General features: G+C 42.8%; 3 protein-coding genes across 19 annotated transcripts; 1 reads left to right on the top strand and 2 right to left on the bottom strand.

Moving 5' to 3' along the window:
- Positions 1-1799: 1799 nt before the first annotated feature.
- Positions 1800-52361, top strand: TGFBRAP1 (transforming growth factor beta receptor associated protein 1). Of its 3 annotated transcripts, none has more exons than XM_075917523.1 (12): positions 1800-1986; positions 6491-7189; positions 14242-14436; positions 21529-21683; positions 29638-29720; positions 34237-34578; positions 36602-36659; positions 38723-38866; positions 40080-40226; positions 41327-41486; positions 42322-42755; positions 43891-52361. In XM_075917523.1, the coding sequence occupies exons 2-12, from the start codon at positions 6508-6510 to the stop codon at positions 44077-44079; spliced, it is 2589 nt and encodes an 862-aa protein (XP_075773638.1). In that variant the 5' UTR covers positions 1800-1986; positions 6491-6507; the 3' UTR covers positions 44080-52361. The 3 variants fall into 3 exon arrangements, with proteins under 3 accessions (XP_075773638.1, XP_006114638.2, XP_006114637.2); XM_006114576.4 differs by lacking the exon at positions 1800-1986 and adding an exon at positions 2213-2608; XM_006114575.4 differs by lacking the exon at positions 1800-1986 and adding an exon at positions 2594-2731.
- A 53-nt stretch (positions 52362-52414) lies between these two features.
- On the bottom strand, positions 52415-85945 carry GPR45 (G protein-coupled receptor 45). Of its 13 annotated transcripts, XM_075917589.1 has the most exons (5): positions 85748-85945; positions 80823-80901; positions 68609-68701; positions 65118-67711; positions 52415-61635 (listed from the first exon to the last, which is right to left on the bottom strand). In XM_075917589.1, exon 5 carries the CDS (start codon positions 61352-61354, stop codon positions 60251-60253), a length of 1104 nt encoding a protein of 367 aa, XP_075773704.1. In that variant the 5' UTR covers positions 61355-61635; positions 65118-67711; positions 68609-68701; positions 80823-80901; positions 85748-85945; the 3' UTR covers positions 52415-60250. The 13 variants fall into 13 exon arrangements, with proteins under 13 accessions (XP_075773704.1, XP_075773694.1, XP_075773729.1 ...); XM_075917579.1 differs by having other exon boundaries at positions 65118-68701; XM_075917614.1 differs by lacking the exon at positions 68609-68701 and having other exon boundaries at positions 65118-65233.
- Positions 85946-108863: 22918 nt separating this feature from the next.
- On the bottom strand, positions 108864-166480 carry MRPS9 (mitochondrial ribosomal protein S9). Of its 3 annotated transcripts, none has more exons than XM_075917503.1 (12): positions 166302-166452; positions 162678-162728; positions 158292-158471; positions 143775-143837; positions 143661-143691; positions 135143-135222; positions 127582-127661; positions 122062-122137; positions 119564-119732; positions 114313-114421; positions 113065-113234; positions 108864-109066 (listed from the first exon to the last, which is right to left on the bottom strand). In XM_075917503.1, exons 2-12 carry the CDS (start codon positions 162681-162683, stop codon positions 108975-108977), a joined length of 1056 nt encoding a protein of 351 aa, XP_075773618.1. In that variant the 5' UTR covers positions 162684-162728; positions 166302-166452; the 3' UTR covers positions 108864-108974. The 3 variants fall into 3 exon arrangements, with proteins under 3 accessions (XP_075773618.1, XP_075773621.1, XP_075773609.1); XM_075917506.1 differs by having other exon boundaries at positions 162678-162835; positions 166302-166444; XM_075917494.1 differs by lacking the exon at positions 162678-162728 and having other exon boundaries at positions 166302-166480.
- Between the last annotated feature and the right edge of the window lie 77313 nt (positions 166481-243793).

The following is a 243793-nucleotide window of genomic DNA, read 5'->3' as shown; positions in this document are numbered from 1 at the left end:
CCCCTGCACAGTGCAGGCCACAGAATCTCGCCCACCCCTCTTAGAATAATCCTCTCACCTATGTCTCAGATATTGAAGCCTTCAAATACTTTGAAGGCCCCAACATGCAGAGAGTCCTTCAGCTGTGATCTGTGCCCAATGCTACAGAGGAAGGCGAAAAACCTCCAGGGCCTCTGCCAATCTACCCTGGAGGAAAATTCCTTCCTGACCCCAAATATGGCGATCAGCTAAACCCTGAACATGTGGGCAAGACTCACCAGCCAGACACCCAGAAAGTTCTCTATAGTAACTCCTATCATCCCTCCATTGACCTATTTCCAACTGATAATGGTCAATTAGTTACCATGATCATGTTATTTCATTCAACCATCCCCTTATCATAGAATCATAGAACTGGAAGAGACCTCAGAAGATCAAGTCCAGCCCCCCGCTCTAGGCAGGACCAACCCCATCTAAATCAAATAATTGTTCACTGCTTTGAGTTAGTACTATTTGAACAAAAATGTCTACAGCAAGAATCTTCCTCTTCACATAAATCCTTTATCAACCAGTTTTCATAAACATTTGAAATGGAGTCTTTTTTTATTATTATTTTTTACAGGCCCCTAATAAGGCTGTAAACTATAACTTAGTTAACTTATGCTAGATCAAAGTTTGGGGCCAAGGCAGAGCTTCAGGCAGCTCCCAGAAGTGGATGGCATGTCCTGTAGTGGCACGAGAATAATTTTTGGAGTAATGATGCTGAGCTGCATCCCCCTTACCTCCGTCCACATCCCAACTGATCCTTAGAGCTGTGGCCAGCAGCTGGGATCCTACAAATAGGGTCGGTGTCCAAAATCCTCATTCTGGCAGCTAGGTGGGATCCTGCAAGCTGGGCTCAGCAGCAGGGCCAGTGCCCAGCAGTCAAGTGAGACCCAAGGCCATGGCTGGCCACCAAGAACATTCGCATGAGGACAGTAGCTGAGCGGGGCTCAGAAGTGGTGGCCAAGTCCCCGAGAACAGGACAAGCAGCCAAGTGGGAACCAGGGTTGGACACCGAGACCATTTGTGTGGTCACAGCAGCGAAGTGGGACCAAGGGCCTGTGGCCAGGTCCCTGAGAGCAGGGCCAGCAGCTGAGTGGGACAAGGGGTTGGCTGAGAATCTTGAGCGTGGGAATGGAAGCTGAGCAGGGTCCTGGGCAGGAAGTGAAGCCTGCACATGGGATGCAGAGCCCCCGGATATTTGGCTCCTTGGGACAGAGATGGCGAAGGGGCATGACTGTCCATACGGGGCACAGGGCTGGGGCAACCCCTTTTCTCCCAGTGGCCCAGGTGTGGCACTTAGCCTAGGGCAACCTCCCCGCTACAGGCCCCACACTAGGGGCAGGGGCAGTGTGCACAGACCCCCTGTTACTACCCCTGGACCTAGGAGCTGGACACGGGGGCACGTAAGCTCTGGGCGCGGCAGGGAGGCAGGGGCCGGTCTTCGCCCTGCTGCGCCACCCACTGCACTTGTCGAAGTTCTGACCCGCGCCCGCACAGCGCCCGGCTGCTGAGGACGGGGGGGGGGGGGGGGCGGGGCGAGGTCTGGCCGGAGCGAACGTGCAGGGCACCCGCATGAGGAGCGTCCCGTGCGTGCGGGGCGCTGGGCAGAGGGGCGGGGCGCGCGCGCGCGCGCTGCGTGAATGGAACGCCGAGGGAGGACGTGCTTGCGGGGGGGAGGGGGGGGGAATAGTGAGTGTTGGGGGATGGGCTGAGTACGGGGCGGGTCTGCGGGATACGCGCCCACGAAAGTCAATGGGGGCGGCGCCTTTTCCTCCCCTTGCCCTCCTCAGGCCCCGCCCTTCCCGTGTCCGGCGCCGCTCACGTGACCGGAAGGAGCGTGAGGAGGGGGGCGGGGAGCCGCCCCCGGAGGAGGCAGGGCGCCCGGGCGGGCCGCAGGCGGAGACCCGCCGGCAGTAGCGCGGCGGGGGCCAGGCCGCCCCGGACCCGGCCGTGGCCGCCCCGGTAAGCGCCGCGGGGGCGGACCTGAGCCCCCCTGGGCCGGCCCCGGCCTGTGTCCGGGCTGCGGGCGGGGGCTGCAGGAGCCATTTTGTCCGGCCGGAGCGGCCGCTGTCCGGGCGCGGGGGCCGCGCTGGTGCCCGAGGCGGGCGGGCGGGCGGGCGGGCGGGGGGTGACTCCGGGTCGCTGCTCTGCCCAGCGCCAGGCCGGGCGGGGCGGGCGCTCCCTGCTGAGCGGTGGCGGGCGCAGGGGTGAGGGGACCGCGTCTGTCTGTCTGTCCGGCAGCCGCTGGCGAGAGGGGCAAGCCCAGGCAGAGCCTGTCCCCGGGGCACGGCTCTGGAGGGTGAGCAGCGGCCCGCAGCGTCGGGGCCCGGCAGCGTGAGCCCCGAGCGCCTCTGCGGTCAGAGGGCCGAGCGGGAAGGTAGCGGCTTACGGATCGTTGTAATAAAGCCCCCAATCCAGTGTGTCAGGGGAGCCCATGATGTTTGGTGTCTGGCCGAGTTGTGAACTGAAGCCCTCAGGCTCGTCTTCTGAAAGGGATGTGCCGGCTTCCTGTGCTCGTAAGGGCCGATAGGAGAGTTACGATGATGCTCGCTTTTTGTGAAAAGTGTTCCCCCACAGGTGACAGGTGTGTCTGTTTTGTTCAGTCACCTGCCTTGTATGCCTGAGATTTGAGGACCGACAGGGCTACACCCAAACTGCACTACATTGTACTGTACTGACTAATCAATGAGGCAAAGCCTTAAGCAGGGTGAGGCTTTTCAGTGATGTCTCCAAAATGTTTTTAATTTATAGGGTCAAATATTGTATTTTTGTATGTATATTGAATATCTAAGTAATGGGTAACAATAGTAATTGCAATGGATGGTAGCATGTGCCACTTTTAGGGATTATGCTATTGATGTTCAATATTGAACAATTTCCCTTGCTATTTCTGAGAGAGATGGAATCTGGTACTTACAAGGAATAGCATATTCCAAGATACCTATACCAGTGCTATCTGCTTAAAACACAACATGTTGCAAGATGTTTAATCAAAGATACATTTAAAAGATATAGCATACTGGTTGTGTTTAAGTTGAAAGAAACTTTCTCAACAACCTTATTCTTGGATATATAGCCAGATCACTTATTTTCTGTAGACACTAAATCTGTATAGTATTACATTATGGTTTTTGCCCAGGATTTGCATGATTTAATTTTAGCAGCACAGGCTACTGGAGGATTCTAACTAGTTTGATTATTTGCATATTTCTTTGTATATCCCCTTTATTCTGAAGATGTTTTTAAAATTGTCTTGGTTAGAACCAGACTTGTACTTGGTTAGAACCAGCTCTCCCACTGGCAATCAGCATTTTTTACCCTTGGCTACAGGAACTTTGACTGAATGTTGACAGCCAGAGGTAAGAAGGGCAGTGTAAAGTTTAGGGGCTGGCTTTTCACTGTAGGCTACAAGCTATTTTTCAGACTAGGTAGCTAAGCCCATGGCGGGAGGAAGGGGAGTGCAGATATAACCAAAGTTTAGATTTAAAAACCTAAATACATTAAATTATGCCCTAAAGCTATTTTTCAGCGTCCAACTAGAAATGACCTGTTTTTCAAAGGTCCTTAGCACTTTCAGTCTGCTGTTATAAATTGAAGTTGTAGCTGTATCTTGTCTTAAAATCAGGCCACTTCTATGCAGATGATTAAAAATGGATTTTAGCCTAACTTTAATGATCCAAGTTTGAAAACATTGGCCCAAAATAGTTTACCGTGGTGTCTGACAGAGCTTATGCTTTTCTGTGATCTTATGGTTTGAAAGTATACTGCATTGGGAATACTGATGGAAATTTTCCTATTTAAAGCATTAACATTTATGTTCTGGATGGTGGATAGTAATGTTTAGATGGTGCTGGTTTTCTCAAATTTGTGCAAACAAATGTTTGGGACCTAAGCATTTTATTTGAAATGTTGTTGTTGTTGTTGTTGTTTACCTCTAAGCACTTGTGGATGAATAATCCTTACTAGTGACTTCCCCCACAGGCCTGTAACTCTCTAAAATGTTCAGTGTAGCACTGTACACTGCCTAAAGAGCAGTCAGAATTCTCAAGTTTTAATAACACTCTTGAGGGAGATTGTGCTAGACTCACGTGGTTTAGTTTGTCACTCACTTCCGCTCCCTCCCAAACTTTCAAGGATGTGGGAGAACTGCTTTCTGGTGGTTCGTGCTTTAGGACAAGGACCTCTTCAAGTACGAAAAGCTAGTCAATACTCATATTTCATCAGTGATACAAATGCTTGTTTGCCTAACATGCTAAATGGGGAATTAACTTTGGAATACTAAATTTAATTTGGATGTGCAGAAAATATAATTGATAGCAATGTGGTCAGGTGTCAAAAAACAACACTGAGTTGGAGCCACTCTTAGGCTTCATCTACATTGTAGGGTTTTTGTGCAAGAAGCCTTTTGCGGAAGAGTTCTTCCGCAAAAACTACTTGTACAAAAGCGCATCCAGTCCTCATGGACACTTTATGGATACTCTTGTACAAGAAAGCTCTGATGGCCATTCACAGAATGGCCGTCAGAACACCTGTGCTTTTTCGGATAGGGGTTTCTTGCTCAAGAAACCCCTACAGAGCATCCACACTTGACTTTTCTGCACAAGAGCTCTTGCTCAAAAAGGAGTTATTCCTCGTGGGGAGAGAAATAACTACCGCCAAAAGCTTTCTCTTCTGCTGATTTACTTGTGCAGAAGTGCGCTTGAGGTGTGAACCCTCCACCTTGTAGTGTAGACATAGTCTTAAAGTAATTGTCCATATGTAGGATCCCACATAAATCATGATTTCTTGGAAATCACGAAAATACCCCACAAAAATGATTTTTCCTTTTTTATAAAAAATGGAAACTGTTAACAATAAAACCTGCAGTACAAAAAAATTATTTACAGTGCTATGCTCCTATATCATTCCACCCTTGAAACTGAATAAACTTAGTAGTAAAATTAATTCCATGCAAATTTTTGTGATTTTAGTACTTTGTTATTTACACTATAGTGAATTTTCTAAAAAAGTAAAATAAACTGATTACACAGGGCCTGATCATGAGATTCACATTCTGAAGATCTGTCAGAGAAAATGCTCGTAGATAATGGTTCTGAAGAGTGAGGTGAATGAGCGTATTAATGACAAACAGCTCTGAGAACAGGGAACAATACCTGTTAAATTTTTGTGCTGTTGACTTCTAAACCTCATGAGAACACTTTGTGGGCTACATTTTCCAATAAATTGGGCATGCAGTTCTGTGGGTAAATCTACTAATTGCAAATGCAGATAGTCAAATGGAGTGCAGAAATAATGGTGTCCTTAATTTTTTCTCTTCTAGTGAAATTGACTATTTCCACTTAAAACTTAGTTACTGTGTGAGAGTACCATATGGCTCTTTATTTTTGTGCAAAGCTCCCATTATCTGAGAGATGCTATGGATTGCATGTAGTAATATTAATCTAGCTTTAATTCAAGCCCCCAGGCTACAATTCAAAATATCATTTGCCCTTCTTAAAATGAGTTTTGAGAGATTGGTATAGAATAAAAGTACCAAACTCTTTCAATATATTGGAACTTGTAAATTGCTTTGTTGGTTATTATGAATTGCTGTTCAACTTCACCAACATTTAAGTTATTTATTCTTTTATTTCTTCTGCTTGCAAATGATTTCTCTATGACCAAATGAACTAGATTTGTAGTTTTTTTATCTTGCACGTCACCTTTTTTAAATTCAGAAAAAGTAATAATTGACTGCAATATTTTGTGAACACAGCTGCTTGTCTGGAGTTTTTTTTATTTTTAGTATGCTATGGAAAGTTACTTTTACAGTGCCCAAAATATGCTAGTATCTTTACATGTAGACAGAGTAAGATGTTTAGTGTTGTGTTACTACTTGGGAGCTCCATATGGTGATGTGTAGAAGTAGAAAGTAACAATCTAGCACTTGGAAGAGGTCTCTTGGTTTATGCACCCAAAGCAACCAGCTTTGTATTCTCAAGTAAGCTATGCTTTGAATTCAGTAAATTACTTCCATTTTCTATGCATACTTTACTCATAGTTTTTCAATTTATTTAGTTCCCTAAAGGTTTTCTTTTTTTTCCTGAGGTGATTTCTTTTGAATCAGACATATGTTTTGAATATACACAGCATAATCCAGGTTGCTTGCGAGTTTTATGTTCTAGATGCTCTTTGATGTGCACTCCCTTGTAACGGTAAAAATATATTATGTGCATATCAAGGGTAGAATATATTTATTATTAAAAGCAGAAGATTTCTGAATGGCATATTTTATAATTCTAGATTGCCATTAGCATAAATTTGATCAGATGGAGTATAAAGTGCTAAGTGAAAGATTAATTTACCAGCCTAAAGGTCTCCTTTAGACAGAGGGTAATTATTTCAGAATTGGCTAAGGCCTTTTAAAGTTAGCGGGACTTAGAGATGTGAATAAAATGTTGTGGTTTTTTTTTCTCTTCCAAAACAGGACATCCAGAAGACACAATGAGTGTGAAGGCCTTCAAGCTTGTTCCTGCTGTTGAGCGGGAGACGCTAATGGGAGACAAAGCTCGAATCAATGTTGAATGTATTGAGTGCTGTGGGAAAAACCTCTATATTGGAACCAACGACTGCTTTGTCTATCACTTCCTACTAGAAGAGAAGATATCAGCTGGAAAAATAACTTTTGCCACCACCAAACAACTGCATAAATACTTGGGCTTTAAGAAAGCTGTCAATGAGCTGAAAGCAGCTTCAGCACTCAACAGGTTACTGGTGCTTTGTGACAACACAATAACATTAGTTAACATGATGAACCTGGAACCTATTCCTACTGGAGCTAGAATCAAGGGAGCTGTGACATTCACACTAAATGAAAACCCTGTGAGTGGGGACCCTTTTTGTGTAGAAGTTTGCATTATCTCTGTGAAACGGCGGACCATCCAGATGTTTATGGTGTACGAGGATAAAGTCCAGATAGTGAAGGAAGTGTTCACTCCGGAGCAACCATGTGCTGTAGCTGTAGATGGTCATTACTTATGCCTTGCACTCACTACGCAGTATATTATATTGAATTATAATACTGGCACCTCCCAGGATCTATTCCCTTATTGCAGTGATGAGAAACGACCAATTGTGAAAAGGATAGGCAGACAAGAGTTTTTGCTGGCTGGACCTGGCGGGTTAGGTGAGATTGAAATTTTTTTTGACTTCCAATTTAAAGTTTCACTCCATTTCATGTTGATTGAGGTTACTTTAGTAATTGATGTTAAAATGTAGAATACATGCTGCATTTCTTTATAGGCTATACTTGAAATATTTGAAAATTGAAAGATAAGTAATTCACTAAAGCTGTTCCTGGGTATTCTCATTATATCGTTTTACAAGTTTGCAAAATTTGCATATCACTTTAAAATGGTAAACTTCAATTGATCTAGATAAACTTGGTTTTGGGCTGTCTACAGGGAAATAGAAAAATGCAGGTGGAATAAATTCTACTCTTTCCCCAGGGCATATCAAAGTAAAAACCAAATGGAATTATTAAGACTGTTAGCGTGCAATTCTGGCTATAGTAAATGATTTGGGACTCAAGCAAACCAAATTTTCTTGTGCCAGACTTACTGTGATCAGGGAGAAGCTACTTAAAATCAGTGTGTCTGCAGCTTCATCACTGAAAGGTAGTTATACTCCCCCATCTTCATAAAGCAATGCAAGAGCTACAGATACATGCATTTCACTATAATACGATCATTAAATGTTTTGAGGATAATTAGTACTGATACTCAATCTTAGTTCCTTGTAAAGTTGCAGCACAACAGCAGAAGTTACTTTTTTGGTTGTCTTGCATACTTGCCTAAATTTCCCTGGTCATGCTGTTGGTTAGTAGTGCCCTACAGTAGACTTCAGGAATAACAGCAGTAATTACATTAGACAGATTTAGGAGACACCTTCAGGGAGACCTGCCAAACTGTGTAAACAAAGCTAGATCTCATGCAGAACATCCAAGCCCCCTTTTTCTGGAGCATCTAACTGTGCACTGCATAAACAGCTATTGTGGGGGGCTGGGAGGTGTGCTCTGATGGCCAGTATAGTTGAAATTCTTAGATCACAAGCAAGTCCATTTCAGAGATGAAGACCCCTCTTGGGAAATGCTCTACAACCAGCACTTTACTTAGATTGATGGGGAGCCAACTTGAATGCCTCTGTTAATCATAAGCGTACCATAAGCATAGTATGACATAAAGGGATAGTCTGTCTCAAGTATCCAGGTCCCAACTCAGGGCTATGTGCAGCTTCTACAAAATGAATTAAGAGATCCAGTAGCTATAGGCAAGACCACCGTTACCTGTCAGGTTTGTTTCAGTTACATTGAATTTACTGGATTTGTTGGTCATGTATCTGAAGTGTCGAATACAGTCCATTACAAATCTTGCCAACCTGGGCTCCAGATACAAGGCACATTTATTTGACTTGGCTTGTGCTTATGTGACAGAAAGCAAACAAGTTCACTTGAATTAAAACACACCTTCTCAAAATAAAACACTTCAATGCATCTACTTCCTCTGGAGAGAGGATGAGTGAACAGACATTTGACATGCATTGTTATGTTGCTTAATGAGCTACTGGAAGGCACTCAGATACTGTGAGCATGGTAGAGGTTGGACCTCCCTGGTCTGGCAGCTTAGGGACGTGACCTGTCCCAGAGGAGGGATTTTGCCAGACCAGGGGTGGTCATTTCTGGCCCCCACTTGCCACCACCTCCCTCCAGCCCTGGCCTGACTGCTGCCCTCCAAGCTGGCTCCCCCCTCTCACTGGCCCAGCTGTCCTGTCTGCCTCCACTGCTTTACTGAGCAGCCCTGCCGTCTCTGTGCACCAGGATCTTGCTGTCATGTTCAGCTTCTGCTGCTGTTCTGGGAAGCCACAATGACTCTGCTCACTGGGCTCCTACTGCTGCACCAGGCAGCCCTGCCACGTGTGTGCACAGGGCTCCTGCTGCAGTGCCCAGCAGCCCTGCTACCTTCATGCACCGGGCTCTGTGCTGCTCTGTGCAGCCTTGCTGCCTCTGCACACCAGGTTCCTGCTGCAGAGCCTGGATCCTGCTGCTACTCCAGGCAGCTCTGCAGCCTCTGTGCCAGGCTCCTGCTGCCATGCATGGGGCTCCCATAGCCCTGCTGAGAAGCCCTGCTGCCCTGGCGCTAGCTCTCCACTGGGACTGGGACTCCACTGGGTCCTGGAACATCTGTGGTCTTGCCAGTCCCAGTTAAGAGAGTTTCAGCCTGTATTAAAACCTATATAGACTAGAACAGGGCAGGCTGCCAGTTTGCCCTACCAGGAGTCAAGCGATGCATCAGTGTATCAATTGAGAGGTTGACAATCAACTGCCATATCCTGCTGTTGACACCTGCAGGATGAACCTTTATGCCAATCTTGACACAACTGCTTAATGTCTAGATTATCTTTGCATGAGTAACCTCAAAATAAGGTTACTGTGATTTTGATTATAGACTGGTACTTACAGATTTCATGTGCTACAATGAAAATGAAGATGAATTCCTATATTTTGTTTTATCTAATCAACCTGTTCTTTAACACCCACTTCTGCATAAGTTTCTCTATTTCATTCTTCTCTTCATCTTTTTATTTTTCATTTTATTTACTTGTAGTGTAAAAGAAACTCTATCCCCAGACTTCCTGTTACCCACTTCTTCATTGGATCATTCTTTTAATTTTCTTGTCTTCTTCCTTGCCTTCCCTAACTATATAAATACTGTTTTTTTTAATTTCTGTTCCTACATGAAAGTTCTAGAGACAATGACAAATTAGGCCATCTGCCTGTCTTAATTAGCATAATATCTAGTACCAGGTTTAGATTAGGAAAATGTTATGTTTAAAGGCATATTAGTCAATGCATCTTTCAGTGCATTCGAAACAGTGTAAAAGTATAATAAGGCAGCCAAAAAGAATTCGAAGAACAAAAGGCACAAATTAACAGCAATTTTTTAAAAAATACATTAGAATCAGGAAACCTGTCAAACATTCTGAATTATAGAGATGCTGAAGGAACATGCCAAGAAGATACGCCCATTGTGGAGAAAAGCTAAATAAGTTTTTTGCATAGGCCTTTAGTGCAGTAAACATAGAGGAGATTCCCACACCTAGTCCATTCTTTCTTAGGTGCTAAATCTAAGGAATTGTCCCAGATTGAGTTGTTGTCATAGGAGGATTTGGAACAAACTGAGAACTTTAACAGTAATAAATCACCAGGACCAGTATGGTATCCACCCTAGAGTTCCAAAGGAACTCAAATATGAAACTTAGGAATACTTACTGTGGTATATAACTTATTACTTAAATGGGCCATTGTATGACGTGATTGGCAGATAGCAGCTAATGTGAAGTCTAATTTTAAAAAATGGCTTTGGAGGTGTTCTTGCAAGTTACAGGCTAGTAAACCTGTTTTTAGTACCTGGCAAATTGGTTGAAACTATAGGAAAGAATAGAATTATCAGACACATGGGGAAGCATCAACAGGATTTTTTTAAAGGGAATTAGAATTCTTAGTGTCAACAAATGTTGACCATGAATATAATGTACAGTAAAACTCCAATTGTCCGGCATCCAGTGGTCAGGCACTTCCAATAGTCTGGTGCCAACTGGAGCCCGGAAGTGTTCTGGCCAGCTGGACAATTGGAGCTGCTCGTGTAGCTTCCCCAAGTCCGCTGCTGCTGAAACTGACCAGCTGCGGACCTGGGGAAGTGGTGTGGAGCAGAGCAGCTGGGGTGCTTCTGGGTTGGTCCCTCAGCGCCGCCCCTCACTCCTCTGCTCGGCGCCTGGCAGCACCCCAGCTGCTCTACCTCACGGCTTCCCCAAGCCTGCTGCTGATCAGTTTCAACAACGGCGGACTTGGGAAAGCTGTGGGGCAGAGCAGCTGGGGTGCTGCCAGATTGGTCCTGCAGCACCGCCCCTTACTAGCACTTGGTTGGCCCCACGCCGTGCCGTTTCCCACCTGTCCCTCCTCCCCCCACCAGTCACAGCCCCCCTGCTGGAGTACCTCTTGATACTCCAGCATATCCGATAATCCGGCACCCCTTGGGTCCCAAAGGTGCCAGATTATCGGAAGTCTGCTGTACTTGGACTTTTAGAAAGCCTTTGGCATGGTCCTTCACCATAAGCTCTCAAGTCATGGGATGAGAAGGATGGCCCTCTCATAGTTCAGTAACTAGTTATGATAGGAAACAAAGAATAGGAACAAATGGTCAGTTTTCAGAAAGGAGAGGGGTAAATAATGGGCTCTGGAAAGGATCTGTACTGGGACCAGTGCAGTTCAACATATTCCAAACAAGAAAAGATTTAAAAGGACGGGGTTATTCATCTAGGAAAGATGAATAAGAGGGATAGGATAGAAGTCTAGAAAATTACAAATGGTGTGGAGAAAGCAAGGAAGGAGTTGTGAATGAGTAAATAACATTATACACGGACCAGGAGAAATTAATAGCACATTTAAAACAAGCATTAAGAAGTACTTCACACAGTCAGCCTGTGGCACTCACTGACATGATGTTGTGAAGGCCAAAAGTATAACTGTTGGAAAAAAAGAATTAGATAAGTTGATGTAGGATAGGTCTATCAGTGACGATTAGCAAAGATAGTTGGGCATGCAGCCCTATGCGCTGGGTGTGCCTAAACCTCTAGCTGCCGGGAGCTGTGACTGAAGGTTAAGGAATGGATCATTTAATTGCCTTGTTCTGTTCATTCCCTCTGAAGCATCTGGCACTGTCCACTGCTAGAAGACAGGGTATTGGACTAGATGGACCACTGGTCTGACCCTGTATGTTCATTCTTAAATTCTTAACACAAGTGTGTCCTGGATTTAATTTTTCATGTTTTTTCCCTAATCTAAACATGGTAGCTAACTGCTTGTTTCATTACTTAGATCACCTGTTATTGAATGTATAGCTCTTTCCTTTCATATCGTTTTACTGTAACTTTCTACATATTTTTACCATCTTTGTCACTTTAAGATTAATTTGTTGCCTCCAGTACATTTCTTGGTAGATTATATGATTTTTACAACTGCTTTCTAACATAGGTTCTAAACATCTTGACATTTAAATGTTACTGTTTTGTTAACAAATACCATTTCAAACATTCTTCCAACTAATACTTGAGCAGATGTTAATGGGGGTGGTTTTTCTTCATATTGGCTATTATTACCATGCATGCTTACTGGACAGAGTAATAGGAAACTATTTTCTCACAGTTTCTCATAATGTGTAGCTATCAGTTACCAATGCAGTTTTCTTCCCTCTTCTCACACCCTTGGAAAGCTCCTAATGCTCTCAGCTTTTGTGACAGGCAAAAGTTCCATCACTTTACTTAATTGGACTTATCCCGTTCTGACAAAAGCGGAAGAAAAGTGAGGTTTATTTTGCTGGGCTTGTTTATGTGCATGCTCAGCAGCATGCTTCAAGAGAAAAATGCTGATGGCTGGATGGCTGAAGATTAATAATTGGATATAGAGTTTTAAATTGCAGCATTTTAAATTTTGAAACTAGTGTAGTTCAGTAGTAGTGTAATTTTAAAACTAGTGTAGTTCAAGTGTTAACTTGTTACCATCACATACTTACTCAGTTCCTTATGTGAAATCAGTTGATTTCATTCTAGTTCCCAGAAGCTGCATGTCCACATCACAAAAACCATTGATGGCAATATTTGGCAGTGTTGTTGGCAATTTCAGATGGGGGTAGAGACAGAAGTATCTTCTTGCTATTTAGGCTTTTCAGGTCCAGGCATGAGAGAAACAGGCAGTAATTGGCAAATCACAAAAAAGAAAATGTACTAGTACAATATTCCATTCTAAACTTTGCATCTTGAATTATATTATGAAGTCTAATTTAAGTAATTTTTGTTATCTAGATATTTCCTCTTCTGTATAAAGAACTGTGGTTTGATTCACATAAGGAATTTATTGTACATCTTTGGAAGTGCTAACTGAATTTTCTCTCAGAACAGAGGTGCTGCACAAACCTCTCAGATGAATTGGAGAGGGAGATCTAGATTGTTAAAGTTTATGGTATGATTAGAGGTAAATGGCTAAAAAGAGAAATGAGTCAGTAATTGAGTGGTTACTTGAAGAAGAAAAATTCAAAATACACAGTTTAGCAGAGAAAATAACTACAAATGAAGTGGAAAGAGTCTAATAAAATTCAGTGGGACTTTGGAGACTATCTTCATTTTGTAACACGTTTGTAAAATCTTCAGTATTTGTTTTCTTGCATTGTGAGACAATTTGCTTTGTAAGTACTTAATTTTTGGAAACACATGCCTCTTGTGAAAGAATTGGGGCCCTCTCTGCTACAGCAATTAACTCAAGAAATATGGGTGAATTAAATTACTTGAGGGACTAAAATGTTCTGCTGGCATTTGAGATGTTAAGAGAACAGTCAGGCCAAATTGCAGGAGGAAGAGTGCTCGGGCAACCTGTTGGTATATTTCTTTTTTCCCCTTAAAAACTCAACTAGTAATGTTAGAAGGCAGAACTTTCCCATCCATGGGATAGACCAGGGCAACTACCTTGACTCTGTGCTTAAGGGGGAGGCAGGGTCCAAGGCGGATTGGGCTTAGCAGAGGGCCTGGCACTGGCAGGAGCAAACAATTTTGCCCAAGTCTATCATGTTCTGCTCTACTGACTCCTGGTATCGCTCAGGGTAGGGGATGGAAACCAGAAGGAGGTGGAGTGGGGGCTGGCTGGATTGGGAGCAGGGAGAGGGCAGAGCGGGGCTGGAGACAGGACCTGGAGCAGAGGGAGAGGTTTTCCTGAGTGCCACACCTTCCTAGGGACAGCCCTGTTAGAAGGGACTATCTCATGGAATGTTGGCTTGGATTTGGTTGGTTAAAGGGCATCCAAAAGATACACACTCAGGTTTTATCAAAAATAGGCCACTGTAAGCTTTTGGGACTTGAATTATTTAAATCTGGGAGGAATGAGCATTGAAAAGAAGCTTGTGTCACTTTCCTATAAGCAAGGAAAGCAGGCTTTTTTGTATACTGCTTTCAACATAATTAATCAACAAATATATAGTTGCACTAGGATCCTTGAAGATTGTGTTTTGTAAAAAGTTTAACATGTCCTTTATTGTTTACACTTGTAAATTACTCCTCCTTTGTTCATGGCAAGAGAGTCCTGGAAAACTGTAGGTTTGGCGCTCACTTCAGACTTTCTTCCTTTTTCTTTTGCAGGTATGTTTGCAACTGTGGATGGCATTTCCCAGCGTGCTCCTGTGCATTGGTCAGAGAATGTGATTGGAGCAGCCCTGTGTTTTCCCTATGTAGTTGCTCTAGATGATGAGTTTCTTACAGTACATAGCATGTTGGATCAACAACTAAAACAGACCCTTCCTTTTAAAGAAGGCCACATTCTACAAGACTTTGAAGGTATTAAATAGTACACCTATCTCTTTGCTTCAGAGGGGTAGCTGAGTTAGTCTGTAACAGGAAAAACTTTAAAAACAACAAATAGCCTAGTAGCACCTTAAAGACTAACAAACCATGTAGATGGTATCATGAGCTTTAGTGGGCGCAACCCACTTCTTCAGATGACAGGAGTGTTCAAAATCCAGATTCAAGAATGAATAAGGTGGGGAGAGGGAAGAACTTTATGCTAACCTAATATACAGTAAAACTACAACATTGGGCTCCTTTCAGGCAAGCCAGCTTGGTAGCTTGGTCTTCAAACACATGATAGAACAGCCTTAAGTGTAGTCCTTTATCCTGGTGTTAATCGTATTTTTACTAAAGAATATGTCCAATATATTCCTATAGAACACTGCAAGTGAAACTTGTTTTTCTTCTTTGGATGATGATCCTTATTGTATTCCACTGTGGATTACACATGAACATCATGTGCCTAGAGCTGGAGAATTTGAAAGTGGTTTCTGTTGGTCTGTGCATGCATCCTAACTCACCTTGTGTCTCCCACTAAGGGGTTAAAGTATTGTGTGAACTAACTGCCTCTCTAATGCCGTCTCTCTACCAAATGATCTGGGTTAGAAACTATCTGTAGCTTCAGCTTTGTCCCTTATGATAAACTATTTACAAAGCTAAATCTTTCAATATCTTGTACAGTTAATAGTTTGTGTTTCTCATAGTTTTTAGTGACAGATTATTCTTTGGAGGAATACTCCTCCCTCCTGACCCCACCTCTGGTTACCTATGCCTAGGACTCCATGCTTTGATCCTGATTTGATCTTCCTGACATCTGTCCTTTTTCACCATTGCTCTTTGTACCATCTTGGGTAAGCTCACATTGCAGTGAGATGTGATATCTGCCTCTTATTCCCCAGCTGTACTGGAAAAGAGTGGAAAATCTACTTTCAAAAACACATCATGAGCCCTCAGATAGCAGGCCAGAGAATTCCACCTATACAGTGACTTGACTTAGCAAGGATTGAGCCTTCTGCTGCTAAGCCCAATACTGGTGCCAGAAGCCCAATACTGGTGCCAGAGAATCTACCCTCATAAACCTTCTGGTGGGATCTTGCAACTGAGGAAGCACTCTCAAATGTATGAGATTGCCTTTCTCAAAATCCTCCTTGAAGAAGTCTGATTCGACTCTGAGCAAGCCTAACATCTCAGTGCGAGAAGACTTAAAATGTACTAAGTCCCAGAAGCTTGAGAAGAGAGCTCATAAACATCAGGCTCCGTTGGTAACAGAACGTGATCTGTTGGTACCATCATCCTTGGAATCTCCAAATCCTCTGGCTCTGTCAGCACTGATAAAGAGGTTCACTGCTTGCCCACAGCACAGTCTTTGACGTCCTCTTCCCCAACGTAATTGGTCAGGCAAAGACAATCCTGCTTGCATTGTGAAGAACTGGGTCCCATGTTGCTCCGCTGGCAGTCTCCTCACTGCTGAATCTGGAATCCCCTCCATTAGGTGTGTTCCTTTCCAGAGAGGTCATAACACTACCTGGATGGTCCATCTAGCCCAGTATTCTGTCTTCTGACAGTGGCCAATGCCAGGTGCCCAAGAGGGAATGAACAGAACAGGTACTCGTCAAGTGATCCTCCTGTCGCCTATTGCCAGCTTCTGACAAACAGGCTAGGGACACCATTCCTATCTATCCTAGCTAATAGCTATTGATGGACCTATCCTCCATGAATGTATCCATTTATATTTTTTGAACCCTGTTAAAATCCTGGATTTAACATCCTCTGGCAAGGAGCGAGATAGGTTGACTGATACTTTATTTTGTTTTAAACCTGCTCTCTATTAATTTCATTTGGTGACCCCTAGTTCTTGTGTAATAGGAGCAAGTAAATAATTGGTACTTATTAACTTTCTCCACACCAATCCTGATTTTATAATCCTCTATTATATACCTCTTTAGTCATCTCTTTTCCAAGCTGAAAAGTCCCAGTCATTTTAATTGCCTCCATATGGTAGCCATTCCATACACCTAATCACTTTTCCCTTTTCTGAACTTTTTCCAGTGCTAAGAATCTTTTTTGAGATAAGGGCTACATCTACACTGCAAGGTTTTTGCGCAAAAACAGCTGGTTTTGTGCAAAAACCTGTGGAGCATCCACACCTCAAATGCGCTTTTTGCTCAAGGAAATCGAGAGTAAAACAGCAGAACAGAGCGCTTTTTCTGCCATAGGCAAACCTCCTTTTATGAGGCATAACTCCCTTTTGTGCAAGAGTTCTTGCGCAAAAAGGCAAGTGTGGACATTCCAGAGGGGTTTCCCTATGGGAAAAAGCGCAAGTGCTCTGATTGCCATTCTTGCGCAAGAGCGTCCATGCAGTGTGGACACTCTAGAACAAAAGCACATGGCTTTTGCGATGTGCTTTGAGATGTGAATGTGCGCTTGTGCTAGAAGTTTTTGCGCAAAAACTCTTATGCGAGACGCCTTTTGCACAAGAAGCATGTAGTATAGACGTAGCAAAGGTGACCACATCTGCAAACCGTATTCAAAATGTGGGTGTACCACAGATTTATATAGAGATAATAAGATAATCTTATTCTCTATTCCTTTTTTTAATGATTCCTAACATTCTGTTTGCTTTAACTGATGCTGCACATTGAGTAGCTGTTTTCAGAGAACTATTCACAATGACTCCAAGATATCTCTTGAGTGGTAATAGCTAATTTAGTCCCCATGATTTTATATGTGTAGTTGGGATTATTTTTTCTAATATGCATTACTTTGCATTTGTCAGCATAAAAATTCCTTTGCAGTTTTGTTGCCAGTCATCTAGTTTTGTGAGATCCTTTTGAAGTTCTTCATAGTCTGCTTTGGACTTAACTATCTTAGGCAGTTTTGTATCATTTGCAAATTTTGCCACCTCCCTGTTTATCCCTTTCTCCAGATCACTTATGATCCTTGAGATACTGTGGGTGCCACTGGATAGAAGTTGTGACCTCTGGAATAGGAATCAACTTTTTCCTCATCAGGAAACTCCGAACTGAGGACTTTTTTTTCCTTATCATACATATCCTCTCCTGCCTGAAAGACTTAAGCCAACTTGCGATTAATCTCCACACTTAGCTCTGTGCTGTTGATACCTTTTTTCCAGGAAGCCTCTATACAGGCAGTCCCCGGGTTACGTACAAGATAGGGACTGTAGGTTTGTTCTTAAGTTGAATCTGTATGTAAGTTGGAACTGGCATCCAGATTCAGCCGCTGAATCTGAACACCAGTTCTGACTTACATACAGATTCAACTTAAGAACCCCAGGCGTCCCCAAGTCAGCTGCTGCTGAAACTGATCAGCAGCTGATTCCAGGAAGCCCGGGGCAGAGCAACTCTGCCTCGGGCTTCCTGTAGTCAGCCGCTGGTCAGTTTCAGCAGGGGCTAACTTGGGGATGCCTGGGGCAGAGAAGCTCGGGTGCTGCTGGGTTGGTCCAGTAGCGCGGCCACTCCTCGGCGCTACTGGACCAACCCAGCAGCACCCCAGCTGCTCTGCCCCAGGCGTCCTGATTCAGCCACTGCTGAAACTGATCAGCAGCAGCTGAATCAGGACTCCTGGGGCAGAGTAGCTGGGGTGCTGCCGGGTTGGTCCAGTAGCGCCAAGGAGCGGTGCTGCGGGACCAACCGGCAGCGCCCCACCTGCTCTACCACGGGCCCCGGGCTTTGCTCCACATCTCCCTGGTCTGCTGGGGGGGGGCACTAGCTGCGTCCCCCCCAGCAGACCAGGGAGATGCGGAGCAAAGCGACGGAGGACCCGGGCCGGACCCGCGGGCTTCCAGATCAGCTGGAAGCGCCGCGGTCCGGCCCGGGTCCTGCGCGGCTCTGCTCAGCGTCTCCCTGGTCTGCAGCCCAGGGAGACGCTGAGCAAAGCGGTGTAGGACCCGGGGCTGGACCCGCGGCCGCTTCCAGATCAGCTGGAAGTGCCGGAACCACCAAGTCTTTCTTCTTCATCTCCAGACAAACTGATCCCTCTTTCATATCTCATGTCTCCAGCCTTCCTCCTCCAAGTGAATTCAGGCAATTTCCAGAAGTATCTTTGTAGAGTTGCTGATGAACTACAGGTTCCTCATGAAGAGATTCAGGAATCCTAAAACAAACTTCTTGACATCTTCTGCTCTAGGTTTGGAAGGAGGCTCAATCTTTGTTTTTGCTCTCCTTCCCCCCCCCCCCTTACACTTCTCCCAACTCTTTGGTCCAACCAACTTCCAAAAGGGTTACACAGCAACACCCCTGGTCTATTCTTGTGGTCAAAGAGGGGTAAGCACCTACTCCTGCTGGAGGGAAAGGTGTTCTTATCTAGTCTCAAGTTCTGGATAGCCAGCTACAAAGCACTAATGGCAAAGTACAGCTTCCTGAACTACTCTCAAGTTTGCGGGATTCACTATAATCATAGTTACTGCCATTGTTAGACATTGTGTTATGGCTCTGTTCAGAATAGCATGGAGGGACCTCACCTTCAATGAGTCCATTTATTCAGTCAGAAGATGGACAGAAATCTCTGGTTCTGACTAGAAAGACTATTGAGCTACTCTCTGCTGTCTGGGGATATATACACTTATTCCCAAGAGAAAGTTCTATTGACAGTCATCTAGTCCTAGACATGAGCCATAACAGTATTCCTGACTTTCCCAATCTGTCCCTGACTTGTTTACTAAAAATAAGTGACAAAATGGGGCAGCGCCCCAGCCCTGCTGAGGAAGGAGAGAGGATGTGAATCCAACATCCATTGTGGCTGGGATCTCCAAAGTTCCCTTTGATGTTAGCAGTAGTTGGTAGTTCTGGGATCCCCTACCTGTGGGGTTGTTCATTTGGAGTTGGGGCTGAAGTGGAAAATGTCATAGGGGTGACTTCCATGACATAATCTTAGTCTTACTTATGAACTACTGTGCAAAAGGCAGAGGGTCCAAAGGACCTACTTCTCTGCACCTTCTACAATAGGCATGGCATCCCAATCTCAACCCCTAACAAAGCACTGTTTTTTGAGGGGACCTCAAAAGTTTTAAGCCACTAAAGTCAACACTGTCTGACCTTCACATGCCATTTTGAGGTTGTCTCAACCCATGGAGTGCAATAACAATAGCCATACCAAATGTTTGCATCCCTTCCTCCTCCACAGTTACCACCATTAACCTTTGGGAGCCGCTCTTAAGACTATTTCTCAAGCAAAAGGTGGACTCCCTATTAGAGTATGGAGCAATAGAACATGTCCCCTGAATACTTAGAGAGTGTCTTTTATTTGACTTATTTCCTTGTATGCAAAAAGGTCACATGGAGACATTCTCTGCAACCTCAACTGCTTCATTTGCAGACTCAAGATTCATGTAGTCATTAGGTATATATAGTTGTTTAAACAATTTATCGATAAGCCCGCGTTATCAGTTAATCCAAATGTCTACACATGCCCTCACACCCTTGCTGCCAGAGGCAGCAAGGTGGTGGGAAGCTGGTTTTTAAACCAGCTACCTGCCTTCTACAGAGGCAGCAGCTGGAGGCAACAGAGGGGAGGCGGGAGCCAGTACTTAGGAGGAGCTGGCTTAAAAGCCAGCTTCCAACAAGCACCAGATTCCGTGGAGCTGCGTGTTCCTCCCTCCCCCACACATGCTCCTGCCTTTGACAGGGAGGCAGCAGCATAGAGGGTGAGGGGGGGCAGGAGGGAGAAGGGGTGTGTGTGTGTGTGTGTGTGTGTGTGTGTGTGTGTGTGTGTGTGTGTGTGTGTGTGTGTGTGTGTGTGTGTGTGTGTGTGTGTGTGTGTGTGTGTGTGTGTGTGTGTGTGTGTGTGTGTGTGTGTGTGTGTGTGTGTGTGTGTGTGTGTGTGTGTGTGTGTGTGTGTGTGTGTGTGTGTGTGTGTGTGTGTGTGTGTGTGTGTGTGTGTGTGTGTGTGTGTGTGTGTGTGTGTGTGTGTGTGTGTGTGTGTGTGTGTGCGCGCGCGCGCGCGCGTTAGGGATGGAAAATCTAATGTAAAATGTTAACCAGTTAAACCAGAGGTGGGCAATAATTTTCACAGGGGAGCCACTTAATGAATTTTGGTATGTGGTCACAGGCCAGTACCACCCTGGAAGGGTGGGGCCTGGGGTGTAAGAGATGGGGCTGGGAACTAGCCTCCCCCCAGAGTTGTCTGAGGCTGGAAGCTTTGAAATAAAAATACAATAAAGGGCTTGTACCTCCTGGCCTCATTGCTACTGCATTGTCTGGCAGCTCTCAAGATTGCTATGGCTATTTAAAGGGCTCCCGGTCACAGCACTGCCCTGGCGTGCTGGAGTCACAAGCCTTTTAAATAGCCGCAGACAATTTAAAAGTGGCTGCCAGACAATGTGGTAGCAGTGGGGCCGAGAGCCACGAGCCCTTAAAATAACTGCAATCTCAGGGCTTGCAGTTCCAGCCCCTGCCAGGGTAGCACTGCAGCCAAGAGCCCTGAGCCATTTAAGTAGGAATCCTGTTGCCTGAGCCACCACCTGTAAATTCAGCGGCACAGACAGCAGGATATAAATAGTAAGCAGCCAGATGCAGTCCATGGGTTGGATCAAAGTGTAGGCGGGCTAGATCCAGCCCCAGGGCTGTATCTTGCCCAGCTCTGGGTTAAATTGTATGTTTAACTGGCCTGCTGTGTTGCGCTGTGGGTGCGATGGTCCCCACCAGGCTGGAGCAGCCCCATCCTTTCGTGATGACTCTGAAAAGAACCATGAATAATACTCTTTCCTGACAGATACGCAAATACAGGTTTGCAGGCTGGGGTGCAACGTTTTTCCTCTTCTGTGATATACTAAAATGTTCAGAAAATTCCTTGGGATAGAACACTTATATTTTGCCTGTGAAAATGAAGAAAATTTACTAGTTTGAGTGAACTTAAATATATTTTTGTAATTTAAAGACAAGTTTATTGGTGCAATATAAATTCTATTAAATACATTAATTCAAAGATGAGCTTCAGAATTTGAAAACAAAACTATTTTTTTATGTTTTTATTATATAGCCATGTTAATATTTAATGAAGACTCTGAAAATCAGTTTGTACTGTTCAAAATGCGTATTGACAAAAATGTTTGTTTTCTTTACTCAGGAAAAGTAATTGTAGCTACCACTAAAGATGTGTACATATTGGTGCCATTACCTCTGGAAAAACAGATTCAGGATCTTCTAACCAGCCACAGAGTGGAAGAAGCCCTAACGTTAGCAAAGGGAGCCCGAAGGAACATTCCAAAAGAGAAATTTCAGGTTTGCCATACCTTGCACATATGTAAGAATGTGTGGAAGCTGGTTTAGTGACTGAAGAGTGAGAGCTCTCACCAGAGAGAAATCTATTATCTCTTGTCCCTGGAGTCTGAGGAGATAGGTATGCGGCTAGGTGGACTCAGGGTTGAAAGCAATAATGAAGTGGTAGTGCTGAGTATTGCTGTCTGGGTGTCTCTGCTTCTCTTATCAGAGGTGTTAAAAGATGGTATATGTTCTGTCATGCTGATAAAGATGAGGTGAGATGGTCAGAGAAGGTATAGAAAGGCAAATGATGGACTGTGCTTTACTTAGGTTCTCCTGCAGGAGTGGCTGCCTCATCAAGGTGAAATCATCCCACCTTTTCAAAGAAATCAGTCGGTAGAGTAGGGATGTGAAAATGTAACAGTTTACATGGTTAACCAATGAGCCTGGGCTCATTGGTTGCAATGCACATTTACACGCGGGCCCCTCTCCCATGCTGTTGCCTGTGTCAGAGGAAGCAGCAGCATGTGGGGGCAGGCAGCTTTTAAGCTGGCTCCCTATGCGCACTGGCTCTCGGGAGCCGCCTAGCCCCCTATTTGTAACTTCTGAAAATTTCAATGGTTACACGTTTACTTGACATCCCTACTGTAGAGCATATCCTTTAAAAAACAGATCTCAAACTAGGGATATAAGTGACTAGCTGAGTCAATACTCGACTAGTCGCTTCCCCCCACCTTGCTGCTTCTGTTAGAGGCAGCAAGGGGGGAGAGCAGGAGATGGTGTGGGGGGAGCTGGCTTAAAAGCCATTTCCCCTCAGCATCATCTCTGGGGTGGGAGGGGAGGCAGAGCAGGGGACAGCAGAGGACCTGGCGCAAGCAGGAAATCATCTGTCCTGGTTTGCGCCCAGTCCCCCGTTGCATCTTTGCCTTTTAAATGTATTAAGAGCCTGGTGGTTCTTACTTCTGTGGCTCTGCCTTTTAAATGTAGGGGTAGTTCCAGGGTGGCTTGAGTGAAGACTGCTTAATCCCGGCTGGTGCTGCCCCGGGGAGCTAACCCGGGCTGTGGTTCTGGGCTCCTACTGCATTTAAACTGCAGAGCCACAGCGGGGGTAGCGAGTGCCCCCCCCCCCCATTGACTAATCAAGTAGTCAGTGGAAATTCCATCAACTACACAGTTAGCTGATTATCTGCATTTTAACATCCTTATCCCAAATGCGGGAATAAATGAAGACCCAGACGGGCAAAATTTTGTCAAGTATCTGTGCAACTATTTAATTCATTTTTAAGAATTACACAAGACATTTTGGTTTTTTGTGAGAACAGTTGAGTGGCTGTGGTTTAATTTCTTTTGCAGTTTTTAGTTTTTGAAATATTGTCACTTGTGTAACTAGATTTTAAGGCACCCAGAAGGGGTAGTGTGTTTATCTAGCCTGACATGTACATAACACAGGCGATAGAATTTGCCTGAATTATTTTCTGCTTTAAGTTTAGTAGTTGTGGTAGGACAAGAATATCCCTTTTTACTTAAAAATCCAGTGATGGAGAATCCACCACAACCCTTCATAGGTTGTTCCATTGTTAATTACCCTAACTATTAAAAAAAATACACCTTATTCTGTAGTCTGAATTTGTCTAGCATCCATTGTTATGGTTCTAATTTCTTATAAATATTGTCTCATTAACATGTAAAGTAAGATTTGTATGTATTTCGTAGATCTTGGATCAGGCAAAAGTGGCTTGCCAGGGTTAGCCCCTGGCGGGCTACCAGACAATTGGCTACTCTGAGTGTTCCCAGGCATGGCCACTTGAAGCTACCAATGGCCAGTTTGCCTTTGTCCACTGAGAGCTGGCGGAAGCAGTGGTCTAGTCTGCGCCTTTAGATGCAGGTTGGATGGAAAGCTAAGGTGACCTCATGGCAGCTCCTCACAGTGGCGGGCGGGGGGGGGGGGACTGTTTAGTGGCTCCTTGCAGGGGGACTTCGAGGGTGCAGGGCAGGGCGGCTTGTCTAGACATCTGGATAATGTATTGGGATTGATCCACTGCTTTGTCTAGTACAGTTCAGTTCAAATTAAACAAATTACAACAAAATTGCTATGGAATTAAATTTAATATGGATAAAAGCAAATATCTACAATAAACCACTTCCATTTCCCCTAAAGCAGTTAGCATGTGGACAATCAGTTACTATAGAATAGAGGTTTAAGCAACAGCTTCAAGGTAAATTACTCTGCATAGCATACATAAGTATCAATGTGGTGTGCATATATGAAAAATGATGTCCTTGTATTCCCTTTAGCTTCTCAGGGTGAGGAGGAATTTTTATAATTAACTCTTATTTCATACTTTGGAGCTTAAATTTTGTTCTTTCTGACATGGGGTGTTGAGAGTATAAAGAAGGCTACATCTGTCCTCTCACTAAGAAATACTTTCTTAATCTGTTGCATTTTATTCAGTTCTGGGTAAGGGCATTGAGTCAAGAAAAAGATTTTACTGTTTATACAGAGTATTTTTGTAACCGCTTTAAAGGTCTTGTTTTATTTAGAATAGGCAGATGTTTCCACAATGACAGAACAATATCATAATACACAAGCTTAAGTGCATTTATGTTAAATTCATCATTGCAGACCAATTTCTATGAAAAGGGAAAGGAAACAAGCAACTGTATGCAATTGCAATTGTATTTCTTCTAAATAGTTTAAAAGTCTTTAACATGTAGTCTAACAGAAATTTGTCATGAAAATAGGGAATATCATCCACTGGAATAACTTTACTGAAGCCAAAAGAGATTATTCCAGCCCATCAGACTTAGTAAGATAAGTGGTCATCATCAATAGACTTTTTCTTGTGAATTTAAGACACATTTTTCCACACAACCCTTCCCCTCCAAACAACCAACCTTACCTACCTTCTGGCTCCATCATCCTCAGGTAATACAGCTGTCAAATCACCCAAAGCTGTGGTAAATACTGTGTGATAGCTGCTGTTTCAGAACTTAAAATAGAGGTATAACAGCAGCTTGTGCATGCTTAAAAAAGAGAGCCAAGATGGTGATATTGAACCAGGGCTCATATTTGCTTTCTATGTTGGTAGGTTTCTCCTTGGATGTTCTAAAGCAGCGGTTCTCAAACTTTCTGGGCTCTGGAGCCCTTTACATGCGTAAAAATTTATGTGGAGCCCCAGCGGTTCACTGATTATATGTGTTGTACCTATTGATGTTTCCAGTTTGTCAACCTCGCGGAGCCCCTGGAGTTGTCTTGCGGAGCTCTGGGGCTCCGTGGAACACAGTTTAAGAAACACTGTTCTAAAGAATGTGTTTCTCATTAGAAATTATTTTTTGAAACATTTAATTTGAGAGATGATGTGGATCCAATCTGCATAGCAATGACCAGAACCAATATGCACTTCCATTCTTTTTTGGCATATACAATTTTGCTTCAAGAACAACTTCAGGAAGAATCTTTATCTACTTGCTAATCAGATTTTATTGGTCAACCACTCTTTTTAATCCACATACTCAGATTTCTAACTCTGGTGTTACTCTGCTACTCCTAAATTCTAATTATAAATGTTTTTCGTTGTTTGAATATTTTTTCCAAACTCTCAATTTCATTTTAAGCTAATTATCTTCATAATTCTTAGTTTTCTGAAAGAGCTCAAAGAACTTCTGTGTTTATAAGTCTGAAGACCAGCTTGATACATTAACTTAATGCTTTTAATGTCAATAAGATCAGCTGTCCGGAAGGAGTAACTTCTCCCCAGAACTGATTCCTCAGGAAAACATACATGATTAGATGAGGCTGGGATAACAGAAGTGGGGGTTTCTACCTATTTGTGAGGTATTTTAGTCTTAATTAAAAAAAAAAAAAACAAACATGTGCAATGAGGGAAGTTTTAGAAGCAGGAGACTCTCCAATGGCCTTGATCCAAATAGATACAGGAAGAACACATACCAGCAAAGTCTAATGATGAAAATAAAAATTAGTTGAAAGCACAGGTAAATGGGAATCAGTCTGTAAAGATGCCACACTCCTCATTCAGTAACTATGAAAATGTAGAAAGTCACCTTGGAGCAGCTGGCTTCAACAGTCTAGCCTTCTGAAAACATTATCAAAGAGCTGATGTTTAGAAGCAGCAGAAACCTTTCCCTCTTTGCTTCTCTCTCATTACCACAAAGTACCTGTTTAAGTTTCCTTTCACAGCAGGGCCTCTTCTGTAAGTGTGTAGGAAAGTTCAGTGTAAAAGGAGTGTTTTCCTCTTCCTTTTATTAGGGATGTTAAATTTAGATTAATTAACTAATTGAATAGTCTGTAAGGGCTTCTCCGCCTAGGAACTGGCTCTAGCACTCAGAAGGCAGGATAAGGGATGCCCGGAAGGTAGGTAGCTGTGGGGGTTTCCGGAGTGGCCTAGAAGATAGGGCATTCACCTGGGAACCCCAGGGTGGTGGGCTTGAGCCCCAACCCTTCTCTCCTCCCCCCCAGGAGCAGCCAACACAGGCTGTCCCTGAGCAGGAACTGGCTCTAGCACTCAGAAGACAGGATAAGGGCAGCCCCAGTTCAAAAGCACAAGCCACACAGGATTCCCTCTCTGGCCTCCTGCTCTCGGCAGGACTTCCTTTTGAAATGTACAAGAGCCCCACCAGAGCTCTTATACATTTCAAAAGGGACTCTCAGCAGATGTGGCGGGAGCAGAGACTGTTTCAGTTCCTACTCATACCATTTCCCACTGTGCCTCTACCTCCCCTAACCCCCCTTGGAGATGGCGCTGAGGGGAACCAGCTTTTAAGCTAGCTCCCCCCATCACCAGCTCCTGCTCCCCCACCCCCCTTGCTGCATCACTAGTCAATTATCCTATAAGCCAGGGTGGCCAACCACTTAGAGATGAAGAACCAAAATAGTAGTGGATAGAGTGCAAAGAGCCACGTATTATCTATTTATATATCTATATATAGAAAGATAGATAGATATAGTATACAAAATGTAGTGATAAAAATAACATTACTGGACATTTCAGGCAAAAGCCAATAAAGTCTCTAGTCACTTACAAAATCAGTCAGTCCACAGATTATCAGAGAGCTTGACAAGGAACAAACATCAAATTAAAAAAAACCTTTAAAAATACAGTAATATTCTCTCTCACACACAAAAAAGCATCCCCACCATGTATTTTAAATTTAACACTACTGCCCTATTATGTCCTATGAGGTTTTTTTTTTAATTTAAAACTGAACTGAGAAGTAAATTAGCACAGTTTGAAGTGCCTGTTTCACTCCAGCTGGTTGAAATCTGGTATGGTTTCCTCAATTTTTTTTCTTATGAAGATTGTGGCTTTTTTATAGTTCTAAAAATTCAGGTGTGTCCCAGACTGCAAATATGAGAGGTTCAAAAACAAGGGAGAGACTCTTATCTCCGAATAATTGCTTCAGCCTGGCAAGCAATAGCCTTTGAATTTTCTTTAAACAAACGCAGTGTAAACCAGGTACATGCTGATTCTTTTTTTTTTTTTTTTTTTTTTTTTGCTCTGGAATTTAAATGACATCTGTGTGGGCTACCTTATTCTGCATCCACGAAGACTTTGAGTTTAAGATGCTTCAGCCCCTCCCTCTCCCTCACGCTCTAACCCAATCCCCTTCCCCAGAGCCAGGCAATACCCCTTCTTTCCCCCCCAGAGCCAGGCACCTCCAGTCCCCTTGCTGTAACCCAAACCCACTTCTCTTCCCCCCCACACACGCCCCCAGCTCTAACCTAATGCCTGGTCCTGGAGCCGTCGCCACACACTTCTCCCTCCAGGCGCTTGGGCACGTGCACAGAGCAAGCCGGCCATGAGCAGCTGCTGGGGCACCTTGCACAGAGAAGCCCACCTAAGCAGGACAGGTACGCGGCTCAGAACCAGCAGGAGCCACCTTTTTTTTTTTTTTATCAGAGCTGCATGTTGGCCACCCCTGCAATAAGCTTATGCTTATCAGTAGCCGACTAGTTGCTTACATCCCTATCTTTTATAAAACTTTTACTAGAAATATTAACAAATTTTGTGTTAGGTGTGTATTCTTACCCTGTAGAATACCCAGTGTTCATTTTCTTAGCTTGCTAAATATTATTTCGGCATTTTGATCTTTCTCTCAGTGCTTTGAATTTTAAGCACACAAGACAAATATTTTTGCTTTCAAACGTGGTTTGTCCAACATTTTGTCTTAGCCTTACTGTCCAATTCCACCTTGCACTTTTAAGAAAGAGGCTAAATTAATTTTGGCCATTTTATGTTGGCAAGAGATCAAGGAAATCTGTTTGTAGGACCCCCTGCCCGCCACTGTAGGTGGACAGAGAAGAGGCAGATAGCCACTTGTTTCAAGGACCACACTTTAGGAGCTGGCACCCTCTATTTAAAATACATTTTCCCTCTTTGCTTGTGGGTGTTCTTCCTGTGTTTTAGTGATAATAGGCATATTGCCCAAAGACAGCATTTAAGCAAGTCTTGGGAAAGCAAGTGATACTTTCTACCATTATGGAAATCAGGGGATGTTCTTCAATATAAACGTTCACCCAGTTTAAAAAAGTCTAGCAAATTGCACTTGATACATGACTATAAAACATGTTTTACTAAAACACTCAAATACAACATTCATTTGGGGAATTTTTCTGGTGCACTTCCATTTGCCTGAATAAGTTTTCATATATCTAGCACACTTAATTTTAAAATTATGTTTTTCTATATTCCAGTTTCCCTCCAAATGTAATGACACGCACATTGAGAGGTATTTTTTATTACTAAATAAGAAATGCATCATCCACCGTTGTCTATCATAAATGCTAAAACTTAAGAATTTGAATACACATGTTTTAAGCATATAGCTACTTAAATAATTCATAGGGGTATTATACCTGGTTGATGAGCAAAAACCACCACATCTGGTTGTAAATTGACTGTGATAATGGTTATATCAACCAATGAGAGTAAATCTTACTTTAGGAAATAACTTAAAAGTTGCACATACAAAATACAGCTAGTGTCAGTGTAAATCAGGTGTCCAGTCCACCCTGTGTTAGGTCTCCAATTCTTGTGCAGTATCTTTCTGCGTTCAGTGCATTACTTGAGAAATACTACAGTTTTTCTGGGTACTTCAGTTGAAAATTGGCGCTGTTAGCAATGTGTGACAGCTTTCATAACACTGTTTAGAGCTGTGAGTAGTGCATAGATCAATGAAGCTGACAGATTATCGCAACTGTAGATGATTCTGGAAGCAAGAGGAACCAGTGTCATGTGACTACCAGCAGGTGTTGCACACTGCAGTTTCAAAAATATACTTCTCTGTGTTATCAGTAATACAGATACTTCTTTTAATATAGGGAGTATCTAATGATCACTAAATCAACATTTAGCTTAAAATATACTGGTTGTTTCATCTCTGCTTTTATAGATGGGGGATAGGTTCATTAAATTAATATGGCTTCTATGTTGGTAAGTGTGCATGCAAAGTATGTAAAAAATCTTGAACATAAAACTTCAAGAGGGAAATTACAATACAAATAGTAGAAAAGCCTTAGCATTGTAGCACTTTATAGCCATCATGAAGTCTGGCTCTTCCTAGCTGCCTGCTTGTACTCTTCTTCTCCCGATTTTGAAATATCATATTCTCTGACTTGTCCTGAAACTTTAGAGTCTGATGTCAAATGATGCAGTGAGCTGTTAAATTTGTCAATCTGGATTTGTGTTCAGGAGTCTTGACAGTAAAATTGTTTTAAGTGTTTCGAATCTTCTTTAAGTAAGATGTTTCATGTATGGAGCATTTTCAAAATTCTTTGTTACTGAGTAAACCTGATTTAAAATGCAAAAGCTGTGGGTTTTATATAATATGCAGTTATTTAGAAGCATACTTCGAGATCATACACTGAATGCTATGTCAAGTATATAACTGTGGAAGCAATGACAGTGTAAACATTTCCATTTAAAAAACCCTAACAACCTTTTCCCTCATTTTTCAGGTAATGTACAAACGAATCTTGCAGCAAGCAGGTTTTATACACTTTGCACAGCTTCAGTTCCTAGAAGCAAAAGAACTCTTCAGGTAATTTTGTGTGTTGACAGAATGAAAAACACTCATGTTAATAGTCTTTTAAAACAAGGTTACATGCTTGAATTTAAAGGCTTTTCATAGAAATATTTTACGATGCAAGTGTAAAACTGCTGTGATTATAAATGGCAATAGCTGAAGAAGCCAAAATAACTTGGAAACAGCTTTATGACCAGATGACAGATAATCCATAATGTGGTGTGTTTATATTTTTATATCATACATATAATTGGCATAAAGTACTAGGGCCCTGTTTCTGTTCTCTAATCACACTGTGCCCATATGGAGACCCACTGATTTCATACCTCTGCAGATCAGTTTCCAAGATCAGGTTTGATTTTTTGTTCGCTTTCTACTGGGCTGTGAACCACTGGCTGAGGTGAGGGCAAAAGGGTGTTGGGTGTGAGTGTGGTGGGGTCATTGGGCAAGAGGGTGTTGGCATGGGCTGTAGGGGTTAGAGGTTAAAGGGTCACAGGGCGTAGAGGTGGGGATCAAAGGGTGTTAGGCACTGGGGAGCAAGGGGCTGGGTTGAAGCTAGGGGTGAAGCGGGGAGAGCTGGAGCTGAGGGAGGGCAGGAGTTAGAGATCAAAGGGCAGGAGGAGGTGGGTTGCAGTGGGTCAGTGGTTATGGAGCCAAGTGCGGCGCAGCTTGTGCTGCTGTCTCGGGGGCAGCAGATATGAGGGTTTCTGAGCGGGGTCGGGGGCCTCAGAGCTTATGGAACAGGCACTTGCGGGGTCAATGGAGTAGGATCAGGGTTTGGCACAACAGGCAGTCATGGAGTTTGTGGATCAAGGGGCACTGGGAGTAGTGGGGCAAGATCAGTTTGTTGAGCCAAGAAAAAAGACACAGAGTTGTTAAGCAAAAAAGAAAAAACAAACAAACCACCATCCCCCCCTTTAAAAACTGCATGGTGAGGCTTTTTGGCCCTAACAGACTGCCAGTGGCCACCCGCCATCTTGCCTCCCTGCACCAGGCCGGACAGCTCCCCGGTAAGCACTAGGGTTGCCAGGCTGCCTCCGTATTGAGCTGGTCAGCCTGGGATTTTCGCCTTCTGGCTGGGAAAAAATCAGAAAGTACCGGACATTTTAGGTATCTGGTATTTTCTGAAATTTTTTACCAGACGGGAGGCGAAAATAACTGACTGTCTGGTACAGTACCCGACACCTGGCAACCCTACTCAGCAGGGCAAGGGATGGAAAATGGCATCCCCTAATAAAATTTGATACTGCAGGAAAATGGCATCTCCCATACTGAGCTAACCTAAATGTAGCAGCAGATGAGAAGACTAAGGCCAAACACTTGCCAAACCCCATCCTGAGATAGGAATTCACTCCCCTTTCCGTTGTAGACGGAAAGAAGCATCCAAACCAAAAGCAGACCTTCCCAACTCCAGATAGTACCTCAAAGGCAATATAGACCCAATAGGGAGAAAATCTCCTTTTGTTCATCCACATCACAGAAATACCAAAAAAGGTGTCAGTTAAGTAATTGGAAAAACACGTACCTGGCATCAGAAGCAGAGATGATTGCAATATATGAACTTTGCTATGGCAGCAAAAAACTCTGAACCTGGCCTGATTTTTAATGTAGGAGATGGACTGTTCCTCACAAGAAGGGTTCTTTTGCTTTTATATCCAAAAAACATTCCAGCTCCTTGTCGTGTTTAATAGGACTGCTAAATGTGTGCATGGGTGATGTAGGGATGGAGTGGGGCTTTCTGGTTTCTTATGCCATAGTCATAATTCCACATCAGGTTTCCAGAAACTTCTACTGAAGTTTGGAACTGCACACAATTATGCTTGCAAGATTAGGTGCTGGTAGTTTAAGGTAGTTTAGACCTACACTAAGAGTAATAGGAAGTGAGAATTTAACCAGGAGGTACACTGATTCAGCAGATGCATCATCAACTCATTATGTCTGAATCGGGACATCTTCAAAGTCATCTCATGGAAGTATGGTTTCCCAGCAGTTGATCTGTTTGCCAGTCACAAGAATGGAAAGCTGTACTTCATTATGGAAGCAGATTTCAGGCATCCGGAGGTGGACACTCTTGGTTGAAGGGCTTGCTTTATGCACTCACACTGTGATGGTTGTAGAACTGCTATAGCGCAATCTATGAATAAACTGTTACATTGTGACTTAGTGAAGTTGAAACTCTATCTGATAGAAGCAGCGGGAGGGTGGGGGTGCGGAAGCTACTAGTCGACTATCTGATGAGCATTTGCTTATCGGATAGCTGACTAGTCATTAACATCTCTAGTCTGACAGAGAGGATAGGGTCAGCCAGTATCAGCATGGTGGAAGCTCCCTAACAATCCCTCTCCACCAGTCTTCCCTCTAAGATTTCCCATCTGTGAGCGGAGTGAGTTTTGTGCATCACATTGACATGTGCTCTTATTTGGATGTGTAGAACCCAACAGTTAATCACATGCACACATTTAAATTGTTATATAAGAAAAAATAATAAACCAAGGTATAATTAACAAAGTGTGTGACCCTGTGGTACAGGAATCGGGGCAGGAGGTGGGAGGTAAAGGGGGCAGGATTCAGGGCAAGGGGGAGCTCAGAAGGGGGAGCTGAGTGGTTGGGCAGGTGGCAGCTCCTCCCTGGTGGGAGGCTGGAGCTGGGCTGCCCATTCCTCCAGTGGTTTCTTGCAGAGGATGGGCTCAGGTCTGGGTTGCCCAGCCCCCCAGGAAGTTGCTTGCTGTGGGGGAAGGCAGAAATGAACGCTGCCAGACCCCTGGTCAGCTATTTATGGGAGGAAGGGCTGGGGCTGGGTTGCCCAGCTCCCTCGATGCATAGACCAAATAGCTCCCTGGCCACGCGTCTCTGGCCCTGGCTCCGGTCCTGGCCGCCCAAGCAGCTGCCCCCAGCTACATGGCACTGCCAGCTGGGCCATGGCATCCTGCCTATCATAACTGGAACCAGAGCCAGTGAGGCTGCCCCAGCAGGGACAGCATCACCATGCCTTGGCTCCAGCCAGAGCAAACGGGCAGGGCAGCCTGCTTGCTGTCATGTGGCACCACCAGACTTCAGCTGCCACCACTACCACCACTCACCTTCTAGTCCAGCAGGAAGGTGGGTGCCTCTGCGCAGCTCTGCAGGAGAGCTGCACGGACCTAACATTTGTTGTGCATGGCCACACAGGTGCACAGCTTAGAGGGAACCCTGCTCTCCACCCCAACCTCCCTGTTCCATGCTTCTCCTGTCTGCACCCAACAACCCTCCCAATTCAAACATCCAGGCACTTTCCCAGCAATTGCTTCCTTTTTCCCTTAGTTCCTCCATTACCCTGACTTCCTCAATCCTTTGCACTGCTTGAAGGGTGCAGAAAATACATTTCTATATTTTAGTTACATTTAGGATGAGACTTAGCAGACACTGTTCTTTCTGAATATTATTTCCATCTCGAAGGCTAATATTAACTCTGTTCTGTCCTGTAGAGTGCTTGCAAATGTAGAAAACTAAACAAAAGAGGTCCAGTCATTCTTCCACTGTGGTTGCAGCTCTAATTCACTTCAGTTGAATCCTCAACATTTAGTGTAGCCTTCTTGGACTTTCTGGATTTGCTTTGTGAATATTAGGTCTTTTAAAAACTTGGGGCCAAATCTGACTAGTAGCTCAGGCATTGAACAGTACAAGACAGACAGATGTTTTAGACATCCTTGGTTACAGGATATGTGCTTAAAAGTCTTCTAGCCAGGCTTTTTAACTAAAAATATTTTCAGCCTTGGCGAAAGGAGCATCTCCAAGAAAAGAAAAGCTGCTGTTAGCATAGGCAATGCTCTTTAAACATTGATCATTCATTCATTGTAACTCAGGTGGATTTTAACACTCTAGGGATCTGAGCTTTACAATCTGCCATACACAACTTATTGTTGCATATGTATAAATAGTTGTTCATTTAATCAACCTTTTGTTTTCTTGGCATTTATTGTATGTTAGCAACACCCTCTCTAGCCCACATACAACATTTCTTCTAAGGCAGAATTCTCCCTGAGATTCTTTTTGAAGAATTTAGTTCTGGGAGAACCATCTCGGGGGGACAAGTCATCTTTATCTACAGAGCACATACAGAGCCTCAGCCCAGTGTGAGAGGATAGTTCAGTGCATTCAGTCCTTAGTCTGAGACCAGCACAAATAATATAAATCAATAGTCCCCTAAAAGCTGCACTGGGACCACAACTAATTTCACATGGGCTATAGCTGTTAGATGTTAATTTGTCAGCACTGAGCTCCTCTGTCACCCTTAATGAAATTCTCATGCCTTGGGGCACATATAAGGAATAACCCAAGAGTTCTTCTGTAGAACTAGAAACATCCCCAGACTTGTTCCTGGCAAAGTGTCTTTGTACTAAAATTAATCAAAACTTTAAAAATGGACACTTTAATAGTGTACTTCCACTCAAAAGCATGTGTGCACACAACCTCCGTATGTTTGGGTTTATTTGTGCCTATGTATACTTTTTCTTTCTTTTTTGCTTCATTTAGTTTGACACTGTAATTGCAGAAGCGGCCAGCTTGATGTCCGGGAGCTGATTTCTCTCTACCCCTTCCTGTTGCCTACTTCCTCTTCATTCATACGGTCTCATCCGCCTCTTCATGAATATGCTGATTTAAACCAGCTGACCCACGGGGACCAGGAAAAGATGACTAAGTGCAAACGATTCCTCATGAGTTATTTGAATGAAGTCCGCAGCACTGAAGTTGCAAATGGCTACAAGGAAGACATCGATACAGCTTTGCTCAAGCTATATGCAGAGGCTAATCATGAAAGCCTTCTGGATCTACTGGTCTCGGAGAACTTCTGTCTTCTAACTGATAGTGCTGCTTGGCTGGAGAAACACAAAAAGTGAGATTTTTTTTTTCATTAATTAATTAATCACCAGCTCGAAGGTGGGAGTGGGGAAAAATGTTTTGTTTAGGTCTGTACACTTGCAATCACTTACAGATTTGAACCCATTTCTCTAAATGCCCTAGTCAGGCTAGATTCAGTTTAGTTTGTGGTATTGGTGTGTGCACAAATGGCAAAAGAGCCTGTTTTAAGAGATGCAATTCAATCCCATCCAGACATTCCAGTCCAAATGTGAGGTATATTGGCAAAGCTGGACATACAGAGCTTCCCTGAACCAGCATAAAATTGCAGGCTTGGAAGTACAATTTGAACTTTCTTTTCATGATTAATGAGTTTGAAAATGAAAACTTTAGGCTAGGAAGGGGAAATTCCCTTATGGGTAGGAAAGTGTTTGCTTGCCTGATCCCTAGGTATTTTCAGGCTTAAAGTAACTCAACTGTCATTTTATAATTTTGTAGTAGTACTTAAAACTAGGTGACTGGCATAGCATTGTACAAATGATAGGTTACTGGTATTGTCTCCCTTTTAATTTGTCAGTCTCAAATCAAAAAAGTGGAACAATAAGAACAAAATTCTTCCTTGTTTTTGAGATGTCTTGTGCTGGGACAAGCAAAACCATACACATGAGCAGAACTACATTTAAGTTGAATTCTAATTAAATCTAGAGGTAATCTATTTAGTAGTTAACTTTAAAACTACTAATTTATTCATAGGCCAGAAACTGCACATTTGAATTAGGGAAAAATATCAGATTTCACATCACTGCACTGAGAAAAGGAGAATAGTTATGAATAGGGCCTTACCAAATTCATGGGCCATGAAAAAATGTCTCAGACTGGGAAATCTAGTCTCTCTTGTCTACTTTTACCCTGTACTATACAGATTTCAGAGGAGACCGGTGTTTCTCAAATTGGGGGTCTGGACCCAAAAAGAAGCTTTGAGGGTGGAGTGGGGGTTGCAAATATGTTTTATGGGGCTCACAGTACTGCCACCCTTAGATCTGCACTGGGTTGGAGTTGGGTGAGCAGAGAGTGATAGCTGTTGGCTGGCTTCCCAGCTCTCAAGGTAGCTCAGAAGTAAGGATAGCACAACCTACCTTATAATAATCTTGTAATCCTCCAGTTCCCCAACTCCTTTTTTGGATAAGAACCCCTACAATTACAACACCATGGCATTTCAGATTTTTTGTGTGTGTGTGTGTGTGTGTGTGTGTGTGTGTGTGTGTGTGTGTGTGTGTGTGTGTGTGTGTGTGTGTGTGTGTGTGTGTGTGTGTGTGTGTGTGTGTGTGTGTGTGTGTGTGTGTGTGTCTCTCAATTTTTTCCTACTGTACAACAGTGACGTTGTCACACTCTCTAGTCATGAAAGCCCCATCTCCTGTGCCAGGGGTCAGCAACTTATAGCTCCTGAGCCAAATAAGGCTTTTTTTGCAGCTCCAGCTCAGCCTCCTGCCCCTCCCACCCGCTCCCCGCACTGGTGCTCCAGCCTTGCATTCCCTCTCCCCTGTGAGGTTGAAGCAGCAGCTTCTGGAGGCAGGTGGGGGGGAGAAACTGAGAGAAAACCCCGAGGCTCTACATTGGATCTTGCTTGTGGGGAAGAAGTGGAACTAGAAGTAGCTGCGCGTGCTGCTGCTGCTTCTTTTCCCCCTTCCCCAGCTGTGGGATAGCAGTGCAGGGGGACGCTTACTGGAGGCTTTTCCCACTGTTCCTACTGGCTGGAATCTGGCCAGAGCTATGGTGCTAGAAGTTGTGCAAAAGCAAGTAAGTAGCCCCCAGACTGAGACCCCACACCTCCGCCCCTCTCTCTCTTGCTGCCCTTCCAAGACATCACACCCCTATCCCCCTCAAACACCCTCTCTGCTAAGACCCTGCACCCTCACTGACTGCCCTGCTGAGATCCTGCATCCCCAGCCCCCTCACTGCTCTTTGTCCTTTGCTATTTGTACCATATATAAACTGATGAAGATGATCTAGGAACTGAAATGTTTATAGTTTTTTTTTTTGTTTTTTTTTTTTTAATACAGGTATTTTGCACTTGGACTCCTGTATCACTACAATGGTCAAGATGGTGCAGCACTTCAGGTTAGAATGACAACTTGATATTTAATCGAGATGGTATAATAAAACTTTTGTTAGTTCCTTCATACCTACCCTGAAAGTGCGTTTAGGTAATTTCTGATTTCAAGATTGACATATCCACAGCAAGATGAACTTTCTCTTAAAGCCTAAGAAGTTAGAGAATTACAAAGCCATGTAAATTGTTTTTTTAAATCCCATCTTTTCAGGCAACTTTTATACCATAATAATTCTTAGCTAGGGTCAAAATAGCTTAAGGGACATAACTCCCAAGTGTGTTTGTACACACCCTGGTTACTTTTGTGATCGCATCTGTGCATCTTCAGATAGAGGCATCAAAATGTTCTTAGTCTGACAGGAACAACTCGTACCGAATAACTATCTTGATTATTTCTTTAGAAGATGGTCCCCTCAGTAGATTGTAAAGATGTCTTAAGTAGCTTGCTTTCTTTTTTGTTAGGCTATGGTTGTTTCCTAGATTTATTTAAATCTTGACTTGCAATATATTTGACTAAGTAAATGAGGAAGGTAGTCACCTGAGTGATCCTAGGCAGAAAAGCTGCCTTCAGATATGCTGTGGTGCTTAATTGTGCATCAACAAAGACTGTTCCATTATTTCACAGACATATATATTCATTACAATTTTTTTCCTTTGTTCTGGTATTTGTTGTAAAAGTTTAATCCCTTCTTCAGGGTCTTAAACAAAACCTGTTAAAGCTAATGGTAAGGCTGGGTCAGGTCCTTGGTGCAGAAAAAGGTGCTGTAAGGTGAGCAAAATCATTCAGCATAATGAATGATTAACCCTTCTCAACCCAGGAATGTCCTTCATAAGTGCTAGAACTAACGGTGCCGGGGGTGCTGCTGCATCTGCTGGCTTGCAGAGGTTTCTATTTTATACATGGGAGAGTTTGGTTCATTGGCTGTCAGCACGACTGCTGTAAAAATTTTTCCACCACCCTTGATGCCCTTGAAATAGTGTCTGCTGGTGCTGACGGACGTGTATAAATGTGATTGCAACTGCTAGGCAAATTAATACAATTTTGTGAGTTTTGCGTATAGGGACAAAACCAGCATTAAAGAAAACAAGATTGCTTGTTGCTAAATTGCCAACTCATTCAGTTATTTAAAACCTATACTAGAATATAAAGAGCAGGATTCAAGTAGCAACTAGAGGCTGAATGTAACTTTAGAGCAAAGAGAGCAAATTCCAAAATGATAGTGTGGAAAAAATGTTCCTTGATTATAATTACTGTGCAAGTCATTGAGGCCAAGAACTTTAGTGAGATTGAAAAGGGGATTATATGTATACGTGGATATAAAGAATATCCAGAGTTAGTGCTAACATTTTAAAGGACTATTAAACCACCATGTTTCAGGATTTAAGCTACTCTCTAACCTAGAGGTGGGCAATAATTTTTAAAAGGGGGTCTCACAAATTTCTGAGGTGGCCCTGGGCTGTTGTGGAAGGGGTGGGGCTTCCCCACCTCACAGACCCTGATTGGCCTGGGGTTGGGGAAGTGTGTGAAGTCTCCCTCCCGTGCCCCCGGCACCTGGAGACAGTCACCAGCTTTTTATAAACAGTTGGTGGTTCCCTAGGTGCTGCAATGGGAGAAGACCTTGCACGCTCCCCTCACCCCCAGGCCAGTCACGGTCTGGGGGCAAGGGGAATGCATGAAGTCTCCCCCCTCCACCACCACCTCCCCCAGCCCTGCCACGGGTTTGCGACAGCTAGAGAAAAACGCTGGTGTGCCCTTGGCGGGGGGACTAGAGGTCTTGATTGGCCTGGGGGTAGGGGAACGGCAGGGCGGCACAGGCCGGATCCACCATCTTGGTGGTCTGGCTCTGGCCCACAGAGTCCCCTTTGCCCACTCCTGCTCTAACCACTAGGAACTAGAATCAGGCATGAGAGAGGGTCTGTGCACTGAGATCTCTGGGAACTGACGACCAAGGAGAGATATACAATCATAATGTTGTTCCTGTAATTTTTTAATTGAGCAGTAGACTTGGTAAGTTGAAGTATATTGAAAAAGCCCATAAGTTTAATTCTTGTACACTTTTTTCTGTTTCAGTTATGGGTGAAAATAGTTAATGGAGACATTCAAGATTCTACACGTTCAGACCTCTATGAGTATATAGTAGACTTCCTTACCTTCTGCTCAGACCAAGAACTAGTATGGAAATATGCTGAATGGGTTTTACAGAAAAGTGAGGAGGTTTGTGATTATATCCCTTCTTAAAACAAATAGTTCCAGGAAAAAAAAATGCGGTAAAATCTAATGGCTTAATCACTTCTCCCTTTCATGTTTCTTACCTCTCTAAATCTTTTAGACTTAACTATCTCCTATCTAATTTGTTTGATGCCAGCACCAATTTCAGTATCTGCAGATGTTTATTGTAAACAATAGATTTCAAAATGCTATTAAGCTGTCATCTTGCACAATGGAAGAAATGGCATTGTGTATGCTAACCGAGATTTATATTGAAGTTTTGCTTCATATTAAGGCTTTTTTGCGCATGAAGATTAAAACACAAGTTGATTTAACATGTTAATAGTTCAGTGTTGATAATATTCCATTGCTCTAAAGAGTTGCTGTAGTGGTGACTTGTGTGGGAAAATGGGTTAAGTAATCTTTCTCCCCCTCCCCCCTCTTGGCAACACCTGTGCTGCTTCAGGAGTCAGATGTCATGAGCGGCTTATGCTCTTTCCCAACCAGAATGCAAGTGCATTATTTCTGTAACATATACAAGTATTTAGTACTACAGTTTGTATCAAGGGACTGTGCGCTATAAAGTGCACAAGTAGCAGCCTTTATCCCATGGAATTTACCATCTAAATAAGTTCTAGTTATTGCTGAATTAAAGCATGTTTTTTTCCATCTATATAGCATGTAGACTTAACAGACACTGAAACCAACCTCTTGGATCTGAACTAAAACAATGCTACTGATATAGCATTGTATCTGATGCCACAGCTAGTAAACCTTGTTTATTTTAGCCATTTATAAAAGCTTATACGTTCGATTTACTTAAAGGAATCCAGAGATGAGGTAGAAAATCTTAGCTGACATTTGAGCTTTGACTCTTCCTCTTTTTCCTTGTCCTTTGGGGTATTTAATGTTTTGTTCTGCTTCTCTCACATTCACATTTATGTCCTAGAATGAATAGTATTTGTTTGAAAAAGCCATTGCCACAAAAGGCTTACCAGTTGGACAATGTATAGATTATGAATTGGGGCTGTAGGTATGTGATGCATCATGAAGCAGTAACAGAGCAGCCCAGTTCTAGTATGTTTTGTTAATCCATTACTTTGGCGTTGTGTGCGTTCTAAATATTTTGTATTTGATTAACTTAATTAACAAAAAGTAAGTGCTGAAAACAAAGAATAAAGATGTAGTCTGACTTTCTAAACCAGCTAACTTGTTATAGGTTGGAGTACAGATTTTTACAAAAAGATCTGAGGAAGAACAAGGGAAAAACAGCTTTAATCCAGATGATGTCATGAATTGCCTTAACAAATACCCCAAGTCACTTGTTAAATATCTGGAGCATCTAGTCTTGGATAGAAAAATAGAGGTAAGCTCTTCAGAAATACCCTACACTGGTTCAGTATACAAATGGGATACTTCAAATGCAGAGCCTGAAGCAGACAATTATTTTCTTCATAAGTTTGAACATTGGGTTTCAAGTTTAGGAGAGAAAGAGGGTAGTCTTATATCTAGAGCAGCATTTCTTAAGGTGTGTTCTGTGGCACACTGATGTGCCATGGAGAACAGCGTTCAAAATGGCCCCCTTAGAAGGGCAGTGCCTGCTTGCCTGATAAAAGGGCAAACTGTTTGGGTTTTTTTTTCTTTGCTTAACTTCTTTTCCCCCATCCTTTTTTGTTTGTTTGTTTGTTTTTTGCTCAACAACTTTCCCTGGGGGCCCTTTTTTTTCCCTTAAAGGGCAAACCTTTTTTTTTTCCCCTCAACAAAAACAAATCCATGGTGTTCCCCAGAAAAAAAAAATGTTTGGTGATTCTCCATCTTAAAAAGTTTAAGAAACACTGATCTAGAGTGTAACCATGGGAATAAGGATATCTGGCTTCCAGTTTTTCAACACTGGGCTGGTGTAAGACTGTGCAAGTTACTTAACCTCGCTGACACTTTGATCTCTGGGCAAGGTATGCTTTTATGCCTCATTTTTGAGGCTTAAATCCAGTATATGGGAAGAACTTTGACAGGAAAGGGAATTTTTTTTATATACAAAACAACTTCCCTCTGGAGCTCATTGTTGCAAGGTTATCTTTGAGGCCAGGATCTCAGTACAAGTAAAATAAGGATTTGACATGTTATATAACAGGAATATTTGTTGTACTCTTGGGATACATATAAGGGATATAGACTCTGGTCCATTAAAGCAGAAACTAATTATTATCAGACAGGGTACAGGACTAGAAGAATCATTGAGTGAAGAGTCAAAAGGCTTCAGAACATACTAACGTTTTCTGGGGAGCAGAGTCTAAGATGAAAAATGTGTTCAATTTATTGGGCAATTTTTACTGCATGCTTCAGTGTATTTACACTAATATATCGAGTAAAGATTAAACACTGTTTAATTTTGCGGGGATGGATTATCTTTGTCTTGTAATTGCATTTTTGTATATGTTGAGTTAATCTTGTACTTTTTGCCTGCAGAAAGAAATGTACCATACCTACTTAGCTGTGCTGTATTTGGAGGCAGTGCTTCAACTAAAAACTGTGACAACAGACAATTGTGTGGAATTGACTGAAACACAGATTAAGCTACGCAGTCTTCTTCAGAAATCTGACTTGTATAGAATTCATTTTATTTTAGGTAAGATAAGCACATTTACCTTGTAAATGAAAGACCATACTATCCTTTGACAGCTTTTGCAGCAATCAGAGTAGGTTTGAAAACAGAACAGGTTTAAGGCCCACTGAGGTGCTTCTGTTTTTATATTGCTCTGTACATGCACCTGGCGTTTAGCAGACAAATATGGTCGTGCCAGTCATTGAAGATGTTACTATGTAAGCTAAAGCTTAACCAAGTGAAAAGATAGTAATGTATATAAACATTCCCCTTCAAAATGTTACATTTCCACGCAAAAGCTGTTAACTTTTGCAATATCTAAAATTGGAAACACTGAATTGGTATTTCATAATTTTACATGAGCATGAAATAAATTGCTAGTGCACTTTAAAGGTAAGCGTACCCACCTTTTGGCTTATTTGGGGGTGGAAGTGTTAGAAATGCATACTAATTTTCCCAAGTGACAATAAAGTAGCATATTTTGTAAGTAAATTATTTGAGTTTCTATTATATTTCTGCAGTAGTGTTGAACCTACTTACTCTAAATACATTAGCTGAAAATTATTTCTTTCTTTTTCATAGTTCATAATATGGGCTGATATCCACTGAGCACACAAGGTGGATTTATATAAATATATTTTTTCAGATAAAGTACGTAGAATGACACTGCCCTTGGTTGCATAGATAGCAGTATTTTGCAGTTTGTTTTTTCCCAAAAAATATTTTTGATTGATTTTTATTGGAAACAAGTATTGGAGAATACTGGCTTTGGGTGTCAAAGTTTTGATTCTGTCTGGGGAGGCAAATAATGCTCCTTTATTGAACAAAGCACTGCACTAAACTGATTCTCATTTGACAGATAAAATCAAGGGGACAGTTCTTCATATGGAAAGGGCAATACTATATGGGAAACTGGAAGAACATGACAAAGCGTTGCATATCCTAGTCCATGAAATAAAGGACTTCTCTGCCGCTGAAGATTACTGCATATGGAGCTCTGAGAATAAAGGTCTACCATACAGGCAAAGGCTTTTCCATATGTTGCTCTCAGTTTATCTAAATCCAGGCTCTTCAGACTGTGAATTGGTTATGGCTGCTGTAGATCTCTTGAATAATCATGCTACCGAATTTGATGCAGCCCATGTCTTACAGCTTGTGCCTGACAGCTGGTCAGTACAGCTTCTCTCCCCATTCCTGACTAGAACAATGAGGGAAAGCCTTCATACAAAAAGAATGACTCAAATTACACTTGGGTTAGCAAAAGCTGAAAACTTAATCTATAAACATGACAAGGTGGGTGCGTTGCTTTCTCTCTTATAATTCAAATATATGGATTTATTTTTAAATATGTCTATAATTTTAAGGTATTTGTTTCCTGAGGAAGAAATCTTTCCCTTAGTTCTTGTCAGTTATTCAAAGTTGCTTTTTCCCCTCTGGCTATATCTCCCAGTTATCAGGACAGTACTGATAACTGCCCAACTCTAACCAGTCCTAAATTTCAAATACTGTGACGCAAACCGCTTCATTTTCCCTTTAAAAGATTAGTATGCTCTACTGCTAACTTCAGGACTCCAGTAATCGACTTTTTTCTAATCAGGATTGAGATGTATTGGATGGAGTTGCGGCGTGACATTTGCTCAGCAGTCACCCCAACTCAGACCTACTGGATCACCTCTGTAAGCACAATGTTCACTTGAGAAACCACCTTACATCCTTGCTTACACTAATGTTACTGAACATTTCCAATGTGCTGTTATGCTCATTTAATTAAGAGAGTTAACATATTGACCTACAGAATCTGACTGAGACAAGAATCCATGAGCTAATTAATCTCGAGAAGCTGGGGAATGTACACTCGCAATACTTATTTCCACATACATACTTGGGGAGCTTCGGATTTAAATAAAGTGCTATTTTTTTAAAGAGTAGTAATTAGGAATAAACATGGAATATTTACAAAAATAGCTGTTAAATATGCAAAATTAGTCCAAGCTATTGTAAACAGTCCATGTAATTGGGCTTTTTATAAATCCCAATCAAGTGACTAAGTCTATCCAGTTAGTACAAACGAGAGTCCTGGAGCATCTTAAAGACTAATAAATGTATTTGGGCATAAGGTTTTGTGGGCTAGAACCCACTTCGACAGATGTGTGGACTAGAGCATCTGACAAAGTGGATTCCAGCCCTCAAAAGCTTATGCCAGAGTAAAATTGTTAGTCTTTAAGATGCCGCATTGATTTTGCTGAAACAGAGTAACATGGCTGTTCCTCTGAAACTTGCCCTTAGTGCTAGATAGCTAATGTAGCTGTAATGTAAAAAGCTTTAATGGACACTTTTGTCTTATAAACAACCTGGATTATGTTGTTTTGTCTAGTTCCCTTCCTGATTTACAATGATAATGGATTCCTGTTTTCTCTCCTATTTATAGGTTAAATTAAAAGGAAGTCCAATTATTCTTTCGGACAAAAAGCTCTGCCAGGTGTGCCAAAGTCCCTTCTGTGAGCCTGCCTTCGTGAGATACCCGAATGGTGGTATGGTTCACACCCATTGCGCTGCAAACAGACTCCTGAACCCTAACATAACCCATCATTTATCAAACTCTAGCAGTCAGACTTGAAATATTTTCCAAGTTGCACTGGTTTCCACGACTTATTCCTTGGAAAACATGCTGGATAAAGAACAAAGTGCAGCTACTTTAACAATAAATCAAGATGAAGAGATTATCCTGGGGCTAATGGGAAGATTTCAGTAAATGTGAAATATGGCCACTTATCTGCTGATCTTTATGAATGTAGACAGCAATGAAAATATTAACTGTCAGAAATGGAGACATGCAAGAGTAAGCCGTTCTGTGTATAGTAATAAAAATCTACCTGCTGAAAGAAAATAAGCCTTTTCTTCACAAAAAGGATGGATACAGGGGCAGATGAATGTTTTTTTTTAAGGAAACTTAAATTTGCACTGAATGTGTTTATAAATATGGTGTGGCGGTCAGACTTTTATTCAGGAGTTGGATTTTATCTATCTCTAGAATGCTTTATGAAGAGACTATACCATGTTGTAGCAGTGTAGAGAAGAGACTGGTATGTTTCAGCTCATTTTCAAGAAAAATGCATATTGATTGTTAGCTGCAGCATGTCCTCATTTCTGCTGAACCCTGTTCCACGGGATCACATTCTGAACTTGTTCTATGCCCTACAAATTATTGGCTTTTGATGCACTTTTTGCCCCCCCCCCTTGCTGTATTGTTGTCATAATACAAATTTAAATACTGGCCTGTTGCAAGTTTCTACTGTTCTGCTGTATATAAAGTAATAAACTCAGTGGAAACTGATGGCCTCATACAGTCACACATCTGTATTTGAAAAAGCCAGTCATAATGAAGCTGTCTGGTCAGACCCTAGTCACTTTTTTGTTGTAAAAGAGGCTTTAATAATTTTAAATATGGACTTATTTATTAATACTATACTGTAAATAGAGTTCAATAAATTGGTCTTATCATACTGAATGTCCTTGGAGGATAAACATGTAGCCAGTGATATCAGGGTTGGGGTTATATTATAAATGTCTGCTGTAATATAACTTTGACAACAAGCTGAGACTCCACTGGGACTCACTGCAATAGTAAGTATCAGTGCTTTCAGATCCCTTTGAGATCTAAGACTTAATGAGGGGGGAGAGATTGTGAGGAAGTCAGTACTCACACCTGATGTGCTAGTGAATTTGGTAGGATTTAATAAATGCTATATAAATTCTGATGTGTTCAGCTGGAGAGAAATGGTAAGTGAGGCAACTTTACTGGACCAACTTCTGTCAGTGCAAGTTTCGAGCTTTCACACAGCTCTTCTTCAGGTAACTTTTTTCTATAGTATGAGGAAAAAAATATTTATTGAGTCTGTAAACTATTCAAGATACTCCTTAATCAAATTTTATAAGCGACCTGAGTTTGGAAGAAATCACTTTACATAAGATTAAATATCCATATATTAAAAACTTTGTAATATTTTAAGCCAAAGAAATAATCACACTGTAATAAGTATAATAGGCTCTTGAGTGATACATTGATGAAATAATTGACTCTAAATTTTCAGCTTATGTCAGTTGAGATTTTTCAGCACAAAGTGTATCTGCTCAATGTCCTCTAGATGCAATCTAAAAAGTCTGTGGGCTTTCACACAGTATGGGGCCTGATGATAGTCTGGCTACCTAAGAGAAATTTCCATACCCAGCTACAGTTGCTGGAATCTGATCCTGAAAGGATGTAACATTTTGCTCTACCTTTAGGCAAAACTGTTTTGGATCTAGCTTCTTTAATAGCTATCTTTCTGACCCCAAGATAAGAAATTAGCAATTTAGGGTTCTTTGGCTTGGGTTCTTACCTTGCATACCTCAGAAAATGATTCTGTAACATTTCTGTTTGAATGGTTTGCTCTGAAGCATACAGGCTAAATTTTGTTAAAAGTTCTTCACATAAATAAAGGTGTCCATAACTTACTTTTTTCCTGCATTAGGCCTCCAGGATTCCCCAATTCAATTGTAAATTGATTCTGCTCAGTTCCTTTGGTTTGTGGTGTTCCCTTAGGTTAAGCATGGCTTTTTTTACACTGACTATAACTACTTTTAGAACACAGTATCATAAATCAGTATGACAAAATACAGGTAAATAACATAAGTTGAGATTGGTAATGTCAACAAATTATTGGAGGGGGGAGACCCACATCATAACTCAAGGAGTACTGATGCATCTGGAAATCAGTGTTATCTAAAGATTTGAATATAGATTTTTTTTTTGAAGTAGGCAATAGCATGGAGTTTGTAAGACATTATATATCGGGAAAGAGGCATTACACAAATATCAGGTGCAATACACCTGTTTTCATAAAGATATCTCACTGGAAATGTATAGTTTCTTTTTTAAAAAAACAAGTATGGTTATTCTTCAGCCAGGAAGTCGAATCCAGATGCTTTACACTTGATCTTTAAAAAAAAAAATGGAACCCTGGGGACTTGGCTAAGGAGAAATTTGTGTTAGAACACCTTAAATGAGTTTATATGTGAATAAGACCAAATATTCTTTGGACAGTTGAACATGTCCATTCCACATTAAGTGTTATGTGCTCATCATATGCATTGGTATCAGAAGTTTTTCCCTCAGCAGTATGCATAGGTAATGGCACTCATGCTGCCAACTCCCTCCCACTCTTGAGTTCCTTTTTGCTGCCAGTGATAGGCTACGTCTAGACTGGCATGATTTTCTGCAAATGCTTTTAACGGAAAAGTTTTCTGTTAAAAGCACTTTTTGCGGAAAAGCGTCCGTGCCCATCTAGACGTGCTTTTGCGCAAAACAAATCCGAGCTGTCTACACTGGCCTTTTTGCGCAAAAGGACTTTTGCCGGAACGGGAACAACGTAGTATTTCCACAAGAAGCACTGATTTCAGACAGTAGGAAGTCAGTGTTCTTGCAGAAATTCAAGCAGCCAGTCTAGACACCGCCTATAGTGTATAGAACTTCTGTGGTTTCAGATGGGTTTTTTTTATCACTAAGTCCCTAGGTTTAAACCTTGTGAATTGTGCAAGCAGCCCATGCCCTTTAGCAATCCACATGGTTGTTGCCTGAGGTGTCTGGGCAAGGGCTACATTAGCAACTGTTGCATTTAAGCTCTGGTCAACAAAAGAACCATTTGCCTCAGGACAATTATAATGAAGTCAGCACTAATTCCAGCAGAGGAGTACAGGTCAGACTCTGCCCCAGCATCATAGCATTGGTGTAGGGCACTGCAGTGGCACTGGCGTCAAGCCCACGTACAATCCCTCTCTAGCCTTGCTCAAGAAAGCCAAAGGGGGCCATGAGGGGCACATCTCTGGTATCCTGTAAAAGAAAGGAGAGAACAAAGAGAGATAAGACTTGTGATGGGTGGATCATCAAATTGGGCCACAGCTCAAGCCAAGTGGTCCAGCCCTTTCCACCCCATGCTAGACAGTGATAAAGGCTGCTGGCATGTAGAGGTGCTATCTAAGCCTTGCCAGCAGCACAGACCATTTTGCCTTTGCTGGTGCCAGTGGCACCAACATAAGCAGTGTCACAGTCCCAGGGCAAGCCCATGTTGGGCTCCTTTCAAGCATCTCCGTTCCAGTAGTGTTGGTCCCTGGCTAAGGGGCCTTCCCACCAGTGCTCCCTTGCAAAGCCACCATTCCTCAGACTTTGGGCTCTGAGAGTGCCCCTTCATCACAGGGAACGAGGGCACCAGGAACGGGACTTTGAGCACAGCTCACCAAGACCACAGCACAGACTAGTTGAGGCTTGTGCCCTTCGGCAAGAGCATTGAGACAAGCGCCCTGTGTCTCCCAGGCTTTGAAATTGCTCACAAGTTGAACAGAGTCACTAGTCACCATCTTGTCAGTGCCAGTCTCCATCATGCAGGTCCTTATGGCCTTGGAGGTCTGCCAGACCAACTCCCAGCACTGGGTGAGCAATGGGAATCTATGAATGCTAGTTTACCATTCTCAATCTGGCCATGTCCTAACTGGTCCCAAGACAGAGACTCTGACCACTCCAAGGGATCTGTGTAGGAAAAGACCTCACACCTTTCCGATCCTGATTGCTGGTCAGCGTGCGCTCCACCTTGGAGGCCGGTACTGAGGTGTCCCTGCCACAAGGGCAGGCACAGACATTGTTGGTACCGCTCTCATCTTCAGCACCGCCACTAATCCATGTGTCTGCAGGAGCAATGGCTGGTGCCCTTGTACCTGTGGAACCTTTAAGGGTTAACCCAACCATTTCAGGTCGCCTGACTGATTTCAGGGGCTTCAGAAAGACTATTGGCCTTATCTCACCTTCCCCAGACCCAAAAAGCTCTAGAGGAGCAGCCTGCCACCTTGTAGGAGGAAGGGACAGAGCTCACAGCACCAGCATCCTCCATGACAACAGACAAGGCCGCTAAGCACCCCCCTCACAGGGTCACACTCAGGTGAATTGGAAACTGCTGAAGAGTCTCATATTTCACCTGGGCCTATGTGCAGAGGTGCTCAAAGAGACATTTAGACACATTTTGATTGGCGCTGAGGAACTCTAGCTAGGTTGACTTTGCTCCTTCATCACTAATATTCTACCTCCTCCCTGCACATTTCCAAAAAAGCTGAATATAAATCTTTAGGACCATGAGTAACTGGTTTATACTCCCCAGATCCTAACTCTGAAGTGGTCAACCAGAGGGAGAGTGGGTCAATCAGGGCAATGCCAAATAAAAACTTCAGGAGACTGGATAGGTTTGAGGTGGAAAAATTTATTCATCCTCCAGCCTACAATTGAGGGTGGCTAATCATCAAGCCCTCCTTGGCCATTATAGTTTCAATAATGGTAGGACATGGACAGAGTCAAAGAATTGCTTCCTGAAGGTTCCAGGTTGCTTCCAATGCAATGGACTCCATGATCTCAGCTATATCCCTGCATTGGGCATCCTGACTGTACTTCTCCAGCTTGTCCGTGGAGGCTCTTTATTGATTCAAAACCTTCCTTTCGATGGCCATACTCCATTTGCAGAGCAAATGGCCACCATTTTGCACGGACTTAAGAACCTTTACATTACGCTAAGATATTGGGACCGTACATTCCCAGTCCTGCCTATAAATTATTCTGGTTGCAACCTTCGAGGTCAAGGGAGCCAGCGACATCAGGAGCCACCTGTAAGATCCTGTAGTGGGATCTTAACCTGGTTCTCTCCAGGCTCACTGGAGAGCCCTTCAATCTGCTGGGCTCCTGCTTCCTTTCCCACATATCCTGCAAGGTCACTTTCCTGGTAGCAGTCACGTTGACTAGGCAAGAAGAGTCTTGGAGATTAAGGCCTTGACCTCGGAACCACCTTACACGGTCTTTTTAAAAAGTCCAGCTCCTGTCCCACTTGTTCCTTCCTTCCTGCCAAAGGTAGTATCTTCCTTCCACAAGAACCAGGACATTCTTCCCAGTGTTCTTTCCCAAACTCCACAGGACTGCCGTAGAAAGGTGTCTTCACGCAGTAGATATCCAGAGGGCCTTGGCCTTTTACTTGGAAAAGACAAATAATTTCCCTAAGTCAACCTAGCTCTTCATCCTATCCAATGTAGCAATGAAGGGTCTTCCAGCCTCCTTGCAGAGGATTACCTACTGGATTACCTCTTGCATAAGAACCTGTTAGGAGCTGGCAGAAGTTCTACCACTGCCAGTTGTCAGATCCCATTCTACTAGAGTGCAGGTGTCTTTAGCAGCCTTCCTGGTGAACATTTCAATCCAGAACATCTGGAGAGCCCATGATATGGCCCTATTATAACACATTCACATCTTATTATGTCATCACTCAGCAGGCCGGAAACAATGTGGGTTTGGCAGAGCTGTTACAACCTATGCAGCTGTGAACTCCTACCTGCTTTCCAAGGATATCGTTTGGAGTCACTCCATGCGGAATGAGTGTGAACAAGCACTTGAAGACAAGACACCTGTTCCATAGCTGGTGTTCAAGAAGTGTTGCTCACGGGGGAAGAACTTCTGGCAAGCACACACATCTAATGTGTAATGGACATAAGCAACATATATCGAACACCAGTTACGAAACAGGTATCTGTCTTTGGGTGTGTCTAGACTACAGAGTTTTGTCGACAAAAGTCCACTTTTGTCAACAAAACTATACCTGCGTCTACACTACCGCTGAGTTCTGTCGACATAACGTCGACAGAACTCAGCAGTTTTGTCGATGCTGGTAAACCTCATTTTATGAGGCATAACGCCTTCTGTCGACAGAGTTCTGTCAACAGAAGGTGTTATTGCATCTAGGGTTGTGTCTAGACTACAGGGTTTTGTCGACAAAGCAGCTTGCTTTGTCGACAGAACTGAATGTAGTCTAGACACTCTCTATCGACAGAAGCTTGTAGTCTAGACGTACACTTTGAGTGCTTGCTCATATCCATTCTGCATTAATTTATTTTGTTAATAGAAAAACAGATACTTATCTAAACAACCTTGTAATTCATTTAACTTGTAATTCATCTAACTATAGCACACATTCAAGGCACACGGATAGTGGAGAATAATATAATCTAACCTTTAGTAGGCAAAAAATATGCATACAGTTTTTTTAACTCAAGGGACTTTTCTGAGTGTAATCTTGGCAGGGGGAATATATATTGCTGCTTTAATATTAACTTCTATATCACTGTGTTCAATGTATACCTACAGCTGTGCACATTTTGAATATAATTCTAAAATTTAAAGCAACACCTTTATTTGCTGGCAGAATAAGCACTATAAATTATCTCAAAACAACTCAGTTATGTGCAACGATAAATTAGCAGGTTTGTGAGACTACTGCCACTGGCACAAAGACCATCATTAAACTTCTATTCTAGAGCCATTTGCAAGGCACTTGTTTCAAAATCTTTTCAGTTACAGCGTCATATTCTGCAACCACCTTGAGAATTTGCCTCAAATTAAATTCAAATTGTGTAGGAATCAGTACATTAATGTAGCATCTCTAAACTGTGTGGAAACTTGCTAGAATTTCCAAATGCAAATAAACCAAAGGTAAATCCAGGTTCCACAGAAGACAGTGAAAGAACATGGGTGACAACAATCTTTAGTTGCTATCCCGTAAATAGTTTTGGAGTAATCTCGAACGATGGACTGTCCCCCTTCCTGGCCACCCTTCTAAGATCTTTTGATGCAAAATGTGAGAGAAACTAGCAAAATTGGATTCAGAACTGCAGAAAGATGTTTGTGCCCCTTTGCCTAACCTTTCTCTCATTGTCTCTGCCTTTACCTTTGTTTTTCACCCTATCTGATTATCAATAGCAGCAGTACTGCAGTGTGGAATGTCTCCTGCTAACCCTCTAGATTCTTGGAGGTTGAAAATTATTGGTTCTTGTTAGTAACACTTTCTGTCAGAAAGAATATGTTGGGTTGTTGTTTACTGGTTCTGGGAGGGATTCATTGGAGGTGGTTGGTGTCAGCAACCCTGCTGACAACTTAGATAAGAAATGACATCAGCTATGACTTGGAAGTGCCATTTTTCTGATTTACTTTGCCTTTGAGACACTATTATATCAGTCTGTGCACTTTCACAGCAGTTATCTTGCAGAATCTCTGCAACTTATTGTTCTACCAATTTATTCAATCATTGCTGGTTCTGGAGTCAGTTCAAAGCACTTCGGTCTCCAAGATCAAGCCTCTCTACTATGTTATATCTTTGGTAAGCAAACCAATCAAAATGTCAGCACTGGGTATAAAACACAGCATTGCAACAATGATACTATTCAGCACAACTACTGGAGTTGAAGCTTGTTTTCATCCTGTGTTGTCCATATAAATTGAGAGCCATATGATGCTGTTATCAACATGAAACAAACTTCTCTGTTTCCTTTTTACTTCAGCACCCAGCTCATAACTTTCTGTACTGCCTGCTACTTGCACATACTGAAATATCATTGAATGTTGGCCTAAAATTTCAGGTAATTCACAGGGATTTTAGTCACCTATGTTGACTAATGTGTCCACAATTATCCTGGTTAAAGAAGATAATATCTTTGCTTCTCTCCATCCCCCCCCGCCCCCCAAATCTTAATTTGTCCTGATTTACAGTCTGTTTTTCTCCCTATGTAAAGCAAAAAGTAGGGAAGAAATAATTGATTAAAACGTGCACTTCAGAACACTGTTCTGCTTAAATTAGATGCTGGAAACAGCAGTGAACTGTCCTAATTATGCCTGTAAAGCAGGAGTAGGGAAACTTTTTCCTATCGGGACCACTGACATGCAGAAAAAATGAGTGGCAGGCCATATACAACCCAGCTGTGGAGAGCATGGAGGCTTGGGCCAAAAATTAGGGGTCAGATGCAGGCTCCAAGCTGAGTTAGAAGGTTGGGGTGTGGATGTGGGCTCTGAGTGAGGGCACAGACAATGAAGTGTTTGGGGTGCAGGCAAGGGCTGAAGTGTTTGGGGTGCAGGCAAGGGCTCCAGACACAGGATGGAGGTCTGGGTAGGAGTTAGAGCACCACATGGGGGTTAGGGATGTAAGTGACTAGTCAACCAACTGATGAGCCTAGGCTTATTGGTTAGTGGACTACTCACATCCCCCCTATATCAGAAGCAGTAGGGGGGGGAAGCAGGAGCTGGCTCCCCCAACACCTATCTCATAGAGCTGGAAGGGACCTTGAGATGTCATCAAATCAAGTAGTCTCCTGCACTCATGGCAGGACCAAGTACCATCCCTGACCTATTTGCCCCAGATCCCTAAATGGTCCTTCTCAAGGGCTGAACTCACAACCCTGGGTTTAGCAGGCCAATGCTCAAACCACTGAGCTATCCTTCCCCCCACTGTTTCTGCAATGCTGCCTGCCCTCCCACTCTGCTGCTCTATCAGAGGCAGCAACGCAAGGGAGAGGGGAGGCTGCTACAAAGCAGCCTCTGCCCATGGCAGGCCAGGCTGGCTGTGGACAGGGGGTTGCTCCACCTGGGCAGACAGTCCAGTCCAGTCCAGCTCAGTCTTGGCTTGTGCCGGATCTGGGACCTACCCCTGCTGCAGCTCTGCAGCTTAAATGTAGTAGGAGCTAGGCTGCCTGCCTGCCTGGCTCTTACTACATTTAAACCACAAAGCCACAGTGGGGTTAGTGCCTGGATCCAGTGTGAGCCAGGACTGAGCGCTTCTTCCCTTAGCGACTAATTGTGTAGTTGATTAGTGAATTATCTGGCTCTTAATATCCTGAGTGGGGGTGCCGGCTCCAGTAGGCAGTTTAGGTGCAGGAGGGGGGCTCAATGCTAGGGCAGGGATTTGGGGAGCAGAAGAGGGTTTGGGACACTTAGGCAGCTCCCATACAGTGGCAAGAGGCTCCCTGCACCACCCCTAACCCAGTGCTGCTGCCACTTCCAGAAGCAGCCACAGCCAGCACATCTTAGGGGGAGGTGTCTCCATGTGCTGCCCTTGCCTATGGGCACTGCACCCTCAGTTTCCATTGATCACTGTCCCTGGCCAATTGGAGCTGTGAAGGCGGCATTTGCAGGCGGCATTTGCAGGCACTGTCCCTGGCCAATTGGAGCTGTGAAGGCGGCATTTGCTGGAGCTTGGCACTCGCAGCTCCAGCCCAGAGCAGGAGGGGAGAACTGAGGCTCAGGGCTTCACACCTGTGGCACAGAGACTTGGCAATGGGCTGGATTAAATTAAGCAGGGGGGCATTTCACTCTGTTCTCCTTCATCTGTAAATTGTCATGCAACTTGACTGTACTACAAGAATATTCTTGATAAATTGCATACCATGTGTGTTAGAGACAGTTATTTTTATGTAATGTCCATCAAACTTGTGATATGAGACTTTTATGCTCATTGATCTCTCTCTCTCTCTCTCTCTCTCTCCAAACTTATTTTGTGTGGGTTTAATACCACATTTCACTCATAATGGTTTGTTTTGCAGAGCAGTAAGTTGCTGTGTAGTCAGCCCTGGTTTACATGACAAACTTATATCAGTATAACTGTGTTGCTCAGGGGTGTGGCTTTTCCACGATCTTGAGTGACAGTTATACCAACTGAACATCTGGTGCAGACAGTGCTGTGTCAACCACAGTGCTTTTCCTGTCAGGATAACTACCACCTCTTGCAGAGGTGGAGTACCTACATTCATATATGGGTGCGTCTAGACTGGCAAAATTTTGTACAAAAGCAATTGCCACTTGAATTTGCGCAAGAGCACTGACGTTCTAATGTAAGAATTCAGTGCTTCTTGCGCAAATACTTTGACACTCCCGTTCAGGGATAACCCTCTTGCGCAAGAATACTTGTGCAAGAGGGCCAGTGTAGACAGGCACCTTAATTTTTTAAGCAAGAAAGCCCGATGGCTAAAATGGCCATCAGAGCTTTCTTGCGCAAAAGCGTGTCTATGCTGGGCATGGATGCTTTTGCGCAAAAGCACTTTTTGCTCAAAAGCATCTGTGCCAATCTAGATGCTCTTTTGCAGAAATACTTTTAATGGACAAACTTTTCCGTTAAAAGTATTTCCGCAAAATCATGCCAGTCTAGACACAGCCATAGGAGAAACTTTCCCATCAGCATAGGTAGCATCTTTACTAAAAACTGTAAGTTTAAATGAGGCATCAAAATATGAAGCTACAGCCTGCTGTTGTACCACCATTCACATCCCATGTGGTCATTGCTTGATTATAGCCTTGAAATCATTAGCTGCATCTTCAACCATATCACTCGTGGGTTGATTAAAATATTAGTTTCCATTATGCATTAGTATTATGAAACTGCTATCTTTGGGGTGGAAATATAAGCATATGAGCCATTTAATACCTTCATGATTTTCATATGAAAGACTAACTGTGAATCAATGCTCCAACTTTAACAAAATGATTTTTCTTACCTTGAGTAATTTTAAAAATCAGTCATTCTGCTGATAGTTTTCATTGTTCTCTATGGTAATCACTTCTTCTTTTCCAGTTAGCTTTAGTCTGATCATTCTATACAGATCATCATGATCTAAATTTTCAGTTACGTCCTAATTTTTATATTAAATTTACATTTGCAATGAATAATTCATCATGTCTCCAGTTCTTCTAATGCCTATGAATTACTAATGTAGAGTGTTTCCTTGCTGTAGAACACGGGCTGAGCTGTAAGCTAACAAGTTTATGCCCTGTGAACACTTATGAAATGTGCTGCTGCTTCCAATGCAAAGTTAATGGCTAATTGCACAATGAAATACACCCCAGGATTAAGCTTGCTTTTATGGCCATCTTCATATTTATCCTTCTGCTATTTTGACTTCTTGCTCAGTATGGCAGTGAACATATCCAGCAGCATATGGAATATACTAATGTTAACATGTTGATTTTAATAAATTATTTTAAATACTTTTTGTAACTTGCTTTCTAGAGGTACACGCTCTGATATATCACTGTTAAATGAAGCAAACCTGCATGAAGGAAATGTTGCCTTGTTAGAGGCAACTGAAATATCTACTAAGAAGTGATCAATGATATGCTCAATGTTTGTACTAAATCCTAGGTGAACTGGTTGTCCTCCTTCTAGAACACTAGGCAATTTGGATGGTTTTTTTTGGAGGGGAGAGGGTGATTTTCTCATGTAGTATGCTTCCTCTCTTCCTGTCCACTAAGTCTGCATTTATTGGGATTCCGCAGTTGTTGTTGAGCAGTATGGACTTTCTCGGGTGCTATATGACTCACAGGCCATATGATTCCTGATTGGGTTAGTTAAAACTACAGCAGGGATGAACTTGGTAGAGCAATAAATCAGCCAAACAGTACAGGCAAAAAATGGGGAAAGGTCTGTTTAAGGGGATCACTATAGGCAATTAGAGACAATATTATAATGTTACCATTTTCCAGAGGGTGGGTGGGGGAGTCATGAAAGTAAGTATCTCACTCCTGAGAGTATGCAGAATCTCTTGCATGCATGCAGCTTCAGACCAAGTCCTTATGCGTGCTCACCTGGATGCCACTTTGGTTCCTGCACAAGTGCTTTGCCAATTGGTGTGGGAAAATTTCTTACAATGGGGCTCTTAACAGTGGTGGTGGGGTTACCATGAGGATGGTTTCCAGCTCCTTATAGAAGAGGTAAGTCTTTGGCAAAGCACCAGAGTAATGGATTGATTCCCTTGCCTTGTGGTATGCCTACCTCAGCTCCTTTATCTTCGTACAACACTGATGCATGTCCCATTTGTAGCCCTTATTCAAGATGTCATGAGAAATCTGACCACAGGTATTGATGATCTTCTTTGAATGCTTGTTTGTGTGCATTCCAATCAGCTGTGTATGCACATGCATGTGCACAGCAGCTGGAAGATTCCACCCCCCCCCCCCAGCAGCTAGCTGTGGGGGCAGTCTGGGCACTCCCTGGAGCGGGAATATATTTACTGCAACTTCATGCAGGGTAATCATAGAACACTAGAACTGGAAGGGACCTCGAGAGGTCATCGAGTCCAGTCTCCTGCCCTCATGGCTGAACCAAGCACTGTCTAGACCAGGGATGGCCAACTCACGGCTCGTGAGCCGCATGCAGCTCTTCAAAGAAAAAATTGTGGCTCCCGCGCTCACGGCTCTTAAAGGGGCAGCATATTTCGGTCTGAAAGAGACAGTGCCAGAGTCGCAGCATCCCGTGCAGACTTCAAAATGGCCACCTTAAAAGGGCAATGCCTGCTCTGCTCTTTAGAGGGTGGCAGCCGAGGCTTTTTTTTGCTCAACAACTTTTTTCCCCTCGGCTCTTTGCGCTGTATCCACCATTATTTTAGCTCTTCCTCTGTAATGGGTTGGCCACACCAGTCTAGACCATCTCTGATAGATGTCTATCTAACCTGCTCTTAAATATCTCCAGAGATGGAGATTCTACAACCTCCCTGACAATGTATTCCAGTGTTTAACCACCCTGACAGTTAGGAACTTTTTCCTAATGTCCAACCTAAACCTTCCTTGCGGCAATTTAAACCCATTGCTTCTTATCTTTCTTTGGAGGCCAAGGAGAACAAATTTTCTCCCTCTTCCTTGTGACACCTTTTAGATATCTGAAAACCACTATCATGTCTCCTCTCAGTCTTCTCCTTTCCAAACGAAATAAGCCCAATTCTTTCAGTCTTCCTTCATAGGTCATGTTCTCTAGACCTTTAATCATTCTTGTTGTTCTTCTCTGGACCTTTTCCAGTTTCTCCATATCTTTCTTGAAATGTGTTGCCCAGAACTAGATACAATACTCCAATTGAGGCCTAATGATCATCTTCCAATCTAAGGTACCTACCTGGGGCTTCCTAAATCCAAAGCTGTCAGTAACTTTGCTCTCTGAGGTGATTTCAAGAAATAAATGAGACACAGCACCTGCTATTGGGCAGCACCTAATGAAGCGCTTTTACATGAAGCTTTCATTTTAGTAGCCTTTAACACTCTCAGGCTATGTGTACATTGCAGGTATTTGTCAGCAGAGAATATGCTAACGAAGCACTCATTAGCATTTGTTATGCAGTTATTTGCATATTCTCTGACGATGCTTTTTATGCAAGAGGCTTTTGCGCAAAAACAAGCAGTGCAGATGGGTCCGTTTTGCGCAAAAAAACCTTTTGCACAAGATCCTTATGCCTCAAAGGAGGCAAAAACCTCTTGTGCACAAAGCATGGGCAGAGAATATGAAAATGACAGTGCGACAAATGCTAATGAGTGCTTCATTTAGCATACTCTCTGCTAGCAAAAGCCTGCAGTGTAGACATAGCCTCACTGGAAAGATTTTGCTCTAAGTCTGTGATTTCTTTAGACCATGTCTTCTGGACTGCTGACAGACAGAGGGAAAGAGGGAGTATTTGGTGGGCCTGGGGTTCTATGGCAATGACAGTGCATGGATTCCCACGTCCTTTAAATTACCATTGAGGGGCTTTCTGGGCAGTGCTGAGAGCTGGCTGCCCAGGCCCTGTCCTTTCTTGCTGAGGCCCTGCCTCTTCTGAGAGTACAGATCTGGGTTCCCCTCCACCTTGCCCAGGGGCCCGGTGTGGCTGCCAGCTCTCCTGAATATCTACATTGCACTTTCATCCTTACAACTTTTGTTGCTCAGAAGTGAGAAATAATACCCCCTAATGACCAGTTTTGACAACAAAAAACATCGGTGTGGACAGCACTGTTGGTGGGAGTCGCTGTCCCATCAACAAAGCTAATGCTTCTTGTTCGGAGTGGTTTTATTTGATTGTCAGGAGAACTCTCTCCTGCTGACAAAGAGCAGCTACCCTGCTAACCTTAAATGGTGCAGCTATAATGGCACAATGGTGCCATTGTAAAGTGTGAAGTATAGACATAGCCTTAGACTTAAGCACATACAAACACAATAGGGTACAGAGCACTCCCAAACATTAGTTACCTGTCTGAAGGGGTTTTAAGTGGCCAAACAGGGTTCTAGTGGCCAGCTATAAACCTGTCACTAGGAATTCCAAGTCCTATCTAGGTCCTATCCAGGTCGAATCCAAATTCCTCAGACCTGTCTACCCCGTTTGTTAGTAATGGCTACAATTACATCAAAGAAAAAACTAAGCAAGAACTTAAGCTGTTACACAATTGTGTTTTTGCATAGTCTACAGTCCCATGGGCACTGACACAGCCGCCCAGCAGAAGTCAAATACAGAGAGACTTCCTGTCTTTCACAGATACTTACCCAAAGGGCTGGCTCGAGCCATTCCTGTGCCCCGGGCAGTGGGTGCACGACACATGTGCAGCCCCACCCCCTGGCACGCTGCACACCTTACAGCTGCCATCAGGCACCCCAGGCAGCTGCCCAGCTAGCCCCCACACTTAATCCAGCCCTGCCCCAGAATATCAAAGAGAACACTGAATCAGGCTCACTCCATGTAATCACTGCCTTCTTCCTCCAAGCTTTGCCTTAATTATGCTGAATTCCTGCAGAGGCCTACTAACTGGTTAAATACTATAAGCAGAATAATTGATAGTCCAGCCCAGTGACCTGGACACCTGGCTAGTTGGTAAAAATGCCCCTCATCACAATGCTGCCTTTAAAAAGATTCTTCAGATTTTCACTGGGTGCCATTAGTTGTAATGTTCCTATCTGACTGCTCATAAGGACTGCCTCCTGCTAGCAGCTATAGTTGCTGCTTTAGCTCAAATGATGGCCGTCTTTGATGTTCAGTTCTATGTATCACCATGGACACAGAGCAGAGAGAGTCTGTTACAGCCATGTGAAAGAGGTTTTGTCATCCTAACCTTACAGCTTTGTAGGACACTGCAACTGCAGTTGCATTATATACATGCAAGCCTTGGCATTTTCAAATCCCTCAGCCAAATGTCCTCAGAGTTGTGAACAGGATGTCCTGTGGGACAGGTTCATACATACTATCAATCTACAGTATGCTTAATGACGACATTATGCTGCAGGATTGCCTGGGCTGATATGTTCATTGTGATTGACATTTCACATTGTTTGCTGTTTATATGATGTGCATTTGGAAAGTCCACTGGCATCAAAAGACCTTAAGTAACCTGGTGTTTAACTTGTTTTTGACAGTCTGGCCATGCAATAGTTTGGTATTGTATTTGCATCCAACTGTAAAGTAGCTTCAGCTGCCCTATCTTGAGGAAAAGTCTGAGATTCATAATATTTTTTGTCGTGTGCTTTTCAGGCCATAAGTTATTATACCTTAACATTAACCACCTATGTTAGAATGATGTTCAGATAATTTGGAGTACTATGCTTTTCTCTAAACCTGTAATTTTAATTTGGTACAGATTTTAAACATATCTTCTACTCTAAGGGGACTGTAATTGAAATATTTGTTTTCTGTACAGCCTCCCTAAAATCTGACATTGCAGCCATTTTAACTATACTTATGCAACCTTCCCTGCAGTTACCTGGCAATGAGTAGAATTAAAAACTATTTTTGTTCTAGAGCTTGATACTGTGGACTTAGGCCTTATTTCTGTTCTTGGTGTGTTTTCTACAACTGAACTGTGTGATGAAACCACATTTTTTTAAAGGATGACATAGGCTCTCATCTGTTAATAAAGTGCTATTAGACTATATTTTTGGTCACAAGTGACATTTTTGCATGACATCAAGTATTGCAACATTAATGCACCAAGTGGTTTTAATTGAAGCAGTACTACGTTATTTGTAATCTTGGGAGAAGTTAGAAATGCATTCATAACACACAAACAATCTAGCATAGAATCATTTTGAAGATAGTTGACAACTGCAGAAAGTAAATAATAGAAATAAACCATTGCCTACTTTAACCAATCCTTTCATAACTTTTCCCATTGGCCCTGTAACTTCTTCCTAAACAGCTGACTGTGTCTCACTACATACATATATTGTACTTGGCTGTATTCTCCTCTTTGTTCGCCCAGGCACTTTAGGGAGGATCTTGAATGTTTTAGGCATGAACTCCATACAGGCTTCACGAAATTTCTTGATTCTCCAACAGTAGACGACAGGATTGAATACTGACTTAAGGTAACTCAGCCACAGGATGTAGGTGCTGGTGCTGTAGAAAGAAGGGCTGTAGTAGAACTGTCTGCTAAATACAGAGAGCAAGCTGAACACGGTGTGTGGAAGCCAGCAGAGTGAAAACCCAATGAACAGAATGAGAATTGTAGTGAAGGCTCTGGTTTTGAAGCTCATGTCCACATTCACCTGCTGAGGCTTCTGTAGACCTATGAGGCCTAGTTTGCTCACCTGGCTCAAACAAAGGCTCTCAGCATGGTTGTGGATCCTGAGGGCATTGCGCCGCACAGTATTTAGAATGCAAAAGTAAGAATACAGCATGACACTGAAAGGAATGAAGAAAACTGCTACAACTAGTGTCACAGCATATGCTCTGTCAGCAGGAAATTCAGTGTACCCCAGAACGCATTGAGGGGCCCGGGCTGGCACTTCCACAAATGTCCATCCAATCACTGAAGGAAAGGAAATGCAAAAGGACAGTACCCATGAAATGACTATAATAACTTTGGCACGGTGAGGATTCAGCTTGTCTTGCCGCTGAACAATGATTAAGAAACGGTCCACGCTAATGACCAAAAGTATAGAGACTCCCTCCAAGACAAATAACCAATAGAGCATAGCTGATATTCGGCAGAAGTGCGCTCCAAAGTTCCAGTTCACTGTAATAACTGTAATGGCAGTAAAAGGCATGCAGAACAAAGACAGCATGATGTCCGAAAAGGCCAAAGTAGCTAGCAGCAGATTGATGGCTGAACGCATGGCTGTCTTCTGGTAGACAATGAGGCAGACAATGGCATTACCAAAAAATCCAATAGCGATCATGAATACCATTATTATTACCAACACTATCCTGAGTGGGACAGGCACAGCTGTGTAATGGGAGCCTATGGGTGGGGTACTCTCATTGAGAGCAACGTGAGTGTCATTGCATGCCATCACTGACTGACCTGAACTGGGAGGAGGAAGAGCCAAAAAGTCTTCCTTTTAACTCTTCAGTTGTTGCCATTTTTCATTTTGGCTGCCAGAAAAAGGCTATGGATAGATCTGCAGCTAGCTTTGGTAGTTTAATGGTTAAAACAGAAGTCTGTCTTTCAGGAAATATTTTTCAGATATCAGGAGGGCTGAACAAAAGCAAATACTTAGCAAAGAGCAAGTAACTTCAGGATTTGTTGGAGCTGAGGCCATCTTCGAGTACATTTGCTTGGTGAATCTTTAACCTAGAGAAAGAATAGTAAGGTGAATCATAAATTACTTTCTATCCGTAAAAAAACATGGGTTCCATGAAATGACTGATTAAATTCTGTGATTAATGTGTATGATGAAATACACATAAGGATAGTCAGCTGGCCTAAAAACAACTGCTTCCAGCAGTTAATAGGAGGATTCGATTTTCTAGTAAGGCCACCAATCAATGTAAGATCAGTTTTATTTATTACATGTGTTTTAGACCCCCATGTTACCTTGACAGAGAAAACAAAAACAGACAAAGTCTATCAGAGCACGTCTACACAGCAGGGCTAAAGCCAAAATAAGATACGCAACTTGAGCTATGTCAATTGTGTAGCTTAAGTCGAAATACCTTATTTCGGCTTTTGGCGCTGTCTACACAGCAGGCAGTCCAAGAGTGTGTTCTTCCTCCAACTTCCTTTACTCCTCATCAATGAGGGTTACAGGAGTTGGAGTAAGAAGTCCTCCAGCTCGCCATTATTTTGACATTATGTTGAAACAACTGCTTGTAGACACAGACTATGTTATTTCAGAATAACGTCACTTATAACGAAATAACACTACTGTGTAGTAGACGTACCCTAACTGTTTGAATGCTTTTCAGGCTTTCACATATCAGCTCTTCAAAGTTTCTGGCTCTATTGCACTATCTCTATTTATCACACAGAAGCTTTAGTGTGCTTTGTCAAATTCTTCCTGAAAAGCATCGTGTGAGTTCATATTCAGTCACTGAACTCTGCCTGCCTACTCCAGTGCTTGATCATAGATAGGATTAGAAATGCTGAAGATGCCACATTCTCATTTTGTGGTAATGATCACTACAGCAGTGCCTATGGAGAAAATAAATGACAAATGGAAACAAGAAAAATAACCTCCTGAAATGTACAGAAGACACTTGGTTACAAAGGAGGGGAAAGTGTTTGTCTTGGATTTTCTTATTCCCTATCTTTTCCTACAATTTTGCCTTCTTTACCTTTTTTTGCTGAGTTCTTTTACCTGTTTATATACTCATATGTAAAACAGCACCTGCCTCAATTTGTCTTGTAGCAGTATTAAACTGGGCTAGATTCACTAAGGGTGCAGCTACACAGCACCCTAAACTCAAAATAAGAAACACAATTTGCACTATGCAAATTGCGTATCTTATTTCAAATCTATTTTGAAATTTGGCACATATACATGACACCAAATTTCGAAATAATGTGCTATTTCAAGCCATCCCTTATCCTTTGAGCAATAAAGTTGACCAGGTTGGCGAAATAGCACACCCGTTATTTCCAAAAATATTACAAAATAACGGGTGGCTTGTGTAGATGCGGGGTAGCCGTGCAGTGTAGATGTACCCAAAAGGACGTAGGCCCCTAAATGGTTCCTATTTTCCAACATATTATATACACACACGCACAACTAATGCTGTGTACATGATATTATATAGGAATGTTGTGTAGTTAGGTTACCTGACATGCATCATATTTTTCCTATAATTCTGTTCACCTATGCCAAGTATCCCACAACACTTTGCAAAAGTCAGATTTAGAACTGTAAAACAGGAAACCTGTAAATGGCAATAAATAGTTATGGTTTGTCCCGCCTGATACAGTTATGGAGGTACCTGCATGGACAATTGGTTTGGAATACAGTATCCAAAAGAGCAAAGGAAAAATACACCATAACACCAGAAGAACAAGATAAAAACAGCTCATTGGTTAAATTTAGTTTTGGGTGACAAAGAGTGCTCTTTAACTTGTAAAGAGATAACTGTGTCTATGCTGGCTCACATCCATGGGAGGAGCACATCTGTGAAAAGCGAATTGCATGGGAAGAAACAAAAGCTTCCTGGAAGTGGTAGATATGCCTCCTTTTCACACTTGTACTTTGTTTCTATACAATAAATGAATGGAGCTTGGTTATTTAGTCTCTTGAACTTTAATACTGAACCAAAAGTGTAGTCAAGATCAATTGAGAAATACAATTTGAGCCTAAATCCCCAAATCAAGCCTGACTAGGATTCAAAATCCCCTTGCTCAGCAGCCTCCAAACCTTGCTGATGCCTAAACTCTCTTGGCACCTACACTGTTGCAGTAAAAGTTCCCTAGGTATCTATGTTTCTGAATCTGCACTTGCTCACTGCAACTCCATGCTGGATATCCAGATGCCTAAGCCCCAGCCTGACACAGGAACCTGAGAAGAATAGGCATTCCTCTATCAAACTTGCCTGGGAGGAGGAGGGAAGGCTAGGTGATAAGTGTGCTCAAACTCACTTTAGTGCATAAGGTTCTATAGGCAAGTTCTCACAAAATGGTGGGGCTGGGCAGGAGGAGAAACACCTTGTTCCCAGCACTTTAAGTCCAGGTATTCATGTTAGAAGAGACTCCTGCCTCAAGTCCTGCCACGAAGGGGGGAGAGGATTTAAATGGATTTGCCATCTCTCAACTGTGGGACGTTGTTCCATTGTGGATAAATAAATGTCGTTGGCTGAGTGTGTACACGTGAGTTATTGTAGCTTAAGAGCTACTGCACTCACCCAGGATGTTCAAGAGCCATGACCGAGTCACCCTCCTGTGATACCACTTCATTTAGCCAAAACAGAACAGCTTCAACAGGAGAAACCAAGTTCCCATAACTAAGGATGTTAGATAGCAATTAATTAGTCATGTAACTGCATGAAATCTTAGCAGTTACACGACTATTCAATAGTCCCTGGGGGCAGTGCTGGCAGCCAGAGCCCCCTGCTACCCTGGGGCTGCTGCCTCTGTATCAGCTGGTTTAGGAACCAGTTCCCCACGCAGACCAGCTCCCACCTTCCATCCCGCACTGCTGCCTCAGGGTGGCAGCAGCCCCTGTCCACAGGGGGTCCGAGCTCCCTACGGACAGAGGCTGCGCTGACATCCCGTGGAGCAGCTTTTGTCTGTGGTGAGCCTGGGCCTGCTGAGGACATGGCAGCCTCTCCTGCCCTGCCCCCACACTGCTGCCTCTGATAGGCAGCAGCACTTGGGAGGGGCATGCAGATGGCTCCCCTCTTGCACCAGCTCCTGCCTACCCCCTCTCACTGCCTCTGTGGCACATAGCAACGGGGGGGGGGGGGAGCTCTGCAGAGCTGGCATGCAAGAAGAGCCGGCATAACACCCAGCTCCCCATGAATATCAGCTCCCGCCTTCTCCTCCTTCATTCCCCCCTCCCCTGTGCGTGCTGCTGCCTCTGATAGAGAGGCAGCAGCGTGGGGCTGGGAGGGCGGGAAGCAGCTTGCATGTGCAGGTATGCGCGGGGAGCTGACTTGCGGGCTTCCTGTTTGTACCAGCTCTCCCCCTGGCTGTTTCTGATACAGAGGCAACAATGGGGGAAGATGTGTATAGTTAAGATTAACTGGTTAATCTAGCTAATGTAGTTGATAAGATTATAGGTTAATCGGGTATTTGACTACACTATGACATCTCTACCCATAACAGAATAGCTCACAGCCCAGGGCTCTCACCTGTGCTGTAACAGATCCCCGTTCAGATCACAAGAGAAGGGACTTGAACCACGTGTATATTGACCAGTAGAACTTCAGTCAGAGAGTCCCATGTCTCCTGGAAGAGCTACTATTGACTGGACAATAGAAATGCATAGTGTTAGCCTAGAAGCAATTCAGTCACATGGACAGAGCTGTCCAGAATATTTAATAAAGTTCCAGTTTTTCAGATTAACCCGAATTCTGCAACTCTCTGTGAAGGAAAAGCAGCTGAGTACCCTGACTACGGGGCTAAAGTCCTAAGAGCAATGTTCCCTCTTCCCTTACTTTTTTGAAAAATCCACCTTGGACACCTTTCTCAATTGTAAACTTCAGAGTTTCTCCCTGAGAGTGGTGGGGCTTACCACACACCCCTCGCAGTGACATGCTGCCTAGTGTGCTGGCTTTTGTGAGTTGCCCCTTCATCATCTAGAGTGCCCAGATGCCTAACTCATGCTTGGTGATTGTAGTGTCTTTCTGTGTACCTTTGTGAATCTAGGCATAAGTCAGGGGTTGGGAACCTTTTTTTGGGTCAAGGGCCACTGATGCACAGAAAAATCAAAAACCAAAAAAGCCCTGAGCCTCTGGGGCCAGATCCAAGCAAGCCCTGAGGTTCCCCACCCCCAGCGTGATTCCTTGGGATTTGCAAAAACTTTAAGTGGCAGCTTTCTTCAAACTGCAGTACTCTTCTAATTATTCCGTTAATATTTATTCAGGGTCATTCCTTCTGCTTTGGTGGTTAGCTCACAAATAGGTTTTAAATATTAGATAAGCCCATATCTACCTTTCAAATGATGGGCATACCATTTGTTGGAGTGTCATAATTTAAAAAATAAATGAGTTTCCAAACCCTTAACTACACTCTGGGAAAAGCTTTTGCCTTTTATAAGTAAATGATGTAATGGTCTTCCCAGTTCAGGTCCATTATATTAAATGCATCCATTGACAGTGTTTCAAAGTATGTGAACACTCTACAAAGACATGCACATCACCACAGATTTATTAATTCACCTTCTGTAGAAGTCTAATAAGCGTAACTTCAATGCCACAGACACAATTTCCTGTATATCTCTTGTTTCTAAGAACTCCACATTTCATTCTTGAGTTACTAGTGCTTTATAAAGCCAGAAAGCAAAATATGTCAGTCCACTACCATTGCCTTTTATAAACTAACTAGAAGATTTACCTGGTGTTGCTTGGATCCTTAACTCGATTAATTTTTGTTTTTTGGAAAATAAAATTAAAACGTACATGCTTCATTTGGAGCATTTAAATCATTGCTCTGAGGTGGGGCTTGGGACGAGGGGTTCAGTATGCAGGCTGCTATGAGGAGAGAGGACTCCCCCTGCTCCCTCTCACCACAGAAACACCTCTCCACAGCAGCTGCAGGTACAGCATGCATAGCTGGGGGAGGGGTGCATGTCCCACTGCTCCCCAGACAGCGTGAAGAATGCAGCAAACTGTGCCCTTTCCCTTTGCTCTCTGACAAAGGGGAACAGCCAGCAAATTGGGGAAAGGGGGGGAGCTTCAGCCCCCATGTACTCTCTAAAAGGCACCTGGTGGGTGGAAGGCTTGGAAATGGGGCAGTCCTGGATGGGGAGGGGGTATGACCTAGTCTTTCCCTTTCACCTGCTTGATGATTCTGTCTCTTCTGTATGGCTGGGTGGGGAACCTTTTTGGGGGTGAGGACTGTTGACTCACAGAAAAATCAGTCAGGGAGGGGGGCACACACAAGTGAGAAACTGGAGGTGGGCTGGAGCACCAGCATGTTGGGGGGAGCCCTGAGTCTCAGGGGCTGGATCTAGGCAAGCCAGGGACTGCCTCTGGCCCCTGGGTCTTAGGTCCCCTCCCCCTCCCGCTTTATGAGAAGCAATTACATTTTCCTGGCACAACGAAACCCTGACTTTGCTTTAAGTTATGATAAAAGGAATCTGCATACCAAATTTGGTGGTCCTAGCTCTTACTGTTTAGGAGCTCTTGAACAAACAGACACACACACAGACAGGCAAAAAGTAAAACATGAATCAACATTCAGAGGACTAACACAATGGTCAACATTTCTGTCACTGAACAAATGTCACTGCAGGAGGGAGCCAGCAGGCTGAGCAGCAGAAATGCAGGCAAAACCAGGGCTTATGTTGAAGTCTGATGTAAATTAAGATTTTTGCTAGGAACTGTGAAGGCAGAGCCTCTTCTTTACACATATCGTAAAACCAGTTCTCAACAGCCATACAATTCACACATTGTGTCCATGATATGCAGTTCAAGGGACTTTTTCCTCAGGTCACTTCAGACATTGGTACAGTGGCTACCGGAAGCAGGGATAAGTTACATCAGTTAATGTCCCCTCTGAACTTACGTAGAATTAACTTACCTCTAAATGTGGCTTATTGCCATTAATTCTCATACTTACTTGGCTTCAAACAAGAATCAGAGTAATACAAGTTAGAAACAGAAAACACCTATATCATCTGCTGGTGCAGGAGACTTACCCACAGTTGATTTTCTAGTTCCTTATTCAGTCTAATTTTCTGTCTCTCAACTGACAGAACTTTTTCCTTCCCTGATAGATCTCACTGTCAAGAAATATTTTGGGTTAGCCAACCTCAGTTTTTCTTAATTTCAAGCTATTACTTGGAATTATGTACATCCCTTCAATCTTCAAGGTCATTTGCTGTTTAAATATTTGCAGATGCTTTTGTGCCCCTGTCCTGTACTTGATGGATTTATGTTGCAGTAGCCAGTGAACAGTCCTCTTGCAAACAATGGACCAGAACACGTTTTCTGGACACTGGCAAAGCACAGGAAGTTGTAAAGAAAACATACTTTGACATTTTTATATATAAAATGTATTTTTATATATAAAATGTATTAGTCACTGTTACAAGGTTTGACTACTAAACCAAATGTTATTTCTGGCAGGATTGAATATCTGCCCACTGAAACTTGGGTGCTCAGGTAAAATTACTTTGTTACACTTCAGTCCTCATGCACTAAATCAAGTATATATGGTTTTTGTTCCGAAAGTCAAGAGAAAACAAATATGAATGGACTCTACTCACAGTGCTTCATTAATTTCTATACTGTGAGTTCCATACATGATCAGGACTGAAATATTATCTAAGTCTGGTTTCACTCCAGTAAGTACTCTATAGTAATTTTTACTTATTCCCACTGAATCCATTCCAAATTCCTAAACAGAAACAAAACATATAGGGAACAAAAGTAAGATCCCCCAAGAGAGAGCATGATGCACATTTCCTCTGCAATATGCTGCATCAGAAAATGGCAGCAGCTTTGCAGCTAGCCAGATCTGTAGAAATTTAAAGATGCACTAAAAGCAGTTGCAAGTGTCACGCATCGCATGTGCCACAGCATAGAGTGAAGCAGCTGAACAGTTAATGTAGTCGCAGACTGCACTAACTCCTCTGGAGATCCTCAGCTCATTGCCGCAGGGAGTGAACATAGCCTACCTGCTTCCCCGCCCTGGTCCATGCTCTCCCCACATGGGGATCTAGATTTCTTCAGAAAGCTCTCTTCAGGTCCAAAGATGGAGGGAGCTGGTGCTGCAGTGGCACAGAAGAGGTCTACACATGGAATAGACTTTTCCTGTAAATCCTAAGGGACTGATTACATATACTCTCTTTCTCCCTGATACACATACACTCCAAATAGGGCTCCCATTTGCTAAATCTAGGAATTAACAGATTTCTAGTTCTTCCTCACTGTCATAGACAGAACTGGCTCTCTCTTAATGCAATTGCTGTTCACAACCTTCATCTCAGTTGTTGCCAAGGAAACCAGATCAGTACATTCGCAAACAACTTCTTATAACCAGTTTTGCCCTGGGAATCTTGGAACTGTTCCCTTCTCCCCCACCACCCTTTGCTGAGGTTCATTCATCTTAACTGACTATTAAACCACTTCCGCTAGCTCCCGTTATATGGGAACAGTTAGAAGATGCAAGTATATGCATCAAAATATATACTAAAACACAGAGAATGAGAGAACGAGTATGCATGTGGACATGCAAATCTACCTTAAAAAAAACCAGCCACAAACACCTCTAGTCAGAGCTGGCTTTTTTAATGTTAGGGGTAGATTGGATTGAACTGACTGATAATTCATGATATTGGGGAAACCTAAAACAAGAAATTTCTCAGTACTACCAATGCAGAAGAACACCAAACTTGAATCCAATCCATTAAAAAATGAGTGACTTATTTAAAGCACCTAAAATATAAAAGATGGCAATAACAAATCTATTTAATGAACTTGAGACAGACTGAATGCCATCTAATTGCTGCACCTGTACCAACGGCAGACGGAAAAACATAATTAAACTTCAGAATGAGGAGTAAACAGTCTAATAATAACTAGATCTCCGAACAACAGTAAGGTTATAGTGGATTCACCAGAAATCGAACAACCTAAATAAGTTTTTGTGAAAATGAAAACAAGGTTATAGAGGAAGAAAAAAGTAATCAGGCACTGCAATGAAAAAAATGAATTAATAATCAAAATATGCTAAGTTATTATAAAGGATGGTGGGAAGCTAAGCAACCAAAGAATACATTTGATTTCAAGGGAGAAATGGCAATAAATTTGACACTACCTTAAGCAACCTCCTCAGAGATCAGCAAAAACTGTTGCCTAATACAGATGGTTTAACTAAATGCTGAAGAACATGGTACTGGAAATCTTGGAGGTCTTTAAAGTGGTTGTTTAAAATACCTACTGAGGAGGTTTGTTGGAGAAAATGTCACTACGTTTACAGAGAGAATAAAAGCATCACCTCATTCAGAACTTATACTAGATTTCTTTTAGACAGACCACCCCTGAAGACTGCTATGCATGCAAGACGTTGAAAATTGTGTGGACAATGGGCTGCTTGCTAACCAAACTGCATATGGTGGTTCTACTTCTAAACACGGAGTCTTCTTAAATTGCCTACTTGCAAAGAACATGCTAGTACAGTGTTTCTTAAACTGTGTTCCGTGGCACACCAGTGTGCCGCGAGGCAGTTGGAGGTGTGCCACAGAGAACAACAGAATTCAAAATGGCCACCCTTAAAGAGGCAGGCAACCTTTTTTATTGCTTAATAACTTTCCCCCGACCCTTTTTTTTCCTTAATAACTTCTCCTTCTGACCCTTTTCCCCCCTGATCTATTTTTTTTCCTCAACAAAAAATCCTTGGTGTTCCTCAGAGAAAAAAAATATTGTTTGGTGTTCCTCGGTCTTAAAAAGTTTAAGAAACACTGTCCTAGTAATTTCATAAAGTCAAGAGTTTTCCTGCCCTTTAGGGGAGAAGAACATTCTTTACATTTTGGAGTAGGAGGTTTAAGAAACAAGCTTAACTACATCCTATGGCTTGCTGAATTTATTTGGATGAATTTGTCATTCCAGACTATGCAGTTAACTAATGATTCCAGTGAACATAATTTTGCAAGGTCTGATTGGTTCTTGAGATGCCATTGCTGTGTACCTGTAGAGCTATTTGCTTTCCAAGCTTAACCAGAACATAATCTTGACTAGTGGAGAGAAATGACAATGCATTACATGCAAACTTCTTGGCTGCGGTGGATATTTCCAAGAAATGATCTGCTGTATTTGCCATAGAACGTGTAAGAAAAAACTGTATGTACAGACAGGCGATAACATGGCAACTCAATTTAAAGTGAAAACAGATTGTATACTATGTATCTTCCATCTCTCCCATTTTGATTTGAATTAAATAGAATGCCATAAACAACTTCACACTGACTGGCCATAGAACTGTGCCTTTCAACCTATAAGAAACTCTAGACCACTTAAATTATACAACAGCACCACTGACGCATGGGCATTACTAAAATGAAGGACAGGTTTTAAACAGTACAGAGCAAACCGCACAACAACAGAGGGGACATTTTAGTCAAGGTTACCAGACCAACCTCCTACTCTCTAGCAAAGTTTTTGATGTTGGTTTTTTTTTAAAGGAATTGATAGCTCGTGAAGAGTGAAAGAACACTGCTAGCGGGAACTGAGGTCCTCTCTTTGGCTACAAAATAGCAAAAACATTACCTTGAAAACATCCCCTTCAAGGTATCTCAGCTATGTTGTGAAAGAACCAGGCTGAGGGGCCAAAAGGTAATTTATGTTTTTGCTCCACTGATTCTGCCAGTGAAAAGCAAAAGTGGTGGTGGTGATTGTTTTGTGAAACACATACTCATCCAAAATTAGGATGAAATACCAACAAACTTTTAACCAGGCCACCTAGCCACTCTCAATGGCATGGATGTTTGATCACAGCCCAAGTGTGGTGAATTTGAACCAGGAGTGTAGGGGAAAGACTCTATGGCTTCGATCCACAAAAGGACTTGAGCAGCTAGAAAAATCACTGCAACCCACAAACTCTGAGTTAACACCACAACTCCCAAAGCAGTGAATGGGGGAGGAAGAGTCACCTAAAAATGGAATGTACAAAAGCCAGCATGCTAGGTGGGGGCCACCTAAGTTACACATGGGTAGTAGGCAATGAGAGGAATGTGTGCTTATGTCCTGCCCTTCTGGAGATAGACATCTAATACTGGGCTGCAGGGCAGTGCTTCTTATGATCCACAGTCAGGAACCTCTCCCGTGGACTCAGGTACTTTCTGTATCTCAGCTGGTTCTTGTGAAGCGAATGCTTAGCATAATAACCAAAGGAGGCAGTGATGATAGTTCCAGCACATTGACTAGGGGACACTGCTAGTAATGCCTGATCAAATAAAGAAGAGGTTGAAACAATACTCCAAGAGTCACTTACATTATGCAGATCCCTTTGAAGTAAAAGTTACTAATGTGATCCTAATGTGGTATTTAAGCCTGACCTAACCGAAGAGGAGATGAATAATGAAGCCCAGGAAATAAAGAACCATCAGGCAATAGAATCTGGTGAAGTGATGGCCGACCAAGTGAAAGTCTTCAGAAAAAGAGGCATAAAATGGATGAGCTGAGAGGTTTGAGGTATATTGTGAGACGAGATAATTCCGGATGAGGGGTGCGTGTTGTAGCCAGCTGGACATGACCCCCTCCCCCAACCACTGGAGTCTAGCTGGCTGGACACATACCCCTGCATCTCCCTTCCCTTGATTCTGGCTCTCTCAGCTACAATTTATGTTAATTTTCTTGTTATGTCAAGCAAAACAATTTATATTAGGCTTTTGTTAGACTAGCAGAGCTTATGTAAGCAAGCTTATGTAATCATTGGAATGAACTGGAAAGTGTGAATGAGAAATACCCAATCATAAGGCAGTCTAGGATCTATAACCTTTAAAGGTGAGAAAGGACCCTGCAAAGTATATAAATTAACTGACAAGTGTCCAAGAAAAAAATCACCTCTTGGAAGGGATGTAACAGCCTGTGAAACCTGGGACTGAACCAGAGGCATTAGCCCTCTCATAGACCCAAGGGACTTCAGGAATTGTCATGGCGTCATGGTCGGTCTCCAGGAAGTTGATGCCTAGCCAGCTCCACCCCCCTGTGAAATCGGAAGTAAACTATGCTACACCTGCAGCCTACCTTAGAACTGCCAGAATGAATGTGATGTGTCTGAGGACTTTTGTACGTTTCAAAGACTGAAACGTGGCGTGGAGCCCAGGGCCAGCAGGGGGTCCCCCGCACACCCCGGGTTCCATGTGGCGTTTCAATCTTTGAAATCTACATTTCAAAGCAGAAGCACCCTCATGCACCCTGTGGTCAGTGGGGGATTCAGAGTCCCCTGCTGGCCCCAGGCTCCATGCAGGCAATTCTGCTTTAAAATGTACAAGAACCCCAGTGGGGACTCTTGTTCAAAGTTCGAACGCAGCTACTGCGCCCCTGCCCCTCCTACGGAGCTGGAGTGAACTGGCTTTTAATCTGGCTCCCCCCAGCACCCTCTCCTCTTCCCCAACTTGCTGCCTCTTTGTGATAGAGGCAGCAAGGGGGAGGGGAAGAGACTGGTTGACTAGCGTGTCGACTGTCCGATAAGCTTTTGCTTACTGGATAGTCGACTAGTCGCTTATATTCCTAGGTAGACCCCCATGAGACGGACTGGGAGACAGGTCAGAACCTGGTCATGGGGGAGCCTGGAGCTCTGAGATAGCAGGAAGCATCAGCACCCCAGGTGTGGCAACAGCAGAGCCCCAGGCTACAGGCCAGCAGCAAGGGCATGGAGCTAGTAGACATGGACCTTAGCAGAGTTTAACTATTAAAAGAAACCAATAAGCATCAGCTAATTGGTTAATCAGTTAACTGGTTAAACGCTTACATCCCTAGTTTCAACAGGAGAGATGAAGGAGGCCACTTATCAAAATATCCCTAGCTGAGTGGTTATTGTACCCAAGGTCACAGGGAGTGCTCTAAGATCACAATCAGCCCCAAGAGGCTGATGCAAAATACAATTTTCTCAGAGCACCAAAGAGGCACCGATTGTTATTAATACATTATAAGCATGATGTGTAGACAATCACATCAAAAAGTAAAGTTAAAAATGGAGATTGAATGAATGAACTGATATGTATCCCATAAATGATTCAGCTTAATACAGGAAGCAAGCTGGAGTCACACAATTTAGAGATGGATAAAACACTTTATTATATCACAGAAGCCCCCATCATCCAAAAATAGGATTTTAACCTACAATGTATTTTCCTATGCTTGGTTCAGACCAGTTTAGCTTTAGGTATCCTGAACTATGATATATTTCCAGCCTTTCCCTTTGAATGATTATCCCACAGTCTATTAGGTCTCACAATTAATGTATTTTGCCTCCTACGCACTGCAGCCTACATTAATCTTTGCTTAATCACATTTCTACAGTTGTTACCCTTACTAAATTCCACTCCCTCCTGGGTGTTTACACCCTTCAAATCCTAATAGAGAGTTATCATGGTCCCCTACCAATACAATCATTATTTAGCCAAGTTATTGTACCTAAATTATTTTAACCTACTGTCACAGTAATCTCCTTAATGCATCATGATTTTTATGCTCGTCTCTAAATTAGAGGCTTGCAGTTTCCTTCTCTTTTCCTGCACCTAACTTGAAATGGAAACACACATATTTTAAAATGGGCTGAATGTCAGGGGAAGGACCATGCTGTAGTTTAAGAAGAGTGGTCTCAACTCTCAGTCAAGGAAAACTTTGGGGACTTTTGATTAAGCAATTTTTAAAAGCCCAGCTTTTTTAAAGAGTTGGGTCCCTGTTTACTTGCATTCCCTGTCCTTTATGGTCCTCACTGCAGCTTTCAAAAAATCTTTTCTTTGAATTGATAAAAGTGGATAATTATATTAAGAAATTTAGTACAGGCAATGAGACAGAATACAAACACTGTGTCTTACTGTACACAATAATTGTAAGAGATGTGTGTAAGGACAAGGACGGAAAACTAGGAATTACAATTAGCTGTGGGAGGCAAAGGGGTGTGGGACGGGATCAGTTTATGAGAAAACTAATTTTGCACTTAGCATTTTCCACAAAAAAACTAACTTCAGACACCTAAACTCCAATAAATCCAAACCCTGCTTTATGCTTTGGTTTTCAATTATCTGGATCCACATGTCATCTGGCGGAGTAATGATCACAAGAGAGGGGACTCTCACACATCATTGTCTGAATTCCAGGATAGCTGCTGCTCATGGCATGTGCACTGCTGTGCATCTGAGCGATAGCCTTCTGAAGAGATAGTGCACACTGCCAATGATCCTTCATTACAAATTGCCTGGGCCTCTCCCCAAGAAACTCCTCTGCAGTGCACTGAAATGCATCACAGAATACCACTCTTGTTCCCATATCCAATAACTACCTATCTAGGCATAGTTCATTTGTTTCTAATGCCTTTGGTTTCAGCAGACAGCAGTCTAAAACCAGTAGATTTTCTTTAACTATCACATACTGCAGTTATAAAGCAGTCAGTGTGTAAGTTCTCTATGTTATACCATCCAGCAGAGAAGATGAATCAGCAACTGTGCACTCTTCCATCACTCTTTCCTGAAGTTGGAGCCTGCAAAATCTCCATTAGATGCAGCTCTTTTCCTCTTGAGGATGTTGTGTTTGCTTGCAGCAAATGCACACTCCATATAAATACCACTTGTAAATTATTCCTAGTTGATTTAATACCTGTTTCTTTCTATGCCATTTTATCTCAGTTTGAACTCTCCTCATATTTTTCAAGCCTAATCATTGACTGCATTTTTGGTCTCAAAAGCTTTATCTAGTTCCCCGATCCTTAGCAGCATCCTGAAAAGGCTTGCAGAAAGACATACTTTGCAGGTCCACTAAACACAGAAGCTATGCCTACACTGCTAGCTTTTGCCAGCAGAGAGTATGCTAAGGAAGTGCTCATTAGCACCTTCTCATGATTCATTTGCATAATCCCTGCCCGAGGCTTTTTGCGCAAAAACTAGCAGTGTAGATGGATCTGTTTTGCACAAAAAACTCTTTTGCGCAAGATCTGTATGCCTCTTTTTTTGAGGCATAAGCCAGACTGAGCCAGAAAACAAAGGTGAATTCTGTTGACTGACCAGGCAGAAGTGACACATGAAACAGAGAGGACAAAATCCAACAAAAAGCAAGATCAGGCATTGTGAGGCTGAAGCTGCTTTTTGCTAGATCTTACGTACTAAAACCTGAATACAGGCAGTCCCCGGGTTACGTACAAGATAGGGACTGTAGGTTTGTTCTTAAGTTGAATTTGTATGTAAGTCGGAACTGGTACATATTGTAGGGGAAACTCTAGCCAAACATTTCTCCAGAGCTCAGTTTTATTCTCCCACACCTCACTTCCCTCAGTCCTTTATTCTCAAGCTGAGGTGTCTGCTGAGAAAAGCTGCTCCGCGTCTCCCTGGTCTGCTGGGGGGGGTGGGGCGCTAGCTTCGCGTCTCCCTGGTCTGCTGGGGGGAAGCAGCTAGTGCGGGGTTGCCTCACCCCATTTGTAAGTAGGGATCCGATGTAAGTCAGATCCATGTAACCCGGGGACTGCCTGTATTCTATTCAGTAAGAGAGAGAGAGAGAGAGAGAGAGAGAGTGTGTGTGTGTGTGTGTGTGTGTGTGTGTGTGTCTGTGTGTATCCTTCTCCTCCACTATTTCATAATATGGAATTCCTGATCCTGCAAGTTGCTTAGTTAGGTTGCCAGATAGTTTCATGAAAAATACCAAACACTGCGGGGAAAAAATTGGTTGAGCCAAAAACAAACAAAACAAAACAAAAAAAGTTGTTGAGTTGTTTTTACCGCACACATGCCGCAAATACCGGACACCTGGCTTCCCTATGCTTAGTGCTTTGACCCTGACCCAGCAAAACAAACATGAAATCGAAGGGACTTAAGCACATGCTTAAGTGGTTGGCTGGATATTGGCAGGTGTACTCAGAACATAGCTGGATGCAGCCCCAATGAGTATCATTAATCAGGACATGAAGATTGTATTTCAAATTATGTGAGGATATGACTTTCTAAAGAGGGCAGGAAGAAAGGTCTTTCAAAACAGAAGCAGTTGGTGTTTATTCCTGCAGCACAGAGTCCAGCTCAATTCAGTCCAACAATAAAAGACAGAGTGTTCTCCTCACAATGCTCTCTGGAGGGTATTCTTCCAAGAAATTCTTTAAAAATTCTCAGTTCTGAGGGTGTGTGTGTGTGTGTGTGTGTGTGTGTGTGTGTGTGTGTGCGTGTGTGTGCGCGCGCCTTATCTACAGTGGAGTCACTCTTAATTTACAGTGATGTAAGTTAAAAAAAAAGCCTGTTTCTAAGGAAAAAGTGGATTTTATACCCCTTCCTTACTTCTGAAATTATAGTGCTGTAGTGATAGAAAAAATAAATAGGGATGTGTATTATTAATTAAACATATTTAGTGCAATAACACCTCCCCCAGACACAATGAGCTTGGACCCAACTGCACAAATGTAACCACCACAGGGCTTAATACAGGAGCCTCTACAGCTTGAGCTATAAAGCCTGCTGTTTCTCATCCTAGGCTGCTGTTTCTCATCCTAGGCTGTGGAGGTCTCTTGTTCTTATCTGTTGCTGTAAGTGGTCTACGTGCCACTGCACTGGTCAGTGACCCACACGAGGTGTGCGGGTTACACAAACGGACAGGGGCTGCTCACCACAGACAGGATTGCTCCAGTAGTATGCTGAAGTAACCCTTGCCCGTGGCAAGGGCTGCTCCAACCTAGCCCGTGCAGCCCCTGCCTGTGGCAGGGGGTACTGCTACAGTCGTGTACCCAGCTCCCACTTTAATCGGTTAAACAATATGTTTAACCGATTAACCATTTAAACCGGATTTTACAACCCTAGTCTAAACTGGTGTAAATAAGAAACAGAAAGACCTTAAAGAAGCCCCCACTCGACCTTATATATTAAAAAACACAGTATACGTATACAGGAAAAATACTTTAACATTTTAGGCTTAATTATAAGGCAAGGAAACCATATCACACTTTACCAACAGACAAATGCAGCCTTTTAAGTAGAAACCCAACATCATCCAAAGAATATGATTTGATCTCCTTCCCCTTCAATTCCTTTCTTCCCTCTCACTCCTACCTCTAAATCAAAGCCATATTTCTCTTGGTATTGCATTGCTCTGGTAAGCAACATCTGTCTTCCAGAGATGTGAAGTTGCAAGGGAGATCATAATTAGTCACTGGCATAAAGGATTTCACATGGAAAACACAAGGGAGAAGTATCAGAATCCCATTTAAATGATGAAGGGAGGTAAGTAGTCCTCATACTCTATTAAAGATCAATACAGGTTCCACCTCTATGGTCCAGACTTCCAAAGCCTGGCAACATTTGTGATCTGGCATTGTCATGGGTCCTCCTGGGCTGGAATACTCATGGGGAAAAGCTGGACCCCACGCACAGCAACTCCTCCCCTGTTCTCTCAAGGTATGTTTACACTGCTACCCTAGTTCGAACTAGGGTGGCTAATGTAGGCATTCAAACTTGCAAATGAAGCCTGGGATTTAAATATCCGGGCTTCATTTGCATGTTCCCGGGTGATGCCATTTTTAAATGCCCTGTATTCGAACTACTTGCCCGCGGCTTCACACGGCACGGACTAGGTAGTTCGAATTAAAGCTCCTAATTCGAACTACCGTTATTCCTCCTGCAAGGAGGTTTAAATCCCGGGATATTTAAATCCTGGGCTTCATTTGCAAGTTCGAATGCCTACATACCCTCAGAGGTTCAGGGGTGCCACAGATGAGCACTGCACTCCTGGGGCTCTACATCTACCCTCCCCCAGTCCCTGCTTGTTGAACAATGCTGGCCCCTCTGTTGCTGGCAGCATGGAGCCCTGCAGCTGGTAGCAGCAGAGGGGTCAGAATTGATTTCACCTGGTCCAGTATATTCCCTGCTTTGAGACCGGTCAGCGAGGATGCCATTTATGGGGGGTGGGACAGTAGCCCTCCTCCCAAAATTGGAGCCCCTGGATTTCATACTTGAGGGCTGCTTGGCTCTAGAGGCAGTTCTTAAATGCAACAGAGTTTGAGCTACTTGCAGCTTTGCCTTTGGGGTAGGGAGTTTGTTATAAAAAATGGAAAGGAGGTGAATAAGAATAACAAAAGGCTGGGCAGTCAAGTAATTGAAGGATCTTTAGATTATCATGAAAATCTTGCTGGGCACTCTACTTACAAGATACAGGAAAGGGGGGAATAGGAATGAGTGTTGTGCTGCATTTGGATTAGTGTGTTAAACTTATAAATGTTCTTGAAAAAGAGGTGAACAGGAACTAATCTAAACCTGACTGCAAAAAGTTGCAAAGGGATCTCACAAAACACAAAGGCAGATGTTATTTATTCCTTCACTAACATAACACAAGAAGCTGAACCAATTAAATTTATAGGCAGCAGATTTAAAAACAAACAAAATAAATTATTTTTTCACAATCAACTTGTGGAACTCTTTGCCAAGAGATGGTGGAGAGGCCCAAACTATAATAGGGTTCCAATAGGAACAAAATAAGTTCAAGGAGGACAAGTTGATCAATGGCTACTAGCCACAATGGGCAGCGATGGTACCATGTCCCTAGTCTCCGTTTGCCAGAAGCTAGGAATGGGCGACAGGGGATGGATCATGATGATTGCCTCTTCTGCTTATTCCTTCTGAAACACCTGGCATTGGCCACTGTTGGAAGACAGGATACTAGGTGAGAAGGACCTTTGCTCTGATCCAGTATGGCCATTCTGGTGTTCTTATCTAGAGCTGAAATGTATCTGCCCCCTTGCTGTAACCCACTAGACCCCACTCCCCTTCCAGAGCTGAGATAGAGCCCAGGAGTCCTGATGGGGTCACTCTCTCCACAGAGTTAGTAACAAAGTAAGAATATACATTAAAATTGTAAGGCTATCCAGTGTCCCTTAAGTCAGCGGTTCCCAACTAGCACTGGGGGGCTCAGGGAGCCAGGGTGTACCCAGACCCTGTCCCCAGAGCCCCACGAACTGCCGGCTTCAGCTGTGGCAGCCGCCCACCATGTGGCATCAGCCAAAGGTTTGTGAATGGGTTTGCCAGTCCGTGGTATAAAACAGTTTGGGGACCACTGACTTAAGTGACTTGCCACAAGATGTCAGCATATGTTAGTGTTAGAGCTGAGTGGGTCTAATATTTATTCATTTATTTTTTCTTTCTTTTATATAGGAATTAGATTCGGTGCTCCTGTCAGCTAACTGCGAAGCTGTCTGCCAAAAAAAAAAAAAAAAAGTAGAGTTATCCAGTGCCTTGGTAGCCTCTGGACAGAGATGGTGTGTGTAAGGTGGATATGGTTGGTTCCCTCCCCCCCACCCTTCCCATTTGGTGCTTAGTTTGCACTGTACACTGCTGAAGCCTCTGTCCTCAGTCCCCTCCTATACGCTCACTCCCCCCTTCACCCCCCTCCGCCCACATCACGGCATGCACAGGACAGCCTCCCCTACCAAAATCCCTGCCAATCAGGTCCCAAGGGTGCCAGACCAGGGAGGCAAGAGCGCCATTTCAGGAGAGTGGGGGGGAAGGGCAGCAGCCATGTGTACTGGGACACAGCTTGCTTTTCTTCCCGTTCCCCTGACTATCGGGGAGTGAGGAGAAACTACACATATTTTGTGAATTACTTCTCTGCTCTTCCCTTCACTCACTAGGAGTGAAAGGCATGGACACAAGCCGTGTAGTTTCCCCCTGCTCCCCAATATTCAGAGGAACAGGAAGAAAAGCAAGCAGCATTCCAGTATGCATGGCTGCTGCCCCCCCTGTTGTCCCAAAATGGTGCCCTTGCAGGGAAGTACAACCGGTACAGGTATTGCTAAAGTACTAACAGACTGAACAAATAGTTTACACTGCATGTCATTGGGCAACACTGGAGTGGCAACAGCACAGGGGTTATTATAGAGACTGTTACTGTTTTATATGAAAACAAACAGGCTATAACTGCAGGGTTCAGAAGGCAAGTTCATGAAATAGCTGCTCATTTGACAAAAGACCAAAACAGAACAGTACATCGTCAATAGATCTGGTGCATTTCCCCTTCCCACCCATCACCAGCAAGCAGAACATACTAATAAATAATAAGTTGTTATGAATCTTGATATTTAGAGTAGAGTAAACCAAGAAACACTGTTTTTAGAAGTTAATTTGACAATGTTGTGACCAAGGCTGAGAGGCACTGGATAAAAACAATGGCAGGTTATGGGAAACTGCTCACATCACATTATTTTACCTGCATTCAGACAACTGATTTTTTTCCATCCCCGCTCCACCCTGTCTCCTCCTCACCTGTGGCTTCTGAGCTATGGTCTCTGTTGGAAAAAATGAATGCTAAGAATTAGGCCCTCTTTATAGCTGCTGTTTTTGATGCTATCTGAATATCATGAATGCTTCCCACCCTCCAAAAAAATCCCTTCATACTTCTTAGAACAAATGCTTCAGACCTAACCAATCAATAATTCCCATTGCAGGATGACCTATTACCAGGTTATGATTAGGCTGAATGAGGACCCATGCTGATAAAATAGTCTATAGAGGAAATGTTTAAAAAAAATCTATCTGCTGAATGCCAGTAAAATGATGTCATGGCAGCAAACTGCTGTAACCCACTATTATTTTTATCCATTGCCTGTCAGACTTGGCCACAAGAGGGGCAAATTAATTTTTTTTAAAAAATTAAATGGCAGAGATACATGGGCAATATTTGAACGAACCACTTAACCTTTTGGTACTAAAAGCTTCTTGTTATAAAATGAAACATCAGTTATTCACTAAATGTGCTTGGTTAAATATTAGCCAAGAGTATATTCAACAAGGTACTTACATATAGCCAGCGATAAGGGCCACCTGTGTTAAATATAGCCTCTGGGCCATGAAGTATTTTGAGTGGCACCAAATTATAGCAAGCCTTTGATGTGAGCTAATATCCAGGAGCTAGATTTGGTTTTACCACAAGATGTATGCACTGCCTGTTGCTTAGTTACACTGCCCCAGGAGCAGCCCAGACCCACAAGGTAACTCAGATTATTCCTCCAATCTTCCCTCTCTCCCCACTTCTCCTGACCAAAGAAAGAAACAAGGACCAAATTATATCTCAGGGCAGGTCTACACTACAAATTTTTCTGTAGCATATCTGGTAATTCTGTAGTTCCCTTTTCTGAAATAAAATGCTACCGTGTTGGGCAGCTCTGGTATTTTTCCCACCATAGAGATATTAAATGTAATTATATTATGGTCACTATTTCCAAGTGGTTCAGTTATATTCACCTCTTGGACCAAATTCTGCACTCCACTTAGGTCAGACTAAATCACAAATTGCCTCTCCTCTTGTGGGTTCCAGAACCAGCCACTCCAAGAAGCAGTCATTTAAGGTGTCCAGAAACTTTATCTCTGCATCCTGTCCTGAGGTAACGTGTACAGGGCATCCCTGCTATAAGTCGCCCCAGAATACATCTGTTCTGCAGTAGTCATTGATGCTTGTAGGAACCGATGCTTTGTAAGTCCTCCCATTTCCAACTTTTTTTTTTTTTTTGCGACTTAAAAGTGCAAAATGGAAGTCAGTCCCAGGAAAATAAATTCCGTGTTTTAAGATGGTTTTTTTTAAGGTATCTTGAACTTATGGTGAGGATGGTCTGTATCCAGTCAATACAGTGATAGCTGAAATCCACCATTATTAATGAGGTTTTTTATGTTTATAGCCTCTCTAATCTCCCTTAGCATTTCGCAGTTACTATCACCATTCCGGTCATGCTGCTTCCCGCAGCTCCCCTTGGCTGCAAATGGTGAATCGCAGCCCATGGGAGCCACAAGTCTCCGGGGCTGCAGAGCCGGTAAGTAAGCGAACCAGAGCAGCCCAGTAGCAGCTTTCTCAGAGGGGTCTACAGGCTTGCCCCCTGCTTAAGGCTTGATGGGCATTAAAGGGATTAGGTATCATAACTTTGTTAAGAAGCTTTCAGCCTTCAAACAGGCTGCTAGCCTTAGCACATGGTCCTCCAAACAAACAAGCTCCACACATAGTAACTTTCAGGCAAGCAGCAAACACAGACACGCACACTACAGACAATCACTCACCCCATGGGTTACATAATTGCTCCTCCTTCACCTGAAGAACTCCTTCACAAAACTGCCCTGTTAGCAACTCATGTTCATTAACTTTAATCAGACCTAAAGCTATGCTGCCACTGCTGGGCAGGAGGCCTATGCACTGTTTCAACTGTCTACTACAGTACAGATGTTCCATCAACATCTCTTCAGCTGTAGATTTTGCTCAGAGTTTTAAAAGGGTCACATTTTTTCCTTTCATGTTTATTCGGGACCATCCTGGTCCTTTCAATATCTTTTTGGCTCTTGAATATCTTTTTGGTGCTTTCATCCTCCTCTAAAGTAATTCTAAAATGACCATTATATCAGCAGCTGTGTCTATTCTGAAGTCCATGTTTATATTTTTCTAAGGGGATTGTGGTGATACACAGTGGTTCTCTTTAGTTATCTCTTATGGCTTCAAAGTATGCAACCCCAGAATTCTTTGGGTCTTTTTGAAAGACAGCTGGTATCATGCATTTAGCTCAGCAGACCATTGCAGGAAATGTCTAAGAAGAATGCATATGGTGTTCCTTGCTGGAGAAAGCCATCTGCTGTGAAATAGTCTGCCACGCCAATGGCATTATTTCATGCTCCTGTATTTCATTTCTTTATTCCAGATTAGCATAGCCCTCTCTTGACCCGCTTGTACTGGTCTGGGTGGGTACTGTTTCTGGGCATCCCAAGGTATTTTCCTCCCTTTATTTGTGGCTTCTAATCCCCCTCAAAGTTATTTCTGAGCAGAGTCTGTTGCTTCTTTATGTACTGACTTTGGAGGACTATATTTTTGGCTGTCTCTAGCACAGTGGTGGGCAACCTACAGCCTACACACAGCCCATCAAACTACTTTGATTGTGGGACACGAGACATTTTGTATCCACAGGCACCGCTCCCCACAGCTTTCAATGGCTGTAGTTCGTTAGTTCCAGCCATTGAGAGCTGTGGGAAGCAGCGACCTGTGGCCCCTTTGCCTGCAGATGCCACTTCCCAGCGTGGCATAGTTCCATAAAGCAAATCTGACTGTTGTGAGGAGCAGGTTTGGATCTTTTTCCTTTCTATGAATTTTCTATAATCTAAACTGATTTCAATTTTTTTCTTGCCATTTGCAATGAAACATCCTTCATGCTGCTGGTATTGAGAATTCCTTGGTCCATCTCTCACTGATCACCTAAGCCAGTGAATGACTTAACCTTTAAAAATGGGAGCACAGCCTGAGGAAATCATTGGCACATTGACTCTCTCAGGAGCAGACTGGAAAAGCAGAAGATGAGCATTTAAATTTCTCCACAAGTAAAATCATGCACAATGAAGCTGTGTACAAGGAATCCACATATTAAAACAGAGGTTAAGGGAAAAAAGAAAGATATAAACTAGATTTATTGTCAGTCTAGCAAAAATTACATTCATTTTTCTCTGAGCACAGTCAGACTGGGTAATTGCTGGGGGTCCCTTTCCTCACTGTCTGGTATATCTATTCACTGGCTCCTCGGTCCACCTTGACTATAGTGGTGCTGGTATCCTGTCCCCCACTCAGGTCCTCTTGTGCACTACCAATGGGAGTGACGGGGGGAAAAAAGACTATAATTGATTTTCTCCCCTCTTTGGAATACCAAACCGGCTAGAACAAATTCCAGGCTGCCCTCTCCCAGCCAATGTTCCTTTATTTTTTGCAAAATAAATTTTGTTATGTGCATCCAGGCATGTACAGATGTGCACCACCATAGAAACACATGCTGCTTGCTGGGCGCTGCTATGGGCATTCTGCTAATCAGCTGGACCGCATTTGAATCTTCCGTGGGAGGCTGCCCAAGAACTCAACTTACTGGGAACATTGCGCCCAGCCCATTGCACCCTGCTTCTCTACAGCAGCAGGAAACAGAGTGCCCTAGGGCCAGGGAACTCTGCTTCCTGCTGCTGTGGTGAAGCAGAGCACAGTGGACTGCGAGAGCGCGGGTCAGGCAGCAGCAAGGGGTTGCCCCCCTCCTCACTTTGGCAACGGGATCCAGAGTGGCCCAGAACCTTCCTCCCCTACTCCATATTCATTCTGGGCCAACCTGGGATTTGTCTATAGGACGGTTCAGTCAGCCACTGCAAGGCCTTCCAAAGCACAGGGCCTGAGGCGGCCATCCTGAGTCCTATGGCCAGGTCCCAAGGCAGATCTGATTCAGCATAAGTGAGAGTGACAGAATTGGGGTATAAATTATTACCAAATGGGTATTTTTAGTGATGAGTATTAAAATTACTCATCTGAGGTGTACTCTTGGCACAAAGGCTGATCTCTGGCATCATCCAAATGGCTCATTTAGGTCAGGGAGATGGATCAGGCCCCTAAAAGCTAGGGAAAAATGTGATGAGCACTGCAACACATGGAAAGGTTACCCACAGCCAACAACCAACTTTGTCACCGGGCTTCATTTTACTAACTTTTCCCATCAGCATTAACATCAGTGACTGAAGGAAAACAAAGGTACAGGACAGAAAACTCCCAGAGCTCCTCTCCTTGTATTCATCACCTCTATAGTGACCACAGTTTATTATTGAGTTAAATGGGATTTTTAAAGCGAGACAGCTGGCACTAGAAGCAGAAGGAAAACAACTGTAGGAAGACCGGATACTGGGTGAGATGGACGTTGGGTGTGAGCCAGTATGGCCGTTCTCCTAGTTTTAACTGTGTAATGGTCAAACTGGGGGTTGCGCAGCCCCACCGCCCCCAGCCCCCTTTGCACGGCCCCCCTGGCAGCGAGCGAGCGAGCGAGCGGCACGGAGCAGGGGAATGTCTTGGCTCCGCGGGAGGCTTTGCGCGGGTCGCTAGCAGCAGCGAGCTCCCCCCGGGTTCTGCACAGGGGCAGAGGCGGCTGCTGCGCCCAGGTCCGCCCCAGGGAAGAGGGGCGCTTCGGGGCACTCCCCCAGCACAGCCCCCCCGGCGCTGCAGGGGAAAGGCCTCCTCGTGCGGAGACGGGAGAGGAACTCGCCCCCCCGGGCAGCGACACCGCCCGCCCCACACCGGCCCCAGCCCTTTCCGCAGCCGCCCTTCCCACCCCCCCGCTACAAAAGCCGGCTCGGGCGAAGGCCACTTACAGCGGTGCAGCAGGGACGCGGCGGCCCGGGAAGCGGCCGGAGGCGGCGCAGGGGCTGAGCTCGGGAGGGAGAAACCCGCCCAGCGCGGGAAGCTGCAAGGTGATTTGTACCCTGGGAACAGCCCCGCGAGCGCCCGGGGGTCGCGCCCCCTCCAGGCGCTGCCCAGCCGCACAGCGCGCCGCCAGGGCGCTGTAGGGGGCCATGCGGGGCGCTGGGGGAACAGCCAGAGGCAAGTCGTGACCCATCGCAGCTCCCTGCTCTGGGGAGGTGTCTCCTCACGACTCCCTGGCCTGCCGCGGGGGCGCTGGGGGCACTATTCAAGTGCCCTGCGGGACCCCCGCAGAGCCTCCTTGCTCCCCCCCCACTCCCCCAAGCAGCAAAACAAAGAGCGCAATTTCACGGGCACACGGCCTGGCTGCGATTCAGGCACGTAGGAAGGAGCTGGCTCTCTGAGCTTCCAGTCCAGAGCCTGATGAATAACTAAAAGCCACATTCTGTGCTTCTGATACATCCTGAAACGCCTCATAGTCAACAAACATATTTATGCATCATGAATCAGCCCAGCTCCAGCTCCAACTTTCATAGACTTAGTTTGGAAAAAAAGAAGATTAAGGGGGGACATGATAGCGGTTTTCAAATATCTAAAAGGGTGTCACAAGGAGGAAGGAGAAAATTTGTTCCTCTTGGTTTCTGAGGACAGGACAAGGAGTAATGGGCTTAAAGTGCAGCAGGGGAGGTTTAGATTGGACATTAGGAAAAAATTCCTATCTGTCAGGGTGGTCAAATATTGGAATAAATTGCCAAGGGAGGTGGAGGAATCTCCCTCTCTGGAGATATTTAAGAACAGGTTAGATAGACATCTGTCAGGGATGGTGTAGATGGAGCTTGGTCCTGCCTTGAGGGCGGGGGGCTGGACTGGATGACCTCTCGAGGTCCCTTCCAGTCCTATGATTCTATGAAATGTTTAGGATACAGATTTTAAGATCATGAAGGGCCATTATGATCATCTAGTCCAGTGCCTCTCAGCCTTTCCTGACTACCTACCCCCTTGCAGACTCTAAGATGCTTAGAAAATTAGACATAAAAATACAAAAGTGTTACAGCATACTATTACTGAAAAACTGTTTACTTTCTCATTTTATAAATCAATTGGAATTTAAATATTGTATTTACATTTCAGTGTCTCATATATCATCATCAACATCCATGGGCTCAGTGCCCGTTGGTGTCCAGTGCCTCCCTCACTATTTCCTTATACATCAGTATAAATACATCATCTGCATGAAATTTCAGTTTGTACAAACTGTGCTACTGCTTTTTTATGTAGCCTGTTTTAAACTAGGCAAACCTCTAGATGAATAGATGTACCTCCCAGAAGATCTCCAAGTACCCCCAAGGGTACACTTACCTCAATTAACTCTACAGATCTAGTCTGACCTTTTCTATAACACAGATTTTGAAGATGGTCAACTTGTGTTTAAATTAGAATATAGTCATTTGGTCTTAATTTAAAAACATAATTTTATATATCATAATAGGTATAATGCAAGTCTTGTCAGAATGATTTAGTATGGAAATATTGTGAAAGACATTAAATAAGTTTGTCAGTTATTACTGGAGCAGCTGGCTTCAGAATTATCCAGGTTAACTGGTGAACCTGACCAGCACTTCTCCCCACCAAACAAACAAACAAATTGTTCTGATTTCAGAGGCCTCTGATTCATTAGTGCTGGTACTGACACAGAAAAGGTACATGACAACCTGCAGACAATGATGATATTCTGCTACTTCCACTAGCTGGCACTCTTAAAAGCATTTTTAAAAATACCTAATGAACTGAGGTGTGTCAAGTAGCTTTTGCACCATCTGATGTGTGATAAACATGACATCACTCACAATCAGAAATCTAAAGCTTACAGGATGTAAAGATTAAAAGAACAGCATTTTTCTTCAAATGGATGTAGTCAATGTGCTTATTAGTTTGCTGCAGCAGCAGGGAGTGGGTGGGTATTTCAATGTTGGCACATTTCTATTTGGCAGCAGTGAATAGCATGAGTGCTTGCAGATAGAGCCCTGTGGAATCCCCAGATTCTGCAGATTTCCTTACCAATTTTGTCTCAGATAATTAAGATTTTTAAATAATAAAAGAAAATGTTAAAGAGGACGTGCAAGCTCCAGCTGGATCAAATGAATTTTATAAACACTTCACTTTTTTTTACAAAGTACTGCCTTCAAATTAAAAATGATCATTAAAGTGCAATTCTGCTCTGAAAAGTAGCTATGTAAAAATGACACCTGCTTCCTCTGCTTCCAGTGTGTATCCACTATCTAGAGTTGTATCTATTTACTTTAGTGATTTAAAAAATAGCTTTTATTAGTCTTTACAGCTGTTGGCAATGCAGAGCCAATGCAGTTATGGGAAAGTGAGCTGGATTCTTTCTGGTTTCACACACCAATGGAACTTGTCCTCATTGGGGATTTGCCTAGTTGTAGCCCTGGGTGGCCAGCCTACAGTATAACTGCACTGATGCAACACCGTAGTGTAGATGGGATAAACTGTCTTCAGATTCAGCCTTCTTTTTCAAGCAAAGGTAAGCACCACCAATGTGAACAACAGTGATTTTCACCAGTGCAGCTACACCACTGTACAGTGGCCAGGTGCTAGATTTTCAACAAGAAAGTCAAATTGAAAAGGGGACCTAACAGCATCTGGTCAGATTTACTGACATGGCATCCAAAGTCTGATTTCTGTGGGTGAGGGAGGTGGGAAGATATTGGGTCATTGCCTACACCAGCCCTGACTCAGCCAGGGTCTCCTACCTGTGACAAGCAGCTTCAGCTCTCATCCTCAGCTCTTCAAATTCCTTCTGACCTGGTAAGAGGGAAAGGGAGGGAGAAGAGAGAAAAAGCAGTGAACAGTGGCCTTGAGGAAGGGGTGGGATGGAAGAGGTTCTGGAACTGTTGGTGGTGTGTCTGATTTTTAAATATTACAAAGTTGGCAACCCTATACCTTTGCTTGGCTACTAATGGCTGTAATCATGGCAAACATCCAGGCTGTGTCTAGCCTGGCCAGTTTTTCCGGAAAATCAGCTGCTTTCCCGGAAAAACTTGCCAGCTGTCTACACTGGCCGCTTGAATTTCCGCAAAAGCACTGACTTCCTACTGTAAGAAATCAGTGCTTTTTGCGGAAATACTATGCTGCTCCCATTCGGGCAAAAGTCCCTTTTGCGCAAAACTTTTGCGCAAAAGGGTCAGTGTAGACAGCCCAGATTTGTTTTCCGCAAAAAAGCCCCGATCACGAAAATGGCAATCGGGGCTTTTTTGTGGAAAAGCACGTCTAGATTGGCACGTACTCTTTTTCGCAAAAGCGCATCATTATAACGCGAACTCCACGCCAATCTAGACGCTCTTCTCCGAAAATGCTTTTAATGGAAAACTTTTCCGTTAAAACCATTTCCGGAAAATCATGCCAGTCTAGACGTAGCCCCAGTGTAAACAAGGCATCAGACCCTAGTCTTACATATTGGTCCCCAAAAGTGAACCTTTGCACCCAGATAGAGTTATTCACGTAAAAAAGTACAAGTGTAGAGGTTGTCTGCAAGACTAAGGCTTCCACTTAAGATAACAAAGACTTAAGCTGAAAGCAACGGGGCTGTAACTGAGGGCAAAATTTGAAGACAGGAGTAGCACAAGTGTAAAGGAAAGCAGAATGTCACTTGAAGACTCCTTATTACTAGTGATGTTGCACAAACAGCATAGAACCCAGACTGTCAGATCCCAGGTTTTTTTCATATTTTCCATTACAGACAACATCTTTTAACTTACTACTATTAAGAGAATAAGGCCCTGCAAAGGGAAGAAGGAAAGTTCTAACCCCTGCATGGATAGAAATGTGTACTTGCGGATGCAGATATCTGCAGATAGACATCAGGATCTTCAGATGTGCAAGGCTCTACTCCCAAGAGTCACTGTGACCAATGGAAAGGAGCATGGTCCTGTCACACCTGGGAGCCAGCATCCATGGGTAGACATTTCTAGCTATGCAGGGCTCTATTTGCAACAACTGAGCTCTGTACATGCTTGGCAACAGGATGTGACCAATACATTCTGAGAAATCTTTCCTGTCCACCTGGAAAACCACCCTAAGGAAGAGGAGGAAATTCCCTTTCCCCACCTCAAGCCTGCTCATGTGATTGTGCTGCACACCAGATAGAATTCAAAGGAATTCAAACAGGTCAACTTGATCTTGGGGGCAATGAGAAAAATGCAGGTACTTCAATAAATCCAGGTGAAGAGGCTTAAAATAGAAGGACAGACAGGTGCTGGCAGGGGGAGCAGAAACCTGGGATTGTAACCATGAAGGCTGAATACAAAACTATGCTTAACAACAATCAGTAGAGTTAGGACAGGTGCACAGCAAGCATAAAAGCACATAAATCATAGTACTCATCTTTCTTACCGGTCCATTTCTACATACTTTTATGTTTCACTATCATCAGCATCTCTCACCTCATTTGGCTCAATCTTGGACTAGCACTATGTCCTTTGGGTATCATTATTTCACATAATTATCTGAACATAATTTAGAACAGGACCTAAGATTTTACCACTCAGTGGGCAAGTCTGTTAATAGCATGCCAGTCGTCATTTCTTTACATGGTTATATTTCACTCACTTTATGATCACAATATTAACAGCTGAGGTAGTCCTAGTAAATCATCTAGGCTGTGTCTACATTGGTGCGATCTTGCGCCAAAGCGGACGCATTTGCGCAAAAACATGCTGCCTGTCTACACTGGTGGGGAGTTCTTGCGCAAGAACACTGACATTCTAATGTGTGAAATCAGTGCTTCTTGCACAAGAACTATGATGCTCCCGCTCAGGAATAAGACCTCTTGTGCAACTGTTCTTGCGCAAGAGGTCAGTGTAGACAGGCAACATGAATTTCTTGCGCAAGAAAGCCCGATGGTTAAAATGGCCATCAGAGCTCTCTTGCGCAAGACAGCGTCTACACTGGCATGGATGCTCTTGCGCAAAAGCACATCTCTTGCGCAAAGGCATATGCCAATGTAGACGCTCTCTTGCGCAAATACTCTTAACGCAAAAACTCTTGCATTAAAGAGTATTTGCACAAAATCTTGCCAATGTTGACGTTGCTCTAGTGTATCTTATTTCTAATGCAACATTGCATACTACCTTCTAAAAAAATGTCTCATTCAATGATGTCTCCATCACTTCCCTTGGAGATTATTCCACAGCCAAGGGATCTAATATTTAGTGAATCTGGCATACTATTCAGACAATTTTCCTACTTTTATTTTCATCCAGGTATGCCCAGGTGGATGATTTTATATATTAGAGATGTGTGCATCTGTTTGTCTGTTTTGTGAGTCTGTTTCTTCAAGAACTCCTCCTAAACAGTAAGACTTAGGACCACTAAGTTTGGTATGCAACTTCCTTTTATCCTAACTTAAAGCAAGGCCAAGGTTTGGTTGTGCCAGGAAAATGGGATGTGCCTGGAATTCAATTGTTTTCCATAACACGAAAGGGGCGAGGGTGAGCAGAGGATCAGATACAACCATGAAGGGGGTGGTCAGCTGGGGCCAGGGCTGGATTACCCAGTAGGCAGACTAAGCACGTGCTTACGGCACCAGCAAAGCAGGGGCACAAAACAAAAACAAAAATGAGATTTTACGGTATGGTATTATTTTTATTTTGAATTACATATGGGGGGGGGCACCATAATCTTTTCAGTGCTTAGGGCTTCTAAAGGTCTTAATCCGGCCCTGGCTGGGGCTTGCCATCTTGCCTGCCAATGGCCCCAGGTAAGTGCCCCCTCTACCCCAAAATCCCTATTCCTTGGCCCCAGCACTGGACCATGAGTGGGGAAAAGCTCCCCCAAACCCTTATTCCTTGGCCCCAGCGCCAGACCAGGAGCAGGGAAAAGCCACAGTGGCCCCACTACCATGACTCCCTTTGGGAGCACCACTAGGGCCAGGAAATGCTGCCCTGGCCCCTGCCACAGGAACCATAGCCCACCCACTCTTCAGCACTGCTGGGCCACCCAGTGCAGCTACAGCCAGCCGGCCTGCACAATCGTCTCTTCCCACTTCTGGGTTGGCCCCAGAGAAGCCTGCATGGCTTCTCCCTGCTCCTGAGCTGGACCTGGGCAATGCTGGGTAAGTCCTCCAGTTCTAAAAAATTCTCTCCTTGCTCAAAGCTTAGCCACTCTTGTATTCATCCCCTTCAGATATTTGCAGACTGTATCACTTCTCACTAAGCTACGCATGTAGGCTACGTCTACACTGGCATGAAAAGAAAAGTTTTCCGTTAAAAGCATTTTCGGAAAAGCGCATCTAGATTGGCACGGACACTTTTCCGCAAAAGCACTTTTTGCAGAAAAGCGTCCGTGCCAATCTAGATGCAGTTTTACGCAAAAAAGCCCCGATCGCCATTTTAGCCATCGGGGCTTTTTTGTGCAAAACAGTACTGTGCTTTCTACACTGGCCCTCTTGCGCAAATGATTTGTGCAAGAGGGCTTTTGCCCGAACAGGAGCAGCATAGTATTTCCACAAGAACACTGACGATCTTACATGAGATTGTCAGTGTTCTTACGGAAATTCAAGCGGCCAGTGTAGACAGCTGGCAAGTTTTTCCGCAAAAGCAGATGATTTTGCAGAAAAACTTGCCAGTCTAGACACAGCCGTAAAGTATTTTACTTAGTCCTTCCACACCTTTGGATATTTTTCTTGCTCTGGCATCTCCCTTTTGAAGATAATGCAGTTCAGAGCTTATTTTTGAGGAGAGGCTTTGCAAGGACTTCCATTATCAGAGACAATGGGGACTCCCATGAACACCCACCCCTAAGGGGAAATTCCATCTTCTAAGGGTGAGTAATTCAGACAGACATACACACTTTTATCTTCAAAATTCACCTACCACTAGTCTCACTCCACAGAAAACAAAATGGAATGACATGCAAATATAACAGTGCTTTACCCTGGGAGATGCCTGCTCTAGTCCCGAGTTGAGGCACAGTAACAGAGTGATATGAGGTAGCCTGCAGTGCCAGTTCTGCTATACCTGTTCTGTGCATGAATAAAAGACTTTACTCTCCAAAGCTGGGAATTTATTACCTTTCACAAACATGAAGAGCACAAGTATTTCTTAGAAAAAGCAGGTTTGATAGGAGTATGGTAGTGAATCTTGTTATTTTAATCAAGTTACTCTCCTAATTTTCTGCTTCTTTATAGAAATCACGTGCAGGTGTTCTAGATGCCTTTATTTCTCTAAAAGAAGGTGTCATCGTTCCCTTTTATGCAAAAAGCCAAAATACAAAACATACACCTAACAGTAGAAGGAAGCCCATTCTATCTCACTGATACCTTCTTTTACCATCTATCTAATCTATCTATCTAGCCCATTACTGCAGTATCTGACCACCTTGTAGTGTTCATATTTATCCTCTCAACAGTCCTATGGGGTTGGAAAGTTGATCTCCATTGTATAGAAGGGCGGAACTGAGACATGAAATGGCTAAGGGGCGGTTCCTCAACTGGTGCAATTCTACTACTGTCAATGGAGGTCTATTGATTAACTCCAACTGAGGGTCCAACTATGAGTGATTTGCAGTCTGCAAGTGGAAAAAGGAACTGGACTTTGGTTTCTTAAGTTGCAGGCTAGAAATCTCTCATTGGACCATCCTTTTCTCACATAATTTTAAGATTCCAAGTAAGTCCAAGAAATTCAACTCCCTCCCTCAAAACTAAAGCATAATTTCAGTTCCCAAACAAAAGGCTTTGGTTACATGCCACAACTAATGCAAACTAGTTAATACAAATATAGTAAGCTAGTGAGAAAAGAAACAGTCATCCTTAATTCTTATGTTTATAATATGCTGAGTGAACATTGTAGAATTAAGTGAATTGTACTATTTGGTTTTCTAAAATCTGCTTCCTCCTCTTTCCACCACTGAAAGAAAACTGAGGGCTGGTCTACACTACTGCTGCAAGTCAATCTAAGTTACCCTTCTTTTTATGTAATTTAGGTAAACTTAAAACGGTATCTACACTACACTGTGTCAACAGGAGATGCTTGCCCGCCAACTTCCCTTATGCTTCTCAGGGAGCTGGAACAAAGAAACCAATAGGGGAACACTCTGCCATTGACTTAGCGGACCTTTCAGTCCTGCTAAATCAACACAGCTGCATTAATTGCAGCAGTGCTGATTTAGCCATAAGTATACAAGTTCTTTAGCCATAAGTATACTATTCTCAGAAATAATGCATTGTTCTGGTCAGATGCATGAAATTACATTTTAAAGGGAAAAAAACCCAAAAACTTTTGGCAAAATACTGTATGCTATCTAGCTTCAGGGGGTAGCCGAGTTAGTCTGTACAGGATAAACATAAAAATCAACAAATGGTCTGGTAGCACTTTATAGACTAACAAAACATGTAGATGGTATCAGGAGCTTTCATGGGCATAGCCCACTTCTTCAGATGACTGTGATGCATCCATGAATGTCTCTTTGACATTCAGATATAATGTCTGAAAAAATTTACTCTTTCTTCATTTTAAACCATGAATAGGAAGATTCCACTCATTGCATTTTCAATATTTAGAATACAGGAATCAAATTTACACTGACCTGCTAAAATCCAACACCAAAAATCATGTGCAATCATACTATATGTACATAATTCAATTAACAAACACCCTACCTCCTCTCGAGATATCCCCTCTCCAAATGCCTTAAAGAAGAGAAAAAAGTAATTGTGGAAGAAATGTTGCTCTTTTAAGGTTTCTTAAAAGCTATTTCCATGCAGTTGTCTGAGTTACAGTGACCAACATCATTTTAAAGTAGCATGTGCATTATACAGCTAGGGCACTAGGTGCTTGCAATGAACATCCATAAAATGGACCAACGTTATACAAACACATGTGAGACCAGAACTTGTTCTTTTGTGTGCAGCATACCACTTAGGCAGTCAAGGCATAATATATAGTAAGCAGTGCAAGTATGGCTATACTGTATAGTACAGTAAGGCAGGGTATGCTACACAACACTGTACCCAGAAAGATAATTGTAGTTGGTGCTCCATACTGGAAAGGCACAAGAAGGGCAGAATGTGGGGCCACCAGCAGCTCCTTTGGAGTGGCACCACGCCAACCCTGCCCCATAGTCATTCCATGGAGGTGTCTGTGGAGATCTGAACAGCAGCCCCATGAGAGGACAGGATTGGGGGCAAAAAAGCCACACTGTAGGACAGTGTTTCTTAATCTTTGTAAGACCAAGGAACACCAAACATTTTTTTTTTATGAAGGACACCAATGATTTTTTGTTGAGGAAAAAAAAAGTTGGGGGGGGGGGAGGAGAGGGTCAGGGGGAAAGTTATTCAGGGGGGGGAAAAAAGGTCACCTGCCTCGTTAAGGTCGGCCGTTTTGAACTCTGTTCTCCATGGCACACCTCCGACTGCCTCATGCCACGGAACACAGTTTAAGAAGTTGCCTGTATGAGTTGCTGTAGGAGTTGCCTGTATGAGGCTCCTCAATGTTCTGCTCCTTTTGCCACTGTGTTTCTGAAGTCTCTGGCACAATGGGAGGAGGATAGAAGCCCCCTGCTCCTAATAACATCTGTGGCTTATGGGGAGGTAACAGGGAGTGCTTGAGGGCATTCAGATGGGTGTTGGGGGTGCGTAGGAGTCATGGGGAGGTCATATGTCCCCTGTAACCATGAGAAATGGATTCTATTTGCACCATTGTATACATGTACGGGTATTAACAATGTTACCATTTGTGCATAATTCTTTATACTATCAGATCTAAGTACATCAAACCATCTAGGTCAGTGGTCCCCAACCTTTTGGGGCTGCCAGGCACCTGGACGCGGGGCCACGCATGCACTGCATGCCCGGGGCACAAGCATGGCTTGGGCTGGCCCTGATCACTCGGCGGGCTCACATAAATGCCCCGGCGGGCGCCATGGAGCCCGCAGGCATCACATTGGGGACCACTGATCTAGGTAACCAAAGCACTGTTGACATTATGAGGCCATAAATATGCTCAGTTAGAGGAAGCAGGCTCAGGAAACAGGCTTGTTTTTAATTCTTAGTACCCGTCCCCCACAAAACAGCTGCACTGTGGTTCTGTCTCCTTTATTCTGCATATATTTTATTTGTGCAGAATATTTAAAATCATATCTTACAAATGCTTGTCTAACAGTTATAATTTTGGAGAGAGAGTTCTTGTGTGGTATATTTCTTACTTGTGTCTTTTACGGCCATCAATTATATATAATAACCATGAAAATGATTGTGTAGGTGCAGCACATTAATATATACACATTCCCAGCCAAAAAGCTACAATCCACACATATTAAGCTCCTTGTATAGAAAGTTCCCCCCCTTTAGATTTTCTGCTGCTCTACTTGATGACTAGCAATAAAATGGGTAAACAGAGCTCCAAGGGAAATGAAAACTGCATCTGCCGAACATTCAGAGCCACTGCCAAAATACACAAGGTGGATAATTTGCATGCAGTATGTAAAAAGTAGTTATGCCGCTTTCTTCCTACACTTTACATCTCCATAAAACATAATAATGGATTTCTAATTATACATCTGAATAATAAGGAAGCAGCAAGAACAGTTTTAAGAGGAAAATGGTGCAGGGGGAAAAATGAAGCAAAGAAACAAATGAAATGAGGGCAATGATATGATTCAGAAGATGCTTTAAATGGTTGTGTAATAAACATTTCGAAGCACACATTTTCTTAGGCTTCTTCATAGCAGTTTTAATTTTTGACATCTGTCTTCACAATGAAGGGATGAGTATTATCTGCAGAAATGGATAAAGGGAGCTGCCTTCATGTTTATTAGAGTAAATATTAGATTCTTAAACAGACTTCATACAGTGTTTGCAGGGGAGGGGGAAACAGATTTATGTAGTGTGCAAGCAACATTAAAACCAAAGTGTGAACACTGAAAATACTAATTATTTTTCTTCTAGGAATATATTGGTGATCTCTAACATATTGCGAAACACTACATACTTCCAGGAGAACATGCTACCTTCACAGAAAGGTTTATAGAGATTATTTCCCCATCTACAAAGGAGCCTATTACCATATTTGCTGGAATCCACACAACACACGGCTCTTAATCATGTTCTCTCCTAATGGGTCACGGAATTCCAGAAGAGATCCCGAAGGACTTAGCTCATCTGTCACAGTCAAAAGGTCTCTGGGTAAATGAGGCAGCACCAACAATTAGCCTGGACCCACACTCAGAGCTGAGGCTGGAGAAAGTCTGTCTTTCCACTTTGGTACAGCAGTCACTCTTGTTACCAGTGGATCCTTCTTTTTGTGCCTCTTGCACATCAGTCTGGGGGCACCAGTTCCATGGGTTCCGACATCTCACTTAACCTAGAGCAGCTCTTCATACAGTCCTCTGCAGGGATCTGCCCCAATGCCCACAAGAGTGTCCCCTACTCTCATAGGGAGCCCTAGAGGGAGAGTCCTTGGGCTTCAATGTTAAAAGCTCCACTCCCAGGCATACGTGTGGAGCGGCACTGCTGGTTGGCTGAGGCCAATGTTCAGGGAGATCTACTGAGCTTAGGTCAGAGTGGGGCCTTGGTGCTTCCTTAATCCAAAACGTTTTCAATTGCAGTTCTTGACCCTCACGAGTTCTGGATGGGATTTGGGAAGGATCAGCAGACTGCACTTTGCAGAGATATGCCTCACCCAGATAGTATAGGCACTGCCGATACTTGTCTCTGATGGAGAAGGCATGAGGGCAGGATATGCAGTTCTTGAATCCTGGGACTCTGGGCATAGTGCTGGGACAAAGGAGGATTTTATTTGATTGGACAGTGAGGTGGTGGAGGGGAATATTCTATACTATATCCACTAACTATAACTACCAAGCTAAGATATAAAAGCTACTTACAAATATTTTATTTTACAGGGGATGCAGCACAAAGTGAAGGATGACACAATTCTGACTCAGATCATAAGAAATAAGAAAGAATTGGAAAGGCCTCAACACTCACTGCCTCTTATAATATAGGCTGGGAACATGAAGGACGCTACTGCATAATTGTAGGTCAACAGACATTGAAGAATTTCCAGACTTCGGCACATGGCGAACATGCCTCCCCACGTGTGGAATACACAAAGGGACTATCATTTGAAGGAGGACTGTTGCTCCAAAAAGGATAATTTCTCCTTTCTATGATTAAATGGACACTATTCTCATTATTAGCTGTAATATAATAGTTTCTGAGGGCCCCACTGAGAGGGTCAAATCAGGGTGACTTGCTTAGAAACGGCTACTTACTGCCCAAGACTTAGGGTCCTTCACTATAGGGCATCAAACCAGTCACACAGAGCTCTTCAGCTGCCACGCTGGCCAGCAAGAAGTCGCACATGCACCCCCCTTAGACATTCCAGCTTTATCTGTGCCACAACCAGCACCACACTTTACACAGATGAGAGGTTATGAAAACCAGTCTTACCAAATCCAAACAGGTTCTCCCAATGCCAAAGGACCAGCCACATTCCCAGGTCAGTTTATACCTTAGATCTTACCCAAAAGAGTACACCATGCCAATCCATTAGAATCTAAAATCTAAAGGTTTATTATTAAAAAGAAATAAAAGGTTGAGAGTAGAATTGTTAAAGGAATGACATTACATACTCCAATCACAGAGTTCCAGGTGCAAGCTTGTAACAGAGATGGAACAAACTGCTCTTAACAGTCTCTGGAGTACATCCTTTGTTAGGATGGGCCAACAGTCCTTCTGGGCCCTTTGTTCATAGCAAAGCGGCTTCTGAAGTGAAGTGATGAAATGAAGACAAATAGAGAAACCTTAGGGACCTTTTTATTCCCTTGCCCATGTGGAGAGAATCCCACTGTTCTTGCTGTATGAAGGTACCTCCCAAAATACAGTTTGTCACATGTTTGCACGTCCTTTTTAGGCAAACAGCCATGGTGTACCTGCTAGTCTGCAGGTTTGCAGCAGAATTCCTCAAATGTTTATTGGCAACAGTTAAGGGCCATTTTCCATGAAGTGCTGCTATTTATTCAGTAGCCACCCCTCATAATAGGGGGGCAACGCCTGCTGCTGTCTCAGAAGCAAACATTTAAAATGTCACTACAGAGCCAATACTTATAACGTCATACTCAAAAATCATAGACATGAATAGTGTAAACAGACTCAGCAACGCATCAGCTTTCAATAGACATCCCACTTGGCCCGGAATTTAGGGCAAACATACAACAGTGGTGCAACAATGATCTGCATGTTTATATTAAAATCCAATACTGTCACACTAGCCCGTGTGTTACACATCTTCCAAATATATGGGTGAGACCTAGGACTTGAAATCAGGGCCGGATTAAGGGTGGGGGGGGAAGCTAGCCGGGCAGCTGCCTGGGAGCCAACCTATGGGGGCACCTGATGGCAGCTGTAAGGGGCGCCACGCGCACAGCCATGCGGCGCCCCTTAGAGCTGCCATCAGGCACCGCGTGCTTGGGGCTGGGAGCTGCAAGGCGCCCGATGACAGCTCTAAGGGGTGCAGTGCGCTAGGGGATGGGGCCGCGCATGCGCCACGTGCCCGGGGGCGGAGCTGCACATGTGTCGCGTGCCTGCGGCCCGGGGCGCAGGAATGGCTCGAGCTGGCCCTGCTTGAAATAGAGTGAGGCCTAACATGACATTTGGAAGAATGAATGGGCTCCTGTCACACTGGGATAAGGAGGAAACTCCAGTAATAGTGGTGAGTATGAAGGAAAGTATAAAGATGAAAGGAACAGGAATGGAAGGGAAGAGAAGTGATTCACCGGTGGAGAAGAGGGCACGCTGGGAATGTGGAAATAAATATGAGCAGATAGGAGAAAGTTGTGCAGAGCCTTCAAGATGACAAGCAGCTTGACCTGTTGTCAGTGCAGCTCCCCACCTGGCACTTCAAGTGCAGAAGAGGTAGGCCCAGGACCTTAAATACCTTGCCTCTACTTACAAAAACTCCTCAGTCTCACAGATTCACTGACTTTGCGGGACGGAGTAGTAGCTGACACCACCAAGTGAAACAAAAGAGACCCCTTTCTTCTTGAATCCAGAATGAAAGCACTTGGACTTCTTCCAGAGGGGTACTCCCAAGCTCCTTTACCACAAGAGAGCTTAAAAAAAACAAACTGCAGTCTCTCGTAGCTGACCTCTTAGTCATAGGTGCGTGCACGCACACACACACGCACCATCCACCACTGTTTCTTTCCAGGAGCAAGAATCAAATCATCGCCTTAAAGAAAGTGATTTTATTAACAGAATCAAAAAGGTATACTTGATAAAGCATATTTGGGTGCTAGATGTTACAGAGCAACTGAGTAAAACAAATTAACACACAGAGAACATCTCTGGGTACGCTCTTAGATAGTAAATGGAGGAGGGAAGGCACAAATTCACACAGAGAAGTTTAACCAAACAACCAAAACAAAGAAAAATCCCTGGATCTCTCTAAATACACCTTTTCCCTCTACTCATGATCCATGCTAATCTGTACTTCAAGGCCCAGTTCACTCCCATGCCCAATATTCCTTGTAGGCATGATAATTCTGATTATTGCATGTTCCCTCCAGCCCTTAACTTAGAACTCATGCAAAGGAAGAGCAGACCAGGTATCTATACCCAATTCAAATTTCAGCACTATATCCCATTGGTTCTTCTGGCCCCCTGCCAACACACTTGCTAGCTACCTGATTTTAACCCTTTAGTCACTAAGTGCTGGCTAGCACTCCTCTTATTCATCACACCTATGAAGAAGCCAATGGAGGGGTGCAAAGACAGGGAGCCAAGGATTCAGAAGTGGACCAGGAAGATAATTTTAGCTGTGGCATTCTGGGTGGAGTGGGTGGGAGCTGAAATGGGAACCAAAGGTCTTGTTAGTTGCAGGCTGCAGTAGACCAGAAAAAAATCAATAAGCATTTCTAGTGCCACTGCAACAGAGACCAAGGGTCAGATTTTCAAGATGACATGGAGAAAGAATCAGAAGGACTTCGCAATGCTTGGATTTGCAGGTGAACAGAGAGGAGAGAGTTAAAAAAAAAATCACACTGGGTGAGTGAGCCTGTGTGACAGGGTTGAATGAGGACCAGGAAAGGAGTCCTTTTGCCATGCTGTACCTGAGCTGGTGACAGGACATCTATTATGTCAAAAAGTCAGACAATAAGGGACAGTTAGATTAGTAAGTTACTGGCATAGATCTGATGGTTGTGTGTGAACATGAGGTCAACTAGGAATAATAATAGAGAGAAGAGAAGCATAACAAGGAGAAAAACTTACTAAGTGAGGTATATTAAATTTGATTAACCAACAGTTAATAAACAATGAATGTTGGCAGGGGAAGACAGAAAATATCATAGGGAAGCAAGAGGCCAGCAAACCAAAACGATTGTCAGTTAGACCCAAATAAACTCCACTGGTGTTCTTAATGTGTGTTCTTGAAATCATTAGCCCAGACCACAATAAATTCTCTTTGAATTCTTAGTTAAATCCTCTGTCTTTGAAAACAGGGTTCCTTTTGATAAACTAATTAGTGTTTACATAGTAAGCCCATGAAACTTATCCACTTAAATGCATAAACTAGTCAATGTTAATTCAAGAATCAGCAAGAAGAAAAACCCTACAAGGCACAATAAGCTACTACAAATTTAAGAGAGTTTGTGCTTCCGTCCGGAGAGCAGCCAATGGCCAAGCAGCATGGCCTCCGCAGCCCCAGACCAGCCCTAGGGAACAGCCACCTCCACCCTTTGCCCTGATTCCTGTACACTAACCCCCTTCTCTGATCTCCCGCCATCCCAACCCTGCCCTGACACCTGCACCTTTGCCCTCTCCCTTAAACCCCCCCACATTTCTCAATCCTGTCCTGACTGCTGCACTTTCCACCCTATTCCCGAAGTGCCCCACACCTCCCTGTCCCAACCCTCTGCCCTGACTCCTGTACCCCCCCACCCTCACCCCTGCCCTAAGCCCCCATCTGATCTCCTGAGCCCCCCTACATCTTCCAACCCGCCCCCCCCCCCCCGACTCCTGTCCTTCTATCTGTCTGGTTTGTTCAAGAACGCCTCTTAAATGGTAAGAGCTAGGACCACCAAATTTGGTATACAGCTTCTTCTCATCATAACTTAAAGGAAGGCCAGGGTTTGGTTGTGCCAAAACAGTGGGATGTGCCTGGAATGGGATTGCTTCTCATCAAACCATTCAGAAAAAACAATCACCAGGCAGGTGAAAGGGGCTGACTAGGGGCATGTAACTCCCTTCTGTTTAGGACAGCCCTAGCTCTGAGCCTCCTACCCACAAGTACCCTTTAGAGAGGGGCTGAAGCTTCCTCTCCCCCCACCCCCACTATAAACTAGACAATGATATTGATCTTTTTATAAAGTGCTTTGAAATCTGTGAATGAAAAGTTCTATCTGTATAAGAGCCAAGTATTTATTGCAATATTACCTATGGGCCAGCCAGAGGACCCAGTTGTGCTGGACAGTGTATTAACATACAGGAAATGACAATCCTTTCCTCTTTACGTTCATAACCTAATATAAACAGGGTCTGAATCAATGCTTCCATTATAACCAACTGGAATGGAAAAGAAATCCTGGGTGTGTTTGAGGACTTCAGAAACCTTTAATGAAAATTATTTATAAATAGAAATGAGTCTGCTGAAAAGTAACATTTTTGCACAATATTATTTCAACATTTAGAGAAAGTTACCTGCAAAAAGGCAAGGAGTAGAAACAAAAACTGAATCAATCCATTAATATCTTCAAGAGATATTTACGTTTATCTTTGATTGTATTTTCAGTAAGTGGAAGATTAATCTTTTCCTCCCTAATCGTTCCTATTGGAAATACCCTTAGTTTCATTAGATTGTAAAGTGCTCCATCTTGTGGCAAGAGAGTGGTACTAATGGTGAGCAGAAATTGTCTCATGCTCTTGATGCAGTTTTCCTCATTACCATGGTGTATAAGGGTTTCTGAGATCTCTGTGCAACAACCCATCTGTTGTGCTCAGCCAGCCAACTTCCAGGCAGTCAGGGGTAAAGATGTGGGATCTGAATGGAAAACAGAAATGGATCATTTCTGGTAGACAGGGGAGAGACTCAGCAGCTGTGTGGACAGATTAGGTCTGAGTCAATGTCTGACCCAATAAGGGGCTATCTGGCTGTCAGGGGCAAGGAGAAGAAACATACAAAAACCTTTAGACTCTTGAAAGAACCTTGTGCATTGAATCTTTAGGTGTCTTATGTGGGGTCCCCAGCCTGCCATGAAGGCAACTATAAAATATCAGAATAGGGCTAGGGGTACAGAATGGGAGGCCTTGGCAGACCCTCTGGGAATTTGTCCACCAGTCGAGGGTGGATAAAATAAGATTTGGTTTCAAGAGAAAAGTGGCCAGTTGGTATTTGGGGGCTGATCCATCAGTCTTGGAGTAGCCAGAAGTCTTAAAAGAGGTGTCACAGTACCACATGACCTAAACACCCAGTCACAGCCAAATTCAATTTGGAAGCATGAGGACACCTGCCTAAAGAAGTTGGTGACAGGCCCTTCTTACCGGAGCACTGAAGGAATGGTATCACTGGGAAGAGAGTCCCTTTTTTTGGAGTAAAAAATAATTTGACATTTCCCTTACAGACTGCTCCACTGGGTAGAATTTTGGCAAAATATCTCTGGGGTGGCATGTTGTGAGGGTGAAGGGCTGGTGCATAAAGCAACAGTACATAGCTGGCTCTCATCCAGAAAAAATGATTTGTCAGTTGAAATAAATCCATCATCTGATGATAATAGCTTGAGGCTGGAAGGTTTAGGTTTGCAATTAGGCGGGAAGGCATGTCAGTGCCAAATAATGCTCAAAAGAATTTTTTTTAAACTAAACTTATTTCTAGTATTTACAAATATTTACAAAACCGATTCAGTGGAAGGATGTGGCAGGGTAGTAGATGGACACTGCTGACTGCAGTCTCAGTACCGTGGAAGTAAGAGGTCATGGTTAATGGAGCAGACGTCTGGCATTGCTTGGTCCTCCTTGTCCTCAGGTGAAGGGTGATGAATACATATACAGGTATGGTCCAAACAGACATTGCTTTCCCAGAAATTTATTCAAAAACCTTAAGTCCAGGTGTGTGATCTGGCAGTAGAACCTACTTTCACTGAAGACAAGAAATGCTTAGCCATTGATGGCAGTGGAGGCAGGATTCAAGTCTTTGGTTTGCAATAAGATCGGGGGAGGGGGGGTTGCCTACTTTTTTTGTGTGTCTTGATTTTTTAGGAGAGTTGACTAGCATACAGAGGTCAAGTGGCTTGCTCAGGGTCAGCTGGGACTTCTCCTCCAGCCTTACAACGGACCTACATGTGCAACTTTCACACAAGCCAGTAGCTACTGAACACCGCATTTCTTTAGTTCAGGTCCATAGAAAATTGTCTGACATTGTTCATTTCTTTTGATCCAAGTATTAGACTGAAAAACCTCATTTCATATCTAGGAACAAGACTCGACTTACTAATGTAACATTCCTTCTTAATTTAAGTAATTTGATCATAAAACTACAAAGGGTTGGCACAAATGGGAGGTATAGGTGGTCTGTTTAAAGTGGACTACCACACATGAAAATACAAATTATTATTCTCTTTATTGTAGAGTACATTTATACTGTCTGATATTTTCTAACTTTTTCAACTCTAAGAGCAGAAATAGTTTAGAACTCTATCAAGTAGCTGAATTTGATGGATACATCAACTGTTAGTGATATTCCCAGATCTATAAAGGATGATAATTAATCAGACTGATCAATTCCTGGGTGGGTTTTTTCCTGGTTTTGGAACCTTGAGGCTTTCTTTCCTGCTTGTTAGAGGGCAAAATCTACTGTGTGGAATTTAAGGATAGATATTTTGTCTATTCACTCATCTCTGATTTTGACTAAGTATGTTCCATTTATTATTGAGCCCAACCGGCTAATCTTAGATCTATGCATTCAGATAGGCTAATGAGTTAATATTGTTAAATTAATCAATTTTTTTCTACAGCTATTTGAACTGGATTATCTTTGTTTTTCCTCCCCTCCTATAGCATATTCAATTGGCAACATCATTTAAAGTCAATGAGACTTAAGCACATATTAAATGTTAAACACATGCTCACATGCTTTGTTGAATAGAGATGATTTGCTTGAATGCCTACTTGACTCAAAGGCACCGTTAACTAATACCTAGTTATACAGACAGCTTCATACATACAAGTGATCCTGAACTCACAAATGAAATAAAGGAGTAACCAGGTGTTGAGATAAAGGTACATGCAGCTTTTTTGCCTACTATTTTATTCACTGTTACATCCTGTTGGTATTGGGAGGAATACATGATTTAAGTGATTTATCACAGCTTTGTGAACTGATTAAAATAGTTTACAAATCACCACAAAATACAGGCGGGGACTTTAAATAGAGACTCTCAGGGCATGTCTACATGTGCAAGGCTGCACTCTTGTGGACATTTTAAATGCCAATGGGTGAGAGCTCTCCTGTCTGCAAAATAAAACCACTTGTGCAAGTGACAGAAACACTGCCAATGGGTGCTATCAATAGGACACACAGCAGCTAGAACACGTATCTTGTTGATAAAGTGAGTTACCATATGGAAACAAGAACTATGTACCAGTCATGTGGCTCTAGGGTTGAAATGATCAAGGCTGAAGTCACCATCATAAACATGACCTTGCAAATAAAGGTGTTCAACTCTTTAAGGTCCTGAATAGGCCAGCCTCCTTATTTTGGGGGGGGGGGGAATTAAGTAAAATTCCTTTCCCTGTGCTCGAGGTACTTCTTCCACTGCACTGAGATTTAAAAGTGGCTGCCCTTCCTGATGTAGCATATATTTATGAAAGGAATCTCTGAAAAGAGACAGAAATTTGGTGATGGTTGGGGAAGGCTTGGAATTGGGGGCAATATTCCACCTCTATGATTTTGAGGGCCCAGAAGTCTGTAGTGTTGGTGCTCCAAATACCATAGAAATGGGGTGGGGGGAGTGGTGGTTAAAAATGTTTTTTATTCGTACATTCTTCTTCGGTATAAGTTGTGCACGTATATGTTCCATTGCCGGTGTGTGGGCACCTACTGCACTGGAGACTTGTGCTGGCACCACCACTTAGGTAACATGTGGTCAGGGCTGTTCCCCACTCTGGCATTCTGAGTGCAGAAGGTGGGGTCCCGCAAGAGACCTTAAAAATACCTTGCCTCTGTAGGCTCTGCTTACAAAAAACCTCCCAGTCACAGATTCATTGGAACTGGGAGATGGACACTTGATTGTGGCAGCCTAACTCCTTCTTTTCAACACAAGAAGAATCACTTGAACTTTTTCCAGGAGTACCCCAAGCTCTTTTACCACAAGAGAGCTTGAGAAAGAAAATAGAAAAACTGCAGTCTCTAGTAGCTGACCACTCAGCCTAGGCAGGCACACACACAGACCTGCTACCTTTCAAGATACAAGAATCAAATCACTACCTTAAAAAAGGTGATTTTATTAACAAAACAAAAATGAATACTAGAGGAATACTTGGTTGCTAGATGTTACAGAGCAACTGAGAAAAAAGCAGATTAAAATAGAGGAAAAAATGGTATTGCTGACATATCTTGGCTGTGTCTAGACTGGCAAGTTTTTCCGCAAAAAAAACCTTGCCAGCTGTGTACACTGGCCGTTTGAATTTCCGCAAGAACACTGACGATCTCATGTAAGATCGTCAGTGTTCTTGTGGAAATACTGTGCTGCTCCCATTCGGGCAAAAGCTCTCTTGCGCAAATGATTTGCGCAAGAGGGCCAGTGTAAACAGCATAGTACTGTTTTCCGCAAAAAAGCCCCAATTGCGAAAATGGCGATCGGGGCTTTTTTGCGTAAAACTGCATCTAAATTGGCCATGGACGCTTTTCCACAAAAAGTGCTTTTGCGGAAAAGCGTCCTGCCAATCTAGACGCGATTTTCGGAAAATCATGCCAGTGTAGACGTAGCCCTTAGGTATAGAGTGAACAGGAGGAAAAGAGGCATGTGGATTTCACAGAGAGAAGTTTACCCCAACAACAAAAAGAAAAATACTCTGATTGCAACTAAACATACATTTCTCTATCTACTCACGATCAGTACTTCAAGGCCCAGTCCTTTCCCGTGTCCAATATTTCTTGTAGGCATGGTATTCCATTTGATTACTTCACCTTGCTTCCTCCAGCTCCTAACTTAAAAAACTCATGCAAAGAGAGCAGGCAGGCATATCACCTCAATTCAGATTTCAGCAATGTATCCCATTGGTTCTCCTTACACCCTGCCAACCCCCTTACCTGAATTTAACCCTTAAGTTACTGAGTGCTGGTTAGCACCCTCCTATCCATCACACATGCATGTCTGCTCTTTTTGTGCATTGAGCTAAGGATGTACAATTAAGCACAGGGAGGTATTTTATCACTATATATCTCATGTTAAGTGTTTGAGATGATGATCAGATTGAAGAACTTTTTCACTTTGCTACATGTTTGGCTCTACTGTGGGGGTAGGCAATACAACAGTGGCAGTTGACCAGGGTTAACCTCCGGTGGGCTGCTGCCACTATATTTACCTGCACCTCTGCAGGTACGGGTGATTGCAGATCCCATTTACTGGGAACAGCGATCTGCAGCCAACAGGCACTTGATCCCCTGTATCTGCATAGGGCTGGTAAATATGGCAGTGTGGTGACCCATCAGGGGCTAACTCTGGCAGACTGGATCCAGCCCGAGGGTTTGATATTTGCCCATCACTGCTCTAGTGGATTGTTTTCGGTTGCTCACCAAGCTGGCTTAGACATTTTTGAAGCATGACCTTCCATGAGTATTCAAATAGAGAGCAGTGATGTGGGAAAACTGGAGGTTGTGAGACAGACTTACCCTGGGTTTGAAGCAGGAGAACCTTGTCCAGGGGGCAAAGATACTCATGACCAGAGGAACAGCTGATGTAGGTCCGTGAATGAGTTGCCAACCTGGTGTCATTGTGATTAATTCTCCCTTCTTAGTACTCTTGGGATGAGCTGAGATGGTAGGAACACATATTGGAGGTAGAGTGGACTAGGGAGAAAGAAGGCATCTGTAACAGAACCCAGGCTTGCAGACCAACCTGAAACAAAACCTTTGTTGTTCAGATTGTTTGCAAATAAATCTATTGCTGTGTATCCCCACTGGAGGAAGATTTGGAAGAGACTATCCTTCCTGATTGACGATGCACATTTGTATATGAAATCCCTACTGAAGAAATTTGCAGTTGTGTTTCCCACCCCCTGGAAAGCAGAAAGTTTCAGAGATACCTTGTTTCTTATATTTCTTAAGTTTCTTGTCTGTGTTGATTGTTGTTGACTTTGCTAAGACCTCCCAATTGTTGCAGCAACAACTAGTGACCCTGTGTGGGATGTCTATAAAGTTGCCAAAGGTGCTAACGAGGCACTTGATAATGATTACCTGCCCCTTCTGATGTTGGTGCCAAAGAGGCAGGCATCTGCCAAAGCAATTCAGCTGGCTCAAAATGTCCCTTGGTGATGAGAATTGCAAGAGATCCAGGAACAGGATGTCTAGAAGCTTATGTATATTTCTTGGGTCAACTCCACTGAAGTCTCTGGTGTCGCAACCCAATCAGGAGATGATATGGGAGCCAAGTCGAGATGCTGGCCAAGGGGGAAGATAGTAGGGATTGCTTTCCCTCTTTGAGCTTCTATGCCCAGAGTAGTAGAATTCAGCATTCAAACACTCTCTCAAGGGTCTACTGACCTGAATACTCGACTGAGGGAACACACTCATGAAACTTCACTACTACCCTCTGAACTTGAAGACTAGAAAGAACACTGCTGCCTCAGACTAGTGTGTGCCATCTGATCAGTGCTCATTATTGGCATAGGGCCAATGATTAGTACCTAAGGATTACCCTTTACTGCAAATAGTGAGGAATCTGGCAAATAGCAGCAGATTTTTGGTACAGTATCAGTTGGTGCTGAAGTGAGACTGGAGGATAGCACTTTTAAAATTTAACTGATCAAGTTAAATAATTTTTTAAAGAGGAAAAACATAATTAGAAATAAAAATTTATTACCAGATATATTTACAAAAATGGTGATCGTAAAGAAATTATACAGTTAATTATATATTGAACTTGCTATAATATCTGCTCCTGACAGAGTTAGCGTTTTTTCCAGGTGAACTTCCTGCGGGCTCCCTCTTGACCTGGCTTCTTTCGTTCTTTGTTACGTGGATCATAGGTCAGTAATCCAGCTACAGGACAATATGAAGACAGTCATTTTATGAAATACATCATTCATTAATTTATTGTATGAATGTGTGTGAGAGTATATGAGGGAGAGAAGGTGGTTTCTGAACAACCGATGACTCTTACCACCATCTGAATTACAAAAATCTAGTCCCAAAAGGTGGACAAAAGTATAGCTTGAAACAAACAAAAAGGAATTTATCTTAGTCAAACACTACAGATTCTTAACATTGTTACAATATTTGAATTTTTTATATTATACATTAAAAATCTTATAAAAATCACTCCTGTGGTATAAAGTACACGCTATTTGTTCAAATATTTCATTTCACTTTTAAACAGCTATAAAATAATATAACAAACGGAAGAAAGAGGAAGTTGATAGTATTAAATATAAATCAGAAGCTATGAATTATAAAAATTGATAAGGGAAGCAAAGGGACATAAGGAGAAATCTATGGTTAGCAGAGTTAAGGACAATACATAGTTTATATATGAATAATAATGGTATCAGTCCACTACTAAATATATAGGGAGAATATATAAATAAATACAAATACTGAAAAAGCAGAAGTATTCAATACATATTTCTGTTCTGTATTGGAGAAAAATAAATCATATAGTCTTATCATATAGTGATGATAATACTCCTTCCATTCCAATAGCATCTTTGGAGGATATTACACAGAAGCTACTAAAGTTAGACATTTTTAAATCAGCAAGTTCAAACAACATGCAACTAAAAGTTTTAAAAAGAGTTGGCTGTAGAGCTTGCCGGATCATTAATATTGATCTTCAATATGTCTTGGAGAAATGAGGAAGTTCCAGAACACTGGAAGAAAGCTAATGTGCCAATTTTTAAAAAGGGTAAATGGGATGACCTGGCTAACTGTAGGCCTGTAAGCCTGACATATATCCTGGGCAAGACGATGTAGTGGATAACACAGGACTGGATTAATAAAGAATTAAAGGAGGGTAAAATAATTAATGTGAATCTACACAGATTTATGAAAAACAGATTCTGTCAAACTAACTTGGTATCTTTTTTCAATATATTACAAGTTTGGCTGATAAAGGCAATAGTGTTGATATAAAATACCAACTTAAGACTTCTGTAAGGTGCTGATATCACATGACATTTGGATTAAAAACTAGACAGATATAAAATTAACATGGCACGTATTAAATTAATTAAAAACTTATTGATAGGTTTCAACATGTAATTGTAAGTGGGGAATGGTCATCATGCAGATAGGTTAAGTTTCCAGTGGGGTCCTGTAGGAATTGTTTCTTAGCCCTACTCCTTTCAATATTTGTATCAATGACCGGAACAAAAAGAAAATAATCTCTAATAAAGTCTGCAGAGGACAAAACTCAATGAGTGGTAAATAACGAAGAGGACAATTCACTAATAGAGAGATTGGGATTGCTTGGAAAACTGGGCATACGTAAGCAAAATGCATTACGATAGCTAAATGTAAGTGTATCAATCAAGGAACAAAGAATTAAGGCTCTACTTACAGAATGGAGGACTAACCTAGGTAGCAGTGACTCTGGAAAAGATTTGAGGGTCATGGGTGATAAGCTGAACAGGACCTTTCAGTGTGATATTTTAGCCAAAAAAGCTAAGGCAATCCTGAGCTATATAAACAGGTTTCTTGAGTAGCAGTAGAGAAATTATTTATTTTATCTCTATTTGGCACTGGTGAAACCACTGCTGGAATAGTGTCTAGTTCTGATACCCGCAATTCAAGAAAGATGTTGATTAATTAGAGAGGGCTCAAAGAAGAGCCATGGGAAAGATTAAAAGATTAGAAAACCTGCCTTCTTGTGGCAGACTCAAATAATCTATTTATCTTAACAAAGAGATGGATAAAAGGTGACTTGATTACAGTCTAAGTATCTGCATGTGGAACAAATATTTAATAATATGTTCATCAATATGGCAAAGTATAGCACAATCCAATGGCTGTAAGGGAAAACTAGACACATTCAAACTGGAAATAAAGCATACATTTTTAATGATGGGGATAATTAACTACTAACACAATGTATCAGGGTTGTGGCGGATTCTTTATCACTGACTATTTAAATCAAAATTGGATCTTTTTCTAAAATATGTGCTCTAGGAATTATTTTGTGGAAGTTTTGTGCCCTATGTTATACAGAGGAACAGACCGGATCATCCATATGGTCCCTTCTGAGCTTGGAACGTAACAGTTTCAAAAGCACATTAAGCAAAGACAAAAACTTGCTTAAAGCAGAATTATGCTGTTTTCATTATCAGTAGGCCGTGACATTATTGGATTTTTGATGTGAACATGCAGAAGATTGTTGCATCCACTATTGTATGTTTGCCCCAAATTTTGTACAAAGTGGGGCAAGTAAGGTGTCTGTTGAACATTTATGCTTTGCTGATTCTGTTCATACTATTCATATGCATGCATTTTTTTTATTTAAAGTTATAAATATTGGCTATTCCAAGTATTTGCTTCTGGGAGGTAACAAAAGACTTCACCCACCTATTGTGAAAAGGTGGCTAGTCAAGTGAGTTGGGATACTTGACTGACAATGGACCTTAAGTGACTCCAATCCACATTAAGGTATTTTTGCTGTGAACCTAGCAGCAGTCTTTGCTACTAAAGACTGAATCGTGCATGGACAGGTGACTTGCTCATGTGACCCTAGACTTTTTAAAGGAACCTACTTATACTTATGTTCCTTGTCATCCCTTCAGATCAAGTTAAAACTAATCTACGGATAGCCCCAACATTTTGGTGTTTGAATGGTGGAACGTTTAGAACAGCATTTCTCAAATGTAGCCATGAAGGGCTTTTCTTGCATCCACAGTCTCCCAGGCAAGAATGTGTGCGTGTGTGTGTGTGGGGGGAGAGGGGGGGGAGAGAAAAGGAGTCACAAAGCATCAGCCCCTCCTCCAGGGTGGTCAGTAATAGTTGGGCTTGCCTCCCTCTGGAGACAAAAGCTGGAGGAGCAGGCAGCCAGTGAGTTTCTCACCTTTCTGGGGACGCTGGGGTCAGGCTTCATCCCCTGGGTGATAGGCTCCAGCCATGGGGCTACAGGCTCCATTTCCTGGCTATATTGTGATGGGCTCTGGCCTAGAGCTCACCCCCACCCCTAGCTTCCCATCACCTCGGTCTCTGCTGCCTCCTCTAGTGCCCCATTGTCAGTGGCCCCTGCCATATCTGTACCCACCTCCCAATCCAGGGCTTAATTTGTCCGCAGGCTCACCAGGACTGAGTAATTCTGTTGTGAAAAGTGATGTTGGTATGTGTTTAATAGCACTTTTCACCACAGACTTACTCTCTAGCAAGTCTTTAAAAAAGCAACCCCACACACAAAACAAAAAAACCCAACAAAATACAAGAACGTACAAAGCACCTTATTTGTTTCTATTACCTTTAAGTCCAGTAAACAATGTATTGTTGTCTTTTTTAGTATTGAATCAAACAAAAAAACCTACATAAATAAATTATAATGACTTGGACATGAATATGTATTTATTTTTCCTAAGGTTAATTAAATCTTTTAGGAAATACTGTGAGAGCGGCCACCAAAAATATGTTGTGAGAATCCATGAATTAGAATATACAAGATTTGTCTCTATTCAACTGCAATAGAATCTCTTCAAGTAGCAGTCTTGGAATCTTTTTCTCCCACAAAAATTTGGGCTCAAGATTTTTCTCTTGACTCGTTATATTACTATATGTTGTGCTTCAACATTGATGGGATCCAACCTAAATAGGGGTTCTCAGGTTGGGATTGTGACTAACATCTCATGAATAGATGCACAAACTCTTCGAAGAGGAAATACTGCTAGGAATTTGAAAGATGTCAGGAAAATTGAAAAGTCTCACTGATTTCAATGGAGCTACTCATTTCTGTGTTTTTTGAGGGTCAGGCCCTTAATCTCAGTCAGTGACTGGAAAAGTGTGTCAACATATTACTATTGGAATTATTCATGTTTTCCTATTTATACTCATACCTTGCCTCATAAATTCTGCTTCATTTTCAGTGACAAAACTGCACAAAGCTCTTGCAGAGGCTAAACGGATTGCTCCAGCCTGGGAGGAACTTCCTCCACCAAGGACGGTACAGACCATATTATGTTTTCCAAGTCTACCAAGGAACTGGAAAGGGAACATTAACTGTTCTCTGCAAATAAAAGATACACAAAGTATTTAATTTTTATAAACTGTTGATTACATATATATATATATATATGTATAACATTACTATATTATGAGAGAGTTAAATGATGAGCAGTTTAAATGTAATCTAAAGAAATGCAAGCTTCCCAGTACTGCTTTGTCAATATGTTAAACCCAGATGTGAAAGGACTATTATGCATGTAGATTACTGCATATATAAGGTGTTTGAATTATACAGCCAACAAGAGGAATAAACTAAACCCACAGTGACTTGCTTTGATGAAATTTTTTAAAACTTCTCTTCAGAAATCTTGTCAGTGTAAAATGAACTGAAATAATGTGTGTAGTCTGAAATTTTTGGAGAAATATCTTGAATTATTGTTCTACTGCATTGATATATGCTGGAATAAGACTGAGTGACTACTATCTCTGGGAGTCTCAGGAAATAGATGTATTTCAGGAGTCTATTCCAGTAAACCAGACAGCTTCTCTGAGCTGAGCAGATCCCATTACTAAAGTACCAAAATGATCTGCATTTTTATACTTTGGAACTGTCTTTGAAAAAAGGCAGATGAGAGCTCACGGCCCATACACTAAGGGTATGTCTACACTACCACCCTAGTTCGAACGAGGGTGGTTAATGTAGTCATTCGAAGTTGCAAATGAAGCCCGGGATTTAAATATCCTGGGCTTCATTTGCATCTTGCCGGGCGCCGCCATTTTAAAATCCCCAGTAGTTCGGACTCCGTGCCCGCGGCTATACGCGGCACGGAGTAGGTAGTTCGAATTAGGCTTTCTAATTCGAACTACCATTACTCTGCGGGCACGGAGTCCGAACTACCGGGGATTTAAAAATGGCAACAAGGTAAGTCTTTACTAATACAAGAACAAGAGACACAGTATCAATTGTATAGAGTTAAAGATCCATGCAGAAACAAAGACAAATAATCTATCAAGTTACAAGAATATTAATCAGCATCATCTTAGCCTTTCTGATATAACGAATGCTTGAAATGCTCTAACAAAGTAGGACGGTTTCTGTTTATATTGTTAATATTAAAATAAATACATGGTGCTCTCACCTATCTTGTATCACTGGAAAATAATGTAAATAATCTATTCCGTTCACTGTAATCTTCCCGTTTCCATTGTCATAAACTATTACGGTTGCTCGTGAAGTCTTTCTTTTGCCTTAAAACAAACAAAAGACCTGTGATGAATGGGAGGGATATTACTTTTTTCTGGATATTCCAGCCATTCAGTTGACTAAAATGTTTTCTTAGGGCACATCCTAGACTGCACCACTATTTCGAGATAACTAGCATTATTTTGAAATAACGGACAGCTTATTCCAAAATTTGTAAACCTCATTCTACGAGGAATAACACCTATTCAGAAAGAGCTATTTTGAAATAAGGCATGTGTAGATACTCCATTGCTGCTATTTTGAAATAGCCCTTCACCAGGGCCATTCTAAGTTATTCCTCCCCAGTGCCTCCTGGGGCTTTAAATCAAGATAGCATGTCTACATTAGGGAAGCCTGTCTTGGACTAATTTTGAGGCTTCCCTGTAGTATAGATGTGCTATTTCTAAATAAACTATTTTGGAATAAATATTCCAGTAAACCAGTAAATGTTCTGAAATAGCTTATTTTGAAACAGCCGTGCAGTGTAGACATACCCATAGTGGTTAACTCTTGGGACCTAACCCTAATTCTGTTGCCTATAATAGGGATGTTAAATTTAGATTAACTAACTAATCGAATAGCCATGGGATTTCCATCGACTATCTGATTAGTCAATAAGAGTGCCTCTGTCTTTGAACTGTAGCAAGAGGCCTGCTGGACTCTTGCTACAGTTCAAAAGTGGAAGCCCTGCAGAGAAGTGGGGCAAGCAAGGGAGTCCCCTGCTGGCCCCTGCTCTCTGCGGCAGCTGAGCCTTTGAAATGTACAAGAGTCCCAGAAGGCCTCCTATACATTTCAAAAGGAAGCTCCGCAGGGAGCGTGGGGCCAGTGCATTTCAAAAGCAGAATTGCAGCAGAACTATTACGAATGGAGACTGCTTCAGTCCCTGCTCGCACTATTTCCCGCTGTGCCTCTACCTCCCCTGCCCCCAGTGGAGACAGTGCTGGGGGGGAACCGGCTTTTAAGGATAGAGGCAGCAGGGGGTGGGGGGAGAGGGAGTGACTAGTCGCATCACTAGTTGTATATCTGATAAATGTATGCTTATCAATAGTTGACTAGACGCTTATATCCCTAGCCTATAAGGGTTAAAACCCTAGACAGAGGGTCCCAGAGTCCCCAAAAATGCTAGAGAAGCAGGAACTGAGTTGGCGGGCCAGAGGAGCCAATAGTTACAAAATGTGGGCTTTTGAATTGGAAGCAGTGACCTGTTCCTTTTTTTTTTCCGTCACAAGAGTACAGCTGGTCAGACATGAACTAAGCCAGGGAGCTAGGCATGGAGGATCCAGTAACATTCATGTCTAGGGAAACTACAGATACTTAAGTAGAGCAGGGAATGCTTAGTCAGATGCAATCAGATTATTTCTGGGTTTCCTGGACTTCTCTGTGCTAAGCACATAGAACCCTCGTCTTGCACTGTAACTTTCTAACCTGAATCCCATGGAATCAATTCTCTCTGGGTTTTTTCTTTGTTTTGTTGTTAAAAAAGTCAACCTTTCTAAGACCATGATCTGATTCCTGTATCCGAGAAGTCAGAAGGTTCTGTATGCAGATGTCTAAGACTGCAAAACCAACTATTGAGAGAAATTACAGTTTTTCAAGCTCTCTCTGGAGGGTGGGTTAAAGAGCTTGAAGATATTTTACAAGAAGGAATTCCCAAAGGGATTTTTGCATTTGGGTGGTGGCAGCAAAAAACAATCCAAAACCACGGAATCTGTGATTTTGGGGAGTTTTTAAACAGAAGCCTTTAGTGGCAAGATATTTTAAAGTCTCTTGTAGGCCCCCACCTTCTCCACTCGGAGTACCAGAGTGGGGAACAGCTTTGACAACATATTGAGGGTTCATTAATTTTCAGCATATCAAATATAAAAGAAACCATGTAGACCTGACATTTTCATAAGTAGCAATAACTTTCATTTTGGAGGTAAAAGAGGGGTAAATATAAGCAACATTTAGCATGCTATTACACTGAATGGTTTATATCTTTCTGTCAATGTTCATTGAAATAAAAGAAAAGGGACAACACCCATTAGTATAACCCACACAGTATTACTTAGAACAGTTTTAGAAAAGAACCAATATTCTGAATACTAGAGACTCAGAAAGATAATTTAATGCAGGAACAACACATGAAGTACTAAAGCAGTCCTGTTGCGCTTATGCATTTTCTATGTCTACCATCTCACATGAAGCATCATTGAAAGAGTTAATTTACTATATTTGTGAGTGTTTGTGCATCAATCCATCTGTAAGTCTGTTTTGTTCAAGAACGCCTCCTAAACAGTAAGGACCACCAGTAAACAGCTAGGACCACCAAATTTGGTATGCAGCTTCCTTTTAACATAAAACTCAAAGCAAGATAATGGTTTAATTATGCCAGGACAATGGGATGTGCATGGAATGGGATTCTTTCTCCTCAAATGAAAAGGGAGGGTTGTGATACCAGGGATAGTTATACTCCTGAATGACCATGAAGGGGATGGGGCGGAGGGGAACTAGCGTACCAGCCTCAGGAAGCAGCTGTCACCTGGGCAGCATAGTCTCTGTTGACCTGATCCAAGAGAGCAGCCAGTGGCCACCCCAACCCTGTGCCCTTAGCCCCACTACTCTCCAGAACCCCCCTACACCTCTTTACCTCCTATTCTGGAGTACCTCCTCACCCCCCAACCCTGACTCCTGCACCCCACACACAATCAGCCTCCTGTTCTGAGCCCCCAACATTCCTAAGCCCCTGCCCTGATTCCTGCACGCCTGACACTCCAAGCCTTGAAGGACCCAAGCAACAGCAGGTAAACCTTCTAGTAATTGTCCCCCCCCTCACAAAAATATGTATGTTTGTTAAAAAAATGTACAACAGAAAGTCAGTTTAATAAAGAATTGTGCATGCTCATTCATCAGATCAATCAATTATAGTAGTACTAGAAGATTTACTTGGCATTGCTTGGGTCATTAATTCAATTTTTGTTTTTCTCCATTTAAATCATTGCTCTAGGGTGTGGCTGGGGATGAGAGGTTCAATATGCAGGTTCTCTTAGGGAGAGAGGACTACCTCAGCTGTCTCTCACTGCAGTAGTTTAGAGCAGTGGTGTGCAACCCGTGGGGTGCGATGTCTTCCGAGGGGGTCGCAGTGCTTAAATCTGGCCGTTGTCATCACTTAGCTCCGGCTGGCCGGGGGTTGGGCAAGGCAGCGTGGCATGGCACTTAGATCTGGCCAGCCGGTAGCTGGGCCCAGCAGTTAGCAGCTCCCGCGCACAGTGCCTAGATCTGAAAGGCCAGGGGCTGAGCCTGGCTGTTAGTGGCCCCTGCAGCGCGGGGGTCACAGTTCGAAAAAGGTTGCGCACCACTGGTTTAGAGCCAGATGAAAAGCACCTCTCCAGAGCCACAGCAATGCCAGAGGGGGTTGAGGGAGGGGCGCATATCCCCCGACTAAGGGCAGGTCCAGATTCATCTGCCCCCTGCGCTCCCTAGCCAGAGTGAGGAATGCAACAAACTGTGCACTGTCCCCTCACTGTCTGACAAAGGGGAACAGCTGCCTGGGGGTGGGAGATTTGAGACTGAGGCAATCCCCAGCCAGCCCTTTTCTGCTTGATGATTGTATCTTTTCTCTATGGCTTTATTAGAAGAAATCCTATTCCTGGGACATCCCATTTTCCTAGTACAACCAAAATCTTACCTTGCTTTAAGTTTAAAGTATACGAAGAAGCGGTATACTGAATTTGATAGTTCTAGCTCTTACTGTTTAGGAGGAGTTCTTGACCAAACACACAGACACGCTCTCTAAAATATACAGAAGTTGAACAGTGCTTCTACAATTCTTGTCCACTTTAGTAAGATTTCATCCTTACATATCCTACAGAGTCTTATATTTTTTAAAACATTAGCTCTGACCTGAAATATGATGCACAAAGTCTCAGCCCTGAAGAAATAGTCTGGTTTACAACCCTGAACTTCAGGGATGTTAAATAGGTTGTTCGATAAATGAATTTTGAAACTTCTCAGCCTGCAAAATAGACCTTTGCTTTTGCATATTTAATGGAGAAAATAGACAAGAGTTAATGAACTTATGAAAACTGGCTATAATGATCTTTCTTAAGCAATGTGTAAGAAAGGGCACATATTTACAAACCTCAAATGATTTACTATTCTTTTGAAAGCTCTATTGTACAGCAGCATAGATCAGGGGTAGACAAGAGGCTGCCAGTGGCCCAGATGCGGCCCACCAAGCCACTGGATCTGGTCCGCGGCTGCCTCTCTGGGACCCTTAAACACAGCACAGCACAGCACAGCACAGCACAGCACAGCACAGCACAGCACAGCACAGCACAGCACAGCACAGCACAGCACAGCACAGCACAGCACAGCACAGCACAGCACAGCAGTCTCTTTAAATGTGTCTGCTCTATTCTGGGAGCGAGGAGGGAGGCTTTGTGTTCTGCCATGACCCTCAGAAAAATCTGTCAACTCCCACTGGCCAGTTTCTGACCAATAGCAGCTGAAATATTTGCCGGTTCCTGCAGGGCTGCTGACTGGAAGATGCCTAGGTAAGTGTCTTCCAGCCAGAGACTGCCTCTGGCACCCAAACCCCCTTCCCCAGCAACTACCTGCCCCAGGCCACCACTCAAACTCTCTGTACCCTTTTCCCCCAGTTCACAACTCCCTCCCAGATTCTGCACCCCCTCCTAGAGCCCCTCCCTCAGGCCAGAATCCTCTCCTGCAACCAAACCCCCTTTTGGACTCTGCACCCCAAGTGTCTGCCGCAGATCACAACCACCTCCCTTCACCCAAACTCCCTCTCAGACTCCACACCCCCTTCTGCACCCAATCTTTGTCCCAGACCCCAAACCCCTTCAGAAGAAATGCAGTCCTTGACCACTTGCCAAGATCCTGGGGTAGCTCTCCATTAAAAATTATTGCCAACCCTGGCATATAGCATTAGATAATGGCATTTGTGTCATACGCTCCCATTTTGATACCAAGACATTCATGAAGGAATTGTACAATATCAGTATAAGTGTATGAAAGGAAGAAATGTACAAACCAATGAAAGACTTTGCTAAATAAGGGTTGGTGTTACAAAAGAAAAGTTATGACTGAGTCTCAACCAGAGGAGACCGTCACCACTTCAACCAGACAGACAAACTTGAAATTATTACCTTCCCCAGTGCTGAAGGCCACTCCTTGATCATCATATTGCAGGGGCTCAATCACCACCTTTTTTAATTGTGTATCTAATTCTTTGCGAAATTTTAGCACATACTCTTCTTCAATGCCACAACATGGCAAAGTCACTAATCGTTCTAGCAGCCGAATACATAACGAATACTGTAGAAAATAAAAATTCATTAAGAGATGCAGGTGAAATTGCATTTGCCGACACTTTCTATTTTTATATACTTTATCTTTCCTTCTTTGCTTTTATTGATGATATTTGACAAGATGACATTTCTGCATCCATATTCTGCTTCAAAAACAACATGCAAATGTGTCATTTTCTGTGTGACTAAAGACACCTTTCTTCAGGCAACAATGAATCTTGAATTCAGAGTACACTCAACCTTTTTGTAATTCAGGATCATTATATTAGAATGAAGTCCATTTCAATTTTAAAAGAAAACTTCTACTGGGCCTTGGATCTCAATTCAATATTTTAGTGGAATAGAAGAAGAAAATCTTTCCAACATGTCAATCTGTATGTAAAAATATAAATAATTTTATTTTACTAAACTGCAGCTTTTAAATGATTTCATAATACATATTGGAAATATATCTCTTTGGCTGTTCAAGCTGAATTACTTTAATGTTTATGATTTCCTTTAAAACCGAACAATCAAGAGATTTAAAAATTCAAGAGATACTTGACTTAAAGGGCAAACTCTCGAAATAAATTATCCTTTGCTCCTGTGCGCCTTTTCTCCTAGTTCTTGAACATGTGATTAGAAAGTAAACACCTCAACATTAACCCCTTTGTGCTGAAATCAGGGATGGCCCGTTACAAGGAATTACTTACAGGAGTTTTGAATCACTGGTGAATCACTAGTAACAAAGAAATAAAAGGATGCCACTATGTATTACATACTTTCCCCCCTACTTATAGGGCATTTCTAAAATTACTTTCAAGAATTATTTTTACCTATGCTGTATTTCCAGCATTTCCTGCATCAGGCTATTTTCTTACAAACAAATCAGCAGTATCAGTAGGTATTTTCAAAAAAGAGAAATGCAATTTTATATTTCAGTCCAATATTCTAACGCAGATTTCTGTAGCAAAGCTTTTTGGAAAAAAACTGCATTAACATAACACAGGTGCCAAATGCCTTTAAAAGTTAAAAAAAACCCATCAAATTGTAGAAACTGTAAATGAGGAGAGACTCCGACAGTTGTCACTTGCAGAGCATATTAAAAAAAAAAAATCAATTGCCTCCATTTTGTTTAGTACCCTTAATGCAAGCACCACAGAAAGCTTTGCTGCAACAAAATAGAAGATAAATGGAGCAGGCAAAAGAGTACAGCTAATATCTAAAGGACTCGATACATAAAAACATTTCAATTTATTTCCAGAAGCTGAGCCTTTGTGCTTTTCTATACTTATTCACAGGACAATCTCTTGTATAGTATTTTCTAGCCCACTGACATTTCATAGACACGTGAGGCACGGTAGAAAGGCAAGCTGTGAGGAACACTAAAATGTCTGGGTATGCTTGTGAATGCAGAACAATTTCTGGGGCTTTGGGAAAACAAACAGGAAAATCCATACCTACCATCACAGTATAACAAGAGATACTGAAATTGAGGACTGCTTCCATTGTTAGTGAGATGATCTGTAGTCTGAATCTCAAAGGGATGGTGGAATACACAGTAATGAAGGATAGAGAGAATAAAATATCTAGAGTTCTTAGGCCAAAGGTTGTCAACCCTGTCTGGTGCAGCCCAATTCAAACTTCAAATTCCCTTGGGAAATTAAGATTCCATTGGTAAAATGTAACTTATGGTCATATGGGCAGGCTGGATCAGGATTTCTGGAACTTTGCTCTTATTTGGAAAGCCTCAGTGAAGTAGAAACATCAGTGTGATTCCTCACCCATGGAAACCAACTGCAATAGTGAGTTACCGAGCTTGTTCTCAACCATGCAAATAGTAAGGTGCCAGATGCAGAGTTCTTCAGAATCAATTTCAGATGATGCAGGAATATTACAGATAATGGGCTCTCTTGTCTGTATTAGAGAAATCTGGTAAAAAACACTTCCCACCATCACTACTATTATTAGTTCAACTTCACTAATAATAGTAACATTGGGAGGTCTATAGAAGAGCCCTACTTAATGCTCAGTGTTAGTTAGACCTTCTCTAAACAGGGCTATATGACACAGTGATGTCACATATACACAAGGGCTGCTAACATTGTTATCATTGATGGGGATGGATCACGTTAACAATGGTGGGAAATTTTTGTAGCATGCATTACAATAAATAAGACTACTCTGGCTGCTTTTGAGGCCAGAGACAACATGATATTATGACAAACATTTACTTAGAGGGAGCTGGTGAGGGGGGGTTTGGAATGGATGACATTTTGGGGGCGGGGATCTGAAATGCAGCAGAGTCTATATTCTTAAGATACAGGACCCTTAAATTAAAAAGATTAATTACTCACATCATGATCTGACAGTTTTTCCACTAACATTTCTTCCAATTCCTCCTTAATCAGCCATCTGCTGCCAATCAGGTTTCTGTTTAAAATATCACATATATTCTCTTTTTAATTAACCATGAAATTAGTTATATCACAATGGACCACACACATAGTCAAGGCTTAGTTTGGAAATGTATTTTCTATTGCAAAATAGTATGATATTCATTTTGTGAATGTGATTTGTAATGTTTGAATCATAAAAGCTCTTGCTTACGAAAGGAATGGTAACTTACATTTATTACATTCAGTGCATCAAGAGTTAACCATGAATATTACTTGAATAGAAATAATGAGTGACACTTAAGTTAAAAGCCAAATGAGCAATTCCACAATAAGCTAATTTTCCACAGATTTCTAACTCAGTTCTAAAAAACTTGGCCCTTGAGGTTTCAGCAAAACAAAATACAAATAAAACGACATTCAAGATAGCATGAAGGCCTTGTCTTCAGTAGATCTTCATCTGTTAAACCTGGCTTTTACTGGCACAGCTCTACAGGTGGCAGCAATGGTATGAGTATAGAAAGGGAACTAGTAGCCACTGGCATTTTAATCACCATGCCATCGAGACCTACTCTGAGCTAGGTTAGACAACATGATGGTGCTGGACCATCAGCAATGCCATTGTTACCAACAGAGGAAGTGCACCAGAGGTAGCAGTGGTAGAAATTTTAAAGAAAATAGTCCAGTGTAGAGACAGAGCCTCAAGGTCTGAATTAAGATTAAACCGATAAAAGGAAATTTAAAGCACTGTTCCAAATACACACTTTTCATGTAGGTTTTATATAAAAAGTGTCTGGACTTGATGAATCAGCATACTTCATACAGTATGGAGATGAGATTATAAAATTACTTAAAGATGAACCTTTAACTCATTTTTGCTTTTGTCAATTTATTAGAAAAAATAAATGTCAACTAACATTTTTAGGGGAACAATTAAAGGCCCTATTCAAGGAAAAGTATACTATACTTTAGCAACTTTAGCATGGGTTATGGATTTAAAAGGTTAACTGGTTATCTGGTAAGAATTAACTTTACGGGCAAACTGGTTAACCAAAGGGTTGACCATAACAGCTCCCCCTGCCTGGGGAGGGTGGGAGAAGCCCTCCGGCCACACAATTAGATCATTTAACCAGTTAACTTTGTAAATGGAAATCTATATCCCTAGCATGTGCTTTTGTGAATCAGGGCATAAAATGTTCATATACCCCACTGCCCAACAATACTATCTTTTTCACTGGCAGCTGAAGTCCCGATCCTGTAAAGATTTCAATATATGCTTACCTTATACATGATGAGCCTCAATGAAGTCAATTGGATTACTCATGTGTAGAAACAATGAGGAGACCTGTGGCACTTTACAGACTAACAGATTTATTTGGGCATAACCTTTCATGGGTAAAACCACTTTGTCTCCATGCATGTAACAAAGTGGTTTTCACCCGTGAAAGCTTATGCCCAAATTTATTATTAGTCTATATAACAGGGGTCCGCAACCTCTGGTTTGTGAGCCAAATATGGCTCACTAGGGAGCCAGTTATGGCTCTTTTGAAGCTTGAGCCCAGCCCCCTTTGCACCCACCTGGCAGCAGGGAGCCTATGCTGGAACAGGCCTGGGCAAAATAATCCCACTGCGGACACAGCAGGGTGCCTCCAGGCAGATTCCCCTGCTTACCCCATCCCTGCACACCGCTCAGAAAAGCAGCAGCATGGACCCTTTGTTTTTCACACACTGAGCAGGGAGGGGAGAGGTGCCTCATGCCTGCTCCCGTCTCCAGTACAATCCCATTGGTGGTTTCTGGCCAATGGAAGCTGCCTGTTTCAAGAACTGGCAGCACAGGATGCACCAATCTCCCTCCCCTCAAGGTCTCAGTCACGGAGCTCATGGCCAGGCAGCCAGGGAGGAGGGAAGGGGTGAAGGGGAGGCTCCTTCCAAAGAAACGTGTTGAGCTGCTGGCCTGAAGTCTCACTGGTAAGTGTCCCAGTCAAAGCCTGCCTCTGGCACCCCAGCCTCTCCTTCCCCCATAGCCTTCTGTCCCCCCACTACTGCCCCTATCCCACATAATCCAAACCTTCTGCTTCCCTCCTGAGCCCATCTTCCCCCCCCCCCCCCCCCACACACACACACACTTCACCTCAATCCCTGCTCTAGATCACAATCCCCTCCTGCCTTAGGTCACAACGCAAACCCCTGCATTGTAATCCCCTGCCCAAGGTCACAACTGTATCCAAATCCTGTGCCTCAGGTCACTTCTTCACCCATACTCAGTGGTCCCCATCACTAAAAAGGTTCCCCACCACTACCATAAATAAAGAAAATGTTGAAATCTTTGCGTTGGGCAGAATATTTTACTTTGTTTAAAAATGAAGCCTGGCCAGCAAGCCTCCGATTGAGGCCTAGCCCCATCTGGCTGCAGCATCATAACGCTCCTGTACACCACCCCCACACACCAACCCTGAGCCTATCACACACCTAAACTGCTTGCCCTGATCCCCTAATATCCCCACATCTCCAGCCTCCTGCACCCCCATATCCCCAGCCTCCTGCTATAACACTCCTGCACCCCACACATACCCCAAGCTTGTGCCCTGAGCCCATCACACACCTGAATCCCCTGCCCTACGTCCCTCCTACACCCCAACCCACCTCCTGCACGCCCACATCACCAGCCCCCTGCCATAAGATGGCCTGAATATGTGCATGAAGCTGGATTTGGCCAGTTATGACAAACTTCAAGGAAACGTGTGAAAAGATGCAACAGCAGAAGTCCCATTAAATAAAGTCTGTGCGTACAAAGTTTCATTTATGCTAAATTAATCATTATGTCAATTATCAATAATATTAAAGTCATGCAAATGGGCATTCTTAAATGGCTCTTTGTTGACCACTTGTCTGAATTTTGATGTATTTTGCCTCTTTGGTTTGAAAAGGTTGCTGACCCCTGCTAAATAACGTGCCATAGTACTCTTTATTTTTCCAGGTACAGACTAACACAGCAGCTACAGCTCTGAGACTTATCACACACATAAAGTTACGTGAATGAAGGATCAGGGCCTAACCTTGTAGTTAAGATTGCAAAATGTCTGTATACAGCGCCTCATTTTAAGAAGCTCAATTTTCTGAATAAATTTTAGAGTTCATCTATTCTTGTCTTAGTGGAAGAGGTACATATGTTTTTGGAAAACTTGAAGAATATCCCTCCAATCACTTGTTTTTTAGAGCATGAAGGTAAAATCAATTGGGTAGGTTTTGGAAGGAATCACATATCAGATTATTTTTCAGCAATGTCCACTATGAACTCCAACCCAATTCTCCCCTTGTCTGCTCAGAAATTAAGGGCATATCTATGCAGCGGGAATAAACTTCCTGCCCTAGCTCTAAAAAAAAAAAAAAACAAGTAGAAAGTGCTCTAGAGTTGCAACCTTGGGCTGGAGCTTCAGACTCCAAGCTGCAGCTTCAAAACCTTATCTATTCATCTATTTTTAGAATGCCAGCCTGAGTCTGTCCACCTGGGCTGGAAGGCTTACTCCTGCAGGTCCAAAATGCTGTGCAGATGTATACTAATGCTATGCAGGCTCTTGCAGAAAGGTATGAAGAGTAAACTACATGCAATAGGAAACTTTAATAATAAAGGAATGTGGACTTCACTTTTTTATCTTTTGTTTCTTAGTTGACTGGTGTACTACTGCTAAAGAAATAAATGGCTCACGTAGGCTCATATTAACACAATTGTCTCGGCTACCAAAACAGAAAAGCACAGCAAGGAATACCGAAGTACAGTGCCGAAGAAAAAAAAAAGATGCAGGAAGCTACACACTATTCTTCATTGCTATTTATCGCCAAAAACCAATGCACAAAGCTAATGGCTAAAGTAGAAAAATATCAGATCATCAGAGACACAAGGCAGTCGCATAATGAAAGAACTGCAGCCCTGAAAAAGCAGCCATTTAATGGGGAGAAAAAGGAGTGACACAGATTCCTCGGTCTCTCTCAATCAATGAAACCTCTACAACCCTACAAAAATTCTCTGAATCCAAAAAGCCCAGTCAGTCTATGGAGGAATTACTATAAAAATTTTCAACATACAACCAGGCTACTGCATCCTACTTCCTGAATTCCTCAAAGGAAGCAAACTTTGCCTAAGTCTTAGGATATTGATTAATTTAAAAAAAGACTGACAAGCAATCCTGATAGCAGCCATTAAAAAAGACTCACCAACACAAACAATCATTATGGTCTTCCAGGAAAGTCTCTATTAACTTTCAATAGGAACGAGTAACCAGTAACCTAGTCAGTAAAATCCTCAAGGAAAATGGCACTGAACACAGAAACATTGACTGTGAAAATCTTCTGTGGAAAAAACCCTCAAAAACACTTTCACTCAATAAGAACTTTTAAATATTTCTCTGCATCCTCTTTTAGCTTCAGTTACATGATAAATAAAGGAAAAAAAGTTAAGGGAGTAATCCAGCTCACTTTCTATTAATTTCCCTTTTGGAAGAGAAGAAGAGAAAAGAGAGAAGGCAAATTAAAGCTACTCAAATATGTTGGCATTGGGAAGAGAAAGAGGAGACTGTAAAAAATGGAACTGTTAATATGAACACAGTAAGGAACCGATTAGATTCCTTGAGCATTGAATCACTTATACAAAAGTTGGAATTACGATAAAAAATGATTGGTTTTATGACTAAAATGTTAACTGTATTGCCAACTCTTACAAATTAATCATGAGTCATGGAATTTTGGCATCTGTAGAATAAGATCTCATATCATCAGATGTTCCTCCATTCCTGTGATCTCTAGGGTTAATCTCACAGCTAAAACTTTGTTTGAGAGCTTGTGGGCCTGAAGACACACACCTGGCCTTGCCACTGAGCCCTGTGTTCATGTAAGGATTGGCTCCCCATCTCAGCAGCATCTCCTATTTTGTAGCTTGTAACAATCTTTACTGGACAATAATTGAAACACTTTCTCTACAGTCAGAATGCTTTGTGTTTCTTGGATGTTCATTGCTTTCTGAGGTCTGTTTAACAACTCTTGTACAGAAATTAATATGATAGGGAAGGTGGAAAATTAAGAAAGAGAGACACTAATAGGAAATGGATAGCAGTTCCCTTAGTTTAGGAATGAGGAGAAGCTACGCGGAATGTCCATGACAGCAGGCAGGGAGAGCTGTGCATTTTTTGTGACTTGAGGTTGATGTTCCAACTGGAAATTAACACATGCACATTGGCAGAGAAATAGATGAGTATACAAGTGTTATATAGACTAAACTTTTTTTTGTTCATATAATTTTTGGAGTCTGACTCAATTTTTGATCTTCTGAGGTTGACAATACTAAATTAATTCACAAATTGTTTCAAAATTGTCTCTCCAAAATACAAATAAAAATGTTTGAAACCAAGATAATAAATAGTGCTAAAATAATATATTAAAGCAGTTTATGAAAATGAATACCAATATTAGTACAAATCAGAAACTCACATTTGTTTCTTCTCATCCAGATCTTGGGCTTTCAACTGGTCTTGGTACTTCTGAATGTCAAGCATTTTTCCATATATTTCCTATAATATAGAGAAATATGCATTAATTATGCAATTTAATTCAATATATATTTTTTATTAGTTTATGGTTCTAAATAACAAAAATATTTACACATTACTTATACATGTATGAGAATTATCCAAACATCCTGAAGAGTAGAAAAAAATATATAAGGACGATTGTAAAAATGGCGAAAGTATTTAACAACAGTTAAAAGTACATATTTTCAGCCTGCAGTGTACAAAACCCTAATCCAGCTCACTTTCCTCATGGCAGTAAAATTAAACATATGCGTAACTATTTGAAAGATTGGTGCTTAAGTCATTCTCAAAACTAAAAAAAAAAAGTGGGCAATATATATTAAGTAAAACAATTACTGGCTTGAACTCTGAACTGACATTTTGGAAAATGTAAGTATTTACATAGTGTATTCCAAAGTTTACTGCCATTCAACTCTGTTAATCTTAGCAGTCTCATTTATTATGTCTGTTTTACAGTACCACTTATAGGCCTCAATTGAGGTTACTGCTTCCTTGTGCTTGGGGAAGTGCATAAACAAGTCTGTTTTTCTAAAATACTAATCTGCGAAAAACTCAACAAGCCGATCATACGGTATAGCAAGCACATTATCACTGCTGCATTTCTAAATATGTGTTTGATGCGATTTCCAAATATGATACATCTGTTAGAAGTTTAGGTTACAGTATCAGTATATACAAAAATGGTATTGCAAGGGTGTAAGGGTTCAAAACTATTTCAGTTTCAGTGTTACTATTTATGTAGAGGTTAGCTCTGTTTGTGCGGGTACTCTATGCTTATCTAGATATTCCTGGCACAAATAAAATGAGGAATTGAGCACCCATTCAGATAGCTTTAAACTTTCCTTAATTGATTTATTACCCAGTTAGTAACATTTCTATAGAACCCTTGTTTACATAAGGAAAATTTCGTTTTAAAAAAAAAATTCCTACTATCGTTAACTCTGGTTCAACCTGTTAGGGATATCCTTAACTGGGGAATTACGGGGGCCTGGTGTGGTGGCAGCAGGATTCCCCCAGCACATTCAACATATAGGCAGAAGGAGCTGGAGCGGCCCCGCCCTGTTGCATTGCCCTACTGGCCTGTTGCATGCAGCTTCTCAGAGGCAACAGGAAGCAGAGCATCCCAGAGCAGGCTGCAGGGCTGCTCTGGTTTCTGCCACACATGTGGTGACTGGGGGGCAGGCAAACACTGCTGCCACCATGCTAGGCCCCTGTAGTCCCTGAGGCTACACTGCTCAGGGATGGAAGGGGGAAGGAAGTAGGTGCGGGTGTAGCAGGGGCAGGGCACCTGCAGCAGAGGAGACTGCATCAGGCCCCATGGCCTGCACTCCCTCAGGATGGCCCAGTTTTCAATCTTAATTGTTTTCTCCAAGAATCTAGCTTTCCGATGACAGTTACCCTCAAGTTCAGTGTTTATACTAAAAAGAAACATCAAATGCTTTGAGTTACAGCAGCAACTTAATCCTAAGTAAAGTAAGTGAATACTTTGGGCAACAAGTAATATGTATTAAAAAATAGAAGTGGTGTTACTACAATTAAGTTCTGCACGTTTCAAAGAACCCTCTTAAATTAGCAAGTGCTGAGAACAAAAACCTTATGGATGAGTACTCCGTACTCCTGGATACTAATAAAAACCTCAATATTCACTGTCCCAGCTAGCTGCATCATCAGCAGTGTCTTCCTATACTTTGGAGATGTTATTGTGATGCAATTACTGTGGAGTGGTAAGGATTACATTTTATATACCATTTACAAGAAATACAAAATTTAAACAGTGAAACAGATGAAACATACATAGGAAAGACTCTGAGTTTTTAGGAATAATCACTGTATGAAGTACTAATTGTACAAATATGAGATTTTATAATATGAAGTGAAGAAAGATGCTGTTACAACACTTAAATGACAGTTAACACTTATATAATAAAGAGCTTCCTTGCAGCAGTAAGCACATACTGAGGCAATCATGATTTTAAAATTTCGTGTTAATCTATAAATATACATTCTCAGTAGGTTTGCAGTAAAAATATACAGATATTTAAAAGCAATAAAATAAGTTAATCATAGGTTTATTGATTTTCTAAAATAGTTGTACTAAGTACTTAAATCAGTGGCTGTGGAATCAATTTAAAGCAATCTTTGATGCAGGTTGGTACAGTGTTTATAATAAAAATATTTATTTTGTGTGTTACATTAAGAAGAGCAACTTAAGCGTATAGAACTCCTAAAGTTAAAAAAGCCCAACAGCTTTACGAACAACGTAGAGCAAACTGAACTGTAGCAGTAAGCCGTCCAGTATCTTTTAAATTTTGGACATGCACAACAGAAATCAACTAAATATGATCAAATCTGTGCAGAATTTTCTCCCAATCTGTATATTTTAACATAGAATATCTAATGTTCCCACTATTTTTTCCATCCATGTGAAGAATAAATTTTGTTATATGCACCAAAGCATATACAGAGGTGCATCACCATTAGAAACAAATGGTGCTAGCTATGGGTGCTCTGCTAATAAGCTGGGTGGCACCTGAATCTTTCTTGGGTGGCCGCCCAAATGCACAGCTTACAGGGAACACTTCGGATATCTTAAGGTAACAGAAAACATTAATTACATTACTTAGAGTCATTCCTGGACTGTCATTGCTCATTAAAAGTGCTGTCATATGGGTGGAAATCGGGTAAATATTGCATTTTGTTAATATCAAAACAGAACTTACTTAAATGGGGCCTGCGTGTTGTGTAGACTTGCCTTAATCTTTGTATTCATGCTCGTCAGTGTGAAAGAAACTATTTGCAAACACACTTAAGTTGCAGCCCTCCACATGTGCTGTGAGTATCATTGTGGCTCCTGGGGCTTCCAAAGTTGAGTGGCTCTGGTCCAAATCATCCCTGATAGATGTCTATCCAAACTGCTCTTAAATATCTCCATATCTCCAAATATCTCTGGAGATTCTACAACCTTCCTAGGCAATTTATTCCAGTGTTTAACAACGCTGACAGGAAGTTTTTCCTAATATCCAACCTAAACTTCCTTTGCTGCAATTTAAGCCCATTGCTTCATGTCCTATCATCAGAGGCCAAAAGAGAACAATTTTTCTCCTGCCTCCTTTTAACACCCTTTTAGATACTTGAGAACTGCTATCATGTCCCTTCTCAGTCTTCTCTTTTCTAAACTAGACAAGCCCAATTCTTTCAGTCTTCCCTCATAGCTTTCTAGGGCTTTCACAGCTTCCCTCATGTTTTCCAGGGCTTTAATCATTTTTGTTGCTCTTCTCTGGACCTTCTCCAGTTTTTCCAAATCTTTTTTTGAAATGTGGTGCCCAGAACTGGACACAATACTCCAGCTGAGGCCTAATCAGTGTACAGTAGAGTAGAAGAATGATGTCTTGTGTCTTGCTCACAACACTCCTGTTAATGTATCCCAGAATCATGTTAGCTTTTTTGCAATAGTGTCACACTATTGACTCGTATTTAGCTTGTGGTCCACTATGACCTTAAATCCCTTTCTGCAGTACTCCTTCCTAGACACTCACTTCCCATTCTGTATGTGCGAAACGGATTGTTCCTTCCTAAATGGAGTACTTTACATTTGTCCTTATTAAACTTCATCCTATTCACCTCAGAACATTTCTCTAGTTTGTCCAGATCATTTTGAATTATGACTCTATTCTCCAAAGCACTTGCAACCCCCCAGCTTGGTATCATCTGCAAACTTAATAATCATACTCTCTATGCCATCATCTAAATTGTTGATGAAGATATTGAACAGAACTGGTCTCAAAACAAACCCCTGCAGAATCCCATGAAAAAAAACTGAATCCATAAAAAGTTTTTCCTCCTACAAATCAATGCACATCTCAAAGTAGAAGAGGTCTTCTCACGAAATACATGTGGCCAATATCTTTTGATTTGGCTTCCAACTTCCATTTCTCACAGGATGAAATTTAGACCACAAAAAAATGTATGGACAGGAATAGTTCTTCTACTTCATGGGACTACTTGTGCAAAAAGGTAAGTACACACACAAGACTTTGCAAGATTCATGACTTAGACTCTAAAGATGCAATCATGAGGCTAAATGCTATTTTGCAAAATAATCATATGTAATGCCAAACAATTACATCTAATAGTCCTAATTCCCCCAAAATTCTAGAAAACTACAGTGGAGACTCATTTTTCAGAAGATTTTATTTATTAATTCATCACTTCAAGATGCAATAGTCATACTCATGAATGTACATGTCTGTTGTCTTGTAAACTTATCTATTACACAAACAAAATAGCTGATGCTACAAGACAGTAGGCAACTATAAATGCTCCCATAGCTAATGAAAGGATCAAATCCTTTATTTGTACTAGGTTGCATTTTTAAATAATAATGTATTCATTTTACTAAATAAATTGAGGACAGGATTCAGTTAACTGGGTCTTTGAAAAAGTACCCTCAAGGAACAGAGGAGCTTATGAAAAACATCTTTGTATATTTCTGATTTAGGTTTTTTTTTGGTGTTATTATTTAAAAGGGCCTGGAGGACCAAGAACATGCATTAAATTCTGTTGGTCACATGGCTACCTTAAAAGTGAACATTTTTTAAACTCTAGTATATTATTTTTAGTTTTTTAATCAAACATTCAATATAGATATCCCTAGGATGTAAATGACTTTCTTTGAAAGAAATTTTGATAAAAGGTAGCATAGGGCCACAATGATGTTTCTATTCACTGAGAGTTCTGGCTAGGAATAATAATCAGGAGTACATAAACTACAAAATTTGTCCAACAAAAATGTATAAATAGGCCACTGTCTGTTCCTCACATTACACAGCCCAACTATATCACTTGCTAACAATAACATTTCCCAGGTCGTATTCAAAGTGCAACATTTTGAATGAGATGAATAGCCACAACTCATGTGAAGGGGTTAAATTCACTCAATATATGTTAGAGTTACATGCAACAAATCCTTTGCACATCAAGAGATGAATAAACTGCTCCGTCCAAGACTAAACTATATTCAACAAGCAGAACAAAGAGGGCAATGTGAATACAAAGGATATTCAAGTTTTGTAGAAGTCTTACTTAATATTCAAGTCATACATTCACATATAAACTGGATCTTTAAGATGTATGGTGAATATATGTATTCACTATTTTAATAGATGTCTAACATTTTTGATTAGCATTACCTAAACAAATGGCACTGCTGTGACTGGTTGTCTCAATTGCAATTAATACAAATCTGAAATCCCTGTCAGTAAATGTAGTTGCAACTGACAAATATTTAGGCCAAATAATCATTTCTTTATCCTATTTATTACTCTTTATGTTGCAGACGGATTAAAAAAATCCATACAAAGTACTGTCATTCATGCAAATACTGCATTTTAACATTCAATCTTTACTTTCTTCCAGCTGTATGAATTACAGTTTTGGTAGTCTTTAAAAAAAACAAACAAAAAACAACAACCTATAATTCTTATATAAAACATTTAGTATGATGAGAGATTAAAACAATGTTAAAGATTACATACAGATTTCCCCTATTTTTTGCAGAGCTTAACTAAAAGGATGTTAAATCCTGTTTAATTAAATCTGCTTTTTATAAAGTCTATATAATGGAGACATTTAGAAAGGTCTCAAGAACACTGAAGTACTTTAAAATATCCTATAGTAAAAAAATTTGTTTGTCAAGCAGATTTCATTTGAAGATTTAGTCAAATAGTATGGAAACAGGATACACACTATCCTTTGTGAGATTTTTTCTTAGCAATCTTACATACCTTTTTTAAAGGCTAGGAAGAGCTAAAAATAAAATTGTGCTCCTCGTAAAATTTGTAATTTCTTCATTATGATGGAATGCAACAAAACATCTTGCCCTTGGGTTGCTCTGTTTCAGCCAAAACAAATGCAAATGGCTTGTCAGATGACAGCTGTTTGATAAGGCTCCTCTACAAGACCTGCATGCTTTACTTTTTTCCGTGAAACTTGGGATGAAAGGCAGAAGGCAGGAAGAGAATTAATGTAGCATACAGTCTAAAGGCAATGCTACAACCGTGATTAAGTAGAAAAGTTAAAAGGCACAGATTTTCCACAGCCTCGCTGCGTGCAACCCATCCGTGTAACAAGTTGACAGGCCTAGCGCGTCAGCTCCATCATCCTCTCCGACAGCTAAAACGCAGCATTGCATCCCTTTTCAGAGAAAATTTGCGTCTGCACCATGAAGCGTTGTACATTATTTCTTAGCACTGCAGGGGGCTCAAGTCCATATGGAACCTTCACAAATATTACCACAGATCAAACCAGCGGCGTTTCGAGGCAGATTTGACATACCTATTTAAATGAACAGCAGGGGTCCTCTGGCTGCCTCAGGCTGTGCAGGAGAAAACCTCTGTGGAAAGCCTATGCTGCAGCTCCATTACTCAGCAAAGACACACTCTACATTTATCATTCATTTCATTTCTACCAGGGCAAGAAGCTCATTTGCCCAAGGTCAACAAAAAACGAAAAAAGGGTTTTTTTTTCCATGAAATAAATGTACCTGACAAGTGGGGATTTTGTCCTTTGGGTTTGTAGAGCACAAATAAACACCAGATAATTCTCAAAGATATAGAAAATCTATGCACAAAATTTGATTTTTGGGAAAAGTCCAATAAACGTTGTAACTTTTTCAAGAGTACATAATGAGGGAAAGAGAATCTGACAGGAACATCAAATTGAAAGTACCTGACTACAAAGTGAGTCTTTTTGTGTCTTATATAACTGTGCATTAAAATATTTCACATCTTTCTACAAGGCTCTTCTCAAGAATCAAAGAATTCATGGTCTACCTATGGGCATTGATATAAAAGGGTTCTTCATAACACACAATAAAGAAATCAGGACCAGTAATGTTCTATCACATATAGCTTTTATCATAGAAGTAAAGGGGGACAGATCCCATGGTTTTGCAACCATACTAATCTAAGTGCACATCAAGTTTACATGAACACAAACCTTTAAACGTTTAAAAATATATACATCTAATGAGCCACTTGAATATCAAGACATTTCTGCAATTCTTCTATAAGATGAAAAACATTTTAAATATGACAATAAATAATCCTAAATCTGGTCATCTCTGTTGGATGGACATTCACCATCGCTAACCTGATACTAACTTAAGCAACAGTATAAAATGAAAAATGTTCAGTATATTCTGACCTAACTCATAATCAAAACCAGCCACACACAAAAAAGGAAAACAAACCATTCACTTTTAAATTAGGTAACAAGTTCTCTCTAAATGAAAGAATAAATATTATGACTTAACACATTATGTTTCACCTCAGGTGGTATTGTTATGGCCCATTATGAAATCACTAGGTAAATTCAGAGGCCTCTGAAATACACTTCTGATGTAATGTTTCACTTTGCTTAGACTTAACATTATTTATCATCATAGTCTATAATGTACTTACATGCATTAATGAATAAAATGACTGCTTGCCAGTATAAAAGAGAAAGTGAAATGGACGGTGATCTTCTCCCCATTGCATTGCTAATGAAAGATTAGACAAAAAAGCTATAATATAAACAAACTAAATAACTGTATTTAAACTGTAGTTATAAACATCTTTTATAATACTTATTACCTTTTAAAATACCAGAGAATAAAATACATTTTATGGACATTCAACAAGTCTGGAAAACTAATATTTTTAACATATCCTGTTATAACCCATCTCGATCTGCTAATGTAACTAGATTGTTTTTAATACAACATTCTAAGTCTCTTATTACATAATGGAAGCCCCATCTTAAATAAAATCTCAAGGAATCTATGCAATAGCAATACAGCAAGAGATACCAAATTTAGACTAGACAGATATGCACACTAAAAGACAATTATAAGCTATATTATGATTATGAATAGTGCCACAGTTGCAGCTCCAGATAATAAAGTCTTCTAGAAAAAGAAGTAGTATTCTATAGGCAGCGACTGAATAACCTTTATGACACTGCCCTGATAAAATATCTCAACTGTATTCAAGAGAGAACACTGCAGTTTGCAAAACAATTAAAACAATCTAATCTGTCTAATCACTGCAGACAAAAGATGTGTGTGACATTTTAGAAAATTAACATTTAAAATTTAAGGATACTTTCATCTAATAAAAATTTCCTTCATTTTAAAATTTATTTTTTCTGTCATTTTACCTCCTACTGGTACAAGTCATCTGAATTTACAAATTGAATCTCAAGTAATTATCAGTGCCACTGCTGGGCACAGGAGATGTACAAAAGATACTATAGTTAGAATTAGAAGGATTAGGTTTTCATGTGAAAAATGTCAATTTCACAAACAAAATGTTTTCTCTTCAAATCAGCAAACTAAGGAAAAGGCAGCCTCAGAACTTATTAGAGTTTGATTTAAAGATATGTACTTGGTATACTCTGATATGTGATGTTGACAATTTCTTAACAATTATAAGCTTTAACTTTTTGAAACTCAATGTTTATTTTCATTAAATACTTTTTGTCTGACTCTCCCGTAATTAGGTACAACTGAAAAAATTAAAATAGATAAAACTAAAAACTAATACTTAAAATCCATAATTCTGTGCAGCTGTGAAAAATCATTCTTCTCCTGATTCAGAGGTCTTCATAAGTAGCATAATACTAGGCTAACTTTACCAAAGGTAACAGAAGTGCACAAGTAGCAAGTTCAGAACTGTAAGCAGCTTTAGAAAAAGTATTTAGTAAAATCCAGTCAATGTATTATTTGTATTAAATTCTGCTCGTTTTAATAGAAATTCAAATCTAATAGGTATATATATGGTGAAATCTTTCTAGAGTGGTAACACTCTGATTTCAAGAGAGCGAAGAATTCATAGGTAATATTAATTTCAAGCACTGACAATATTTCAGCATTTTTGTCAAATATTATTCAATAATGTACATGACTTAGTGAGTTGATTTATTTCATGTTTTAAAACCTGGAGACCACAGCTACAAACTAATTTAGGTAATGTGTTAGATTAGCTAGTAAAGACAAATCCAAATTCTTGTAGACATTTACACACATTACAAAGCTTTCAAGTAATTTGGCATGCCCAGTCTATACTCAAGAGAGGCTAAGCTAGGGAGCTATAGATAAAACTTAAGTGATAGAAGCTTGCGTAATCTGGCCTGCACTATTAAATCCTATCTTATAAATAAAAACAAAAAAGCTGCTTCAATTTCTCTCCCCACCCCCTCTTATGTAAAAAAAAGCAGCAGGAATATGAAAGTGATGTTACTTTAAGAACTGAAGTTAATAAAGCCTAACCATCTCATCACCAATGAAGAAGAAACAGTCTGTAGAAGATCAGAGGCAGATGAAAACAAGTTCTGACAGACCTGATAAACACAATATGCATTACAAAGAAAAGTTAAGGGAGAAAAATGGCAAAGGCACAAGTGGTAGGAAAAGAACTAATCTGCCATAAACAGAAGGAACAAAGGTAAAAACTGCCAAATTCAGACATCACATAACCAACTGCAACTAAATCAAATTGAGTGGCTTCTGTTTTCACCCTGGTCAATTTATTTTAAAATGCTGTCAATGTGAAAGTTAGATTCACCTTTTAGTAAAAGATGCAGTTATTGATCACATTTATAATAGTGTTTGTGTATTTCAGTCTGAAAAACTATGAAACAAAACAGGGTGAGGAGTATATGTTAATGTAGCTATTGGATACTATATTAGCTGGTAATAATACAGCTACTCAGCAATTATTGCTCAAGGACCATTTTGAAGCACAAGTGTGTGTATGTGCACTTCAAAATTCTTAAAAATATAAGTGACACACTCTTGAAAATGATGATAATTTCTAACAAGGCTATTTTTGGCTACAAATAAAAATACACCCCACAGACACAGTGTTTGAAAGAGTTCATAACTTCTGAAAGCATAAGTACTACTAGTCTGGTGCTGACAATAGGAGATAGCCATCAGACTTTAGAATCATGTATTTATTGCCACAATCTTGCCTCCTCTTCAATTCCAACATGATTTCAGCTTATATTTCACAATGCAATGAAGTTGGAAATTAATGTTTCATACCATTTGAAAGGTGAGGTCCAAAAATTTCAGCTGATATAAACAGCTGGTTTATAGATTTAAAGCAGTGGCCTCCAACCTTTTTAAGTACAAGATCACTTTTTGAATTTAAGTGCAATCCAGGATTTACCTCAAACACGAAGGCTGTGTCTAGACTGGCATACTTTTGCGCAAATACTTTTAATGGAAAAGTTTTTCCATTAAAAGTATTTGCGCAAGGGAGTGTCTATATTGGCATGTGCCTTTGCGCAAAATATTTGCTTTTGCACAAAAGCATCAATGCCAGTGTAGATGCTCTCTTGCGCAAGAAAGCTCCGATGGCCATTTTAGCCATTGGGCTTTCTTGTGCAAGAAATTAACTTGGCTGTCTACACTGGCTTATCCCTGAGCGGGAGTGTCGGAGTATTTGCGCAAGAACCACTGATTTTGTACAGTACAAAGTCAGTGTTCTTGCACAAATACTTGGGGCCAGTGTAGACAGGCGGCAAGATTTTGCGCAAAAGTGGCCGCTTTTGTGCAAAATCTTGCCAGTCTAGACGCTCCCCCACTCTTGCCCCACCTCCTTCCTGCTGCTTCTCTGAGGCACCACTCCTCCTCAGATGTCACAGCTTACTCACTCCATCCTCATTCCTTCCCTCTCCAATCCTCACTTACTTTCACCAGGCTAGGGAGGAGGTTGAGGGGACGAGGGTTGCAGACCCTGGTCTTGGCTCAAGGGGCATGGAGTGCGGGAAGGGCTCTGGGCTGAATCTAAGGCAGGAGGTTGGGGTATAGGAAAGGGTTCAGGACTGGGGCAGGAATTTGGAATGCGAGCTCTGACCAGGTTCTGCTTATCTCATACAGCTCTCAGGCAGTGGTGCAGCCAGGCTAAGGAAAGCTCACTCCTGCCCTGGCCCCATGCTGACATGCCCAGCATTGGCTCCTGGAGTGGAAGGGGCAGATGGCTCTGCACACTGCTCCCCCCCAAACAGAACCCCAGCAGCTCCCATTGGTCACAGTTCCCTGTTCCCAGATAATGGGAACTACAGGGGCAGTGTCTATAGGCAAGGATACTGTGGAGAGAACCCCTTTATAACCTTCCCCAGGGTGCTGCAGCAACATGCTGGCTAAGGATGTTAAATTGCGGATAATTTACTAGTCGAGTAGTTGACGGAATTTCCACTGACTACTCGATAGACACTTCGGCATTCCTCCTCTGAAATGTACAAGAGGGGGCTCTTGTGCATTTCAAAGCCATGGAGCCCGAGGTCAGCGGGGGACTCCCCATCTGACCCCTGGCTCTGGGGAAATGCTGCAGGGAACCTGGGCTCCACGATGTTTCAAAGGGGCAGTCTGGAGGTGATGTTTCAAAGGGGCAGTCATCATACAGCTGATCCTGGTTCCCTGTGGCATTTCCCCAGAACCCGAGGTCACCTGACCCCAGGTTCTGGGGAAAAGCCGTGCAGAGCCCAGGATCAGCTTGGGTTTTCAAAGTGGAAGCACCACACAGCTGATCCTCGGCTCAGCTGTGCAGTGCTGCTGCTCTGAAGTACCCCTTCTTCCCCCACCCCTTTGCTGCCTCTATTTAATAGAGGCAGCAAGTGTATGTGTGTGTGGGGGGGGAGAATCGACTAGTCGATTGACTATCTGATAAGCATTTGCTTATCGGATAGTCAACTAATCCTTAACATACTTAATGCTGGCCACTTGCAAGAGTGGCATAGGGTCGGGGGGAAGTCTGCATTAGTCTAATTGCACTTCCAAACTGCCAGTGGCCAATCTCGCAGGAGCCTCCAGGAGATTGAGCCTGGTTCCATGAGTCTCCTTGCCATTGTTCCTGCTGTTTCTATCCATATGCAGAATTAATTTTGTTATATATTTTGTTTTCAAGGTAATGTGATAATATGCACCACTAGTAGAAACAAAAAACCTAAATATAATATATTCTTTATTACTCAAACAATTAAACTCAAGCATAAGAAGTAACTATGAAATGCAGAGACCAGTCAAAAACTTAAAATAACACACTTTGAAAGAAGAAGTTGTTGATGTCACCCAAGAATATGTTGGGTTGAGAGATGAGTGAAAAGACACACACACACGTACGTGTGTAAGAGTGACAGAGATGTGTGTTGCCTATGAAGAGCACGGGGACAATGGCCAGCAAGGTCCATCCATTCTGGGCCCTGCTCAATGGAGATGGGGCACAGAGGAAAGAAGGGAGCCATCCTGATATCAGTATCAATACCCCTCTCGTCTCCCTTCCCTGCCCCCATGGTAAGCAGGAGACTCCCTGGAGGATCACCTGTCAGAGTCTTCAGGATCTACCAGTACATCCTGATCTACTGGTTGGTAACCACTGCTTTAAAAGTTTTCAGGATAGCAGCTACTAATATATGAGAATTCATACGATAGTGAAAAGAAGATGTTACTGAGGATCAGAACTGTGTTATTTGCAGGACTCAGAGCTCTTTACAAACTAGCTCAATTCAAGCTCAGGACAGTAGCAACCAAAAGCTGTTACAATGTTTAGCATTCCATACAAAATAAATTTGGCAGTCAATAGTTTCTACTGAACAGATGTCCAAACAAAAAACACGACTAGGAATTAGACCAAAGTTTCCTGCATGGGCAAGGAAACTACAGCGTTGATTCAGCCAGATCAAGGTTAAGTGCAGATAATGTGGGGAGCAGGCATAGTCAATGCACATTATGTGCCCATTCTCTTCATGAAGAGGTCACTTCAGTTTCCAAGGCTGTCAATCTGCTACTCTTCATAAGCACCGAGTTTGCCTGAAAGAGTCTGGGGTTTTTAAAATGGTATTTTATACCAAACACTAATAAAAAGTAAATGCTTTATGGGTCGATGAAAAGCCACTAAAGGACTCCCATCGACTTAAAACAACATAGATTATGATCAAGAGCCTCTGAAATATTTCCCAATGGCAGAAAAACATTTTCTAGCCATGGTGGTTCACAAGACATTTTTTTTTTTAAAAGAAAAGTCACTGATCCAAGGGTGCTGTTTCAGGAGAGTGGGGGAAAGAGGGAGGCAGCAGTTGTGCATACCAGGTCGCAGCTTGTTTTTCTTCCCATTCCCCTGATAAGGGAGCGAGGGGAAAGTACTTGGATTCTGTGCATGCCTCTTATTCCTGGCTGGTGAAGGGAGGGAGCAGGGCAGTAATTCATGGAATTCAAGTACTTTCCCCTCACTCCCTTTTCATCAGAGAAATGGGAAGAAAAGCAAGCCGCATCCTGGTATGCATGGCTGCTGCCCCCTATAGCGCCCTTGCACTGATCCCTTGGGGTATGGCTATATTGCCATTAAAAATCCTTGCCACTGACTCAGGTTCGCATTATGGGGCTAACTATAGTGTAGACTTCCAGGCCTGAGCTGGGTCCCAGAACTTGGGCTGTAGTTCAAGTAGAAATGTCTACACTGCAATTAAATAGCACTGTAGCCCAAGTCAGCTGGCACAGATGAAATGTCAGTTTCCAATTTCAATGTAGTCATACTCTCACTGTAGCAGTACTTTTTGTCACTGGGGCAAGACCTCAGGTGAGTAAAATTTCATATTAAATTTGAAAGGTTTGTGTTCTTCTTACACAGGTGCCTCATTAGCAGTTATAAAAACATTAATGGATTGAAGGTAATGGATTTCAGGAAGGCAGATTTTGATAAGCTCAGAGAACTTGTACGTAAGGTCCCATGGGAAGCAAGACTGAAGGGAAAAACAACTGAGGAGAGTTGGAAGTATTTCAAAGGGACGTTGTTAAGGGCCCAAAAGCAAACAATTCCGCTGTGTAGGAAAGATAGAAAATATGGCAAAAGACCAGCTTGGCTTAACAAGGAGATCTTGCATGATCTCAAAATAAAAAAGGAGTCGTATAAAAAATGGAAACTAGGACAAATAACAAAGGATGAATATAGGCAAGCAACATGGGAATGCAGGGGCAAGATTAGAAAGGCAAAGGCACAAAATGAGATCAAACTAGCTACAGGCATAAAGGGAAACAAGAAGACCTTTTATAAATACATTAAAAGCAAGAGGAAGACCAAGGACAGGGTAGGCCCACTGCTTAGTGAGGAGGGAGAAGCAGTAACAGGAAACTTGGAAATGGTAGAGATGCTCAATGACTTCTTTGTTTCGGTCTTCACCGAGAAGTCTGGAGGTGTGCCTAACGTAGTGAATACAAGCAGAGAGAGGGTAAGTTTAGAAGATAGGATACACAAAGAACAAGTTAAAAATCACTTAGGAAAGCTAGATGTCAGCAAGTCACCAGGTCCTGATGAAATGCATCCCAGGATACTCAAGGAGCTGATAGAGGAGGTATCTGAGCCTTTAGCTATGATTTTTGAAAAATCATGGCAGACAGGGGAGATTCCAGAAGACTGGAAAAGGGCAAATATTGTGTCCATCTATTAAAAGGGGAATAAGAACAACCCAGGAAACTACAGACCAGTCAGTTTAACGTCTGTCCCAGGGAAGATAATGGAGCAGGTAATTAAGGAAATCATATGCAAACACTTGGAAGGTAATAAAGTGATAGGGAATAGCCAGCATGGATTTGTGAAGAACAAGTCATGCCAAACTAATCTGATAGCTTTCTTTGATAGGATAACGAGCCTTGTGGATAAGGGAGAAGCGGTGGATGTCATATACCTAGACTTTAGTAAGGCATTTGATACGGTCTCGCATGATATTCTTATTGATAAACTAGGCAAATATAACTTAGATAGGGCCACGATAAGGTGGGTGCATAATTGGTTGGATAACCGTAGTCAGAGAGTTGTTAACGGTTCTAAATCCTGCTGGAAAAGGATAACAAGTGGAGATCCTCAAGGGTCTGTTTTGGGACCCGTACTGTTCAATATCTTCATCAATGATGTAGATATTGGGATAGAGAGTACGCTTATTAAGTTTGCAGATGATACCAAACTGGGTGGGGTTGCAACTTCTTTGGAGGATAGGGACATAATTCAAAATGACCTTAGCAAGTTAGAGAAATGGTCAGAGGTAAACAGGATGAGGTTTAATAAAGAGAAATGCAAAGTGCTCCACTTAGGAAGGAACAATCAGTTCCATACATACAAGATGGGAAGCGACTGTCTAGGAAGGAGCATGGCGGAAAGAGATCTAGGGGTCATAGTGGACCACAAGTTGAATATGAGTCAACAGTGTGATGCTGTTGCAAAAAAAGCAAATATGATTCTAGGTTGTATCAACAGGTGTGTTGTAAGCAAAACTCGTGAAGTCATTCTGCTGCTCTACTCTGCACTAGTTAGGCCTCAGCTAGAGTACTGTGTCCAGTTCTGGGCGCCACATTTCAAGAAAGATGTGGAGAAATTGGAAAGGGTACAGAGAAGAGCAACAAGAATGATTAAAGGTTTAGAGAACATGACCTATGAAGCCAGGCTTCATGAACTGGGCTTGTTTAGTTTGGAAAAAAGAAGATTAAGGGGGGACATGATAGCGGTTTTCAAATATCTAAAAGGGTGTCACAAGGAGGAAGGAGAAAATTTGTTCCTCTTGGTTTCTGAGGACAGGACAAGGAGTAATGGGCTTAAAGTGCAGCAGGGGAGGTTTAGATTGGACATTAGGAAAAAATTCCTAACTGTCAGGGTGGTCAAATATTGGAATAAATTGCCAAGGGAGGTGGTGGAATCTCCCTCTCTGGAGATATTTAAGAACAGGTTAGATAGACATCTGTCAGGGATGGTGTAGACGGAGCTTGGTCCTGCCTTGAGGGCGGGGGGCTGGACTCGATGACCTCTTGAGGTCCCTTCCAGTCCTATTATTCTATGATTCTATGATTAATAAAGGAACTGTAAATAGACTGCATGAAAGAAAAGCAACAAAGAAAAACAATAACAACTTTCATATAGCCTGGAAAGAATAGCTATGCACACTTACCTCTTTGCTTTGGAAAAATGTCATTGGGATGCTGTAGAAAACCAACAAAAAACAAAAAAGTTACTATGACATGCTAAGAATACTGAGAAAAAAGTCACTGAATGTTGTTCTTACCTTCATTACAGGCCTGGCCCTTTTCTCAAATAATCCAGATGGGAAAAGGTAGGCAATAGCTTTCTGCAAACAAATACAAAAAGATCAGATAAATTTGTTCCATAACAAAAAAATAATCAAATTCCTTACATATACTTTTACTATGGCCTTGCTATAAAAACCTAGACAGCACAGAAAGACAGACAAATCAACAAAAAAATAGTATATGTATATATGCTGGTATGAGAAGAAAACAAGTGTAATTTTTTCAGGACTCTGTAGAGAGAATGAAAGAATAAGAAAAAACTAATTCTGAAGTTTGTAATCTAGTATGTGAACTGTTTTCTTTACTTTAAATATTAATTTTAAATTAAATAGTTTATTACCACAAATACTGAAGGAATATACAACCTCCATTTCATCTAAACACTGATTTTTAAAGTTGTAATTTTCACCCATCTCCTCATCTTAAAAATACCTAATACTGTAACACAGAATGGATTTCGCATCCCATTTATCAAGACAGTTTTCTTAATTTTTTTTCCTGAAAATATTAGTGTTTGCGAAAGACAGTGGTTTGATAGTTCTTGAGAATTAACTCTCTATGGTTTCAAAGAATATTATTACGGGGTAGGGAATTCTGCACCAAAATTTAAAATTCTGCAAATTTGCATCAAAATAATACAATATGATCACATCAGTTTCAATTATTTTGATAATGTATTTCTTAATATCTGTCAACAAGTCTAATACAATGAAAAAAATTCAGGAAATATTTGACGAATAGACTTGTTCTTGAGCATGTCCAGAACTTTCAATAATTCATTTCAATTACTATATAGAAAGTCTGCACCCCTCAGAAGCATTGCAGAGGTTTGGGGAAACAGGGGTAAAGGTGGAGCTGAGGGAGGAGCCATGAAGTGAACCTAGAAGGGAAGGATTGTTAGGGAGCCATGCAGACCCTGGCTGAACCCTAGTCTCTTCCATTCACATTTAGCCTTGTCCCGTGTCCTTGATTATAGGCGTGGCCCTATCCTCATGTCTTATGCACCCTCAGACACCAGCTCTTCCCATCCTCATGTGTCCCTGCACACCACAGAGCCAGCACCTCTCTCCATCCCCATGTCTCTGCCCTCACTCCGCAACCCATGTTGCCCAGTGCATCCACTATCATTCAGCTCCTATCCCAGTCCGCCCTTCACCAATGTCCCTTAGAGACTTGTCTGTGACCTCCCTAACCCACATTGTTTTTCGCTCCCCTCCACCACCCCGCGTCTCTTGACCTGGGCCCACAGGCATAGTGCTGCCAGGCAGGCAACCTCTTCACTTCCCTACTGGCAGCTGGAGCTGCTCCTGCCCAGGAGTGGCTGCTCTGTTCTACTGTCACAGTGGCCGCTGGTGGCAAAAGGAAGAACTGCATCAACTTTCTGATAGATATTTTCTATTGAAAAAATTATGCAGCAAAAATGATTATGGGTATGGACTGGCTTCTGTATGAGAAGGGATTAATAAGATTGGGACTTTTCAGTTTGAAAGAGAGACAGTTTGGGGGAGGGTATGATAGAGGTCTATAAAATCATGACTGGTGTGAAGAAAAAAAAAAGTGCTATTTACTCCTCCTTTGGTGAATGAGAGGTCACCAAATTAAATTAAACAAATAAAAACAAATAAGAAAAGGATTTCTTCACTGTCAACCTGTGGAACTCTGTTAGAGGATGTTGTGAAAGCCAGAACTATAACAGGGTTAAAAACAAACAAAAAACCCACCAAAAAACCCTAGTTAAGTTCATGGAGAATAGGTTCAGCCGCCAGCCTGGGTAGGGAATCTAACATCATGTTCTGCATGTCCTTCACCTGCATGTCCTGTTTACCAGAAGCTGGGAATGGATGATGGGATGAATCACTCAATGACTGCTTTCTGTGTTCATTTCCTTTGAAGCACTGGCATTGGCCACTGTCAGAAAATAGGATACTGGGATAAATGGGCCTTTGGTCTGACCCAGTATAGCCGTTCTTATGCACAACACAAACTATGCATGTATACAGTGATGCAGAATTCCCCCAGGAGTACGCAAATAGAAAAAATGAACAAAGGCGGTAAAAGTTTCCCCACACTGTTTTGCCACAGAGTGCCAATCTGCATAGGAAATAACTGGGTTTGCAAACTACTGTGAATCTCCTTTCCACCTAAATCCAGCACTTTCTGAACTGTCAAGAATGACTACTGTTGTCATGGAAATTTACATAGGCAGGTTTCTGTACAAATATCACATGGGAACAACTGATGCTCGCTACAACTTAAGCTCAATTTGAAGCAGCAACTTGGAAGTGAAAATCTATTTCAATTACTAAACCTTTAACAATGAAGTCTTCTTTTAAAGGTCTGTCAAAAAGACAAACCAGGAAACCATTAGAATGTGCATTTTTGAAAACAATGGTTTATCCTTCCAGACTATTGTTATAATAATACTTATTCTTCATCCACTCAACCAATATTTTAATGTGGTATCTGTTCCCTATAAGTAACATTTACTATAGCAAGCAGCTTAAAAACTATGAACCATTTTGGGCACTATTGTAAGACAAAGTAGCTTGCAGTAATATTAAATCCATCTGGGTATAATTCCTATTCAGCAATTTATAACTAAGGTACTTCCCCCCTCCCCCCAAAATGGTTGAAAACTGTTTTTGCTTCAATAATCCATGTATTAGAACAGAAATCTAATTTTTCCATATTTTATATATACACACACACACACACAAACACGTACGTTTTGGTTCTAAGTTTCAGATATGACACAAAATTAACAGAAGCTTGAGTCTAGTGATTTTATAAAGATACAATGTATTTGAAAAATAACACTAATAAAAACAAAATACTGCAGTCAATTTGCTTGCATTTTAGTCAACAGTGAAGAAAAATAGTTACAATAATTTTGTTTAAAATCCTCTCTCAAGAATTAGGCCTCTCTGTTGGTTAGGTTACATCAAGGCTTATATCTGCTGATAATTTTTTTTCCCATGGACATGAATTGGTTTGTCAGTGCTTCAACCTACTTAGTATGCATGGAGTGTAAAAAGACCTAACCTATTACTTTCATTAGTCCCCTACTGGCATTCTAAAGAGAAATTTTGAGAATTCTGAAGCAAACAAAGGGATTAACTTGAATTTATGAAATGGTAATTTTGTCTCTCTTAGTGACTGCTGAATTCCCATTTGTTAGTCAATGGGCATTTTGTGCACACAGAGAGTAGGTGAACACTTACAGTATTTATGAACAAATGGGGATTAATTATGATGACAATAGAGAAATCTGCTATGAGCCAACTGATGTTAAACAAACACCTTATCTAATAACATATTAAAGGAATACATTATGTGCTACTGAGACTAACAGTGTGCGTACTTAAAAGGTATCCTCTATATTAGCTCTCAAGGATTTGATTCAAACAGTAACTATTAGTATGATGCTGAAAACTCAATGTAAGCACGATGTTCTGTTTTGCTGCAACTTTAGAGGTTTTGAAATTTGTTTTCCTTCAAATGTGGAATAAAACCCATACACGCTATACGTTTTCATGAGGTATGTATCTGTCTCTATCCTCTAGTAATAGTTGGGGTACTGGCCTGGGACATCCTGGTTCAAATTCCTATTCTGCCTGATTCAGAGATTTTTTTCATCCCATTTCACTCCAAATTAGACAAAACAAAAGAGGCCAACACTTGGGTCTCCCAAATTCTATGCCAGTATCCTAACCATCCTGCTACAGAATCTCTCCTTCCCACTCTGAAAGTTTCAAGGAAACAGATAAATCTTCAAAAAGTTGTTTAGCTTTGATAAAACAACATATTTTCAGGAAAACGTTCTTACCAGATCTCTCTCTCAGGTTTCATATTTATTATGAAAGGGGAGATCAGCCTCTAGACTGCCATGAGTAATAAATCTATCTGAACACTAAAATGCTCCAGTTTCAGTTTAGTTCAAGTTTATTAACTTAATATGGCCTGCCTTTAAACTTGCAGCTTTGGATTTCATTGCAAGAATCCCTTCAGGAGTACATCAAGATATAGAAGAGGATTATATTCAGTATAACCCTGAAAATGCTAACCAATTAAGATATTTTATTACCAAGGTAGAGAGAACACAGACACAATATACAGACTTTTCCAGACCAAAGTTTTCCTTTACAACTGGGATTCTCAAGTGAAGAGTCATGGACACATGTCTAGGAGTCATGTCCACTTTGTCTTGTCCCAATGCTAAATTGGAGAGAAGGAAAATCCAATGGGAGGAGGAGCTCAGTACAAATAAGTTTGAGAACAGCACGTTGAGGTTTACATCAGTTTAAAGACAAATATGTTAAGATATCTAATAACTATATAATCTCCTCCCCACCAAACTTCTTTACACAAGAGATAGACATTTCACAACCTTATTATTTTCTTTGGGAACAGGCCTCATAAAACATTCCCTGGGAATAGAATACAGCTTTCTAATATGACAGATAAATGTTTCATCCCCCTCAACCACATTGTTTTTCAAAATAACTGTACCCCAAGAATCCTGAAACACAAAATCCCACTTCTCTCTCACAAGTAATTTTGTAACCCCCTGCCAAAAAGACTCTAGAGAGCGCTACCATATAGATAATAGCCTTTGTTTGCTATGAAATATTCCTTTAGCTCAAGTTGCAATCTCTCCTGTGGATCTGGGAGTCTAGGGTTCAAACTACTTATGGCCCCCATGTGGGCAAAAATATAATGTGATTACCTAATGAAAGACTAAATCATAATGCATATACTCAAGGGAGGAAAATTAAGGCCGCATTTAATCCTGGTATTTCTGATAACCCTAATATTCATTCAACATACTTATACAGAGGACCCGCTTTTAAAGTTACTACTTGTGGAGGTACTGGATACCTCTGAATATTACTAATGAGTTTCAGTGCTTTTGCTAGTAGCTTACTAGTCTACATCCACCTCAGCTCAACAGGGACTGACATTTGTTCCCATCATATCCAGTAGATGATTGGTGGCCCCTCAAACTATAACTGCAAATATGCAGAATAGCTCATTAAAAATTGCATACGACGACAGACATGAAGCTGTACAAAACTTAACAGCTATACACATCCTATTTACAGTATTCTCTTTCTTCTGCTGTCTGGGTTTAAACCACATTTGCCCTTCATCTGCAACCCAAAGATTCTTATTCCTTTATTTTTCCAAAGGCCAGAGAAAATCTGGCCTCAATTTTTAACCTCAGATGGCTCAGTTTATTGCCATCTGATGCACATTTAATTGTATCTTTAGGCATTTAGAAATCCATGCCTTAATTCAAACTGGATTGGGGGAAAAAAAAGGTCAGACCCATAAGTCATTAAAGGGAGAGGAAAGAGGCAGTTTGTGTCTGCTGTATTCAGGATCTACAAAGCCAGTGGAACTCTCTAGCACAGGCCAGGACACCCTTAAACTAGGGGTTCTCAAACAGGAGGAGAGGGTTGTGACTCATCAGCAGGATCATGAGGTTATGATGTGAGTGGAGGTGGTCATAAGGTGTCAGCCTGCCCCTCACCCCACTTCTCCTCCAGTATTTATAACAGTTTTAAATATGTTTTAAAATTTATTTTAATTTATTAGGGGGGAGGGAATTGGGGATTGCACTCAAGAGGCTACGTGAAAGGGGTCACCAATACCAAAGTTTGAGAACCAATGCTTTAAGCTGTCCTCCAGCTTCAATGGTCTTATGGATCTTTGTTACGGCGCAAGTCTATCCTGGGCATGCTTCTTCCTGCTCCTTCTAATTCACTCGCATCTCCTTCCATTTCACCGATGGCCTACTTCGAATATCCCATGTGGACAAACCATTTATGAAGGTGGTACAGGGCCAGTAGAGAAGCCTCAGCAATGGGGGTATTTTCTATGTGAGTCTTAAAATCTTCTTTATGGCTCCTTTGCCCCAGCATAGTTGGTACAAAATGTCCCTAGCACATTGAAGAATCAGACTCAATGATGCTTATACTCTACTTTTATACACATAAAAAAGCTTTAAGTACTGAACACTAAATCAGTTCAACTCAGACTATACTTCAAGGCATAACATTTGAAACATTTTAGTGGGGTCCCTGGATCCCTTGATGATGTTACTGAAGCAGCTCCTTCTTTTCTCCTGCCTCCTCAGCCTCATTCCCACTCTCCTTTCCAACTCTGTTATGTTGGAAGTCTCCAATTCATGAACCCAGATTTCAATCCGCATTCCAAATTCACACAGTTTTCAATTATTTGGGCTAAAATATTTGATCAAAAGGCTACATTAGTCAGCAGAGACTAAAAAATTAATAACGGTGGTTGTTTCCAATATATTTTTTAAAAGAACTTCTGCACAAGTGTTAGTGGAGATTTGTGTACAGTGAAAGCCTGAAGTATTAAATAAAAGCCATTTTTTAAAAAAAGTTACTAATCCCTTCAAAAAGCTAAGGCAAAAAATATGCCAGTGCTTTGGTCAAATCACTCAACTATCCTCAAAAATTTCTGCTAAACTCTACTATAGTTTGAGGAAAACAAACTCTTAACCGAAGCTAAAATGACATGTGGGAAAAAAGACAGCAACAGTGAATCCATCGTTATTAACTTCAACTATTGGATTTTATGCCAATAAAAATGTTAACATGTCTGATAAAAAATTCAAAAGATGCTTGCACAAATATCAAAACTGTTACCACATATGGGAAAAAGTATACATCATATCCCATGAGAAACAGTGACTATTTCTATTTGCATAGTTATAAGTTCTCAAAATATAATTAGGATAATTAGTGTTGTTATTATTAGGATAATTTTTCATATGAGAAAAGGAGGAGAAAAACAAAAGAGAAGTCACCAGTCCACATGGACTTTTTTGGGGACATTGCAAGATTTGAATCCCTTGGAATTAGCATTTTATACAGAATACCACTCAGTTTAAAACCAAGTAAAATCTTTAAAAGTCAAATGTGCAGGATTTAAAAAACAATCCAACTCCAACATACGTTTTTCACTATTGTAATACTAAAAATGTTGTACTGCTTACTTACCCAGAGGAGAATTCATGTGGCACACAAATAGCATATTATTGTGGGCTGGGGGTTTCTCATTTAATCAATATGCTTTAGGCCACAAAATTCTCTCTGGAGAACAAGTCTCCTAATTCACTTGCAAATATCTTTGTACAAGAGTAACTAGTTTCCTTAAAACATTTGTTTTATATTTAAACATAAGTCAGTCTGCATGTCAATTGTCAATTAAGACCTATGCCCTACTCACCAAAAGATGCTTAACATTTATCTATAAATCAAATACAAGATCTGCTCTATATTTGTTTTTTATTAATAACTCCACTGAAAGAGAGCAGTTTTATACTGTGTTCATGTCTGGAACAGCATTTAGTAAATCAATAAAAAGTATAAAAATACTAGGATATAAATAGATTACAAGGTGTAAGGTACTTTTCTTGTATTAATCTTACTTAGATTTTTGGCTTTGAACTAGAATATTAGTGATTTGACAGTCTGAAATGAAGGCAGACTGTTTACTATATCTATAAGTTAAAGATAAAAATCACAAAATAAAAGGATTACAGACTCAACCAGGGAAAAGCACTGGGTCAGGACTGCAATCTCTATTAATTAGGTATCCCAGCTGGGCAGTGGATATGCAGCTGTTAACTTGATCAATGACTTACCTAAATGTCATCTCTACTGATTCGCTTATAAATTACCAGCAAGTGAGACTAATGTACAGGTGCTAATTTATTTAAACTGTTCTCTGCAGTTCTACATAGCTTTATAAACTGCATCTGGCACCTAATGTTAGCTGTCAGTTGTACTTAGACATGCCTGTCCTAACGACTCTGTTCATTAGAAGTGAGCACAAATTATGAAATATTGTGAAAAATGATACATCAAATGGAATGGGCAAAGCAAATCAATTAGAGAAACTTCATACCACATATTCACACATAGGAGAATAAGATATCCTGGTTCCAGAGCAAGGTCTATAATACCAATTAAAAAGCAATTGGTAGACTTCTGCAGTTATATATCAATTTGCTGGATTCCCCCCACCTCTTAATTTAGTTGTAATATACAGTTTAATTTTTCATTCCTAAATAAAAGCATCACTCAGAAGAAATTCTGCATCCAAAACATTCAGCAGGAGGATTAAAACACAGTAAACTTATTTCCCTGTAGCACCTGTTTAAAAATTCACAAAGTTTAACTTTTATTAAAATATACATAAAACGCCAGTGAGACAATCTTATGTCTATTTTTGAAATGTACTTAGAAATGTACTGAACAGACTGATTAACAGTAGAAGACATGGAAGTATGTAAGCACTCATCAGATGGAATTATTACTGTTCAAAGTGTAAAACCTTATAATTCTGCTGCCAGTACTAAGCTGCTTTTATATTTTTATAACAAATTTAATTATTCATAGAAGACATTATTATGCACTCGAAATATTTCCCAACACCTAATGGTATGTGAGGAAGCTAAACATGAATGATAGATGCTCTGTAATACGAAATAAAATGCTGTGCTTTTGTTTTTTCATCTTTTTAGAAATAAAATTTGTGACCTGGTTTCATATTCGTCACCTGCACTTCACTAAGGAAAATTCATTTTCAGAATCAACCTATTTTTTCTTTATGACAGAGCTCAGTTTTGTTTTTTGTTTTTTTACAAATGGCCAGACTACCCCATGGAGATCTGGCGTCAAAAGGATCTTCTATCTTCTACATGCGTATGTGTGATATACATGCATGCATGGGAACAGAACAATGCTCCCTCCTCCCCTGTGCAATAATGAAGTCCTGTGGCTCACTTCCTGACATCCTTTAGAGGCCTGTCTTGGAGAAACAGATCCATTCATAGAAAGGAAACCTGGACTGCAGGAATGGAACTGAACTGTGGGTGAACACAGCCTCCCACTACTAAGCCTTATAGGCAATCAACAGTTAATACAACCCCTACTGTGTGTGAACTGAACAAATAGTTTTTGACTTGTTTGTGAATGCATGCATGCAAATAAAAGAGAGTTGTTTGCCACATGGAGATAAAATATTTTAAGAAAAGGAAATTTTATCATTAAACAAAAAGCCTGAAGCAGCAAATAAAATGTTTGTTAATCATTAATACTTCAGTTCTGCAAATAAATTCACCAATGAACACCTCTGACTTCATTAGGAATCTGCTGATGTAATGAGACTGCATAACATGTGTAAGGTTCTACAGTGGTGTTTCCATCTCCAAGGGTACTACCAAGACATCAATATCAAAATATGCATTCCTATGTACTGCTTTAAATACAAATAAAATGTAAACTATAAAAATAAATACAAATGTTAAATTCTCACTTTACCAAAACTGAGCTTCCATATGGAATCAGAGTATGACTGTTCTTTAACAAACAAACAAACAAAGGCTCATATCTGCAGTAAGCATGTGATTACTTGCAGCTCAAGACTTTTAACCTTAGTGGCAAGGAGTAAGTCCCATTTGTTTATTCAGACCTTTGCCTAAGGTGAGTTGGATGTGAAATGTGTGCTGTCCAAGTCCTGATCTACACTAGGACTTTATTTCGAAATAACCCCTCCAAAGTCAAATTTATAAGTGGAGTGTCTACACAACCAAGCCCATTATTTCAGAACAGATCGCGGAATTCAAAATTTGCACTCCTGCTTTTCAAAAGGAGCAATGCAAAAATCAATAACCATAGCGTTGATGCTCCGATGGCACTCTTTTGAAATAATTTGTCTCCAGAGGCCTCTCTCAGATGTAGCTCTGGCCACACCTGGTGTCTCCACTGCTCTCCTCCTCCTGTAGAGCTCTAAAAGTCCTGGGAGCAAGACAAGCCCTGTAAAAGAAAGCACCTCAGGGAGACATGAGTGACCCCAACGTTCCTTTGGACCCTTCAATGGCAGCCAGCACTTCTGCTACTCCCACGGCCACCAGTGCCCACGGACACAGGAGAGCTCCAGGCCTGGACTGATGAAGTGATCCTGGAACTCACTGAGGTGTGGGGGGGAGGAATCCAACCTCCAGGATCTCTGCACCAAGAAAAGGAACACTAACATATACAGCAAGATCGCTGCCAATCTGACCAAGAAAGGGCACACCAGGACCCTCGACCGGTCTCTCATGAAAATCGAAGAGCTGCGGAAGGCCTACCACAAGGCCAGAGAGCAGAGTGGATGCTCTCAGATGACTGCACACTTGCTGCTACTATAAGTAGCTCAATGCCATCCTGGGAGAGGGTCGGTCACCTCCCCAGCCATTGTCATCGAGTCCAGCCAGGAAATGCCTGGCATCAGCCTACAAGAGGGCAGGGTGGTGAAGGAAGAGAAGCAGGAAGAGGAGGTCAGCCAGGCAACCATGCTGCCAGCTAGGATCTGCTCTTCACCTTGGAGCCAGTCCCCCACCTCTCAGGAGGTTTCCTAGGCTTCCAAGGAACCCAGGGAGGGCACTTCAGGCAAGTTCTCTACCTTTCCCTTTCAACAAGTGGGGGCAGGCGATGAACTGCAAGGGGCTGCACGCGCCTCTCTTGGCCTGGGGAGTGTTGCACAACACTTTGTTCACATGTGTGCACATAGAGCGCTAGTCTGAAGGACTCAGCTACATGACACTCTCACACAGGAAACCCCCAGTCCTTCTCACAAAGTTGCTAGAGAGGCCTGCCTTACTCTGGACTCCATGGCAGGACACTTTCCCAAGCCACCACTGAAGAGTTGGGGTCATTGAACCACACAGCAGTGCCAAACATAGCACAGGGTCATGCCCGGTGATGTGAAGGAGACTGATCTCGTGCATGGGAACCTGCTGGGAGGAGGACGAGTACGGGAACCCAGTAGCAATATTCTGGCAAGCAGCCTCTGCTGCTCACACACATCTCTCCCCAACAACCCCACTTTTCCAGCAGGCCGGGAGAGAAGTTCTCTGTCTGCAGGATGCTGCCAGTGCCAGACCTGGCATGTGTGGGACACAGATGGAAGCCAAGCTACCCTACCCATCTCTCCCACCCACAGGCTCCTGCCTTGCTTGCACCTTCCCATGCCTGCTTGTCCCAAGGCTCTGGGTGTTGCAATGCTCCCCTAGGATGTCTATGCCCCTCTGGAAAGTCCCTGCTTTTTAGGCAATATATGGTCTTGCTCAATGCACATGGTCATCGTCTGAATTGAGACTTTCAGTATCGGCTCAGAGATTATGGCTAGGCTTCACACACTGTCTCCTGAGATGACTGCCCTCTTAACTTTTCTTCGTATCTGGGACAGCTGCAAGCTTGGCATGTCCCTCACCTCCCTCTCCGTCTACCCAACTCAGCGGGATCCACAGGCGGAAATGCACCCAGGAGAACCTGATGAGGGGGCAGATGGTCAGCCTGCAGTCCCTCATCCAAGGACTCGAGGAAGAGCACCAGGAGGAGGCTGCCAACTAGGAGGAGTGCCTAAATATTTAAGCTAGTGCTTCTCAACCTGAGGGTCAGAAAAAACTGCATACCATTAGCAATAACAAGTCTGCTACAGGTAAAGCAGTAGGCTTTTCCGTAAAAGTCATCTTATTTCCCCATTCCCACAGTGGTCATAATGCAGAGAGCTAAATTTTTTCTCTCTTTAGTTCCAAGACATGCTGTTCAATCCTGAGACTTCATGCAACTGTGTCACACAAGAACACCCAAAGAAGAATCTTTCTTCCCATCAACCACCTTCTGGAGAAAAATGGAACACAACTGGGGAGAGGGAGGGAGGGAGGGAGGGAGGGGGAGAGAGAGAGAGAGAGAGAGACAGAGAGAGAGAGAGACAGAGAGAGAGAGTAAGGAGGGAGTGTGAGGGGGAGGGGGAAGAAACAAAAGAAATACAATTTTTAAAATACAAAAAGGTACAAGAGAAAGAAAATGGATATAAAGAACATAGGACACCTATGCTGATAGACATGGGATGACAGGATATAGAGGAGATGTAGATGCCAATTATAAGAGGACTTCCAGAAATATATTAGGAGCTACCGAGCAGGCCTATATTAAAATTAGGGTTGTTGACTAATCACGGTTAACTCACACGATTAACTCAACAAATTAATCATGATTAAATCAACAACCGTAATATTAAATATTCTGGATACTTTTCTATATGCATATACATTATATTCTGTGTTGTAATTGAACTAAAAATGTATATTTTATTACACTTTTTGCACTGTAAAAATGAAAAATACTATTATTTTTCAATGCATTTAGTAAAAACTACGGTAGTTCAATCTTTTAGTTCAGAAAATGCAACTTACAAATGTAGATTTTTTTGTTACATAACTGCACTAAACACAAAACAATGTAAAACTTCAGAGCCTATAAGTCCATTCAGTCCTACTTCTTGTTAAACCAATAACTATGACTTACAAGTTTGTTTACACATACAGGACACAGTGTTGTCTCTTCTTATTTACAATGTCAGGAGAAAGTGAAAACAGGCATTTGCATTACACTTTTGATATCTGGCTTTGAAAAACCATACTGAACAATCTTATACCTCATCATGTTTCAGCCACCATTCCAGAGGACATGTTTCCACATTGATGATGCTTATTAAAAAATTAAGGCATTATTTTAGTTGGTGAACTCTTTGGTGAAGAATTGTATGTCCCCTGCTCTGTATTAACCATATTTTGCTATATATTTCATGTTATAGCAGTCTCAGATGTGACCCAGTACATATTCATTTTCACTGCAAAAAATACAAAGAAGGTACTAATGTGAGATTTCTACGGTTAGCTACAACACTCAACCCAAGGCTTAAAACTTGGAAGTGCCTTCCAAAATTGGAAAGGGATGAGGAACATGCTTTCAGAAGTTTTTGAAGGACAACACTGATGTGGTAACTAGGGATGTTAAGTAGTGATGGATTTACTAGTTGAGCAATCAATGGAATTTCCATCGACTACTCGATAAGCACTTCCGCATTGAGCCTTTGAAAAGTACAAGAGCCCCAATGGGGGTTCTTGTGCATTTCAAAGTTGGAATGCCATGTGGAGCCCAGGGCCAGTGGAAAGTACTTGAAATGCACAAGAGCCCTAGCAGGGGACCCCAGGCTCCATGCTGGCCCAGTCCCGCGCTGACACCAGGCTCTGTGCTGCGCTTCCTCTTTGAAAAGCTGATCCCGGGCTCCACTGGCATTTCAAAGCGGCAGTGTTGCACTGAGCCTGGGGGATCAACTACAGACTTCCCAGCTGACTCCTAGCTCCGTGCGGCGCTGCTGCTTTTAAGCATTCCCCTCTTCTCTCCCACTGCCTCTATCAGATAGAGGCAGCAAGGGAGGCGGTGGAGCAACTAGTCCTTTACATACCTAGTGGTAACCACAGAACCTGAACTAATAAATAAATAATTAAATAAATAATAAATAAACCCACTGATGGCATCTGACTCAGATAATGAAAACAAACATGCATTGGTCCACACTGATTTAGATTGTTATTGAGCAGAACCTTTCGTCAGCATGGACACACATCCTCTGGAACGGTGGTGAAGCATGAAGAGACATATCAATCTTCAGAACATCTCACAGGTAAATATCTTGCAATGCTTGCTACAACAGTGCCATGAGAATGCCAAGTCTCACTTTCAGGTGACATTATAAGCAAGAAGCAGGCAGCATTATCTTCTGCAAATGTAAACACACTTGCTTTTCTGATGACTGACTGAAGAAGAAGTAGGACTAAGGGGACTGCAGGCTCCAAAATTGTACATTGTTTTGTTTTTGAATACAGTTTTTTTTTTTTTTACATAATTGTACATCTGTAAATTCAACATGCATGATAAAGAGATTTCATTACAGTACTTTTATTAGGTATTTTTCAGTTCACTATTTCTTTTTTTTTTTAACTGTGCAAACACTTTTAATAAAAAATAAAGTGAGTATTGTAAACTTATCCTGTGTTACAATTGAAATTAATTTGAAAAGTAGAAAACATCCAAAATATTTAAATGGTATTCTATTATTATTTAACACCACAATTACTTTTTAAAATGCTAATTAAAATTACTAAATAAAATTGAAACAAGTGCTAGTTGTGAAATATCCTGTAAAGTTTATATTTGCATTATCAACTTCTGTAATGGTATCATGCTAGAAAACTTGACCTAAATATACATAGCAGGTAAAAATTATGAGTAAATGTTTTGAAATTTTTTATAAACCTTTATAGTGGCTCTTACAGTCTCTGATCAAGAGGGATTATCCATTGGTAGCTTTCAAAAGAACCTACAATTACTTGGCAGGACATGGGTACAGAGTTCTATACTGTGATGTGTTATTTTGTGCATATAGCAGGGATAGAATCTCTATTTACAGCCAGAGTTGCCATGTTTGCAATATATAGTAGTATTTTCTTATTTTGACAGTTTGATTAAAATTCACAGAGCTGAGGGGCTCATGCTGAAGTAAAGTGCCTTCAATATCTGAAACTCTATAATAAATTACTTCTCTAACAGAACAACTGTACTTACATCAATATCCTCTTGGGTAAAAGTTTCTGGATCTTCCCCCATCATGTTGGCTAAATGTCTCTTTCCTAGGTTGAACTCTTCAATCTGTTTTTTAATAAAAGCCTCTGTATACTTTTCAGGTCCTGAAGCTGGAACATTTCTCTTCTGCACGGCTGTAGTAGTACAGATTAGTCTTAGTGTCTAACCAAAAACAAAAAAGAGAGAGGATATTAAAAAGAATTGGTACAGCAAAACTCTTAAGTAAAATTATTGGCATAAAAAGGTAAATGTGCCTATACAGTCTAGTAACATGAGGCTTGAAATATAAGCCCATTTATCACAAGCCTGGTCTGAGGCCTAGATACCAATGATTAAGACTTTGCTAATATAAAGCAAAGCTAAACAGTGAGAAAGAGGTAGGCCCCTGCTCACAGAACTTAGCACAAATAGGGCTGATAGTAAAAACACTAATTGGTAATGGGTACAGGAGTAGAATAGTAATTGGTACTGGGCATAGGTTTCAGAAAAATAGTAACACCACCTCGTTAAAAAGGACTTGGTACCAACACACTCCCCACAGATTAGGGATGTAACCGTGCACTTGATTAACTGATAAGCAAAAGCTTATAGGTTACTGCTATAGACTGGAGTGCCAGAGGAGTGAGGTGCCTCAGTTGGGGGCCACATCAGAGAGGGTTGAGGGTTTTTGGGGGAGTTTTTTTTGCTTCTTACTTGTGGGTCAGTGGCCTCCGACCCAAAAAAAGTTCCCCACCCTGCCATAAATAAAAAACCATTTAAACCTTTTGGCTACGTCTAGACTGGCACGATTTTCCGGAAATGCTTTTAACGGAAAAGTTTTCCGTTAAAAGCATTTTCAGAAAAGAGCGTCTAGATTGGCACGGACGCTTTTCCGCAAAAGCACTTTTTGCGGAAAAGCGTCCGTGGCGAATCTAGACGTAATTTTGCGCAAAAAAGCCCCGATCGCCATTTTTGCGATCGGGGCTTTTTAGAGGAAAACAAATCTCAGCTGTCTACACTGGCCCTTTTGCGCTAAAGTTTTGCACAAAAGGGACTTTTGCCCGAACGGGAGCAGCATAGTATTTCCGCAAAAAGCACTGATTTCTTACAGTAGGAAGTCAGTGCTTTTGCGGAAATTCAAGCGGCCAGTGTAGACAGCTGGCAAGTTTTTCCGGAAAAGCGGCTGAGGCTCCACATTGTATCCGGCTTCCGGGGAAGTGCGCATGCACTGCTCTTCCCCTCTCCACAGGAAAAGCCAGAGTGGAGCCCAGGACAGGAGACCAAGTGGGGTGCACGGTGGAGAGTGCCCCTCCCCGCCCCCTGGGAGAATGGTTCAGCCCAGAGCAGGAGAGTTAAATCTTGGCACACCACTTCAGAGAGGTTACCAACCCCAGGGTTACACATTTATCTACATAAATGCATTATAACATCTCTGAGACAGACTGCTGGCTAAGTCAGAGCTCTGCTTCTACAGCCTGGCTGAAAAGAGCAATTGAAGTCAGCTGAGCAGGCCCATGCCAGAGGGGCAAATGGGAATCAGTTGTGGGCCTCATTAGCCAGAGGGCTAAATAAGGCAGCCAGAGGGGAAGTAGAAGGGCTGGAGCCAGGGACTAGCTAAACCTGCTCCCCAGCCAGAGGGAGAAGCTAACTGAGTTTGCTATGAACAAAGCTCTGTAAATAGGAGGTGGTATGAGAAATTGGTACGGACAATAAAATGCATGGATGATTGCACCAGAAAGGGACTCTGGTTTATTCATGGCTGAGGAAGGGGTTCTAGCTTGAGGGGCCTGGGCAAGGACCTTACCACAATCCCTAATTCAAAATCTGTACTTTCTAAGAAATCTTATTAGGATTTTTTTTTTGCATATTTAAGTTTGAACATTGGCCGTATTTTGACTGAACAATTCATCCCTTTTCCTCTTACAACTCTCTAGGACGGGAGGACAATAATTTTTTTTTTTGGGGGGGGGGGCATTTAATGAACTTTGGTAGGCTGTTGTGGAGCCTGGGATGGAAGGGGTGGGGCTGGGGATTAGCCTTCCCCTAGAGCCATCTGGGGCCAGAGGCTTTGGATTAAAAACACAGCAAGGGGCTTGTAGCTCCTGGCCCTGCTGCCACCATGTTGCCTGGCAGCTGCCTGGGGTTGCTGCAGATATTTAAAGAGCTCACAGCTCCGGCCTCTGCTAGAGTAATGCCATGACCTGTGGAGCCACTTAAATAGGATCCTGCTGCCTATGCCACCGCCTGGAAATTTGGTGCCAAGGGAAGCAGACTATAAATAGAAAGCGGCCAGATGCAGTCCATGGGCTGGATCAAAGTGTAGGTCGGGCTAGATCCAGCCCCCAGCCACATCATGCCCAACTCTGCTTTAGGGGAATTACTATCAACAAATACTAGCAAATATGGCTCCAGATCAGAACTCATATTCCAAGGAACACTTGTCTTCTGCTTTTGTGGAAGACTATAAGATATGGCTAGACTGATTTGTTTTTCTTTCACCAAGATAATCAGTGGGTAAGACAACTATAATTTCAATCAAGCACTCTGCCAGAGAAACAGACATCACTGACAGAGCAGTAATGTCTCAATTTTGGCCTAATGCCAATTTTTATGCACTACTTTATATGTCCTATGTCAGTATTAACAAAGCCTTACTGCAGTCTAACTATTCCATAAACTGATCTGAGAATTACTGACTGGAATTATCTCTATATGAAAAAAGAAATCACAAAAATAAAAGAGCAGAGACAGGAACACTTTGGAATAGAGAATATGTCAGAGTTCTAGTCAGCAATCCATGCTCAACAATGACCTGAAGCAGCTATCATCGGATGGCTCATCAACAGCCTACCCTGTGAACTTGCGGTCTCACTGGACCTCCTCGCATACATGTGACCACATTAAAAAAACAACAACAACAAACAAAAACTTGGCTTTATCACCAGCTGCCGAAGAGAAACTAAAGACTGAATGGACTTGCCCTCTCACTTCCGGAGAGAACCCTCCTAGATCACCGTTTAAATATGTACGAACTAATATTTACCAAGCGTTGCTCCGGTCCTTAATTTTTTTATCCATTTAAATTCCTGCTCTGAGGTGGGGCTGGGAATGAGGGGTTCAGTAGGCAGGCTGCCCCTGGAAGAGGACTATCCCAGCCCTCTCTCACCACAGCAGCTTGAGACCCGGTGAGAAGCGCCTCTCCATGGCTGCTGCAGTTCCAGCAGGCACAGCTAGGGCAGGAGTTCATGTCCCCTGCCTGGATAGGCGCAGGTTCATTTGCCCCCTGCGCTCCCCAGCCAGAGTCAGGAATGCAGCAAACCGCGCACTTTCCCTTCACACATTGACGAAGGGGCACAATGTTCCTGTACAAATTGGGAGGGGATGCCTGGGGAGTGGTAGGCTTGGGGCTGAGGCAGACCTGGGGGGCGAGGGGGAAATGCACCCCCGCTAGCCCCTATTACCTGCCTGATGATTGTCTCTTTTCTGTATAGTTTGATGAGAAGCAATCTCATTCCAGGCACATCCCATTTTCCAGGCATAACCAAATCCTTACCTTGCTTTAAGTTATAATAAGAGGAAGCTATATACTGAAATTGGTGGTCCTAGCTCTTACCATTTAGGAGACAAACCCTCTCAAATATATAGTAGACAGAGCTTACAAATGTCAACTCAAACTGGAAATGACAAATTATAGACCCAATGCTACAAACATACATATGCACGTAGTTCCACTGAAGTAATAAGACTACATACGCGCATTTGCAAGATTCAAGTCTAAAGGATATTCTAATTTTCACTGGCTGCTAATGGTAGCAATAGGCTGAAAATACAGATGAATATTGCCATGGAGCAGGGATCTACTAGTTAAGTTCCTTTTCTGAAGACCACTTTTTCCTAGTATGTGAACAGCAAGAAATAGGACTGGAATAGAAGCATCTATACCAGATCAATACAACTTTGCTTTTGACTACCATTCACTAGGGATGTTAGTGTGTAGTCGGTTACACAATTAACCAATAAGCCTGGACTTATCGGTTAATCCTAACAACCACATGCCACCCCTTGCTGCCTCTCTACCAAAGGCAGCAGCAAGGCAGCGGAGGAGGGAAGGATGCTTCCGTTTCTGCACCAGAGGAAAGATCTGTCCTTTTGTCGCATTTTTCTGCAGTACTGTTAACCCAAGACAAATTCTAACTAGGGTAATTACTGTATGCCTAACCAAAATCTACCTGCAGTTTTAGTTGGATACAACATTATTTCCTATGCTAAAAACTTTGTGTATTGTTGCTGCATGATTCAAAATAGCTAAGACAATTTAGCCCAGGTCCAACAGAGTAAGTGAATTAATCATCATACATACTGCATGAGATGAAAATAAAAATCACTTACATTCATATTATCAAAGTGAGACACATGAACATGGATTTCTTATAAAAATCTCTGCCAACAATAAAGATAAAACAGGAGTTAGAGACAATACTGAATTTTAGTCTGGCAATCCTGCTTATTCACAGTTCCTGCTGTACGTTTTCAGTTTTAGTGAATGCCTGGAAGAGAGAAAATGCTATTCAGTCTTATTTTATATATATATATACACGACTAGTTACTTGAAATTCTTTTTAATGAACATAAGAATCCTCATGAGTTAGCCCAAGACTACTTTCTCTCCATGATACTTTAAACAGGATAGTGTCATATTATGCCTGTCATTTTCCCAGTTCTTTCCTTCCCCCCCCCTCAAGCTATTCATATTCTCCTCTTGTTTAAGTTCATCACTAATCAGAAGTCTCTGGACACAGACTATTCATAATTAGAAAACAGCCTTGTATGCAAATTAATACCTATTGTACAGGGTACGTCTTCTGGGATAAGAGTGCAATTTCATGGCTCATATGAGTAAGAACTACAAAGTGAAGTTAAATGCGTCTGGTATTTAAGCCAAACTAGAAAATACTCCTCTAAAATATAAAGGAAGTCAGACACTTATACTCATTACATACTTCATAAAGTGTTCTTGCAGACAGTATTCTTATCATTTTAAAAAACTTAACTGTTAAGAAAATCCTGGAACAATTGAATGTTCCATCAGAAAAGAAACAACCTTTCCTCTAGCCTACTGCAATTCCTTAGACTCAGACACTAATTGTTTTACATATTTTTCTTTAGAAAGTAATAGCACAGAGGTCTAAGTATCAGATTTGAAATACTGGTGTCCTGTTTATTTAGTGTTACATCAATTTTCACCTATTAAACTCCACTCAAGTCAGTGAAGACACATGAGCATAAAACTAACAATACTGTGTAGAAAATAGGGATGTAAGCTTAACGAATAACAGAGCAGTCACTTGAATAGTAGCTTTCCCTGCCCCCGCTAACAAGGCAGCTCTTGTACATTTTAAAGAGAGCCACAGCAGTAGCGACACCTCTGCCTCCCTTGTTCCCTTCTCCTCCCCTACCCCCAATCGTGGAGACAGTGCTGGAGGGAACCGGTGGGGTCTTGACTGCTGCACCTCTCCCTTGGAAATGTACAGGGGAGCTCTTCAAAGAGAGAGGCACAGCAGGGTAGTTTAATCAAGTAGTCGATGGAAATTCCATTGACTACTCAATTAGTTGATTAATCAAAATTTAACATCCCTAATAGAGAATAAGTCCCCCTGAACTCCTTGAAACTTGGTTAGGGTTTTCACAGGCTATCTTCTCATTCTTGCATTTAGAGAAAGAATAAATAGGAGTGACACACTTACTTGCTTTACATTACTAACTGGTCTGCATCTTTAGTTGGTGTAATAGCTCCATTGTGCTCCAATGTAAACTAAACAGTCCTCATCTTCTCATTCTCTCTTCACACATAAGTCTATCCAGTCCTCCAATTAGTCTCATTACCTGTCACTTTGACCCTCTACATCTGAGAGATGGGCTGACCAGAACCAGACACTATTTTCAAACTAGGACTGTACCTCAACATATAGATTAGTGGTACAATATTCTCAGTATTATTTATACTCCATCCCTTGTGCAGAACACCTGAATATTTTGTTTGTTTCTAACCACTATTGCACACTTGAGGTGTCCACAAGGACACCAAGTCTTTTTCCTGAATTGTTACAGTTATTTAGAAACCAGAAATTAATGTAAATAGATTGAGTTACTCTTTCCAATATACATTATCTTGTGTTTGACTACAGTGAATCATCTGTCATCTGTTGCCTAATTGCTTGGCTTTGTTAGGTCACTCATGAGTTCCACAGTTTTCACCATCCTAAATTATGATGTCATTTCAAAATTTTGTCACTTTCACCCTCTTTCTAGATCATTAGTGAGATTACTATATATTTTAATATAGCATTGCTAATACAATGGTCAACACAATACCTAGACCAGACCTTATGGGTGACTTACATTTGCTTTTCAAACTGTAAATGCAAATTAGCAATAATTCGACTTTTTAACAATGAACAAATCATCAACTCATCATCTCTGTAGTCTTTCAGTCAAAGACTTGACCATCTTTACAGAAAGAAATGTTGTCCTTTACCCACATAACAGTTGTGTATATAACAGAAAAGAATAAGTTCCTCTCCACTGCATGAATCCCTGGGTGAAGCTCTTTGCCTTACACTTTGTAGGTCAAACCAGACCATCATGCTAGTCCTTCCAGACTTAAAATCAACAGTCTCAAGCTATAGCTATACTATGACCCTTACAGTGACACAGTTGTATTGTATTGTACCACTGTAAGGTCTTCCAAGTAGGATGTCAGCATTTCTAGTCCCCAGGGAGGTGGAGCCGGGAGTGCTGGGGCATTGTGGGAAATGCTGGCTGCTTAGCTTCTCAAGGGTAGAGCCTGAGGGGTGATGACTGGCTTACACCTGGCCATATTTGTGTCTGGCACCATGGCTTTAGGCTTAATCTTTGTATTCATGCTCGTCAGCGTGAAAGAAGCTATTTCCATGTATATTTGCTTGTATATACAATCACACTTAAATTGCAGCCCTCAGCATGTGCTGTATTATTGTGGCCCTCGGGGCTTCCAAAGCCAAGTAGTCCTGCTTTAGGCTATATCTACAGTGCACACCTTAAAACAACACAGCAGTGCTGCTAAAGTTGAGCCACTGTACGGTAAGCACTAAGCAGCATAGCTGCTCTTTGTCACGAGTGAGCTCTCTGAGCGCAAAATAAAACTACCCTCCAAAAGCGGTGGTAATGTCCATGCCTGGAGAGTCTCTTCTGCTGATGAACCACTGTCCTCACCAGGGCTTTTTGTTATTAAAACTTTTTGTTATTCCAAGGCAACTTAAAACCCCCCCAGCTAAGCAGCTAAAGTTTTAACAACAAAAGTGCAGTGCAGACACGGCCTTAGTAGCCTATAGTAAAGGGACTACCACACATGGGCAAGACGTGGTATTCCAGGGGTGGGCGATAAAGAAAGGAGGCAGCCCGCCAGGTCGCTGCAGTTATATTCCCCATGTGCCCCTGCAACAGTTGTGCCAGTTTGCTGAATTAATCCAACAGGCGCACACACCTAGCAGCCTGACAGCCGTTTCACCTGGGGCGGTAAAGATACAGACCTAAGCCAAGGCCACCGGGGGCGCGACAGCGGCAGGGCTACGGCGGGTGGGACAGAAGAGGGTTTCCCATCGCAGCGCGCTCGGGCAGCGCTAGGTCGGGCCGCACGGGGGGGGGGGGGGGCGGTGTCGGGGAACCGGACCAGGCGCTCCGGGGTGCCAGCTGTTCACAGGCCCCCGCTCGCCCCGCACCCCACGCGGGGACCCGATGCCGGCGCGCTCAGCCGGGACCTGCCCGCGGGCCCCAAGCAGCTGCCGGGCCGGGTGCCCTGCGGCCCGATCCCAGCGTCCCCCGCTCCGAGGGGGCAGGCCGGGCGGGAGGCGGCTCCTGCACCCGCCGGGCTGGGCTCGCCCCAGGCCTAGGTCCCGCGCCTAAACGGCCCCGGGGGAGGGGGAGGGGGAGGGGGAGGGGGAGCGAGCGCTCGGTTCCGGCCCCCCCCGCTCTTACCTCCGCGCGCCACCTCTCCTGGCCTCCCAGCGCCGCGCGCCAGGAGCGGCTCGCTCGCAGCACGCGCCTAACGGCCACCGCCATGTTTGCTGCCGTCCAGGGCTGTCAGCGTCGCGCGAGCCGGGGGAGGGAGGAGCCACAGAAAAGAGAGGGGGCGGGGGGAGAGGACCCAAACAGCTTGGCATCGGCGCAAGCGCGCTGAACCGCTTGACAGGGGCAAGGGCCGGCGCTCGGCTGTCGTCGGGCTGCGGATTGGCTGTGCGGGGGGAAAGGCGAGATTTGTTGCTCTCACGTGATCCTGGCGGGGGAGCCGGCGCGCGCGCGCACGGGCGCGACTTCACCCCTGTCCGCGAGCCTCTCGCGCTGCAGCCGCGGAGCTGCGTGCCCAATGGAATGTGCCCGGGGAGGGCGCGCGGCTCGGCTGGGCTGGGCTGGGCTGGGCCGGGCTTTACAAGGGCAGGAGCGGGTTTAAGGCAGAGCAGCAAGGGTGGCTGGAACAACTTGGATAGTGGGGTGGTGCTAAGAGCCATTGAACCAAACTGTAAACCCTGTGTATGATAGAAACTACTTCAAGCCAGGGGTCATAGGCAATGGGTAGGGGTGCATGTGGAGGCACCCTATATTCCTCCCCTTCCACTATCTGGCGGTGGGGAAGACACAAGTCTGACATCTCCAGCCCATTTGGGCAGGTCCCAAGCTGCACCTCTCTGGGGAGTACTAGGAAGAGGTTTTGTGGGGAAAGGTGGAGCAAGGGTGGGGTGGGGGCAAAGCAAGTGAATGCCAAGAGACAGGGCAGGTGCCCACTTCCTTCTCCTGCCAAGCATTGCTACTGCCAGGAGTGCTGCAGCACCCCCTCCCTGTACCCTTACTTTCAGCAACTATGGGTTCCCCTCACTGTTTCCTTGAGCTAACAGGACATGTGGCTTGAGTGTTGCAGTGGGAAAGGTGGCACCAGGCAGTGCATTGTCACTTGCCCATTATTTCCAGCCCTATATCCCTATATCTAGTGCTTGGTATTGCACCTCACATCAGGCTAATGGTCCCATGGGTTGTATGCAGTAATGTGCATGTTAGCTACTCATTCATCTAGGCTCTGCCTGTTCCAGTTATCTGGGCCATAACCCTGCAAATGGGTGGCATATAACTACTTTGACATAAGGGGATTTCTCCATAAAGTTACCTGTGTAAATAAATAATAATAAATCTGCTTGAAATAGAGGAGAGACCTCATGAGGGCTTCCCTACTGATACACAAACTATGTAGGGCTCCACAAAATTTGGGGTACCAAATTGCTCCCAATTTCATAGTGCACAAGCATCTGCATATCAAGTCTGTTGGCCAGCCTGATCCCCCAGTTGCAAACTGGAGAAAAGCAGCACTTTCCACTTCTGTGACACCTCCACCTGCTTTCCTGAAGCTGCAGGTGAAACTCCCTGCCCTCGTGTACTCCTGTGCCCCATATTTTCTGTTCTCGCAGCCCCACCGTGAGAGCAGAGGGGATGCAGGTGCTAGGCTGTGTAGGCACCAGCATTGCTAGGGATAGTTGTGGACTTCATATTACAAATCCCTTATGTCACGGATTCTCTTCATTTTGTGCCTTGCATGCTGTAAGTGCTTCAAAAACAATAGTAACCTGCTGTCATATAAGTCAGAGCAAAGGTCCATCCCACTCAGTATCCTGTCCTCTGACAGGGTGTGTCTACACCACCCTTAGCTCAAAATAAGCTACACAACTGAGCTACACAAATTGCGCAGTTTATTTTGAGTCAATTTCTAAATAGATTTTTTTTTGTAATTTTGCACTGTCTGCACAGCACTAAATTTCAAAATAAAGTGCTATTCCGAAACTTTCCTTAATCCTTATGGATCGAGGTTTACATGGATGTCGGAATAGTGAGCCCATTATTTTGAAAGATATTTCAAAATAACAGGCGTGCTGTCAAGACACGGAATAGCTATTTTGGGATACCGGAAATATCCTGAAATAGCGCTGCAGTGTAGACATAGCCATAGTGGCCAATGCCAGGCACTTCAGAGAGAGTGAACATAATCGGTAATCATCAGGTTATATACTCCATGTCACCCATTCCCAGCTTCTGGGAAACAGAGGCTATGGACACCACCATCTCTATCCATCCTGTCTAACAACCATTGATCGTTCTATCCTCCATGAATTTATCTAGTTCTTTTTTGAACCTGGTTATAATCTTGGCCTTCGCAGCACAATTTGCCAGAGTTTCATTGATTGATGATGTATTGGGTAAAAAAAATACTTCTCTTTGTTTTTAACTTGCTGCCTATTAATTTCATTTGGTGACCACTAGTCCTTGGCTGTGTCTAGACTGGCAAGTTTTTCCGCAAAAGCAGCTGCTTTTGTGGAAAAACTTGCCAGCTGTCTACACTGGCTGCTTGAATTTCCGCAAGAACACTGACGATCTCATGTAAGAAATCAGTGCTTCTTGTGGAAATACTATGCTGCTCCCGTTCGGGGCAAAAGTCCTTTTGCGCAAAAGGGCCATTGTAGACAGCTCAGATTTGTTTTGTGCAAAAAAGCCCTGATCTCGAAAATGGCGATTGGGGCTTTTTTGCGCAAAAGTGCGTCTAGATTGGTACGGACGCTTTTCCACAAAAAGTGCTTTTGCGGAAAAGCATCCATGCCAATCTAGACGATCTTTTCCGCAAATGCTTTTAACGGAAAACTTTTCTGTTAAAAGCATTTCCGGAAAATCATGCCAGTCTAGACGTAGCCCTTATGTTTTGGGAAAGAGTAAATAAAACTTCCTTATGTATTTTCTCCAGTCATGATTTCCTAGACCTCTATCATATTTCTCCACCCTTTTAATGGTCTCTTTTCCAAGCTGAAAAATCCCAACCGTTCTAATCTTTCCTCATATGGAAGTTGTTCCATATCCCTTATCTTTTTTGTTATCCTTTTCTGAACCCTTTCAATTCCAATATATCTTTTTTGAGCTAGGGATACCACAAGAATATACAGTTTTGCACCAAAAGTTTAAACATGAACATAGGGGCTACGTCTACACTGGCCACAATTTCCGGAAAAGCCATGCAAATCAGGTAAGTCAGGATAGGGAAATCCGCGGGGGATTTAAATATCCCCCGCGGATTTAAATAAACATGTCCGCCGCTTTTTTTCCGGCTTGGGGAAAGCCCTTTTCCGGAGGATCTCTTATTCCTACTTTGAAGTGTAGACATAGCCATAGTGGCCAATGCCAGGCACCTCAGAGAGAGTGAACATAATCGGTAATCACCAGGTTATATACTCCATGTCACCCATTCCCAGCTTCTACTTTGAAGTAGGAATATTGTATTTAGAAGTTGTTACAGTTTTCTGCTGAGTAGGGTTCATTGATTAATATTTTCACAGCCTCTACATATAGGTAGCAAGTCTTCAGAGCTAAATGGAATTCATCACTGAGATAGATAGATCTGGTCAGAGAATTTTGACAATAGCATCTTGCCAAAGAAAATAGAAATGAACATTTTCAGCATTTTTCAGAAACTTTTATTATTTTCCAATTATTTTCTTAAACAGATCTCTCAAGACTCATTTTTAGGATAACTCTTTGCTTGAGATTGATTATTGAAAGTGCACCTCCACTCTGCATCATGTTTATGTTCCATTTCATCATCATCATGACAAATCCTAAAGGAAAGTAGCCTAGAATGGCCACTCACATGGTTCTAGAATACCAGCCATTCTTGTACTTCTGGGAACAGCATGGGCCCACCCATGCTGAGATGAATTTGCCACAAAATCATACTTGAGGGGATGGAGCAGTATACTCTTCAAAATGGCATTCCCCGTCCCATACTGGACAAAACATCCAGATTTTGTCTTAGTACTGACTGGAGGACAAGCCACCCCAAAAGAGGACTGATTTAAAACCACACCAGTGGCCACTCTAAGGTAGCCTCCTTGCAGGTTGAGCACCACCCTGATCAATTTCTAACAAGGTCCTTAAGATGGTCTGGCTGGATAGTCAGTTTATTTCCATCACTAGCAATCTTATCACTTCACTGAAGCGTCTGGTGATCAAGTGACCACTGACCAGATAGAAACATTCCTAGGTAAGCAAACTTCAGAGTTTGCTGTCTTCCAACCTAATAATATTCCCATACCAAGAAAGGTACCAAATCTGAAGCAGTTCTGATACAGGCAGTTGAATGATTCAGCTTCAATATCCTAATTTCTGATCTTGTTCTGACATTTACAGCTGACCAAGACAGCAAGAAACGAAACTGTCAATACAGTGTTCTTCAGCCTTTCCCTAATGCACTCATTAGCTGCCCATCAGATGGTAGCTGGTTACAGTCTACTCCTACCTGCTTGTAGCTGCATAAGCAGTCCTCTTCATAGGACACACAAGGAGCAGAGAGGATGAGAGAAAGAACTGGACTAGGGAAAGCATCAGAGGGGTAGCTGAGTTAGTCTGTAACTGGAATAGTCTAGCAGCACCTTAAAGACTAACAAAAAATGTGAATGGTATCATAAGCTTTCATGGGCACAACTTACTTCTTCAGATGACAAGGCAGCCAAACAGGGGGAAGGAGTTGGTGAAAGTCCTCTGGAAAGAAACATTTATTTTTCTGGTTACGGATGTGCAAACAATCCTGTATTTTTTCTTAATATTGAGTTATGAATATATACAGCCAAATGTATAGGATTTACACACTTATTGCAGTGAGAAAAGGGGAGGGGGACAGCCCAAATGGCTTCTCTTATTGCACACCTGACCAAGGACAGGGCATTGTAATAGTCTTTGCCTTCATGGTGTGCAAGGATTACATTTGGCTACCATCTGTGCTTGTCCAGTGCTGATTCTCCAAAGGGAAAGCTGAGGCATGGAGGTCATAGCTCCCCATAGCTTACCTCCTGCCCTTGCCTATGCTAGCTGGGCATAAAAAGGAATAGACCCTATAACTTCTTGAAGGCCTCATTACTCCTATGTTCCCTGAAAGTACTGTGCTTACTAGGAAGTTCATCTCTATGCTACTTTAACATAGGGCATTTCTTTAGGCATAATAGAAACTTTTGAGTGTTCAGAAGTTGATAGGTATGCATATAAGAAAAAGAATGCACGTTAAATGTAGAGGAATGTAGGGAATTTAGCAGTAACAAACTCTGTTCCACTGAAGCACTTTCCAAACATTTTACAGCACACATGTACCTTTTGTTCTGTACTGTTTTTCATTATTATTAAAATGAATATATTTATTATTGCCCACTAATTATGTCATCATACCAATGCTTATACAATACATAATATATTAATCTGCTTTGTAACAAATAATTATTAGAACAACCATATTCCTCCTGTGTGTCTGAATGTCTTTAAATGTGGACTGTACAATACTATTTGCAGGCTGCACATGCTAGCTACCTAAGGGTTGTCAAATATGTCTGCTATAAAAGGCTCAGCACTTAGGGGGCTGTCAATCAAATCTGTTATGAGAGATTTCAAGAATCATTTTTCCAAAAGTACTTATCAAAATTAAAAAAATACAACAAATTTACATGAAAACACCCAAATGCAGTCTGATCACATCATTTTTATGGTGAAAGTGGTTTGAATAAGCACAAACTATAAACGTGAATCAAACACAGGCCAAGCTGTCTGTAGAAACATCTTACTATAAACAGTGTTCTTTTTTCAGGGGGTAGCCATGTTAGTCTGTTTCAGCAAAAACAACAAGGAGTCCTGTGGCACCTTAAAGGCTAACACATTTATTTGGGAATAATTTTTTGTGGGCTGGAGCCCACTTAGGCTATGTCTACGCTGCAAAGCTTTTCTGGGATACCTTCAGTATCCCAGAAAAGCTACGCCACGTCCAAGGAACGCGTCCACTTTTTCGGAACAATTTCCAAAAAAGCAGATGCATTCTTTTGCCATCCCTGTAATCCTCATTGTATGAGGAAGAAGGGATGTATCAAAAGAGGAGGTTTTTCTGAAATTTGGCCCCATGTAGACAGGCCAAATTTCGGAAAAGCCTCTTCCAAAAGAAAAGCAGAAAAAGATATGCAAATTGCGGTTCTCAATTTGCGTATCTTTTCCCAACTTTTCTATGCAGTCTAGACATAGCCTTAGTCAGATGCATGTTATTCCCTTAGGGTACATCTACACAACAGGGCTAAAGTTGAATTAAGCTATGCAACTTCATCTGCGTCAATTGCATAGCTTAGGCCAAAATAGCTTAATTCAGCTTTTGCTGCTGTCTACACAGCTTGAAGTGGATGGAAGAATACTCTTCCTTCGACTTCCCTTACTGCTCATGAAATGAGGCGTTGGTTTACCAAGAGTTGAGTAAGTCTTCTAGCTCAATATTATTTTGGAACAACGTTAGTTATTCCGAAATAACGCTGCTGTGTAGCTGTACCCTCACATAGCTTTTCCTTTCTATCAAAGCCATGGAAATCAATGCAAGTATCTGGATCAGGTCCTAAATATCATGTCTCTTTTTTTCTTCAAAATACCTTTTCCCCTTATCTATATTTTTTCAATATTTTTTAATTCTGTAAATCACTTGGATATAGTAATTGTTTTTTCAGTTTCAGAGTAGTAGCTGTGTTAGTCTGTATGTGCAAAAATGAGGAGTCCTGTGGCACCTTAAAGACTAACAGATTTGTTTGGGTATAAGCTTTCATGGGTAAAAACACTTTGTCAGATGCATGGAGACACACTTTTCAGTCATATTTTTCACTGGATCCCCAGGACTGCACAGGTTTATACACATGGATAGTACTGTCTAAACCCTTATTTTTGAAAGTGAGTGTTTTGGGATTGTGAAATTTGGCTTTTTTCAGTTGTCTGCCCTAAACTTTACCCCTTATATTTACGACCCTTGCTATCACTGGTACAAATCCATCAGTGGTAGCAACAGTTAGAACTCAAAGAGAAGACAAAAGTTTTGCATGGGTGTAACTAGACTGTTGTAGCAAACCAGTGCAAATTCCTAATGAAGAAACACTGCACTTATGTAAAATGGTTGTACATTAATGTGACTTAGCCTGTTTTTAACCCTATGGCTGTGTCTACACTGGCATGAATTTCCGGAAATGCTTAAAACAGAATAGTTTTCGTTATAAGTATTTCCAGAAAAGAGCTTCTACATTGGCCACAGATGCTTTTCCGGAAAAGCCCTTTTTCCGGAAAAGCATCTGTGGCCAATGTAGACGCGCTTTTCCGGAAAAGAGCCCCGATCGTCATTTTCGCGATCGGGGCTTTTTTCCGGAAAAGACTACTGGGCTGTCTACACTGGCCCTTTTCCGGAACAGTGTTCCGGAATAAGGACTTATGCCCGAGCGGGAGCAGCGTAGCTTTTCGGGAATGGAGGCTGATTTTGTACAGTAGAGCGTCGTTGCTTTTCCGGAAATTCAAGGGCCAGTGTAGACAGCTCGCAGCTTATTCCGGAAAAGTGGCTGATTTTCCGGAATAAGTGGCCCAGTGTAGACACAGCCTATTAGTAAAGGGAGGAAGATGAGTATGTGGCCCTAACTTCCCACTAGCTTGTGTATTGTGCAGTAATTTATAATTCTATAAGAAGTGGTTTACAGTAGTTTGCAACTAGCACTAATAGTCTGTGTAAAATGGGTGAAAAATGCAATATCTGGTGAACGTGAGTGGAGAATTCTGACTGGGTAACATTTTATAACTTTTTTGTTTCACTCTGCCCAGGTTTAAATAATTGCGCAAGGCGAGTTCTTGACATTAGAATTACAATGAAACAGGGATGTGAAAACAGGCTCTTTTCTGGCCAGGCCTCGTGCGCATAGCCTTCCTAGCCCAAGTTTACCTTCTCCTCAAACCAAAAATCCTGCACTATGTGACTTAAGATCAGTAAAAACCCGGAGTAAGACACCAGGCAGGTAAGGTTCATACAAAGTTCGCGCCACTCAAGGGCCATCTCACCCTCTCCCTTTCCCCCTCAGCCTGTCACTAGGCAGACTGAATCTGTCAAGACTATCACAACTAGGCGCGGGAAAGCTCTTGCTCTCTCTATAAAACAGCTACCCCTCCTGCATGCAGTTGAGGGTTCCCGAACATTTGGAAGGCAGAACACGAGCCAGGTTCTGAGGGCTGATCACCCAAGGACCCCCTCCCGCTCACCGAATCTACCGAATCTTTTGCAGAGCATAACGAATAACGAATATGCTGTTGTCTCTGTTCTCTTGTATGTCTGATAAATGTGAGTATTGCTGTGTAAAGTTAGTTAAAGGTTTGATAAATAATAGTGTTAAGAGTAAGTTAGTTAGAAGTTTGTTAAATAGTATAGTTAGGAGTTTAGATAGATGTCAGATCTTATGAATAAAATTAATGTAAATATAACTGATAAAAATCCCTGGGCTGTTATTGATAATTACTTAGACTTAGAGAAACCCCAGGGCATTTTCCTCTATTGTATTGCAGTTTGTTTGTTATTACTGTTAATAGTTATCTGGCGCCCACGCATGTAAAAAGTTGATAAATAAAAAGTTATAGTTAAAAGCATTTTAATAAAAGTTAAAAATATTCAATACAAGGCTGCCTGTTTCTGCACCTCTCTGGGGCTGGCTACATTCTCGAACCTTCCATTTTACTTTCCACAAGGGACACAGTTCAAAGCTCACTGAAGTCAAGAATGTCTTTTTGTTGATTTCAATTGGCTTTAGTTCTTAAAACAACAAGGCAGAAAAAGGCATGATTTGAAAGACTTAACAGCTGCAGCATTGCTTAAATTCTTAGCAATTCTGAAGTAACAATTTTATAACTGTAGCAAAGAGTAATGCATCTTCCAGAGATATGGCAAGTGAAGACGAACATCAAAGGCTGCTTGGTACTGTTGCTTGGTCTTGCCTTGAGTGCAAGGGACTGGACTCGATAACCTCCCAACATTCCTTCCAGTTCTAGTATTCTCTGATTCTACATATATTAACATGGGATGTGTATCAAAAAAGCTTACGAGTAAGGCAGCAACAAATACTCTTTGCCATTCTTTAAGAACTAAATTAAAAAATTTTTAAAAATCGGTCCGTCTTTCCACTGTAGACGCCTATGCAACGCAGCCATTTCTGCTGAATCTGGGCAAAGTATTTTGTGAGTATTCACATTTCTTTTTGATACCATGATTAAATAAGGAAGAAAATTATTTTGTTATATCTGCTTCCTTATTATATTTTAGCTATTGAATCTTCAAATGTAAAAGCTTGAAAGTATCCAGCAAAACTATATTTAACATGAAGAGAGATTTCGCCCCTCCCCCAAGCTGGTCTGATAGAAGGTTGATGCTGTTTTTCTTTTGCAGTATTATATCAACACAGCACTACTTGCAATCCACCTTTCATGTGCCTCTGCCAACATCTGAAGAAGTGATTAATATGACACTTGGAAGGAATTCTTTTCCAGGACTCTACTATTCAAATCTAAGGGGTAAACTCTGGTTTGTTCTATGAGGATGTGCAAAGGGGTGAAGTGAGCACTGGAACCTTCTTTCCTTTTCATTGGTGCACCTGTGCAGGTGCTAGATCAAATGCTGATTTAGTGCTCCCCATTACCTAGGAGTTGTCTAATGTGCCAGGAGGCAACTAACATCTCCAGGAAAGCACAGTCATCCAGATAGAGTGTGTGGCCAAATTCCTGCCTTGCCTGCCCCCAGAAGCTGGTCTTGGAGGACAGCATGCTGCACTTCTCTTCAGAAGCATTTAGATCTGCTGTTGAGTGTATTCTCCTCAGGCCCCACTTGTGGAAAATATCTGAAAATCTTTGTATGACTTCTACAGCTCTTATTCCTTTCACCACCAACCAGAGCAGTTCAGAGGGTAAATGACTGAATTTAATTCTAACATGTGGCATAAACCATGTAAATAAGGGTATGTCTACACTTGCAGCCTATTTCGGAATAGGGCTGCAAATGTAGGCATTCGGAATTGCAAATCAAGCCCGGGATTTAAATATCCCACGTTTGATTTGCATCTTCCTGGATGGGCACCATTTTTAAAATTTACAAGCCCAGAATAACTGCCCGCGTCTACACGCGGCAGTGAAATGGGCATTCGAAATAAAGCCCTATTTCTAACTACCCTGTTATTCCTCCTGTAATGAGGTTTAACAGGTAGTTCGAAATAGGGCTTTATTTCAAACGCCCATTTCACTGCCACGTGTAGACGTGGGCAGTTATTCTGGGCTTATAAATTTAAAAGAAAAAAAATGGCGCCCGGCTGGGAAGATGCAAATCAAGTGCGGGATTTAAATCCCAGGCTTGATTTGCAATTCCAAATGCCTACATTTGCAGCCCTATTCCGAAATAGGCTGCAAGTGTAGACATACCCTAAGATATAGTAACAGAAATTGTCTGAAACATCACTCCCTCTAGAGGTGGGAAGCTGTCCTTAAGGATTCATAATAAAACTAATATGACTAATAAACTGGTGCCCAGAGGCACAAAGATATTTTAGAAATGTGATTTTATAATCATCAGCAACACATTAATGAAATATTTTGAAAGAAAATTTTAAACTAACATCCTGTTGACTAACACAGTAAATTCAGAAACTGACAGTATATACCTGGGGTTTGCAAATGCCTGTTAAATGCCTTCATTACCACTTGAATGGCTCTTTTCTCAGGCTCAGCGTTCTACTAATAGGCTTTTTTGCTTTTAATTTAACTAGATCCTCTACTGAGGAAGCAGAGCCACAGAACAGGAATAGGAAGAGGCAGGTGGGTGGACATTATGACACCGTGTTGCCCCACATTTTTGGATGCCCTGAGCAGTTGTATGTTTTGTGTATGGGTAAAAATGGCCCTGCACACACTGGCACACACACTAGCAGCAGGCATCTGCATCTCTGAACATCGTAGTAGAAGCTTTTCAAACTTGGTGGGGTAAAAAAATAACACACACACACAATTTTAAAAAAAGAGTTTGGTGGAAAAGAGAAAATCAAAGAATGTGGAACTTCTGCAAGCATTGACACACTGACTGACTGACTGGTGACAGGATGACACAAGGCTTGAGTGATTGGCGATGAACTATTAAGCATACAACTAAATGTGCATTACCTAGAGCCCAGCAGAGATAGCTTGGCACCATCTTTCTGTGAGGGATACCAGACATTTTGTCTCTTTTGGCCAAGCTTCCTGTATTATTTACCATTTCAAAAGGTCAAATTATTCTTATGTAAAATACAGTTAAAATAAATCACATCAAACGGTTTTAGTTTATTTAAATTCAAAACTATAAAGCATTTCCTAGGAGAGCTTTTCACAAGTCCTCAGTAAGAGAGATGCGATAGCCAAGTGTGTGTACTCACTTTCTGAGTTTCTACTCTTCTCAAACCATTGGACAGAGTAGACCCAAAAAGGTGGTTTGGTGATCATTGGGTTCTCAACTGTAATAAACTTCTGTTTCCTTTCACAAAAGGAAATTCTACACCATACATTGTTTAATATAGTTTTATAGATTTAAACATTCTGGCTATGGCTACACTGTAGTCTTCTTCCAGAAAAGCTTATGCAAATGAAGTGAAGCATGGAATATCACTGTGCTTCATTTGCATAATTAATTAGCAGCCGCTTTTGCTCAAGAGGCTTTTGCACAAAAAGGAGGTGGGTAGACGGCGCCCTTTTGTGCATAACCCCCCTCTTATGCAACAAGAAGCCGTCTACACAACTCCTTTTTGCGCAAAAGCCTCTTGCGCAAAAGTAGCTGCTAATTAATTATGCAAATGAAGTTTGGCGATATTTCACTTTGCGCTTCATTTGCATAAGCTTTTCCAGAAGAAGGCTACAGTGTAGCTGTAGCTTCTAAATACAAAAATGCAAGGTAAGAGCCAGCTAACTGTAATTTTTCTCCACATGCCTGCCTATTTGGTAGAGAACATTTACTTTTGACCACCCTCTATATTTTGAATATGAATCACATATCCCTCTATTCCCACCCACACTCCATATAACCATATTGCCTAACTATGAACCAGTGCACATCTCTTCTTCATCCCACTCTCCCATTATTAGTCAGAGACATCTTACCCTTCACATAGTCCAAGACCAACTCCCTGCCATAATTACCTTCTCTGTGGACTTGATCAAACTTCCATTGAAATTAAAGGAAGGCCTCCCCTTGATTTCAATGGGCATTGAACCAGATCCTATATGGAATGACTTACATATGTTCACTTTTCTTAGACTTTTGCCCTTTCATAATCGGAGAAAAGAAGAGAAGTGGTCTGGAGATGTTTAGCTTTTATTGGATCCATTCCCAATGGCAGGATTCCACATGCTCAGCTGCTGGCAAATATCACTCTGTAAATAAGAACTAAACAATAGAATTAATCGGGATGGTTATTTTTATTTAAGAAGTGATTTCCTGCCAAGATGCTGAGGTTGATAAATAAAATACAATAAAACATATACAAATAGGTGGCTATCAGTAGCCACATATGATGATACTATTAAAATAAATGTAGGGTTATTTATAGGGACCACACAGTACAACTAGAAATACTACTGTAAAAATAGCATTGTCTGCAGTTTTTTGTTTGTTTTGTTTTGTTTTGTTTTTTAATGTGGGGAAGGCACATGTCTGAAGGGATTAAGTTCCACACCTAGAAACTGATTCAGCAGAAGCTGGATTACTGATCATCAAGTCTAGGAACTGAAACATATCACTTGTCTATGGGTCCAAACAAAACTAACCACAATTGGGAGATTAATCAATATATTTTCAAATATTAGACGTAACATTACTGATTTTACTATTTTTCTTCAATAAAATGTATCAGTCGATCAAAGTTGTAAACTATACACATTATTATTAAATGAAATTAAGCATCCGCTTGGGTGGGAAAATTTGTAACTATAATTGACTAAGTGTAATTAAATGTGGTCTATGTGATATCTAGAAAAACATGCATTTTACCTCCTTTTAAAAGAGAATCTAAATGTTGATAAAATAAATTAGAGAACTTGAATGTACAATGGGGGAGTATAACAAGACTGACTGTAATCAACTAAATGTGTTTTTGAATAGAAAGTTCTGAATTGTGAACAGAAACAGAATCACAGTTACCTCCTCTGAGAGAAACTAATGTATTCCATGCAGGCAGAGAATAATTATGTTATGTATATTGCAAAAGATGGAGATATTTTCTTTCATTTCTGAAATTTATTTTAGATGTATAATAAGGGCTATATTGGGAGACCACTACCCAAATTAAATAATACCTTACTTTCTTACTTGGTGGACAGTTCCATTGACTTCAGTGGAATAACTTGTGAAATAAGGTACTATTCAGTGCACATAATGGTTTCAGAATTTGGTTGTACACATTTCAAGAAACAATATATGATCTAAAATTTCAAAGTGCCTAAAAACCAATCTATTGTGAAATAACACACCAAAGAAGTACATGTTTTTAGAAGAAAAACAGGAATTTAGGTGCCATTTTAAGTCAATTTTAGAACGCAGCTCTCACTATGGGGTTGCTATCTAGATTTAACAATATAATAATTAAGAATTTCAGATATTAAATAGCAATACATTTCCTAAGGACCCAACAATACCATAATACCATGATCTCCCATCAAAAATGTCACCAGGGAAAAGGTATTTGCCTTGAATGTTTTCCTTGCAATACATCCAACTGCTTCCTCCCTCTGTTCATTACTAGGAGACTTACCCGGCATTGCCAGGTTCTGGGTCTGGCCGAGGGCTGTGGGAGCCATGTGACTCGCTCATCCGGTTTTTCCCGGATGTGGCCTGGGACAGCAGGGGCCATGCTGGTTGCCCGCCTGCTTCTCCCTGGGGCTGGCGTGGGATGGGGTGGGGTGGGGTGGGGAGATTGCCTAGGCCTCCTGCCAGCTTCTCCCCAGGGTTGGCCCAGAGAGGGGCAGACTGTATAGGCCTCCTGCTGGCTTCTGAATGGGGTGTATGTGTGTCACATGGCATAGTGGGCAATGTTGCCAGTCAGCAGCTGCTCCCTGGGGCTGGGGCACTTGCTGCCCCCTGTGGTCATTCATGAGTATAACTGACCCCTTCCTTTCCATTGGATGTGAAACAATCACATTCCATGCACATCCCATTATACTGGCACAACCATAGCCTGATCTTGGTTTAAGTTATGATAAGAGGAAGCTGCATGCCACATTTGGTGGTTGTAGCTCCTACTATTTAGGAAGAGTTCTTGATCAAATGAACTCACAGATGGACAGACAGACAAAAACACACAGACAGATTCACAAACTCTCTAAAATATATATTAGATAATTTTAGACTGTAAACTTTTCATGGCAGGAAATGCAGTATCTGTCCAAAGTAGCAATATTTTAGAACTCTGTATTTAAAAATATTTTCAAAATCTTAGTAAATATAATTGAAATTATTTCACTCATATGTAAGCATACATCACAGCAGAGCTGATAATTATTACATTGATGTGAACATTAGAAAAATCTAGATTAGACAGATTAGTTAGATCGGATAATACCCATGCATTTTCAAGACAGTACTGAAGTTTTCAAAATATACTATACGTGTCTGACGTAGTTGACAACATACTCAAGTCCTTTGTACTCATTGGGAAAAGCTCTTTTAAAATATTTTAGACGATATATTACTTTACATAATATATACTCAAGATATAGTTATGAACTAGTATTTAGACAGGCAACCAATATATGATCACTAACATTGATTCTTGAAATGTAATCCAATGCAATCCAAAATGACCTTTGTAAATTGATCAGTTTTATTTGTGTTTTGTTTCTTTTCAGAATATTAACTATGTGTATTTGCAGCAAGTGTGCAAAATATTTGAAAATACTAGCATATACTTTCTTGTTTCTGTGATAGGCTAGCAAAAGTATCCAGCAGACAAACATCTGTTTAAGACACAGGCATGTGGACTGAGGTTGGTGAGTTCAAATGCATAACTGCTCACCACATTATTAGAAATGCTCTTTCCTATAATCTGCTGTAAAAATGTCATCCAATAATTTTCAGCTTTCTACTTATAAATGTGATGTTTTATACCAACAACAAAAGTATATCAAAACCAAAATCACATCAGTGAAATCAAAGAAGAAAACAAGAAAAAGGGATATTAATTAATACATCCCTGTACACATGCTCTACATAATCTGTAATTTGTAGCAAATGGAAAGGAAATATTTTCAAGGCATCAAAAGCATTCTTATACGAAAACTTTCCATCTTTTCTAAACAACATCTCAGCACACTGCCAAATGTAATTATATCTTTTTATCCCTAGAAATATGTTCTTCGGGGTAATATGTCCCTGGGTACCTGCAAAGGAATCATATCTTCTGAACTTTTCTGCAGATGCAGTACCTGAATATTTTTAACTCTATTGTTAATTTCTAATATTCCAAATTTTGATTTAGCTTTGCTTTCTAAATATTTATATATTAGAAATAGCCATAAGGTCTTACTCACTATAGATTTTTTTTACATACCTGTAGTATCTCAGAACAAAGTTTGATTTTAAAATTACAGATTTTATTACTCTAAATTAATACAAACTTTATGAATAAATCTAAGAAAACTCATTTTTGAACCACAATGATGTATAAAGAAGTATAAAGAAGATAAAGAAATAAAAATAAAGAAACAGTAAAAATAAAGCAGAGGTGATTGGAAAGCTGATTAACTAGGTTTTCTCTTAAATAAGCATTCCATATTGAACAGTTTTAAGAGTAGAGAATGAGGCTAATACAAAAAAAAAAAGTAAGGAACAGTTGGCTCAAAAAGATGAGCTGAAAAGAAAGGAAGGAGTAGAGAAAAGAAAAGAGGACAGTAAAATGTTTTCCCTTGTATTAGGTATATAATAGATTTATTAATTTTTCACAGTATTTATATGAACAATATTTGGGATGAAAATCTCTTATTTATATTGGGAGTTGGATAATTTCAGAAATATCTTCAATAGATTATTTAGCCAAAACTTTAATATATATGTTTAAAAAAGAGTTTAAATATGGATGGACTTCATATAATTAAAAAAAAAAATCAAAATCAAACATTGTCTGGAGGCCAGATTGTTTTTAGAGCTCCAGCAATAAGATCTGTTTTTACCCTCTGGCCTCTTCTCTGTTAAGCATCTAGAATAATCTCCAAAGAAATCCTAGGGGAATCACCACTTTCTTGTATAAATCACTTGCCAATAAGTTACAAAAATTTGCAATGTCTGGGATGTCGGTTACCACCTTTTATCACTTTCTTTAAGTACGAGTAAGGATATGACTCTATAGACTGGCCAGCATTCTTGATGAGACAGTATATGGTGGATAACTGTGAAGAGCAAAAGGTATTTTTACCTTACAGTAGAAAAATGTCTAATGTTATAATTCAATATCTCAAAAATGAAATGCAAAAATTTATGGTAATGTAATACTCATGTTGCAGAGTTAAAATGAAAAGTCGGACAATGTTAATGAGAAGATCGCAATGGCAATCTTAAGTAGTCCACATAGGTACATCATGTATATTTTACATTTTACATTTTATGACATCAAAAGTTAAATGCATAATGTATAATAGGAGGTTCTAAGAAGCTGAAATATGATGAAATTAGGATAATTAGGGGTATTTCTCCTCAGAGAGACAGATTTAACAGTTCAGGAGTAAATATTCTGATTTGGGGGAAAAAAACCCTTCCAATCTCTGAATTAAAGAGAAGACAAATCAAGGAGTTATATTTGCATAGTGGATAATACAGAGAATTCGCAGACTGTACTTATGTGTCTATAGGTATCAAAGTTTACTAGCAAACAAACTTACTGACTGCAACAGGACACTCCCCTTCCACCCAAAATGTTAAAAGCATGGAAGTAAGAAGTGGAAAGACTCATGCATTTCTTTGCACATTCATACTGCCTAAAACACTGCAAACAACATACTCCTTTGATCTGTGAAGCTTTCACTTCCATCTCCAACAGATACCCCAAAAGCAATATGTATCTCAACTTCATCATACTGGCAAACCTTACAAATTTGTAAAAGATATATGTAGTACTTTAGATTGCACCAGCACACACAGTAAAAGAAAAGGGAGTGGTTGCGAGCACATCACTAGAATGTATCACAAGAAGATATGCTCCACACACTTGCCATGGGCATGGTTGACAAATTCTTTTTAGTCCTTGGGCTAGATCAGCCCTTTCATGTTCGAACTTACACAGAACTTACACTAGCCACAGATTTACATAGAAAATATGGTGAAAATGAGCCAACACTAACCCTTTTTTTTTGTATTCAAAGACTGCAAACATTGCTTGGAATTTTGATTGATATTAACCTGGGATAAGGTGGTCTGGGTGATAAGAAGAAGTTACTCACCCTGTGTAGTAACGATGGTTCTTCGAGATGTGTCCCCGTGGGTGCTCCACTCCAGGTGTCGGGTCCCGTCCCGGCGCCGCTGGTCGGAAAAACTTCCATAGCCGTAGCCGGGCCGGACCGCGCATGCACGGGCGCAGCGCGCGGCGTTCGCGCCTTTGCAACGGTCCGGCTCCCCCTTGTCAGTTCCTCTCACCGCTCGGTCCCTGGAAAACAAAGCAAAGAGACCCGGAGTGGGGAGGAGGGTGGGGCATGGAGCACCCACGGGGACACATCTCGAAGAACCATCGTTACTACACAGGGTGAGTAACTTCTTCTTCTTCGAGTGGTCCCCGTGGGTGCTCCACTCCAGGTGAGTACAAAGCAGTAACCCAGAATGCGCTCCGGGTCAATTATTTTCTACTGTGGACAGGACTGCAGAGGCTACCGCGGTATCTGAAGCCCACCTCTTAGTTATGGCATAATGCCGTGCGAAAGTTGCGCTAGAGGCCCAGGTAGCTGCACGGCAGATATCCGCTAGGGGAATTCCCTTTGCAAAGGCAGTGGTAGTCGCTACTGCCCGTGTAGAATGAGCCCGAGGTAAAACAGGTAGAGGTTTGTTCCTAATTGAGTGGCATTTCGTAATACAGAGAGTAATTAGTTTTGCAATGCGTTGAGTGGAAAGTGCTTTGCCCTTTGATCTAGGTGCCAAAGATACCAACAGTCTGTCCGTGCGTCGGCATTGACGTGTTCTATCTATATAGAAAGAGAGCGCACGTCGGACATCGAGCGTGTGAAACAGAGCGTCCCTAGTTGAGGAATGAGGCTTAGGATAAAAAGTCGGGAGGACAACAGGCTCGTTAATGTGGAAAGAAGAACAGACTTTGGGAATAAAATCTGGGTGTAATCGCAGCGTTACTGTATCTTTGGAAAAAACCGTAAAAGGAGAGCTTGCCATCAACGCCCCCAGTTCACCTACCCTTCTTGCTGATGTAATTGCAAGGAGGAAGACTGTTTTCATTGTTAGCATATGCAGAGAAACTGATGTCAAGGGCTCAAAAGGTGGGTACATAATGGTGTCCAATACTAAATCAAGATTCCAAGAAGGGGAAGGCGCCCTTCGTGGTGGATGTAAGTTTAGGAGCCCTTTCAGGAATCTCTTTGTAATTACATGGGAGAAGAGCGAGGAACCTTCTATTGGCTGGTGAAAGGCACTGATGGCTGCCAAGTGCACTCTTAGGGACGATAGTGCCAGTCCTGAATTCCGTAAGTGAAGGATGTAGTCCAAAACGTGCTGTAGAGGAGATGAGAGAGGGTGTATGTTGTTCTGAATGCACCAGTTAGAGAATCTCCGCCATTTTGCAAGGTACGTGTTCCGCGTAGAGACTTTCCTACTGTGTAGAAGTATTGTCTTGACCTGTTCAGAACAGAGATTTTCATCCCCTTTTAACCACTGAGGAGCCACGCCGTCAAATGCAACGCCTGCAGTCTGGGGTGTAACAGCGTGCCTCGTTCCTGAGTAAGGAGATCTTGGTGGAGAGGAAGAGGGTAAGGTGGTTGAATTGACATTCTGTGTAAGAATGGATACCAGGCTTGCCTGGGCCACGCTGGCGCTAGCAAAATGACAGTTGCCGCTTCCAAGCTGATTTTCTCCAGTGTCCTGGAGATAAGAACCGTGGGGGGAAATGCGTACAGAAGTGCCTTCTTCCATGTGATCAGAAGCGCATCGCTGAGAGAGCCCTTGCCGAGCCCTGCTCTCGAGCAATACAGGCGACACTTCTTGTTGTTGTATGATGCGAATAGGTCTACCAGTGGAATACCCCATCTCTGAAATATCACAGAAAGTACATCTGTCCTTATTTCCCACTCGTGATCCGTGGGGAATTGTCTGCTGAGAGAGTCTGCAATTACATTGGCGGTGCCAGGTAAGTACGATGCTGTTATGGTTACGTTGTTCTGTATGCACCAGTTCCAACACTGCACTGCTTCGGCGCATAGGGAGCGTGACCGTGCTCCTCCTTGTCTGTTGACATAATACATTGCGGCTATATTGTCCGTCAGTATCCTCACTGTAAGACCTCTGATCTGGGGAAGAAAATGTTTGCATGCGTAGAAGATTGCCCGAAGTTCCAACAGATTTATGTGCAGACGCCTCTCGCTGGGAGACCATTTGCCCTGGATTCGTTCGCTGCCCATGTGGGCCCCCCAGCCGATGAGTGAGGCATCCGATGTTATCTGTACCGATGGTTGTTGCCGATGGAATGGAACCCCTGGCAGAAGGTTTTGCGCTTTTGTCCACCACTGCAGAGATCTTTGGAAATGCGGAGGTAGGCATACTATCTTTTGAATGTCGTGCCTCACAGGGACATAAACTGTGGACAACCAATGTTGGAGGCCCCTCAGGTGGAGGCGTGCATGAGGAACTACAGCAGTGGCCACCGCCATGTGACCCAGGAGACGAAGGCAATTGTGTACCGATACCATCATGTTGCCGGTTAGTATGGTAACGAGATCCTTGATCGCTTGAAATCTTTCGTGAGGTAAGTAAGCTCTTGCCATGCGCGAATCGAGGTTTATCCCTATAAACTTTATGAATTGCGTCAGAATAAGTGTTGATTTTTGCCTGTTGAGGAGGAGGCCGAGTGACTCGAACGTTTGTTCTACCGTCGCCACCATCTGTGATGCCTCTCGCTGCGTGGCACCTTTTATTAAACAGTCGTCCAGGTATGGATATATTATCACCTGTAACCGACGCAGATGAGCTGCTACGACAGCCAGGGTTTTTGAGAACGCTCTGGGCGCTGAAGCAAGACCGAATGGTAGAACCCGATACTGAAAATGATCGTGGCCTATCACAAATCGCAGAAAACGTCTGTGAGCGGGATGTATTGTGATGTGAAAATACTCATCTTGTAAATCGAGGGCAGCGAACCAATCGTTGACATCGAGGGATGGGATTATGGAAGTCAGGGTCACCATTTTGAAGCGCTGTCTGCGAAGATAACGATTCAAACGTCTTAGATTGAGAATGGGTCTCCAGCCCCCCGTTTTCTTTTCCGTTAGAAAGTATCTGGAATAGAACCCTCTTCCCCTGAACTGATCGGGGACCCTCTCTATCACTCCGATATCCAGGAGGTGATGGACTTCCTGTCGCAGGAGATTCTCGTGAGATGGATCCCTGAAAAGGGACGGGGAGGGTGGGGTGGTGGGAGGGATGGAAGCGAAGGGAATGGTGAAGCCGCTGTTTATGACTTCCAGTACCCATTTGTCCGATGTTATTTCGACCCATTGGTGATAGTAAGGTCGTAAGCGGTGGTGAAAAATGGTTTTGTCTGTGCAATGACGATTGGTAGGATGCGCTTACCCCCGACAAGGGAGTCAAACTTGCTGTTTTGAGGCGGGCGTGCCCGTCACTCTAGGTGGTGGTGGACGCCTTCGTTGAGGGCGCTGTCTAGGTCGCGATTGATCGAACGGGCAATTTTGTTGTCTCCGAGACTGATAATCATACCGTCTTTGGTATGGAAAATAACGACAGCGGCGGAATGGCGGTACGTACATCCCCAGCGTACGAAGTGTCGTTCTTGAGTCTTTTCCGGTGTGAAGCACCTCATCTGTCTTTTCTGCAAACAACCTCACCTTGTCAAACGGGAGGTCTTCTACCTTGGAGTGCAACTCCTTGGGCACTGCCGCCGTGGCGAGCCAGGAAGAGCGACTCATGGACACTGCTGTTGCCACTCCCCGAGCTGCTGTATCCGCTATATCCATGGCTATCTGAAGATTGGCCTTTGAACATGCATAGCCCTCCTTGAGGATCGATCGTAACAATTCTCTGTCCGCCTCCGATGATCTTTGGGAGAGCTCTGTAAGTTTCGCTATACTGTCGAAGCTATGATTCGCCAACAGAGCTGTATAATTCGCTATGCGAAGAAGCAATGTGGCCGACGTATAAACCTTTCGGCCAAATATGTCTAGTTTCTTTGCCTCTTTATCAGCCCCCACATTCTTCAACTGTGGGTTCTTAGCCCTTTGGAGAGCTGCGTCGACGACCAAGGAGTTTGGTTGCGGGTGAGTAAACAGAAATTCTGAGTCTTTAGATGCTATAAAATAACGCTTCTCCGCCGGTTTTGAAGTTGGTGGAGTCGAAGCCGGGGTATTCCAAATCTCTGTTGCTGATTGGAGGATTGCCTCGTCCATAGGAAGAGCAACCTTAGATTGTTGTTTAGGGTGTAAATTTCTCCAGAGTTTAAACTGCTTCGTTGGAGTGTCTGCTATCTGAACCTCTTGAGACTGGGCTATTCTCCTAAAAAGGTCTTGAAAGTCCTTAGTGTCGTCCGGGGGAGATGGATCCCCTTCAAACACTGCATCGTCTGGGGAAGATGACGAAATATCTTTTTGAGTTACAGATCGTAATTGATCGTCCGTGTCTGATATCTGTCCTTCCTCGGGCTCGGATAGGTGAACTGAAGGCGAAGGATTCTGTTGACTAGGCGATGCCCTCTTCCAGTTTTGAATTGGAGATGATTGTCGTGCTTCATGAGGAGTATGGCAGCAGCAGTGATGAGAGCGAGAGTGAGGTCTTCCGTATCCAGAGGATGATCGATGGCTTCTATATTCAAAATGGTCAGGGGAAGACCTTCGCGAGGAATATCTGCTGTCATACCGCCTATGATAAGATCTAGGCGGGGAGTAGCTTGGTGAGCGGGATCTGTATGATGACTCCCGATGGTAGCAATGATACCGTTCACGATGGTCAGAATAACGAGATCTTGACCTCCATCGCGGAGAAGGCATTGTTGGGTTATGAGACAACGGAAGATGACTAACCCTCGGTGAATGAGAGGGAGAAATTGAAGGCTGAGGTGAAGGTGAAATTGAATGCCTTGGTGCTGACTTTCTAGCAGCCTTTGTCGGGACTGCTGAGGCAGGGGGAGCCTCCCTCCCTTGCACTGATAAGGAACAATTGGCCGGGGGAGGAATAATCTCGGCAGCATTATCCGCTTGCAGTATCATCCTGCCCGGCACCGCAGGCAGTTGGTCATCCGGTGCGGCTGCGAGAGCAGCATGATCTGCCGGTGCCGACTCGGCACGGTGGGGGGCGCTCTGTCGGCCCCGTTCGTTCCGCTCCCCGGTGCCGTCTGGCAATGCGGCATCCGGTGCCGAGCACGGTGCCGGCTTGTCTTGGCTCACAATAGCCGTTTGCGGTGCCGCTCGTTGCGGCTGGACAGACTGTCGCGGCTCCAGCCCCTGTGGCGGTGCCGAGCGCTCTGCATCAACCGTGCTCTCGGCGGGGCGCAGAGCCGGTGCCGATAACGAGCGGCTTGGTACTGCCGCTTGCGGCTTATGTGACCTGCCTGGTTGTGTTGCCGCCCCGGAGACACCCGGCTTGTGTCCCTGACCAGCTCGGGACAGCGAGGGGGGCGGGAGAGAGCGGGTGGGGGAAGCTCTCTTCTTTTTTGATCCCATCGCCGCAGGGGAATTTGATCTCTTTCTCTGTCCTGCGGAGGACTTTGAGACCTGCTGCTCCGAAGGCTGTAAAGCCTTATCGCATAGTAGCAGTTTGAGGCGCATATCTCTTTCTCTGCGTGCTCGCGGAGTCAATTTAGCGCAGTGAGTGCATTTTTGCGGCACATGCGCTTCGCCTAAGCATCTCACACAGGCTTCGTGCCCGTCAGATGCTGGCATGGCTTCCTTGCAGAGAGCGCACCGTTTAAACCCCGGTGACCCAGGCATAATGTTGTCTTATCTCTCTCTTTCTTCTTCTTCTTTTTTTTTTTTTTTTAAACCTAACTAACTATTATTAACCAATTTGACTAACTAACTTTCTTCTTTTCTTCTCTTTTTTTTTTTTTAAAGTAACGGCTTCTGTCTGAGGAGACAAACGGCGTTCCGCCAGCAACCACGGGCGGCTGAGAGGAACTGACAAGGGGGAGCCGGACCGTTGCAAAGGCGCGAACGCCACGCGCTGCGCCCGCGCATGCGCGGTCCAGCCCGGCTACGGCTATGGAAGTTTTTCCGACCAGCGGTGCCGGGACGGGACCCGACACCTGGAGTGGAACACCCACGGGGACCACTCGAAGAAGAACTTTGAGTGATAGCTTAAGTATATTCTCCTCAGAAGCTTTTGGGTTGAGTTTGTCAGGTGTATCTACCCGCTTTAAGAGTGTCTATTGTTTTGGATATATTGGGTAATGTACTGGGTTAAAAATGAGTCTCTTCAGTGGTTCTTTTTGGAAAAAGGGGATTTGGTTTCTGAACTATATGGGTACGTCTAAACTACATGCCTCTGACGACAGAGGCATGTAGATTAGACACATAGGCAAAGGCAAATGAAGACGCGATTTAAATGATCGCGTCTTCATTTAAATTTACATGGCTGCCGCGCTGAGCTGACAAACAGCTGATCAGCTGTTTGTCCGCTCAGCGCGCTAGTCTGGACGCTCCCCTGCCGACATCAAAGCCCTTTGTCGGCAGCCCCGGTAAACCTCATCCCACGAGGAATAACGGGGCTGCCGACAAAGGGCTTTGATGTTGGCAGGGGAGCGTCCAGACTAGCGCGCTGAGCGGACAAACAGCTGATCATCTGTTTGTCAGCTCAGCGCGGCAGCCATGTAAATTTAAATGAAGCCACGATCATTTAAATCGCGGCTTCATTTGCCTTTTCCTATGTGTCTAATCTACATGCCTCTGACGACAGAGGGGCGCTTAATTCTATGAGGTATAATGCCAAATTCGAAATAGCTAATTTGAAATAAGCGCTGTATAGATGCTTATTTCGAAATAGGAGGCCTCCAGTCCTTCCCAGGGAGCCCTGGTGGCCACTCTGGGCCAAACCAGGAAAACTCTTCTCCTCTCCTATCCCCCAGCACCGGAGTCCTTAAAAGGGTAGACTCTGGCCATACTGCATGTTCCAGCTACAGGCCTGCAAGCACAGAGCCAGCAGTCACTGACCCTGACACAGTGGCCCCAAGATGAGCCAGGCATCCAGATCAAGCCAGCCCTCCACCGCCCAGTCCCCCAGCTCCCAAGAGCCAGCCAGGGGCCAGAGAAGGCAGGCGCCATTCTGGACTAGTGCGGAGATCATGGACCTCACTGAGGTTTGGGGGGAGGCCTCCACCGCCCATGATCTCCACACTAGATGGAGGAACGCGGCCGTCTACAGTCGCATAGCTGCCACCATGGCCACTAAAGGCCACATGCACACCCAAGAACAGGTGCATATGAAAATTAAATAATTGAGGCAGAGATATGCCAGGGCCACACGGGGCAGCTCCCCAACAGGGGCACACACCTGCCCCTATTTTGAGGGACCACATCTTGGGGGAGGGACAGGCCGTGCCAGCCCAGGGGGCAGTGAGCCGGGAGCAGAGGGCCTTGATCAGGGCGCAGAGGAGGAGCCGCCACGGAGGGTGCCACGCCGGCCGGACCCCCGAGCTGTGCCAGCAGTGGACTCACCACGGTTGTCTGGGGAGGCCACACCATGTAAGTGCCATCACTGTCCCCTTCCCAGGGGGGTGGGGAGGGAGACCAGGGACCGCGTGCGTGGGCCTTGCTTACCACGGATCACGCAGCAACCTGTGCATGTGCAAGCACATGCTGTCCACTCCTGGGCAGGTGGCTCCAGATACCTGCCACAGCGGCGCCTTGGCCTGATAGCCGCACACGTGTGTGAAGAGACCTGTCATGCTCCTGACCCTGGGGTGGGACACAGCAGTACGCCCTCCCTTCACAAGCCCCCTCTACACAGAGGCCTGGTACATCTTCCCCCAACCTTGGCCGCACTATACACAGCACAGGGGCATGGGTGCGGTCTCGGGGCAGCTCCCACTCCTGGGGATAGCCGGACATTCCGACCATGGTCTCTGTGCAAGCACAGCAGCTCTGACGGTGCAGGGCACAGTCATCCTCACCTCGCAGAAGGGGGCTGGGCTTCACCCACTATGTCCTCTGGGAGAACCAACCACTTCTCTTTTTTCTCCACAGCCGCACCAGCTGTGTGTGCAGGGCACACCACTCCGCCTGGGACATTCTCCAGCACCCGAGGGCTCAGCAGGTCCACCGCAACACTGCAGGGTTACCGAGACCAGCAGCTGGGGGCCCTGCGAGCCCTGCACTGCACTATGGAGCAGTGGGTGCAGGATGGACGGAAGTTCCAGCGGGAGCTGCTTGCCCAGGGTCATGCCATCTGTGCCCATCTGCAGACCCTGGTGCAGAGCATGCTGCCTCATGCCGCTCCAGCACCTGCTGCCCCCCAGCTACCATTCCTCCTCCCACTCCTTCTCCCCCTCCCGCCTCTCCCTCTTCAACCTCCATACCCCCCACTTCAACCTGTACACCCTCCTCCCCATTCTCCCCAGGATGCTGAGGCCCCTGCACCTGCCATGCTGGGAGACAGTTGGCCTGGCGAGACCCCCCACCTCTGAGCCCTGAGCTTCCCCTCCCCTTTCTTCCCCTTGCTTCTCCCTTCCAGCTGCCTCCTCCCAGTTTTCCTCCTCCCCTCTCTCACCCTCGCTCCTCCTCTCTTTCACTTTCTTTCCCCAGTCTCCCCATACTTTCATTCCCCCCGCCCCCAGTTTTGTTAAATAAAGAGAGTTGATATTTTTGAAAATATGTTTATTTTATTTGACATCAGGAAGAGGGGCTAGGGAGGGGTATGTGGAAGGATGTGAGGGAGGAATGAGGCACAAGTCTCCAGTGGGCAGACCAGGGAGGCTCTGAGTGCTCCTCAGGGTGGACGCTCTCCTACTGGGCCTCCTGGATACTGATAGCCCCCCGATGGACCTCCCGGATGGCAGCCTGCAGCAAGTGCAGCCAGGCTGATAGCAATGCGTCCACGAGAAGCACCAGAGTGCCTAGGGGCAGCTCTGGCTCCATGTTGCAGAGTCCCATGGTGTTCTGAGTGAGAGCAACTAAGGCACTCTGAGACACAAATGCTTTGCTGTCCCACAGCGAGGCAGGCAAACAAGCAAGCAAGCAGGGACACCTGAGAACCGTCTGCCCGGGGGGCGGGTGTGTGTGTGTGTGTGCCCCTTTAAGCACAGGCCTCAGATAGCCTCAGGAAACAGCCACACAAAGACACTCCTTACCTGATGCCCTAACCCTGACCTGGTTCCGGCCAGCCTTAAATCCGAATCAGTGTCCACTCAGTGTGGGCGTGGTATTTCAAAATAGCAAAAAGCTATTTCGAAATGCATTTTGTGTGTAGAAGCGTTATTTCAAAATAACGTATTTCGAATTAACTATTTTGAAATAAGATATTTAGAAATAACGCTGTAGTGTAAACATACTCCCAGAAACCAGAATTGAAGTTCAGTCAGAAAAAGCCTGGGAACATAAATGATCTTTGCCACATGCCCTACAGGCCAGCTAACTCAGTCAGCATCTGTACAAAGTGTGGAGTAAATTCTAAATGGAAAGAAATATAATTGAAATATGCCCTGCTACCAGCCTTTATATTTAAACTAGGACCTGTTCAAACACCTCTGCTCATCTCAATTGATGCGGTATCACATGAAAGAGAGAAACTCTGAGGCAAATGATCTGATGTTTATAGGCCGTAACATTGACAGTGACAACCAAGGGGTTATTGTCCTCAATCTTTGTCAGAGCTAACTCATTAAGTGGTCAGGGGAATTTGATGATGACATAGTGGTCAAGCTTGTTTTTCCTAGGAACTGTCTGCCTGAGATACTTGTGTTGTCTCTGTGACCTCATTCTGTTAATCACATATTTTTATTATGTAGATTATGCAATTTTGAAGGCTGCTTTCCACACAGTTTGTTCTGAGATAGTATACGATTATATTGCTTATAGTGATACAGATATTATTTGAGCTTACACTGGCAGAGTAATAACAACCTCAATGGGACAGTAAAACAGCTGATTACTTCCTGAAGCACCTCTTTAAATCAGGAATCCTCCCAATAAAATGCCTTTTAAAAATCCTTTTAATCTTAGTGCATACAACAGTTAATCACCTTCAAAAGCTGCTACTATACTAGCAAAAGGAAAGAAATGACCTTTTTCTCTTCAGTGGTACAGCTTTACGTTTAAAATGTAGCTAATGGTTTATTGGGTTAAACTGCCTTGTTTGAATAACATGTAATTAAGTAATTAGTTCACTTATTTATTTACAAGCACATATTTTCATTCTAGGAGGAAGTGAGGAGGTATACTTCAGCACCAAGATGTCACTGTTGAATGTCACCCCAATCTTTTGTCCACCAGAGTAATCCAATTACAGGCAAATATGTGCTCGATATATCAGTGATTTGATTGTTTCACTTGCTATATGGTTAGCACCATGCAACCGCATAATGTAATGTAGCGTAGAGGCACAAGAAATAAGAACCTAAGGAGTTACAGGGTCTGTGATTCTACTAGCATGTCACTGCATTAATATATACTGCTGTGATGTAACTTTGGTCATGTTTATATTAAAAAAAATTCACCGCTTTCCTTAGGGAAAGCAGTTTGCAAACCTCTAATGTGTACACATGTAATCTGGTTCAACCCTTGGTTAACTCGGTTTATTTTAAATTAATAATTTTTTGACCCAAGATAAACTAATTTTAAACAAAGATAAAAATGGCTTCAGTGCATCTGTGATATGTCTTCACTGTAGTTAACATGAGTTATCTGTACTTGAACTACTCCTCTTGTTAGTCTTTAAAGTGCTACTTAGTCCTGTTTTTTACTCCTCTTAAGTTTGCCTGGCTTGAGTGAGAATAGTCATGCTGTGAAATAACACTTGAGAAGTCAATTTCACACTAGCACTTCACTCAGGTGTCACTGAGATGTCTTGGAGTTGTTACCAGCAAAGGCACTCTAGTAAACTAAATTTAATGGGCCTGATCTTAAATGATGTTAAATGCCTTTGTCCCAGAAGATGGTCCGACCTGTAAACCACCATATCTGTCACCGAGGATTTCTAGGCTCAAGTCCGAATAAACACAGACACCTATGTCAAATTTAAGAATATATTGTGAATACAACAGATAACATAACACAGAACTATAAACATGGGATAACACTGTGTAAACCAAACCCACACCCCAGATTTAAAAGGAGATAAAACAGCAAAGTAAAACAGGAGAGTATAATACTGTCTGCTGTCAGATGGCTGCACGAGGCTCAGGGACTTCAACCCGTAGGCTTGGGTAGCCTCAGGGGAGGAACACTGAGGAGTCCAATTGTAGGTGTTGGTCTGTTGACGGTGTGACAGCACTTAAGTTGCTCACATGCCCGGTGGAAATGGTTCTGGGCTCCGGGAAAAGGGCCTTTCGCCACAATGATCAGAGTAGAACGAGGTGGTGGGCTCAGTCCAGTGATGCAGGTAGCTAGAGCCCACAGCACTGGGCAATTGTAGTGAACTGGAGCACCCTGTAAGCAGCAATGGAATTGGGTCTGGTCTGTCCCGAAGCAGGTGCCGGCCTTCGCCACGGTCTTCAAGAACAGTACCTCTTCCAAGTGGAAGCTTGCTGATGAACAGGAGCGAACCAACAGAACGAACCCGATCCTCTCAGGGGTCTGTGATTTTAAAGGTCCCGAGGTGGGAAAACATCAGGAGTGTCTTTAGTGCAGAGGCATAGTGCTGGGTGCAAAACTAGAGTCTCTGGTGCAGATTTTTGTGCTGTGTGCATTGCCATGGTTCTGTGTGCACGGCCAAGTGCTGTGTGCAGACGATGGATTTTGGCGGCAAAAGTCTCAAGTCACTCCTGGACTCCATTTTAGAAATCCCATCATGCACCACAACTCCATTTTGAATTGTCTCTCAGTCCACAGCCTCCATTTTGATTTTACACTGTCCATAGCTAACAGGGTATATCTCATGCCCTTTTGCAGTAAACTGAGCTAATTTTTGAATGCTTTCCCATGAAATGCGGGAGAACTTGTCTGTCTACTCTGAACAGAATGGGCAGAAATTATGAGGCTAATGTAGACATTCAAAGTTGCAAATGAAGCCCGGGATTTAAATATCCCGGGCTTTATTTGCATGTTCCCGTCCGGTCTCCATTTTTAAATTCAGCTAGTCCAAAGCAACTCCCTGCGGCTACACATGGCAATGAAATGGTAATTCGAACTAAGTCCTTAGTTTGAATTAACTGTTACTCCTCATTCCATAAGGACCTAGTTCGAATTACTGTTTCACTGCTGCGTGTAGCTGCGGGCAGTTGCTTTGGACTAGTGGAAATTAAAAATGGCGACCGGATGGGAACATGCAAATAAAGCCCGGGATATTTAAATCCCGGGCTTCATTTGCAACTTCGAATGCCTACGTTAGCCTCCCTAGTTCGAACAAGGGGGCTAGTGTAGACATTTCCTTAGATAGCTGAAAACCGCTATCATGTCCCCTCTCAGTCTTCTCTTTTCCAAACTAAACAACGCCAATTTCTTCAGTCTTTTTTCATAGGTCATGTTCTCTAGACCTATAATAATTCTTGTTGCTCTTCTCTGGACCTTCTCCAATTTCTTCACATCTTTCTTGAAATGTGGTGCTCAGAAATGAACACAATACTCCAACTAAGGCCTAATCAGCGCAGAGTAGAGCGGAAGAATGACTTCTCGTATCTTGCTCACAACATTCCTATTAATGCATCCTAGAATCACGTTTGCTTTTTTTGCAACAGAGTCACACTGTTGACTCATATTTAGCTTGTGGTCCACTATAGCCTCTAGATCCCTTTCTGCTGTACTCCTTCCTAGATAGTTGCTTCCCATTCAGTATGTGTGAAACTGATTGTTCCTTCCTAAGTGGAGCACTTTGCATTTGACCTTATTAAACTTCACCTTGTTTACCTCAGACCATTTCTCCAATTTGTCCAGATCATTTTGAATTATGACCCTATCCTTCCAAGCAGTTGCAACCCCTCCGAGCTTGGTATCATCTGCAACCTTAATACGCGTACTCTCTATGCCGATATTTAAATAGTTGATGAAGATATTGAACAGAACTGGTCCCAAAACAGACCCCTGCAGAACCCCACTTGTTATACCTTTCCAGCAGGATTGTTAACTATTAATAACTACTCTCTGAGAACGGTTATCCAGGCAGTTATGCACCCACCTTATAGTAGCCCCATCTAAGTTGTATTTGCCTACTTTATTGTTAAGAATATCATGCGAGACATTATCAAATGCCTTACTAGAGTCTAAGTATACCATGTCCATCACCTCTCCCCTATCCACAAGATTCGTTATCCTATCAAAGAAAGCTATCAGATTGGTTTGACATGATTTGGTCTTTACAAATCCATGCTGGCTGTTCCTATCACCTTATTATCTTCCAATTGTTTGTAGATGATTTTCTTAATTACGTGCTTCATTATCTTCACTGGCACAGAAGTTAAACTAACTGGTCTGTAGTTTCCTGGGTTGTTCTTATTTCCCTTTTTATAGATGGGCACTATATTTGTCCTTTTCCAGTCTTCTGGAATCTCTTCTGTCTCTCATGATTTTCCAAAGATGATAGCTAGAGTCTCAGATACTTCCTCCATCAGCTCCTTGAGTCTTCTAGGATGCATTTCATCGGGCTCTGATGACTTGCAGACATCTAACTTTTCTAAGTGATTTTTAACTTGTTTTTTTTTTCTTTTATCTTCTAAACCTATCCCCTTCCCACTAGCATTCACTATGTTAGTCACTCCTTCATCAAGCTTCTCGGTGAAGACCCGAAACACAGAAGTCATTAAGCATATCTGCAATTTCCAAGTTTCCTGTTACTGTTTCTCCCTCCTCACTGAGCAGTGGGCCTACCTTGTCCTTGGTCTTCCTCTTGCTTCTAATGTATTTATAGAATGTCTTCCTGTTTCCCTTTATGCCTGTAGCTAGTTTGAGCTCATTTTGTGCCTTTGCCATTCTAATCTTGCCCTTGAATTCCTGTGTTGTTATATTTAGGATGCTGGATCAGCTCTAATAAGTGTGAACGGGTTTTTTTTTATTATCTTTGTCCTCTGTTCTGAGTGGCAGTTTTTCAGTTGTTCTGATGAACTGGAAGCTGAATGTTGCTTCCCTACTCTAACTATATCAAACAAATATCTTTCTTTAAATAAATGTCTATGATGGAAACCTATTGGAGGGATTAACAAGCTGCAACCTGCCAACTCACTAATATGGTAGATGAAAGGCCCAGGTCTACATTTTCAAACTAGGGTGTCTAAATCTGGGCCCCTTTCAAGCAAGTAACTCCAAACACTAGAAAAAAAAGTCAAACGTAAGCACCAAAGACCATATTAAGCACCAAAATAAATGTCCTGATTTTTGATGATGCTGAGCTTCCACGTTGGCCAGTTGGCTTTCAATAGTCAGGCCTCTTAGGCTATATCTACACTACCAAGTTATTTCAAAGTAAGCTATTTTGAAAAAATAACTAACTCTCAAAATAACTGTTTTGAAATAACCTTGTTCCTTTTCACAAGTAATCATAGAATTACAGGATTGGAAGATACCTCAGGGGTCCTTGAGTCCAGCTCCCTGCCCAAAGCAGGACCAACCCCAACTAAACCATCCCAGCCAGGACTTTGTCAAGCCAAGACTTAAAAACATCTAGAGATGGAGATTCTACCATTTCCCTAGGTAACCCATTCTGGTGCTTCACCACCCTCCTAGTGAAATAGTTTTTCCTAATATCCATCCTAGACCTCCCCCACTGCAACTTGAGACCATTGCTCCTTGTTCTGCCATCTGTTACTACTGAGAACAGCTTGGCTCCATCCTCTTTGGAACCTCCCTTCAGGAAGTTGAAGGCTGCTATCAAATCCCCCCTCACTCTTTGCTTCTGTAGACTAAATAAGCCCAAATACTTTAACTGCTCTTCGTAGGTCATGTGCTCCAGCACCCTAATCATTTTGGCTGCCCTCTGATGGACACTCTCCAACGCGTCCACATCCTTTCTATAGTGGGGGGAGCCCAGAACTGGATGCAATACTCCAGATGTGGCCTCACCAGTGCGGAATAAAATAGAATAATAACTTCTCTAGATCTGCTGGAAATGGTCCTCCTAATGCACCCTAATATGCCATTAGCCTTCTTGGCTACAGGGCACACTGTTGACTCATATCCAGCTTCTCATCCACTGTAATCCTCAGGCCTTTTTCTGATGAACTGCTACTTAGCTTGTCAGTTGCCAGTCTGTAACAGTGCTTGGAATTTTTCTGTCCCAACTGCAGGACTCTACACTTGTCCTTGCTGAACCTCATCAGATTTCTTTTGGCCAAATCCTCCAATTTGTGTAGGTCACTCTGGCCCCTATCCCTAACTTCCAACACATCTACCTCTTCCCTTAGTTTAGTGTCATCTGCAAGCTTGCTGAGGGTACAATCTATCCCCTTATCCTGGTCATTAATAAAGATGATGAATAAAACCAGCCCTAGAACCAAATCATGGGGCACTGGCTTTATAACCGACCACTAGCCAGATATCAAGCTGTTGATCACTACCCCTTGAGCCCACAATCTAGCCAGATTTCCAGCTATCTCACAGTCCATTTATCCAATCCACACTTCCTTAACTTGCTCGTAACAATATTGTGGGAGACCATATCAAAAGCTTTGCTGAAGTCAAGGTATATCACATCCACTGACTTCCCCATTTCCACAGAGCCAGTTACCACATCATAGAAGCTAATCAGGTTTGTCAGGCATGACTTGCCCTTGGTGAATTCATTTTGACTATTCCTGATCACTTTCTCCTCTTCCAAGTGATTCAAAATGGATTCTTTGAGGATCTCCTCCATGATTTTTCTGGGGACTGAGGTGAAGTTGACTGGTCTGTTGTTCCCTGGATTTTCCTTCTTCTCATTTTCAAAGATAGGCACTACATTTGCCTTTTTCCAATCTGGGACCTCTCCTGATCTCCACAAGTTTTCAAAGATAATGGCCAAAGGCTCTGTACTGACATCTACCAACTCCTTCAGTGCCCTTGGATGCATTAAATCCAGACCCATGGAAGAGTGTATATGTCTAGCTTTTCCAAATAGCTCCTAACCTGTTCTTTCTCCACTAATGGCTGCCCACCTCCTTCTCGTACTGTGTTGCCTAGTGCAGTAGTCTGGGAGCTGACCTTGTCTGTGAAGGCAGAAGCAAAAAAACCATTGAGTACTTCAGCTTTTCTCACATCATCTGTCATTAGGTTATCTCCCTCATCCAGTAATGGCCCCACACCCTCCCTGATCACCCTCTTATAGATATTCAAACATCAGGCCTCTTAGGCTATGTCTACACTACCATATTATTTTGAAATAAGCTATTTTGAAATAAGTTTATTTATCTTCACAAGTGACATTATTCCTCTTCACAAAACAACAAGCTCATTATTTTGAAATAACAGGTTTGGTAGTTTGGATGCTCATTTTGCTATTTCAAAATAAGAGGAGTTATTTCAAAATAACTCCCCAGTGTAGACATGCCCATATTTAGTTCTACATTTTTGGTCTTCATTTTTAAAGTTACTTGACTGAGAACAAAAGTTGTCTCTAAAACTGTATAGGAATGAGAAGCAGATTCTCAAGCTGTATAGGGGATTAGCAAGAGATTCCTAAACACTAGTGTCTGAGAAAGGGGAATAAAAAAGAAAATTAAGTGTGCTTTGTTTTGGGATATAAAGTAGACAAACTTCAATACAATGGCCTCCTACCTGAGTGAGATTTTGATTGACCCCAGCCAGACTTAGAGCAGAGGACTGGGGTGGTAAGATACAACTGAGTTGTGCCATTTGCAAACCAAAATGCAAGACTCAAATTTTGCTCAGCCAGTAAATAAGGCTGTTAAGTGGCATAGCAATATCTCCTACAACTATTTACTTTAATCAGATAATCATGCAAGTAAACGTGTTCTGGGAGAACCAGAGAATTAATTATTGCACATGGTAGGCAAATAGCAAAATATGGGCACTTTAGAAATAGTTATGTAAAACAATCAGCAGCTTTTGTTATATTTTTGGTAAAATTTGGTTCTTATGAAATCAGAACCTGACAACACCATTAAGGAATCTATTGGATCTGAATATTTCTGATTCTTGTATAAAATTATCTTCTGGTTCGTGGAATAAGTAGAAATTAATATTGGAGTGATTCTGCATTCAAGGAGTACAAATTTGTCTTCAAGTTCATTTAACAAACTGACATTTAAATTACTATGAAGAATAGCATGCACTATATGTTATTTGTAATTTTGTAACGTTGAGATGAGATTGTCCTGGGATCAGCATGTGATTAGAGTGATTATATATCTCACATATATGATATGTTTCTCATCAGTCACAATGAAAATACAATTTACTTTTATTAGTATAATAATTTAAATGTCATTAACTGAAAAGCAGTTAAATGTTTTTGTTACATTCACAAATCTTATTCCAGATTAGCTCAACCTATCCTTTCTTCACTTCAAAGAAAGCGTCTTTTTTTCCTTACCCAAAACTAATGTAGATACCCCATTATTATTGATAACAAGGCACATTGCTATAAAAATGAGGCAACATAACAGCCAAAAACTTCTTGTCTGTTTAAAATATATTTACAAATGTGTATGAGTGCAATAAAAGGCACCGTGGTCCCATTAAAATATTATTGTAGAAGCCATTTGCCGCTACTTAATACCAAAAAACTTTCTCTCCCTTTCAGTTACAATAAGCAATGCAGCTCTAAATTTGCCTTCATTCAGGTCTGTTGGTGCTGCTGTTCCAAATGAGAAGAGGAATATAAGTAGTTATGTTAAATGCAAAAGACTATATTAATCACAGAGGCCAGGTCTACATTCTTTAGTAGAAAGTCGATTTAAGATACGTAACACCAGATACTTTAATTACATAGCTTGAATTGGATGTGTATAGCTGGAATCGGACGTGTCTTAAATCACTCTTTCATGCCATCCACACAGCAGGAGGTCAACAGGAGCACACGCTCCCATCAGCTTCCCTTACTCCTTCTGAGGATCAGGACTACTGGCGCTGACAGTGTTCCCTCTCAGTTGGAATTAGCGAGTCTTCACTAGACCCACTAAATTGAACCCTGGAAGATTGACTGCAGCAGCATCAATCTTCCGTGTAGTATAGACATGGCCAGAGAAATTTATGAGTCAGCTGCAACCTGTAAGCCCATAGAGCTCTCTCTTTTAGTTCAGGCAGTAGAAGGTCACATTTTTAGATCCAAAAGTTCTAGGTTTGATCCCTGATTCTTCTGAAACACTAGAGGCCATCATCCTACATTAAAAACTCTTTTCATGTGATATTAAGGTTGCTTAGTTAAAATTACAGCATACCAGAAAATTCCAAAGATAAATTTTTAGGAGCAATATTTTAACTGGGCTGTGTTACACAACCTGTAAACACACACTCATTACCACCCAGACTTTCATAAGTTTGGGTTTCATGAGTGCATAGCTAAGCAAGCATGCAAATATAACATATGTACTCTCTGATCTCAGTTCATGTCCACCCACACATTAGAACCAGAATTGCACTCACCTTTCTTATACATGTATGTGGAAAGACAGCAAAGTATTTACAATGCATATGCCAAGTGAGAGCTACTAATCAGCTTATAAATGCTTGTATGCACAGTGCCAATCAGATATTGGGAAACTGCTAGTAAAAATATGTTTAAAATATAGCAATATTATTATAATTAACTACATCAATATGGATTTACATAGCATTATTGAAAGGCATATCTGTGATACACAGACACATCAAATGTCAAATTCCTACTCCAAATCACATAGGGTATGTCTACACTACAACGTTAATTCTAACTAACTTAGTTCGAATTAGTTAATTCGAACTAAGCTAATTCGAACTAACGGATCCAGACTAAAAAACTAGTTCGAATTAGCGTTTTGCTAATTCGAACTAGCATGTCCACATTAAGTGGACCCTGAACCAGGCTTAAGGATGGCCGGAAGCAGTGCCGGCAGGGCATCAGAAGAGGACTTAGAGCGTGGAGATGCTGTCTCAGGCTAGCCGAGGGCTGTGCTTAAAGAGTCCCGACCCCCACCCCGGACAGACAGTTCTCAGGGGTGCCCCGCTTGCAAAGCAGTCCTGGCTTGGATTGCCCGAAGTACCCACACTGGGCACATCACAGCACTCGGCCATCAGCCCGGCTGCACTTGCCGCAGGCTGCCATCTGGGGAGAGGGGGCAATTGGGGGGCTGCAGGAGAGATTCCACCCCAAAAGCCCGCAGAGCCAGCCCAGTCCTCCCCATCGGGGGTGCGTACCCCATTCCTCCCTCACCTCCTTCCACTTATCCTTCCCTAGCCCCTTTTCTTGAGGGAGGGAGGAAGGAGGATGGGAGAGGGGAGGGGGAAACCTGGGACGAGGGAGCTGGAAGGGGAGGGAAGGGAGGAAGGGAAAGGAAAGCTCAGGGGTGGTGCGCCCTGCAGGCCCAGGTGCTGCGGCTGTGGTGAAACAAGACCAGCGGTCAATTACCCCAGGGGCCCAGGTGTGTGAAACCCAGCTCCCCTCTGCAAGGCCAGGGCCCCTGCAGGATCCCCAGCTGCTGCTCTGTGGTGGGCAAGGCCCAGGCGCACGGTCCCTGGGCTCCCTCTCGCCCCAGCCCCCCGTACACATAAGGGGAGCACGATGGTACTCACAGGTGGACGCCTCCCCGGCCTCGGATGACACAGGCGAGCGGCTCTGTGGGGTGCCTCAGGGGTCCCGGGTCCTGGGCAGGCTGCCAGCAGGCTCCTGGCTCTCGGAACCCTCCTCCTCCTACTCCTCCGTCTCTGGGAGCTGTCCCTCTGCCCAGGGGTCTATCACGTCCCAGGGGGCAGGGACAGCATGAGCCCCCAGGAGGCGGTCCAGGGCGTGAAAGTGGGGGCATGCCTCCGGGTCGGCCCCTGGCAGGCAGGCCCGGGAGTAGGACTGCCGCAGGTCCTTGATTTTCCAGCGCACCTGCTCCTGGCTGTGCTGGTGGCCCCTGGCGGCCAGGCTGGCAGCCATGCGGCCGTAGACTGCTGCGTTCCTGTGGCTAGTGCGGTGATCGTGGACATTGGAGGCTTCCCCCCAAACCTCGATGAGGTCCACAATCTCTGCACTAGACCACGCGGGCGCCCACTTCTTGCGGCCCCGGGCAGGGTTCTGGGAGCCACCAGGCTGGTCCCGGGAAGAGGGAGAGGGCTGGGTGTCATCGAGTGGCTGGCTCATGGGGTGTCAGCTGCTGGGTGTGCTGGCATGGGTGCTGGCAGCCTTGCAACTGGCACAAACTGTGTAGCCAGCCCATGGCCCTTTAAGGGCTCCGGGGCCAGGAGGGGGGCAATAGAGTTTCCCTGGTGTTGGCCAGAGTGGCCACCAGGGCAAGCTGGGAAGGGCTAGCCTCCCACTAGTTCGAATTAAGGGTCTACACAGCCCTTAATTCGAACTAGTAAGTTCAAACTAGGCTTAATCCTCGTGGAATGAGGTTTACCTAGTTCGAACTAAGCGCTCCATTAGTTCGAATTAAATTCGAACTAACGGAGCGCTAGTGTAGCGCCTATGAAAGTTAGTTCGAACTAACGTCTGTTAGTTCGAACTAACTTTGTAGTGTAGACATACCCTGAGAAATTAGAAATTTTCAATAAGAGTATAAATACTTTGGTTTTATAATAGAAAAGTGGCTTTGTTTCATTTTGTATTTCTATGCTCTGCAACAGAAAGCAATTGTGCAGTTCATGCTCAGACATTTTAATCAATTAATTACCTAAAAATACCATAGATGTATGAACAAAGATGTAACCTTTTAGCCCCCAAATGTAGTAGGCTGACAAAATTATAAGCATATAAATAAGCATTGTAGCCTATAGAAATGATATTTTCATAACATACAACACACTTCCTCAGATGCTTGAAGAGAAAAGAAAAGAAAAAAGGAAAGTGATACCCACTCCCATCTCTGTATTCCTTCCTCTTTTCTTTTCTTTTCTTTTCTTTTCTTTTCTTTTCTTTTCAAGCATCTGAGGAAACAAGTTGTATCACACAAAAGCTTATGTCTTAATATCCCAATAAATGAATTAGTTTATAAAGTGCCACCAGATTTCTCATTGTTCTTGCTGAAACAAACTAACACAGCTACCCCTCTGAATTCTGTGTACAGAGAAATTATGCTAGTATAAAGCTGGTGGAGGCAGCTTTGCTGTCTCCTGCACCAGCCCTGCCCTTTCCTGTGGTGGGTCCATACACTACTGACATAACTGGAGGAAGGGCTCTAGAAGAGAAACTAGCAGGGAATGAAAGAGAAGAAGAGGAAGAATGGCTGAGTGAGGTTCCACTAGGCCTGATTCTCCACCGTTACAAGGTTTCTGAGGGAAGTTATGTCAGTGATAATTAAAGCTGTCTTTGGTGGTCTTAATTGGTACTAGTACCAGGGCAACGAGACTCAGGGAGTTGGAAACAGCCCCTGCCAGCTCTCCCTCTGACTTCACTGCAGCTTAACAAAGAACCAGGCCTTGAATATTTAAGCCACCAATGCAGAATATGAGAACTATAGAAAAGACCAACTTTAGAGAAGTATTTTCAGCTGAATTTTTTGGCCAAATATTATTGTAAAGGTGCTGGAAGAAGACAAAACAAAAACCCACCACAAATGGCTTTTGACACGTGTTCATTATATCTCTGAGGCAGCGCTTTGGCAGGTGCACCAATCTGACCATGCAGCTACACTAACAAAGAGGGTGAAGTAATATCTTTTATTGGATCAGCTTCTGCAGGTGAGAGAGACAAACTCTTTTGAGCTTACAGAGAGCTCATCTTGAGACCCAGATCTAAAGGAGAGCCCTGTGTGGCTTGAAAACTTGTCTCTCTCACCTATGGAAGTTGATCAAGTGAATTACATTACCTCACTCTCTTTGTCTCTCTAAAGCAGGGATGGGGAACCTCAGGCTCGGGGGCCGGATGTGGCCCCTGGATTGCCTGGATCCAGCCCCCAAGACTCATGCCCCACATTGGGAGCCTGCACTGGTGTTCCAGTCCCTACACTGCTCCATCACGGAAATGGAGTACACCAAATCTACTAGGTTGGTCCCCCCCAAGGTTCTTGTGTGCAAGGGGAATGTGGTGAGTGTCTTTCTCCTTAGTTGGAGGCATATCAATGAGGCTTTTTAAAAGTTTTTTGGGGATTTTTTACTTCTCACATGTTTGTGGCCCCCAATTGATTTTTCTGTGAGTCAGCACCTCTGACCCAAAAAAGGTTCCCCACCCCTGCTCTAATGCACTACACTAGAACTGGAAGGTCGGATTAAGATATGCAACTCCAGCTATGCAAAATAAGTAGCTGGAGTTGGTTTACCTTAAGCTAAGTTTGGCGCTACCTTCACAGAGGGATGGCAATGGGAGCAAATGCTCCCATTGGCTTCCCTTACTCCTTGTGACTGTGAGGAGTACCAAAACTGACTGGAGCAACCCTCAGTGTTCGATTTAGCGGGTCTTAACTAGACCCACTAAATCAAATATCAGATTGATCTCCAGTGCAGCAAGTGAAGACATGGCCTAACAGTAAAATTGTCAACAGGTTTCACCCTCTATGAGGAATACTGGAAGTGTGCATTTCTGCCCACTGTACTACTTTCAAGACAAATATATAGTCTTGTTATATATCAGGGCTACTCAACTTTGGAAGCCCTGGGGGCCACGATGATACTCACAGCACATGTTGAGGGTGGCAACTTAAGTGTGGTTGCATGTACATGCAAATATATATGCAAATAGCTTCTTTCACACTGACAGTCATGAATACAAAGATTAAGGCAAGACTACACAACACACAGGCCCCATTTAAATCAGTTCTGCTGATATTAATAAAATACGATATTTACCTAATTTCCACCCATATAACAGCACTTTTCATGAGCAATGACAATCCAGGAATTTAACTACTAAAATGCATATCAACAGAAGACCATTATTTTGAGTTGCCACTATGGAGCATGTTCCCAGTGGAGGCCATGTACAGAGGATCCCACCCACGGGCCATGTGTTGAGCCCTGCGTAAACCTAAACTGCACCGCGGATCACAAACAAATAGGCTGCGGGCCGTATGCAGCCCACGGGACATGTGTTGAGTAGCCCTGCTATATATAAACAACAACATTCAAGAAGGGCTAAAGGTCACAGTAGTTTTATTCTCTATTCATCTCTGTTATGAGTCACTCAACATTATAGCTGCACTTGCACCCGAAGACTTACACTTCTATATTGCTTTATAACTTAAAGCACTAGCTAGCTAATCCTAAGATTTATTCATGTTTATCCTGAGGAAGCATCTGAGATACCACAGCTAAAATTAGCAAGGGAGAAAGTTGAATTTTTCAAGGTGACTGTTTCACATTAAAAGGCCTCAATAAGGAAGAGTAGTAAAAACAAAAAATAAAAATGGTCATGCAGCATATTGCGTTGATTTCAGAGGGCGATTGGATCGGAACATAAGGGCCAACTTTCAGTATAACATAGATGGTTGTTAGGCTTATATTCAATTTAAAAATAATCAGTAAATATGTCTAAAGCATGTTTGGGCATGTCCAGGATAGCCTGAACTGAAAATATATTGAGCAGTAACAAGAAGAACAGAGATAAAAGGTATCTGGCATTTTTTTAAAGATCAGTTCTCCACAGCAAACCTCTTGCATCCAGATGCAGATAGCTAGTTGTATTAGACATCCAGTACTGTAGTCATGTGCTAAAAACAGAAGCAATGCATTTCACCGCTGGTTTATGCTTCCAAGAAAGAGAACACGTTTTTACTGCTCATCCATTCTGTTATTATCAGCCACATCTCACACAGGCACTAACTGTGGTCCTGCACTTGAGATATTCTACAGAAAAAGAAAGTGCCTTGTTCAGCTAATATTAAAAGCAGAATTTTGGAATTAATAGTTGAAGTTGTAGAGCAACAAATAAATTCTTGAATTCCAAGAGTGCAAACACTGCCACAGTTGTTGGCGCTTGCATAGGACACATTGCACCCTCCTTCCACGTGTATGAAAAGCCAGATGCAACTGAACCCAAAGCATTCTAATATTCCACCCATTTATACAATTAGGAACTGTTATGAATCCTACACATGCAGATCTGCTGCCTGCTAGTGCTTGCTGCTGTTATGCCTGTCAGGGAGAGGATCAGGTTGCCTCAATGGATTCAGGTATGGACACTTCCTCCATTGATTTTAACAAAACAAGGCAAACACACAAATCTGTGCCTCTTGGACATTAATTGCCAGCTCTGAGAGCATCACAATTAGCTCCTGTGTACATAGAAGGCTTGTGCAGGCTTTACCCTGGGCCATCCCTCCCTGACCAGCATGTGGACTTTCTTATCCAGATGGCCTTCTGTCTCCACTTACTGGCTGACAAATTCATTTCAGAACTGTCAGATGATGGGAGATATCTGTGAAGGCTGCATGGCCTAATCATTTTTCCTTACTGTCACTCGGCTAAAGATGAACCTGTGTCGTACATGGTTTGGACATCTATCTTTATCCTGCTCTTATATTATCACCTAACAGTTGTAATACTTAGGTACTTGTCATGCTGGTATCTAAATATCACAGCAACCACTTAAGGCAGGAGAAACATGTTAAGTGATGTCTGTGGGGTCACCTAGCTAGCTCAGGCACTTTGAAAATCCCACTTGGCCAGGAGCCCCCCAACTGTGAGGGTGCACCTCCCTGGGAATTGCAGAGCACTTGGCACCAGCTTCCTACATTCCCTGGGGTGTTCATCCTCTGCTCAGCCCTGACTTCACCCTTCCCCCAAACATAATCCCTCTTTCTAAACCCCCATTCTACCCCAGACTGCATGCCCACTCAACACCTTCCTCCAAAACCCCAACCCCATCCCACCTCTTCTTGCCCCCACATCATGCCTTGTCCCTGCTTCATCTCGCCTAGGTTTGCTCCCTCCCCCAAGCATGTCTCATGCCCATTCCTCCCCCTCTATCCACAGCCCCTCCTGCATGCTGTGGAGCAGCTGATTATGGTGAGCAGAGGCACTGGGAGGGAGAAGGAGTTGATCAGTGGGCAGGAGGCACTGGAGTGAGGGGGAGGAGAGCTAGTTGCTAATTGTTTCCTGTGGTTGTTCCAGCCCTGAAGCACCCAGGGAATTAGTACCTATGGCACAGCAGGGGGCACAGCAGGGACTGGGTCAGCCCCCACAGGGGGGAAAGGATGGAGTGCCACTCATCTCTGCTCTGCCCTCAGCTCTGCTCCGGTTCTGCCCCCAATCCCACATCAGGCATTAGCCCCTGGCTTCTGTTCCTAAATGTGGCCCTGCTGCAGATCCACTCCTGGCCCCAAGCTCCCAGCTCTGGCCACGGCATGGCTACAGCTCTACTCCTGGCTACGGCCTCAGCCCCTGGCTCCCAGCCTCAGACATATCCCTAGACATGACTCTGGTTCCTGACCCATCCATGTCCCCTGGCTCCTGCCCATGGTTTGGCCCCAGTCCTGACTCCAGTCATACCTCTGGCTCCGGACTCAGTCCCTTGCTTCCAGCCATGGCCTGGCTCCTGGCTTCTGACTCCTGGCTCCTAACCCCAACTCTTGGCTGTGGCTCCAGCCCCAACCCTGACCATGGCCCTACTCCCAACTGCAGCGCCCAGTGATCCAGGCAGATTACATTAGGGACAAGGGGGCATGACTTAAAAAGTCTGGGGACCACTGCACTAGGCATCTATTTGCATCTTTAAGCTCCTGTACCCTTTTGAAAATTTTACCAGAAAACAAATGAAAATTGACTATAGGTTAGATCCCTACCTGGTGTAAATTGGTGTAAATCGCTGCATTGTAGAGCCATACTGATTTATACCAGCTGAAGATCTGGTGCTATGTCTTTGTTAATAAACACATACAGAGACATAATTACAGATTAATGCAAATTCATAAGAACAATTATAAATATTTTAATAACAGCGCAGTTAGACTTATCTTTCAGCATTGGAAGGACCCCACCTAATTACATACATACGTTTCTTCGATTACTGGATTTACTGTTTTTTAGAATATACTTGTGAAACAATATAAACTTCCAGCTACAATAGAATGGTATATTTCTTAATATGTGCAGTTATATAAATAAGATTGTAAAACAAATATTTTTATAAGGTGGGATTTTCCAAAGAATTCAGCAATGGCCATTGAAATCTTTGCTAAAACACCCATTAAATTCCAGGAAAGTAGAATTTGGAAAACAATGAGCATTTTGGGAAATCTCACCCATATAATTAGTGTTTTTTACATATTAGGTGACAGATCTTCTGTGGTGTAAAAGAGGTGTATCTGAGGATCTGCTCCATATTGTAAAACATTTGGTTTCCTTTGTTGTTTTTCTTTCTTTGTATATATTTGTGCTTTTTGAAAATGCAATCAAAAACTGCTTAACTTAAAAAGAAACTAGCAACCTTGCTTGTGTTTATAATTAAAAGGTTTCTTTAGGGCCAAGATTCCCAGTTCTGTCTCTTTCAGTAGTAATGCTCAAAATAGAAGAGACACGGCATATAACAGTTTGTGTGCTGACTTTCAAAACAAATATACTGACAATTATCCCAACCTAATTAAACATTGTGTCTGTTCCTCAAAGCGATTGACAGTTAGTTTCCCTATCTCTGAAAACATCCGCAATGATAAATGTAAAACCACACACACTGAGGACAGTGTCACTGAAGGCAAGGAAGAAGAGAAGAGCAAGGAATACTGTGGGGGGAGCCAATGTGCAAACTTCCTCACAGAGATCAGCTCATGCATCACCTCTAGAGCCGCAACACCCCTGGTAGTCTAGTCTTGGGTTTTTCTTGAATGGATTCCACCACTTACACTGGACTGTGTGCATATGGTATGTTATTTTCAAAGGGAAAATTAAGATGTATTTCCCAAATAAGGAATCCTAATCTTGTCAATATGAACACTGCTCATGAGCTATAGATTGTGTGATTAATCTGCAATTTAAATGATAAAATCTGGAAGGCAGAATCTCCCTTCTTAGTACTGGGTTAAGAGACAGACATGCATATGGTAATGCTAACAATAATTGTGCTGACAAATAAGAATTGTCTTTGTATGATTCTTGACTAACATTTAACAACCTCTTCAGAGGGGTAGCTGAGTTGTCTATAACTGGAAAGACTTAAAAAACAACGAATGGTCTTGCAGTAGAGACTAACAAAACAACCTGAACCTCTTAGATACCATGGCCCTGTGACTTAGTGTTGGCTGTAGCACTCTGTTCACTTAGGCAATGGGCTAATAGAAGATTATAGGCTTATCTGGAGGCAATTAACCAGTTACAGTGAGATCATTGATAGTGGCAGTGATTGGGCTAGTTCTAACTGATTTGGCAAGCTAAAAATTAAAGTGTATCTGTGGTGACGTGAAGGTCTGGCTGTCTCAAGTGCAATCCTTTCCAAGATCTTAGCTAGATACCTAAATAGCCTGCCACTCCCATTACTGGTGCCTTTCATAGCAGTCTATGTTGATCAGAGCGATAGTGGGGTGTTTCCTTGATCTTGAAATTACACCTCCAGCTCCACTGTAGACACATCTTTTTTTGACTTGCTAAGGTTGCACTGGAGCAGGAAACTGAATGCATTCCAGGCCCATACCCATTCTGCTGTTCCAAACACTGTGACGCTAATTATTTGTTTTAAAAATATGATACATTTAGACCAACGTGCAAAATATGCATTTGCAGGAAATTAGATCCCCAAACCACCTGTTATGAAGTTTTTCACCGGATATTCATTTTAGATCTTAGGAACACATTTGATCTCACTTATGCTGTTTTTACACTGGTGTAGCTCCATTGTCTTATGTGGAACTATTCATGATTAACACTGTTGTATGAGGGAACAGAATTTGGTAATGGATACTGATGTTAGCATCAACAGTGTTGCTTTTAGATTATAACTTTTGATTTTGCACTTTGATTTTACAGATTTTATACCTGATTTTCAGAGGTGCTGGGCAGCCACATCTCCAGTTCAAGTGAATAGGTGGTATCGGTCTCTGAAATTCATGTCCAAAATATATTGCTTAGAAATGTCCATTGCAGTAAGTTCACAAAAAGACCCTTTTGTTCCTCTCTCATTAGTCATGTCTATACAGCAGGGCTAAAGCCAAAATAAGCTACGCAACTTGAGCTACATCAGTTGCATAGCTTAAGTCAAAATAGCTTATTTCGGCTTTTGGCACTGTCTACACAGCAGGAAATCCAACTTAGAGCTTTCTTCCTCTAACTTCCCTTACTCCTTGTAAAATGAGGGTTTATAGGAATCGGAGTAAGAAGTCCTCCAGCTCGCCATTATGTAGACATTATGTTGAAATAACTACTTGCTATATAGACGTGGACTATGTTATTTTGGAATGACGTTCGTTATTCCAAAATAATGCTGCTGTGTAGACATAGCCAGTTAAAGGAATTGTCAGTATTTCTCTCCATTCAAAATTAGGGAAAATAACAAAGCACAGCAGTAACCTCAATTCTAGAGCCTTGTTGAAACTCTAGAAGTACATATCTGACAGATACAACAGAGATTAATGAGCCATGACCAGAAGTTTGATTTTTCTGTCAAGTGCTTCCATCCGTTTTTAATAAACAGAGGAACAACATAAGCTCCACTGGCTGCTCTCTCCTGTTTAAACAGAGCAGGTTGCTTTTACTACTATGTGTGTCTAAGCTGAGTTATGACTCTGAGGCACTGACAATTTTTTCCCCTTTGGCCCTTTTGTAGATATCCCGGTGATTAGCTATGCTCCTTACACACTGTTTCTTTGCATTGCTTCAATATGGATTATCTGGTGTTTTACCACTGGAAACTGTCAAGTTGTAATATCATGTTTACAACAAAATGTGTTCAGTTTAGGGTTGCTGGTATGTGTAAATGCCTAAAACCCATACTGTTCTGTTTTAAACAGCACTCTTTATTTTTTTTATTTGGTTGGGACATATATTCCTCACCTTTTCCAACTAAAGTAGGCTGAGTCAGCTATGGCAAAATCAAAACAGTGGATTGTACTATAATGAAATCTTTTTCATGCCTTTAGTTGCTTACATTACAATCAAACACGGTGATTAAAAAAGTACAAAAATATTTGAACTTGTCTGAAATTTATGGTAAAGGAATCCCTAAGGATTTTATGCTACATTAGAAAAATGATCAAACAAGCTTTCTTTCTTTCTGCACAAATGTGATTGAAATCCAAAGCAAAACAGAAGATATAAATACCCTAAGGTATTTATGAGAAAAAAAATGAGCTGCCATAAATCTAACTGGCCACAGAATGTCACTATTGCTCCATGCAAATATTGTTGAAAGGGAATTTGCCTGGTAATGTAAAATTGATTCTTAAGGAAAGAATTTCAGAGAAATCCTTTATGGGGCTAGGAGGTGGATGTTGAAATGCATACATGCAGGCATGTGTCTTCACACATGCCTAATTTAGTGACATACCTTAAACTTCCCAGATTCTAACATCTCTGAATTTTGAGGGAGCATGCATGTGCCCACACACAATCTTAGAATACTAGAAATGGTAAGGACCTTGAGAGGTCATCAAGTCCAGTCTGCTGCTCTCAGGGCAGGACCAAGCACCATCTACATCATCCCTGATAGACATCTAAAACTCATTTGTAAGAGAGCACATGGATTTAAACCAGGGACCTCTTGAGCTAGTCAAATACTTTACTACTGAGTTATACTCCCTGTGACAGAGCAAGCCTGCTGTCTGACCTACATGGAGGGACTCCAGTACCTATGCTAAGACCTACTGACTTCAATGGGACTCTGGGTAAGAATAAGTGTCCAGGGGTACAGAGCAGATTTCAGGATTGGGACCAAACAGAGAAAGGCTTCTTCATAGAATCATAGAATACTAGGACTAGAAGGGACCTCGAGAGGTCATCGAGTCCAGTCCCCTGCCCTCATGGCAGGACCCAGTACTGTCTAGACCATCCCTGATAGACATTTATCTAACCTTCTCTTAAATATCCCCAGAGATGGAGATTCCACAACCTCCCTGGGCAATTTATTCCAGTGTTTAACCACCCTGGGTATGTCTACACTACAAAGTTAGTTCGAACTAACAGACGTTAGTTCGAACTAACTTTCATAGGCGCTACACTAGCGCTCCGTTAGTTCAAATTTAATTCGAACTAGCAGAGCGCTTAGTTCGAACTAGGTAATCCTCATTCCACGAGGATTAAGCCTAGTTCGAACTTACTAGTTCGAATTAAGGGCTGTGTAGCCCCTTAATTCGAACTAGTGGGAGGCTAGCCCTCCCCAGCTTTCCCTGGTGGCCACTCTGGCCAACACCAGGGAAACTCGTATGCCCCCCTCCCGGCCACGGACCCCTTAAAGGGGCACGGGCTGGCTACGGTGCCTGTGCCAGGTGCAAGCCTGCCAGCACCCAGCCAGCAGACCCTGCACCTGGCACGGCTCGAGCCACCCACCCGATGCCCCCCAGCTCTCCCCCTCTTCCCGGGACCAGGCTGGCGGCTACCAGGAGCTTGCCCAGGACCGCAAGAGGCGGGCACCCGCCTGGGCTAGTGCGGACATCGTGTACCTCGTCCATGACCTCCACACTAGGCACAGGAAAGTGGCCGGCTAGGGCAGGAGAGCTGCCAGCCTGGCCACCCAGGAGCAGGTGTGCATGAAAATCAAGGTGGTCCACTGAGACCCCCGACCCTGAGCCATGAGCTTACAATGGCCGTCCTGGGTCAGACCAAAGGTCCATCTAGCCCAGTAGCCTGTCTGCCGACAGCGGCCAACCCTAGGGATCCTGGAGGGGATGGACCGAAGACAGTGACCAAGCCATTTGTCTCGTGCCATCCCTCTACAGCCTTCCACAAACCTTGGGCAGGAACACCACTCCTACACCATGGCTAATAGCACTCCATGGACCCAACCTCCATGACTTGATCTCACGTCCCTTTAAACTCTGTTCTAGTTCTAGCCTTCACAGCCTCCTGCAGCAAGGAGTTCCACAGGTTGACTCTTTGCTTTGTGAAGAACAACTTTCTGTTACTAGTTTGAAGCCTGCTACCCATTCCTTTCCTTTGGTGTCCTCTAGTCCTTCTTTATGGGAACTAATGAAGAACTTTTCTGTATGCACCCTCTCCACCCCACTCCTGCTTTTAGAGACCTCTATCCTGTCCCCCCTCCGTCTCCTCTTTTCTAAGCTGAAAAGTCCCAGTCTCTTTAGCCTCTCTTCATATGGGACCTGTTCCCAACCCCTGATCATTTTAGTTGCCCTCCCCTGTCCCACCCTCTCTCTTCCCTTCTCCCACCTCCTTTTCCCAGTCTCCCCCAGTTTTGTTCAATAAAGACAGATTCCATTTTGGAAGACACGTTATCTTTATTTTGTACATCAAGAAGAGGGGCTAGGGAAGGGTAAGTGGAAGGAGGTGAGGGAGGAATGGGGCACGAACCCCCGATGGGGAGTACTGGGCTGGCTCTGCGGGTTTCTGGGGGTGGAAGCTCTCCTGCAGCCCCCCAATTGCCCCTTCTCCCCAGATGGCAGCTTGCGGCAAGTGCAGCCGGGCTGGTGGCCGAGTGCTGTGATGTGCCCAGTGTGGGCACTCAGGGCACTCCAAGCCAGGACTGCTTTGCAAGCAGGGCTCCCCTGAGAACTGTCTGTCCGGGGTGGGGGTCGGGACCCTTTAAGCACAGCCCTCGGCTAGCCTGAGACAACAGCTCCACGCTCTAAGTCCTCCTCTGATGCCCTGCCAGCACTGCTTCCGGCCATCCTTAAGCCTGGTTCAGGGTCCACTTAATGTGGACGCGCTAGTTCGAATTAGCAAAACGCTAATTCGAACTAGTTTTTAGTTCTAGACGCGTTAGTTCGAATTTGCTTAGTTCGAATTAACTAATTCGAACTAAATTAGTTCGAATTAACGTTGTAGTGTAGACGTACCCCCAGACAGTTAGAAACTTTTCCCTCATGTCCAACCTACACTTCCCTTGCTGCAGTTTAAGCCCATTGCTTCTTGCTCTATCCTCAGAGGCCAAGATGAACAAGTGTTCTCCCTCCTCCTTATGACACCCTTTTAAATACCTGAGAACTGCTATCATGTCCCCCCTCGGTCTTCTCTTTTCTAAACTAAACAAGCCCAATTCTTTCAGCCTTCCTTCATAGGTCATGTTCTCTAGACCTTTAATCATTCTTGTTGCTCTTCTCTGGACCCTTTCAAATTTCTCCACATCTTTCTTGAAATGCTGTTCCCAGAACTGGACACAATACTCCAACTGAGGCCTAACCAGCGCAGAGAAGAGTGGAAGAATGACTTCTCATGTCTTGCTCACAACACACCTGTTAATGCATCCCAGAATTTTGTTTGCTTTTTTTGCAACAGCATCACACTGTTGTCTCATATTTAGCTTGTGGTCCATTGTAACCCCTAGATCCCTTTCTGCCATATGCCTTCCTAGACAGTCACTTCCCATTCTGTATGTGTGAAACTGATTGTTCCTTCCTAAGTGGAGCACTTTGCATTTGTCTTTATTAAACTTCATTCTGTTTACCTTAGGCCATTTCTCCAATTTGTCCAGATCATTTTCAGTTATGACCCTATTGTCCAAAGCAGTTGCAACCCCTCCCAGCTTGGTGGTATCTGCAAATTTAATAAGTGTACTTTCTATGACAATATCTAAATCATTGATGAACAGAGCCGGTCCCAAAACAAACCCAGATTGGTTTGACATGATTTGTTCTTTACAAATTCATGTTGGCTGTTCCCTATCACCTTATTATCTTCCAAGTGTTTGTAGATGATTTCCTTAATTACTTGCTCCATTATCTTCCCTGGCACAGAAGTTAAACTAATTGGTCTGTAGTTTCCTGGGTTGTTCTTATTTCCCTTTTTATAGATGGGCACTATATTTGCCCTTTTCCAGTCTTCTGGAATCTCTCCTGTTTTTCATGATTTTCCAAAGATGATAGCTAGAGTCTCAGATACCCCCTTCATCAGCTCCTTGAGTATTCTAGGATGCATTTCATCAGGCCCTGGTGACTTGCAGGCATCTAACTTTTCTAGGTGATTTTTAACTTGTTCTTTTTTTATTTTATCTTCTAAATCTACTCCCTTCCCACTAGCATTCACTATGTTAGGCATCCCTTCATCAGACTTCTCGGTGAAGACCAAAATGAAGAAGCCATTAAGCATATCTGCCATTTCCAAGTTTCCTGTTACTGTTTCTCCCTCCTCACTGAGCAGTGGGCCTACCTTGTCTTTGGTCTTCCTCTTGCTTCTAATGTATTTATAAAACATCTTCTTGTTTCCCTTTATTCCTGTAGCTAGTTTGAGCTCATTTTGTGCCTTCGCCTTTCTAATCTTGCCCTTGCATTCCTGTGTTGTTTGCCTATACTCATCCTTTGTAATTTGTCCTAGTTTCCATTTTTGTGTGACTCCTTTTTTATTTTTAGATCATGCAAGATCTCCTGGTTAAGCCAAGGCGATCTTTTGCCATATTTTCTATCTTTCCTACACAGTGGAATACCTTGCTTTTGGACCCTTAACAATGTCCCTTTGAAAAACTGCCAACTCGCCTCAGTTGTTTTTCCCCCTCAGTCTTGATTAATCTAGATAATTTCATGGAGGTTAGGTCCATAAAAGGCTATTAGCCAGGGGATAGAAATGGTGTCCCTGGCCTCTGTTTGTCAGAGGCTGGAAAAGGATGGCAGGAGACAAATAGCTTGATCATTGTCTTCGGTCCACCCTCTCTGGGGCATCTGGTGCTGGCCACTTTTGGCAGACAGGCTATTGGGCTAGATGAACCTTTGGTCTGACCCAATATGGCCATTCTTATGTTCTTATGTTGATTCCCATGGACCTTACCTATCAGCTCTCTGAGGTTACCAAAATCCGCCTTCCTGAAATCTATTGTCTATATTTTGCTGTTCTCCCTTCTACTCTTCTTTAGAATTGTGAACTCTATGATTTCATGATCACTTTCACCCAAGGTGCCTTCCACTTTCAAATTCTCAACCAGTTCCCCCCTATTTGTTAAAATGAAATCAGGAACAGCTTCCCCCCTGCTAGAACCGCTTCCCTCCTGTTTTTTATTTCAAAAAAACCTTATCTGGATTAGATATCTTTCAGTTTCAAAACATGTAATAAAAACTGCTCTGAAATTAAAACTGTCCTTCATTCTGCCTCCATCTGAAATTGCTACTAAATTTAACAGACCGATACTAGCATTTAATTGCCCCTGAATAGAAGTCACCGTCAAGAAGAAGTAGCATAACTACCCCCCGCACTGCCAACAAATCTTTTGTGTTCATAAGAGCTTCATTCCTAGTACAAGGAAGCATTTCAAATAAAAATGCACGTTCACTTAATGTCAATGACCTAGATTACATGCAAAAATAGCCCCGTCCCTGGGGGATTCTGCAGTCCCACCCTCACGCAGCCCTGAAGGGGGTGGGGCGGGCTTCATAGCGGGTGGCTCCTGGGGTGTTTGCAGGGGAGGGAGGAAGGGCTTGGCGACCTCCCAATGGCTCAGGCATCCCCTTTAGTTCTCTGTTTTGTTTCTTTGTCTCCTTCTGCAGGTGGTGAAGGCCATCAACTCCACCCTGCTATGCAGGGACAGCCACCTGGGCGACCTGGACCCCATCATCGCTGGATTTGCTACCATGGGCTTCCCCAACTCTGGGGGGGAAGGGGGGAGGCGGGACTATTGATGGAACCCACATCCTCATCCGGGCCCCCAATCATCGGGCAGCACGGTACATCAATCACAAGGGATACTTTTCTATGGTCCTGCAGGCCCTGGTTGACCACTGCGGCCAGTTTATGGACATCTTTGTAGGCTGTTCGGGGAAGGCGCATGATGCCCATGTCTTCCACAACTCCAGCCTCTACCACAAGCTGCAGACCAACGCTTTCTTCCCTGAGCGCAACATCAGGGTCGGGGATGTTAAGATGCCACTGTGTATTGTGAAGGAGGTGGCCTACCCCTTTATGCCATGGCTTATGAAGCCATACACTGGACCCCTGGACTCCAGCAAGGACCGGTTCAATGGCCACCTGGGCAGGGCCTGCATGCAGGCCGAATGCACCTTTGAATGCTTGATGGTGCAGTTGAGGTGACTCCTGACACACCTGGATGTGAGGGAGCAGAACATCCCCAGGTGATATCTACATATTGTATGCTCCACAACATCATGGACAGGAATGGGGAGGCTTTCCCTCTGGGGTAGGGGGAAGAGGCTGGCTGGGAGAGGTGGTCCTTTGAACAGCTGTGCATAGATGCCATCCGCCAGGCCCATCAGGTAGAGGTGCACATCTGGGAGGCCCTGAGGGAGAGTTTCTCTCAAGGACCCCAATAATTCTCCCCAGGGCCTCTCCACTAGTGGCCTATGCCTTGCTCCTTTCTGCCTTTCCTCCAGCAACCCCTCCTTTCCCCACTCCACCCCTCTTCCCTGCAGACACAATAAAAAAAACCGTTGGTTTTGAAAAAAAGAACTATTTGCTTATTTATTTGGGATAGATGTAACTGGGAAGGAGGAGAGGGCTGATAACCTGGAAATGGGGAGGCAGGAGGGAGCAGAGAAACTTGGAACGGGGGAGGAGAGGCTCAAGGCTGGGGCTGAGAGCGTCATGTGGCTCGGATTCTTCCTCCACCTCATGTGCGGGAACCTTGGCACACTTGGGGATAGGAGGGTCATGGGTGGGTAAGGGGAAAGGCAGGATGGAGGGGAGTGGGGCTGGATCTGGGTCAGGCATGGGAAAGGGAACAGAGACTGGGGCAGGGACTGGGTCAAGAGCAGGGACTGGGACTGGTGCCAGGTAGGTCAGGAGCTCCTGGATGGTCACACACATGTTGCGTCCCTGCTGCAGCAGCTCAGTCCACATCTGTGTCTGCTGCATGTCCCACAGGATGGAGACGTGCTCCCTCATCAGTTCCTCCTGGACCCTCTGGCACCTGCGGCTTCCCCAGGGTCAGGCAGCTGGCTCGGCTGATGCCAATCGCCCCACAGTCATGGCTGGTCCAGCAGGGGAGAATAAAGAGAGGTGGTCAGTCATCCCTGGAGACACTGTCCCTGAGGCCTTGCCCTCATCTGTGAGCTGAGAGCCTCCTTTCAGCAGTGGCTCATGGTGGGAGGGTGCCCCCTCCCTGGGGGTCAGAAGTGTGGGTGGCTTCCCCAGAGCTTGTGAGCAGGAGCCCAGGGGTGCTCTGGTGCTGCCTCTTGGAGTTGTGTAGTACAGACTGGTGCTGCACGTGCATCCATGTACATGGATTGCAGCGTGATGGCCGTACCAAGAAGGCCGAGCAACGATCGCACCACAGCCCATCAGCACCCACCTCCCCCACACTGTGTGTGTGAAAAACTAAGACCACTCACCTGATGATCCCTCCTCGGCCTCAGAGGATGCTTGGGAGACATCCAGGCCATGAGGTACCAGCTCCAAAGTGAGAGGGGTGACAGCGCCCACCGTTTCCTCCTCCTCCTCCTCCTCCTGGGCTGGGACCCCCAGGTGGGTGACGACGGGTGTTTCCAGCCCCGAGTCCACCACCAAGGGTGAGAAAGGAGCTGTGCTGCCCCCTAGGATATCGTGCAGGTCGTCATAATAGGGGCAGGAGTGGGGTCTTGCCACAGAGCATGAGCTATGCTCCCTCACCCTGGCGTAGGCCTGGTGGAGCTCCTTGACTTTACTACGATCCTGTTCCAGGTTCCTCGTGTGGTCCCTATTGGCCATATATACCAGCATTGCTCCATCTGGAGCGGAGATCCTGGAGGTTCTCCTTGTTGTCCCACATCTCCAGGAGGGCCAGGATCTCCACCCCAGACAAGGATGGCACACATTTTTTGCAGCCCCTGGCTGGCTCCTAGGAGCCCTGTGTGTGCTCCCTGAGATGGGAGGGGACTCTTGGGGTGCTTGTGGCTGGGACATGGTGCCCAGACGTCAGGTGCTGGCAGCAGCACTGTGGCTGGAAGCTCTGAGGGCTGACTTCCTGCCACAAGCCCTGTCCCCTGTGTCTGCAGCTTTAAGAGCAGCCGTGGAACAGGAACTATAGAGTTGCGATGAGTGTTGACAGAGTGGCCAGCAGGGCACCTGTGGGATTTCCTGGAGGCCTCTTTTTTTTAAAATAAATCCCTTTTTCACATTCACATACACCCTCTTCCAAAAAAGTTTTTTCAGAAAAGGGCTTATTCCTCGTGGAATGAGGTTTACTGTCGTCGGAAAAAGTCATCTGTTATTTCAACTTTCTGTCGAAATAACACAATTGTAGCATGAATGCTAGTATTGTTTTTCTGGAATAACAGCTGTTATTCTGGAAAAACAGTGCAGTGTAGATGCACAATATGAGTAATATAAACAATGGATCGGATGTCTGTCCATGAGAAGAGTGGGCTTACTCCAACCTGAGCTCAGATGGTTGTTCAAAGGCCCTGAAGATCATATATTGTTCTCTTAAAGAGGAGATGTTACCAGTTAATATTTTTGTCAACTGGCAAAGTTTAGAAAAAATATTTCTATTTGCTCGTGAGAACAATGCTACATCCCTAGTTCAATAGGAAAAGGGTGTAACCTGAATTTGTTGTGAAATTATGTTTGTAAGTGGACTTTAAGATGACATTGATCAGAGGTGGCACATGTAGACTACGTTCTAATTTTGAAAGCGGATATGCAAATTATGCAGGAATTTGCATATCTTCTTCCAATCACTTTTTTGAAAGAGAGTCTTTCGAAAGTGAAAGTAGTCTGGACACGTTTTTTGGGGAAAAAACCCTTTATCAAAAAACCACATAAACCTCCTTTTTTTAGGAAGAGCGTTTTTTTTCGAAAAAGGTTTTTTTTTCTGAAAACCCCCTGCGTCCAGACTACTTTCACTTTTGAAAGACAAAAAAGCAATTGGCAGAAGATATGCAAATTCCCATGGAATTCCTTGGGAATTTGTATGTCCTCTTTCGAAATTAGAACGTAGTCTAGACGTGCCCTAAGCCATTCTATGTGTTGTTTATGTGAGTGTGCATATTCATATGTACGCACATTTTATGCTCTCTGGCGGATTTTGTTGCATTTATATTTTCAGTTTACGGACCAACAAGTAGTGGTAAATTAAATGTGGGGTGGAGTTGGACTAGATTCTCTGGTGTGGAGCACCCTCTTTGACTATTCAGTTGGGCCCAAAGCTAGGCTAACCAGCCTAGGGAGGATCCCACTGGCCTCGGACAATCCTCCAATTGTGCAGAATGCCTCTCTTCCTCCTGCTGCCCTCTCTGCCCTGTGCCACAATCCCTGGCTGCAGTTTTGGCATCTTGTCACTCTTGCAGCCTAGCACAAGCCTGGGGGTTTCATGAATAAGGTTGATTTTGTCACCGATATTTTAGTAAAAGTCAGAGACAGGTCACAGGCAATAAATACAAATTTCATGGAAGCCAGAGACCCATGATTTTTACTAAAAATAACTGAGACAAAACAGGGCTAAGACCCAGCCCTATTATGTGAGGGGAAGGAGGTTCAGTGCCCACTACCACTGTGTCTGGGAACTTCAGGGTCTCCTTGGCACAACAGTGGCTGGCAACTGTGGGGGTCCTCCCTCGTGCCTGCAACGACTGAGAACTCTGTGTACCCCCACCTCCTATAGCAGCTGGGAGCTCCAGGCCTCTCCATGCGGCTATGAGCTCTGGGGCCCCCCACAGCAGTTAAGAGCTGCAGGGGCCACTGCTGCCCATGGCAGCTCAGAGCTCCAGGGTCCCTGACAGCTTTAGTCCTGGCACCCCAGGGCTGAAGCAGAAAAATTCATGGATGTCACAGAAGTCACAGATTCTGTGACAAATCTTAGTCTTATTCAGAAGGCTTTTGAACTGGGCAGAGGAAATTAACAGAAAATAATGCAGACTTATCTACCAGTTCTGTCCCCTCTCTTCCTTCTTTCCCAGGCTGTAAACCCACAGATATTCAAACTCCTGGGCTGTGTCTACACTGGCATCCCTTCCGGAAAAGGGATGCTAATGTAGACTTTGGAATAGGCAAATCCGCGGGGGATTTAAATATCCCCAGCGGCATTTGCATTAACATGGCTGCCGCTTTTTTCCGGCTTGGGGAATAGCCGGAGAAAAGCGCCAGTCTAGACGTGAGTCTCCGGAAAATAAAGCCTTTTCCGGAGGATTTCTTATTCCTACTTTCAAGTAGGAATAAGAGATCCTCCGGAAAAGGCTTTATTTTCCGGAGACTCACGTCTAGACTGGCGCTTTTCTCCGGCTTATCTCCAAGCCGGGAAAAAGCTGCAGCCATGTTAATGCAAATACCGCGGGGGATATTTAAATCCCCCACGGATTTGCCTATACCAAAGTGCTACATTAGCATCCCTTTTCCGGAAGGGACGCCAGTGTAGACACAGCCTTGGTGTATGCATTGAAGGACTGCTGCGTGCGGGATGTTTTCCTCTTCTCTGACAAAACCTGGGGCTATTTTCTCATTTTTTCCTGATCCTCCTCTTGGAAAATAAACAGAGGGAATGGTACATCCCTTGGCATTTTGTATTTGATCCATCTTCAACCTTTTATTTGATTATCCAGATACTTCATTCATATGACTAATTCCTTTATGGCTCAGCCTACATTTTGACAAGGCAAATCTTAAAAGTAAATTTGTGTATCAGGCTTTCCTGATGCCCGCACTTCAGTGTGCATTCTGCTCATCAGAAGCGGTAAAGGCAGCTTTCAGCTAAGATGCTGAGGATGGTAATACACACAGCTGCTCTCGCAGGATTATCCCTCATCCCTCATGCATTATAAGAGATTTGACGGGCCTATTAACAGTTTCTACCTGTTTTAAGATTTGTAACAGTAGGTCGAATGGATTACTTTATGTGCCTGATTTGCCTGTGGTTCCTGGTAGCGGTGTTGACGTGATTTATGTAAATCATAAAGTGAAATGCAGTGACCTCAATGAGTTCCCAGTTCCTTTCATGCACGTCTTTGGGTAGAGTGCTAATATTTATAAATAATGGTATATTCATGCCTCAATAATCTGCTTTATTTACACTGTTAGTGCAGAGCTGCTAGGGCACAAATGAAACATTTATTCCCTGATGTGTGTTTCGTTTTTCTTTCAATCCTGTATTCTCCCTTATGCCTTGCCCTTACTGTTAGTGAACTTGTCAGCAACTTTCCCCAGCAGGAGGGAAACAAGTTAAGTAGGGAGGAAGAACAACTACCTTTGCTGCCATTTTCAGTGCAATTCTCTGACTAATGAGAAAGGGCTACTAATGAACCGAGAGACTGGTTTGTTCTTCTTCCAGAAACGGAGCACATTATTCGGTGGGCTGTTCTCTTGGTCTCCACTAGCCTAAGGGTGACAAGCCAGTACCCCATATTCACAACTTGTGCTGCCAGTTCAGTTTACTCAACCAGAGCCATTTGTAACAGATAAACCTGCTGGTTTTTATTTCCCGTGTTAACCTCTATATTCTCTGTGCTCTGTATTTGTTAAAAGCGGGTCTCCTGGAAGCATTTTATTCCTTCAGTCCTGGATGCAGCTGGTGCCGAGCCCAGATCTTTGGGGGCTTTAAACTTGCATTCGTTATTAAACAGGAAGAGAGCTGTCTTTTTAGCAGGTGCCAAGTTTCTACAGGCCCAATTCTGAAATCATTACTCATGGCCAAACTTTCCTCCCCTAGCTCATGCCAACATTACCATTGAACTCACTGTGGGTATTGGTCTCAGCAAGGGATTTGGTCCTTTGTCCTTACTCCGGCAAAATTCCAACTGCATTCAATGTGGTTTAGATTAAGAACTGGAAGAGTGGGTTTTAAATCTGGGACCAAATTCTGCCTTCAGTTACACTGATGTAAATCTGATGTGACTTCCGTATTTCAATGAAGCTATTTCAAATTTACAGCACAATCTGACCCTAATTATAAGCTGGCACTGTTTTGTTCGGTCTTTGCTTTGATTAGATAAGGGCAATTGCAATTTAGTTTAATCAATCAAGGTTTTCAGGCATCTGGATTTGGCAGCGCAGGCTGGAATTTCCTAGCAAATTCATCTTTTTATGATCATTTTAAGGGGATCTTTTAAATTGTAGATTCTAAAAAGCTCATTCCTTGTTCATAAGTTAATCAAAAAGCCACTTTCCCCTAAAGTTAATAATAATGTAACCCTTCTGCAAGGTGGAGATGACAGCAACCAGGGCTGGGTTCAATATCTAGGGGTTCCTTTTCAATAATACAACACAAATCTGGCTCAAACCCTCATCCATAAACCTGAGAAAATTACACCCCAACTCTGAGAGACAATAATTCCCCTCTTGGAAGCACAGTGTGTGAGTGTAGAAAAGAAACTTTCAGTGAAAGGAGAGAACTCACCCAGTGTTAATTAGGGCAAATACCACAGGCAGGACTCATAAAGATAAAACTGTGAGCAGGACACCCGCCCCAGAGTGACTGAGACAGAGTCTTTTACCTTGTATGTTTGAGTTGTACAGCCTTACTGTGTCTCCCTCTGCTCCCTCACTCTAACCCACTCACAGTGGTTGCTCTTGGTTAGTGAGGACCCAGGGTTCAGAGGTGAATCTCCGGCCCAGGAAAGAAGGCACTGTGCATACACTGCCATCTGAACACTTAGGCTGTGTCTACATTGGCATCCCTTTCCGGAAAAGGGATGCTAATGAGACACTTTGAATTGCAAATCTGCGGGGGATTTAAATATCCCCCGCGGCATTTGCATTTACATGGCTGCCGCTTTTTTCCGGCTCGGGGTTTTTGCCAGAGAAAAGCACCAGTGTAGATGCGATTTTCTGGAAAATAAGCCCTTTTCTGGAAGATCCCTTATTCCTTTCAAGTAGGAATAAGGGATCTTCCGGAAAAGGGCTTATTTTCCGGAAAATCGCGTCTACACTGGCGCTTTTCTCCGGCAAAAACCCCGAGCCGGAAAAAAGCATGTAAATGCAAATGCCGCGAGGGATATTTAAATCCCCTGCAGATTTGCAATTCCAAAGTGTTTCATTAGCATCCCTTTTCCGGAAAGGGATGCCAATGTAGACACAGCTTTAGGGTGCATCTACACTGCACCCAGAACTCAAAATTAGCTATGCAATTTGAGCTATGCAAATTGTGCAGCTTATTTCAAGTTAATTTCGAAATATCTTATTTTGAAATTTGGCACTGTCTACACAGCACTTATTTCAAAATAAATCACTATGCCAGAACATCCCTTACTCCTCATGGAATGAGGTTTACAGGGACATCGGAATAGCGAGTCCGTTATATTTCAAAATAATGGCCGCACTCAAAAGATGCAGGATAGCTATTTCGGGATACATCAGGGTGCCTCTTTCCCCAGCCACCTGTTAGCTACTGTCTGCTGCCAGCTGCCTTTCTTCTGTGATCTCTGTAGATCAGTCTCTTAGGCTGCGTCTACACTGCAGCATTATTTTGGGATACCAGAGGTATCCTGAAATAGCTATTCCGCATCTTTTGAGTGTGCTCATTATTTCGAAATATAACAGGCTCGCTATTCCAACATCCCTGTAAACCTCATTCCATGAGGAGTAAGGGACATTTCAGAATAGCAATTTATTACAAAATAAGTGCTGTGTAGACAGCACCAAATTTCAAAATAAGTTGTTTCAAAATAACATTGAAACAAGATAAGCAATTTGCGTAGCTCAAATTGCGTATCTTATTTCGACCGATGGTGCAGTGTAGATGCACCCTTAATTATTTTCAATCTCTCAACAGGCTTGCCAGAAGAATATGCCCCACTACAAGTGATTTCAGCTCTTATTGAGTACTTCATAGGGAGAGATCACACCTCCTGCTGGGACACCTGTTTCCATCCTTCTAACTTTCACAGGGGTCTGACATTCAAGCTCCTGGCTTAATGAGGCCCTTTCAGCTGAGGGATAAACCCCTCATTTGGGAAAGGTTAAACACTGTTCTGCTTCCTTTTATTGATACATTGATAACAACATTACACTACCCCTCATTCAGTATTAAATTATCTGTAACCCGATACCAGCCAAAGTTGACCACTTTAAGCAATGCAGTTCTATCTGCTGGACATCTTGGCAAGAGTGGGTGTGTTCATGTAAATATAGTTTGCTCCTGAAGTCTCTCTCTCGCCCTGCTTAGCTTAGACCTGGTTTACATCAATAATAATAAATAATGAATTATTTACAGTAGAAAGTAACTTATCACCCTGCTCTGTTTCCATATTTTCTTTCTGCCATTAATTTTTAAAAAACAATAAAAGGCAGTTATGGAGAATGTTGTATCTTTTTTAAGTGTCATGTTTAAAGTAGTGTCCAGTACATTATCTGGCTGGTTTCAAGAGTTTTGATAAAATAAAACTTGTGTTTTTTAGTATTGATTAAAATGACAAATATTACTTGGCAAATCAGTTAATCCCTGAAGCCTTATTTGGTCTCACAAATAGTTCACAGTGGTTTTATAAATCCTGTGTATGATAGAAACCGCTTTAAGCTGGGGGGTGTTGTGTCAACCCCAGCACCTCTAGTTCCAGCACCTATGCATATTCATGTAAGATGCCAGAAGCTCCATAAGGAAACTTCCTACCCCCTCTGTTGGTGAAAAGGGAAAAGTTCTTTCCCAGATAGCTTCATGTGCCTAGCCTATCTACTCTTATTTGTCTAGTGACATTTGGGAAGTCATCATAACAATACAATAGCTTAGATTTTGAATGGTAGGGACTTCCAGAGACATTCAAAAAGGGGGAAGGAGTGTTTGCCTGGTGGTAAAGCATTCATTTTCAAGCAAGGAGCAGTCTAAGGTCTTAAGTGTTGTCGGCTTTTCTTCCATGGGCATTTTACTACAAGAGGCAATGCAGGTTGAGGACTCCACAATGAGAGAAAGCACAGACTGAGAACTCTGCTGTGACAGCCAATGCAGAGCTAAGTGTGCTGGAGCCAGTACTAGGCATAAACAGACTAAGCAATTGCTTAGGTCCCCAAGCATCTCAGCGGGGTATTCACTTTTTATTATAAGAACTTGCTTATTTTACTGTTGGGAAGGACATTTCTATCTAGGGGCCCCAATGAGCTAGAACTAGCAGTGGATACTGGAGAGGCCTCGCCTACCCAGCAACTTAATATAGCAGAATCACTTAGCTGAGTTAGGGGGTGGTACCTCCAGGCTGGACCAGGCAAGCGACTATCTTGGCACTGGAGACAGACCTGGAAAGAGACACTTGGACTGCTACTACTCTCTGATCTCAACCACGAGCAGGGTTTGATGCATGGGTAAGGTCAGGCCTACCTATGGGGAAGGGGCAAAGAGAGGAATTGCTCCGGGGCCTGGTGATTCAAAGGAGCCTGAGGCTCCGTCCACCACTGCTGCAGCAATTAGGGCTGCCTGGGGAGATGGGGGTGCCATGTGGAGCCTTGCAGGCAGTGCTTGGGGAGAGCACCATGGCCTGGTTAGTACTGAGGGCTGGCTGCCTTTGGACTCACCCCTTCCTTCTGAGGCCCCGCCCCTTCCAGGAGCATGTAGCCAGCCCCTCCCAACTTGCCCGGGACTCAGCATGGCTGTTGGCTCCCATGAGTAAGGTGATGCGGTCAAGGGCCTGTTACCTGTGGGACATGCCCACTGGCAGGTGTTAGACTGACCACTACCAACATTTCTGGAAGTGTGTGGGGGTGAGGTGGGCATTTTACTCTTTATTTGCCTGTTTATTTTGTTGCTGTATTTTCTCAAGTTTGACTGTTCCCTTTCCCCTAATTCAATTTCTTTATTTGTGCATAGTCCCAGAATGTTTTTGCATGGAGGATGTTCTGCCTGTGAAAGGCACCCAGGGATGCTCATTTGGGGTATGTCTACACTAGCCCCCTAGTTCGAACTAGGGTAGCTAATATAGGCATTTGAACTTGCAAATGTAGCCTGGGATTTAAATATCCTGGGCTTCATTTGCATGTTCCTGGCGCCATTTTTAAATCCCCTTTGGTCAAACTGACTGTCTGCAGCCTGAACAATCCAGACCATATTGTAAGTTCAATAGGACAGGATTTCCTGCCTTCAGACAGGAGGCTTTCCCTGGGAAGGATGGTAGGAAATGTGCTGAGCTTCATTAACTCTCATCTTATTGCTGAAAAAATGCTTTAGAGACTGTAGGAGCTGTGTGCTAGGCAAAATCATCAGCATGCAGCTGGTTGTCTGGACAGCAATGAGAAATTCCTAAGCAGGAAGGTGAACAAAGATATGAATAAAAGCATAGAGACTCAAATACGATTTCAGACCAAATCAAACCAAATGGATTTTACCCCATTGCTCTAATCTATTAGTGTGTATGCTTAGAATTTTTTGAAACTCACAATAGGAGATATAGCCATTGCATTTTTTGTCAATTTATTTATTTAACAAAATTAATAAATATATATTCTAGATTGATTTCCTTCATATCTGATTTTCCTAGAGAAGGATCAAAACCTAGTACCAGAGCACCCTCAAACTGTGGAGAAGTTCAGACCGAGGGTCAGAACTTCACTTTGAGGGGCCTGGATTTTCTTTTCTTTCCTCCTACCATTAAATCTCATGGAGGCTACGTCTGCACTGTCCCTCTCTTGCGGAAAAACATATGCAAATGAGGCTAAGCGTGGAATATTGCCATGCCTCATTTGCATAATTAATGAGGCTCTGTTTTTGTGCAGGAGGCTTTTGCGCAAAAAGGAGCTGTCTACACAGCTCCTTTTTGCGCAAAACCTCCCTCTTGCACAAGAGCCATTCTTCCTGAAAAAATGAGGAAGAACGGCTTTTGCGCAAGAGGAGGTTTTTGTGAAAAAAGGAGCCGTCTAACACTGCTCGTTTTTGCGCAAAAGCCTCTTGCGCAAAAGCGGCTGGTAATTAATTATGCAAATGAAGTGCGTCGATATTCCATGCCATGCTTCATTTGCATATATTTTTCTGGAAGAAGGCTACAGTATAGACATAGCCGAAGTTACCAGTCTCATGGCTTTAACAGTCTCAAACACGGTCTCAAATTTATACCTAAACCATTGTATGTGTTATCATTTTCAAGCAAAAGTAATAGAACGTTGATATCTAGGTATGTTGGAGGCAGTCCCCGCAGGCCTTTCACAGGCAAACATCCCCAGTTGAGCCATTAAGGAGTTTTGCACAAGAAGAGACTGCAGGATTGGGAGCACATTGATTTGCAGGTGCAAAGAGCATTTGCACCTGCAGAACAAGAAGCTGCAGATATCAAAGTTCTGTTATTTCTTCCTGCAAATAGGAATACTCGCACAACTGCAGGCACAAAATTAGGCACTGCACTGAAGTCCATGTAAGAAAATATATCCCTAATGTTTTAATAACGTTCCAGTCATGACATGTATTTTCTGCCTTCTCTCTGTACTTGTCCGTTGTGCACATTTTCATTTTCAGACTGGAATATGACACTGTTAACCTCGCGCCACAACTTGAAGATCTGTGTGAGTTTGCTCTTTCTCTTTCCTTCTGTGGCTGGTCTAGGGATTTTACAAATAAACCATTGGTCTGGGAAGGCTATTTTGGAACACATGTTCTTTTCTTCTGTATTCACAAACAACTAAGAAGTTTACAAACTGGTACCTCCTCTCAGTCCACTTCAGTTAGACTACTCATGTAAGAAAGAGCAGCAGGATATAAACTGAAGATACACACTCTTTACTGTGTTCTATCTTTACTGTGTCCTTATGTAGTCTTAGGTGAGAATCCATTTGTGAGAAGGAGCTGAAAAACCAGCTCTTAACATTCAATTATGTCTGAATTAACCTTAACAAAAATGATACATGAATATTTACCGACTAAAATCCATTCAGTATGGTTCCTGGGTTTATTAAATATGTCAGTGTAACCTCCATACTTAGGCACGGCCACAGTGCTTGTGTGAGAAGGCTTGAATTCCTGTATTAGTCCAGTTTGTGTGCCAATATGTCTACCCTTTCTGCAGGTGTATGAGTTACAGCCCAAGGCAAAAATATCCATGCCTTCCCTAAAGATCTCAAGGAGTTCTGCAGTCCAGATGGTTCCAATTTGAGGCCTACACTTAGCGACGTAGCTGTATTGAGTTTCTTCCCTGAAACCAACAAAACCTGTTTTAGCATTTTGCTTGGATTAAAATATTTGTCCCTTTTTTCACAGGGCAGAAGAGGGACTCCTGAAGCCACTGAAGGAAGGAAATCATTACAGGGCTCTACAGAAGTAGGTCATGTGCTACAGCTGCTCATAGTTTAAGAGGAAGAAACATGGGACCCCAAACATGGAACATGACTCCTTCAAAATGCTTGAGAGCAGCCCAAGAAAAACATCCACAGAGGCTTATTTAATAAACATTATCTATAATAGTCTCAATGTGTGCTCATGTTTCCTTAGGAGTTTGCACCTACTTCCCAGAGCTAACAAGATTTCAAAATAGAACACAGAGTAATTTAATGAAAAGGATTTAATAGTTTGTGTTAAAGCTAATATGGTCCATTAGGAGCTGTCATTTTATAAACAATGAAGATATGTTACCTCTCCCCTTTGCTGTAAAGTCATTCCAAGCAAGATTTATAAACAGTCAGTAATGATCTACAGAACATGGATGAAAGACAATTAAGGCTACATTTGACGAATCTGGGCTTTTTTCCTCTTGTTTGGTTTCTTGTTAAATACGCCTAGTATCATATAGATGAGTGGATAAATACATACAAAATATTACATATGTGCATGCCTATATAGATATATGGATTTAATTAACAATCATACAGCATTCATTATCTTAAAAACACTACTATTTCCACAGCTTGCAAAGAGCCTAAAGTGAATTGTTAAATCAACTGAACAATTTTTAATTTAATGCAAACTGTCACTTCAGTGTTTTTTTTCCTTGATAATGAATGAATGTTTAGTGATATTTGTAAAGTCTGAATCCACTTTATTTTAAAGCTGTGAAAACAAAATGTTATGGACCAAATGGTGTTAATTTTGATGTATTGGGTTTACTCTTTGCACGCTGAAACTTAATGGACTGTAAAACCTGTATGTGTGTAAACAGGAACCAGAAGGTTGTAGTCCAGTCTTACACTGTTATAACTCTAAAGGCTGCTGCCCCGTGTATGTCTGGAGTAAGGCACAAGCAAGTTATAAAGAGGGCATAGACTGCCCTCCACAGAATATCCCTATCATGGGGGGAAGGGAGAGGGCAATTGTTTTCTGCCTGGTTTAGAGACACTATCCTGACTCTGTACTGAACTCCCTCCCTGCACCTTGTATCATGGTGGGAGAGGATCAGGGCACAAAATAAGGCCTGTTGATGTACTGTGCTTTGTTTCAGCTATTCTGGGCTGCCACACTGTTCCCCAGTGGGCTGTTATAAACCAGCACAATTTAGAGCAGTCTAGGCTAAAATTAGGGAGGCATATAGATGCCTTAAACCAGTGGTCCCCAACCTTTTGGGGCTGCCGCGCACCCGGGGGCGGAGCTGCTCATCCGCCATGCGCCCAGGGCGAGGGCCATGTATGCACCGTGCGCCCGGGGCCCGGGGCACAAGAATGGCTTGGGTCAGCCCTGGTCACTCGACGGGTGCACATAAATGCCCCGGCGGGTGCCATGGCACCTGCAGGCCCTGCATTGAGGACCACTGCCTTAAACAAAGGCTATGTCTAGACTGCAGGCTTCTTTTGGAAGAAGCTTTTTCTGAAAGAGAGTGTCTACACACAAAAGTGCATGCAAAAAGCAATGTTCTTTTCCAAAAGAGAGTGTCCAGACTGATTGTTACGCTCTCTCGCATAAAAGGCCACCCAGAACCACTTCAGGCAGGGCTTTGGGTCACCAGTTGCTGGAGCCTTGCAGAGACACGCACTTAAAGAGACCCCCCTGGACAGCCGTTTCTCTGCTTCTGCTGCGTGCTTGTTACCTCTTCGAGTGACAGCAAAGCTCTCGCAGTGCCTGCTGTGGTTGCCCAGCTTTTTTGGATGCCACAGCTTTTCTCTTGGTGCCATGGAGCCAGAGATGCCCCTGGCCATGCAATGGCCCCACATGGCCATGCTGCAGTTTTTGCAGCACTTTGTGCCAGCTGCCTTCCTGGTCTAGACCGAGCTCAACCCCGAGCTCATTCTTGGGACCCTCTCCCTGGGTGTGGGAACTGCACTCTGGCAACTGCACCCCACAGTGGAGAGGCATTTCTGGAGGCTCGACACCGGTTCAGACTGGTGGGACCGGCTGGTCATGGAGCGGTGGGACGACCAGCAGTGGCTCTAAAACTGCCGCCTGCGGAAGGCCACCTTTTTGGAGCTGTGTGCCTGGCTTGCCCCCACCCTCCAGAGACGTGACACCCACCTGCAGCCCGCCATCCCCCTGGAGAAGTGGGTCGCAATCTCCATATGGAAGCTCGCCACCCCCAACAGCTATCACTAAGTGGGCAACCAGTATGATGTGGGGAAGTCCACCGTCGGGGCCCTCCTCATGGAGGTAAGGCACTCTGAAGCTGCAGTCCCTGCATGGGGGCAGGGAGGATAGTCCTGGAAAAGGGGGTCCCTCGGGAAAGGGGACTGTGGGGGTGGAGTGGGGGTGGCGAGATCCTGCAAGGTGTCCTCCTCACCCTACAGCTCGAAGAGGGACAGGATCTCTGCTCCATACCAGGAAGGTGCCTGCCTCTTGGTTCCCCTGGGTGGGTACTCAGACACCTGGGGCTGTTCCCTGCAAAGGCCAAGGAGGTTGCGGAGGCTTGAGGCTGGGCCATGGGTGGTAAGGCCTCACCTCATGTGGTGAGGTGCTGCTCTCAGGCCAGCTTCCTGCCACAAGGCTTTGTCCAGAGTGCGTGCAGCTTTAAGAGGGGCCAAGAGACAGGAACTTTAGAGTTCTGATTAATTTGGATGGAGTGTCCACCAGGGCACCTGCGTTATTTCCTGGAGGCCTCTTCTTTTGAAACCCTCCTCCTCCCCATCCACACACGCCTTTTTCCAAAAGAGCTCTTTTGGGAAAAGGCTTCTTCCTCATAGAAAAAGGATTACCAATGCCAGAAAACCCCCTCTTTTCTTACGATTTACTTTAGAAAGAATGAGATTGCAGTGTGGACGTAACTCAGGTTTTTGTTGGGAAAATGGCCGTTTTTTTTACTCTAGTGTAGACATGCCATAAGCCACCTTTTCTCTCCTCTTCACCTGCCTTTCTTTAGACGAATGCAGAAGAAGAGTATGGGAGAAGCTATTGGAAGTAGTTACTCCTGACATACACTGCGATAAGTAAGTAAACAAGCAAGCCCCCAAAATATACTTCTTATTACATAATCTGGCAGCAGAACAACCAGAGAATCAGAGGTATTTGTAACTGAATGTGGCTAAGAACATAGACATACTTTATTGTTTATAAATGTCAATGTTCCCATTCTTTTTGAAGCACTCCACATACATGTTCTTAAGAACTTAAAGAACCTAAACAGTTTGTACTTCATTCTTATATTTACCTACATTTTAAAGACGTGTAAAGCATTAATAACGTTTTTATGAGCAAGTACTTTTCCAAAATACTTTGGAAACCAATCACTAAACCTATCATGTCCCTCCTAACTTGCCCAATTTCTGGGTGGCCCCCAGAACCCACTTTGGCCTTGCTGTTGCACTAACCAGGGAAGGTGGCAGCTCTGTCCCCCGTCTTCTGATTGGTCCCTGCATCTGGCCTGAGGGATGCCCAAGACTGAGTCAGTATGGTGGTGGCGGTGGGATTGCAGCGGAAAAGAAGCAGGCAGACACATACCTCTCAGAGAGTCCTGGGAATACAGGAATCGGAAGTATTAGCATTTGCACTTGTGAATTCAAAAGTATTATTTCTACAGTATACTGGCACTATAAGTACTTCTGTGATGGTGTACTTGGCATTTATACTTAAGCCTTTAAAATCAGTATTTACAGCAATATTGATCAATTCTTTCACTCAAAAAAGCAAATGTGTTGGTTTTTTGTAGTTTGTTTGTTTTACAGTTTTTAGCTTTTTATTCAAAAAGAGGGAAAGAAGAAGAGCTCAAATATCATTACTGCAGTTACACATCTATCCATTGAAAAGATTCATTCACAGGACTCAAGTGAGGTATTTTTAGCAACATCCATAGGCAGAACTTGCACACCAGGTACAATATATATATATATATATATATATATATATATATATATATATATATATATATACATATAGATATATATATATATATATATATATATATATATATATATATATATAAATGGAACACAAACAATTTATAATGGAGCAGAATAGAATGACAGATCAAGAACCACAGTTATTGTTAAAGTGCTTTGTAAAAACCTCCTTTGGTATTTTAAGATGGGTGATTGGACATTAGGCAGTGTCTGAGCATTGCAAAAGCCTTTCACATCTGGAGACCCCACTTCAGCTCCTATATAAATTGTAACGAAAATGAGCCAGTATTTTCTGTTTCATACACAAAAGAACAGGAAAAAACCAATACTTTAGATGTCATGGTAACTCTTTGTTTCTACAATATGTGTCAAATTTCATGTGGATGAGAAGGAATACATTTTAGGTCTGCCTCATCAGGTTCTGTCAGTTGATATAGCTCCACTGACTTCATGGAGCTGCAAGTATTTACACTAGTCATTAATTCTTAATTCACATTTATTCTAGAATGAATTCTAGCTCACTTGGCCCTCGTCTACATGGGAGTTATTTTGGAATAACCTCCCTTATTTCAAAATATCAGGCAGAGCATCCACACTACCAAAGGCTGGTTATTTCGAAATCTGTACTCCTGCTTTCCTTGAGGAATACCGCTTATTTCAAAATTGTTATTCCAAAATAGCATGAGTATGGATGATCCGGTGCTGCTAATTTGAAATAATTGGCCTCCAGAGACCTGTCACAGCTGCATTTGTGGCTGCTCTGGCCACACCTGCCAGCTCCACTGCTCCCCTTCTCCTGTGGAGCTTAAAGTTGCAGGCTGCAGGAAAAGGGCTTGTGGCAAGCTTTGCCAGCCCCATGCCACACTGCACCATCCCAGGAGCCATGGCCGACCCCAGTGCTCCCTCTGAGCCCCCCATGGCTTCCAGCACTCCTGCAGCACCCTCAGCTGCCACAGGCCAGGTACACAAGAGACCACTGGCCTGGGCTGGTGTGGAGATCCTGGATCACATTGAGGTCTGGGATGAGGAGACCAACCTCCAGGATCTCCACACCAGGAAGACAAACACTAATGCCTATAGCTGGATGGCTGCCGGCCTGACTGAGAAGGGACACACCTGGACCCTTGACCAGGTCTGAATGAAAATCTAAGAGATTCAGCTGGCCTACAATAAGGCCACACACCTCGCCCCCCCCTCCTCCAGTGGGCAGAGGTAGAAGTTCTTTCTCTGTGGAATACCGCCAGTGACGGATCCAGCATGTGCAGGACACAGAAGAAAGCTGAGCCACCCTATCCCCTCCTGCCCCCCACAGGCTCCTGGCCTGGCCACCATCTTCCCATGCCTGCTTGTCTGTAGGCCGTGAGTATAGTGATGCTCCCCTGGGACTTCTGTGCTCCTGCTAGAAAGTGCCTGCGGTGTAGGCAACATATGGCATTGCTTGAAGCACATTGCCACCGTCTGAACTGAGACCTTCACTGTCGGCTCAGAGATTAGGGCTAGGCTTCATACACAGTGTCTCCTGGAATGACTGACCTTGTCACTTTTCTTCACAGCTAGGGCAGGCGTGAGCATGGCACATTCATCACCTCCTATGCCATCTTCCTGACTCTGCAGGATCCGCTGGAGGAAGAGAGCCCAGGAAGACCTGCTGCATGAGCAGATGGCCTGCCTCTAGTCCCTTGTCTGGGGGCTTGACATGGAGTGCCGGGAGTGGGCAGCTGACCGGGAGGAGCACTGGACAGACCAGGAGCAGTGGAAGGCCACCTAGGACCAGCTAGTGCACCAGCACGAGGCCATGTGCTCCTCCCTCACTTCGGTGAGAAGCGCATGACCTTGTGCATGGAGCAGGCCACCAGCCACACCCCTGCTCCTGCCCCTGCCTTCACCTCCGACCCCCGGTTTCCACTCCTAGCCCCTCCAGGGGCTACCAAGGCCCCAGAACACAGGAAGATGAAACCCCAAGGTCAGCCAAAGCCTCCCAACCTGACCAAGGCAGGTGCCACTCTCAGCCCCATCTCTGAGTCCCCTCGCCACCCCCTTGCCATTCCAGGTTCTTTCCCCAGTCCCTGCCCTGTTATATATCCCCCAAATAAGCACACTTTTTTAAAAAAGTCTTTTTTATTTTTTTCTGCAAGGGAATGGAGAAGGTGGGAAAGGAGGGTAGGGTAGGGGAGAGGTGGGGAAGAAAAGCAAACAGATGGAATGTAGGGGCTCCTTGTGGAGAAACACAAGGGAGAGTCTCACAGCTGGCCTGGGCTGAAACCCTCCCTCAAGGCCTCCCTGGATGTGCTCATTGAATGGAACGGGTGTCTGGCTGCTCATAAGCCCTGGCCAGTCATTCAGCTTCTGTCCCCCACCCTAGCAGGGGAGTCTCCCCCTTGCCCTCCCGGAGGTTATGGATCACATAGCAGGCCGCCACCATGAAGGGAATGTTGCACTTGCTGAGGTCCAGGTGGGTGAGGAGACTCCCAAACCTTCCCTTTAAGCAGCCAAACACGCACTCCACCAGCATGTAGCACCTGATCAGTTTGGCGTTGAAGTTCTCCTTGGTGTGGTCCAGGATGCCTGTGTAGGGCTTCATCAGCCAGGGGATCAAGGGATAGGCTGCATCACCCAGGATGCAGATGGGCATGTCCATGTTCCTGACTCTGAAGGGACAGTCGGGGGAAAAAGTGCCAGTGTGCATCTTCTGGAACAGGTATAAGTTCTGAAAGATGCAGGTGTCGTGCAATTTCCCTAACCAGCCAACACTACTGTTGGTGAAGCATCCCTTGTGATCCACCATGGCCTACAGCACCATGGAGAAGTACCTCTTCCTGTTTATATAGTCCAAGGCATGGTGGTCGGGGGCCAGCATGGGGATGTGTGTGCTGTCTATGCCCCCCCGCACAGTTGGGGAAGCCCATGCTGGCAAAACCACCCACAATGGTGTTGATGTTGCCCATAGTGATGAACCTCCATAGCAAGACATTGTTGATGACCTTGGCTACCTGCAGGAGCAGAGCCCTGACTGTGGATTTCCCACACCAAACTGGCTCCCGACAGAGTGGTTGCTGTCTGGAATGGATAACTTCCATAGGGCAATGGTGCTGTGCTTCTGCAAGGGGATGGCAGGTTGCATTCAGGTGTCCTGTCACCTGAGGGCATAGGCAAGCCACTCACAGAGCTCTGGGAAGGTGGCCTTCTGCATGCAGAAGCTCTGGAGCCACTGCTGGTTGTCTCATAACTGCAGGAAGATGCAGTTCCATCAGTGGGAACTGATCTCCCTTCAGCAGAAGCAGCATTCAATGGTGTCCAGAGGACTAAGGAGCATTTGCAGCAGCAGGAGTGTCAGGACCTGGGTGAAGAGGTCCTTCATTTTGGGCTGGTCCTTTTCCTGCTGGAGCAGCATGTGGACTGTTTGGACAAACTGTGCTATGAGGCGCAGCATGAGGCCCATGAGCCTGTCATTGCTTTACAGCTGTTCCGGCTCCATGTTGTCAGTGCTGTGGCATCCGCAAGGGCAACCAGAGCACACTGCATTTGTTTGGTGTTCTGTGAGGGGGGAGGCAGTGTAGGAGTGGCATGTGAGATGCAGCCTGTCATGGTCATGAGGGATGGCCAGCAGGCTGAGGACTAAGGGGTTAACCGTACCTAGCCAGGTAGCAGTCAGCCAATAGAAATGCAGGTAGGAATTTCAAACTGGGATGAAGGAATTTTTGTTTTTTCCCTCCTTTGTCCCTGGTCAGTTGACTCTCCAGATACTTAGGGGGATAGGCAACATGTCTCTCTCCAAGAAAAGACTCTTCACTAACTGTAAGTAGGGTAAAGTTTAGATAAATCCATTGGGTTTTATTGTTTATGGTTTGGGAATGGGAATCTGATGTCTGTGCATTTAAAAAATGGATTTTCCTCTCCTTTGTAACTAAGTTTTTGGCCCACAGGAGTCCCCCATAACTATATTAATTGGTGACTTTTCCATCTAGTCATTATGCTTGTAACAGGAGTATTGTGGTGATAATAAAAGTTCTTTCTTCTCAGATTCCCATTCCCAAACCATAAAACAATGAAGCCTAACGGATGTATCTAAAACTTTACCCTACTTACGGATAGTGAAGAGTCTTTTCTTGGAGAGAGACATGTTGGAGAGAGACATTCTTGGAGAGAAACCAAAAATTCCTTTGTCCCAGTTTGAAATTCCTACCTGCATTTCTATTGGCTGACTGCTAGCTGGCTAGGTACAGTTAACCCCTTAATCCCCAGGCTGCTGGCCATCCCTCATGATCATGACACAGCCGTAGAAAGGAGCCCCTGTAATCACATGTCACAGATTGCCGGACCAAGCAGCCACAGGAAGTATTTGCCCTCCTGGTACTCTTGCTGGAGTGCTTCCAGGGGCTCTAAATCTGAGGCAGGCTCCAATCAGTGTGGACACGCTACTTCAAAATAATTCTGAGTTATTTTGATGTTCCCCCCCATAGTGGGGATGCGCTGTTTTGATTTTGTTATTTTGGGACTTCTTATTTCGATTTTACTTATTTCGAAATTATTTCCTAGTGTAGACATGCCCTTGATTCCCACACTAGTCAGTGGGAGTCTATCAGCTGAACTGGGCCTCATTTATTCTTAGATACATGTCAGATTCTTCCAAAATGGCTGATAAAAATCTAAGCAAAATGTAAAAGAATCTATAAACAGCCATAAACTTGGATGAAGATCCTATAGAAATATCCAAGGCATTTAATGTACTGTAAATTAACTTAGAATATGAAGGCTGAAAAGATGAAAATACAAAATGCTATCACCTAACATAAAGGCTCTGTGTAAAAAGAATAATTTAAAGAATGAAAAAAGGCTTCAACTAGTAAATGGACTGATATATTGTAAGGTTTGACGATTCAGCTGAGTGTCCTTAGGAATCTGACCCTAATTCAGCACCGAAGTCTATTGCACTATTCAGGTGCTTGAAAAATTAAATCTTCTAGAAGGGAAGAGTGTTCCAATCTAGGTCTTTGGATCATGTCATTCTTTGGTTTCTATGGTCTTAGTTATAGATCTTGATGTGGCCAGCAGATGCAGTGGATTTGTTCCAGTGTCACTGATGCCACTGGTCATTACGTTGTCAACTTCAATAAGAGCAGAATTAGGCCATCTAGTTACAAATGTCACTACAATTTTGAACTAATCCGTGATTTTTAAGCTACTTTTATGGAATATATAACTTTGTTTTAATTCAAATAGATATGTTTCTGATGTTTGTTTACTTTTAAGATTTATCAAGTATTTTGGAGAGGAATGGAAGATGGGACCCAGACTGGGGAAGGAGATTAAAGTTTGCCTTCCATTTGAGAAATATTCAGTCCTTTAGAGTTCTTCATAAACACATAAAAGATCAGAAAGCTAAATACTGCCATGGACAGATGTTCCTAATATAGTCTCATCAGACATGCTAGGAATGTTTGAGTTTGATTTTTGAAATACTGTTAACTATTTTACGTGGGGGTCTTGTTGAAGGTAAGCAGAGTATTGGTGTTTAGTGATGCAGGTGACAGCAGTTGTTAATTTTGGGGTAGAGGAAAGAAAATTCAGAATTCTGAGGGAGACTGGCAGATAGTTTTGTGTGTTCATTTGAGGAATTTATGCAAGCTCCCTCTCATTCTAATGAGTAGGAAAAAACAGAGGACATTGAAAAAACAAGAGCTTAAGCCCTGATTCAGACACATGCTAAAGCATATCTTTATTCAGCACAGCACTTTTCCCCATACTTCACTTTAACCACATGCTTAAATCCCATTGACTTAAGCATGTTCTTAAATGCTGTCTTGAATAGGGGTGGTTTGTTGAATCTGGGCCTACAACAGTAACAAACTGAGCTCTATGTTCATTTAATAATAATAATTTGCACTTATGTAGCACCTCTCTTATTATCTCAAAGGGCTTTGCAAACATTAATGAATTAAGCCTCCTTATACCCCAGCGATATAGGAAAGTGTTATTATCCCCATTTTATATACAAGGGAACTAGTATCAGGTTGAAATCACTTGCCCCAGGGGATGGAAGACAGTCTGTGACAAAATGAGGCATATCACCCAATCTGAATATCCAGTTCTGTGCTTTATTCACAAAACCATCCTTCCCACTAGATTAGTCTAAAATAAGCAAAAGGAAATGTAATTTGATGCCTTCATTTAAGGCAAAGGTATCTTCATTTAGATCTCCAGTCATTTTTTCTGTAAAACATGCAGATTTTGAAAGAGTGGAAGTACAGTTATGTCTAATCTGTTGCCTGAGTTACACACAAAAGTTTGATGTACACAGCCAGGTGACTAAAATAATGAAAGTGATAGATTAGTGTATTGATGCATAATCATTGTCTAGAATGCAGAATTTATGAGCAGCATAATTTTGAGAACAATACTTGTAATTAAAGATGTGCTGGTTACAAAAACAAAACAAAACAAAACCACCTTTGTGTATAACACCAATTAATTACTTTCCCCAATGAGACAAGCTCTTAAATGTCTATGCTGCTATTTATATCTGACCACATTCAGAAATGATATGAAATAAGTATTGTTTAGCAGTATTATTTTGTTTTAGGGTAGTGTAAATACCTCCTTTCAGATAACATCTCTTGAATGAATTAAAATCTAACCACTTCTAGAAGACTAGGATATAAACCACTGTTGTCATTAGGATGAAAGAGAATTATAGGCAGACAAACGCTGTTTCATGAGTTCCTCTATCTAGCTTACCTATCTTCCTACTCATGTCATTTTGATTTTGCACATTTTTAGATTCACTAAAAGGTGGTTTCATGCTCAGAGTTTGTATTAACCAAAACCCAATGTAGATGGTGTTGCAAAAACAAATTAAAAACACCAATGCCTCTGACCATCTCTAATTAAAATAAGATACAAGATATGACCCTGATTCTGAAAGTGTCTGAGCACATACCCTTTAACGTTGCTCTCTCTCTCTCTCCCTCTCAGGCTCTCAGCACACTTATTCATCACTGAGGTCACCACAAGGAGTCTCAGTAACAACAGCTTTTTGGGTCCGTTTCTGCTGGCAGCTGGGGCCCCTTGTTAAGGTAGTTAGACCTCCCCTCCTAGCAATGGCAAGGAGGCTCCTGGCAGCTCCATCTAGCAATTTACATGGTCTGACAGACATGTGGTATGACTCTTCTCTTCTCAAGAAGTGGGTCTGCACCACAAAAGCTCATCAGCTAATAAACTATCTTGTTAGTCTTTAAAGTGCTACATGACTGCTTTTTTTGCTTCATAAATCTGTTTTCCACATGACCTGCCACCATCCCAGATGGTCAGAAAGTGCAGTTTGAGAACCACTGGACTAAAAAGTGGTCTCACCCACCCAGCCTTTAAAAGCATTGAGCAAATATATAAGCACACAAGAAGCACATGCGCAAGATATGATACCTTTCTAACTATAAGAATGGATAAGCACTAGACCAGGCTTCCAAGAAGCTTGCGGAATCCACATCATTGGATTGTTTGAGAAGAGGTTAGACAAACACCTCTCATGGACGGCCTAGGTGTTCTTGGTCCTGCCGCAGCATGGAAGGCTGGACTAGAAGACCTCTCAAGCTTCCTTTCAGTCCTGTATTTCTATGATTCACACCAACAGCAAAATGAACATTCTCACCCAGATAATGGCACATTTAATACTTCTGAAATGTCACATATGCCCTTGGAATAAAGCAACAGAAAGTTTCCTTTAAAATCATTGGCAATGCTGTTGACAAATAAAACTTGCCATATCACTGTAGGCTATTTTGCGTATTCACTAGTGAGTGAGAATGATTGAAGGAATGGCTGGGTTTCATGTTTTTTTCCAAGCTGTCACACAAGGTCTCTGCTACAGCTCAGCCATCCATGGAAGGTCAGGAGTCATCTTCTGGCAATTGTATCTTTCTTTTGAGCCACAGAAATATTCTCCACATCTGTATCAGCTGCTCAGAGTGACAAGAGCTGCAATGGTGTCCACATATACACAATTATACAAGCAAGTGCAACTGTTAGTGGGTTTTTACCCTCTTTTCTCACAATATCTACATGTTGAGAAATCAAATCTGACATATACTGCGACAGCGGTTGCTGATAGGCAACCCACATATAGTCATATGTGATCTTGGAACAGCAAGAGGCCCAAAGGCCAGGATTTCTGAGATGTCAGCCTTCCCTCAGCACACATCAGGAGTATGCAGAAGTCATCTTGTTTTAATCAGAGCACTCTAGCTAACTGTGAAGTTCAAACCTTTTAGTCTGAAAATAGCCCCACCAACACTGCAGAAGGAAATGCATCGTTCAGAAAGTTGTGATCTTGTAAAAACAGAGTTTTGGAATTGAAACTATTCTGTAAGTTTAATGATTGCTACCTCTGTAAGAGTATGTCTACACTGCCACCCTAGTTCGAACTAGGGTGGCTAATGTAGGCATTCGAACTTGCAAATGAAGCCTGGGATTTAAATATCCCGGGCTTCATTTGCATGTTCCCCGGCACCGCCATTTTTAAATGTCCCGTAGTTCGAACTACCTGCCCACGGCTACACACGGCATGGACTAGGTAGTTCTAATTAAAGCTCCTAATTCGAACTACCGTTAAACCTCCTTGCAGGAGGAATAATGATAGTTCGAATTCGGAGCTTTAATTAGAACTACCTACTCTGTGCTACCTCATTTCCCCCTCTCTGAAAACAGCTTTTGCTCTCTTTCCATTCAGGAATAGAAGGACGTGACAGAATACAAGGTTATCCTCAGACAGATTCTTTCAGGATATGTCTACACTGCAGAGTTTTTCTGGAAAAATGGCCATTTTCCTGGAAAAACTATACTTATGGACACACTGCAATTGCATTTTTTCGACAGAAAGTCAAAAGAACTCAGGTTTTTTTCCGACAGCGGTAAACCTCTTTCTACGAGGAAGAAACCTTTTTTCTGAAAGAGCTCTTTTGGAAAAAGGCATGTGTGGATGGGGAAGAGGCTTTTATTTTTTAAATAAGAAGCCTCCAGGAAAACACATTCCATCCACAGCAATCAGAACTTAAATGCAAAACAGCGTTCAATGAGTGTGGATGCCATCTTTCGAAAAAGCACATTGCTTTTTCTTCTGGAAAAGTGATAGAAATGTAGCCGTG

Source organism: Pelodiscus sinensis, chromosome 1 (assembly GCF_049634645.1).
Source record: "Pelodiscus sinensis isolate JC-2024 chromosome 1, ASM4963464v1, whole genome shotgun sequence".
In the NCBI taxonomy this organism is placed as follows: domain Eukaryota; kingdom Metazoa; phylum Chordata; order Testudines; family Trionychidae; genus Pelodiscus; species Pelodiscus sinensis.
Note: the sequence above shows the minus strand (reverse complement) of the source record. Positions and strands in the feature narration are given on the sequence as shown.

What these genes read in the sequence shown, in the direction of transcription:
- TGFBRAP1 (XM_006114575.4), top strand. Translation starts at nt 2,710, where the DNA reads ATGAGGCAAAGCCTTAAGCAGG. An exon ending in TGGCTGGAGAAACACAAAAA is followed by an intron (nt 34,579 to 36,601) that starts GTGAGATTTTTT and finishes TTTTTAATACAG; the next exon opens with GTATTTTGCACTTGGACTCC. An exon ending in TAGAATTCATTTTATTTTAG is followed by an intron (nt 41,487 to 42,321) that starts GTAAGATAAGCA and finishes CTCATTTGACAG; the next exon opens with ATAAAATCAAGGGGACAGTT.
- GPR45 (XM_075917579.1), bottom strand. Translation starts at nt 61,354, where the DNA reads ATGGCATGCAATGACACTCACGTTGCTCTCAATGAGAGTACCCCACCC.
- MRPS9 (XM_075917494.1), bottom strand. Translation starts at nt 166,385, where the DNA reads ATGGCGGTGGCCGTTAGGCGCGTGCTGCGAGCGAGCCGCTCCTGGCGC. An exon ending in TTACCCAAGAGGATATTGAT is followed by an intron (nt 143,838 to 158,291) that starts GTAAGTACAGTT and finishes ATTTGTTTGCAG; the next exon opens with AAAGCTATTGCCTACCTTTT. An exon ending in CTGGATGAGAAGAAACAAAT is followed by an intron (nt 122,138 to 127,581) that starts GTGAGTTTCTGA and finishes TATTTTAAACAG; the next exon opens with AAACCTGATTGGCAGCAGAT.